Source organism: Tenrec ecaudatus, chromosome 2 (assembly GCF_050624435.1).
Source record: "Tenrec ecaudatus isolate mTenEca1 chromosome 2, mTenEca1.hap1, whole genome shotgun sequence".
Lineage (NCBI taxonomy): Eukaryota > Metazoa > Chordata > Mammalia > Afrosoricida > Tenrecidae > Tenrec > Tenrec ecaudatus.
Window position 1 is genome coordinate 185,664,913 of NC_134531.1, and position 261,101 is coordinate 185,926,013.

General features: G+C 44.3%; 1 protein-coding gene, 1 non-coding gene and 4 pseudogenes across 7 annotated transcripts; 5 read left to right on the forward strand and 1 right to left on the reverse strand.

Annotated features, from left to right (window-relative positions):
- Window positions 1-36,685: 36,685 nt before the first annotated feature.
- Window positions 36,686-37,510, forward strand: LOC142440216 (RNA-binding protein Raly pseudogene; annotated as a pseudogene).
- Window positions 37,511-42,727: 5,217 nt separating this feature from the next.
- Window positions 42,728-43,089, forward strand: LOC142441127 (protein S100-A6 pseudogene; annotated as a pseudogene).
- Window positions 43,090-79,474: 36,385 nt separating this feature from the next.
- Window positions 79,475-214,987, reverse strand: FBXW11 (F-box and WD repeat domain containing 11). 6 transcript variants are annotated; one of them, XM_075541944.1, is made up of 14 exons: window positions 214,622-214,984; window positions 204,017-204,191; window positions 131,531-131,593; window positions 126,771-126,996; window positions 113,275-113,461; window positions 112,324-112,414; window positions 102,613-102,750; window positions 100,558-100,676; window positions 98,412-98,661; window positions 93,428-93,546; window positions 90,593-90,703; window positions 89,639-89,717; window positions 88,627-88,814; window positions 79,475-82,084 (listed from the first exon to the last, which is right to left on the reverse strand). In XM_075541944.1, exons 3-13 carry the CDS (start codon window positions 131,579-131,581, stop codon window positions 88,653-88,655), a joined length of 1,533 nt encoding a protein of 510 aa, XP_075398059.1. In that variant the 5' UTR covers window positions 131,582-131,593; window positions 204,017-204,191; window positions 214,622-214,984; the 3' UTR covers window positions 79,475-82,084; window positions 88,627-88,652. The 6 variants fall into 6 exon arrangements, with proteins under 6 accessions (XP_075398059.1, XP_075398056.1, XP_075398057.1 ...); XM_075541941.1 differs by lacking the exons at window positions 131,531-131,593; window positions 204,017-204,191 and adding an exon at window positions 173,274-173,375 and having other exon boundaries at window positions 214,622-214,987; XM_075541942.1 differs by lacking the exon at window positions 204,017-204,191.
- Window positions 150,565-156,451, forward strand: LOC142438917 (charged multivesicular body protein 4a-like; annotated as a pseudogene).
- On the forward strand, window positions 159,289-159,395 carry LOC142441939 (U6 spliceosomal RNA). The gene has a single exon (XR_012783216.1). It is a non-coding gene; the product is annotated as a U6 spliceosomal RNA (small nuclear RNA).
- On the forward strand, window positions 176,663-177,843 carry LOC142441128 (keratin, type I cytoskeletal 19 pseudogene; annotated as a pseudogene).
- Window positions 214,988-261,101: the final 46,114 nt, after the last annotated feature.

Sequence of the window (261,101 nt, forward strand, 5' to 3'; positions counted from 1 at the left end):
TTTCTTTACCCACCAACCCATGGCGGGTATTTGTTAAAATGGTTGTGGATCCTTCCAGAAAGCTAAGCCACTGCCAGCTGAACCAACAAACATCCCTGGGCTTGTACACAGTGAGGGAGAAACGAGCCAACTACTTCCAAAATGGCAAGTTCAGGTTCTTTTGGGGTTCAGCGGGGCAGCGGCTGAAAGCTGGCCTCTCCCAGCACCCTGCGCTACAGCAAGTTCATGGAAAAGCAACAGCCCAGTTGTGTTGGGCTCCAGTTGGGTCCCTCAATCTGACCTTTTCCAAAGAGGCGGAATCCTCTCAGTGGTTCTCAACCTGTGGGTCGCGACCCCTTTGGGGGTCAAACAACCTTTTCACAGGGGTCTCCTAGGATCATCGGAAAACACATATTTCCGATGGTCTTAGGAACCGAGACCCCGCTCCTCTATCGTCCCCAGGTGGGTCTGCCCACATGCAGATACGCCCACATACGAGTACCCGAGTGAAGACTGTTCCCCATGCTACATCACGCTTCAAGACAAAAGTTCATTTATTTGTCATTAAAAATAAATATTTCACAATATATCATTACATACTGGTTTTGTGATGAATCACGATGCTTTAATGATGTTCCATTTGTAACAAGGAAAATACAACCTGCACATCAGATATTTACATTATGATTCATAACAGTAGCAACATGACAGTGATGAAGTAGCAACGAAAACCATGTTATGGTTGGGAGTACCCCCCACATGAGGCACTGTTTGAAGGGTGGCGGGTGAGGAAGGTGGAGAACCCGCGGACTCAAAGGCCATAGAGAGAGGGCCTGGAGCAGCGGGCGGAAAGGGCAGAGGCTTGGGCAGCAGACGGAGCCATCTGCAAACCCTCACTCTGGTGGCGGTGCCAATTGAATCCTCAGAGGCCCGAGGCAGAACAAATAGTGAACAGGCTTGATTACTTACCAAAAGGTTGGAGGTTCGAGTCTAACCAGCAGCATCCCGGAATAAAGACCAGACGATCCACTTCTGATGAACCCACCTTTCAAACCCCTGTGGAGCACAGGTCTGCTCGGACGCTGGTGGGGTGGCCCTGAGTCCTTCGTCCGAGGGAGGGCCAGGCCCACAGGGGCAGGGCGGGAGGGGCCGGCCTAGCTCAGAGCCTCTGGACCCTCCTTCCTGGAACCGCAGCAGCTTTCCAGAACACAGCGTCAGAGCCGGGAAGGCCGTAGAGAGCATCTTGTCCCGGTTCCAGTTGAATCGTCCCTGCTTGCAGCCCCTGGGGTTCCTGTCTTATGCCTGACCTCATCCAACATGGGTAGAGAGGGGTCTGAAAAAAAGAAAAAGAGGAAATCAAGACTGCATTTTGTTAAAAAGGCTAGTATCGGGAGGGGTAGTCCCTGTCCCTTCCAGGATCACTGTGCTGGTCTGACATCAGACTCACGGTAGAGCGGAGGGACGGAGAGGCTGGTCCTTCGCAGCCACACGGGGACTCATGACCTTCCCACATGTTGTCCAGGGCAGGACAGGACTCCGAGACTGCATCTGCAAGACAGACGTGCTTCCAGAAGGGAAGGAGGAACATGGTGCAGACGCTCTTCCTCTGAATCACCGTTGCAGCCTGGTCCCAGAACTCAAAGATCACTTCACCTCCCCAGCCTCCATTCTATGCTCAACGACACCCACAAAAACGCTGGCTATATGGGCATTGCGTAGACTCGGGTACAAGGGAAAAGAAGGGGGGAAATGAACCCCATATGAGAGGGAGGGAGGGTGACTGGGACACCGTCACTGATTTGATTGGATGAGATGGGCGGTGTCCCTGCATAGACTAGGTTTTTTATTGTAAGCATTATATTCCAAAAAGTGCAAGAGATGTAGATACAGATATAAGGAGTTTTTTTAAAAGAGAGAAGGGTCCCAGCTTTAAAACCCCTCCAGACTCCGGAAAGTAAGCTGAAGCGGGCTTAGATTCTTTTGTGACATACAAGTAGGTGTAAAAGAAAGAGAGATACGAAATAATAATAACAATATATAATTGATCAAGGAGTCACAAAGGTGGGAGGGGGAGAGAGAGAGGAGCTTAAACCAAGGGCTCAAGTAGAAAATGTTTTGGAAATGATGGTGGCAACATATGTACAAATATGTTTGATACAATCGATGTATGGAATGTTATGAGCTGTAAGAGCCCCCGATAAAAATGGTTTTAAATAAATAAGTAAAAGGAGCAGGAGGAGGAGAAAATCATGGCTGAGGGGTGGGGGGAAGCCATGAACTTTCCTGCACCCCCATCCCATGAACTTTCTGAAGCTCCCTCATCGGCAGTCTCCCTTTCCATCATCCCTATTGGCTGCAACTACTTAACCTGTAGCAATGCTAACGCTACCAGGGTGCGGCTCCGTCGGAAAGGAAAGGACAGAACAAATCTATGTTCTTTGTAAAAGGAATTGGAGGCCCCCAAAGACAACACTTGTACTAAGCAGGTTGCGAGGGGCCTCGGGCTGATTCCCCAGAGCTCCGTAATTTTCTAGAGCCTCTGCAAACAGAATGTTTAAAGCTGAGGTTTCCACCCCAAAGCTGGCTCCACTTACAATACTGCCTTGCCTGCCCCTGCGAACTGCTCTCTGCTGCTGCTGGTGAAAGTGACTTTACATCAGACTGAGAGGTGCGGGGCTTCCCATTGCTGCTCCGTCCTTCCTGCCTTTGGAAGTCCAGCGGCTCAGCTCGTCCCGGGCCCGGCAGTGTGCAGAAAGCTGTATCAAGGAAAGGCATCCTTCTCATTCATTCCTCCATTCCTCAACAACTTGCTGACATCTGATCCCTTCAACCTGAGGTTGCAGTGAGGTCGGTTAGAAATGGTTTAAAGATGCTACCAACATGCTTTGGTAACATATTGAAATAGTCTCTTTCACCATGCCACAGGGAACCCCATGAGCAAGGGCAGAACCAGAAGAGCCATTTTATGCAAAATGGCATCCCAAATAATCCTCATAGGAAATACAAACCCCTATTTCAGAAAAGGGTCTCCAAGTCTTTCTTCTGAGGCACAGCAGTGATTACGATTTTGTGTCAACTGATATCTGGATGACAGCTAGAAGTCCAATCTATCAATCGGCTACAATGTCTGAGGATGCCTCTTTGGGGGGGGCGGGCGCGGTGACAGCTTCACCTCCCACTGGGCAAACTTGAGTCTCCTCCCTCTAGGTTAGCAGCCAAGCACGGTAACCATTTGCACCACCCAGGGGCTCGCCAGGACACGTAGACCACGCCTACTAACCCCACGGCCCATGAGCTGATAAAACAATGCACCTGTACTCGGTCCTGGGAAAGCTCTCTCTGCCCCAGCCATCCCAGATCCACTTCTCTCCATCAAGCCCTCCCTTCAAACCTTCTCAGTACCTTCCCCGGGCTGGGCTAAAAGATCCCGCAGACATCACGCTGTCGCCTGGGCTTCTCTTCTGAAAGCTAGGACAAGATCTCTTTCTGCTTGGCTCCCGAGTCTAGCACAGAGCCTGGCAGACAGTACGTGCCTGTTCACTTTGTGTGGAATGGATGAACCAATGAGCGACTCTCCTGGCTCCTCACACAAAGCAGGGCGAGGGACGCTCACGCCTTGAAGGCTTGGTTGCCTGGCTGCCAATTTTGTCCTAATTAACCCCCTCACTTGTTATTTCTTTCTTCTCCCCTTTGGAATCATAACCCCTCATTTGTTATTCGGCCTCTGTGACGATATGGCGCTCTGGTGGTGTAGTGGTTCCATGGTGGGCTGTGATCCACATGGTTGGCAGTTTAAACCCACCAGCAGCTCCGAAGGAGAAAGTCTGGGCTTTCTACTCCTGTAAACAGTTACAGCATTGGAAACCCACAGCATTGGGGTTCTCTATGACTCACCATTGACTCGATGGCAGGGGTTTCTCTGCTACACTAAGCTCTTTATTCCACTTTACTAATGCCTACACTATGGGCGGAGTGACATAAAGGAAACCCGTGAGTCAAAACATCGAGGGGAGGAAAATACAGGTGACCTATAAAGTCTTCCACCAAGTTTCCCAAAGACTTCATCTTTGGACCTTATAAATCACGGGCGGCCGTCCCGCACAGGCCGCGCCAGTGGTTCCACGGCACGCTGCCCATCTTTAAGAGGTCCGGTGGCACAATGGCTTGTTGATGCAGGGTGTTTATGCAGAATTTCCCACATCAATCTTGGTGTAAAACGGGAGGTGATGTCATGAAGCGGTGAAACAGCTGTCATCTGTAGAAGTCTCGGCAGCCTTGGGGCGGCCAACTTGTTTACTTACCCAAAGGTGGGTGAGTTCTAAGGGGAACGCCCAAGCTGTGCGCCCAGGACCGGGAGCGTCAAGGATGTTCATGCCCTCTGACCTGGGTCTCATCCCCTTCGAGGAATCTGTCTTACTAAAACCACCAGGGGGTGCACAGGGGGGTGTCTTGAGGCTGATGTGCACCACTGGGTTCCTGGAATAGTATTTGGAAAAGGGAAGAAATACAAACAACGTCTCTCTAACACAGCTGGAGGTGGTTAAGCAAACTGCTGCTGCTTTTGTTGTTGTTGTTGTTGTTAGGTGCCATCACGCTGGCTCTCCCACACAGCAACCCTGTGCGCAACCCAACAAAACACTGCCCAGTCCCGTACCATCCACACAATCGTTGTTATGTTTGTGCCATTGCTGCAGCCAGTGTGTCGAACCATCTCGTTGAGTAGGGGACCCATGCAGTGAGGCAGCGCTGGTGGTAGCCTGGCCCAGCACATGGTTGTTGGAGCCTGATGAGGGTGAGGAGGACATCTCAATGGGAGAAGAAAGTGCATCCCAGCCCATCAGATGGAAACCCCAGAGGGGTCAGGGAACGGGTAGCAATGTAGTGGCGAAAGCTACATCCTGACAGGAGAACTAAGCAAGTCAGTCAATACATTTTGAGTTTCTCATTGTTAGAGAAGGGTGCTCTAGATACAGAAAGTCAGAAAACTAAAATGAATCTATGGTATTCGTGTGAACTCGTGGTTTTAAATGGGTAAGATGTAGATGAGAGATGTGCACACAGAATTGTGTGTGTTGTGTGTTATGTGTACAGTGTGTGTGCATAAATTCCCTACCTCGGTCCACTGGTATCAATAGCAATGAGCACACCTAGCCAGTCAATTTTGGTTTCAAAATATCATTCTCCACTTGGGGAAAAGACTGTTGGAAAAGACAGTTTGCTCTGGGACTGATCGTCCCTGTGCGCTCTTGCTTGGAGCCTCAAGAATACAAAGCTCAGCCCACTCCCTCTTGGGGTTGTGCTTGCAGAGACTCACATTGCAGATTGGGTAATGTCTCCCTCCAGGATTTAGTTTACTGCTTGCTATAAAAGTGGTGGATTTCCCCATCTAGAGGACAAAAGTGCAATGGAAATCAAAAGACACATGGAAACAATTAGTTCAGTGAACTAATGGACCACATAAACATCCATCTGCACAATCCAGAGGCCTGAAAAATTAGATGATGCCCGGCCACTGCTATTCGCTGCTTTGAAACGAATCACACTCCAAGGTTCGGGATAGAGTGGGAGGAAAATGTAGAACAGAATTCAAAATCACAGAGGAGACCAGGCTTATTAGTCAAATAGACTGGTGGAACACCCCTCCCACCCCACCCCAAGACAAGACTGTGGCCCTTAGTTCCTCTTCAGGTCTGGAACTGAGCTCACCTCTGTGTCAAAGTAACCAACCACATAAGTTCAAAAGGGCAACATATCCCAAACACAGAGGGTTAGGAAAGTAGGTGAAGTAGAAACAGGGAACACTGGGGGGATGTAGAATCCATAATGTTTCTTTGAGGAGATGGCAATAGATGTGTTGAAACAAAAGGTGTATAAATTGTTGAACGTGAAGCTGATAACCTACTCTGTACAGTTTCATCTAAATCACAATAAAAGGCTTTTTTTTTTTTTTTTTTAAGATCCCTAGGTTCCCCGAGTGGAGTTCGCCAGGTGCAGTGCAAAACCACAACATGCAAAACACTTCTCTGGGACGTATCGTGGTGTCCCCTTTGGGCCTGCTGCTGCAATTCCACTGGTGCTCCCATTACTTTCTGTGTCATGAGTAATGTAGTCCTTTTTCTCTGGCTCGGGAGTCTCTTGTCTTCTGCCAGCCTCCATGAAATAGTAACTGACTCTTAGTGGCTTGAAAGTAAAGGAAAATCAAATCTCAGACCTGGTGATGGCTGCTTCCGGGGGGAGGGCAGAGAAAGTATTAAACAAGTAGGGGTCTCGCCTGCCATAAGCCAAGGAAGGGTCACTAAAAGATGGAGAGACAGCAAAAGGACGCCACTTGAAGGAGCCCTCAGGAGCCAAATCGTGGTCAAATCCACTCGCAAAGAAACTATAGTAACAGATGACCGCATGGAATAAAATAGGAAGCCAGGAATTCTACCAATATAAATCAATTAATTGGTTGAAATAACTGATCTTTTTTTTTTAATTCGGATAGAAGAAAATATTCAGCTGGGAAACAAGTGTTGGTGACGATGTGGAGAAATAAGAACACTCACTCATGATTGATGGAAATGTAAAATAGAACAGGCACTGTGGGAAATAAACGAGCAGTCCCCAAACAGTGAAACATGGAAGCACCAGGTGACCCAATGACTTCATTCCCAGATATAAACTCAAAGACCTTGAACGAGGAGCACAGACACTCACACACCAATGCTCATTGCGGCCTCGCTCATCACAGTCAAGAGATGGAGAGTTGGAACCCACCCAATCCTTAATCGACATATGAATGGACAAGCGAAATGTGTCGTACACAGACAAGGGAATATTACACAGTTACAAAAATAAAGTTATTATACATGCTCTGACAGACGTGAACCTTGAAAATATTCGGAATAAAGTCCAACACAAAAGGACAAATACTGTATCATCTCTGTGATGCGAAGTACCTAGAATAAGCAAGTGCATAGCGATCAAAGGGGCAAGTAGGAGAGGGAAATTGATAGGCGTTGCTTGAGCCCCCACTCGTCTGTCAGTTTGTCCTACTGTGCTGGCTTCCATGTTGCTCTAACGCTAGAAGCAAGGTTGTGTCATGTGCGTATCTCAGGCAGTTAACAAGCCTTCCTCCAATCCTGACGCCCCATTCTTCGTTACAGAGTCTAGTTCTCTGACAACTTGCTCAGCACACAGACTGAACAGACATGGTGGGAGGATACAACCCTGATGCACACCTTTCCGGATTGTAAACCATTCAGCATCCCCTCGCTCTGTTTGCACAGCTGCATGTTACACATGAGCACAGTGAAGGGCTCTGGAATTCCCATTCTTCTCAAGGCTGTCCTTCGTTTGTTATGGTCCACACAGTTGAACGCTTTTGCATAGTAAATGAAACACAAATAAACATCTTTCTGGTGTTCTCTGCTTGCAGCCAAGATCCATTTTATATCAGCAAGTACAGCCAGAAGATTCCTTAGAAGCAAGAATGGCAAAACTTTGTCTCACATACTTTGGACACATTATCAAGAGAGATCAGTCCCTGGAGAAGGACATTATGCTTGGTAAAGTGGAAGGGCACCCCAAAAAAGTTAGGTCCTCAATGAGAAGGATTGACACAATGGCTGCAACGCGGGTCTCAACCATCAGAATGACTGTGCGTGTGGTGCAGGCGGTGGTTAGGTCTGTTGTGAATGGGGTCGCTATGTGTAGGAATTGACAGCACCTAACAGCAAAAGCATACTGCCGGGAGCCATGTGTCGGTATTTCAAGTGCCAGCAGAGTCACCCATGGTGAACAGGCTTCCATCCTGCTTACAGACTAGGAAGAAGAAAGAGGAGGTCTCCTTCTGAGAAATTAGCCACTGAAAACATTATGAATAGCAGTGGAGTATTGTCAGATATAGTACCAAAAGATGAGCCCCTCAGGTCGAAGGCAATCAATATATGACTGAGCGAGAGCTGCCTCCTCAAAGTGATGGTTCTGAGGTGCTGTCGATTGAGTTCCAGTTCATGGGGCCCCTGTGTACAACACAGAGCAAAGCACTGGTTGGCCTTGTGCCATCTCCTCGTTGTTTGTAGATGGGAGCGCATTGTTGCAGTCACTGCGTCAATCTATCTCTTTGAGAGCCTTCCTCCTTTTCATAGGGCCCCTTCTTTACCAAGTGTGACGCTCTTCTCCAAGACTGGTCTTCCTGGTGGCGTGTCCAACGTTCACTAGACAAAGTGTAGCCATCCTCCTTTCTAAGTAACATTTTGGCTGTACTTCTTCCAAGAGAGGATTTGTTTGTTCTTCTGGCAGACCAGGGCACTCTCAATATTCTTCACTAGCACCAAAATGCCAATGTATCCATTCTTCTTCAGTCTTCCTTATTCGGTGTTCAACTTTCATATGCATATGAAAAATAGCATGGCTTGGGTCAGGCGCACCTTGATCCTGAAAGTGACATCCTTGCTCTTCAACACTTTAAACGGGTCCTCAAACTAGAGTGGACTTCGATGACACAGAAGGAGCAAAACATTTGGAACCTTCATCTGCTGATGGAGCATGACTCAACGTGAGAAAGAACAGCTATAAATGCCTGTTAAAAATCAGAACATGAATGGTACAATGTATAAATCTGGGAAAATTTCAAGTCCTCGAAAATTAACTGGAATGTGTAGTTACCCTAGGCATTTGTGAGCTGAAATGGACTGCTATTGGCCATTTTTAATGTGACAGTCATATGATGGATTTCATTAACAAAATGTGAATGATGCAGGAGGTATCAGAAGAGGGAAGGTAAACACAATCACTGTACCGAAGGGAACCAGTTGACATTCAGCCCTTTCAAGACATAACATATGATTCAGAATTGAAGACATTGAAGGAAAAAGTTGACACTGCACTGAAGGCATTAATGCAAAAATAAGACTCCCGTAACTCACTGAAGACCAGTTGAAATGTCCCAAAACTCCGATGCAATGACGCTGAGAAATTTGGAAGACAGATATCTGACCAATCAAGTAAAAGAGGTACATATCTGTGCCCATTCCAAAGAGAAGTGCCCCAACAGAATGGAGAACCTATCAAGCAATATCGCATGAAACTAACATTTTGCTGAAGATCATGTCAAAACAATTGCAGCAGTATATTGACAGAGACCTACTAGAAATTCGAGCTCCACTCAAAAGAGCATGTGGAATAAGAAATATGATTGCTGATGTCTGATGGATCTTGGCTGAAAGTAGAGAATTTCAGAAAGATGTTTAGATGTGTTTTATCAACTATGCAAAAGCATTTGACTGTGTTGAACCATAACAAATTATGGCTAACATTGAGAAGGGTGGGAAGTCTAGAACACTTCATTGTGCTCAGGCAGAATCTACACAGGGTCCAAGGGGAAGTTGTTCAAACAGAACAAAGGAATCCTTTATGGCTAAAAACCAGAGACATGATGGTGGGACGAGAGGAAAGTAAAAGGAAATAGAGGAAAGAGCTAGAAGGCAAAGGGTATATAGAGAAGGCTAAATACAGGCATGCACATAGGTAAATCTATTTATATGTGATGATGGGGAAATAGATCTATGCACATATATTTATAGGTTTAGTATTAAGGTAGCAGATGGACATTGGGCCTCTACTCAAGTACTCCTTCAAGAACATTTTGTTCTATTAAACTGGCATCCCATGATGCTCATCTTTCTGACACAATCACTGAAGACAAAGCAGGTGAATAAGCAAATGCGGTGAAGCTGATGGTGCCCAGCTATCAAGATATAGCATCTGGGGTCTAAAGGCTTGAAGTTAAACAAGCGACCATCTAGCTCCGAAGCAACAAAGCCCACATGAAGAAGCACACCAGCCTGTGTGATCATGAGGTGTCGATGGGATCAGGCATCAAAAAATCCTATCATTGTGAATGAGGGGGCTTGTGGAGTGGGGACCCAAAGCCCATCTGTAGGCAAGTGGACATCCCCTTACAGAAAGGTCACAGGGAGGAAACGAGCCAGTCAGGGTGCAGTGTAGCACTGATGAAGCATACAACTTTCCTCTTGTTCTTTAATGTTCCCCCACCCACCTGCCACTATCATGATCCCAATTCTACCTTACAAATCCTGCTAGATCAGAGGATGTACACTGGTACAGATAAGAGCTGGAATCACAGGGAATCCAGGACAGATAAACCCCTGGGTTAGTTAGTTTATTGTGCCAACCTGACTGATAAACACATGTGGGGTTAATTAAAGGGCGGAGAGATAAATAGTTCGGTGAGCCTCACCTTTCTAGTTCTTGGGTCTCTTGCTTTGGGATGGTCAGGCCAGGGTGTAGCTGCCTTAGCCAGTTCCCTGCTCCAGCTGGCAAGGCTCACTTCCTAGAAGACATCCTGGAGGAGAAGCCACATGGACTTACCCCGATGCAGCCCTGGGTGCTAGAGCAGCCGTATGGAGACCTCCGCCAGCGCTGAGTTGCTTACACACTCACTGATTTGGCTTTCCTCCTGCAGTCAGCATCATAGTGTTTTGTGAGATGGAGGAGAACTTTGTGGATTGGTGTCGGATAATGGGTTAATGTTAGACTTGTGGGTTTGGGCAACACTGGGTTGGGATGTTTTCTTGATGCACACTTATCCTTTATATAAAACTGTCTCTTATACATGGATTTCTGTGGATTTGTTTCTCTAAAGTACCCAGACTAATATAACCCCTCAGGACCAATAATGAGAGTAGCGATACCAGGAGGGGAAGGGGAAGAGGGGGGAACCGATCACAATGATCTACATATAACCCCCTCCCTCAGGGACGGACAACAGAAAAGTAGGTGAAGAGAGACATTGATCAGTGTAAGACATGAAAAAATAATAATCATTTATAAATTATCAAGGGTCCGTGAGAGCGAGAGGGTGGGGAAGGGAGGGGGAAAATGAAGAACTGATACCAAGGGCTCAAGTAGAAAGAAAATGTTTTGAAAATGATGATGGCAACAAATGTACAAATATGTTTGACACAATAGATGGATGGATGGATTGTGATAAGAGTTGTACCAGCCCCCAATAAAATGAATTTTTTTCATCAGAGAAGGTGTGTACCAGGGTTATAGCTTTTCACCATGAATATTCCATCTACCTGGTGAGCAAATGATTCCAGAAGCTGGACAATGAGAAGAACTCAGCATCAGGATTCAAGAAAGGTGCACTGACAACCCGTGATATGAAGCTAACACCACCTGGCTTGACGAAACCAAGAGGACTTGAAGAACTCACTGACGGAGATCCAAGACTAGCCTCTGGTACGGATCACAAGTCAACATACAGAAAACCAAAATTCTCACAATGAGACCTCAGAACTGGCATTGTCAAGGATTTTGTTTTAGTTAGATGCATCATCAATGCTCGTGGAAGCAGCAGCCAAGAGGCAAACAACATAGCAGTCCATCGGGCACACTGTTGGCATGCTATCAGGAGAAACTAGTCCCAGCAAATGGACATTCCGTATGGCAGAGGGTCAGTGCAAAAGAGGAAGACTGATGGAGCTGGATTAGCACAGTGGCTGCAGGAGCGGGCTCAGTCAAACACGGTGGCAGCTGTGAAGATGGTGCAGGCTCCCGCAGGGTTTGGTTCCGTTGCGTATAGAGGTGATATGAATTAGAGGCAACTCAGAGGTACCTAGGAACAACAACAACATTGCTTCAGTGGCATCGGGTTTCGGTTAAGTGTGAAGAAAACATTTGGAGATGGATATAGGAGTTACGGTTGTACAACATGGTGAATATAGCAAATGTCATTGCTTTGTACACATAAAAAGATTGAAATTGCATATGTTTATTGTAATTTGTTTCCTTTTAATCGTGGATTTATTTAGTCATTTGCCTCTGGCTGGACATTTTTCTATTGTGTTAAATATATAAGTAATAAAGCTTTTGCAGTTCAACCTTCTTTACGTGCACAATTCAGTGACACTAATTGTGTTCATCCTGTTGTGCAACCATAAGCATGACCCACTTCCATATTTTCCATCACCCCAAGCAGCGTCTCCTAAGCCCTTTCTCCATGCCAGCTTCCCCACCGCCTGCTCCTGGTAACTTCCAATAAACTTAGATCTCTCCATTCTTGTTTATTCTAGACGACAGCCAGGTCTGTGGTCAGAATGACCAGCTCCCTATTACATTTTTAGAGGATGTATGTTTCCAAACCAACTTGAACCTGGCTTTCAATAGCTATTGCCATTGGCATTTCAAATACCAGCAGAGCTTCCAGACTAAGAGTAGACTTTAAACCCCTAAGTAAAATCCGAAGGGGGCCCACCTGGATTTAAGAGAAATGACTGTCAGTGCTGTACAGCCCACGGAAGAGGCCCCCACACCAAGGTCTGCCCCCCATGGAGCTGAGGCATCCTCCCCACCTGAATCTGGTGGCCTGCACACATGTCACTCAGAGGTGCTGACTTCCAGGCAGATGTAGTCATTGAGTGTGGGCATGTCATCTGGTAAAGGATTAAACACAGTCCATGAACAGAAGGAAAGGCACATCTAGATGCTGGGCACATCTTAACAACAAGCCACCCACGGCCTCCTTCACCCTTGTTTTCCTCTACTAACCAGATGTGCCGGAGTCAGCTGTCCAGCCCCTGGCCTCCCACGGGTGTCAGAGCAGAAGTGCGCTGCACATGGTTTTCGCTGCTTTTCCAGAATTGCTCTCAAGAGTGTCTCTAAGTGCCTACAGGAGGTGTGCGTCACGCCGGGTAGCGCCGTCAGAGGGCTCGCACCCATGTGTTGTGTGCAATGCTTCAGGCAATTTTTTTAACAAAAATATTCCTCTGGTTAGTTCTAACAACAAAAACATTTTGTAAGCCTAGCAAACATATAGCAATCTACCTAAAATGCTTTCTACTCCTGGAAAGAGTTGTGGTCTCAGAAACCTAGGAGTAGAAAGCCACCTATTTCTCCTGGGACCGGCGGGTGGTTTTGAACTACTGACCTGTGCTTGCCAACCGAATGCGTACCTACTATGCCAGCAGGGCTCTTTCCATGCATTAGCATGCAGGGGAGGCGGGGGTAAGGGATAGATACAGGCATATCTCAGAGATAGTGTGAGTTCAGTTCTAGGCTACCAGAAGACTATCCCAATAAAGAAAGGCACACACGTTTTTTGACTTCCCAGTGTATGTAAAAGTTATGTTTACATCACATTGCAGTCTATGAAGGGTGCATCAGCCTTATGAAAAGTTTGAAATATTGGAGAATGATCAAAATGTGATATCGAGATATAAAGGGAGAACATGCAGTGAGAAACTGTGCCGTGGAGAATTGCCACAAACCTTCAACTTGTAGAAATATGACGTATCCGTGGCACGCACGAGAGCAAGGCGCAATGAAACAAGGTCTGCCTGTAATACTGCTGGGATTATATAAAGGTGTCATCTTAAGGTCACCAGCCTACAAATGCTTTTTCCTTCGACAGTATCTTTTGGAAATATTTTTACATCGTACTTGACTCCGTGGTCGAGTTGTCTTTCATGAGAGAGCCCGCAAGCACAACCACCCTGTCTGTTAGTGGAGGCTTACGTGCTGCTATGACGTTAAACAGGTGTCAGTGGAACGTCCAGACTGAGACAGACTATGAAGAAAGCCCTGGCCATCTGTTTCTGAAGGGTCAGGCAGCACCGCATCCTGTGGTGCACTGGATCGCCAAGAGTTGGTGGACAACCCAACAGCAGCTCAGAACAACCACTTACAGATCCCCCCCATTCCCTTACCTGCTGCAGAGAACATGGATGGTCCACACCTGGCTGAGCTACTGCTTTTATGGATGGGTATTTGGACTGTTTCCTGTTTTACTCGTAACCCTTAGACACGCTACAGGGGGAGTTCTCGCTCATGGCTCTTCATGCACATGTGCAAGTATTTCCCTAGGGTAGATATTCCAACGTGGAATTGCTGGGTCATAGGCTATGCACATTTTTTATTTTTATGTCCTTTTAAATTTTTAATAGATCCTGCCAAATTTCCCTCCAAAGTGGCAGTACAAATTTATAGCCTCTCCACAGTGCCTGAGAATTCCTCACCCCCTCACCAACTTTCTTTCTTCTTCTTTTTTTTCCCCAATGTGATGGGCAAAGAATGGCTCCTGATCATGTTCATTTGCAATTTTCTGATGCAGAATGAGTTGGGTTTCATTTTTCTGACGCCTGCGTTGCGGGTCTGCTTCTTGTAGAGGGAGGGTGTCTGGAGTAGAGCCCTCACGTCCTTGCTGCAGAGTCTCAGGGAAGCTTAGAAACCTGCTGCTTCCAAGAGCCAGGTGGAAATTAAATGAACTAACACCTGTGAGAGAGTTAGCTCCCATGCCTGACACACTGAAAGCATCAGCATGTGCTGGCTATTGTCACCAGCCTTGTTGTTGTTGTGAACCCACAATCTCTACTTTTATGTGTGATCAGCAACTTCTAAGGAAAAAAAAACAACCTGGTGCTCCCAGCCTCCAGATGTAAACCAGCTGCCATTGAGTTGCCTCTGGCCCACGGTGACCCCTGAGTCAAAACAGAGCTGTGCTCCATGGAGTGTTCAATGGCTGTTTTGTTTAAGTGGCTGTCAGACCTTCCAGAGGCATCTCTAAGTGGACTCAAAACTACAATCACTTAGTAAGCAGCCAAGCTTGTTAACCATTAACTCTACCAAGGGACTCACTCCTGCGCCCTCCTGTAAGGTTTCCTCCTCTGGAGAGTGTGCTTAACCTATGCTTAGCTCATCATTCACCCTCAAGGAGGCTAGGGGTTTGAACTTTGAGATTAACAGTCCAAAACCTAATGCACAGCTCCACCAGAGCTCCCATTGTGAAGTACTGCCAAGCGGGTGCCAACTCATCAGCACCCGATGTGCAACAGAATGACCCTGCGCCATCCTCACAAGCGCTGTTAGGTTGGAGCCCATTTATAGAGCCGCTGTGTCAGTCCGTTTTACCAAAGGTCTTCCATCTTCTTCACCAGCCCTCTATTCTCCAAGCATGACCTCCTTCTTTGGGGTATATGAAATGAAGTCTATCCATCTTGGCATCTAAGAAGCAGTCTGACTGTACCTCTTCCAAGACAGATGGCTTTGTTCTGCTGGCAGTCTGTGGTACGTTCCATTTTCTTCTCCAGCACCGTCATTCCAATGCATCCTTCTTCATTGCCCAGATTTCACACATAGTTAAGGTGAGGGACAATAGCATGGCTTGAGTCAGGCATAGTCCTCAAAGTGACAGCTTTGCTCTTGAACTCTTTGACATGGCTCTTGTGCTGCAGATTTGCCCAAGGCAACATGCCTGTGTTTCCATGGCCATTGTTTGTGAATCCAAATAAAGTGAAATCTTTGACAGCTTTCATCTTTTCCCCATTTCTCATGGTGTTGTCTATTGGTCCAGTTGTGAAGATTTTCGTTTTCTTTACATTTATAATCCATGCTGAAGGCTGCGGTTTTGTGACTGGGATATGGTAAAAGTGAGGGAATACCATTTCTAATAGTAGGTTTAAAATATCGTGGTTTCCTTCTTCCTATTACCTCCTTGCATTAGGAATCCAGGAGCCATGTTGGAGAGGCCTACACAGTAAGGGACTGAGGGCAACCTCCAGCCATCAGCCAATGATGAACTGAGGTCTTTAGCCCAACAATCCCCCAGGAGCTGACTCTTGTCAACAAGTATATGGATGAGTTTGGAAACAAATCTTTCCTCAGTTGAGCCTTGAGACGACTGTAGGCCTGGATGATACCTGACTACAGCCTGTGAGAGAACCTTAGCAGTAGACTCAACTTGGATTCTTCTTGATGTTTCAAACCACTGTGAGCCAATTGAGGTAATCACATAATTTCATGTCAACTTGAAGATATGTAAAAATGTAGGGGTGGTATTCAACCTGACAATCAGGTGACAACCTGATGGTGCCTCCTTGTGGGTGTGGCCTTCTCATAAGGAGGGCCCTGGGAACCTCCCCTTCTCTCTCTCTCTCTGCCTTCACCTTCCTGCTGGCTGACCCTGATTGATACCCGAGCCAATGCCATTAGATCCACAAGACTTTGTACCCTCCAGTCTGTGATCTTCCTGAATTCTACATCTTTGCATGTGACTGTGTGAGTCTGAAGAGGGTCTTACGGACTAGTATTAGACTTATGGACTTGAGTTGGACTGGGCTGGGATGTTTTCTTGATAAATGATTACTTCTTGATATAAATTTCTTTCTTATATATCTATGAGTGTCTCTGGATTTGTTTCTCTAATCAACCCAGCCTGACGCACTATAGTACCTTGGGAATGGGGTACTAGAGAAACGAATCGTGAAGATGGAGATTGGAGGCTTGTTTGAGCTCTGTCTTATGTCTTCTTTGGCTAGCTGGAGGTCAGATGTGGCTGTGCAGTTTACTGGGTTGTTTTCTGAAAAGGACATGGGATGTGAAGGTTTTGATTTCTAGAAGTTGTCTTTGGCTATTCTTAACTGAATTGGCTAAAATGAATGTGATGAATTTCTAGAACTTCTCTGAGGCCATGCTGCTTAGTCAAAATGGCTTATGGGATGACTGGCCCTGGCTTGTTTCAGCCAGAGACCTAAAGCCATATTGCATATGACTGGGATAAGAAAGGATTGAATTTGACTGTTTTTAAAAATTGTGTTTGTGATATGGCTGTACTAGTATCATACTGATGTTTTCTAACTATTGTTATTGATATTAGACGTATGAACAGTGTTTATAAGCCCACTGCCTGAATGGATCTTTTAAATGGGTTCGTAGGAAATGCCTGCAAAGAATGCTTAGAAAAGGTGAGCCCCACCCCAGCACTTTGAGTGCTCTGGAAATTTGCATTTGAAGACTTACCTAGATTGCTCTTGGCAGACTGAAGGGCAAAAAAGGAGCCATTCGGCCTTTTTTGAGTTTTGAACTGAAGGTATGTTCTTGAAACTGGAAAAATCTGGAGCCATGAAGGAATTCTCTCTAGGACTGAACGTTAAAGGGAGACTGCAGGCAGACTGAAATGCTCACTAGGTGACCACCTGGATCCACTTGTTGAGTGTACCTGGAAGAAACACAGCAATAGAGCCAGGTTGAGTCTGGCCACTGACACCCATGGACCTGGTTCATAGGGACAAGAGAATAGAGATAAGACGGGGTTGGCTGGTCTGAAGTTTAAAGCATTGTTTGGAACCTAAGTCTATGACATGACCTAGCCATAGCCTAGGAGTTAGGGTTGTTGAGAATTTGTGAAGGGGACCATGGTCGAAAGGCGAGGTGGCCAATGAGCACCCTGGTGAGGCTGAGAGGTAGCACACATTGAGTTGACCAGAACCTGACCAGATGAAGATAAGATTTTTGAACCTGTGAATTGGTACATATTGCTGCTAACTTTAGGGATGGCCTCTCCTGATTTGACTTTGCTTATGAAAGCAGACTCACAAGATTCTGACTGGAATGAAGATTCTTCACATCAAAGAACATGCTTGCCTCCTCAGAGCACTAGGTTGATATAAATGAGCAGTACAGAAACTGGATACCCAAAACTGGGGTGTGAGGGCAGGGGAGTAAAAGCATGAAGTGTCTGCCTTACAAGCTTTCATGGGTGGGAGAATATGCTACTAGCATTACAGGATTACAGTGTAGGTGTTCACATAACTGTAATTGTTAGGTGTAGAATATTTAGTTTTGTTCACTTATAGAATATTATGTTTAAATTAGATGGGCACATTTGAGTTGTATATGTTTTAGTTTTACCTTGTTAAACACAAATATGATTTTACTATTGTCTTTGTTTTCAGCCTGACAATCAGGTCACAGCCTGATGGTGCCTCCTTGTGGGCCAGGCATTCTCAAAAGTTGGATCCTCAGCACTTCCTCCCTTCTCTCTGCCTTCACCTTCCTGCTGGCGAGCCACTATAAGACCTGCAAGAACCCTGGAAACACATCGACCACCACTGGATCCACAAGACTTTGCGCCCACCAACCTGTGAACTTCCTTCATTCTGCATCATTGCATGTGACTGAGTGAGTGAGTCTGAAAAGGACTTGTGGGCTCGTATCTGCCTTATGGACTCGAGTTGGATGGGGCTGGGATGTTTTCTCAATAAACAATTACTTATTGATCTAAACCTCTTTCATATATATATATCACTGGATTTGTTTCCCTAGTCAACCTGACCTAACACACATATTTTGTTGTGTCAAGAAACTAAACATTACCGGGAGGGTGGAGGGAAGGTGAGGGAGAAAGGGGGAACAGATTACAAGGATCCACATATAACCTCCTCCCTGGGGGACAGATAGCGGAAAAGTGGGTGAAGGGAGATGTCGGATGGTATAAGATATGACAAAATAATAATGATTAATAAATTATCAAGGGTGCATGAGGGAGGGGGGAAACACAGAGGGAGGGGGGAAACACAGAGGGAGGGGGGGAAATGAGGAGCTGATACCAAGAGCTCAAGTAGAAAGCAAATGTTTTGAGAATGATGATGTACGAATGTGCTTGACACAATGGATGGATGGATGGGTTGTGATAAGAGTTTTATGAGCCCCCAGTAATATGATTTTTTAATAAAAAGTAAAGAAAGGAAAAAAAACTAATCATTTGGCTCATTTGTTACGCAACAGTAGATAACTAATACATGATGTAAGTCTGTGGTGCAAATAAGCATAATTGCTCACGGTCTTTTCGATGACCTCATATGCATGTGAAAGCAGGACAATGGAAAAGGAAGATGGATGACGAGTTGATGCATTTGAATTATGGTGTTAGCAAGAAAAAATGAGCAAGTCTTAGAAGAAGTACAATCAGATACTTCTTAGAAATGAGGACGGTGTTATCGAACAAGGAGCAGATCTATGGAAAACTTCAGTACTTCAACTACAACAACTAAAAGATGAACAACCCATTTTTTTAATGGGCACAGAACACGAATAGCGAGGTTACCAATGCAGGCATTCAGGTGACCGATGAGCATATGAAGAAATGCTCCCAATCACAAGCCAACTGAGAGATGCACATCAAACAATGATGAGATACCACCTCAGCCAAGCTCACAAAAGCAGAAAATAGCAAATGCCAGGGAGAGCATGGAGACATTGGAATGCCCATACACTGCGGATGGAACTGTAAATCAGGGAAACTACTGGAGAGTGGGAGGGCACTCTCTCCATGGGGACTAGAAATACAATATGACCCAGCAGTCGTACCACGCAGTATGTCCCTGAACATATGCTAGAAATAAGGAGCGTAGCATATGCAGATGCATGCACACCCATGTTCAGCACAGCCCTGTGCACACAGCAAGGAGGTGGAGAAAACCAAAAAAGGTTGTCAGTGGAAGAAAGGATAAATAAATATTCTACATACACGCAATGGAACATTGTGATGTTACACTGTAAAACATCCCATGACGTGGACAGATTTGGAAGGATATTGTGCTGAGTGAAGTTAATCAAGCAAGAAAAGAAAAATAATATGAGACCACTTTTTAAAAAAAAAAAGTCAAGAAAGGGTTTTCATACGAAAAGAAACAGACTTTGATGATTACCGGGGGTGAGGGTAGGGGTAGGGAGGAGAGCGAAGCAATAGGCTAGAGGATAGACAGGTGTTAACTTGGGTGAAGGGAAAGATGATCTAGTACAAGAGGGGAAAGGGTCAGAAAAAGGGGGGTGGGTGAGACAGGGCAAGCCATTGATAGGTTTTATAAGTTGTTGAATGCAAACACAATGATCCAATATGCAAACTCAGGCCTGATTCACAATAAAATGTTGGTGGAAAAATAAGAAAGAGGATGGTGAGACTTCAGGTCACTTTGGACCTGAAAGACTACTCTCTGGAAAAGGACAGAATGCTTGGTCAGGAGGTCAAGTGCGTGAACACAAAGGCTGCTCTCCAGGACACGGACGGGCATCACAGCTGCAGCAGTGAGCTCAGACACATCGAAGACTAGGAAGAAGGTGCCTGACTGGGCGACGTGTATGTTGTTCTACAAATGGTTGCCATGCACCAGAACAGACTCGACTACAACCCACAGTAAATGTGAGATTCAGAATCTCTCTCGTGAAAACACAGCAATAATGTGCCTCTTCCTAGAAGTCCCTTAAAACTTAATGGGAAAGTGTTGTGAGTTTGTTTGTTTGTTTGTTTGTTTGTTTGTTTTTATAGAAAGGAGCATTGTGCCTTCTGGGCATTTTCATGGCTCGTAGTTTGATTTGCCCCTGGAGGCAAGGATTTGAAGGTCAGATGAACAGGTTCACATTCAGCTCTGCTGCTTCCTAACGATGCAATCTTGTGCAAGCCACTTCTTTCTGAGCCCCCATTTCCTCAACCACAAAGCCCAAACCAGTACCATGGCATCAACTCTGACTCATGGGGGTTCTATCAGACAGAAACATAAGGAGGCAAGAGAATCACTGCTCCTTTGGGTTTCTGAGACTAAAACTTTACAGGAGACCGCCTCTTCTTTCTCCCAAGAAGCAGCGGGTGGGTTTGAATGACCAGCCTTGCTGTTAGCCATTCAGAGCTAACCCCGCAGTGTCCCTAGCGCTCCTCAACCACTGAAGGAAATGTAAAGGAAGGAAACAACCTCTCTACTCGACATACTTCTCCTGCGGGAATTCAGAGATCGATGACAGAGTGTATGTGTTAGGATATGCGACTTAGAGCTACAACCTAACACACGGAAGAAGAGTCTCTGGGTGGCCAAGCGGTGAATCCACTCTGCTACTGGTGGTTCCAGGGCACCTAGAGGCACATCAGAGGAAAGTCCTGGTGATCTAATTCCAAAGGCTCTTTATAGCCACACACACATTTTAGACGAGAGAGAGAGAGAGAGAGAGAGAGAGAGAGAGAGAGAGAGAGAGAGAGAGAGAGAGAAATAAAGCCACTGAAATGTTAATGAGGGGAAATGCCCGTTATGTTGGCTTTGATGAACAGAGGAGGCCGGCCCAGGGTGGTCTCCACAGGACTGAAAACTGAACCAGACACCCTCATGAGAGGTTACTGAACATATGGATGCTGCAGCAAACTGCAGTGAAGACAGCAGATGGTGCCTGGCTATCAAAAAGAATAGCATTTGAGGTCTTAAAGGCTTGTTTTCAAACAAGCAGCCATTTAAATGAGGTGTCAAACAAGTCCACAGAGAAGAAGCCCACCAACCTATGTGATCCAAGGATTATAAATAATAAAATCCAAATCTGAAGGAGGGAGTGGTATTAAAGTTTAAATTGTAAACGGCTGGTTTGCAGAAGGTTATGGATGACACTGGTCACCCAAAATCCATTCGCAGGGTCTCGCCATAGATTAAGGCTCCAGTGAATGCCCTCTGGCCATAGTGGAGGGGTGTGAATAACGTTCCTACCAGACAGAGAGCTTTGTGGACGCCCTTTGGCAGACACGGTTAGCTACAATATCCTTATCATGCGATCTCCCTTGTGACCCATTTTACAGTCATCTCATACTTTGAAAAGAAGTGTGGGACACACGCACGCACGTGGGTTGAGCCTCCAGTGCACCCCCTGTGGTCATGGACCAGGGATGTGGATCGCCTCGCTATGGTGCCGGAGGCGATGAGGCTAAAATCGAACACTTCACCCTTGGATCTCCCTTCTGACTCATTTTAAATTTGTTCTGGCTTTTGATATTTCCTGTTTTAGGGTTTGGTTTACTTGGGGTTTTTCGGTTGAGCTTTGTTTTGTTTTGTTTGCATGTTTTCCTGGATGTGAAATCCAGGATGGGGGGGAATCTATAGAGATAGTAACTGAATTGATGCCTTATTGGAAGTCTGCGGGAAGGGTTAAATGGGAATGGGAAGCTGGTAGCAGTGGGCGCAGGAAGGAAGAAAATGCTCTGGAACTGATTGTGGTGATGGTTGGGCAAATCTTTATGATCTGGCCTATTATAGTATATGGAATGTGAATGACATGTAAATAAAACTATTATAAAACGTAATTAATTAATAAGAAATTTTTAGAAAACAAACAAAGAGACCAGGTATGTGAACCCATTCAGGGACAGATAGCCGAACAGGCCTCTAAGAGAACACTTGAAATTGAAGTGTGCATCGGCTTTCGGCAGCCTGAAAGAGGGAGGCAGAGTCTACCGTGTTCGCTGAAAGGATGTGGATTGGTTTTTACCAGTTAATCTTTCCAAGCACCATCTAAGTAATTAAAGGCTAAAAAACAAAAGTCTGCTGGCTTTGGAGGGGCCTTTTCCTTTTCTCCAAAAGAAATATTCTCTTGAAACCACAAGCCTGCACCTGCTTCCCTTGATTTAAAGGGCCCCCCAAAATGATGTTTTCAATTAATAGATGGCTCTCTTTCTAAAAAAAATAATAATTCAGACCAAAGATTTATAGCTAAAATAGTAATTCTTTTTTGCTCCTCCCACCCATTAAAAAAAACTACCAGCATAAGAGAGTGAAGCATCTCCCGAACCATGTATTTCACTCACTCTTTCAATACAAGCTCTTGCTTCGCTGAAAGCACACACCATTTGAAACCAGAAGGAGAAACAGCCCCAGGTCAGTTTGGCCATGGTCCCAACAACCAAGCCTGGTCTGAGGCTGCCTCGGGAGGACGGGTGTCGAGGGCTTGAGTTTCAGCCTTGGCCAAAGCTGGCTGTGCGCTCTCCTCCCCATCCAGGGACCCGAGTCCTGTCTAGACAGCTAGCCCCATGGACTAGCTCCAACTGAGCTCAGCTCTCCCTTCAGCCCATCACCAGTGGCAAGGACTCCTTGGCAGGCCTTTTCCAAGAATAGCCTGAACTTCTTTGCCTTCAAGATGACCTAAGGGGTAAGGCAAGGAGGGGGGGAGAAGAAGCGCCCATCATGTGAATGAAATTTAGCACAGAGAAGCAGGGCCTATAGGGGCTCTTCCCGCGGCCCAGGTCCTCCCCGGGTGGAGGGCAGCTCTGAAAACAAACCCTGCAGGTGGCTTAAAGAAAAAGAGGGGCACCCTTTTATAAGAAACACCTGAAGCAGTCAGATACATAGAGACCAAGGCCTATCCATGGAGGCCAGGGGCGGGGGGCGGGGTGGGGGAGGTGAGAAGGGCAACCATTGTTTAGGAAGCACTGAGTATCTGCTTCTAGTGATGGGCAGTTTGGCGGCACAGGATCAATGTAATCAGTGCCGTCACAGAATTAATTATACATGTGAAAAATGCTGAAAAGGTGAGTGTTGTGTTGTGTGCATTGCTACCACAATGAGAGAACCAAAAAAAGGCGCTATGGATTTAATTATGTCTCTCAAAAAATATATATGTGCATTAAACCAAAAACATTATACCTGATAGGGCTACAGTTAAGAGCTCAGTTGCTAACCAAAATGTGTCCTTGCTGGCATTGTTAAGTGCCACTGAGTTAGTTCAGACCTATAGTGATCCCGTGCACAACAGGATGAAACAATGCCCGGGTCTGTACCATCCAGTTGTTCCTGTGTTTTAGCCCATTGTTGCAGCCACTGCGTCAGTCCATCTCTCCCAGGGCCCTCCTCTTTTCCTCCGCCCCTCTACTTTACCAAGCATGATGTCCTTCTCCAGGGGCTCACTCTCATGACAACATGTCAAAAACACATGAGACAAAGTCTCTCCTTCTAAAGAGCGCTCTGGCCATACTTCTTCCAAGACAGGCTTGTTTGTCCTTGGGTATTCTCAATATTCTTCTCCAGCTCGACAATTCCATGCCCAGCCTTCACATGTGTAGTAGGCCATTGAAGACACCATGGCTTGGGTCAGGTGCGCCTTAGTCTTCAAAGTAACATCCTCACATGGCAACACTCTGAAGGGGGCTTGTGCCGCAGATTTGCCCAATGCAGTGCAACTTTTGATTTCCTGACTGCTGCTTCCATGAGCATTGATTGTGGATCCAAGCAAGAGGTAATTCTTGACAACTTCAATCTTTTCTCCACTTGTCATGATGTACCATTTGGTGCAATTGTGAGGATTTTGATCTTCCTTTTTGGGTTATAATCCATACTGAAATCCTTGATCTTCATCAGCAAATGTTTTGAGACTTTCTCACTTCCAGCATGCAAATTTGTGTCATCTGCATATCACAGGTTGTTCATAAGCTTTCCTCCAGTCCTGATGCTACAGTCTTCTTCATATAATCTAGCTTCTCTAATGATTTCCTCAACATATGGATTGAATAAATATGGAGGGAAGATACAACCCTGAAGCACACCTTTCCTGATTTTAAACCATGCATTGTGCCCTTGTGTTTGCACATCTGCCTCTTGGTCCATGTAGAGATTTTGCATGAGCACAAGGAACTGTTCTGGAATTCACATTCTTCTCAGGGATATTCATAGATTGTTATGGCCCACACCAAGTCGAATAACTTGGATAGTCAATAAAACACAAGTAAACACCTTTCTAATGTTCTCTACTTTCAGCCAAGATCCATCTGGCATCAGCAATGATATCTCTTGTTCCACATCCTCTTCTGAATCTTCCCTAAACCTCTGGCAGCTCCCTGTCAAGGTACTGCTACCACTCTTGTTGAATGATCTTCAGCAAAATTTTACTTGTATGTGATGTCAATGATATTATTCTAGAATTTGAGCATTCTGTTGGGTCATCTTTTTTGGAATGGGTGCAAATATGGATCTCTTCCAGTCAGGTGGCCAAGTAGTCATCTTCCAAATGCCCTGGCATACATTAGTGAGTGCTTCCAGCGCTTCATCAGCTTAGTGAAACATTTCAGTTGGTATTCCATCAAGCCCTGGAGCTTTGTTTTTGGGTAATGCTTTCAGTGCAGCTTGAACTTTTTCCTGCAGCACTCTTGGTTCTTGCTTACATGCTAGCTCCTGCAACAAGAGGTAGCATTTCAGGAGGTAGCATATGACTACTGAAAAGTAGGTAATTCAAACCCACGCATGGACTCTGCAGGAAAAGGCCTGTCCATCTGCTGCCATAAAGATTATAGCCAACTTGAAGGTAAACAAGCGGCCATCTGGCTCAGAAGCAACAAACAACAAAGCCCAGATGGAAGAAGCACACTAGCCTGTATGATCACGAGATGCCAAAGGGATCAGTTATCAGGCATCAAAGAGGAAAAAATCACATCACTGCGTGCTCACCTCCCTGATACAATCACTGAAGATAAATGGGTGCATAAGCATAAGTGGTGAAGAAAGCTGATGGTGCCCGGCTATCAAAAGATATAGCATCTGGGGTCTTAAAGGCTGGAAGGTAAACAAGTGGCCATCTAGCTCAGAAGCAACAAAGCCCACATGGAGGAAGCACACCAGACTGTGCGATCACGAGGTACTGAAGGCATCAGGTATCAAGCATCAAAGAACAAAAAAATCATATCATTGTGAATAAGGGGGAGTGCAGAGTGGAGACCCAAAGTCCATCTTACAGAAGGATCACGGGGGACGAGATGAGCCAGTCAGCGTGCAGTGTAGCAACGATGAAACATACAACTTTCCTATAGTTCCTAAATGCTTCCTCCCCACCCACTATCATGATCCCAATTCTACCTTGCAAATCTGGCTAGACAAGAGGATGTACACTGGTACAGATAGGAAACACAGGGAATCCAAGACAGATGTTCCCTTCAGGACTAGTGGTGAGAGTGGCAATACAGGGAGGGTGGATGGAGGGTGGGGTAGAAAAGGGGAACCAATTACAGAGATCTACATATAACCTCTTCCCTGGGGGATGGACAACAGAAAAGTGGGTGAAGGGAGATGTCGGACAGTGAAAGATATGACAAAATAATAATTTATAAATTATCAAAGGTTCATAAGGGAGGGGGAACCAGGGAGGAAGGGGGGAAATGAAGAGCTGATGTCAGGGGCTTAAGTGGAGTGCAAATGTTTTGAGAATGATGAGGGCAATAAATGTACAAGTGTGCTTTACACAATTAATGTATGTATGGATTGTGATAAAAGTTGTATGAGCCCCTAATTAAATGATTTACAAAAAAAGATTATAGCCAAAAAAACCTATGGGGTAGTTTTACTCTGTGACATGGGGCCACTTTAAGTTGGAATCTATAGGATGGCACGCAACAAAAACCAATGCATTTGTGAATATAATCCCTATTGGGAATAGGGTTTTCCTTCTTATGTTAATGAGGCCATGAGAATGTAGCGGGGAGAAAGATGAGGCTTGCTACTCCTGTACAGATTTATAGTCTCCAAAACCCAGGGGAGTCCCAAAGTTTCGCTATGGATGGGAATCAACCCCACGGCTGCAGGTATTACTACAGGGTGTGTTTTAGCCACCCACTTTTGAGATATGAAAAGAGTAGATTAGGGACATAAGCAAGGAAGCATGGTGGAGAAGACAGATGCCCTCCACATGAAAATCACCAAGGAGTCCAAGCAGAAGAGTTGAGACAAGATATCCTGCCGCCTGCCTCAGAGTGGACAGAGAGACTGTCCTAAACTCTGAGGAAAGGACCCTTCATGGCACCTTTAAGGACATTAACCTGCTATGAGTTTGTTTTGTAGTGGGTTACTCCTTTGACTGCTGACCACGATGTCATCAGTTCAAAACTACCAGACATTCTGCTGGAGTAAGATGAGGCTTACTACTACTGTGAAGAGCAGGGGTCCTCAGACTACAGCCTGCAGGCCACATGTGGCCCACCAAGGACAGTTACCCAGCCCGCCAGGTGTTTTTGCCCCATTTGTTTTTTTTTACTTCAAAGTAAGATATGTGCAGTGTGCATATGTGAATTTGTTCATAGTATTTTTTTAAACTATAATCCAGCCCTCCAATGGGTCTGAGGGACAGTGAACTGGGCCCTGTTTTTAAAGTTTGAGGACCCCTGGTGAAGAGTTATAGTCTCAGAAGCCCACAGGGGCAACTCTACCCTGTCCTATAGGGTCACTATGAGTCGGAATCGATTTGATGGCACTGAGGGGAGATGGCCATAAGTAAACAGGGAGAAAATAAGTTTCTGTTCCTTAGGAGCACCCACGTGTGACATCTCCGTTACAATGGCAGGAGGAAACAAAAAAACAGGAGGTTTTAAGGGATGTTAGTTAACATTTTGTTTCTGGACTGTCATTCATCCAAAGATTGGCATTCTCACCGCAGACTCGGGGAGGTCAAGAGCATGGGCTTCGACCAGATTTAACAAATAAAATGCTGGACACCAGATAAATTTGAATCTCAGATGTGTTAGGCTGGGTTGACTAGAGAAACAAATCCAGAGACACTTAGATCTGTATAAGAGAGCTTCATATCAAGAAGTAGCTATATATCAGAAAAACATCCCAGCCAAGCCTGATCCTGTGCGAGCACTTCCACACCCTTCCCAAAACATCCACGACCATCAACAGAAACTCCATGTCCCCGAAGGAAAACCTCCCTGCTTCCCTCTCCCTCCTGGTAACCACTCACCATCTTTGGCTTCTATATGTTCGGAAATGGCACATAAGAGAGGTCCTGCAGCGTTCCTCTGGGGTGCTGAGCTTGTGTCCTGGGCCCCTCCGCCTGTGACATCAAGACTTCGTGCTCTTTGTGGCTGAGTGGCATTCCATTACGTGAATGTACCAGTTTTGCCTATCGAGCCCTCTCTTGACAGGTGTGTGGCTCGTTTCCATATTGGGGCTCTCGGGATGATGATCATGCATGTTTAATGGTAGTTTCCAAAAGTGTTTCCTCGCTCACTTGCAGAGAAGAAAAACAGAAACAAAGAGGAAGTAGGAGAATGACTGCCCTCGTCTCTCCGGCCTCACCTGCCTCCCTGGCAGTGCCACAACTCTTGCCCCGCATGGGACAGAAGCCAGAACCCCTACCCCCACCTGACCTTGAGCAGGCTGCCCTTGTGCATCTGGGCCACGCCCCATAGTGGGCACGAGGCTCCTCCCCTTGCCCTTGGCCTGGGGAACTCGCTTTGCTGCAGCAGTACTTCCGGTTGGCCTCCCTCTCCTCCTTGCTGTTCGTGAGTTCACAGGCAGAGAGGTCGTTCGTTTATTAGGTGGGTTTGAAGGGTTTTATCCGCCTCGGAAGGCCGGTGCTGGCAGCGGCAGGGCGGCGGCTGCGCTCCCTCCCCGACCAGTGGAAAGTAAAGGGTCCCCCGGGCCTCTCTCACGGGCTGGGCTAAGAAGGGGTCCCATGGAGCCACTTGCTAAAGAATTTGGCCCCGAAGGAGCAGCCAGGCGCGTAGCAGACCTCGGTGAGGGGGTCCCCTACCTCTGTGGTCGCTCCGCGTGGCCATCCATTGTGGGCATAGGACCTGCTGCCACCCGGGGTCTGTCCTCCATCGCTCCTTGGGCCCCTTGCACTACACAGCGCCCTGTTCACCAGCAAGGGGCTGGAGCAGTACTGACCCGCTGTGGCACCAGGAGCCCAATCGCTGCTCCCCTCTGAGCTTCCACATTCTTTGTAGTCAAATGGGGGTAATCTGACTCCAGCCCAGTGGTTCTGCACCTTCCTCACCCTGCTACCCTTTCCTACAGTGCCTCATGTGGTGGGGACCCCCAACCATAACATGATTTTCGTTGCTACTTCATAACTGTCATTTTGCCACTATTATGAATCGTCATGTAAATTTCTGATATGCAGGAAGTATTTTCATTGAGACAAATTGAATATAATCAAACATAATGAAAGCTTAGTGATTAATCACAAAAACAATGTGTAATTATATATTGTGAAGTATGTTTGTGTTTTCCGATGGTCTTAGGCTACCCCTGTAAAAGGGTCGTCCAACCCCCAAAACGGGTCAAGACACCTAGGTTGAAAACCGCTGCTCTCACCCGTGAGGTGTGGGTGAGGATGGGGTAAAATGACGGAAGGCCATTCCCTTGCCTTCTCTAGGCACACTCCCTTTCAGAATCGAACCTCATCCCGGAAGCAGAGCTGGCTAGGACTGGCAGCCATTGGGCTCTTGTCTTCTGCACCTGGACCACAGTCCACAGGCAGTTCCTGAAGGATGCTGTCCAGAACCACCAAACTCGCGCCATCGAGTCAACCCCCGTGAGGTTTCTGAGACTAAAACTGTTATGAGAGTGGAAAGCCCCGTTGCTTTCTCCAGCTGCTGATGGTTTTGAACTGCCGGCCATGTAGGTCCCAGCCCAACACGTAACCACTACCCCACCAGGGCTCACATGCAGAACCACCAGTTGACCATAAATCCTGACAGCGATAATCATCCATGCCCTTATTTATTCAGTGCCTGTATGTCCCAAGCTCTGCAGTGGGAATGAAAAGAAATTAAAAGGCGAGACCTTCTGCCCTCGTGAGGCAATGCATAGCTTTCTCTCAGCCCAACCTACACTGACCGCGAGGGTGAATGCTATTTCTGCGTGTTGTACAGATCAGGAACCGGAAGCTCAAAGACAGGCTGTTAGTAAATAAACTGGTATCAAAACCCATTCTTGAGCGCTTGTTGATACTTCATTTCATCAAGCTTTCTGAGGTTGAGATGATTGAATTTTGTCAATGGTTCGGTTGCAGAGAGCCCTGGGACCCAGTGGTTAAGGGCCTGGCTGCTAACCCACCAGCCGTTCCATGGGAGAAAGGTGTAGTCGTCTGCTTCTATGAAAGTTACAGCTTGGAACCTGGAGGAGGCAGTTAAGTCCCTTGCCCCCAACCACGAGGTTGCTGTGGGCATAGTGCCGAGGGAATGCAGGGGCACGCGATTCCACAAGGAAAGAGTGTCCTCATCTGACCATCCACAGGGCCACCACTGAGCATCCCTGGACGTCCCCAACGGAGGATAAAGACCCGAGACCAGTACCAAAGAGATGCTTAGCTTGACTGTCCTCCAGTGAGACTAGAAAGCTGCCCCCCTTCAACCAGCTTCTCCCTTAGACATGACCCAATGAGGGGGAGGCACGGTCCGGGCATCTGCCCACAGACCAGAGGAATAGTTTACGATCCCACCGCTATGAAATAATCTGGCAAAGCAAATGCACAGAGACCAAAGTGTTCACTGGACGCAGGCGGGAGAGGGAGCATAGGGACCTAGTGCTCACAGGGAACGATGGATCCCAGAAAATGAAGAGACAGGTGGTGGTGAGGGTTGTACAGGGTGATCACTGTCACTGGCTTGGATAGGTGAAACTGGGTGAAATGGAAATGTTTTGTGATATCTATTTCACCACAATAAAAACTAAAGGAGACAAATCCAGGCCAAAAGGAAGGAGATACTGAAATCCTTCCTCCTCCTTTCTAATTCTTTCTGTTTGGGGAGGCCTGATAGAGACCACCTTAGCTGGGAGCCATCCTTGATCGTCACCCCTACGGGTTGCAGAGAGCCTGTTTTACTCGGCTGCTGCTGCTGCTGTGCTCCTCCTGCAGTCATCCCTCCTCATCACCTGTCTGTGCTAGTCTGGGTACATTAGAGAAACATCCACAGAAACCCATATGTAGAAGAGAGAGTTTTACATAAAGGGTAAGTGCACATCAAGAAAACATCCCGACCCAGTGCTGCCCAAGCCCATCAGTTCAACATTAGCCCATATGTCCGATACCAATCCATGAAGTCCTCCTCCATCTCACAAAACACACACAATGATGCCGACTGCAGGATGAAAGCCAAGTCAGTGAATGTGTAAGCATCTCAGCACCGACAAGGGTCTCCACACGGCTGCTCCAGCAACAAGGGCTGCACTGGGGTAGGTCCATGTGGCTTCTCCTTAGGGATGTCTTGCAGGAAGCGAGCCTTGCCAGCTGAAGCAGGGAACTGGCTAAGGCAGCTGCACCCTGGTCCAACCATCAGAAAGCAAGAGACCTGAGAACTCGAAAAACAAGGTTCACCAAGCCATTTATCCTTCCGCCCTTCAATTAACCACACATGTGTTTATCGGCCAGGTTGGCACAATAAGCTAACAACCTCACCTATCCACCCGTGAGGTGACAGCCTTAGCTCATTATTCACAGCTTATTAACAAACTGTAATGAGCAGAAGATACCACGTGGCTTGTTGAAACTGAGGATAAATTGAAGCACTTGCTGAAGATCAAGGATCCAGCCTTCGATCTGAATGACAACTCACTATAAAGACTGGACCAATAGATAACATGATAACAAGTGGAGGAAAGATTGAAGTTGTCAAGAAGTGCGTGTTGTTTGGATCCCAAAGTCAGTTCTCAGAGAAACAGCAGCCAAGAGATCAAGCAAGAGAATCAAGGTCCAATGTGGCCATATAATCGCAGCCACTCTTCATCCCTCTCCCAAGAAACACTTTGGAAGTGGCCGAAATTTTTCAGCAGCCTGAGTTCGAGGCCTCCCCTGAGAAATGCAAACCCCTACTAACTGCATGGCAGCTCCTCAGAGGGAAGAATCGACACAAATAATTTTTAAAAGAAAACACGGTGAAGTCTATACAGCCCTACAGGATGCCTGGAGTTCTGTTTCCTCTGCCCTGCTCTTTCTGGACCTTAGTAGTGAGCTGATAGGCCCCTGACTCTCTCCAAACAGTAATTAGAACTACTCCCCCAATATAACTAGGGAGAAGTTGAATCAGAAGTTGGCCAGGAGGATTCACAGGCTTCCAAACTTTGGGACTAAGAGTTTCCAGACCCATTCATTGCACGCCAGCCAGATAGAGGAGATGTAGGTCTACAAGGATGGACTCCAGCATCTGGCTGGAATTCTTGGGGACTGTACTGTGTCAAAACTTCTCTAGAACACTGGGAGGGAAGACCAACCATAGGAGGGTGTGGAATTGGAAGGGCATGGATCAGCGGGAGGCAGTCATCTCCACAGTGAGTGAGTGAGTGAGTGAGTGAGTGAGTGAGTGAGTGAGTGAGTGAGTGAGTGTTTCTCTGCAGGCCCAGGATTCAAAGTGCTAATGTGGGCCCTCCTGCATGCTGGCACCCAAATAATAATAGGCCCAACACTGACAACAGGGCCCAAGAGAATAACTGCAGTTAGTGCATTTGTAAATAGTCGCTTTTGTCCCCCAACGTGCTGAACTGGTTGCTCATTGCCTGGCACTCCGTGGTGACTTAGGAGCCAGCCTCAAAACCAGGTCTTTGACAGAGGCAATATTTAATTGTTTTCTACCTTTGGCTCTGGCTGGGGGTAGGCTGGTGCTGAAATGCCTGGCCAGCCTTGAATATCCAGATTACACAAGAGGTGTGTGCAGATTGCTCTGTACTCAAAGACAACTATAAAGACAAACAAATAATAAGGCTATCACTTGGAAACTGGAGTTACATAATCTCTGCACACTTTCAGAAAGAGGGGCAGACAGCCCAGTCACTCCAGTACATACAAACCTGGGCCCCTGGGGGAGGAAAAGACTGGATCCTCCCATGAGGGAGATTCCTGTGATGACCTTCTGTTTCTTTAAACGACTGGAGGAAAAATTCAATAGGAATAGAGAAAAAAACAGAAGCAACTGTGCAGGAACTCAAGAATACTTTAAAAGAACATTCTGACAAAATGGATGAAAGTCTAGAAATAATAATTCAACCGCTCCAAATACAAAAGTCAAACACCAAACATTATAACAGGGTACATTTGAAAGCACAAAACAGAAGGATTGAAGCAATGGAAACAACAACCAGTGGTCTCAAAGATAAATCTCTCGAAACCAACATAAAAACAAATCAAGCTATAAGAATGACCAATACCTGGCTATCAATAGATATAGCATCTGGGGTCTTAAAGACCTGAAGATAAATAAACGGCCATCTAGCTGAGAAGCAACAAAGCCCATCACGAACTGTCAAAGGGATCAGGAATCAGGTATCAAAGAACAAAAACTCATATCATTGTGAATGAGGGGGAGTGCAGAGTGGAGACCCAAAACCCATCTGTAGGTAATGGGACATCCCCTTACAGAAGGGTCTCAAGGAGGAGACGAGCCAGTCAGTGTGCAGTATAGCAACAATGAAAAATACAACTTTCCTTTAATTCTTAACTGCTTCCTCCCCCCACTATCATGATCCCAATTCTACCTTACAAATCCGGCTGGACCAGAGCATGTACACTGGTACAGATAGGAATTGGAAACACTGGTAATCCAGGGCCAATGACTCCTTCAGAAACAGTGGTGAGAGTGGTGATACCAGAGGATGGAAAGAAGGTGGGGTAGAAAGGGGAACCGATAACAAGGATCTACATATGACCTCCATTCTGGGGGACGGACACCAGAAAATTAGGTGAAGGGAGACATTGGGCAGTGTAAGACATGACAAAATAATAATAATTTGTAAATTATCAAGGGTTCAGAAGGGAGGGGGTAGTGGGGAGGGAGAGGGACAAAAATGAGGTGCTGATACCAAGAATTTAAGTGGAGAGCAAATATTTTGAGAATGATGAGGGTAACAAATGTAAAAATGTGCTTGACACAATTGCTGTATGTATGAATTGTGATAAGAGTTGTATGAGCCCCAATAAAATGATTTTTTTTTAATAAGAAAGTTCGGTTTCAATTCAAAGAACCTATGCTGAAGAAATATATAATAAACATGGGGAAAAAAGAATGATCAAGAATGTTGAATAAAATCTAAGAATTTTATGAAACACTATCAAAAGAAACCACATACACTTGATAAATTATCCCACAACAGAATGAAATATTAACGACAGAGAAAATAGTTGATGAAATATCTAGGGAGAATATTAATATTCTCTAATATTATGACAGAACATAAAATAACTACTCAGGAAGCCCAGAGAAGTAATCAAATTTTCTAATATTAAATAAAAGGAAACCGTTCTGAGAGCAGCATAGCAAAAAAGAACAATCACATATAAAGGTTAATTAATTATGATAAGTTCAGATTTTTCTAACAAGACCATACAGTCAAGAAAGCAATGGATTGATAGATTCAAAATTCTGAAAGAAAAAACTGTTAACCAAGATTTCTGTAGTCAGCAAAATTATCCCTCAAATATGAGGGAGAAATAAAATTATTTTCAGATAAGGCAAACCTAATGGAAATTTTCAAAGCAAAACAAACTTTACAAAAAATATATTAAGAGAAATTCTTTGGATGGAGAATCCATAAAAAGAGGCAGCTACCTAAAAGTATCAGAAAATAAATTACTTTGGAGAACACATACCATTTATGTAATCCTCAGAATAAAATGGAACTAAGTGAATCAAAACAAGGATCCAAAGACAACATCCTGCAATAAAGATTTTAAAAAGAAGAAGAAAAAAAGAACAGAGGACAAATAAGTAATCAAAGGGAGAAGATATCAGCCTCTTCACAAGAGAGAAGAAACTGTTTTGAATTTGGAAAGAAAATCATACACACAAACAATCCTCAAAGAACAAGTTAAAACCTCGACAAAATTAAAAAGCAGAAAATAATATAAGCAACTTAAGCAATAAGATAAAAAAGCAGAGTATCAACAAGATAGTCTATAGACAAAAGGGATATAACGCAAATAATTATAAAAATTGAAACCGATATCACCATAAAAATGATAACAAAATGACATGAACATACTTATCAATAACAGCAGTGAAGGAAAATGGATTGAGTTCACCAAGTATGAGACAAGTACTAGAATGGATAAGAAAACATGAAACTTTAATGTTGTGCTCACAAGAAATGCACTTCGATAAGCAGATTAAACAGATTAAAAATCAAAGAATATGAAAATATATATCAAGCGAATGGTAGTCAAGTAGGAGTAGCAATATTAATCTCTGATGAAATAGACATCAAAATAAAAGACATACTGAGAAACAAAGCAGGTCACTATAAAATCATGAAAGCTTTAACTGAACAAGAAACCATATCATAGTTAATATACATGCACTAAATGAAAAACCTTCAAAATACATTAATCAAATTCTTGCAGAAATGAGACGAGGTAGAAATGGGGAGCTGATCTCAGAGGCTCAGGTGGGAAAAGAATGCTTTGAAAATGATGATGGCGGCATATGTGCAAATGTGCTTAACACACCGGAGGAATGTATGGATTGTGATAAGAGATGTAAGAGCCCCCAATAAAAGTTTTAAAAATAATAAGAATAAAGAATTTTTTAAATGTTTAAAGAAAGAAAGAAATGAGAGACAAAGAGACCATAATATGATAATGCTAGGAGATTTCAATACATCACTTTTGACCAAAGATCAAAGAAATTTAATGACTCAGAAGAATTAACGCGATCAATTTGATCTCTTAGCCATATATAGAACACTTCATCCAACAAAAACATTCCATATTTTTCTAGTGCTTGTGGCATCTACTCCAGAATAGATCATATTTAAGTCCATATTTTAGCAAGCATCAATAAATTCAAACACTTTGAGATACTATAAGCCATTTTTCAGATCATAATGCCATAAATTTAAAAATCAATCATAGGCTGATCAACTCAAAAATCAAATACATGGAAATTTAACAACACTTTACCTAAAAACCACAGAGTAATTGAAGAAACTAAGACCAAAATTAAAAGGTTCCTTGAAACAAATGACAACAAAAATACAACATATCAAAATCCTTGGTGCACATCGAAAGCAGGATTCAGGGGCAGTTTACAGCCATCACTGCACCCATCAAAAAGGCAGGAACACCTTAGCACATCAACTCAGCAACTGGGAAAAGACCTGAAAAACAAACCCTCAGAGACTAAAAGAAAAGAATTAATAAACTTTAGAGCGGAAATAAATTAATCAGAAAATTTTAAAACTATAGAAAACACCAACAAGACAAGATCTTTGAAAAGACTAACAAAAGTGTTAAACCTAACAAAGAAAAAGAAAATTCTATGAATAAAAAAGATAAATTAGTGACATTACAACAGAGCCAAAAGAGATTTTTCAAAAATCACATAGAATGATGAAAAATTACATTTCAATCAATTTTTTTTTAACAATTTATTGGGGCTGATACAATTCTTTTCACAGTTCATACATATACATACATCAATTGTATAAAGCACATCTGTACAGTCTTTGCCCTAATCATTTTTTTTTCTCTTTTCTTCTTTTACATTTTATTAGGGACTCAAACAAGTCTTACCACAATCCATACATATACATACATCAATTGTATAAAGCACATCCATACATTCCCTGTCCCAATCATTCTCAAGGCATTTGCTCTCCACTTAAGCCCAATCAATTTTTAAAATCTAGAAGAAACGGGCAAATTTCTAGAACGGCATGACTTACCTAAATGAGCACTGCCGCGGAAGCCCTCAACAAGCCTATCCCACGGAAAGAAACAGAGCTCGTCACTAAAAGCTCCCGCAGTGGCAAAACGTCCAGGCCCAGTTGGTTTCCCTGGGGAGTCTCCCCAACATTTAGAGACGGGTTAATATCAATTCTACATGAACAATTTCATGATATTCAAATGAATAATATACTCCCAAACTCATTTTTCAAAGCAACTATAACTCTAACACCTAAACAAAGCAAAACGATCACCAAAACCCAACAACCCTGCATTTGAGTCTGTGCTGACTCATCGTGCCCCTAGAGGACAGGCTAGACCGGAACTCTTCACAGGAATAGAAAGCCTCGTCTTTCTCCTGAGGCGTAGCTAGTAGTTTCAAACTACTGACCTTGCAGGTAGCAGCCCCGTGCATAGCCACTATGCTACCAGTATTGAAAATTATAGACAGATATCTCTGATGACTACAGACATCAAGATTTTCAATAAAATTCCAGTCCACAGAATTCAACAATGCATTAAAAAATACATCAAAAATCATGTGGGATTCACACCAAATATGCAAGAAAGGTTTACTAATTGAAAATCAGAGAGTTCTTGATGTGGGTGAGTGCTGTTCTTGGAGGCAGCCAGTGCTAGCCCTGTGACCCAAGGGAGGAATTAGCAGCTGACCTCAGCTGTGGTACTGGTGGCCGCCATGTCCCTAAAGATTCAAACGAGCAATGCAACATACAAGAATGATCCCAAGTCCACCCATCGCTGGTCTTCATTGAAAAACTCCCCACAGCTGTGGTAAAGAAGTCTAACGTGGAGATTGTCTTCTCCACATACAGCCATGTGGCCAGCTTCCTCATGCACAAGGCCCCTGCCTTTGTCCATTATGCTCACGAGCACCATGCCCATGCAGCTGTGCTGGGAGAGAACGGGCAAGTGCTGGCCAGGCAGACCCTGGACATTAACATGGCTGGAAAGCTCCACAGACCCATGGGGCTCAAGAGACTATCAGAGCCATCTGTCACCTGTGCCAGTGCCCAGGGCAGTCCCCAGGAAGCAACCCTGGGTCACAGTCTCTTTGGTCCAATGACTCAAAACCCCCATACCCATCAGGCTCTTTGCCCACTCCATAGCCATTAGCAGCAGCTCAGCCAAGATAAGTTAAAGAGCAGTGTGCTGCATACCATCAAGACAGAGCTGACGCAGATCAAGGCCAACGTAGATGCCCTGCGGGGCCACTTGGGGCAGATCACTGAGGAGCAAAAGGCCAACCTAGATAGCAAGAAGAAGGGTGACAGCAGCAGTGGCAGGGGCACCTGCGGTGGTGGCGACAGCAGTGGCAGTAATAGTTGGCCACCGCCCTCCCCGCCCGCCCAGCTCCCAAGAGGACATAGTTTCAGAAGCAGGCATGCCCAGGGAGAAGCATGAGCTCGAGATGATGGCTTTGAGGAGGGGCTGCTAACTGGAGCACAGCCAGGACACAGATGGGGAGGACGGGGTAAGCAGTAAGCAGGCTGACAGGAGCTAAGGCCACCGGCAGAAAGACATGCACCCCTGGGTGCTTCCCCCCAGTGGGTACCCCGTGCCTGACACACACCCCTCATCTGTACTGCCCAGGAGCACAGTGGTCTCTATGCCCCCTCCCTCCCCTCCTCAGGACATGCCCAGGTGTGGGATTTTTCTATAAGTTTGAAGGAGGGAGCCCTAACAATAAATAGATTAGGCCCCCCAAAAATCAATGTAATTTACTATATAAGCAAAATAAAGGTGAAAACCCATATGATTATATCAATCAAGGCAGAAAGGCATTAAATAAAATTCAACAGTTATTCCTAATAAAATAGGAACAGAAGGAAATTCTTCAACATAATAAAGGTTATATAGAGTTTGTGGCTCTGTGGTAATTACATAATTTCATAAATAAGTATAGGGTTTATCTCAGAGGTGTTATGTCATTGGGGGTTACCCTCTTGAAGTTGTGTTATATGTTCTTCTGTTTTTCGGTATATGAAACCCAGGATTAATGAGCCTAAAGGGACAGCAAGTAGAATAAGGAGGTGTGTTAGAGTGGTGGGGAAAGGGGGCAAAGGGAGCTGAGGTCAACGAGTCCAGGAAGGAAAATATTTGCAAACTTATTGTGGTAGCAACTGTACAATACTGCTTGATGGGATTGAACTATGCAATAATATAATACATGTATTAATCCCAAAATAATAATATCTTTAAATCAGTCCTAAAAAATAATAAAGTTCATATATGCAACATGTCCTTAATGAGGAGAAATTGAATATATTCCTTCATCGAGCAGAAAACAGATCGGGTTGTCCTTTATCACCACTTTTATTTAATATAGTCCTGGAAGTCTTAGCTAAAGCTATACGACAGCAAAAAAATATTAAAGGCATCCATTTAGTCACAGAAGAACCAAAACTCGCTTTATTGACAGATTATATAATCCTATATACAGAAAACCCCAAAGATTCAATTAAAAAATTGCTGGAACTAACGAAAAATTTGGCCGTGTAGCAGGCTATCATATCAACATACAGAAATCAGTTGGATTCTTGTATATTAAAGAAGATGACACAATTTACAGGAGCTACACAAAAGATAAATATTTAAGGATATATCTTATCAGAGAAACCAAAACTTACACAAGAAAAACTACAAAACATTCCTACAAGAAACCAAAAGAAACGTACACAAATGGAACAAGCTACCATGCTCCTGCATAGGTAGACAAAACAGTGAAAATGTCAATATTACCCAAATAAGAGAAAACTTTACAAACTTAACACAATTCTGACCCAAATCCCACCACAATTCTTCAAAGAAATAGAAAAACTAATAACCAACCTTTTATGGGAAGGAAAGAAACCTAGGATAAATAAAACATTATTAAAAAATAAAAACAAATTAGAAGGCCTTTCACTCCCAGACTTTAAAATCTACTAAACAGTAGGCAGAGCAGCAAGGTACTGGTACAAAAATAGATATGAAGACCAATGGATTAAAACTGAGAACTCAAAATTAAATCAAATGCCTTCAGATACCTAATTTTTGATAAAGGACTAAAACACATTAAGTGGGGAAGAGATAACCTTTTCAATAAATGGTGCTGGAAAAACTGAAAAAGAATGAGGCAGGACCCCTGCCTCATACCACGTACAAAAACGAATTCAAGATGGATCAAACTATAAACCCTAGAACCATAAAGACCATCAGCCAAAAAATAGGGAGAAACTTAACAGTCCTAATGCAAGGCCTAGCACACTCAGACATAATAAAAAATATTCCCACTTTACAGAGGTCAAAATAAAGAACTGGGACTACCTTATCGATGCACATCGAAAACTCCCATGAAAAGAGTTCAAATAGAGCCCCCAGTTTGGGAAAACTGTTTAGTACTGATGCATCGGATGAAGGGCTAATTTCCAAAATCTAGAAGGAATTAGAGCACCGTAACAAGAGAAATACAAATGACCCAAACAAAAGATGGGCCAAAGACATGAACAGACAGTTTATCAAAAATGGCATCCAGGCGGTCAATAATCATATGAAGAAAATATTCAAGTTCCTTAGCAATAAAAGATATGCAAATCAAAATAAGATACTACCTCACACCAATTCGTTTAGCAAAAATTTTAAATCATTATAAATGCTAGAGAGGATGTGAGAGAGTGAAATGCTCACACATTGCCTGTGGAACTGTAAAACCGCGACGGAAATCACTATGGTGCTTCCTTCAACAAAGGCAAATACAACTACCTTAGGATCCTTCAATTCCTCTACTAGGTATACACACTAAAGAAAATTTAAAAATATAACACAAACAGACTTAGGCCCACCTATGTCTATTGCAGCGAGTTTCATAATAGCAAGAAAAGCAAAAAAATTCAAACAAACAAAAGCTCTGATTATAAAGAACAGGAAAATCACACACTGATAGATCCATACAATGGAATGTTATGCATCGATTGAAAACAACGAGGACTCTCTTAAACACCACAAGACAAGAACAAAGCTAGAGGACAGTGTGCTCAGCAGAATTAGTCAATCTTATAAAGATAAATACTGAATGGCACCGTTATTATAAGGAAAAACAAAGAAGAAATGATTTCACACCAAAATATAAGACTGAAAAATACAAAGAGGCCAGAGACTGGAGTGGGGGCAAGTAACGGGAGAGATAGAAAAGTACCGAGGGAAGGAGGGTCAGAAAGAAGAAAAAGAGAACCATATTTATGGGGTTTAACAGGATATTGTTATTATTATTGATTTCATTTGTTGAAATTGGCTGGAGTTTTATATGTAGTTTTTTAAAAGCTATATAAACAAATAAATGAGAAGGAAGGCTCACAGCCTTAACCACCACCACCCAGATCCCTTACCCCTCCTCTGAGGGACTAAAAATGGGGGAAAGTTAAGCTGCAGCAGACTGGGGTCTGTGGTGGCATACAGGTTCATCTCAAACATATAAACGAGAGAGAGCTCCAAGACGAATTGCATGTGGTAAACCTACCACACAAGCCCTCTGTGTCAAGTGCTGAAAAGCAAGGGTGCCCCTTGACTATTTCCAATCACCCCATATGCATGCAAAAGTTAAGCTTTGAATAAACGGACTGCACACGAATGGATGCATTTGAATTACAGTGCTGGCAAAGAATGTTGAAAGTACCACGGACTGCCAAGGAACAAACAACACGCCTTGGAACAAGTACAGCCAGAATGCTCCTTAGAGAGAAGGCTGGTGAGACCTAGTCTCGTGTCCTTTGGACATGTTGCCAGGAGACAGCAGTCCCTGGAGAAGGACATCATGCTTGGTCAAGTACAGGAGCAGTGGCAAAGAGGATGGCCTTCCTCAAAATGGACGGGCACCGTGGCTGCGTCGCAGGCGAAGCATAAGGCCAGCTGTGAGGACGTCGCAGGACAAGGCAGTGCTGTGTTCTGGTGAGCAACCTAGGAGGCCGACCCCACAGAAGACAGCGAGCAACAGCATGGGCCAGAGTCTACTTCTCCACTCGTGGGGAGTGGATGAGTGCGAGTAGTCTACTGTGAATCTGTTCGTGCGGTGGATCTTATTTCTCGAGGATATGCCAAGCAGGGGATGACTGGATCGTACGGTATCCTATTCCCAACTGCCTGAGGATGTGCCACACTACTTTTCCCAGCGGTTGCACCATTTCATAATCCCTCCGGCAAATGTGGCGAAGAAAGCTGATGGTGCCCGGCTATCGAAAGAGCGTGAGCATTCCAGTCTCTTTGCACTGCTGCTAACATTTTGAGGTTTCCTGGTTTTGTTTTTCGGTTTGTTTGTTTCATAACAGCTATTAATACTAGGAGGAGCCCTGCTGGCCTAGTAAGGAAGAGGCTGGAGCCACCTCGGCACCTGCCACCTCTAGATGTTGGAGCAGGACAGCCCTGGGTACAAATCATCTCTAGCCTTACAAGTGGAAGTTTCATTAAGGGTGTTATTGTTAGTTAAGGAGCCTTGGTGGCATCACGGTTAAGCTTGGGGCCGGGATCTGCATAGCCAGCAGCTCGGAGGGACAAAGACTGAGCTTTCTACTCCTGGAGACCAGCTGCTGTCTCAGAAACCCACAGGGGGATCTCTATGAGTCAGCATCAACTTGATGACAGTGACAGCGTATTGTTAGTTACTCTCATGTCACTTAGTCCTGTGTATGCTCCAGTGTGTTCTGGGAGACTGCCATCCTAGGGGAAGTCCCTCGGGTACTTTATTGGACAACATTCTGCCATTCTGCCACTTGTCTGTTAGCTTGTTCCACTGTGGCGGCTTGTGTGCTTCTGTGATGCTGGCAGCTCTGTCACTGGCATTTCAAGTGCCAACAGGGCCACCCACAGTGAACAGGTTTCAGTGGAACTTCCGGACGGAGAGCAGGCAATGAGGAGGGACTCAGCTGCCCACTTCAGAGGAAGAAGCTGATGGAAACCTGATGCATGACTTAGAAGCGTTTTCAAATACTGAAAGCCTAAACAAAGGAAGCAGCCCATTATGGAAGATACTGCTGGCAGACAGGCCCCTCAGGTCCAAGGGCACTTGAAATGTGACTGAAGAGATGATTTCTCGGAGGGGAGTCGACCGTGGTGACGTGAGTCGGTAAAGCCGGTGGGAGTGGAGCCTTTGGGATCTTCATTTGCTAATGAGGCACCACCCAAGGTCAAGAGAAAGAGCTTCAGAAATCCCCTAATGATTGGAACCTGAAATGGGCGAAGTATGAATTTAGGAAAACTGGAAGTGGCCAAAAAATGAAATGGAACAAATGACGATCGATATCCTAGGACTTAGTGAGCCAAAATGGACTGGAATTGGCCATTTTGAATCAGAAATTCATATGATTTTCTAAGCCAGGATTACCACAATCAAAAGTAATGACGTGGCATTCATTATCAGAAAGGATCTTGTGAAATCCATCATGAAGTACAATCTGTGATCGGATTATATCTATCTTCTTCAAGGAAATCCAATCACTACAACCATTATTCAATTTTAAGCACCAACCACAAAAGCTAGTGATGAAGAATTCTACCAACTTTAGGTGGAAATTGATCAAGCATGCAATCAAAATGCATTGATAGTTATTGGTGATTGGAATGCAAAAGTTGGAAACAAAGAGGAAGGAAAAGTAGTTGGAAATGGGAACTTGATAGAAATTAAGCTGGACGCACCCCTTCACCGCTCCTTTCTCACTTCGCAGCGACCGTGAGCTCCAAGACCTTTGCTATGGTGTGCCCTCTGGACCAGGCTATCAGCCTCCTGGTGGTCATCTTCCACAAGTACTCTGGCAGAGAGGGAGACAAGAGCACCTTAAGCAAGAAGGAGCTGATCCCGAAGGAGCTGACCATCGGCGCGAAGCTGCAGGACGCAGAGATTGCCAAGCTGATGAACGACCTGGACCAGAACAAGGACCAGGAGGTGAACTTCCAGGAATACATCACCTTCCTGGGGCCTTGGCGATGATCTATAATGAGGCCCTCACGGGCTGCTAATCAACCCTGTTAGGGGCCCCCACTGAGTCCAATCCAGTGATGGGGAGTTGTACAATAAATATATATCTTTTGGGGGGTCGAATCTAAAAAAAGAAATGAAGCTGGAGGTCGCATGATAGAATTTTGCAAAACCAACAACTTGTTCATAGCAAAAATCTTTTTAAATAACACAAAATACACATGGAATACACAGAAGTCAAATTGACTACATCTGTGGGCAGGTAGGATGGAGAAGCTCAATATCAGCAGCTAAAACCAGACAGGGGCCAACTGTGGAACAGACTATAAACTGCTCATATGCAAGTTCAGGTTGAAGCTGAAGAAATTAAAAGAAGTCCACAAGAGTCAAAATATGACCTCGAGTCCATCCCAGCTGAACTTCAAGAACAGATTGCACTGGACATCAATGATAGAAGACAGGATGAACTAGGGAAGAACATCAAGAACAGCATTCACGAAGAAAACACAAGGTCATTAACAAGACAGGGAAGGAAGAAAGCATCAAAGTGCATGTCAAAAGAGACTGAGCCGGCTCTTAATCGTAGAGTAGCCAGAGAAAAGAAAAGAAATAATGAAATCAAAGAGATGAACAGAACATTTCAACGGGCAGCTTAACAAGACAAAGCCAAATATTATAATGAAATATACCAAAACATAGAAGTAGAAAACCAAAAGGGAAGGACACACTCAGAATATCTGAAACTGAAAGAACTCAAGAAAAAAAAATTAAGCCTCGAGTTACAATCTTGAAAGGTTCCATGGGCCAATTACTGAATGGTGCAGGATGCTTCCAAAGAAGACGGGAAGAGTACCCAGAGTCACGATGCCAAAAAGACCTAGTCAACATTCTACCGTTTCAGGAGACAGCATGTGAGCAAGAACCAACGGCGCTGAAGAAAAAGTCAAATTGCATTGAATGTATTAGCCAAAACAAGGCTCCAGGGATTGTTGAAGTGTTTCAACAGCTGAGGAAGCACTGGAAGTAGTTCCTCGTCTCTGCCAGGAAATTTAGAAGACAGCTCCTTGACCAACTGACTAGAAGAGATCCATATTTGTGCTCATTGCAAAGAAAGGTGATCCAACAGAATACTCAAACTATAGAATAATGTAATTGGCATTGCACACAAGTAAAAAATCATCCAACAACGGTTGCACCAGTACACTGACAGGGAGCTGCCAGAAGTTCAGGCTGGATTCAGAAGAGAACATGGAACAAGGGGTATCACTACTGATATCACATGGATCGTGGCTCAAAGTAGAGAACATAAGAAAAATGTTTACTTGTGTTTCACTGTGCAAAAGCATTTGACTGTGGGGATGTGTATTAGTCTGGGTACTTTAGAGAAAAAAAAAACCCAGAAACTCATGAATAAGAGAAAGTTTTATATAAAGGTTAAGTGAACATCAAGAAAACATCCCAACCCAGTGCTGCCCAAGCCCACAAGTCTGACATTAACCCATATGTCCGACAGCAATCCACAAAGTCCTCCCCCATCTCACAAAACAGATGCAATGATTCCGGTTGCAGAAGGAAAGCCGAGTAGTGAAAATGTAAGCATCTCAGCACAGGCAGGGGTCTCCACACGGCTGCTCCAGCACCCAGGGCTGCATCGGGGCAGGTCCATGTGGCTTCTCCTCAGGAACGTCCTGTAGGAAGTGAGCCCGCCTGCTAAAGCAGGGAACCGGCCAAGGCAGCTTCACCCTGGCCCGACCACCAGAAAGCAGGAGACCCTAGAACTCTAAAGGCGAGGCTCACTGAGTCATTTATCCCTCTGCCCTTCAATTAATCCCACGTGTGTTTATCGGCCAGGTTGGCGCAATAAACTAACTACCTCAGGATAATAATAAACTGTGTATAACCTTGAGAAAAATGGGAACTCCAGAACACTTCATGGTGCTCATTTAGAACTTCCACATGCATCAGGGGGCAGTTGTGGGAACAGAACAAGGGCATGCTGCGTGGTGTAAAACCAGGAAAGGTGTGCATCGGGGTTGTAGGCTCTCTCCACACTTGTTCAATCTACATGCTGAGTAAATCAGCAGGGAAGCTGGAGTATATGAAGAAGAACATGGCATCAGGATTGGAGGTGGCTTACAACCTGTGGTGTGCAGGTGATACAGCCTGCTGAAAGTAAGGAGGACTTGAAGCCCTTGCTGATGAAGATCAAGGACTGTAGCCTTCAGTCTGGATGACAACTCAATGTAAGGAAGACCCAAATCTTCTCTGCGGAACCAATAGGTATCATCATGACAGATGGAGTAAAGGTTGACGTTGTGGAGGCTTTTGGCTTACTTGTATCTACAGTCAATGCTCATGGAAGCAGCATTCAAGAGATCAAAAGACATCTTGCATTAGGTAAACCTGCTACACATGGCCTCTTTACAGTATTGAAGAGCAAAGATGTTTCTCTGAGGACTGAGGTGCACCTGACTCAGGTCATAGTAGTCTCCATTGCATCACATGCATGTGGAAGTTGGACGTTGAAAAGGAAGGCCGTAGAAGAACGGATGCACTTGAACTGTGGTCCTGGAGAAGAACACTGAAAGTACCAAGGAATGCTCAAAGGACAAGCCGATCGTATTGATGAAGTAAAGCCAGAGAGCATCCAGGTCGAGGCAAGGATGGCAAAACTTCATATTATATACTTTGGACATACTGTCAGGAGAGACCAGTCCCTAAAGACAGACAGCGTGTTTGGTAAAGTGGAGGGGAGGCGAAGAGAGGAAAACCTTCAAAAAAGACGGTGACACAGTGGCTGAGTCAATGGGCTCAGGCCGAAAACAATTGTGAGGCCGGCACAGGACCGGCCGTGTGGTCGGAGCAGACCCAATGACACCTAATAACAATAACATTCTGCTCGGATCCACAGGGGTCTCATTGCTTAATTTTTCAAAGTGGATCAGCAGGCTTCTTTCTACGCCTAGTCTTTCTGAGTCTGAGTGCGCTGCCGAAACCTGTCCACCACAATGACCCTGCCAGGATTTGAAATACCAGTGGCAGAGCTTCCAGCATCTGGCCACGTGCCAGCACTGTAGCACAACAAGCCGACAGAGGTGCTGGTTAATGAGAGAGAGTTGTTGTTGTTGTTTACTATCAAGTCAATTCGGCCACCTCCCAACCCTACATGACAGAGCTGACCAGTGCCATGGGGGGTCTTCCCAGCCTGTGGTAGTTACACAAGATTGCCAATAACAGACCACTACCTCGGCACCCACGCAGCCGCTAGGGGGATTTGAACCACCAACTTTTAGTTAGCAGCTGAGATTTTAACCGTTGTACCATCAGGACTCCTTAAATTAAGGGTGCTGGGCTTCTTGGCAAATGGCCAGCTCGCTCAACAACTGGGGCCTTGTGTTGCTGTTTCCACCTGGAAAGGCCCCTGCTCCCTCCTGGGGACCCAGATTAAGCACGACTCTCTGTGAGCCTTCCCCTTGAGGACACTGCGTTCCCAAACCTGAGCCGATGGCACGGTGGTGAGAAGCGGGCCAGATCACCTGGGTCCAAATCGAACTCTGCCGCTTGCTTGCTCTGTGACCTTGGGTGAGTGACTTAGTAATCTGTGTCTCCTTTTCTCCGTGTCTAAAAATAAAGGCGGAAAAGGAACCCCTGTGGCTGTTGAGTCCACTGTGATGCACAGTGTCAGCACCGAGCTGGGCAGAGCAGAGGGTCTGCAATCGCTGGGAGGTTTTTTTGCAAGTAGATTACCAGACCTTTCTTCTGAAGCTCCTCTGGATGGACTCAAACTTTCAGTGAGCAGCTGACAGCACTACCCATTTGCACCACCTCCAGGCTTCTCTCAGGACCTCTCAGCAACTCCAATTGGTGAGAGAAACGAGCTGGAACCCCCCTGCTGTCATTGCACTGATCCTGACTCAGAGTGAGTATCTATATAGCTGTGATAGGGAGATCGATTGTGCCCACCTGGCCAATAAGAACATGTGGGATTAATAAGGTCACAGTTTGATTGGAGGACAAGGAGATAAATAGCTTGCCTCTCTCTCCCTTACTCTCTGGTGATTGGCCACTGTGTGGCTGCTTTAGCTAGTCCTCTGCCTCAATTTATGAGCTATACTACCTGTAGGACACCCAACCCATGGATCATGTCACTAGAGACCTGCTTCACCACGCTGCTGGTGTATACATCGATTGAGCTTTGGACTGTGGGATCCTGTCATCAACTCACTATTTCACGGAAGTGAGTTGAACAGAGCCCTCTGTACAGCTGTGTGGACTAATTAGCTGTTCTATTCCTTCATGCTGTGTGTGTGTGTGTGTGTGTGTGTGTGTGCGCGTGTGTGTGTGTGTGTGTGGATAGTCATAAGTGCCCTGGTTTTATTTCTCTAGGAAACCTTGCCTAACACAATAGTTAAGGGAGTTATGGGAGCAGGCAGCTTCACACTTCTCCCCAAGAGTGGCTGGGGGATTTCACCCAACAGCACCACATAGTAAATACCCAGTGTCAGCTATGGTTCCCTCGTGTCATCTGGACACATGACAGGGCTGGATCCCCCTCTGAAGGAGAGAATGCCGTCTCATCATTGGCTCTCCAGGGCTAAGTTCACCAAACACCCAACCTGAGCTGCCTCAGTGGAAGCTGACTCATGTCAACCCACATGTTACAGAGCAAGACTGAGCTCCAGAGGGTTTACCTGACTGAGTTCTTGACAGACGCAGCTCACCAGGATTTTCTTCTGGGTGCTGCCGGGTAGGTTCACATTTGGCAAAAACTACCAACCTTTACGTTAGCAGCCGAGCTCCAACTGTCTGACGAGTTCAGCCGTCTGTGTGGCATCGTGCTCTGTATCCTTAGATAGGGGCCTTGAAGACGGCTGCACGTTCATGAAGTAGGAATGAGCGAAGGAATGAATGAGGGTGGGAACAGGTGAATGAGCGCATCAGAATAGTCTTGGACAACGGATGGAGCAATATCCTCTCCACCCGCATTAACCTCCAATTGTCCTTGAAACCTTTGCCCTCCCTGAGCCAACCCCACCCTTGTCTCCTCCAAGCCATTTATTTCCACCTCCCTCCTCCCCGCAACCTCGTGAAGCTGAAGTTCAAGTGCAAACCACCAGGAAAACCCCAAGAATGTTCATGGGGTAAACCACCCGATTACTAATCAGGCCCGTCCCACCCCCACCGTGAACCAAGACTTTCCCTGTGCAAAGCCAGCACACCGCCTCCCCTCCCCAGAGCGAGGGCGATTCAGCCCAGGAAGGGAGTGTCCCCTGAGCAGCCCAGACAGAAGTGGGAAGTGGAAAAGCACGGTGGATTCGGTGACTCAGTGGCCATTAAGACCTCCCAAATGATTGGTGTCAGCCTAGACGGAACCCACGCCACGACAGTCTCATGTCCGCCACCATCAGTTGATCAGTTAATACCTGAGTGTCTGGCAGGTGCGTTTGCCAAGCCCCTAAACTTCTCCCAGATTTGCCCCCTACCTGGGACTGGGCCTTGAGGGGCCCCAAGGGGCCCCCCAGGAGGAAGCCGAGCGGTGCTGCTGAAACCCCAGAGCTCTGCCCCCCACCCCGCCCTTGGGCGGCACGCTTGGCTCTCCGTTCTGGCAGCGAAGGCAGAAAGAGAAACAGTAGTCGGGCTGCATACTTTTCATTTTCCGACAACAGAAAGCATGTTCAACCCTGGGCCGAGACAACATTTATCCTGGAACTCTGCTCCAGAAGGAATGTACCAGGGCTCCCCGTGGACCCAGAGGACCCTCCGTGACAGCGTGGGTGATGCCTGCAGGGCAGCATGCTTGTCCCGGAGTTGGTCCGTTCACCGTGGGACAAACACCGGCTTTGCCCACAAGCAGTGCCGGAACCAGGCCCACCAAGGATCAGGACACAGTGCCCGGTTCCCTCCTTCTCCTCCCTGGGTGTGAGGGTCCCCACGTCTCATTCCCCTACACTCACCCTCCCTCCATAGCAACCGCAATAACAGGGTTACTCGCACCCCTGCTGCTGGTGTCAAAACCAAACCCAGGCCCACTGAATTGATTCTGACTCATAGTGACCCGTACAGGGTTTGGGAAGCTGTAAATCTGCATAGGAGCAGACAGCTTCATCTGTCTCCTGAGGAGGAAGCTTTGGGCCTCTGGCCTTGGAGGTGGCAGCCAACGCCCAGCCTCGGTGACATCCGGGTTCTTTGTTGTTGTAGTTGTTTCTAGGTTGTGTCAAGGTGCTTTTAATTCACAAGGACCCCAGGAACCCTATGTACCACAGAACAAAACATCGCCCGGTCCTGTGCCCTCCTCACGATTGCTGTCCTCTGAAAACCCGTTGTTACAGCCACTGTGTCAGCACATCTCCTCGAGAGTCTTCCTCTTCTGTGCCCCTTCTGCCTTGCCAAGCATGACGCCCTTTTTCAAGGACTGGTCTCTCCTGATAACATGTCCAAAGAAATGAAGCCAAGTCTCACCACCCTCGGTTCTAAGGAGCATTCCGGCTGTACCTCCTTTGTACCGATGTGCTAGTTCTCCTGGCAGTCCATGGCACCTTCGATGTTCCTCACCAGCGCCATAATCCAAAGCAAGCAGCTTTGTCCTCTCTCTTCTATATTCATTGTCCAATTTTCACACGCATGGGAGGCCAAACACCGTGGCGTGGGTCAGACGCACCCTACGTCTCAAAGTAACAATCCTGCTCTTCAACACTTTAAAGAGGTCTTGTGCAGCAGGCCTGCCCATACAGTATTTGATTTCTTTTTTTGTTGTTTGTATGTTGATTTTTTAATCATTTTATTAGGGGCTCATACAACTCTTATCACAATCCATACATACATCAATTTTGTAAAGCACATCTGTACATACATTGCCCTCATCATTCTCAAAACATTTGCTCTCCACCTAAGCCCCTGGCATCAGCTCCTCATTTTCCCCTCCCTCCCTGCTCCCCGCTCCCTCATGAACCCTTGATAATTTATAAATTATTATTCTGTCATATCTTGCCCTGTCCGACGTCTCCCTTCACCCACTTTTCTGTTGTCTGACCCCAGGGAGGACGTCACATGTAGATCCTTGTAATCGGTTCCCCCTTTCCAAACCACCCTCCTTCTGCCCTCCCAGTATTGCCACTCACACCACTGGTCCCGAAGGGATCATCCACCCTGGGTTCCCTGCATTTTCCAGTTCTTATCTGTACCAGTGTACATCCTCTGGTCCAGCCAGATTTGTAAGGTAGAATTGGGATCATGATAGTGGGGGAGGAGGAAGCATTTAGAAACTAGTGGAAAGTTGTATGTTTCATTGTTGCTACATCGCACCCTGACTGGCTGGTCTCCTCCCTGAGACCCTTCTGTTAAGAGATGTCCAGTGGCCTTCAAATGGGATTTGGGTCTCCACTCTGCACTCAACCCTCATTCATTATAATAAGATTTTTTTTTCTGACATTATTTGAGATCTTGACTACTGCTTCCATGGGCATTGATTATGGATCCAACACAAACTCTTTGATCACTTCAATCTTTTCTCCATTTATCGTGTTACCTGTTGGTCCAGTTGTGAGGATTTGGGCCTTCCTTACATTGAGTTGTCATCCACCCTGAAGGCTATAGTCCTTGATCTTCATGAGCATGTGTTTTAAGTCCTCTTTTATTTCAGTGTGTCACCTGCATATCACAGGTTGTTAACAAGCCTTCCTCCACCTCATACCAGAGTCTTCCTCATATAAGCTTGCTTCTCGGATGGTTTGCTCAGCATACGGACTGAATAAGTATGGTGAGAGGATGCAATCCTGAAGCATACCTTTCCTGATTCTAAACCATGTAGTATTGTGTTAGTCTGGGTAGACTAGAGAAATAAATTCATAAACATGCATATGTGTATAAAAAGTTTTATATACAAGAGCAATTGAATATTGCGAAAACATCCCAGCCCAGTCCAGATCAAGTCCATAAGTCCAGTATTAGCCCATTTGTCCAATACCAATCTATAAATTCCTCTTTAGACTCATGAAATACATGCAATGACACCGAATGCAAGAAGAACACAGGCCAGTGGGTGGAAAGTCTTGTGGATCCAGTGGCAGTGTAAGCATCTCAGTGCTGGCAGGGTCTCCATGTGGCTCCTTCGGCTCCAGGGCTCTGGCGTAGCTCCATGTGTCTTGTCAGCAAGCATGACTCCCGGGGAGTGAGTGAGTGTCCCGCCTCCAGCGAGCTAGTTATCTCCTTAGCACCTCTAAATGAGGTCATCAAGATTCGACCTGATTGACAGGGTAAACTCCACCCCTTCACTCTTAAGTCTCATTGACAACAGATTACGTAACTACCACTGTAGTCAATGCCCAGCCCTGGGGGATGAGTGAATGATCTGAGAAGGCCAGGGCATTCCCACTCCACTCTGTTGGTGAATCCAAAGGACAAAGGTTAGGGTGGCCTCCCTGCACTGCTTCCGGGTGAGACAAGGCTCAAGTAGGGCCCATCCTAGCAAGTCGCCTGGACCTCTTCTTCCGGGCAGCACTTCTCTGTGGGGAGCCCTTGCCCTGCCTGCCACCAGCCCCGTCGCTCATCGTCTGCTCCCACTGCACACAGCTTTTTGACTCATACATTGTTATGGATTGAATTGTGTGTCTCCCCGTCACTGCCCCCAAAAAAGAAAAAAGGTGCTGGAGACCATCTAAGGTGCAACTATGGGTCTCTCCCTATCTGAGGCTACTGTGGTGAAAGATGGGGCTGTCTGTTCCCATCAAGTTTGAGTTGGGGACCCTATGGAGCAGTTCTCCTCTGCGTCCCTGTGGGACGGAATCAACTCAATGGCCGTGAGGTTTCGGGGAGAGGAAAGGGTGGGGGGAAGGGGGGTCCGTTTTAGCCTGTGGTTATAATCCCATTTGGAAATGGAGTCTCTGTCCTGTTTAGTGAGACAGGATTAGTGGAGGCATGTCTTAAATTAACCTCCTTTGAGAAGAAAAGCAAGAGAGGGAGCCGAACGGGAGACGACAGACACCATATCACATGAAGATCACCAAAGGGTCAAGGCAATAAAGACAACATTTTGGCTCCGGAGCCCAAAACGGGAACGCTTCCCCTACCTAGAGCCAGTGCCCTGAATTGAGACCTCCGGAATTTTGAGAAGATCAATCCTTGTGTGTGACACCCACCCCTTGTGGTGCTTCCCTATGCAAGCAGCAGATCACTCAGACAGGCGACTCTCGGCCTGTCAAGCCGGCCCGGGCATCACGCCACCTAAGTCCCAGCACTATGGACAGTCTACGCCGTCCTCGGCCCCCGCCCTCCGCTGCTCCTGCCCCGCCCCCCGGGAACGCTCACACGCCTTCCCTCTGCCATCTCCATGACCTGCGTGGGTGACAATTATCTGGGCTGTGGGTGGTCCCTCACGGGGCCAGGAGTATGTCCTGTTCACTTTGAGCCCCCGGGTGGTGCACAGTTCATGTGCCCAGCTGTTGATGAACTGGGTGGCTGGAGGTTCGTGTCCAGTCAGAGGCATCTCAGGAAAAACGGCTACTGGTCTCCTTCCAAACATGAGCCTCTGAAAGGCCCGTGGAGCGCCGTCCTACTGACACCCCACAGGCTGCCGTGAATCAGTCAGCTCATGGGCACGTGGCACCGGGTGGTGACCCAGCACTGCTGCCCCAAAAATCCCGTGTCAACTGGCCTGGAGCCTTCTGCGAGAACTGGGAGCCTGTTCCCATGTGCAGGGACTGTTTTGCTTTGTTTAATCATTTTATTGGGGCTCATACAGCTCTTATCACAATCCATGCATACATCAATTGTGTAAAGCAGATTTGTGGAGGGACTATTTTGAAAGGCCTCCCTCCTCCCTGCCCCCCCACACACACACACCCCTTAGAGTTTGGAAGAAGGGAGCGTTCACTAAGGTGATAAAATTGTGAGCCTGGGGAGCTCAAATAGAACGTAAAAGTCTAGAAAATCATGATGTCAACATCTGTACAAATATGCTTGATACAACAGATGTATGGGTTGTTATAAGAGCTGTACGAGCCCCCAATAAAATGATCTTTTAAAGAAAATTGTAAGCCTGGGAAAGAGAATGGTGGGCAGAGGCTGTGAGGGGACACTGTGGGTTGAATTGTGTCCCCTCAACATTTACCCTGAAAACCAATGACAGGGCCTTGTTTGGAAGGCCTTCTCAGGTGACACGAGGTCACCTTGGAGTTGAGGGGTACCCCCACCATGTGAGTGGTGTTCTTTAAAAGAAGAGACAGGAACTGTGAGGTGCTGCGGCTGTAAGCCAAGGAAACTGTTGGGGGGGGGGGGTCCAGAGACAAGAATGGGTCTTCCCCTAGAGCAGGGGCCAGCAAGCTTTTGAGATGGAAGAACCAGTCTGATACTTCACAACAATTTAAAAATTATTCAAGAGACATAAACATATCATTGCTATGATCTGACGAATATCCTTTAAAATGTGGCACTTTGACTTCAGAGCCACGTGTATGCACCAAAAGAGCCGCCTATGGCCCACAGCCCTCAAGCCTTCAGAGAGAGCACGGCCCTGCCCCCTAGACGACCAGCCTCCAAAAGGGGAGCAAAGAGTGTCTGTTCTCAGATACAGCATCTGGGGTCTAAAGACAAACCAGCGGCCATCTAGCTGAGAAGCAACAAAGCCCACATGGAAGAAGCTCACCAGCCTGTGTGAGCATGAGGTGCCAATGGGATCAGGTATCAGGCATCAAAGACCCAGAACAAAAAATCCTATCATTGTGAATGAGGGGGAATGTGGAGCAGAGATCCAAAGCCCATCTGTAGACAATTGGACATCCCCTTACAGAAGAGTCACAAAGAAGAAATGAAGCAGACAAGGTGCAGTATAGCACCGATGAAACATACAACTTTCCTCTAGTTCTTTAATGCTCCTCCCCCCATTATCATGACCCCAATTCTACCTTACAAACATGGCTAGACTAGAGGATGTACATGGGTACAGATAAGAGCTGGAAACACAGGGAATCCAGGACAGAAAATCCCTCGGGACCAATATTGAGAGTAGCTATACCAAGAGGGGAAGGAGAAGGGTGGGGGAGAAAAGGGGAACCAATCACAATGATCTATCTATAACCCCCTCCCAGGGGGATGGACAACAGAAAAGTGGGTGAAGGAAGACATCGGTTAGTATAAGAAATGAAAAAAAATAATTTATAGGTTATCAAGGGTTCATGGAGGAGGGAGGGCAAGAGAGGGCAGGGGGGGAGGAGAAATTCACTTCAAGGGCTCAAGTAGAAAGAAAATGTTTTGAAAATGATTTGGCAACATATGTACAAATGTGCTTGAGGCAATGGATGGATGGATGGATGGATGGATGGATGGATGGATGGATGGATGGATGGATGGATGGATGGATGGATTGTGGTAAGGGCTGTATGAGCCCCCAGTAAAATTTTTTTTTTTAAAAAAAAAGAATGTCTGTTCCCATAAGCCCCCAGAGCATGGCAGCAGCGCTAGGTAATCAAGGCAGGAGAGGCTTCAGGGTGAAGGAGAGCCACGGTGACTTCCCACCCTATAGCACCCTATAGCACCCTATAGCAACAAGAGAAGGCTTTGCCTCTTGTCGGCCAGACACGCAGGGTCGGGGGAGCTGCCCTCTGGTTATCCTAGGCTGCTCTCTTGTCCAGGACCGGGGAATCCAATTGTGGTGGAGGTCCAGCCTGCTTTGGGTAGAGGAATAATGACATCCAGTGGACATCCGTGTCGTCCCCAGGCTCAGTCAAGCTCCACCACTAGGAGAGGGAGCAGTGATGCAGCCCTGGAGAGTGGGGGTCAAATCCTGACTTTGCCCCTTACTGTGCGAGCTGAAGGAGTGGGGGGGGGGGGAGGGGGGAGGGGGTCGTGGGGCACACATGGGACAGCTAACCACAAGCTAAACCGTGGGAAAGCACCTGCCGCCCCCCAGGAAAAAGATGAGGCTTTCTACTCCTAGAAAGATCCACAGTCTTGGAAAGCCACAGAGGTCATCCTACTCTGGCCCCCAGGGTCACTGTGAGTCCGAACGCGCTCGGTGGCAGTGATTTTGGGCTTTCCCTTTCCCCTCCCTGTTGGATGCAGCCACCCTGAAAGCATCGTAGTAAGCTGTTCAGGGGACCCGGGTCTTTCCTACCCGCACAGCTCAGGTGTCTTACCTGGAGTGGGTTGGGCGCAATGTGTCAAAGTAGAAAGAGCAGCCACTTGGACCCAAAGAGACCTGTTAGAAAGCCCAGTGGCCTGAAGCGCAGAGCCATCCTCTTGAGTACTGAGCGCTGCAAACCAAGGGCACAGCCGTTTCCAACCCGGAGGATTACCACCAGCGATCAAGGTCACAGTGTAACAGGACAGGCACTCCCTATCCACCAAGGCCAGGCAAGAGAGAGGGAGATAATTACCCTCCCCATCCCCCACCCCACCCCACCATCCCGTGCTCCCACTTCCTGAGAACTGTATTGAATTGTAAATCCAAATCAGCAGGGTGGCATCTCCAAGCTGAGTGGAGATGGCCAGCGCCTGACTAGATGAATCTGTCTGTCAGAGGCCATGGGCACTCCCATCAGGAGGGCCGGCCTGTGTTCTAGAAACAGTGTGGCCATGTTGCAGCCTGCCTACGATTTAGGCACAATGTCTGGTCACGGCAGGTTCTCACCAGAGACAGCCTGCCTTTCTAGTTCCTTTGTTCTCTGAAGACTTACCTCCAGGTTATGGAAAGCCCCACCCTTCCAAGACCCTCACACAGGCATAGGAGGCCACTGGAAAGACCACGGCTCGGGTCAGCAGCACCTTATTCCTCAAAGCAACTCGGTTGCTTTTCAACACATTGAAGAGGTCTTGTGCAGTAGATTCGCCCAATGCTCTTTATACCACTGAGAAGATAGTAGGCTTAGGATCCCCCTACACTGACCTCACCTGACTGATTGGCTGATCACATTCCATAAGTTGCACCTTGCATTATGGGCGGCAACTGCGTTACACTGCATGGCGTTGCACCGACAGACGTACCCACAGCCACATTCTCACTGACCCTGTAAGACATGGTACAGATGCTGCATAGGGTCTCTGCGGCTGTCAACATTTACAAGCTCAGACAGCCTCATCGTTCTCCTATAGAGTGGATTCAGTGGGTTCAAACCATGGACCTCATGGGTATCAGCCCAATGCTTAATCCACTATACCACAGGGCCCCTCTCCCCAGGCATAAACATACTCACTGCCATCACGGAGCGTCTGGCTCGCAGCCACCCTACGAAACAAAGTAGAACTGCCCCTGTGGGCTTCGAAGACTAATCTTTACAGGAGCAGAAAGCTTCATTTTTCTCTCCTGAGAACCAGCTGGTGGTTTCAAACTAGTGACTTGGTGGTTTGCAGCCTTTCTGGTGCAGTGTGTGTGTGTGTGTGTGTGTGTGTGTGTGTGTGTGTGTGTGTGTGATATTTCTCTTTTCCCTCCATCTCTAATTGGTTTGTGGCCTCTAACAAGTGAGCCCACCTTACTAAGCCTCAGTGTTTTCTTCCACCAAAATAGGAGAAACAGGGCCATGCCGTTCCAAATGCAAACATGCTTGGAGCTGTAGCTTTCCCCCCAAGCCCTGTGCCGTCCCGCACAGTGCGCACCTGGGGTGTGCCCGCGCCAGCCCCACAGCCTGGCTTCCCGCCACCAGCCGGAGTAGTCCGAACGTCTCCCGTGGCTCCCTGCAACAGGCCAGCACATCTGACGGAGGATGCCACGGCGCTGGGGCACTGCCAGCAAAGAGTTTAAGCAAACAGCGCTGGGCAGGAATCAAAGGCTCGGCAGTCCAGTCGGAAAGGGTTGGGGCTCCAGCTTCATGCTCCTGCGGGTGATGGCTCTCTTGAGGAGGATTAGAGAGAAAGTGACAGGGCACTGGGGGGGGGGGGGCAAGAAAACATGGTCGTGCACCCAAAGCAAACACTGCCAAGACAAGAGAGTGGCCCCAGGCGGGCGGCTGATCAACCCCAGAGGGGGTGAGGGTCAGAAAGAGGGAAACCGGAGAGGAAGATGAACCTTCTACTCCCGCAGAGAATGACAGTCTCACAGGGACCGTGCTACCCTGTCCTCTAGGGTCGCTGTGAGTTGACATCGACTCGATGGCGGTGGGTTTGGTTTCTGTTTTGGTCCAACTCCTCTAGTATCCAAGTCAGACTTCACCCACGGGACCCCTTTTCTGCTGAATTTGTGGAACGAGACTACGAGTCACACCCAAAGCCTTGTGGCCCAGGCTGGGAGAAGCCCCTGAAAGGCAGGAAGGGCAGCCAGTGCCCCGGAGGCCAGGCGGACATGGAGAAGACCACGAGGGCAGCAAGGAGTGGTGGGGATTGCCGTGGCCACTGGGAGCGTGCTGGCAGCTCCCGGCGCTTTCTGCCACTCCACATCGCCCCCCGCCCCTCTCTCTTTTTCCCAAAAGAAGCAGGAAATCGTGGGTTTTGTTTTTTAATGTGCAGGGTCCCAATTTTTAAACATTGGCAACTAACCCAGATGTTTTTGAAATACTGTGTGGGCCAAACAAAATATATCTGTAAGCCAGATGAGACTCACAGTCCACCGGTTTGAAATTTGTACGGTTCTGTGTCTTGTTTAAGGTGATGGGGGCAGCCTGGATTCAAATCCCACCCAGCTCCCCCGTCTGCTGGCCGGATGACCCTGGGCAGGTCCCATGGCCCCTCTCCATGTCCACAGCTTTGTCTGTTCCACCAGGGGAGTAGTAGCATGGACATCTATGACCCTGAGAAAATGCAATGCGGTTATGTCACAGGCATCCGTCCCCTGGCACCGTGCCCAGCACATGGTAAATGCTGTAGAAATGTTAGCTAGGATTATTAATGTACACCTCCTGGGCCCCCAGGGGGTGGAAAAAAGAACAGCCGAGTGGGCAAGGGAGAGACCAAGAAACCCAACCAATAAGGAGAAACAGGCCGAGCCTGAAAATGCCAGTCAAGCGGTCCCGGCCTGGCCGTGTCAGAGATCTCCTCCACAGGGTTATGCCAAGGATTATTGCCAGGATGACAGGGGGCGTCTTGGACACCTGAAGAGTGGATCCCCACAAGCCCTGGCCCGCCTTCCACAGTGCCACCGAAGAGACCTGGGCTCTGTTTTGTTTGTTCCAGAAAACTAAGTGGTTCAGCAGAACGCCCTGCCGGGGAGCAAGTGCAGCCCCAGGTTCTGAGACCGCTCACCCATCTGTAAAAGGGGAAGCTGGTAGACTGCTGTCTCTCAGCTTAGGAGCGATGTAACTGGTATGACGGTTGCTATGAGTGGGGCCATCATGCCCAAAATGGCACGGATGGAGGAAAACCTCCCGAAGTGGAGCCTTTCGAACACGTTATCAGGAGAGACCAGGCCCTGTAGAAGGACCTCGTGCTTGGTAATGTAGACGGGTGGCAAAAGAGAAGACCCTTAACAAGATAGAATGACCCAGTGGCTGTAACAATGGGCTCAAACATCAGAGCGATTGAGAGGACAGTGCAGGACCAGCGGTGTTTCATTCTGTTGTGCATCGGTGCACTAGGAGTAGGGAGGGACCAAGTAGACTAAGAGCAGCAATATCAGAGAGGCCACCGCAATGCTTGCCTGGCCAGCATCCACTGACCTATTTTCTTCTTGGAAGCATTCTTCCTCCCCATTCCCTGCTGATTGGCTCAGTGGTTATTGCCACCACTCCAGGCTCCAGGGACAGGTTTGGAAATCAGACCTAGCTTCTGAGAATGCCAGAGTCTCCGGGGCCAATGGGAATCAGGTTGAAGACTTTAGTGAAGAAAGACAAGCTCTCCTCCCAGCAGGCCTGTGGTAGCAAGGAAGGGACCAGCGCTGTGGACAGCCATCTCAGCGACATGTGAGAAGAGGTTGGCTGGGGACAGAGCCAATATTGGGGACGCTAGAGCAAAAATTTGGGACAGCCTTTGATTCTCAATAAAATTGGTTAAGCACCTGGATCCAACCGTGCCTGAAGCTAACAAAGTGCAGGACATTATTTTTTAAGATTCCACCCCCCTCCCCCACCCCACCCAGCCCACCCACCCCCTTTTTTTAGGTTATTTTGGATTGGGTTTTGTGTTATTCAGAATCGAGATACTGGACACTTAAGAAACTACCCAAAAAGAAGAGTTTAGTTTGCTGGCAGTTTAGGGAAGCACTCTGGCCATACTGTGAGCATGAGAGCTCTAGCCCCCCCTTTGAGCGAATGGTAATATACTCTAATGGTCTTCCCTTAGCCAAGTGTCTATTAAAGCAGTGGCTCTTGTCCTGGAGTGGCTCTGCCCTTCAAAGAACAGGTTCAGAGACATTAGTGCCTGCCACAACTAGGGGGCTACTATATCTGGTACACAGAGGCCGGGAGGAGGGTGCTAAACATCCTACAATGCACAGGACAAAATTCAAAAAACAAACTGCCATCGAACCAAGTCTCACTCATGGCAACCTTATCAGGCAGAGGACAAGACCCCTGTGAGTTTCCAAGACTGTAAGTCTTTACGGAAACAGAGAGCCTCATCTTTTTCCCAAGGAGGTGCCGGTGGTTTTGAACTGCTGACCAACTCATGACCACTATGCCACCAGGGCAGCCCCGCCCCCTCCCCCTGCAATAAAGAATGGTCCCACTCACTAAGGCAGTGGGCTGAAATGGAGGAATCCCTGATTTTAAAAATTACTGAAGGAAAGGAGAAATAATATATCATTGGCCAGGTTACTCCCATCAGCCCCTACCTGAGTAACCATAGATTCCTTAGAGATGTAGCATATTCTATAATACTTAAAGACACAAACAAAACTTCTTTGCAGAAGTTAAAGAATGTTGTGAACTCCTTTTTCCAACCACAAAGCAGTGAGTACACAGGTGAGCTCACCAGATGGGAACATAGGAATCAAATTGACTGCATCCGTGGGATGCAGCGATGACGAAGAAGCTCAGTATCAGCAGCCAAGCAAGGCCAGGGGACGACAGTGGAACAGACCATGAATACTCACATGGCACTTTAGGTTGAAACTGAAAATTCCATGAAAGCAAAAATACAACCTTGAGCATACACCACTTCATTTAAAGACTGTCTCATGAAGAAGTTTGATGCCTTGAACATTAATGACCAAGGTTGAGATGAATTGTGAAGTAACATAACGAGTATCATAAACGAAGAAAGCAAAAGTCCATTTTCAGAGAAAATACAAAAAGATTGAAATGAATGTCAGGAGGTCAAACCCTAGAACTGCCTCTTCATAGTAGAGGAGCTTAAGCAAATGTTAGGACTGAGGATGCCAATGAGCAGAACAGAAAATTTCAAAGGGCAGCTCGAGAAGAGAAAGTAAAGCTTTACAGTGGAATGTACAAAGACCTGGAGGTAGAAAGCCACAAGTGAAGAACATTCAACATATCGCAAGCTGAATAGAACTGAATAACAAATTCAGTTCTCAAGTTGCAATGCTGAAGGATGCCAGGGGGACAATGTTGAGCAATGCAGGATGCATCAAAAGACGATGGAAAGAATATAAGAGTCACTGTACCCAAAAGGCTTGGTTGACGTTAAACCATTGCAAGAAGTAGCATATGAGCGAGAACCAATGGGATTGAAGGAATAAGTCCTTCAATCCAATGGGATTGAAGGAATAAGCTTCACTGAAGGCATTAACAAAAAGCAAACCAAGACTAAACCTATTGCTGCCAAATTAATTCCAGCTCATAACAACCCTGTAGGACAGAGGAGAACTGCTTCCTAGGATTTCCGCGGCTTTAACTCTTTAGGAGCCCAGACAGCCTCATCTTTCTCCCACAGAATGGCTGGTGGATTCAAACTGTTGACCGTGGTTAACAGCCCAGCTTGTGAAGTTGCTATGTCTCGAGGGCTCCTAGCTAAAAGCAAGGCTCCAGGGTGGACCACTGAATGAAACGTTTCAGCCAACTGATGAGATGCTTCAATCACTCACTAGTATATGCTGAGAAATTTGGGAGGAAGTTACCAGGCCAATCGATTGGAAGAGACCGATATTTGTGCCTTTCCAAAGACAGATGAGCCAACAGAGAACAGAAGTTGTCGAGCAATATCACTAAAATCACCTGCAAGAAAAACTTTTCTAAAAATAATTTTTAAATGGTTGCAGCAGTACATTGACAGGGAGCTGCCAGAAGTTCAAGTTGGATTCAGAAGAGGCGATGGAACCAGGGATGCCATTGCAGATGGATCTTGGGTCAAAGCAGGGGAGACCAGAAAGATGTTGATTTGTGTTTCATTGGCTATGCAAAGGCATTCCGTGTGGATTCTGTTTTTAAAACTACAAATGACGATGTGAAGAATGGAACCCCAGAACACTTCCTGGTGTTCACTGGGAGCCTGACTAAATGGCATAACAAGGGGATAGTGTGTAGTTTAAAATCGGGAAAGGTGCGTATCAGGATTGTATCTTTTCACCATACTGATTGAATTTGTATGCTGAGGAAGCAATTCAGGAAGCTAGACGATATAAAGAAGAATATGACATCCTCATTTCTTGAGATATTTAGCTGACATAGCCTTGATTCCTGAAAGTCACGAGGACTGGATGCACTTGCTGATGAAGATCAAAGACTACAGCCTTTTGTATGGATTACAACTCAATGTCAAGAAAGCCAAAATCCTCACAACTGGACCAATAGACAGCATCATAATGAACAGAGAAAAGATGGAGGTTGTCGATTATTTAATTTTACTTACATCCACAATCATTGCTCCTGGAATCGGCATTTAAGAGATGAAGTGATGTGTTGCACTGGCTGAATCCGCCGCACGAAGCCTCATTAAAGTGTGGAAGAACAGTGATGTCACTTTGAGGACTAAGGTGCGCCGGGCCAGACCAGGGTATTGTCCACCGCCATCTATGCACATGAAGGTTGGATGTTGGAGAAGGATAACCAACCTATACACGAGTCTTTGAATTATGGTGCTGGCAAAGAATATAGAAAGTACTAGGACTGCCAGGAAAACAACCAAATCTGTACAAAAGTAAGACACTCAGAGCGCTCTTTAGAAGTGAAGATGGTAGGCTTTGTCTCGTGTACTTTGGACACGTTTTCAGGAGAGATGAGTCCCTGGAGAAGGACATCATGATCGGTACAATCAAGGGTCCAGGCAAAAGAAGAAGAGTCTCAAGGAGATGGACTGACCCAGTGGCTGCACCCATGGGCGCAAACCTAACAACTGTGAGAGGGCTAAGGGCCAGGCCGCGTTGCATCCTGCTGCCAGTGCTGTGAGTGGCGGCTGAGCCAACAACAACCCCCAAACCAACCAAACTCACCGCCATCAAGACACTGCCGACCACTGCACCCTTCAGGACAGGGCAGAACTGCCCCTGTGGGTTTCTGGGACTGTAACTCTTTAGGAGTGGCTGGTGGTTGGGCCCGCGGATCACAGCCCGACATGGAAACACTCTGCCACCAGCGATCCCTGAACAACAACAGAGAAAAGGAGAGATGTTAATGAGGTGGGAAAAAAATAGCCCAGAGAAACTGAGTGATGGGAAAATAGATCAAGGCCCTTTGTCGACAGAACTCCTAAACCGCTCAGCCTTGCTTACCTCGTTTTATTTGCTCGTTCCTCCATTTTTACAGCTATTTCAGAAAGTTACCTCAAGCGCTGATCAAGTGTAGAGCATTGTGCTAAATGTTTAGAATGAAGACAGACACCAGTAAAGGCAGTAGGGATAGGTGTAAGAACCCACTGCGGACCAATGAGACGACTCTAGAAAGGGTCTTCCTGGAATGGCTCCATGCCTTGCCGGGAGCCATGAAGTATGCAAATGCTTGCCTCCTGAGTCTCAAAAGCCCAATGAATCCCAGGCGCATGGCACGGTCAGGCATCAGTTATGGTGACCTTATCAAAAGCTTATCTAAGGGATGGGAGAGGGACACAGCCCTCCGAGCAGGGTTTGTGCACCAAACATACGCGTGGTGGTGCCAGCTCTGTCAGGTGAGAAACGGCCTCCCCCAAGGCCACCGAGGAGGAAAATGGCATTAGGCTGTGAGGAACAAGTTCCTGAGGGACACAGTAGCTACGCCAGGTCAGCAGCTCAAAGATGCCGAGCATGTTCGTCCTCATTGGGGTTTAACTCTAGGGCTGTGTACTTCTCACGGCAATATTTTACTTTGTCCTCTCAAGCCACCCTTTGAAATTTTCTGTGTGGCTCCGACTTCATTTTTCCTTCTTCTTTTTTCTTAGCTACTCTACGGTGAAGAGCAAGCTTCACAGTCTCTTCTGGCGTCCACTTTGATCTTGTATTTCTCTCCTGTCTTCCCCCACCCCCACCCCTCTTTGGTAACTGGTATTTTATCAGTACAGCGAAAGCAACAACTTGTACATAATTCTTTTGTTGCTGTTGTTCGGGGTCACACACACTTTCTGATGGTTGGGGGACGGAGAGGATGAGAGGGCAGGAAGTTTGTCCACTCTGCTACCATGGGCTGAGCATGTCCTCACCATCTCCAACTAGGCATTACATCTTTATCACGTTAGCTAGGTAATGGGGTAGGGTGGGGGAACAGCACAACTGCAGGTCGTAATTCAAGGTCTTACAAGATAATGTACACTTCTTGTTAATTGGGCTGGCAGAGTTTAGAGACATCTTAGAAGAATCAAGGTCTTACTTGAAGAGCCAGAGAGGGAAGGGGCAGTGGGGCGGGAGGGTGTCCTAACTCAGCGCTGTCTTCCCAAAATCATCAGACTCTTTCTCTCCTGTCTTTTTAATGACCTTCTGCTGTCTTCATGCATGATGGTCTTGATGCCCGCTGACAGCACATCGGGTCTTCTGCCATCTGTTCAATGCAGGAAATCTATTCTTGAGATGGAATACACTTAAGGTCATACTTTGGCTCTTGTGGACAATTTTTAATTTTCTTCAGCTTCAACCTGAACTTACATATGAGAAATATAGGGTCTGCTCCACAGCCAGCTCCTGGCCTTGTTTTATCTACTGATACTGAGTTTCATCATCTCTTCCTACAGATGTAGTCAATTTGATTTCTGTGTATTCCATCTGGAAGAGTTTGATACTGTGTTGTTGAAGAAGGTATTTGCTATGAACAAATCATTGGTCTTGCAAAAGTCTACCATACAATCTCCATCCTCGCTCACCAAAACCAAACTTTCCAATTGCTGTCCCTTCTTCTTTGTTTCCAACTTTGGTATGCCAATCGCCAATAGTTATCAATACATCTTGATTGCCTATGTGATCAATTTCAGATGGAAGACACTCATAAAATTCTTCAATTTCTTTCATGATTGCAGAATATATTGGAATAATAGTCTTATTGATTGGATTTCCTTTAAGGTGGATAGATGAAATCCTGCTACAGACAGCATTATATTTCATGTTTGATCTTAAAACATCTTTTTAATGATGAATGCAATACCATGCCTCTTGGTTGTGTCATTCCCAGCATAGTAAACGATGATTTTTAAAATTCAAAAATAGTTAATAATGGTCCATTTCAGCTCACTAATGCCTAGACTATCGATCTTTATGCATTCCATTTCACTTTTTATTACTTCCAATTTTCCTAGATTCACACTTCATACAATCCAAGTTCTGGCTATTAGTAGATTTTCGTAGCTGTTTCTTCTCATTTGGAGTGTGTCCATCATCAAGTGAAGGCCCTGAAGGCTCTACGTCCATGAACTTTACTCTTACGAGTTTTGCTCCTTTCAAGTCAAGATGGTGAACTCCACTCTGCGAAGGCAGCTCTTCCTCAGTCACACCTTGAGTGCCTTCTGATCTGAGGGGCTCATCTTCTGGCACTGTCTCTGACAATGTTTGCACACAATGCACTCGATTTCAATAGCTAATTCCTCAAGTGGACAGCTGATTCCTTCTTCATAGTATGCCCTTAGTTTAAAAGCTTTGATGAAACTTGTTCACTCTGGGTGACCCTGCTGGTATTTGAATTACCAGTGACATAGCTTCCAGCATCACAGCAACACACAAGCACCACAGTTTGACAAACTGACAGATAGTGGTAGAGGGGCGGGAGAAGAGAGGAGCTCTCGCTGAAAGGGCACTAAGCTTCAAATTATGGAGATGAAATTTTTTGGAAACAGTGAGCATAGTTGAAAAAAAAAATGAATTAATTTTACCACAATACTTTCTTTTAAAATATTTAAGCGCTTGACACATGGCAGGTATTTGGTTATGGGAAATTAACACTGAGAGAAATATGATGAGGTCTATTCCCTAACTTATAACAGAGGGAATCTGGAAAACTGGAATTCCATGGTAGGAAAGTCTCAACTTTGGTAAGTTAGAGGTAAAGTCTAAGTACATTATCCTGCTTTAAATATCATTCCCACAGATACTCCCCTTAACAGCTATGCTGCCTTAAAGTGAGCACATGGTTGATTATATATCCCTATAGACATCCTTTTCTCTCTTCTCACCATGTCACCCAGCCCCCCTCACACCTTCCCCCAATGCAGGTATTAGGTTTCCTCCCTTATGAGCTCAGGAACCTTAATGTAGATACCACCCACCTTGTAACTACTGAATATGCATGTCTTAAGGCTACCTATAAATATCCCAAGATAGTAAAGGTTCTCTCTCACTTCTCCCAGTTCCATGTGGTCCATCAAGAGAAGCTAACATGAGCATGCTACCATAAAATGTCTGGCTCCTTTCTTTTACTCTCTCTTCTATCTTATCCTCTATGACATTACTATCATCTTTACATATTGTCGCCATGCATTTGCGCCTTCTGGACCTTTGGTTGTTGGAAGCTGGTTTCCTCTGACATTTGGTGACTGAGAAAAACAATGAAATTATGTTGACCAAGAGGGGGAAAGACAGACCTTTTTGCTCCCGTAAAAGAGGTGCCGTCTTAGAACCTCACTGGGCAGTCCAACAGGGTCTCTATGAGTCAGCACTGACCACTGGCACTGCGGAGCCGCGCCAAAAAGGACCCTGCTCCCCTGTCTGCACTCGGCTCCACAGCCACCTGGGGCAGGGAGGCAAGAGCGACAGGAGAACCATCTCTCTCTCACACACACACACACACACACACACACACACACACACACACACACACACATTGCACTTCTCTGACTTTAGAACCCAAAAGGAACCCTCGCCATGCCACAGTGAAAGGGAACAGTCAGCGGTCGGAATCCGCCTCTCCCCGTGGGAGACAGATGTGGCCATCAGCTTCAGTAAACAAGACCGCCGTGGAAGCCGTGGGCAATTCTACTGTGTTGTAGGGCCTCAGTGGTCAGCGTCTACTCATGGCATCGTGACTAGGGTCTACATGTTTGTGTGGGCAAAGATCATGGTCCCAAGGCATGACAGTCAGAGGCACCCGGGGAGACACCGCTTCCCAGGGAGTCATGCATGTCATCAAACAAGTCCCAGAGTCAAATTCTACTGCAGTCACCAAGCCCCTGCCTCTTGCTATACACTGCTCTGAGCACCTTCATATATATATATATATATATATATATATAGCCATATTTGTCCTCTCGAAAGCCCACAAGCCTCTGAACACCTATTCAAGACAGAGAATCAGGCCTCACATTAGGCCAGAATGGAGGGAACCATGGAGACTTGCAGAGTACAAGTTAGAACCTACCAGTCCATCCCCCCTTTCCACACTCACTTCCTGGTCCTCTTTGCAGGTAGTTTTAAAAGCAAAACCAGGTCAGTGACCCAGGGTCTGTGTTTCAACTTTTCTCTCTTTTTGCTTGCTCAGCTTGGGGGTTTTCAAATTCTAAATGGGTAGAAGAATGACCTTGTGGGGTCAAAGAGCCCCCACCTTGTGGATGACACTGGATCCCTCTTGGAAGGGTTTGGCAGTCCTTCACGATACAACTTCTCACCTGGAAAGCTCACTCTCGAATCCAAGGGCCACCAAAGGGAGGATCCTGGCAGTCCTGGAAGTCCTGAGCTCATCCGGTCAGTGCATGCTTATTTAAGTATCTGTGGTTAAAAAAAAAAAAAAGTATCTGTGGTCAGGGCTGGAGACCCAGGGCTGGACAAGGCTGAGGTCCAGGTGTGAAGGAAACACAAGTCCTCCGTGAACCCAGGCTTCAAAGCAGACCTGAGCAGGAGGAAGGACTACAGAGACAGGCACTCTGTCTTCAGTCATTCAACCAGTGAGAGCCAATTTGAGATTTGGTCCCAGGCTCCATTTCCTAGTGCTGCTGAACAAATCACCACAAGGAGGGTGCTTTAAAAATAAAAATTAGAAAACAGCAATGCGTTCTTTCACAGTTCTAGAGGCTAACACTCAGGGTCGCCAAGCCGATTCTGACTCCTGTGCAAATCCGTCCTTGACGCTTCCGCTCCCAGAGGTTGCCAGCAATTCTTGGCATTCCTTGGCTTGTGGAGCATCGGTGAAATCTCCACCCCTATCTTCATATCAGATGCCCTGGTGGTGTGGTGGTTACTCGTTGGGCTGCTATCAGCAGGGTTGGCAGTTTGAGACCACCAGCAGCTCCTTGGGAGAAAGGCTGGGCTTTCTACTCCGTCAGCTGTTAACACTCTTGGACACACCACAGGGGGTCGCTATGAGTCAGCATTGACTCAATGGCAGTGAGTTTGGGTTTGTCTGTTTGGGGTTTTGGTCTTTTGGAGTTTTTTGAGTTTCCATGTGGCCTCCTGACTGTGTGGTCTATCGCCAAGCCTCCTCTGTCTTATTTGGAGACCAGCCATTGGTGTCAGGATCCAGCAAGACATTTTCTTAACTTGGTTACATACACAAAGATCGTTCTCCCAAACAGATCAGACTCACAGGGTTAGGACTTTAACCGATCTTTTGGGTGGACAGAGTTACCTAAGAGACTCCAAACACAAACACAGCAGAGCCTCAGATATGTACATAGATTGCTGGAAGACCAGGGAGAACGTCAGAAAGGTGTCCGGTGGTTCAGGGCTGGTGGAGACACCTCCTGCCAAGCAGGCTGGCGAGAGCATCACATTGGAGCTGGGTGTGAAGAATGTACAAAACCCACTGAGAAAACGGGCCCTGAGCTTCAGGGTGGGGGGACGGAGGACTACACACAGGGCTGGGGAAGGCATGCAGCCGTGGCCTCCCGGTGGGTGGGCAGTCCGGTGCACCAGTATCAGAGCCACACAGTCCTGGGTTCATATCCTTGTTGATCTTCAGGGTCGCTCAAGCAGTTGACCAATCTTGAAAGCCACCTCCTTTCCTATTCCTCGGCACTGTTGCTTATAGCACGTGGGCCTCCGGTAAGTACAATTCCCTGGGCCCTGTGATTGCCACGCCCCCAGAGGACCTGTGATCAGGATGGACAAGGTCCTGGTCCCCTGGGAGGTTGCATGTCTGGCGAGAGAAGTCAGAGCATGCAGAGTGTGTTTATCACATGCCTCCCCAGTACCACGCTGACTGCCCCCGGGGGACACTTGTCTGTCTTATTGCTGGTGTTTCCCCCAGGTCCTCAATAAACATTCTTTGAATCCATTCAAGTGAACAAGGACGTAATAAAGTGATACCTACATAAACAGAGCATAGCAGGCGACAGAGATGAATGTAAAGAAGTGCCAGGTCCACCCCGCTCACGCGCGTCTGAGCAGAACTGTGTTTCACGGGGTTTTCAACAACTGGTTTTCCAGAAGTGGGTCTCCAGGCCTTTCTTTCAAGGTATCTCTGGGTGGATTTGAACCACCAACCTATAAGTTAATAATGGAAGGAGTTAACCAGGAGCTCAAGATAAAGGATAGTTGTTGTTGTTGTTGTTAGGTGCCAGCAACTGTTCTGAGTCCTAGCGACCCAACAGAATGAAACACCACCCAGCCCTGGGCCATCCTCCCACTCCACATCATGTTCCAGCCCATCCTGGCAGCCTCTGTGCCAAGCAGTCGTGCGGAGTGACCTCCTCCTTGTCACTCTCTACCAGGAACTGACCTCAGCTCATGCTCTGTCCTAAGTACTGGAGGCAAAGGCTCCCCATCCGTGCTGCCGAAGGAGCAGTCTGGCGGTGTTTCTTCCTAGACAGCTGTGTGGGTTCGTCTGGCAGTCCATGCCACTTCACCAGCACCGTCCCTCAATGCAGGCACTCGGCCTCCTTCTTCCAGGTCCACCTTTCACATGCAGAGGAGGCGGAGGAAAGTAATAGCGTGGCTCTGGTCAGGTGCACCTTCGTCCTCCAACCTGCATCCTTGCTTTCCAGCACTTGAAAGAGCTCTTGTGCAGCTGATTGACGTGGCGCCAGTGCGCCCTGGGGTCTCTTATGCGCATGGACAAGGATGCAGTGAGCAGAAAACCTTGACAACTTCAGTCTGTCCTCCACTTCTCTGCATGTGACTTACTGGTCCAGTTGTGAGGATTCTTTTTTTTTTTTAACATTTTATTAGGGGCTCATACAACTCTTATCACAATCCACATACATACATACATACATACATATATACATACATACATACATACATCTATTGTATAAAGCACATCCGTACATTCTTTGCCCTAATCACTCTCAAAGCATTTGCTCTCCACTTAAGCCCTCTGCATCAGGTCCTCTTTTTTTCCCCCTCCCTCCCTGCTCCCCCATCCCTCACGAGCCCTTGATAATTCACAGATTGTTATTTTGTCATATCTTGCCCTATCCAGAGTTGTGAGGATTCTTAAAGCACTCTTTACCTTGAGTTGTTCTTAAAGCACTCTTTACCTTGAGTTGTTCTTAAAGCACTCTTTCTTTACCTTGAGTGAGTTGTAATCCACCCTGAATGCCACCACTCATCAGCAAATGCTTTGCGTCCTCTTCGATTTCAGCAAGCAAGGTGGTGTCACCTGCACATCACAGGTTGTGAACAAGCCTCCCTCCAATCCTCGTACCACATTCTTCTCCACATCAGCCAGCTTCTCTGACGACTTGCCCTGCATACACACTGAACCAGTGGTGGGTGGGACTGAAGTAATGGAACAAATGTTTTGCTGCCCAAATAATGGATGTCAATATTAAATATATATATATATATATACACACCAAAAAGTCGGTTATTTCGTAACACAGTGAATGCTTAAAGAAGAACAATAAGAGCACACACAAAACTAGATGATGTCACAAGAAGAAATTTTAGAATATTAAATAATACCTGGCCTAAATAAATAAATAAAACTGCTAAAATGTTTCCGTATTACTTCTTTTTTTAATTTTAAGATCATTTTATTGGGGCTCTTACAGCTCTTATAACATTCCATGCATCGATTGTATGGAGCATATTTGTACATATGTTGCCATCATCATTTTCTAAACATTTACTTTCTATTTGAGCTTTTGGTATCAGCTCCTCTTTTTCCCTCCCACCTTCCACTCCTACCCTCATTAACACTCGATAAATTATAAATTATTATTTTCATTTCTTACACCTACCACTGTCTCCCTTCACCCATGTTTCTGTTGTTCGGTCCCCGGGGTGGGGATGGTGTGCTATGTGTCAATCATTGTGATTGGTTCCCCCTTCCTCCCCTCTGCCCACCTTTCCCCTCCCTCCTGGTATCGCTGCTCCCATGTCTGTTCCTCAGGGGTTTATTTGACCTGGATTCCGTGTGTCGTGAGCTCTTATCTGTACCTGTGCGCATGCTCCGGTGTAGCTAGAACTGAAAGGCAGGACTGGGGTCATGATAGTCGGGGGTGAGGAAGCCTCAAAGAACCAGAGGAATGTTGTGTGCTCCATCAGTGCTATCCTGTGCCCGGGTGACTCATCCCTTGCTTGTGACTCCTCTGTGAGGGATGTCCTATTGTCTAAAGATGGGTTTGGGGTCTCTGCTCGGAGCCCCCATGTTCTCAATCCATATTGCTTCTTGATTGGCATCCTCACTTGCAACATTCTCGCTTTTATCGGAGCATCATCGGCTGTGTGATTGATCCTTACCCCTCTGCTTCACTGCAGGAGGATCCCTTTCCTTTAAGGTTGGACAGTTGGCCCAAAGTCATTGTGCTTGATAGATTAGACATGGGGGCTTCTCTTCCCTGAACATGCTATGTCCATTGTTGAAAAACCCCTTCCTGCTTCTGCGGAACTGACAGCAGTGGTCCTGACAATATTTTTAGCTCTTTGAACACTGTCAGGAATTTCATAATTCTCTCATAACAGCTCACGGGAATGTAAAGCCGGAAGAATGGAGCATGGCACTATCTGGTTGTTTGGCGCTCTTTATCTTTACGTTACACATTTGTTTACTGAAGTAACAAAGACAAGGGAATAAAAATGTAGTATTTAATCAAAAGTATAACAAGTTTTATGAAATGAGTAAGTATTACAAGTCTAGTTCTGTCTAATTTTTTATGCCTATGTTTAGAATGAACATTCCTTTGGGCATTTAGAATACACTGTTGCCCAAACGAGCATTAAAAAGGAAGACATGACGTAAAGTTGTGCACAGCCGCCCACCCTAGAGGGAACCCTGATTAAAAATGCCATGTTAACAACCAGTTCTCTCAACTCCACAAAAAAATTAGGTATCAGTTCTGCAGAACCAGTACGCACTGACTGAATCCTACCACTGGATGAAAGCCTGACACACATCTTTCCCGATTTACAACCAGGCAGCGTGTCCTTGTTCTAGTCACACCACTACATCTTCCTCCATTTACAAGTTCCGCCTGAGCACAATGAAGTGTTCTGGACTTCCCATTCCTCTCAAGGCTACCCGTATTTTGTTCTGATGCACACAGTGGAATGCTTTTACATAGTCTGAGAAATACAAGCAAACGTCTTTCTGGCATTCTCTGCTTTGAGCTAGGATCCATCTGACATCAGCAATGATGTCCTTTGTTCCACATCGTCTTCTGAGTCTCTGGCAGCTCCCTGTCACTGTATTGCTGCAACTGTTGTTGAATAAACTTCAGCAAAAACTTCCTTGTGAAACAGAGGGAAGAACTAGGAGGCAAAAGACATTTGTAGAGGTATAAACAGGCATGTGCATATGTAAATATATGAATATATAACAATAGGGGGATAGGTCTATGTACATATAGTTATAGGTTAAGTAGATAGGTAGCAGACGGACATTGGGCCTCTACTCAAGTCCTCCCTCAATGCAAGAGCAGTTTGTTCTAATAAACTGGCATTCTGTGATTGCTGAAGACAAAATGTGTGCATAAGCTAATGTGGTGAAGAAAGCTGATGTTGCCCAGCTATTAAAAGATACAGTGTCTGGGATCTGAAAGGCTTGAAGTTAAACAAGCGGCCATCTAACAGGGAAGCAACAAAGCCCACATGGAGGAAGCACACCAGCCTGTGTGATCATGAGGTGTCCACGGGATCAGGTATCAGGAATCAAAAGACCCAAAACAAACAACCATTTTGATGGAAATGAGGGGAGTTAGAATGAAGACCCAAAGCCCATCTGTAGACAATTGGACAGCCCCTCACAGAAGGGTCACACGGAGGGACGAGCCAGCCAGGGTGCAGTGTAGCACTGATGGAACACAGTCCTTAATGCTCCTCCTCCCACCGTCATGACCCCGTTCAACCTTACAAACCTGACTAGACCGGAGCTTGTGCACTGGTACTAAGAGCTCTCGACACACGAATCCAGGACAGATGAACCCCTCAGGAACAGTAATGGGAGTAGCAACACCATGAGGGTAGGGGGAAGGTGGAGGGAGAAGGGAGAGAAAGGGGGAACTGGTTGTAATGATTGATATCACCGCCCTTCCCCCAGGAGGACGGACAACAGACATGAGGGTGAAGGGATACAGCCAGCAGATGGTGTAAGACAGGCGTCCTCAAACTACGGCCCACGGGCCACATGCGGCCCGCTGAGGCCATTTATCCAGCCTGCCTGGTGTTTGTGGCCCGTTTCTTAGTTTACTTCAAAATAAGATATGTGCAGTGTGCATAGGAATTTGTTCATAGTTTTTTTAAAACTATAGTCCGGTCCTCCAACGGGTCTGAGGGACAGTGTACTGGCCTCCTGTTTAAAAAGTTTGGAGACCCCTGTAAGATATGAAAATGAAAATAATTTATCAAGGATTTACGGGGATGGCAGGGTGAGGGAGGGAGGGGTAAAAAGAAGAGCTAGTACCAAGGGCTCAAGCAGAAAGAAAATGTTTTGGAAATGATGATGGCAACATATGTACAAATGTGCTTGATACAATTGATATACATATTCTTACAAGAGCTGTAGGAGCCCCCAATAAAATGATTTATTACAATTTTAAAACTGTTTTAAGAACATCCATGCTGTTCTTGCCCAGACAGACTTAGCTACGCATTTGTGGATGTGGTGTCTGGGAGGAGGACACTCATCTAGATTGTCCCATGCTCATCTCTATTTCCACCACCTGTCTGTCTGTTTGTCCCACTGTAGTGGCTTGCCTGTTGCTGCGATGCAGGGAATTACATCACTGGTATTTCAAACACCATCAGGGTCACGCACGGTGCACAAGTTCCACCAGAGTGTCCAGCCTAAGAACAGACTATGGGGAAGGGATTGGCTGCCCACTAAAATCTATGGATAGCGAGGAGATAGACACGAGCCCTGAAAGCCTTGGGAATAACGGCAGAGCCTTGGCAGAGATAGTGCCAGAAGATGAGCCTCCCGTGCGTGCAGAAGACGCGCAAAGGACGCCAGAGGAAGAGCCGCCTTCTCCAAATAGCCAGTCTCACAAGCCTTAACACAACACATAAATCATACAAAGCCTTCAGGGCCTTCCTCTGCTGCTGGGTCACCACTTAAAATGAGAATAAACAGCTGCAAATATTTATTCATAATCACACATTTCAATGTACAAAGTATGAATCTAGAAAAATCGGAAGTGGTCAAGAATGAAACGGACCACATAAAGATGGATATCCTAGCGTTAGTGAGCTGAAAGGGACAGGCGCTGGCCCTATGAATCAGACTACCATGCAGTGGACGAAGCCGGCAATGACAGACTCAAGAGGAACGGTGTCGCATTTATCGTCAACACAGGCATTTCATGGAAGTACCATGCTGTCGTTGCTAGGGAACCCTCGACCCACCTGCGAGGACACCCGGTCAGTACAGCTCTGACTCGAAGTGAGCCTCCAGCCACTGAAGCTATTGGTGAAGACATAGCAACATTTTACCAGCTTCTTCAGCCGAAAATTGGTCAAACATGCAATCAATCAAGCTGCATTGATTAATTATTGGCGATTGGAAATGCAGAGGTTGAAAACAAAGAGGAGGGAACAGAGATTGGAAAGTATGGCCCTGTTGAGAAACGGAGCTCGAGACCCCGTGATAGAATTTTGCAAGGCCAAAGGCCTCTGCCTAGCACAATCCTTTCTTCAGTGACACAAAGAGCCACTGGACACGTGGACTCCTGCGTGTAGAAAACACACATTTCAAATGGACTCGCCTGCGGGAAGAGATGATGGAGCGGCTCCGTCTCAGCCGCTAAGACAAGGCCAGAGGCCCACTGGGAAGAGACCATCGATTGTTCGTGTGCAGATGTCGTCTGAAGCTGAAGGAAATGAAAACAAGTCTGCAAACCAAAACACGACCTTGAGCGTCTCCCAGTGAATTTCAAGACCATCTCAAGAAGAGATCTGATGCACTGCACACTCCTGGCAGAGGACTCGACCGGCGGGGGGGGGGGGGGGGTGACATCAAGAACATGCTGTGTGAGGAAAGCGAAAAGTCATTAAAAAGACAGGAAAGGAAAGACCACAGTGGAGATGAGAAGGGACTGAAGCATGTCCTCGATGGGAGAGTAGCTAAGGCAAATGGAAGAAGAGAAGCAGGGTGGCTGGAGAAGACAAAGTGAAGTGTAATGAAATGGGCCGAGTCCTAGAGTTAGAACACCAAACAGGAAGGAAAGGTTCAGCACATCTTACACTGAAAACCCTCCAGAAAAAATGCAAGTTGCAACATCAAAAGATTCAATGGGCAAAACATTGCACTATGCAGGAAGCATCAAAAGCGGCACAGCAGCCTGTGTGACCACGAGGTGTCAAGGAGAGCAGCTGTCAGGCATCACCGAACCAAAAATCCTTCATTGTGAATGAGCAGGGGAGTGCAGAGTGGGCACCCAAGACCCATCTGTAGGCAACTGGACATCCCCTTACTGAAGGGTTCTGGGGAGGAGATGAGCCAGTCGGTGCAGTGTAGCAATGATGAAACATACAACTTTCCTCTAGTTCTTAAATGCTTCCTCCCCGTACTATCATGATCCCAATTCTACCTTACAAATCTGGCCAGAGCAGAGGAGGTACATGGGACAGATAGGAACTGGAAACACAGGGAATCCAGGGCGGATGATGCCTTCAGGACCAGTGGTGTGAATGGGGATACTGGGAAGGTAGTGGGAGGGTGGATTGGAAAGGGGGAACCGATTACAAGGATCTACATGTGACCTACTCCCTGGGGGACGGACAACAGAAAAGTGGATGGAGACATTGGACAGTGTAAGGTATGACAAAATAATAATAATTTATAAATTATGAAGGGTTCATGAGGGAGAGGGTAATGGGAGGGGAGGGGGGAAATGAGGAGTTGATGATACCAAGGGCTCAGGTAGAAAGTAAACGTTTTGAGAATGATGATGGCAACAAATGTACAAATATGCTTGACACAATGGATGGACGGATGGATTGTGATAAGAATTGTACGAGCCCCCAATAAAATTATTTTTTTTTAAAGAAGATGGAAGGAATACACAGGTACTAGGCCAAAAAGAACTAACCGATAATCATTTCAGGAGGTAGAAGATGATCCAGAACCAATGGTGCTGAAGGAAGAAGTCCAACCTGCATTAAAGGGCTTAACCAGAAACAAGGATGGACGGGACACCGATTGAAGTGCTTCTACACGCTGGGGAGCCCTGGAAGCGCTCACTCGTCTATGCCAGGCGATCCGGAAGACAGCTACTTGGCCACCTGACTGGAAGAGTCACGTTTGTATCCATTCCACAGAAAGGTGACCCAACAGAATGCTCACATTAGAGCCGTGTCATTCATATCACATGCATGGGATGATGGCCTGGCGTGTCCCGAGAAGTGGGCATGTGAGTCGAGACATGAGTGATAGGCTGCATTGGGGCTCTGAGACCCAGGGAACGGCATCAGTCAAGGCCCCAAGGCGCCAACAAAGACTAGAGAGGAGAGCTGAGGTCGCGGTGAGAGGGGAAGCGAGATGGTCCCTGACACGGAGAGGGTGAAAGGGTTCCGATCGCTGCCGAGCTCCTCACGGGGAGCTCCAACTGGATTCTGGAGTCAGAGTCGGCGCAGACAGTGATTTTCCTTTTGATGGCATTGTCCTTTGAACCTGGTTCTCAGCACCCTGAGCAACTAGAGACTGCTCTTTACCTGTGTGGTTGGTGGCCTTCGCAAGAAAAGTCAGTCATGTATGTATGTTACACACACACACACACACACACACCCCACACCACCCCCATCTGGGACAAACTGGTGCTCGATGAACGGAATATGCGCCCGCCTCTGGTTTGGGCTCCCGCGTGCTGGGCTGGGCACCGGGGAGTCTGCAGGCTAGGTTGAGGAAGACGCTGGTCCTAGTCGGTCCCCTGGTGAATACGATACACCTCATCAGGCGATACTTGGGGGTCTTCTTGAAATATGCTCATAGATTCTGATTCAGTATATCGGGAATGCAGATTGTCAGCAGTGGGGTGGGTCAAGGTGGAATGAACCGGTTCGAAGCCCTCCGCCCGGCCTTCTGTTGATGACTGAGTCGCTCCCAATGTACTTTTCAAACATGGCCTGGCTTTTGCCCAGCCTCTGAAAGAGACATGCTTGCGGATGGTTCTGGAAAATATTCCATACGCTAATGGAATGTCACCATCTGCCAAAGAAGGCAGAGCTGTTTGTAGGAGAAACTATTACAGAAATGAGGTATTCACAGAGGGGCACTAAAGAGCCCGGCGTCGCTGCCCTGCCACTGACCCGAGGCGCCTCCAGTTCGCACCGACGAAGACGACGTCGTCGCTCTTCTCCCCGCTCGCCCTCCCTCTCTCTTGTCTTGCCCGCCCCTTCTCCGAGACATGATGACATTTCCTGAAACAGAAACTCGCAGCCCGTTCTGGAAAACGCCTTTTCGCCGTGGGCGGAGCCCCGATGCCCCCTGTCATGGGCTCCCCGCTCCGTCCCAGGCGCAGCCCTGGTGCTCGTGGGCGTTTGCTTCTGCGGCCCAGAGCACGGGTGACAGGCCCTGTGGCAAGTCCTGGGGCACCCAACGGGCCCCGGAAGAGTGTGCGTGTGCGCACACGCGCGGGCATCGCCAGTGTCCATCACCAAAGACGTCGCCCCATCTTCCCACCCACTCCTTAGCAAGCCGCCTCCAGGGGCATCCCCACCGGAAGGCCTCTGCATTTTTCTAAGCTCCGCTTGACTGCCTGCCCCCCACCCCCTCAGCCCCCCCCCCCAGCCCCCTCTGGCTCCATCCGCTCCATCTGGTCTTCCTGCAAAAGTCACCGGGACCACGCCCGCCCAGTGCCCACTTCCCAGCTCCCACAGCACTGTATCGCCCTCTAAAACCGCTGGGCATCGTCTCTTTCTTCGGCTAAAATGTAAGCTTCCTGAAGGCAGGGACTGTGGCTACGGGGGCTTCGAAAAGCTCGAGGGAAAATGGAATGAACCTGGAAGTTTTCCGTGCACTTGCTGCGTTATAGGAATCGGGGTGGGGGGGTAGGGGTTTGGGGTTCTCAGTCGAGCTGGATGCAACCCTTCCGTCTGCCTCCACGTCGACTCCCTGCCAGCCTACAGGGCGGGCAGATCTAACCGCCCTGTGAATTTCTGGAACTTTTGACGGAAACAGAAAGCCGCCTCTCTCACAGGTTTCAAACCGCGAGCCTTTCAGTTCTCGGTCCCACGCATCATAAGCACGCTGGCACCGGCGCCCCTCGCCACACCGCCAGGTGTCCTGTTGCCCACAACCAGGTCCCTCAACACTTCTCAAAGGCGCCCTCTTCTCAGCTCCTCGGTGCTCCTCTGAATTCCAATCCTCGGCACCGCCCTTTCCGTGAGAACATACATGGGAGGCCGGGGCAGGCTTTAGGTTTGTGGGGTAAATGGAATTAAAACCATGGCATTGCCCAGCTTTTTGAAGCTGTCTTATGTGTCATTTTAACACCGTTTAAATGTACAATTGAGTGGCAGTCATCACAGCCGCCACCACCACTGTCAACTTCCAAAACTGCTCCATCGCCCCAGAGAGCAAGTTGACGCCCATCAGGCCCTAAGCCCCCAGTCCTTCCCTGTGGTGAACACCAAGCTGCTGGGTTTGGGAGCAGTTCATTTTAGAGGTTTCATATAAATGGGCCACACGTTGTGTGTCCTTTTGTGTCTGGCCGTGTTTTCAACACCCACCCAGGGTGTGTAGCATGTGCAAAGAGCTCATTTCCCGTGGTGGCGGATTAATCCTGCATGAGATGGACAAAGCGGGCGTGTTTATCCGAAGCTGCTGGATTAGCTGTTCTCCTGGAATAGCTAACCCGGGAGGGCAGCTCGTTGTGCTTTAGCACCGACAGGGGGAGGGCCAAAAATAAAGTCCCTCAGAAGTAAACTCTGCCACTGAGGTGACGGCGACTCCCAGCGACCCTACAGGATGGGGTACACTTCCATCGTCCGTTTCCAGACAGACTGCGGCCTATTTGGCCTTACACAGAAATACTCTGCAGCCAGCGAAGAAGACAGCCCTGCGCTAAATTCTCCCAACGATGAGCTTTGCAAAACGGCGAGGCGTGGTCTGGCAACGTCTAGCACGCCAGGACAGACGAAACCTAAAACTCACTGCCATCAGTCAGACTCAGTGACTCAAAAGGACAGGGTCGGACCAGCTCCTGCTGTTTCCAAGCACAAAGCCCCGCTGCCTCCCACGGAGAGGCCTGTGGCTGCCACTGCTGAGCTTGCAGTTAGGAGCCAAGGTGCAGCCACTGTGGCACTACCGTGCACAGACAAGGGGGCTGCAAAGTATTTGTGGAAAAACCCCATGTTGGTCTCACTTTTTCACAATTTTTTAAAGCCCCTGAATAATCTGTTGAAAGGTGTGCAAAAACTGGTTTAATGATTTGGGGGCTGAAGGTCAAGGGGGAGAATTACTTTTCATTCTTTCTTGTTTTTGTTTTTTTTAACCATGTGTATTATATACTTGAAAATTTATTTAAAGAAAAAAGGGGTGGGTAAACATTATTTGACTGGCTCATAGGAAACATCCAGCTCCTACCCAGAATGTCTTCTCAGGACTATCCGAGCATCAAACTCTGTGCTTTCAGACCCTGCCCAGTGATGTGTGCACTTCGAGTGTGACTTTCACTTCCAAGCATAATGTGAAGAGGCCGCTCCTCTCCACCTGCCACACCCCCAGCATCCTTCATGACAATAGGGTCCAAAGTCATTTCCATTTCCACGCGTCCACCCTCAGGGACATGTGAGGAGCCCCCCGCCCACAGCCTGCCGTGCCCTCGCCCTGTACCAGGTCCTCACAGGTCCGGGGCGCTTTGTCTTCACCTTCCTTTCAGAGGAGACGGTACTTGTTTCATGTTATAGCTTTGAAATCTACACACGTTAATCGTAGGTCACTGAGTTACTGAGAGCACAGAGTTCTTTGCCGTGGCCCCTCCCCACCACCCCCGAAAAATTCCTTAACAATGTCAGAGTATTGCAACACTTTATTAAGAGTATTGGCTTTGAATTAGCAGCTGGAGTAACAATTGCATGAAGCCAGATTAGGTGTACTGCCTAATACTCACACTTGATTTATTGACATTACTTAGCAATTTATTGGACAAAGGTCAAACGTTTTGTTTTTTATTAAGCACATTCCACAGTACAAAGCTGTCGTGAATAATATCTGTACAATTTAACAGTATCAATAGCTGTTCAGACACAAATTTATTTCCAACAGGTAATTGGCAAACATAATTAATTACAAGTTAGAAGTAGACTAGCTGAGAGCTCTGAGACATGACTGCAGCAGTAACTTACAGCTGCTCGAAGCAAAATCAAGCCCGGAGTCTGGTGGGACTTCCTACCGTCACCCCAGCCCGTCGCACTTCCTCGGCCTCAAGTGCCCTGCTCTCATCTAGTGGGCACAGTTCAGAGGCCGTGTGCATATTCCAAGGCCATGACCTCCCAAGGACCAGGAGAGACGTTATGAGACATGCAAAAACAACAGCAGAGAGTCTATCCTTTGCAAAGAATTGCCTCCCCTGCCCCACGCCCTGCCCCGAGCTTTCCTAACCAGTTTGCTATGAAAACTCTTAGGTGAGGAGCAGGGAAAGGGCCACGCACTGCCACACTACCGTCACACTTACAGTGGCCACCTAAGGTCCACGGCGATTTGTTCCTTACACTCTGAGACTTAACCTCTCAAAAACAGAAACCCATCAAGTAGCACATGGGAGGGGGAGATGCATGTGAAAAACGGGGGTTGGGGGGGTCGGGGGCAACTAGGAAGCCACACCATCCCGGTATAAATCATGTTCACACATGTTGATCCCCACACCATTGGCAATGCAAAGGACTGAGCTGAGCCCAGCATGTCCCTTTAGCAGCGCAGGTGTGCTCCCCCAGGGAGAACCCTCATTACCGGGGGGGGGGGGGGGGGGCGCGGGGCGGGGCTTATTGGTCCTTTAAAAATGTTACCGACATTCCTTGATCTTTGGGAATAACAGGGGTAAATCAAAGCCTAGCATTGAATGAGGCAAGAGGAAGGCTGGCTGGACAGCAGGGTCCTCTTCATGCATGGTCAGTGTGGCAGTATCGCTCACACGTTTGGGGCACGGTGTACTCAGGTGCTCAGAGAACCTGCTGGGGCCACAGCTAAATAACCACAAATTCCAGGGGTGGGAGTGGGGGAGGGGGAGGGATTCACAAGCTCGAGGCCTTGGGTCCACTCAGAATAGAATTCTGAGCCAGACTGCCCTCATAAGCCAGGCTCACATACTAGGAGGGAGGCCCTGCTGACCCCCGGGCAAATGCAGTCTGTGGCTCCTGCGGTGGGCCAGGATACAGTGATTCTAGAGCTGGGGACACCCAGTCAACACAAGTTTCCTCTCTGTCCCTCCCTGGGTCACCAACACACAGAGCTGTATTGTTGACAGTGAAACAGATGAATACTACGGGAGATGCCCACTAGCACTCAAGTGTACGTTCAAGGGACCGACCCCACCACCACCCCCAAAACAAAACGAAGTTAAGGTACCTCTCTATTGTTATATACTTCACAACAAATAAAACATTTTAATTTGTGTTAAACTTTAGAAATTACATCTTAAAACAAGATTCCCATTTAAAACACATACATACACACGCGCGCACACACACACACACACACACACACACACACACCGTGACAACAAAATAAAAACACCGTGTGAATACTGCAGGAAGGGTTCAAGGGAATCCACATTACCCCTGGGGTCAGCCAGGCCCGCTGTGGCCGAATGTGAATGCCCTCGTCGTCAGTGTCTCAGACACAGGGGCCCTGACTCCAGCGGCCTTGAGGTTCCACCATATGTACATTATTATCTACATGCGGACACGGGGTTTTAAATTAGGAGGCAAGCACACATGTAAAGGTGTTACTCTACCAAATATCAGGAGACAGAACAGAGAACAGTTCAAAGAAAGCTGCTACATTACCTGTGGGGGGTAATATAACGAGGCTTATAGTTCTTTAAATTAAAAGAAACTGGTTCAGAAAGAAAAGTATAATCCAAAAAATATTACTAAAACAATCCAGAAAGATTTTCCCATTGTCCAACATGCTCCTAAGACGAGTGAGAGTTCATACTGTCTTGGATGGTCAGGAAGAGAATGCTGCCGTCTGGAGAGGAAAGCCCTGGGCATCCTGGGTAGGTGTTTGGCACCCAAAATCCCACCGACAACAATGCTGTTCCTCACTATCACACCAAAGTGCAAAGCAGTATAAATTAGAGGCCAAGTCTTCTCTGGATGGTCGATCTTCTTCGGTAAAACAGCCGCTTGTTCCTTTTGTGTGAACGATTTACATTTGAAGCATTAGATTGTGTTTGCTGTTGAGGGGGAATGGGCTTCTGTTTTATTTGAAGTCATGAAGCTAAGGTATCCTTCTCAGAGTAGAGGCCAGCAGTCAGGTGAGAAATGTCGGTACTTGCAAAGTTCGGCTGCTCTGAATCTACCCAGCATCTAGAACCAACTCCAGCTTCATAACTCAGCTGTGAACGAACTCTCTCAGGCATTTGGTAGCCATGTAGCCAGTAGTTCAAGACTAGGAAACCCTGAAAGAAAGAAAAATGAGTATGTGGATGGTTAGACTAGGGTCTACATTCACCACAGATACACACCCTCATCCAAATATCACAGAGAAGAGACAATCCATTTCCACACAGTCAGCATCCAAAATAGAAGTGCAAAGTGTTGTGCATACTATATACAAGGCATTATATTTATTTAAACCTCACCATAACTTTGTGAGGCAGAAACCATATTATACCCACTTCACAATTTGAGAACTGGGGTTCAGAAAGGACATAGGCTTAGTTCAAAATGCCAACCAGGAAGTAGCACAGAGGCAATTCACAGAGCGATCTGACTTAATGGCCCATCATCTTCCAGCGCCATGGCTAAGAAACGCACACATGACAAAAGATGCTCATTAGTCAGCTGTATGTTGATTATCTTCTCCAGTGAGCCTTCCAGGAGCTGTTTGATGCCCACCCAAGAGCCCTCATCAACCATAACAATCAAGATTTATATTTAAAAGAACCATACCGTGCAGGAAAGATCACGGAATATTCCATATTTTTTAACTATGGCCTTGAGTAAAAGACACACTTAAATCACTTCTTCTGCTGTCATCCATGTATGTAAATATGTACACAAATACATGCACACACCTCCAACAGCAGCCATCAAGCTCTGTGTCACTACTGTGTGTGACGCAGGTTGACCTTTCTGCTCTAAATTTCACTCACGTTGTGTCCAAATCCAAATCGCCAATGAGTAACGACCTCTTTTCAAACACTGTACTACGTCATTGGTTTACAAGATCTAAAAACAGCTCTAGGTTTGTTTGTTTTTCAAAGGTTTTTACAACTTTTTCCTCAAAAAAAAAAAAAATCTCTTTAAGAAACCTTTTCCTAAAGGATTGTCAATTTCTAAGATGTCCAGTAATTCTAGCACGAAGTCTCTTCAGTGAACTTGAAACAGAGTGCATTTCACTCGCCACTGCCTTTCCACTAAGGACATTCAATAGGCTGACAAGTACCCAGAGATTAGAAGCGGGCACTCAAACCTGCTCCCCTGGAGGGGACAGGAGCCAATGCCTCCAGCTTTAAACCAAAGACCTTCTGGTCAGTTCTTGACAGTTCTAAAATTAATAAAGGCTGGACAAAAAATTATTCTAGAAGAATGAGCTTGGCAAGATTTTTGATAAAAGCAAAAAGTAGGGGGTGGGTGGGACGGGGACATTAGTAATAACAAGTGGGAATGATCATTTAAATGATTACTCTCAATGACAATTATTGTAGCAGTTTCATAATGAAGAAAGAGGAGGGGACTTTAAAATCAACATACACATTTATAAGCTATCATTTTAAAAAGGTAAACACAAAAGATTGAACAGTGGTGAACCATGAATGAATTTTCTTTTGTCTGATACATCTTTTCAACTGCTGAATGTACTCAATGATGCTATATTGTCTCAAGAAAAATAAGGAATTCTGAGCAAGCGTGTGTGCACGTACACACACACACCCCACCCCACCAGGACTGATTGTCATTAGGCGTCATCAAATTGGTTCCGATTCACAACAACCCTGCCCACAACAGAACAAAAGCCTGCCCAGCCCCGTGCCACCCTCACCACTGCTGCTATGCTTGAGGCTAGTGTGGTGCCATTTGGCCACACCATCCATTAACCATCTTCCCCTTGTGTTTTTTTGTTTGTTTGTTTTTGCTGACTCTGTCTTAAAAGTCAGTGACTTAAAAGACAAAGGCTTGGCAAACAAATCTATTGGCATAGTTCCTGATATTTGGGGTGAAAATTTTACAAGGTTAAATTAACACTAGGGTTGTTTGTCTTACGTAAACATCTTATATCACATGGTAATAATTTTTCGCATTATAATAAAAGTATTTGGAAAGGAGCAGTAAAATCTATCAACTTGATCGCCAAGTTTGTCAAAAGCAATTCATTTTGCAAAGAGAAACCACTTGTGCTGGGATACAGGGAGCCACCACCTTGACAAGCTGGAAGATTCTCTCGGTTGATTACAATCCTGTGTCATCACAAGGCGATGGCTGGAAGGGACAGGCCCCGGAGGTGTTTCCACCAGAGCAGCCAGAGGGGGCGGCACCGGTGGTCTGTGGGAGCTCTTGCAACTCAAGGGCTCTTGTGTCAGTGTCAGGTCACTTTGCCCAGTTTATGAAAGTTTCCTGTGTCCTACTCTTGATCTACTCAATATGCCAGGGGAAAGAAGTGCTCCCCGTATCTGAGCTGTTGTTGTGTGGCCTCTCGAAACCAAGTGCTGAGACACACAGGTCTATCAAACATCCCAAAGAGGTGCACGCACCAGCTATCCACCCAAGTCTACCCCTCAGCTGTACTGGTCCGTCTCCTGGGGTCTGAGCGTCTGCTACGTGGCAAACACAGCACGAAGGAAGCGCAGCTAACACAAGTTAGAGAAACAGATTAAGGCATTTTCAGAGCTTCCAGTAAGGTGGGGGGGAGAATGGAGTAAATTTCACCAGAGATGCATGAGACACTAAAAACGGTGAAACACCATTCCTAAGATGGAAATTCTCTTTATGGAGCTTGACAATCTAATTCAAAAAAGAATACAAAAAATCTGAAGGTCTCAGCACAGTCAACGCCATTTGTAGTAAGAAGGAAAAAGTCGGGTGGTCTTTATATTTTCAATACTTAATATAAAACTAAAATAAGACAACGTGGTTGGTATTAGATTGGTGAAGGACAACCAGAGAACACGAAAGAGAATCCAGAAATAGGTCTACATGCAATGGTCACTTATTGTACGTACTCGAGTATCAGCCGAGGCACCGGATTACCACAAAAACCGCATTACAGTGTGCTGGCAAAGCTCGGCTTATACATGAGTAGACATGATATAGTTCTGCAAAGGTGCTAAAGCAATTCTCAACAGGAAGAGTCTTGCGAACGCATAGTGCTAGAAACGAGAATATTGACCCCTAATTACACACCAGATACAAAAACTAACTCTAATCAGATCAAAGACCTAAATGTAAAAACCCAAACGAAATCACAACTCAAACTACAGTGGTCCAAACATGGTGGTCAATAGCCAACGTGTGCTCATCTAAACTTAAGTATAAACAAATTAAAATTGGATGCAATTAAAAATTCAGTTCTCCGGTTACATGAATCATGATTCAAGCATTCAGCAGTCGCAGACGGCTAGTGACTAGACTGTGTCATTGTAGAAAATGCAAACTAGCATTGTGCTAGGAAGCAGTCAGTGGTGGCCAAGGTGGGGCTAGGGACAAGCTAACAAGGTACACAAAGACACTTCTGAGAGTGGCACATATGTTCTAGCGCGACTGTACGGAGGTTTCAGGGATGTGTATATTTGTAAAAGTTCGTCACGCAGCATTTTAAATACGAAAGGCTTCATTGTAGACAAAAATTCCTTTATCTACGGCCAGAGTGCCCCTTAAGAAGCAAGGCTGGCAAGACGTTGTCTTCTGTACCCTGGATGTTGCCAGGGAGAGCAGTCCCTGGAGAAAGGCCTCGTGTTGGGTGAAGCAGAGGGCAGGAAGAGAGGAAGGCTGGGCACTGTGGCTACAACCATGGGCTCAAGCACAGAAACAACTGTGACTAAGTGGGGTTTGCTCGGCAGGGCAGACGGCCCTTACGGGTCAGAATCGACTCGAAGACACCTAACAACAGCATTCCAGAAACTCTTGAAGCTCACTCGAAGAAACAACCTGCTTTTCAAAATCATAGTTCAATAAACTTGACCTAAAGAAACAAAATAACAAAAAAAACCAGGAGGGCCCTGATTGGTGCTCAGCTGGCAGGCAAGCGGTGGGCAGTTTGAACTCCCCCAGTGGCACAGCAGGAGAAAAGACCTGTGGATCTGCTTCTGCAGAGACTGCAGTCCAGGAAGCCCTGTGGGGCACCTGCTCGCTGTGACACGCGACTCACCTGAACTTGAATCAACTTGACAGCACACACTACAAGGGGGTCTGGTCTACCTTAACAGGGCAGACAAGCAAAGGTAGGTCTAGGTCAGTGTAGGGGCGGGCTTGTTGAGTTTTTTTTCTATCTGTTTTATGAAGGTAACTAAACGAATACACCAGTCTCACAAATATTTAATGACTATGGGACAAATTCTTTCACGGGGCCCTAGAAAAGGGGCACAACTCTATCATGTTGGCCCCTGGGGAGCATCTGCACGATAAACATCAATGTGTGCTCAGAACACACTAGAGATTAGACTAGACTAGATACTGGGTTACAGGAAAAAAGGGAGCTCCTACGATTTGTGAAAGAGACACATAAGCAAAAAATGTCACAACCAAATAACCAGATGACCAAGTAACAGTGGAAGGCAGGGTGAGTGGGAATACCAAGAGTGCACGCAAGGGGGGTGTGCGTTACTACTATGCGGTCAGGGAAGCCAGCTGAATTCCATTTAGTTGGAGACAGGATTTTTGGAAGGGAATAATGGGAGACCAGGATGGGGTGGGAGGGAGAAAGAGGAAAGATAAAAACATGTTGAACCTCTGGCTGGCCAAACTCCTTCACTAGGCTCGATCCTGAAGACAGCAGGGAGGCATGAGCAGAAGCAGGGCCGAGCCAGGGTTAAGACTGCCCTCACTAGTAGACAGAAGGAGGCTGGGCTGGAGGGCTATGGAAACCAGCCTTCCTTCCCTGCATCTTCCTTGAACGGTTCCTAGAAACACTAGCTTCATGAGACACTGGCTTCCGCCTCTATGATTAATCATCCTGACATGGCTTTTCCAACTGACCTAGGAGCTATCCAGAGAGGAAATACCAAGGGAGATAGATGGCTCCCATCACAAGGCACTTGAGATCTGGAACAGCAAGACAATCGTGGTTTATGGGCCACCTCAGCTCACCTCCCAGCCAAGGCAGACATCATGGTACTCATCCCACATCCCTTCTGAAGGCGGCGCTGCGGCTAGCCACTCCTGACCCAGCAGACTCCGCAGCAGAAAGACAGGCATTTGTCACTTGTGATGCAGCCCCATGGCTTCTCAGGAATAAACAGAGTGGCAAGACTAGAGGCTCGCATATGTTTTCTTACAGGACATTAGAGTAAATATCTGAGATGCTGTGGGCCAGATGGTCTCTGTCACAAACACTCCACTCTGCTACTGAAGCACCAAGAGCCAGGGACGATGTGTACAGGAATGACTGCGGCTGTCTTCCAAAACTACTTTCTTCATGAGCAGTCTAATTTGAATTTCATATCATTTTTTTAAATGTGTCATAAAATACTATTGCTCATTTAACTTTTCTTCCCAAACATTCTGAAATGTAAAATCCGTTCTTAGTATACAGGCAGCTTATTTTAATAAAAAGTGTGTGTGGGGAGGTGGGAGTGGGGGGCGCCAGACACTGGGCCAATACGCTCCAGGAGCTGGATAATCCAACTCTGGGTAAGACAAACTTCCCGAAGGACAATCCCTGATTGAACGTTACAATCCTGAAAAGCAGAGTCTATGGAAAGGTGGCGACTTGACACTCGAGGTAATCAGTGGTTCCCAAGCTTGACATTAAATCAAATCACCACCATTCTGTAGATGGGTTTTTTAATACTCTTCACAAATGAGCAGAAAAGACTTTAAGGATAAAAAACCATTACGAATCAAGCAATTTAAAAAAAATAGATAGGAGCTTTACTAATCACAATGTCTTCTGGTGCAAATGCGGATAAGATTCACTGGCCCCATACAAAATTCCCCAGGGTTCAGAACCACTGCTCTAAACGCACACGGTCATCAGCTTCCGAGGACACAGCAAGTGTGCTTGCATGCTCCGGGGCAGATCCCTTGGTCGTCAGCACAGACCTACCTCGGCGGTTGTGGCGGCTCTAAGCTGCCTGCAGGCAGAGGAAAGGCTGCTGCTTCTCAGGGTACCTGCTGCGGCTCATGGACGAAGAAGGGGTTTGGTGCCCCCTCAACAAATACTTCAATTTAGCAGAAGGACAATAAAAACTTATCAGAAGGTAAGTACTTCTGATTTATCTCCTGGGAAACAGTGACAGTGTTTGGGGCGGGGTGAAATTTTAGTGCTTACTTGGTGGTGATTTTCTTTTTGTAAATTAAAGATTGAATGGAAATGAAAATTAAAATTCCTTTACCTGTGAACAGAATTCTGGGAACTTTTTGTTGTTAAACTGATATGCCCTGGAAAGTCATTTACGAAAATATCGTTTTTTAAGTAACAGAATTCCCATAGGTTTTCCACGTGAAATCCCACAATATGCAGGATTCCAACAGAGCCCCCTCTTGATGACTATAGAGATCTTTGCGTCCCGGGGTGGTGCAACGGTTACTGCTGACTGAAAGCGGGGCAGTTCCTGTCCACGCAGAGACACGGCAACACAAGTCACTGGAGGGAGGCCTGCCGGAGCCTGGTTCTAATCGCACCTGTGTGTGTCCAGAATTTATACTACAACTCAGAGAAAGTCGACCCATTTAATACATACCATCACCTTGTGTCACATCACCCAGAAACCCAAACCACAAAACTGCCCCCCAAAGAAATAAGAATGCAATCAGCAAAACTGAACAGGCAGGATGCACTCACCTGAAATGGGTACAAAGTGCAGACTGTTATCTGGAGATGTAAGTGTATGTTCTGGAGGGAGAACGGGTTTCATTCTGGGCACTGGGAGGCACATTTAAGAAATCCCAAATCAAAATAGTGTCGTCATGAGAGCTGCTGATGATTTGAAATTCATCAAATTGTAGCCGAAATACACGTCCAGAATGTTCCTATGAAATTTAACAGTTTAATGAGTAAAACGGGAACCACAGCATCCTCCTCCTCTCTCCACAAGGGATCTCACATCGGCTTCTGGACCCATGTCCAGAACTCAGGGAGCTCTGTCCTCTACTCCCGACACAGCCACCCTTTCCCTTCCGGATCTTTTCTGTTACTGAGGTTGGGATCCTAGATCCTGGCCCCTCGGTATGTGAAAGAAGAAGCGATGTGATCATCTCTGAGCAGTCTTACAAAGGTAAGCAATAATACTGAATACCCACTCTTGACACAGTGTGAGAACCAGACTGTTCTCAAAACATGATCAAAGATCTCGGAAGCTAGAGCCAACATCAAACTCAATGATAAAACAACAGAACAGGCCCATTATGACACCTAAGACATACAACAGCATCAACCAGACTATCAGAAATGAGTTTAGTAAAACTGCTGAAACAAAATAAATACATAATGTATCCCGAATGTGTTAAACAAGAATACATATTGGGAAAAATATCCTACTAATGCAGAATGTGTAAAAGTGCAACGCAACCACAGAGATCCCTATTATTAGCACACCTCCCGGCTCCACCCAAAGGAGGCCGGTGGACTTAGGAAGAGCCCTGTCAATCTACAATGAGAGCGCCTGCTTCCATGCTTTAAATGACAGGCCCACTCCTTAGTAACTGTCAAATAGTCTGAGCTTAGTGAAACAAAATTAACAGAACCATGAAGCTCTCTGCAGACATGCTGTGAGATATTCAGACTTTCCCGGGTTCTACCCAGGTGGATACGCCCCCCCCCCGCCCCCCAATGCCCATGTCAACATATCACATACCACCAACGTGCGCAAACACAAGGTGCTCGCGGGGGCTCGAGGGTCAAGAGCAGCTTGCAAGTCCCAAACTTTAATTTTCCTAGAAAGGGAAAAAGATGGCCGTGAGTAGAAAAATTAAAGTGGTACATCCATTTACACAGTCTGTTATAAACACTACAGCTTTCACCCACACCACCGCCAATGAAAAGAGCCCTCGCGGGGGAACGTGCTTATGTTTTCACAAATCATCTGCCCCAGGCACACTGGATTGAGGAGCGGGAGGGGGAGGGGGGAGCACCTGCACATTCTCCGAATGGCTGAAATTTTGAAGAAATGTTATTTTAAGGGAGACAAGAAAACAACTTCGGGTTATCTGACTTCCAATTCCTGACGTGATAATGTATGTCACCAAATTCATTAATCAGGGGGCTCTCGGGGGCTGAGGAGGTGCTGCTGACAGAGGCGAGGGCTCTGTGTGAAATTCCAAGGATACCTTTGTCCCAAGGACGCAAATGCTGGAAGTTACTAGCAGGCCTATAAACAGATCACCGAGACCATTTGTGAGATGTACATCGGTCATCTTGAAAGGTTTATGGGTGCCGTTCGCTCAGTCACGAGGTCGTGAGGCTTCCTGAGATGATTGGTTCAATTTAGCAAAAGGGGGCAAGAAACATATTTCACCATTTAACTCACACACAATACACCCAAGCCTGGTTTAATTTAGAGCTAAGGCAAAGTTCACTGCACATGCTAAACTACTCCCTGAACTTACGGTTACAATGTCCAAATGAGCCGAAGCGGAAGAGGCACAGAGCGGCTTTCAGGCCTGGCTGTCCGTGCTCACCCAACCCTGGGCCTAGTGATACCTGCCATCCACCCTTTCTGCAGAAAGGGCCTCGCACAGCACCTCACCATCCAGCACGCCTTTCCTCCTGATACAGTCATAGCAACACATCGGAAAGGTGGAAAACATACCCATCATAGGCCCCACTGACAATCCTCTTGTTATCAAACCGGATGCAACGGACCAGTTCTTCGTGTCCCTCTAGGACTCTGAGACAGGCACCGCATTCAATGTCCCACAGCCTTGAAGGGAAACCAGTGCTCTGTGAAACATGGCTCGCACCCGCATCACAGCTTTGCGCATGCCCCACACGGAAGCTTCGCTAACCTAGACCACCACATTTTGTCACACTCCCGTAGTCACAGCTGTATACACGCATCTCTAGAACCCGGGTTTTAAAGCACTACTTTGTAAGTCTTACTCTGCATTTTATTTTGCTTTATACAGTTTGAAACTTCATGAAATCATGTGCCTGTATCATTCCTTAAATCAGATCAACAACAACAAAAACTTTGATTACAGTTCATTCCTAAAGCGTTCCCTTGCTAACTGGCTCCTGGGTGATGCAGGCGGTCTGCACTCCAAGAACCCCTAAAAGGCTGGTGTTCAAACCCATACAATGGCACATGAAGGAAGGCCTGGAGTTCTGCTTCTATAAAGATCGCAGTAAAAAAAAACTCTTAGGGAGAACTTGGACTCTGTAACATATGGGGGTCACCATGACTTGGAATCGACATGACAGCGACAGTTTTGGTTTGCTCTTTATGCCTGAGTAGCTGTATGCAGCTCAATGGTCTTGGAATGACTTCCCTGGGGGTGGAGAGGGGAGGCACGCAGATAGTGAAGGAGAAAGAGCACGTGAGTATGTAGGGTGGGACGGGGAGCTCGTCCATCCAGGGGGCAGCATCCACCCCTGGCACTTCTCGCCTTGAGTTTGAGGTTGGCTGCGATTGGAACTAGAGGACCATCTCCTTAGTTGATGGTGGGTTGTCCAGTCGATAGGATCAGAGTGGGAGACTCGTATTAAGTAGATGCAATGTCAGAGAAATACAATCCTAATGGCTAAGTCCAGCAAAGGATTTGCAGAGCAATTTGAGTAACAATTGGAGACTTCCCCTTCTGTTGTTTTCTCTACATGTTTTTCCTTCTATTGTTTTTCTACATGATTTTCAAAAGTAAATCATAGCAACTACCACATACAAAGCCAAGTTGGCAAACTCACTCTCTTCTGACCTCATGGTGGCCTCTCCACCGGTAGCTCCAATCATATATCCAGGGAGCATTAACCATAGTTAATACTCAGCAAACCTAATCCATGTTAAGAGATACTCATTTTGCCAATCTACTGTGAGCAGACCCATTCAGCGCTGCCAATATGGTCCCACAGTGGTTCCCATCTGTAGCTGGGACAGTAAAACTCATTATTAATTCTTGTGAATTCAGATTCCAACAAGGAAGTGAAAGGCTTCAGTCAAACCTCAAAGCCTGATGGATACAACAAAACAATTCAAAGTTCAAGCTGACTTGTATGGTATCTTAAAACCGAAAGTGGTAAAAATTATTAGCAGTCAGAGTCAGCTTTCTTTCTTTTGCTATACGCTCTTTTCTCACTTATAAAACAAAAACTTCCTCCCCCACTATCATGACTTCAGTCCTACCTTACAAGTCTGGCTAGACCAGAGGATGGACACTGGTACAGATGGGAACTGGAAACACAGGGAATCCAGGGCAGATAAACCCTTCTGGACGAATAATGAGAGTAGCGATAATAGGAGAGTAAGGGAAAGGTGGGGAAGAAAGGGGGAACTGATCACAATGATCTACATATAACCTCCTCCCTGGGGGACGAACAACAGAAAAGTGGGTGAAGGGCCACATCAGACAGTGTAAGGCATGAAAAAAAAATTTTTTTTTTTTTACAAATTATCAAGTGTGAGGGAGGGAGGGGGAAAAATGAGGAGCTGATACCAAGAGCTCAAGTAGAAAGCAAATGTTTTGAGAATGATGAGGGCAACAAATGTACAAATGTGCTTGACACAATGGATGGATTGTGATAAGAGTTGTACCAGCCCCCAATAAAATGATTTATGAAAAAAATTTTAAATAAAACTTTAAACTACCCTCTTTTGTGCGTACAGTAAGCTACTTGGTTATGAGTCCCAAAGTTAGTTATTTGTGTTAAGATGTCAATCATGTGTTGCAAAAGAAAACTGACTTTGAATGACTGAAAAGGTAACTCAGGGAAATTCTTAATATGAAATACAATGTTTAAGGATGACCACAATTATTAGAAAGTAAGGAAATTGAAGCAAAGGAAGAAAAACAAGAGGTAAAACAAATGACGAAACAAGAGAAGCTGATTTCATGACGCAGTTTTGGGAGAGAGACATAAAGCGCCTGCCCTGGGTTTGGGACTCGGGGTTGGAGGCTCAGCGGGGGCAGGGTGGCTCGCAGCCTGCAAGAGTCAGCCGGCTGGAGCGTCTCACTGTGTGCTGAGGTGGTGCTCAGTGATCCTGCATGGAGTGGAGGTTTAAAAGCTTACATACCGGGGAAGCTTGGAACACTCGGGTGTACAGTTCTGCAATAGTATTGCAGCCAAATAGATTACTTAGAGTTACCTACAGTTTTCTGAAGGCGCCCTGCCCTGGTAGCATAGGCGGCGAGACACTGAACTGCCAACCACAAGGCCAGCGATTTGAACCCACCGTTCTATGGAAGAAAGATGAGGCTGTCCACTTGTGTCACAATTTAAAGTCTTAGAAACTGACAGCGGTCGTTCTATCCTGCCCTACAGTCACCATGAGTCAGAACCACCTCGGTGGTAATGGGTTTGTTTTTTTGGTTTCTCTTGTTGTTGAAAGTTTTCTTTCTGAAATATCCCATTTATTCTGAGTCTTTAGCGCATTAGGAAAAGGGTGACAACACCGGGACAATGAAAACCTGCCCGGGAAGTCAGTGCTACTCACCTAATGGTGTTATCCGAGGACCCGCTAACGACCAGCCGATCCCTGTACTGCAGGCAGGCAATGCCTCGCTTGTGCCCATTCAGAGTCCGGACAAACTCACAGGTGCTCGTGCTCCAGACCTGTACAGAGGGTTAGCAATGTTTTTAAGAGTGAGTAGTCATGCCATCGCACACCTTTAAACCAAAGAGTCAGAGCTTCTGAAAATGACCCAAAGCGTCGCTTCTGGAAAACAAGGGAAAATCAGAAAGTACTGCTGCCGGGGGGCCACGTCTCAGTGGATGCCTGCAGGTAAGTCTCAAAGAAAGAAAAACACACTCTTGGTGCCTTGGGAAAAGGGACTTTTGAGATCAAGGCTGACAACAAATTTGTAACACAACTCAAGTGGAAATCTTTCCAAATCATTGATGCTTGCAACAAGCTAATAGGAGAGCTGCCCGAATAAAACAGCAGTTTCGAGATGGATCAAATATGCTAAGAAGGAGCTGGAAGACCTTAAAGCTGAGCCATTAGAGCCTGGGCTCCCAAAGTCTGCTTGGACTGCCGGTCCCCCCTTCCCACCCCTCTGCAATGCAAAACTTGTGTGCTACAGCCCATAATCTAGGATATAACATAGCTATCTGCTTGGAGGGCACCTCAGATCACCCAGCAGGGAGAAGTATCACCCATTTGGGGAGACAATCCAACAGAGGGAAGATCCACCTTGGGAACGGAGACACTGGCTGATGTCCAGAAGGGGTGAGGGTTGTAGGACAGCTAGTGAAGTTAGGAGCTCACATGGTTCATTATTTTTTATTCTGAGCAAACATCTTAGCCTCAAAACTTTGGCTTTCAGGTTAACGAGTGCCAAGAGCATTGCACAAAGATCAGCTAGCTCAACGGGATCATCCTGTCATCAGTCTTTTAAACAAGACTGAACTTAATAAAGACAATTGAATGGAATGAACCCTAACCAGGACGAGTCTTGAATTTATCAATACAATCCAGCAAGAAAAATCTGTTCCAACCCACGGCTTCCCAGGGTCTGTGTGGGGCCGGTTCAATTCCAGGCAGAGAGGCTTCCCCGAAGGTAAGGATGGCTGTTTGGGGTCTCCAAAGGGGCCATCTTAGGAGACTAGTTCACAGGACACTCTCAGGGTGATTTTTAAGGGCTTACTGGGAGGAAGTTTTAAGAAAATGGAAGGCTATGTTGGTTTGACAAGGGCCAGAAAGTTGTGCCACGGCATTTTTTCCAACAAGTCATTCTTCAAAGGTAGCATGGCTATCCCATGAGTTTCCTAGGGAAACCCCGCCCCATGCACCTTGTGCTTTGATCTTGCCCCTTTCAAATTTTCCTCTGTCCCCAGAACCTAAATAACATCGAAAAGGAACCTGATCGGAGCCTGTCATCAAGGGTGCAAAGCTGCCATTTTGACATAGCATAAACTGAGGAGCTGGGAATTCTTCAGACAAGATTTAGAGATGGAAACCAGGCCTTCACACATGGGTACTCCTAGTAACAACACATACAATTAGTAAGGGGTAAAAGTGTTAAAATGTTACAGACCTAGACAGAGGATATGTCAAGAAACACGAGCACCACGTGTTACTATTTCGTTTTAAAAAGGCTTTCTATTGTTTTGTAGCAGTTCTTTTATGTCCCTTCTGACTCAAGGCTGGAAGCTGGAGGAGGAGATTGGACAGCAGAAAACTGTCTTGGCTCCTGAGCGATAATAAAACCAGATTAAAAGAGAGAGGGAAACTGTCAAGCCTCCAAACCTTGAGCTCTTCAAAAGAGATCAGGTCACCCCCTGGATGGTTTAGCCATTCACTTGCTTAGAGGGCAGAGTTGGGGCCAATGCTCTATTCTTATGCCAGGAGGCATGTCAAAACCAATGGAGCTGATGGGGAAAGCTTCATCTTTCCGGCCAGTGCGGCTTCTTCCACCGCGCCGCTTGGTCTGACGCATCACTGCTGCACACTGTGTAAGTGGAACGAGTCAGCTCTTTTTGTGAATCACCTGCAAGACTTCAATGTTCACAGATGTACTTAATCTATTACACACTAAAGAAAGAAAACAAAACTGGCTGCCATCGAACCGTGACCCTACACGACAGGAGAGAACTGCCCTAGTGGGTTTCCATGACTACGCAACTCTTCATGGGTGCAGAAAACTTTCTCCTGCAGAGCAGCTGGGGGCTTTGAACTGCTTACCTTGTTGTTAGCAGCCCAATGTGTTATCACTACACCATGAGGGCTTCACAAACTGTGGAGGTCATATAATCTGGTGTCAGTTTAGGACTTGAGAGGATTAAGAGTTAAGGGGTGGAGTCTGGTCTGTCAATCGGTATATAGCCAGCGAGTCCTCTTGTCTGGGCATGGCCGTTTCCTGAGAGTTCTGGCAACTCCAGTATTTCCTCCTTGGAGGCAGGAGACACTTTTCTCTCTGCTCACTCCCTGGGAAACTGTCCCGCAAGACACAGGGCGCTATGCCCTGGGAGCTGGAGAAGCCACATGGACCTGCCCCGGTGCAACCAGACCCTTGAAGCTGGAGAAGCCACGTGGAGACCCCTGCCAGTGCTGAGATGCTTTCAACTCCACTGGATCCGCAAGACTTCCCACCCACTGGCCTGTGATCCTCCTGCATTCGGGAGCATTGCATGTATTTCATGAGTCTGAAGAGGGCTTTATAGATTGGTATTGGAAATATGGGCTAATATTGGATTTAAGGACTTAATCTGGACTGGGCTGGGGCATTTTCTTAATATTCAATTGCGCTTGTATATAAACCTTTTTCTTATACACATAGGAGTGTCTAAAAATTTGTTTCTCTAGTATACCCAGATGAATACGCAAGCCAAATAACAAAGACTTCCCTGCATTATTTTACTTACTGCATTTGCAACTCTGTTGGCATGAATGCCGGAGCAGCAATAAGCTCACATGCAAAAGGACACTGGGGGTGGAGAACCTAACTCAAATGGATCAAAGACCTAAATGGAAAGGCTAATACTGAAAATCTTAGACGAAAGCACAGCAGGGTAAACCTTTGTGACCTTGAATTAGGCAACAGTGTCTGAAAGAGGAAACTAAAGGTAGAGTTAAAATTGTTTTTGCATGAAAGGGCACCCGACAGCACGACAGCACGAGAAAGTGAAACTGCTACTCACAGAGTGGGAGAAAACAGTTTCAAATCATATTCTCTGACAGGGAACTTGTATCCAGAATACAGAAAAAACTTTTGTAAGTGACCAATTTTTAAAAAGGGCAAAGGACTAAGACATTTCTCCACAGATGATATGCAAATGATGAATAAGCCAAAAAGGCAGAAAACATGTACTGGTGAGGATATGCAAAACGGAATGTCCATACAGTGCTGGTGGCAGGAGAAAATGGTGCCGCCACTTTGGAAAACAGTTTGGCAATTCCCCAAAATGTGAAACACAAAGTTACCATATGCCCCAGGAATTTCACTCCCAGATATACACGGGAACGTCACAAGGTGTATGGGAAAATTCTATGATCCTCTAATTCTATTTGTCCAGGAACTTTCTAGAGTTCCTTTCTAGAAAGTTCTACGTACTTTCCAGAGTACCCTGATATCTATAAAACTATGTAACGTGTATGCTAAAAGAAAAACTTGTACTAAAACGTCCATAACAGCATCATTCATAATAGCCAGGGAGAACCCACCCAAATATCTATAAGCTACCGAATGAATAAATAGAATAGTCTTCAGTCAGGAAAGGAAATGAAGTATTAATACCTGGATGAACCTTGAAAATATTAGTCCGAGTTTTAATTTTTTAAAAAGGCCAGCCACAAAGGGTCACGTATCGTATCATTCCATTTTATACGAAGTGTCCAGAATGGGCAATCTGAGACAGAACATAGCTCAGCGGCTACAGGACTCGGGGAAGGCTGTTAATGAGTATCGTAGGGACTGCTATGGGGACAATTTCCCCTGTTGGTGTTGTTGGAGCAGGGAGGCCCTGGTAGCAAAGTGGGTTAAGCGTTGGGCTGCTAACCAAACACAGCTGCTCGAGAGGAGAGGAGTGCAGATTCACAGCCTCAGTTCCCGTCTGCCCTGGAAAGCTCCTCTAAGTAGGATTTCCTCCATGGCAGTGGGGCGTATTTGTGCGGTTGTTGTCTGATAAGCGTGCATAGTGCTGGTTGTTTGGTTTTGGGGCGAGGGGAAGATAAAAACGTCCTGGAATATTAAGAATGGTTATACAACCTTGTAAATATATTCAATGCCACTGATGTGCACAATGTGAAAGGGTGAATTTTATGGTGTGTGAATTACATTATCAATAATGGTGTCATAAAAATACAAGAAAGCTAAAACTTAAAAGGTTAACATGACTATTAGAGTTAGAATTGTATCTACTAGGTCCTGTGAATCACCCTGTGGGTGAGAGGTGAGACTTTCTGCCCCCATAAAAAGTTACAGCCTCAGAAACCCTGTAGAGGATCGCCCGAATCAGAAGTGACTCAGCAGCAGAGGGTTTGATTGTGTTTGGATATCTTAGACTGCACACGCTCATAACAACATTGAAGTTGTAGAAGATAGGACAATGCCGTGTTCCTCATACCTCCGACAGCGAGCCTCGGACAGGTGGCACGGCAAGCTCTAAACTGAGGCTCATTCAGTGGATGCATTCTATCTCAGCCCTGCCACTAACTAGCCGGGTAATCTTTGGCATTGTCCTTCACCTCTCCAGCCCTATCTGTAATAGCAGGCAATACCTACCCCAGAAGCACGCTGCGAGGGTTCAGTGATACGACAATGTAACAGGCATGATGCAAGCTCAATATGTCAGTTCTCTTGAGGTATTGAGGTCATGGGACAAGCCCAGGCCCCTTTCCCCTTTGTGAGTACCAGAGCATGAGGAAAGCGACGGCCCCAAGCATCACCGACACAAACAGGTGACTAAAAATCTGCCAGCAGATTTAAACAGGTGTAAACCATAGGATTTGAGCAAGGTATGGCAGCAGACTAACTTACTTTTATGGTCCTGTCACCGGAGGCAGACACAATGTATTTATCATCAAAGTCTACAACGTTGACAGCAGCACGGTGGCCAACCAGGACGCGGCGTAAAGTGATGTCAGTGGCAGACGCCATGTCCCACACGGCGATGGAGCGGTCCTTGGAGCAGGTCACCATGAGTCCGTTGCTGAATCGCAAGTGCAGGACAGCCTCATTGTGGTGGATCAGCGTGTTCAGAACTTCACCCGTGTTCACGTCCCAAACCCTAGATGAAGACAGATGACTATGATGCTCCATTGTTCGGATGGCCATGAACTGAGCACAGCATCGGAGTGCTGGGCCCGTTCTAATAGGAGGCCAGGTGGTATGAACACTGTGTTTGGGAACTGGGACCTGAAGCTCACTGCATGTGCAGCAGGAACCCCCGGTAACCTGTTGTTGTTTTAAGAAACGTGAATTCTAGCTCCGCCAAGGGGAACATTTACTTGACAGGCCTTCCGGGCGCTTCGTCTGCAGGCCTGTGCTGATGGTGAAAGATGATTCAAGTCAGTGGCCAGCGCAATGGGTCTGAGATGCCGGGAAGAAGGTGTAAAGGCTGGAGAACTAAGGCCACTCCAAGTTTAAGGTTTTTTCCTACTTTTGACAGACCTCTGAGCCTACTCTTCATCCACCGCCAAGTGGAGGCTGTAAGTCGCGATGGCTCAACAACCCCCAGACCCCCTATTTACCCAGCTCTTTCTGTGCAAAGCCAGCCCCTCCCAATGACAATGGCTTTGCCTGCAGACAAGGTTCTGAGAGGCAGCCTTCACATCACAGCTTTAGGGCCCCCGTTTCCACCAGAGCTGGCGAGACTGACACCTGACCTCGGGCAGAAATGCTGGGAGCACTGGGTCAGCAAAAGGACAGTAGGCATGCCGAGATGGGGGTTAGCAGGAGTCACCGGGAGGGGAAGGAACCGGAAATGAGAACTAACACAGGAAGGTGTGAAAGGAGGAGCATGTGAGAGCCCACGGGCAGGATGGCTGACTACTCCAACCTCTGAAGTGCTCCTGAAACACTTTTCGTTATCTGACTGCACCCAGAGAGGCCTCGGCTCACCCATACTTTTCAGGTCTTCCCCCAAGTTACCAGCAGGACAACTGACCTGTCACTGATGCCCTCCAGGCCCTGACACTCAACACCACACCCAACCTCAAAGGTCCCACTGTGGGAAACGGTCCTGTCACCCATGGTTTAAGAGTAAACTGCAATACTAATCCTTTCCTCTCTCAGCTCCCTCAGACAACGGAGCCTAGTAGAAGCTTCATCACTCTGCCCTGGGGTGGCAACTGACAAGCACTGAGTCTGTCTTATGGCAACAGCAACACGATCTGAAGACAGCCTTCAACTACATAAACTCGAGACTCAAAGCTAATTACTGCATTTGACTCTGCGCGGTTATTTCACCTCTCTAGTCTTCATTTCCTAATACATCTATTTAAAAGGGGAGAGAATATCGACCTATTCTGAAAGGTGGTTGTGAGAATTCAACGTACAGCACCCTGCACACTAGCTGGTTTTACTTCCCTTGCCTGCCTCAAAAGGAGCGGCCAACGTCTGCTTCGGATGCGTCCAGGTTTCTACCCGCCACTGTGCCAGAGCCTCTGCCGTTCCTCCTCTCTGCTCTGGACCACACGCTCTTGGGAGAAAAAGCCAGCCTGTTACCAGGCACTGTGATCTTACAGGAGAGCACAGGGCCCACCTTCTAAAGTACGCCAATGGGAAAGTTATTGTTGTTAGTTGCTATCAAATCTTTCCAACTCTTCACGAAGAGCAGAGCTGCTCCGTAGGGTGTTTTTTTTTAAGCTGTGAACTTTCAGAAGCGGGTCACCTAAGCCTATTTTCTAAGGTACAACTTGGAGGGTTCGAACTGCCGACCTTGAGGTTATTTAGTCCACTTTAACCGTTTGTGCTACCCATAGACTCCCACAATGAGGATAGGGCCCACTTAGCCCAAACTAACCCCCCTTCCCTGCTTACTTTGATAAAGCACATCTACATCAAGTCATTCTGACAGCATATAAAAACATACGCAAAGTGTGTGCGCACAAATCCCAGAAAGAGGGTGTGAGGCTTGGGATCCTCATGCCCGGCAGACAAGCGCAGATCACTGAGGCCTCACCTGACTGTGGAGTCTGAAGAGCCCGTTACAATCACACGTTCATCATACTGGAGACAGAGGACAGAACCTGTGTGTCCCGTTAATACTTTCAAACATTCCAGGCTGGTTTTATCCCAAATCTGTTGAGACAAGGTTAGAACAGACAGTGATCCAGTACACCACATTTTGATAAACGTTACTGCGTGGCCTTGTTGTCTGCATAAAGACCTCCTTCTTGGTTACAATGAGGAACTGCTGAGTAACTGCCGGAAAAGACTTGCAAATGCATTTGCTTGGTCCTTGTCATTGCACTCCTGACAGTTATCAGCAACTTTAGAAGGGTTTTGCTTGTTCAACCAAGGTGTGTGAAAAGCTGGCTTACCGTCTTGAAAACATCTGTGTCAAGAGACTGTAAAAATTCCTATCCCTTAATCTATGTTTGTTTACGCAAAAAGAAAACTGTAATGCTCAACATTACAGAAAAATTCCAAAGTAAGCTGTGAAAATTTTTTAGTGAGAAAGTATAATCCCTCTAGTAGCGTTAAACTTAAATAAATAGGTTAAATTACAATAACCTACATAGTGACATCAATGCTATTTATTTTTTAAAGAGGAAAAACTGAACCTGAGTTATTCTGAAAGTGACTAGTGACCAGGACTGGTGTAGAGTCAAGTACAAAATCTTTCCAATCATTAAACTAGGTCATCTCTCTAAAGCACATTTCTGCTCTATTGTCCCATGGCTTATAAGTTAAAAGTACATGTGAAGTCAGTTTTATGTCCCCTAAGCCTACTTTGAACACAGCAATGCCTCTTAGAAGCACACCCAGTTCAAGTGGAGTGCAAGCCCAAGGCCAGCTACGCTGTGATAAGTTCCTTGGAAATCATTCCTATCTACACCTAAAATTAACTAATTAACACATCAGTCTTTAGTCCAGTGTATGAGGGGGACTTCAAATTCCATTATCTTTTCATTCATAGTTTCCATGAACTTTCTGAAGTTCCCTCATACTTGTGCCCATCGGGATGGGGCTATCAATAAGCAGGACATAAAAATAAAATTCTGTAGTCAAGGAAGTTTGGGAAGTTGGGAAATACTTGGCTGTGTCCACTGCAGCCCCCTCAGTGGTTTTGTTTTTCCTCCTTTATTTCCCTCTCAGTGTTTTATACACTACCGAAGGAGCCTTGGCACCACACTGGGTTACTTGTCACCCTTGCTAACTTCAAGGTCAACAGTTCAAACCCACCAGGTGTTCTCTGGGACAAAGATGAAGTTTTTTACTCCTGTAAAGATTTACAGCCTCAGAGATCCTAAAAAGTAATTTTACTCTGTTCTAGCAGGTCAATGGCCTTGTCAGTTCAGAGTGTGAATTAGCATGCAGTGCTTTCTAAACGTCTTTAAAGAAAACTATTCTTTGCCTAAAATGTCTACCATAATCCTGGAGCTTCACACCTGCAGAATACCTCCTCGGTCACCAAAAGGAGGGACATTTTTAAAGTGGACATTAACCCACACACACCCCAAAAATTATTTTAGTTACCCAATGTTTTCTTAAATATGAGAAAATAAACCACAATGTAAAACAAAACCAATCAGCTCAGTTACCTAAAAGATGATTTTAACATGGGCAAATAATTTGGTTTCTAAGCCAGTGAAAAGTGAGTAAAAACAATATAGATTGTTCTATCACTCTTTTGTGTTAGCACCAGAGTCCTTCCTTCTCAGAAACCATAAAAGGCAATGACTTTTGATTTACAGGCAAGCAAACAACACTTTCATCAGCTGGCAACGGAATCAAGAGCCCTGAGATACCAGGATATTTTCAATTTGCACCTAACTACAGGGTACAGAATGCGAATGTGCTCCAAGCAGGCTAAGGCGTGAGATAATCCAGGGGTCTTGTGGTAGCTACAGGGAACGCTCTGGCTCGGGTTCCTTAGAAGCCACCGAGTGCTGCCAGGACTGAGTGCAACAGATAAGAACCAATCTGGGGTAAATGGAGAGATTGTCACATCTGGTGCCTAACACATAACTATGACTTCTAAAAACAGGGCATACGAAATGCAGTCACTCACCTTAATAGAATTATCTCGCAGGCCACTGATAATTTTTTCATCATCATACTGTAAGCAGTAGACCCCTTTACTATTTTCAGAGCGGCACTGGATCCTCTGCAAGTTGTGCCGGCCACACCGCCAGTTAGATTCTATGGTCTACGGGGGAAAGAGGCAACAGAGGCGGTTTTGTGAATCCACTATTCTCTTAGGCTTCAGACTTTGGTCTTGCTTCCAGAAACAGCATGCCACTGATACCCCAATCTTGGTTTGCATAACTGTCTGTGACTAGGAAACATGCTCTTTTCCAATGTTTTCTCCTCAGACTTTCCCGGAGTATCTGGCAACTCTGATAGGCTTTCCAATGGGGTTTGCTTTGAGTTTGAGAGAAATGGCCCAGACAGGATTCAATACATTTGAAGAATGCTATTTGTACCCAAAGCATGCAAATAAATAATGACTCATAGGGTAACTCCCCAATGCCGATTCGACTAGCTGACAAATGGCCACCATCACCATGGAAAGTCTACACTGACCGTACACACTCACTGACCGTACACACTCACTGAGAGCACTGCCGTGAGAGTCAAAACAAGACTGAGCAATCCTTACATGCCGGCAACTGCTGAATGGGGATCTGCTACCACGCTTCATCTCCCACTGGGCTGCCAGTCCGTTTACAGTAAGAATGACATTCAGCCCTGGTCTCGGTCTCTCTCTCCCTCCTCCCCCCACCCCTCCATACATTTACATGCAACATTTACTGAGATGCTCACTGGAATCAGGTACTGTGCAAGGCCCAGGTCCTAGAAAGATCCTAGATCAACAAGCAGCTCAACAGTTTCAAATGAAGCATCACTATTACCCGGACACACCACATCTGAGACCAAACACCTGTTAAGTCTAAGTTTATTTAGTAAATAATATACACAATACCCTGGGGAGGCATTCCTAATATTCCCCTTGACAAGTAAAGAAACAGTTTCCTTTGACTGAGGCCACAGCAGTAGGAAATGGATGAACCAAAAATCAAGCCCGTTCTTTTGGACCCTGAGCCCAAGTAACATCTAAAACAGTGGTTCTCAACCTGTGGATGGCGACCCCTTTGGGGGTTGAACGACCCTTTCACAGGGGTCACCTAAGACCACCAGAGAACATAAATACTTCACAAAGTATAATTACATATTGTTTTGTGATTGATCACTACACTTTAATTATGTTCAATTTGTAACAATGAAAAGACATCTTGCATATCAGATAAGTACATGACGATTCATAACAGTAGCAAAATTACAGTTATGAAGTAGGAACGACAATAATGTTATGGTTGGGGGGTCACCACAACATGAGGAGCTGCCTGAAAGGGCTGCGGCCTGAGGAAGGTGGAGAACCCTGCTCTAAAACATGCAGAGGCTGCTCACCCGAGATCTCACGTTCTCGAGCTCACTCGCTGCTCTTTAAGAAAAATGAGGCTTTCTACTCCCATAGGGATTTATAGCCTCAGACACCCAAAGGGGCATCTCTGCTCTATCCTGCAAGGTCAAGATGAGTCGGAATCAACTCAAAGGCAGTGACTGAGAGAAATAAAGAAGTACAGGTATTTGACACCTAGCTATTGAGGCAATGAATATGAAATATATAAAAATCAGTAATAATTCCGGATAAAGCATGTATCACAAATGGGTAATAAAAAAATTGAGTGCTGCAGGCCTCCGGGGAGGCACTGAGCACTGTGGGCTGGGACTGGTGAGCAGAGTTTGAGAAAGGGGATCCAGAGCGCAGGAAGACTGACCTTCTGGTGACAGAGATGTGTTTACAGGATGAAAAGATAAGTGTTTCTACCAAGAACAGCCAACCAAAAATTCTATATTTTTGAAATGAGAGGACAATAAGGATCTATAACTGGTGACATTCAACACAGGAGATCTTTTGAAAGATCATCTCGGAGCAATTCTTAGTTTAATCACTTGCTTTGTTAAAGAAGGAAGATAAGCTCATCCATCTTTATTCACAGTAAGCACTCAATGACTGGCTCTGCTGACACCCACCAGCATTTCCTCTCATTCTGAAGGCACTATGATGCCGCAGCTCTGAAATGTTAAAATCTAGCCAACACTGTGCACCGGGTAGTACACGATTGCAACACTTGCTTACATGTTTTATATACGGTATGTATAGACAGATACCGAGACACACACACACACGGACTGCACCTGACGGCAAGGGTGAGTACAGATAGCTACGTGTGAATACATGTGCATATAAATGTATATGTACATATGGTACTTATATGTGGCATACATTTTTGTTTCTGCCTTTACAGGGGAAAAGGATGTCGGGGCATGCGTGCATGAATGCGCACACACAAGACAAGAAGGTAAGTGAAAAACAGTATTGCTGCTAGGGTTTCAGCTCATACATGTACGGGCAGGAGGGCGAACCCCAAACCCCACCCCCAGCTATGCATGGGATTTTTTTTTTCTACAAAACCTATCACCTTCAAAGTACTCTCCATTATACTTAAGACATTTGTCAACTCTCTGATTCCATTCTTGGAAACTTTTTCAAACTCGTTTGTCCGGATGGCTGACAGCACCTCCCTAGTTTTCTTCTTCACCATCAAATCACTGTCTTTTCATGTCCCTCTTCATTCTCGGAAACAAAAATAAGTTGTGCAGAGCAAGGTCAGGTGAGTCTGGTGCATGGGCCAAGAGAGGCATGCTGGTTTTTGCCCAAAATAGGCGCACTGAGATGTCTGTGTGAGCAGATGCAGTGTTGTGGTGGCAAAATCAGTCCCCAGTAACGGTGTTAGGCAATCTTCTCAGAACCTCTAACTAGAAAGCTTGATTAACAGTCACACCTGGTGGACCGAACCCCAAATGCACTACGAGTAACACTTTGGTCCACTCGAGAAGTTGACAGTTGTTCAGAATGAAGTTTGCCCATAAATCAACATTTCACCTTTTTTTGAAACAAGAAAATCACTCATACACTTGAGTTTTTTCCCATAGCACTGCCACGCAAGCTGTGTTCAACAGCACAACAATTTCTGCGGCATTTTTCCCCAGCAGGAAACAAAATTTCACAACTGCACACTGTTCTCTTAAATTGACCATTACAAAAAAACAAGGTTTAAGCAAAACTGCTTTTATGAAAAAATTCACTGTGACCAGAGAGTACCTTCCCAGGCAACATCAATGGGTGCACTAACTCAGAGTGAGCTGCTCAATATTCACCTAGTGGGAAAAATGCCACTAATTCTGGACATACTCTACCCCCCTCCCCCAAAAAAAGGGTGCTTAAAACATGTCTCTGTGCTCAGTGGGTGGCTGCTGACAAATTCGCTCAGGAATACACTTGTCTGAGACTCTTTAGTGTGCCTTCTCTCCGAAAGTGCAATCAAACCAATGGCTTCCAAAAGAATGGGCCAGGGCAGTTCAAGCCAATGCGGAGAAGTCAGCTCAGAAGGTTATGGTTACTGTTTTAAGGAATTCAAACAGGGTCATCTTTATGATCTTAAAGGTCACAGAAAAATCCCAGAGGCTTATTAAGAAGTTTTAAGAAAATGGAAAGTGGCATCAGGAAAAAAGCCTAAAGATATTGTGTTGGGGCATTCACACACACACATACAACAATGTACCTGCTCATTCTTCAAGGGTAGCAAAATTTTGGTGGAAAATTTTACCCCATTCATGCTACAGCCTGGGCATTGCCCCTTCAAACTTTTGTTTCGCTGCCCAAACTCAACAATTAAAAGGGACAAAACTTTAGTCCCTCAAGGATACCCAAACTGCTGTCGTGACATGGTGTAAATCAAAGAGCACAGAATTCTTCAGGGAAAGGTTAAGGAGATGTAGACACTGCCTTCAGGATGTATAGACCAAGAGGTGGGAGATTTGCTCAAAAACAGTAGCTTCACACTTTTGATGTTTTTTGCTTAATAAAGATTTCTACAATTTTTATAGTGATACTTTTTGGACTTATCCTTACACTTTCAAGGATATTGTTCCGTTCCTTAGTAGCTCCCTTGGTTGCCCCCACTTGGCAATACAAGTCCTTGGAAAGACCCCTTCTGCCCTCAAGGAGCTTCCACACACAGCCATGAGGGACAGGCTAGGATATTTCTTGCACCCACGGGCACAGGCAGGTGGCACCTTGAGGCTAAGATCAAGAACAGGTTTCTCTGTCCATCTGCTACCACGATGGGGAGTCCCTGTCAAAGTCATTGCCTCCGGGGAGTTCAGGAAATGTCAAGTCATATAAAACCAAGAAAAATGTATCTGCTGCGTGTCTATCCCTATTCCAGCAGACAAAAGGTTTGGTGACATATGAAATTTAAAAGGGCTCCATGCTTGAGATAATTTACTGCCACCTCGTCATACGAAACACTCCAGGAAAATGCTGCCGTGGACAGCCTTGTGGTGGTGACCATTATCATTACCGACCAAGTATACTCTGTGGCGGCTCACAGCCCTGCTGCAGCATTCATGACTCTATGATCCCAGGGGCTTATCGAATGAATCTGCAACCAGCCCGATGATCTATCTCATGACAGATATATTTTTACATTATAGAACCTACTCCAATGCTTCAGCATAAACAGCGCTGTGTGTTTCGATGAGTGAAAAGGGCACACTGCCTCCGATCGCACAGGACTTTGCACCCGCACCGGCAGAGACGGTACTTACTCTTCTGAAAGGAGTGGAAAGAAGGTTATCAAAAAGAATTTCCCGTGTGCTATCAATTCCACTGTAAGGCATCTGTAAAATGTGACTACAAGCTCCGACGATAGCGCCGGCACCTCAAGCTCTGGAGCCAAGAGCACAAGAGAAGAGGGTGCTGGCTAATGCCTGGTGACTGGTGCTTGAGACCATGAAAGGTGGAGGCATGCCTTCCGTCCCCAGGAGTTCACCTCACGAGAGGACAGGACCTCTCCAAAGAGCCCTGCTCAGCATGGGACTACCAGCCCCTTCCAAGTCGGATGGAGGGCAGCAGAAGGAGGCTTAGCTTGTCAATGATTAGAGAAATCTTAATTTGTTTAAAACACATTTCTGAATTAAAAAAACAACAACAACAGTCTACCAAATTATTCCTGAACTTCCAAATTTTTGGAAGTCCCACTAAGAGCAGTTTTAAAACAGGTTAATTTCTGGGAACCCAGGGCCAGTGCAGCTTGTTTTAAAGGTCAGAGAAGCAACACTGAACCCGATGAGGGGGTGAATCCTTTTGCTGCCCACCGACCCAGAATGACCCTGAGACTACCCTCCTTCTGTCACAGCCCCACCCCCACCCCACCAGAAAGCATCAGTCCCACTGATGCAGCCTGCCCGAGAGACTGCCTCAGTGACTGGCAGCCTCAACGTTGACTGGAGCGTGCTTAGAAGCCAGGGCTTGTGTAGAAACGTTTAACACTGGAGAGCAGCCCACTGCAGTGGCAAGTACGTACAGTGGTCAAATCGCAGCTGAGTGTCAGTTTGCTCCTCCACAGAAAGGGGTAGTGTCCACCCCGCAAACTGCACAGGGTTAAAACCCAGAGGCGGTCACAAGTGTGGGCATCGACAAGCAGGAGCGATCATGCCGCTCCTTGTGTGCGGAGAACACAGACCAAACACAATGGCTGTCCGCCCCAAAACAAAATAGTGGAGTCTGTTTCAGCTCACAGTCGAGTCCACAGCCAATGTCCCCGGGCTAGGGGTTCGGCCTTCAACTCTTCTCTCAACTTCAGCAACCGGAATTCAGGTCGTCGCACACAGGTGCACCTCTGCAATTGCGTGGACACCTGCCGTTTCACCTCGACGTCCTGCGGCGTGGCTACTGTAGAGTATTTCATGTTTTGCAGAACTCGTAAAATCCCCTTACCCTGTACAAATTTTCAAAATCCTGGGAAAGTCGCCATGATACACAGAGTATACAGCGGCATTTAAATTGGCAATAGAGTGAAAACAGATGTCTGACTATAGAGGAATAACATTATTTTTAGAAGCCTAAACAAAACTGGGTGGGTGGGCAAGTTTCAGCATTTTCTGGTCAGGACAATGTTAATATCAAGTTTGCAAACCACAAAAAAAAAAGCTCCCCACTTTCCTTAGATACTGTGTGGTGCATTAAAAGGTGTGACGCAGCACCCCATCATTTTACCAGAGGTCTGCTCTACGGAGAGGGCTTCCAAGCTTCCCTACACGCAGTGAACCAAAAAGAAGGGAAAGCCGACGGGTGAGAAGCAACTCACTACAACTGGGAAGTGGAGAGAGAACAAGTTCCATGGACTGCGGGGTGCGGGTGGGTCAGATCAGCTCCACTAACTCCTTTCTGGGGAGGGGCACCTGAGGACAGAACAGAGTGAAAAGCACATGGACTTCGGAGCACAGCCCTTAGCTTCAAGGACGCGAGGGGCCAATCAAATGATGGAGCTAAGCACCTAACAGTAAGCCCACCGTTCACACTAACAGTAGCTAAGAAACAAGACACAGCTCAGAACACAGCTGCTTCTTCAGGGAATCTGCTTCAAAGTTTCCAGAAACTCCTCCTCATTTCGAAGGCTATGCAAACCCTATCTCTAGGTGTGGCAAGGAAACTGTAAGAGACGTTAGCAGAACGTTAACAATTCTCCTTTACTGCCCCCAGCTTCCCTCACTACCTACGTCATAGCAGTTAAGCCTTTTTCCCTTTTAAATTCTGGTGAGCTGACGTACAAGGGCAAGCTCCAAGACGGGCACTGCCTTTCTGTTTGTTGCTCACCGCGGGGACGACGGAGCTAGCGCATGAGCCAGAGCTGTCAAGGAAGAGCAGGAGGAAAGAAAGGAAAAGGTGCTGGCCACTGGCAATCGTGCAAAGCATAACGGGAAAAAGAGAGACAGACACAGTCACATGCTCTGCAGCTGGCGATGGGGACACAAGCACCCTCTTGCCATTCCCACTGTAAGTTATCTTTTGGCATCATCTTCAACGCCCTTTAATGCGCCGCCTGCCCTGTAACTAGACTGAAACAAAGCCAGCAAACCTTGTGCTAACTCGCGCACTCTTTGAATAGTCAGGAACAATGAGTACTCACATAATCAGAAAAAGATGGGGAGACCACCTTGAGATGTCTCAAGCCATATTCACAATCCCTTCTGCTTCACTTCTCAACTTTCCACAATGAATATGACAAGCAGAGAGTTAGTTAGTTAAAAGCCCATCTTTAACCCCAATCTATGTGGAATCAACTTTACAATCATACTTGAGAGATCAGATGGAGTCTATGGGTGATGAGTCTGTTAGTGAGAGAGGGTGCAAGTGGGTGGGCAGTCATTGTAGTACATCGGACATGTACAGACTATATTTTACTATGTATGCTCTCAACAAAATTAGAAAAATCTTTCCTTTTCAAAAAAAAAATCCTCTGTCGTCTTCTGTATGGTATGGCAAGTTCCAAACATTTTTCTTACTTTAAATTTCCCCATATTAGACAGAAATAATAATGCGTACCTTGTTATATGAATTAAACGCAATAATCTATGTAAATCACCCAACCTAGTTTCTGATACTTCAGAGTTCAAGAGGGTACTGTAACTGTGATATTGTGCTTCCGAGGACTCCGTACCGCCCTATGAGTCGGCGCCAAGGCCACAGTCCCTGGAGGGTTTTTTAAATCTACAAATCACTGAATGACCACTCTATCAGCATATCTACCTTGCATGGAGTAAAACATACTCCCCAGACAGAGGTAAGGAACGAACTCTGCTACTTTGAAGAGGTCTACTTTGCAAAACTCTACTAAGTGTGTGTGTGTGTGTGTGTGTGTGTGTGTGTGTGTGTGTGTGTGGCGGGGGTGGGGATCATAGCCGCTGTTCCTCCCTGCCATGTGGAGATGGCACATCAGGTCACCTTTCTGAGCTGTAGTTTAAATGTGGATCTCACCTATCTTTCAGGACTTGTCCAGAGTGGTCAGTGAGAAACTGCATTAGAAAGAGTTTCAACAAAGTTTCTGGCAAAAATAACTTCTGTATTTGGTAAATTCTTTCTATTATTATTACTATTAATGAACACGCCAAAGTATAAGCATCATCTCTTACATTAAGAGCTCTGGAGGAGACTCTGTGGCCGGGCCATCCAGCCAGTGGCTGTCTCAAAGCCACACCTTAAGTAGCCTGGGCAGACCACCGTGATATAGAGATTCTGTGTCAAAGTGGGTCCCACCCCACCCCCAAGAGTGGTCTTCTCTGACACCTGCTAATGTTAACACATAACTACTAACCTTAAAACGCTTAAAACTTTTCTCACATCAAACTAACTTTAAAACGTATTTCAGCCTGAGTGGTGACCAGGGTATGGTGGATGGTGTCACATGCTGCCATGAAATAGAATACCAAGTTTCTATTTTCTATTATAATAGTACAGTCATGAGAATTAAACAATCTATGTCACTACCCATCTTCAACCCAACCAAGGTCTTGCAGTTTGCTTCTCACAGGCAAAGACTTGTTAATATGACTCCAGGAAGGAGTTGGGAGGGAAAACAGAGTAACATTGTGTCTAAGATCTGTGCATGAGCAATGCATCAATATACACAAATCTGAGTACGATACAGCCCACAGCACTGTCCTCTGAAGTGCAGGCGCACGACACCCCAATGTAAGGATACAGTTAGCATGGCGACTCAGCTCCTGAGCTGCAGGACAAGTCACCCTAAGGCTTTGAACTGTTGGCGAATCAATTTGTTCCCAAACTTCATCACTTGTCTGGCAGACGTTTTTAATTATTTACCCCTCCCCTAAGAGCTTACTATATAGTTCATTTTACAGAGCAGAGTACTCAAGACAAGGGTTTACGCTGTAAATAATGGTACTCCAGTCACATTCAGATTTACTGTTAATGGAATGATTTCATTAGTGCACATCTGCCTTTTAAAAAAAGGAACAAGAAAAATTCCCAAGGAGCACATGCTTCTCCATTAATGGATCTTGGCACAATAACTTTTAGGTCTATCACCTGGGGGAGAAGATTACTTCACATTTGGGAGAACGAGTGTAACTTTATGAGTGAGACAGCATTACCTAACTACGGTGAAACTTCTACGCCAACGAGGAAATAGTGAAGTAACCAAAACCTGCCAAGAACACATGTGAGTTCATGAGAAATGCCTGTGCATGTCTTTCCTGGTTCAAGGAAGGAGGCTAAATAATAAAACTAAACTAATTAGAACACATGAACAGTATCAAACATTTCCAATGTTTCTCATCAAGTTTACAGAGATTTACTGGTCTGGTGAAGTTACATTCAAATGCCAATAGTCCAGGAACATAATAATTGGCTCTATAAGCCCCACTAACTATTGCTCGGATCATAAGAGTCATTTGTATAAAACAAAACTATGAATAACTTACAGAAAAGCCAAAGCTGAGACTGTGTTAGCTCTCTAGAGATGGCTCAAAAATCTCAAACCCCGCTCTCACCCAGTACACTGAGCCTTGGATTTTGAAAACTTTATCAAATTAAGACAAAGAGTTTTTTTGGGATTATCTGGCAGCCTCACAGACACACATTATTTTTTAAAAGGGAGTCTTGTTTTTGACCAAAAGGCAACATTCATGCTCAGGAACAGCTGCCGATTCTACATTCACTGTGTACTAAAAGCTCGAATATATATAAAACCTTCATGATTTTAGAACAAAAAAGGAACATTCTAAGGCAACATAAAAAAATGAGAACAAGACACAAAGAGCCCATAAAACAGATAACTGGTAAAGTTACCTCTATATCCTGGATAATCTTTGGGTACAGTGACCTATAAAATGAATTGGGAGGGCCATCTGTGGGTCTGTTTTTAAACAGGTACTGATCCCTGGCAAATAAAAACAAACAGATGTTACAATTTTGCACATAAATGGATGTGTTTTATTCAAGCATGATGCTTACAAAGATATTCTGTCCTGTCTTTGGACTTGCACTGTACTTGAACAGCAAAAGCAGGATTTCTGACAAGGAAATTTACGTGTTCGAGGCAAATATGCTTCAGTTCAGATCCATTACTGTGGTTCTGAGTATATCTGTAAGACAAGTCATCTAGCTGTTCCTTCTACAGAGGTAAATCAAAAGCCATACTTACACAGTGCTGTATGCCTGTGTGAAACCATCTCAGAGCCCCACTAGAATAGAGAGCACTGCGCCAGCGCTCACTCACGCCACCACTAGAAGCCATGGCAGCAGCTCTCTGCTTCTCTGTGCTAACTGGACAAGGCCAGTGCCGTGCCTGGAAAATGCACTGCTTTGTGGAATCGCTTCAAAATGAAGACTTTTTCCTCTAAAAACTGCACTGCCTGTCATGCCCCCACATCCTCAGGCAGAAGCAATAATAAAAGTGAAATGGCATTATTTGACTTTATCATATTTCCTTGTCTAATCTATTATATTTATGAAAAATGTGATGGGAAAAGCATAATAGATGCATAGCTTTGAAATATCAAATCACCCATTCAAGCTGTAACGCTTGTAACAGTTAATACATGTAAATACATGTGAAAGAAAAAGAAGGAGATGTTGACATTTTAACCCCCCAGCCCTTCAAACTCCTGATCACGTGTCCTTCTACCCTAGTTTAAAAGGCGCTGACACATTTCACAAATATGAGTTTTTTGGGGGTAATCAATCTTATCCTACGTCAAAGAATTTTCTTTCAAGGGAACAAGCAACTCAAGTACTCACCACCCTCTTCTTTCCGAAAGCCCCTTCCACAGAGGGTCCGTGCGCACCATTCGCTCGATCAGCTTCTTCCAAAGCATTCCTTCCGAGATCACTCGCTGCCACTCTTTACACACCAGCTCTGCTGCACACAGAGACCTGGCATCCAGGTAGGAAAGAATGTTTTCTGCTATGTGATCTAAGCCTTGCTCTAAAAAAATAGAAAAAGCAATGAAGGCACGGGAAGGGTAGCTGGAAATACAGCACACATACATCCATCATGTCAAGCACATTTGTACATTTGCTGCCATCATCATTCTCAAAACATTTTCTTTCTACTTGAGCCCTTGGTATCAGCTCCCCATTTTTCCCTCCTCCTCCACCCTTCCTTCCTCCCTCCCTCAAAACCCTTGATAATTTATAAATTATCATTACTTTCTCGTGTCTTACACGGTTAATGTCTCCCTTCATTCGGTTCCTTTTTTTCTTGGGAGGGGGTTGTTAACAAAACAATGGATGGAAACTATTTTCTGTGTGTAAAAGCTGATGCTGAGTATGTTCTACATTTGTCAGGTACTGTGACAAGAAGACTTGTTCGATGCATAGAGGAGTGACAAATTTTACAGATAAGGTCCAAAGAGCTAAAGTACTCAGGGTTCCACAACCAGTGAGTGAGTGGTAAAGTCAACCCTGGAGCCAGATCTCTCACTTCAGAGATTGGGTTCTTTCTCTCCTCGCTCCCATTCACTGGCTCTTGGAATAAAGCATAGCCCATTAATCACAGAGACAGCTTTAAAAGCTCATGACATCTTTCAAAGTTAGGAGGCAGCACAAGTATTTTATCAATCCCTCTTCTTATCTATGTTACTCTTGAATGGGTGGTCAAAGTCCTCCTAAAGCAAGAACCACATGTGAAAAAGTTTACAGCCATAGAAGTCACTGGGCTCAAACACTCATGTAATGCAAGGGCCAGCTCAAAGATAACCAACCACTTGAGATGCAACCTCTGCCTGGCATTCACACTGGCACAAGATCAGCAGGGTCAGCACGGCTGTCCCTGGAAGTGCCTGTCTTGGGGTACAGGCATATCTCTAAAGCTATAAGAAAAGGTTCACCCCAAGATTTCTTCTGTTTGTGAAGAAAACACTATGTCATCCAAAAATTCCAATTTCACCACTCCTAGTTCTGTGACATAAAGCAAATACTGAAGCATTCCTGCATCTCAATATTTAAAATAGTCATCATGAGTTAACAATTGTTTTTCTCAATCTGTATCTTTAAGAATCAAATCAAACAATTTAATGAAAACATTTTAAAGACAGTCAAGCACTATGCAAAGGTTAGTATTTATTTTCTTTTTCAAGTAGCTGCAGTACTGTAGCAGTAAGCATTGGTGCTAAAACATCAGGTGTAAATCATTAAACCTTCAGAGCCTCAGTTTCCCCATCTGATAATGCTCTCTGCTCTGGTTTGAAAACATTAAAATTGGATGATGCATTTACAAACTGCTTTAACTTCTAGTGAATTCCTTCTGACCTCTGACTAAAGAATGTGAACAGACTTGCTATCCGAAGGAGTACATTGGAAAACGAATTAATGCAGATGTAATTAAGTTACAATTTAACACCTTATTATTTGTTTTCCTTTTTTACGCATTTCAAATGTGGTCTAGTTTTCACTGCTTTCCTGTTGATGGAGGTTTATCTGTTTTATTTTATTTTTGTTGTTGGGGGGGGGGGGAGAAGTGGAGTCCTTAAATGAAACCAGGATAGTTACATCTATAGAGACCGTAACTGGATTAATAGTGTCTTGGGATTGTGGCGAGGGGAGTAGGGGAAATGAAGAGCAAATAATAGTATAAGAATGATGAAATTTTTCTAAAACTGATTGTGGTGGTGACTGCACAACTCTTTTTAACCTGTTTAAACCACCAAACCATATGATACGTGAATTACATGTCAATAAAACTGTCTTTTTTTTAAAAAAACAACTTTAATACAGCTCAAAATTTTTAAAAAGGGACCAGGTTTACTAGGACAGAAATTGGTGATCCTTAGTGATAGTCTCCAAGACTGGCCCTAATAATCCTTCAGGTGTGTAACTAAATTCACCACTGGACAGTAATCAACCATTTAGGATCAAAAAGGCAGTACTGACCAAGGAGAGAGTTCAAAGGGCTTGGAAGGGGCGTGGGGAAGAAGTAGGACACGTGATAGTACATAGGAGTTGAACCAAACGTAGACGAATTGTTAAATGTAAAACTCATGCCCTGCTCTATAACGTCTGTCTACTTCACAATTTTTGTTTTTTTTCCTTACTTCTCTACATCTGAGGTTTTATTACTTCTAAGAATGGAACTTGCTACACTGTCTGTTGCCTACAGTTTCCCAGTCTAGCATATACGAGACTCCGACTGCTGATGGATACCCAAGCTGGAGTCTGCAAGTTAAGGCTGCACCTCTCATGACTTCACAGCTGCTGTCGTCCCTGCAGCCCTGGTGGCAGAGTAGTTTAGCCCGCAGTTTGAACCCACCAGCAGCTCGGAGGAGGGTGAGGTTGTTCCCCTAAGATTGACAGGCTCAAAATCCCACAGGCGCAGCTCTATTCCATCTTACGGGTCACTATGAGTAGCAATCAACTCAATAGCAGTTGAGTTTTTGTGAGATTACAATCTACCTTCATCTAATAGTCTTATCACAGTCAACTCATAAGGTGCCAGCAACTTAAAATAAAATCGTAGTCCTTTCCCCCTAAGAATATCTATTTAAAACAGCCCTTGCCCCATCCCACTGTGTATTTAAAAGCTACTTCTGTGAGGCGACGGCAGCTCTGTGTAGTTTGGCTCTCTCTGTATGAGAATTCACTTCCAAGGTTTTCTCATCCATCTGTGTCAGCCTCTAGAATCCAGATTCAGTCATCTGCAAGAGTGGATGCTCCACTTCAGATCTGCACAACAGGCAATGTGGAAGTCTTTATCTGGAGTTGTTGACAAGTAGGTTAAATGGGTCAGAACAAAGGACAGCACCCTTGAGTCTAGCTATTTCCCTCGGGATTATCTCTGACCCATTCATTAAGACCCACAGGGTACCAACACTAAGCCACAAGCTTGGTAACCACGGGTGAACAACAACCCAGCCTACCATTCACATGGCCCAGCCTGGACCTCTCTGTTCAGTCCTCAGGCTACCTAGAGACTCTGTGCCAGTGGCAACAGTGCAGGCTTCTTAGGGTCTTTTTCTCTCCTGGTAGCCTTGGTGGTGTCCTGGTTACATGCTGGCCAGCAGTTTGAAACCACCAGTCACTCGGAGGGAGAAAGATGGGTTTTTGCTCCTGAGAAGTTATACTTTTAGAAAGTCACTGGGGCAGTTCTGTCTAGTCTGTCCTATGGGGTTGCTATGAGCCAGAAGTGACTAGATGGCACTGAGTTTGGTTTGTTTCGTTTTTCCCTCCACTACTAGTCTGGTAACATGCTACAAAAAGACAAGTGGGTGAAACGGCTATCACTGGGTTCATTCCCTTGCTGGGGCTAACCATGTAAAGCTGGCACTGCAGTTCTCTGCTCACAAGTTGCACGAGCTGCTCTGTATCCCCTTTTTAATGTAGGAGGCTACATCAAAAGACAAAGTTACAGAATCAGAGAAATCTTTTTCAATAAAAATATCAAAATACGAAGCTATGGTTTTTCTATGGATCCTCCATCCAGTTCTACATACTTCTGACGGTCATGTTTCTTTTCCTTCTTTTTTGTAAAGTGCCTGCTCTCTATCTTTTACCTTTCACCAAAGGCTCTGAGCTTTTCCATGTACACCACCCTCAAGACAGAGTTTGGACATCTTTGAGGCACACTTACTGTGTTCTCCTCCAATGTCCTTTGTGTTTCAGGAACAAAAAGGAGTGTGAAGGCGGGGTAGTTAGATGACAACGTCAACGTAAAGATGAATGAAAGAGCTCTGTGATTCTCACCACAGTTTTAAAACATTTTCATCATTCCTGTCCTAATTGTTAGCTCCCTCTGTGCCCTCACATCCTCCGCCATAACCCCAAGAACTATTAACCCAGTGACTGTCTCTATAGACTTACCTATCTTGGATTTCATTTGAAGAAAAATGTCAATGCCGATCCTTGAAGACATATGAAAGATGTATGGTATGAGGGAAAGCCAGCCTGGGAATCTGGTCAGAGCCTGATGGTGCTTCCTTGGGGCATGGCCTTCTTCTCAGCAAGACCCTGGGGAACTCCTGTCTCTCGGCCTTCACCTTCCTGCCTGCCGGGACTGGGTCACTGACCCAGAGAACTGCTGGGACCCTGCCATGTTTCCCAGACCTGGGATCCAACTACCTCTGTCCCCACGGGACTGTCATCTGCCTGCACTTCGTGTCACTGCATGTGGCTGTGTGAGTCTGAAGAGGGACTTTTATAGACTAGTACTGAACTTGTAGACTTGAGTTGGACTAGTCTGGCATGCTTTCTTGATGTAAAGTTATTTCTTACACACATATAAACACAACTGGATTGGTTTCTCTAAGTCAACCTGGCTTTACACAGAAGGGGAACAAGATCAGGCCTAAAGGACAGATGGTTTAAGACTTCCCAATGAAAGTCTCAGAGGGCCATCATTGCTACCCTCCAAGAACGAGCAAGGACATTGTTGTGATGGGGAAAATGTCTTGTTGAAACTTCCTTGGCTTTTTTCTTACTGGTGTGATTTTTAATTTTCTTAAAAACTTCTTCCAAATCAACCTCCATGACCATCCTGTGTCCTCTGAGAAAATTTCAAGAGAACCCCTTTGGGATCCCTAAAAGCAGCTGACATAACCTCCTGAGCTGACTTCTCAGGACTTTTTTCCCTCTCTCTCTTATGGCACGCTACAGAGGTGAAGACAAGTGTATTCCTAGAGAACTTCTCTGCAGACTTCCCCTGACCACACAGACATGTCTGACACATTTTGTCTGGAATCGACTCATGCATTTATCAACTGGAATCCTACTTACAATACTACATTGACTTGCCCTTGTATATCGTCTGTTTACATGGAGTGCTTACAGACATCTGAATGCCTGCTCATGGACATTAGCAGTTACCCAGAAACGCCTTGGAAGGCAGGCCTGGAGAGCTGCTTCGGGAAGGCCAAGCCTAGCAAACCCTGTGGGCGCAAGGTGCGACAACTGGCTCAGGGGCAACCAGCAAATGTACTTTTACTGTAGAAAAGTGGTAAGATGCATCAAAGCAAACTGCTTCTCTCCTTAAGCCCATCTCCCAGCGATAACCACGTCTAACATTCTATTACATACCCTTCTAAGTTTCTACGAGTCTATATAATCTTTTAGATACCTATTAATTTTTGCCAAACCTTTTAAGAATTCTGCTGAACAATGGTGACCCAATGAGGGAATTTTGCCCGGTTTGTCAACCTTCCCACACCGGGGTGAAACGAAGGGAACCAAAAGAGCAGCAAGGGGAGCAAAGCAAAGAAGTTCCTGAGACATCCCAAAAATAGACTTCTCACTCGGGGGCAGAGATTGGCATCTCATCAGACCTCCTAGGCAAATATCCGTGAGGGTCAGCAGACAGGCCTGGAACTATTTATAGGGTTTTTCTTCTCTCTTTATTCCTATGTCCATCTATATAATATAGGCAGGATAAACAATCCCCAGGAGAAAACGGACTGATGGTTCTGGGGAGACAAGGGGGGATAGGGGTGGGAAGACAACAAACTCAGGGACAAGGGAACAAGAGATCTTAAAATTGATGGCAAGGTGCAATATAGCACCAATGAATCACACACCACTTTTCTAGTTCCTGAATGCTTCCTCCCTGGCCCCCTTCCCACGACCATTTTTAAGTTCTACCTTACAAATCTGGCTAGAACGGAGAAGACACCTTGGTACATATAAGAGCTCTTGACATAAGGAATTCAAGACAGATAACCCCATCAGGAACATCAGTGGGGGTAGCGATATCATGGGGGGAATCTATAGAGGAGGATGGGGCAGAAAGGAAAAACCCATCACTAAGTTGGATATATAGCCATCGTGCCCCTGCCACCCTCCCCCCCAAGGGGACAAATAACAGAAACGTAGGTGAAGGGAGACAACGGACAGTGTAAGATAATAGTAATAACAATATACAACCGGTCAAGGGTTCACGAGGATGGGAGGGTGGAAGGGAGGGAGGAAAAGAAGAGCTTATACCAAGGACTCAAGTAGAAAATGTCTTGGAAATGACGATGACAACATAGGTACAAGTGTGCTTGATACAGTTGATAAACAGAATGTTAAAAGAGCTGTGAGAGTAGCTTGGTGGGGTCTGATCAAGAGGAAGTATGGAGAACCAGATGGAAGTTGAGCATGAGAGAGGGACAGGATGAAAGTACAAGGAAACAGAAGAAAAAATTGGTAGACAAAAGACACTTCTATGGCTGTCAAAAGAGAGAGCGTCTGGGGTCTTAAAGGCTTGAAGGTAAACAAGCGGCCATCTAGCTCAGAAGCAACAAAGCCTACATGGAAGAAGCACACCAGCCTGTGCGATCACGAGGTGTCGAAGGGATCAGCTGTCAGGCATCATCAGAACAAAAATCCTATCATTGTGAATGAGGGGGAAGTGCAGAGTGGAGACCCAAAGCCCGTTTGTAGGCCACTGGACATCCCCTTACAGAAGGGTCTCAGGGAGGAGACTAGCCAGTCAGGGTGCGATGTAGCAATGATGAAACACACAACTTTCTTCTAGTTCTTTAATGCTTCCTCCCCCACCAGTATCACGATCCCAATTCTACCCTTACATCTCTGGCTAGACCAGAAGATGTACACTGGTGCAGATAGGAACTGGAAGCACAGGGAATCCAGGGCGGATGATCCCTTCAGGACCAGTGGTGTGAGTGGTGATACTGGGAGGGTGGAGGGAGGGTGGGATGGAAAGGGGGAACCGATTACAAGGATCTACATATAATCTCCTCCCTGAGGGACGGACAACAGAAAAAGTGGGTGAAGGGAGACGTCGGACAGTGTAAGACATGCCAAAACAATAATTTATAAATTATCAAGGGTTCATGAAGGCGAGGGGAGCTGCGAGGGAGGGGAAATAATGAGGAGCCAGGGGCCTAAGTGGAGAGCAAATGTTTTGAGAATGATGAGGGCAATGAATGTACAAATGTGCTTTACACAACTGATGTATGTATGGATTGTGATAAGAGTTGTATGAGCCCTACTAAAATGATTTTTTTAAAGAGGGACCAGTCCCTAGAAAAGGGCATCATGAGCTGCCGGGTGAAAGGTCAGTATGAGAGAGCGAAATGAAGGGCTGGCACAGGACAGGGCAGTGTCTCGCTATGCTGTACAGAAGGTAACTATGCGTCTAAACTGACGGGGCGGCAACTAACAAGGCTAAGGATATTTTTTTTAAGGCAATAATAACAAAAACAGGTTTCTGGAACTTTCCTGACCTATAGAATATGCAATTCTTATAAGAATTCTGACTGCTAGGAACCACTGGCTTCTAACAGTGATTTTCCTTCTGAACCCCAGGGCCCTTGGGTCAGTTCCACCTCACAGTGACTGCAGGACAGGGCAGCAGTGCTCCACAATGTTTCGGGACTAACTTTTACAAAAGCAGGCTGCCACACCTGTGTCCTGGGGAACCTGGGCTGGTGCGTTCCGAGCCGCAGATCTTTCTGTTAGCAGTGGTACTGCACCATCAGACTCCTTGATAGCCCTTCTCTGTTTCTCCCTTCAAATACTCTCATGGTACACTGCATGTCTGCATAAGTACACTCCTTACTAACACATATTTCCACAACATATACGCCACCAGTTTGTATCCATGAGATTATACTATTTCCTTGTGGTTAATACTTTCACTCACTTTACCCGTCACAGTTGACTTACAGTTTCAGTCAATTACTGGTGTGTGAGTTTACCTGTGTGGAACTCTGCAAAATAAAAACCTGTAAAATAAGGATGTAATCAAGTGCTTAGAGTGAGCTACGTGGTTTTTCTGCCATACTGGAGCCCGTGGTGGCCTGCTGGGAACAGGACTTCCAAACAGCAAGTGTCGGGAAGCTGTGGTCCGAGGCCATTTTTGCTTCGGGGGCACGCACGGCTCTCCTTAAAACGGAAGTTGTTCTCACCCAAGACGAAACGGAATTCTCTTTAGGCAAGAGAGATGCTCAAAGGACACCAGAGTGACTCCTGGTGGCAAATCTACCCAAACCAGAGACATTTGGGGAAAGGTACTTTGTGGCCCTGAAAACAGCAGCATGGTTCTAGCAAAATTCAGGAGCAATTTGCCTGCTTGAGCCGCTGGACACAGAGTCTGTGTGATGCTGCTCCCCTCAAGGATTCAAACTCGCTGAAAATAAATACAAGTCTTCCGTTGTTAAAACCATAAACTAAAGTTAATTGCGTGCTGAGTTGCTAACTGAAAGGTCAGCAATTCAAATCCACAACCTGCCCTACAGAAGGAAACTGAAACTTCCCGATCTCCTTCAATATCTACAACCTTGGGAACCCACAAAAGACAACTCTACTCTGTCCTACAAGGTCACTCACTACACGCCAACTCCGTGGCAGTGAGTTTTTTTGGGCACCAATGCACTTTGATATCAAACCCCACTGTTTGAAATGAACCATCTCACATAATCTGCATAGTTATTCTTTGAAATAGCTAGGTATTCCCAATACGCTCATTTTACGAAGAAGGTACTCACTGGCTGGCTGGGAGTAGTAAAACAATGAAGGACATAATCAGTACCCCGTAAATCCCTGTCTGTGCTCTTCTCCTCTCCCTCTCCCAACCCCCTTAGCGGCACTGATGATCCAGGAAGGTGGGCAATATTCCTCTTTTTTGTTCTCTTGCTACAGAGCTTACTATACATCTCCCGCAGCAAAGAGATTCACCGTTTCTAGTGTCTTGGCTTAAGTTCTATACTGCCTGAAATGTTTTCACAAGAACTGGAATCACGTGGCTCTAGAACTGGGCACCTGAGAGCAGCTGCCTCAGGGACCCAGGAAGACCCACTAACTTTCTGGCTTGAGGGCTATTCGAGACAAAGAGATTACTGAGTAAGGTGGTCCATTTGCTGAGGCTAAAAAGTGCTTTGAGGTGGTTTTTATTTTTTTTTAAAGGTAACCATTTTTCTTAAGTACCAATGCCTGGCTCTCATTACTCTATCATGGGAGGATCCCCGCCCCCAATCTCTCACCACCGCCGCCCCCTCCCCAAGGCAACAAGAGCACAGCACTAAGGCCTCAAACAAACACTGAGGCCAGGACACTGCACACACTGCTGAAGAAATGTTGCTGTTGCTAATTATAGGCACCAGATGAAGGTCTGGAAAAATTTCAATAATAAATTAAAACAATTAAAAGGCACAAATTTCAAAGCTCAATATGTAAATAACACTGTATCAAAATGAAACTCAAATGTGTAATGGCAGTTCAATGCCCTTAACTACAGCCAGTTTTAACACAGCTGCTTAGATCATACAATTACAGAAACTTTTATTATTTTAGAAACGCATTTCAAAGAGCAGCTGCAAAGAAACTTCCTTCCCCACCCACACCAGCCGCCCGTTCCCCTTCCCCCTTCCCAGTCACAGCTCTAGTTGTAAAACGGAAAGTTAGAGACCTTTTCAAAGAAAAACACTTAAACCGCTGACAGAACAGTCTGCTGCTGCTGGGTGCCTTTAACCTAGAATACACTGACCAAGGATTCAGGCAGAACCCCAATAAAGCGATGGCGGCCCGGGGTCACAAAGTTGAACATCTCTTCCCAAAAATATCCAAGAACCAACCCAACAAAGTGGCACACACCTACATGATGTCAGAATGAATCAGTTCGGAAATGAGTGAGAGAATAATTAAAACTACCCGGCACTGATCTTATTACCTCTGGAGAAGCAGGTGCTTCCTGCTTCTCTGGGGTTCTTCCTTCTTTTTTATAGCTGCCATCCTCCGAGTACCCACTAGATCCACCAGATGCCAGGCATACTAAAACACTGTGTTTAATCCTCCCAATATCGGGGGGTGGGGGGGAACGAACCAAACCAAACCTGTTGCCCTCAAGTTCATTATGATTCATACCAACCTGTCGAACAGAGCACAACTGCCCCACAGGGTTTCCAAGGTTGTAGCCTTGATAGGAGCGGCTGGCAGGGTCAAATCATGAGCACTAAACCGGCTCTCCAGGAAGTCGCAGCATTATTCCCACAAAGATGACAACACTGCGTCAAACACTGAGTCACTCATCAGTGCAAGGACTGGATCCAAACCTGGGAGCTGCTGAGCCTGGAGACCAGGCTGGGTCTCTGACCTACAGTCCAGCCGAAGCCCAAGATCTACTAAGTCTATCACATTCACAGTCAGCAGAGATTCACCCGTCTTCCTTGGAGATAAGACCAGTGAGCAGGCCGTGGTCAGAAGGGTGTTTCAAACCTCTTAATTGCTTAGCCACCTCAAAGCTGACCATTAAAGTGCATGGTCCTTTGGGAAGTACAAGCTGCCTGTGCTGTAAGTGGTATGCATACGTCCTCTAACAACGACCCTTACAAACCACAAACTCATCCTGCAGAAACTGACATTGCAGACTAAACAGTTACCGTGATTTTTAGAAAAGCAGATCATAATTATCACTTTTTCCACTAAACCAAAAGGAGCCAGAGACCACAAAACATTTTCCATTTTCCCTATTCTGACAGGTACAATGTTCACTGCAAGCATCAAAAAGCCAAAACTATAGGCAATTTTAGAATTAATGGCTTTTGCAATCAAAAGATAACGGGTTGACTCTTCATTTTAAGAGACTAAAAACTCAAGCTCAAGCTCATCTAAAGTAAAACTCAGCACGCGCACGCGGGCCTGTGCGTCCCTAGTGCTCCTCGAGCAAGGTCTGTGTGAAGGAACTATGGCCAGGTGTAACCCGACTCGCCTCGACACCAGCTCACACAGCCCACTTGGTCAGCTTCTCCCAGCTAGTCGATTCCTACGTACGATACATACCGACAGCTGTATATATGTTCACAGCAAATCCTGTTAAAACAAATACCATTTTAACAAAAATATTTCCACGTCCCAGCCAGTGGTCCATTCATTTCATGTAAGATTCAATACCACAAAACTCCTCTTTAACAGATACGGACAATGCCTTAAAATCCACTGTAACGAAACGGAATTGTGTGCAATTACACCAACCATGCTTATATACGTAACACATGCTCATGTGTTCCCTCTCTACTCCAAGACTGCACGCTACTTGCCCCCCACCCGCGCCCCCCCCCTAGAAAGGGCTGCCTCTGCGCTAAGCCCTGCAAACCAAGAACACTTCAACAGTGCCACCTTGTGGCTACTCTATAAAGTGAGGTTTCCGCAACTAAAATGTGTGAGAAACAAATGGGGGGGGGGGGGAGGCAAACAATAAACCATCATTTGCTTGAGAAAGAAAGTTAAAAGCACTTATGAGGAACGAGTGTAATTGCCAGCTTTCAAACAAAACGAACCTCTTTTCTTGGCATGAAATGCTGACTGGCTCAATAGAAATGATTGTGGAATGGGGGGTTCTGGATCCAGGTCACACAATGTACACAGGAGATGTATTACCAGTACACTCATCTTACTTTAATTTGTTAAAGTGCTCCCTCTCGTATAATTAAAGCATTTCTGTCCATCTGTCTGTTCACTTTCTTACAACTAAAAGTAAGTGTTACTGAATTGGGGTGTAAACGGCCAACGTCGAGAACTTTCTAGACAAACCCCATTCGTGATCTGAAACTGTTGCCCTGGCTGCTGACCCAGCCTCAGCACCGTCACAAGGACCCACAGGTAGGAGGCCAGTCTCTTCATCCGCCTCTCCTAGTGAACCTGCCTCGCCTATACAGCAAGGACCTGGACGGCGTGATGGCGAAAACCCCTGCTTCTCCACTCCCACGGTAGAGATTAACTTACAAATTTTGGAAGTGGACTGAAATCAGAGGTTGGTCTGTCAGATTTTAGTCCTAAGCTACAGTCTGAGAGCTGAGCCCAAGTCCTATGGGCTGTGGTTAGCACTTAGGACAGCGTCCTGCCACACCACACACCTCAGACAAGTTAAAGGAGAGATATTCTTTGAAGAGGCACCTGGTACCCAGTAGCTCTGACGCGGAGGACGACGGGTGACAATGGCCCTGACTCATTCCTGGCAATTTCCAGGACTGGCTTAGTATGGCAACTGTAAGCTCCTAAGGAAACCGATTCGATACGAGGCAAACATCCTGGAGAGCAGCGCTCTTTCCAGGGGTGAAAGCTCCCTTGTCTAACCAAGAGCCACAGAGTGGACAGCAACACCACGCACGGCATACGGTGAAGAGCTATGCTCACAACAGTTCTCAAAAGCTGCTTTTGGAAGAAATACATGGGGGCTTCAAAAAGTTTTGTGGGAAAATTCCATTATCTTGTCATTCCATTTTTTCCACAAAATGTTTAAGCCCTCTTGTAGACCGCCAGACTTCTTAGGCACCTCTAGGTTAACTTGAACTTTCAACATGCTATTCAGTTCAGACCTGAGAGTGTGTTTGCCAATTGCACCACCCAGGGGACTCCCCATGCAACTTAGCCAATTTATATTTTCAAAGAAGGTGGCGTGAGGGAGCCTGGTAGTGTAGTGGTTATGTGTTAGCATGATAACCTCAAGAAGGGTGGGGGATGGGGCATGGACCAAGAGACAGAGGGAGAAGGGCATCAACGAGCGAGTAATCAAAACTCAAAGTACCCTTACACATAGCAGGAGGCCTGTATTTTAAAATTGATATCTAAAGACAAAGGATCATACATAGCCTACCAGAATCAATGGCATCCAAGTGATCAACACTATTAATCCTAGGAATTACCTACAGTTCCTAGGTATATACTGAATGATTAATTCCACCTCGATTGGCATTAAAGGGACTTCAAAAAGTTTGTGTGGGGGGGAGGGGAATCCATTGTCTTTAAATTCTTTTTCCCCACAAAATGTTTGAAACCCCCTTATACATTAAAACATTGGAAATGCAAAGAGACCAGTCTGACTCTCCAAACAAGAGACCAGGGTCCTTAGAAATCCTGAACTCACCCTCATGGCTCAATTTTCAGCCAAACAATAGACAAGCTTATAATGGAAACAATATCACTAGTGAGGTATGCACCCCTGAGAATCATCAACCAGTTAAGAACAAATGGGCAGAAAGAACCCTAACACAATGTCCAGAGGCTTCAGAGGAGGCACTAAAGCAGGAATCATGGAATAAATGATGATACATTGAGATGAATTTCAATGAGTTGAAACAAAATGCTTACGAGTTAACTAAACCTGAAAAAAGGATGATGTGCTCTGTAAGCCTTCGCCAATTCACAAATAAAGTGTTATTTTTTTAAAATAAAATACTTTGTATACACAAAAGAGATACTGTGTCACATAGTTCTCAGCCATTCACGTCACAGAATCCACTCAGCTCTGCCGAGGCTTTCAGGCTGGCCTTTCTTCTACCACTCAGCTTTTAAAAGACACATGCGGTTACCTGGTAAAGCGGTAATAAAATCCCGCTGCAACATGGGCTTCAGATACGAGTTAATATGTCCATGCTGATAATGACACATTCGTGAAATAAGATGTTCCACAAATTCTACTTGATCTGATTCAGACCACTGGTCAAAATACTTAATACACAAGTCTTTTTCTTTTTGATAGTTTCCTTCGGATGGCCTCTTTCTGGAGACGATCACAGATGATGTTCCATTACTTATCTATTTAAGGAAAAAGAGAAGAAAAAAATAATTAGTTTGGCGAGGAAAATAAACCTAATTAACAGTTCATTAAAAACATTTTTCACCCTGTGTATTTAATCTTAAAATAGCAATCTCACCCTATAGTCAAATTCGTCCCTTTATTAATTCACTCAGAAGTAATTAAAAATAAATTCAGGGCTCATGTCCTCAAGTTAGTCACAAAAGTCAATGCTGATCCTAAACGGTCTGTCTTAAATGATCATTCTTAAGCTTATTTCAAAACCAAGCTGTTGTTAGATAGCAAATGCTGGAGAGGATCGTCACTCAAGTGACGACCAACTGTTAACAGTTGTTTTTGTTTCCTTAAAGTTCAAGGCTAATGTCATGCACAGTCCAAGTCGATGGTTCTCACCCATGCACACACATCAGAATCACACAGAGGCTTTGTTAACACAGAGAGACTGCTAGGTCCCACGCCAGGGATTCTGAGGCGGGTCTAGGTACGCACACGTAACAAGTTCTCGGATGGCGCCGGTGCTGCTGGGGCAGGGGCCACATCTTGAGAATCACTGATCCATCTAATGGAAAAGTTTATAAGCCTGTGTGCTGAAACTTGAAGGCAATTCAATATAAAAGTTTCATTTTACCTAACAGTTTCAAGCTCCTCCATATAGTTTCTCAGCCAAACCATTTAGACTTTCTCAGAAAGTGACCCAAGGTAGATTCTGACTGCTTGAAAAATTCCTCTCTTGTGCACCTGACTTGTGGATAACCCGCAGATTTCTATACTAACAACCCATTCCTCATCAAATCTACCAACATAGCCTTGCATAAAATTTAGTATACTGCCCTCTACGGGTACACCTCAGGCACTGCAACCAAGCAATTATCACAAGCAAGGGGATCGTTCATTGGAGGCTAGGCGTTTTCAGTGTGTGTGAGTTATGCTTAGAGTATACTGTATTGTATTAAGTGTGCAACATCATTATGAAAAAAAGATGAGAATTACCAAAATGTGACAGAAACATGAAGTGAGCGCATGCTGTTGGGAAAAGTAATGGCCATACATTTGTTCAACAGAGGGCTGCTTCCATTGCATTAAAAGTGGGGAGTGGAGCAGAGACTCCGAAACCCAACCTTTCAAGGCTTGAAGGTGAGAGGCCTATATAACCCTAGTGTCTCTCTCCTCAGCCTTGTCAAACTTTGTCTCCACCAAGTTGAGTCCAGGATGGAGGGGTGGTGGAGAGTAAGGACTCGGGAAAACCTAAACACTAGAAACGGCCATTAGTGGGTTAGCCATGTCTTGAAGAACTCAGAACCCAGACATCGCCTGTGAAAGCAACCTCCCACCAATCATGCCAAGGACACCACTTTTTTGAACATGGGACACATGGCCGCTGTTTGTACAACCTGATTTACTGCAAACATATACACACATGCAATGTTCAAAACTCCCTCATGAATATGTTGCTTCTCTCTTAGCTAACGCAGCTATTCAGGGGGTCATATCGGAAGAAGCATCCGGGGATGAGGGTAGTGGGGGTGGGGGTTAAAATAAAGCAGTGGCAAGAAAACAAAATGTAGGTGTGCCTGTGTACATTGGTTTTTCAATTTTTTTGAAACTCTATATACACTACATCAGCATGACAGCACCCCCCCGCCCGAAAATCACACCACAGCTACTAATGTGATGATACTCAGCAACATTCTTGATCAGAAACAAGCAGCCTCAGCGCCTCCGTCCATCCCTCCTCTTATACTGCTCAGAGGAACACCGAGGAGGCAGTGTAAATTTCTACTCATTCCATAGGAGCCAAATCACAGAAGTCTTCCACAGAAAGAGCCTCGAGCTTTTGCTATCAGGATGTCCTCTGCACTCATCTCAGAAAGAAGACAGCCTTTATCAACTTCCAAACACACCTACAATTTCCTTGATAAAAATCTCGTAACTCTTTTGTGTGTGACGCAAGTTTTTTCTGTCCACGTTTACAGGTACAAAGCAGGAAGGCATTATTCCATCATCCTATTCATCTTCCCACAACAGTATCTAGCTCTGTTTTCCCCCTTGTATGTTGGAGGAGAGAAGTTGTGGTGGCAGCGAGGTTAAGCATTTGGCTGCTACCCAAAGGTTGGTGTGTGGAGCCCCACACCAGTCACTGGGAGGATGAATTAGTCTGTATCCATAGAGATTTACCGCCTCCGACGCTCTACAGGGTGGTTTTGCACTGTCCTAAGGAGCCCTGGTGGTGTAGGAGGTTACCCACTGGGCTGCTATGGCAAGGTGTGCAGTTCTGAAACAGCCACTCCGAGGAAGAAAGAAGATGCTTCCACTAGATGATGCCCTACAGTCTTGGAAACCTAGAGGGGCAGTTCTGTCTTGTCCTATACAGTCACTATGAGTTGGAATAGAGACAGTGGTAGCAAGTCTTGGTTTTTTTTTCTATAGAGTTGCTATGCGTGGGCAAAGATTTGGATTTGAGTCAGAGCACTCCCTGGCACCATACACCACTAGGGGGCAGCATTGAACAGAAATCGGAATTTGGTGCAGCCCCTTGAAGCTAGACACCAAAAGACAGTGCCACACAGCGCGGAAATGAACATTTTTGTCGCAGTAAACACTGGCAAGTATAAAGTACATCTCTTCTGCTTATGCGTAAGGATTTCATCCAGCTATGAGTGAGAGAAATTAGAAATAAGATTAATGACCCAATTGTAGGACTAACTAGAGAAAATTACAGGCACACCTTGCGTGTTATTGCACTACGCTTTATGGAACTGCAGATATCACGAATTTTACCAATTGAAGGTTTGTTGCAACTCTGCATCAAGCAACTCTACCGATACTATTTGTCATGCCTCTGCGCCACATTTTAGCAATTCTTGCATTATTTCAAACTTTTCCATAATGCTGTGTTGTACACTTAACAAACTACATTGTAGCTCACTATGACTTTTACATGAGCTGGGAAGCTCTGTGTGATTCCTTTTACTGTGCAGATCTGCTTTGTTAAGGTGAGCTGGAAGCAAGCTGAGGTATGTCTGTATATGATCACATGTGCACACTGCTATTATGTCGCCATTAAACTCAGGTTTAAAAAGTAAGGCTGTCTTTACAGGCGCACACACTCATGAACTAATAGTAAGGGTCCAGAAACTGACATTGTCTCGTGATCATTAGGATTTGTGGGAAGGTGGGCAACCAACATAGGATAAGAAATATATATATATATATATATATCAAAAATGCTTTGAATACATAATCTTGAGAAAGAACATTACACATGCCTTTTTTCCCCCCTTTCTAGACAACTTGCCAAACTAATTGCTTTCACAACAGGTCAAAAATATTCTTTTTTTTAAAAAGCCAGTAAGAATTACCAGAGAGTAACAGCTTGCATTTGTGTGCTGTTCTATCATTTACAGCCACTACCTCATTTGTAATAATATTTCATTTATAGAAGGGTTTCTAATCATCTAGTCTCCCTGGAGCCTTTATAAACCAATAATGAGTTGACAGAAGGCAGACAAAAGGAAAGCCAAAAGCTCCAGTGTTAAGCCTCTATTTGAATGGGAAAATCCAGAGTAAATGTAGAAAATCAGATTTATATATACCATATATACTCGAGTATAAGCCAACCCAGTATCAGCCCAGGCACCTAATTTTACCACAAAAACTGCATTAAAAATGTGCTGGGAAACCTGGCTTATACACAAGTGTGTGTGTGTGTGTGTGTGTGTGTGTGTGTGTGTGTACACGTATTTTTTAATAAAGGAACAAATTCAGACTAAACAAAATGTGTTTGTTTGTATACTGGGGTGTGCACTTTTCAATGTTTTATTTCCAACCCCTACTGGGTCCAGTAAGAACTTCCTGGCATTGTTTTGCTTTTTGTCATTTTATCTTAAATTTATTGGAGGTATTTTATTCATGCTAAGTAATCTGCCTCTGTGCTTTCAAATCAAACCAGCCAAGTTATTTTTCTTTCTTAAAACCTTATTTCATTTAGATGCCAATCGTTCTGCCTGTAATCATACCTTTAGGAAGAAGGGAAACACCTATGTACCACAGTAGTTGGCAAAACCTCAAAGCATGAACATTCATATACCCACTCCTCACAAACATACCATCAGGGAGGGAGGAGGGAAGAGACTGGAGCCAGAAAAGAAGGAGGCTGAGGTTTATGGGGGCGGGGGAGCACAATCCGAAGGAGGAAAGTGAAAGTCGATGTAAATGCACTGTTGTGTGGCATGATGCCATTCTGGCGACAAAGGGCACCACCACTGTCCACCTCCGGCTTGATCACAGCCACGAACATTTTAGGCCACATCCACTTTAGAACTGTCATGAAAACACCAAAATGTTTCATTCTGCACTATTTAGAACAACATTTCCCTAAGGAGAAGCAGATCATTGAGACTGGGTTCCCAAACTTGCAAAACCACACAAAACTAAACAAAACGCTTGGCTCTTGCTTTCCTTGTGCAACCAGCTACGGGAGCATCTTATCTACATTAACTCAATTGCTATCTTATCTTACGCAGTCATTCCTACCTGCCAAAGAGTATTTTTCTTGGGGGACTCATCTTCATTTTGATCCTCCATAACTGAAGTGTTCTAAGGGGGGAAAAACAGGTTATTTGAATTATGCCAAGTTTTGTAAATCCTAAATAACTACACCAAGATAGCATTTTGAAAACCCAAGCTAGTCTAACAACACGAACCCAAGAATGAAGTTGGCTTATGGATAATAATACATGCCATTTTGAGCCAAGAGGCTGTATTCATTTCTCATAAATCAATATGGGCAATGGGTAGACAAGAATCAAGCATAAAACCCTTGTTTATGAAGCTTCCGCATAAACTGTGAGAAAAGAGGCTACACTGTGGGAGTGAGGCTGGAGCTATAACTCAGTCATCATGGTTCTTCTGTACCGTGGCCAGAAGCCCCAGAGACCCCCTTAAGTTCCTGATGATTGTACAAACTGTTTACTTGAGTGTCTCCTATTCAGTAATCCAGCCCACCCGCCAGCAATTAGAACTGACAAAGCCCCCCTGCTTCCTCTGTACTCCCTGGATGGCTGTTTGTCTGCAGTGGCTTTGCAATCCCCTCCAGCAGGCATGGTGGGTGCCCAACCGTGTCCCTGAAGAGGATGCTGTTAGCCAGCAACAGTCTGACCTGCCCTGGAAATACAGTAGCTGGTGAGTTTTGTTTACTGCACAAAGAGGCACTGTAATAACTATTCTTTCTGGTGACCCAGTTGCTCAATCGATGCCCAGTAACTAGAGGTGATACATGATTGGATTTTCCCAGTTGAGGCTCCTCCAGAGTTGACTCTGGCTCAGCGAGCCTAAGTAAAAAGCATGACTGCCCTGTACCGTTTCCAACGCTGTAAGTAGTGTTCACTCCCTACTTTGAAGATGCTACTTTCCCTTCCCCGATGCTTCTCTTCTCCCGCTTCTCTAAACTGAGACTCTGACAGAACGGCTCCAGATGGCTGACTACAAAAAGACCAACTGGCTTCCTCCGTAAAACCACAGAATCCCATGCTCCAGTGCCTGCACTGGGGAGGAAATGGGCCTCTCGATGCAAACGGCAGCCACCAGCTCATGGAAGGCAGCATGTCTACAGAAAATAAACAGCACTTTATAAGCCAGATTACCTAAATTCACATTGCCCAATACTCATTTCCCTTTGCTATTTTCAGGTTCTTTCCCGTTCTTCAACATTTCTGACTGGAACTTTGCTCAGCTGACGAGAAATCTTGACAGAGGACGGTGGAAGTAGGGTCCACAGCAAGGTTGGAGAAGTGGCAGTAAGTGACCCAGAACGGGTAGACAGGGTGAGGAGAGGGGAGCAAAGGGACTACTTCTGATGGGCCTCTCGATGCAATTTTACTGTGACCTTGAGGGACCTGGCGATGAATAGATGTGGCAGTGCTCCTTTAGGGAAGGAACAAAGTGACCCTCAGGACACCTTCTCCTGGGTTTGACCAGTACAGTTACAGTGTTACGCTTACAATGTCACAATGTCTTGGATTCTAAGGAGGAGAGAGAATGACTGCCAAGAAGAAAGGGGAACCGGGAAAAGAATGGGGAACTGGGTGAAGAAAGGGAAGAATAGAGAGGGGTATGTGTGTTCTGAACTAGAAACTTCTGGAGGGAAGTGCAGCCTAGATCCTCCAGAGCAATCCTTAACAACGTTTTCCTCACTCAGAAAAGCAGCCAAGTAGACTACACAAGAAGTAACTGTCTTTAGCGTGAGGAAGCCGACTCTTCCTTTGACTCTCCTCGAAAGGGAGAGATGGCCTGGACTTACATGGTCCCAAAGGACCTAACCCTTCTGCTACAAACAGCTATTCACCTCGTAAGGACTGGTGAGAGTGGATGAAGATAGGCAATTTAATACAACTGTGCGCAATGAGGCCCTGTGGAGGCTGGAACCACCACCCCATGACACATATTTTTCAGTTTCTCTGATAAAACCTCAGAAGATGCCAAAGGCAAAATTCTGTGATTAAACTATGAGATCATTGATGAAGTGTATTCCAGATATTAATCCCAAAGGTTAATTAAATTTGAGAGCAGTTTCACTCTCATTCTCTCACTCCCCCCACCCTCCCAAAATGGCATTACGATACTAAAGGATCTCTAATGTCCTGCAATTTTTCAAAATGAGACTGGTTTAGTTTAACCCAACCTTTCCAAGCTGCTGGACTTCGATGGCCCACCCCCCTTCTATAAGGAAACCTATCCATCTGTGTAGAACGCTGCTGCTATTTGCCATGGAGGCAGCTGGATTCATGGGGAGCCCCCGTGCAGCATGGTCCTGAACCTACTTCACAATCATCGGTACACTTGAGCTCCCTGTGACCACTGTGGTCTGGAAGTGCCTTCCGAGGCGGCGGCTCAGCTTCCGGTTCTACAGCAGAGACAGGCAATAGTCTGTTGTGAAGGTACTCGCTGGCTCATTGTGGGAACTGGATCACCAGGCCTTTCATTCTATCTGTCAGAGTCTGGAAGGTACTGAAAGCTACCCACCATGGGCACGTGAACTTGCTGGTATCTGAAATACAAGTGGCACAACTACCAGAATCAGAACAACATGAAAAACACTTGTGTGACTAACAGATGGTGGTGGCCACACACCGGCAATTATTACAATCAGGCAATGCTGCCACTGAGTCATTTACTACTCATAGGGACCTTCTATACACCAAATAACACCCCGTCCATTCCTGCACCCGACTCAATCATTGCGATGTTTGAGCTCTTTGCTTTAGGGTCTGCGTCAGTCAAGCCATCTCCTGTGAGTCTTCTTTTTCACTGACCCTCTACCAAGCTTGATCTCCTTCCTTCTCCAGACTGATCCTTTCTGATAACAGATCCAAAGTACACGAGACAAAAATCTCACCAGCCTCACACCTAAGCAGCATTCTGGCTAAAAATTTTCAAAATCGATTTGGTCATTCTTTTGGCAATCCATGGTACATTGAATAGTCTTTGTCAGTGCCCAAATTCAGAGGCATCAAGATACTCGTTGTCTAGCTTTCACATTAGGCGCCCCAGTGGCACAGTGATGATGTGTAGAGCTGCTAACCACTATGTCAGCAGTTCGAAACCACCAGCTGCTCTGCAGGAGAAAGACATGGCATTCTGCTCTCCTCAAGTTACAATCTCTTGTGTTGAAATCGTTACAACATACAAATGAAAACATCTGTGATATAGGGTTATCATGCTTCTTTATTAATATGTTAAGATATAGATGATTCTTATACATACATATACATATATAGTAGTGATGAATGTAAACAACAAAGGTATTTGCTACCCACACACAAAAAGCGCTCCACGGACTTGTTAAAAAAGGAGTTATGGTCTCAGAAACCTACAAAGGCAGTTCTTACTCAGTGGCATTGAGCTTGAGTTTTTAAGTTTGAGCTTTCCCAAAGCGACATATTGCTTCTGGAACTCTTTAAAGAGGTCTATGACGGCAGATTTGCTCAATGCGGTGTGTCTTCTGATTTCCTGATTGCTATTTCCAGGCTCATTGATTGTGGATTCTAAGTAAAACAAATTGTTTACAGCATCAACATTAAGAAGAGGCCAGTAACACAGTAATTATTCCCTTGCGCCTCTCACTTCACCAAATGAATACTTCCGGGAGACAGGAAGTGCCGCACATTCTTCCCCACTCCTGCGGCCCTTTCCCAGCCTGCTCCATGGGGCAGATAGATGAGTGGGGGTCAAAAGAGAAAATTCTCATAGGAGCCACAAAACTTTTTTAAAAATACCTATTTTGGCTTTTAATCCTTAAAGACAAATAGACAAAAGGTCCCAGGTGAAGTACAGAGGGAGAGGACAGGGTGATGAGTCTCCCAAGGGAGACGGAAGGTGGTTTCCTACATGGGAACTTTCAGGTGAAACCATGAGGTAAGCCAATTAGAGGGTGAGCCTCCAACACTTTTGGGAAAGGGAAGTTCTTTGAAATACCAAAGTGGCTTATTCACGTCTTGTCATCATCTCTTTCCTCCTTAACCTACTGAGAAACATCACACTTACAAAGAGGCTTCAAAGGGTTCCTAACCACCGCTCTCTTTTAAGTCCATTTTCCATTAAATTTGGAAGGTCCCTTCTAGGTAATAGATAAATATGCAGGCTCTCCCCCTGTGATACTGCCACCGATGAAAAACACACTCTGAGTAAGGGCTGAGCGCTAGTGCAAGTCAACCTTGGTCCTACTGACATTTGAGGCTGCCATGGGCCATCATATACCCTAGGGGATCTAGTAGTACTTGCCCACCACACCACACCCCAACGTCTCAATGTGACAAACAAAACTCTCTCCAGATGGACAGATGTCCCGATGGAGGAGAAGCTAAAACTGTCCCCCACCCCCCTTGAAGAGCCATTGCTCTAAGAAGATGTACTCCTAACTGACCCTTTTTTAAGGACACATCAATCAGGCCCATCTCAGGCCTGGATTTTCTTTCTCCTGGGGCCTCTTTTCCCTAGTATCCATGACAGCATCTGATCATCTTCACATACAGTCTGAGCTCACCCTGGACAAGTACCGTATATACTAGTGTATAAGCCAACCCCAATAGCAGCCGAAGCACTTAATTTTACCAGAAAAACTGCATTACAAATGTGCTGAAACACTCAGCTTATACATGAGTATATACGGTAAGTGATGGATATGCCTCAGATAGCTAATTCTGGGGTAAACCCTATATGCTGTTAAGCTCATGTTTGGGAAACTCTTATTCCAGGGATTGTTGATTAGAGATCCATGGGCTTGGGACAAGAGCTATAAATACCATGAAACTATACATAAAAGGTAATGTATATGCAAGTCCCCAGAAAGACTTTCAGTTTTCATTGGATTCTTAGTAGTACACCTAAAGACAACAAAATAGCAACATACCGCATATCCTCATGTATAAGCTGAGTTTTTTTGTTTTTAAAATCATTTTACAACTTGTACAACTCTTAACACAATCCATGCATACATCCATTGTGTCAAGCACATCTGTACATTTGTTGCCGTCATCATTCTCAAAACATTTGCTTTCTACTTGAGTCCTTGGTATCAGCTCCTCATCCCCGCCCCTCCCTCACAAGCCCTTCATAATTTATAAATTATTATTTTGTCATGTCTTATACTGTCCGACGTCTCCCTTCACCCACTTTTCTGATGTCAGTCCCCCAGGGAGGTGCTTATATGTAGATTCTTGTGCTCGATTCTCTCTTTCTGCCCCATCTTCTTCCCTCCACCCTACTGCTAATCGCCACTCTCACCACTTGTCCTACGGGGTTTATCTGTCCTGGATTCCCTGTGTTTCCAGTTCCTATCTGTACCAGTGTCCATCCTCTGGTCTAGCTGGATTTGTAAGGCAGAATTGGGATCATGACAGTTGGGGGGAGGAAGCATTAAAGTACTGGAGGAAGATTGTATGCTTCATCGCTGCTATACTGCACCCGGTGAGACAAGTTTTTCAGCACATCTTAATGCAGTTTCTGTGGTAAAATTAGGTGGCTCAGCTGTTATTCGGGTCAGCTTATACTCAAGTATATACAGTATGTCTTTGACCAAATATCTGAGCGTGGTGGAGTGGATGATGCCTTAGGTATAATGTGCTGGTTTTGTTTTTATATTTTCCCAGATAAAACTTTCTCTCCTAATTTATTTACTTGTTTTCATTTTTAAGAGAGCGGCTATGAAGAAACTATGTAGTCAATGGAATAGGACTACATATACTGCCTCCCTACATGGCATGGTATAAATATCACTACTTTCAGCTGATTGATGACGACTCATCCTAGTCTTGTTTTAAGGACATTTTCCAACTATCAGAAATGAGGGCGCAGGTGTACAGGCAGTGACTTTGTCCTCATAAATAGCATTCTGAGCATAACTGATAATACAATTCTCCAAACTAAGGACAATTACAGTCAGAAGATCCCCGCCACCCTCAAAGTCGGCCTTGGAAATGTCGTGCCACTGATTACAAACGTGTCGAACCAAAGAGGGCAAGAAAAATAATGAAATCCAACACTACTGTCAGAAGCATAACATATATATGTTGGGTCATCTGTGAGTATAATAAACTGCTGAAGTATTTGAGCTTTTTAAATAACACTGCTACCCCTGTCATTGTTGCTAGGTGCCAGTTGAAACACACAGGAATCCTATGCACAACATAACAAAACACTGCAACATCCTCACAAGCGCTCTCATGTCTGAGTCCAACCCTAGGCTAGCAATGGCAACACTTCCTCATCTTCATGAGCAAATGCATCCTAGGTAGCCCCGGTATACATTCTGTAAAACAAAACATGACCTAGAAAGTTTACCCTACTACTGCACTATCTTTCTAAAAAGAAGAAGAAAATATCACAATATGAGTTGAAAACGGGTCAGCAGAGAGAGAGAAACTAGTATTCTGATCAATGGTAGAACCTATGTTGGCATTGAGCTGACTCCAACTCCTGGTAACCCCAGAGGACAATGCTGCGCATTTCCAAGACACTAACTCTTCATGAGAGTAGAAAGCTACATCTTTCTCCCATGGAGGGGCTGGTGGTTTCCAACCGCTGACCTTGGGGCTAACAGGCAATGCATGACCACTATGCCACCAGCGCTCCTTCTAGCTACCACCTTGAGTTTCTTTCCCCCTCTCCCAGCATTTCACTAATCCTGGAGTCTCTTTTTCACATTCCACCTTCTCACTGCCATGGCAATCACTGGAAGGGAGACATACGTTGGGTCCAATGACCTCGGCCATTCTTGATTCTGCCTTTTAATGTACAAAGTAGAGGGGCACAGCAGGTGTGGGCAGTGATACAGTCCTGCCAGGAGGTACCATCCAACACAGAATATATTTCATTTGGAAAACCTTCTACCTTAAAGAGTTATATAAGAGGAATCACTTCCCTGCTTTTAAAATGCTGCCAAGTCTACGTTTTCAGTTTTGTGATTAAAAATACTTACACAATAGAAGATCTTAATACAACAAAAATCTCTGTTCCTAAAAAGAACCTAGAAGAGATCTAGGAAACAGGCATTCTGCAGTCTGCTTTAATATTTTTACATATTTGTTTACCATAGGAAGGATGGCATAAATAATACAAAGTACTACTAGCAAACTTAACTATGTAAGCAAGTAAGTTTCATATACTGCCTTTTCATTGAGACAAAAATATCAAGTAGATACTCAAATACTACAGAAAAAAATCTGACCTCAGAGAAATTAAGTCACTGGTTAAATGTCACATGGTAATGCAGGAAAATGCATCTTGGGTGCTTGGGTGTTTTCCAACTGCTAGTTGTGACTCATGAAATCAATCTAATGGGTTGGACTGCAACCAGCATTTTTAAAATAAATTGAGTTTGGGCATTCCCCTGCCCATAGGGGTAATATTCATATGTGTTCTCTCTCTCTCTCTCTCTCTCTCTCTCTCTCTCTCACACACACACACACACCACACCACAAAAATGAGAAAACATAAATAAAAAGTAAGGCTTATTATTGCAGAGATCAATATTCAAGTCAAACAAAATAATAATAACAGTTGGGCTTCCCCCCTAAAAAGTAAATTTCATAAAGAAGATATGTAATTTCAAGTACTAAATAAAATACACCATGCAAAAGAGAAATATATTTTTAACCACTCTCTACCTTTGGTAAATCCAATTAGATAAAAATTAAACTTTATTTATTGAATACATATCAAGTACCTACCCCTGTAATAGAAGACTATTTACAAGTTTCCAAAGAACATTTTTTAAATGTATAGCATCTTAAGTCACAAAAGAAATTTCAAACATGGTAAGAAACAAGTATTAAGAAAAATGAACATGAGGTGGATGTCATTCTTTGCTTCATCAACTTTTATATTTTTTTTAATATTTGATATTAAGGTTTACTTTTTAAAGCTATAATACTTAAAGTACAAAAAAATAATAAAACCGAATGAGAGCACCAGAAACAGATTCACTTATATTTATGAATTTGGGTATAAAGTAAGAACTTCAAACTAGTAACAAAGGTATAAATCAGTAAGTGGTATTAAAAATAAAAGTTAAATGCTACCTCATACCACACACTATGGATATAAACAATCAAGAATGAAAAAAATCATAAACCTAAAGAAGATTCCAGGGTGGAACCCTAAGGGCATGCAGCAGAGCAGCAAGGGGAGCAAAGCAATGAAATCTCCAGGGAATAGCAAAAATACACTTTGGGGCCAGAGAGTGGCACCCCATCCAACTGGACTGGACAACACTCCTAAATAGTTCAACAAACAAACCTTGAACTATTTACTGGTCTTTCTTTCTTTCTTTCGGGGGTTGTCGCTTTTGTTGTTTTCTTTTCTTTTCTTGTTTTGATGCTTATTATTGTCTCTGCACGTCTATCTAGGTAAGATAGGGGGATAAACAATTGAAGGAGAAAACAGGACCAATGGTTCGAGAGGGACATGGGAGAGGGGAGGCGAGGGAAAGGAAGTGGGTATTAACAACACCAGGGATAATGGAACAAGTGATCCAAAATCGATGGTGAGGAGGGCATAAGATGCCTGGTAGGGCTTTATCAAGGGTATTGTAACTGACAGGAAATTACTGAAACCTGAATGAAGGCTAAAAACATGATATTGGGACAAGAGGAGAGTAAACGGAAATAGAGAAAAGAACTAGGAGGCAAAGGGCATTTACAGAGATCTACATACAGGTATGGAATATGTAAACATATTTATATATAACAATAGGGAAATAGACCTATGTACATCTGCTTATAGGTTTAGTATTAAGGTAGCAGGTGGACATTGGCCTCTGTTCAAGTACTCCCTCAACTCAAGAACACTTTGTTCTAATAACACAGCATTCCATAATGCTCACCTTCACGACACGATCGCTGAAGACAAAATGGGTAAAATGGGTACATAGCAAATGTGGCAAAGAAAGCTGATGGTGCCCAGCTATCAAAAAGATATAGCATCTGGGGTCTTAAAGGCTTGAAGATAAACAAGCGGCCATCTAGCTGAGAAGCAACAAAGCCCACATGGAAGAAGCACACCAGTCTGTGTGATCATGAGATGTCGATGGGATCAGGTATCAGGAATCAAAGACCCAGAGCAAAAAATTCTTATCATTGTGAATGATGGGGGTGTCCAGAGTAGAGACCCAAGGACCATTTGTAGACAATTGGACATCCCCTTACAGGGGGGTCACAAGGAGGAGACCAGCCAGTTCGGGTACAGTATAGCAACATTGAAACATACAACTTTCCTCTAGTTCTTTAATGCTTCCTCCTCCCTACTATCATGACCCCAGTTCTACCTTACAAATCTGGCTGGACCAGAGCACATACATGGGTACAGATTAAAGCTGGAAACACAGGGAATCCAGGACAGATAAACCCCTCAGGACCAATAATGAGAATAGCAATACCAGGAGGGGAAGGGGAAGGTGGGCAAGAAAGGGGAAACCGATCACAATGATCTATATATAACACCACCACCACCCAAGGGGGGACAGACAACAGAAAAGTGGGTGAAGGGAGATGTCAGACAGCGTAAGACATGGCAAAATAATAACAATTTATAAATTATCAAGGGTGAGCAAGGAAGGGTGGGGGAGAGGGGGTGAAAATGAGTAGCTGATCCCAAGGCCTCAAGTAGAAAGAAACTGTTTTGGGAATGATGGCAAGAAATGTACAAATGTGCTTGACACAATGGAAGGATGGATTGTGATAAGAGTTGTACGAGCCCCCAATAAAATGATTTTACACAAGAAAAAAATTGCCTGTGACCTCATAGAAAATTTAGAGAGAGAGAGAGAGCGCGCGCTGGAAACACAGGGAATACATGACAGATAAACCACTCAGGACTGATATTGAAAGTAGCCATACCAGGAGAGTAGGTGGAAGGTGGGGGCAAAAAGTGGAAACTGATCAAAATGATCTATATATAACCCACTTCCAGGGGGACAGACAACAGAAAAGTAGGTGAAGGGAAACATGGGTCAGTGTAAGACATGAAAAAACACCATATATACTCGAGTATAAGCTGACCTGGTTGAGGCACCTAATTTTACTATAAAAACTGCATTTAAAATGTGCTTGAAAACTCAGCTTTTACTCAAGTATATATGGTAATAATAATTTATAAATTATCAAGGGTTCGGAAGGGAGGGAGAGGGAGGGAAGGAGGAAGGGAAAAAATGATGAGTGGATACCAAGGGCTCAAGTAGAAAGAAAATGTTTTGAGAATGATGATGGCAGCAAATGTACAAATGTGTTTGACACAATGGATGTGTGTATGGATTGTGATAAGAGTTGCACGAGCCCCCAATAAAATGATAGATTTTTTTAAAACTATAGAAGAATTGATGCATTTGAATTATGGTGTTGATGGATAATATTGAAAGTACCATGGACTGCCAAAAGAACAAATCTGTCTTGGAAGAAGCACAGCCAGAATATGCTCCTTAGAAACAATGATGTTGAGACTTTATCTCACATACTTTGGCCAGGGTCTCTCGTGATCCATGCTTCTGGAAAAGTGCATCCACCATGCTTGGTAGGGTCAGTGACCAAGAGGAAGGCCCTCCAGAACCTGGACCGTACCTGCAACAGTGAACTCAAACACAGCAGTGTTTGTTGTACAAAGGGTCACTCCAGCTTACCAACTGTTTTCCTTTATCACTTGTGCTTTCTGCTTTATGTCTTTCTCCGAAGTCATAAACACATTCTCCCATCTAGTATCCTGCAACTTTCACTTTACTGTAATCTACTTACATCTGTAATTCATCTATCCTGAGTTTGAGGTAAAGAATCAAGAGCCGTGGCTTCTTTTTGTAGTTTAGTTTAGTCCACGTTATTCAAACGGCAGTTTCTAATCCATTACGATAATATCACTACAGTAGCTAATGAGTTCTTCTTTAAAAACCAGAAAATCAGAAAGAACACATAACATATGCCTTATTCCATCAATTTCCAAGAGGTATTGTTTCCCGATATTTTAACATCTATCATTAGGAATGTTTCTTAGAACATCTTACCATTAAAATTAGTAGCAATTTTTCTGATAGCTTCATAAAATAATGGTACATTTTACAAGCAAGACCATCTTACATTTAAGATAGAGAATGAAACAGAGTTCTTTGAGGGAAAGAAGTATGTGAGAGTTTATGCATGTGATGTGTATACAGATAAATGCGTATGACCTGCACACAATATACACTGAACTACGTGTGTCTACAGAAGCCCTGGCGACGCTGTCAGGTGAGTAAGTGCTGGCCGCAAAGCCACCCACCAAGCGCCCCCCACGGGAGGCAGTGAGGAGTGCCTCCTCCTGTAAACTACAGGTCAGTCGGAGTCAGTCAGGCCAGGATGGCAGTGGTTACGTGTGTGCAGGTAGCTATCAATTACACACACAGATACACACATGTGCTGTGTGTACTAGGTCTAGACTACCTTACTGAAAACAATTAGAAAAATATTTAGAAGCTTCTGTTTAAAGTGTTAAGAGTATAATGAATCCCACATTGCAAAAGTTACTACTTTGTCAGTTCTCTTTATTTTCATAAATCTAATACTCACAGTTGTCTGTTTTTAACACATAGACATTTTTAAAAATACTGGCCTCCTGTTCAGTATTCTGTAAAAACAGAACACCAAACAGGCCAGAATTTCATCTGGGTTTTATTTTTATAGTATTTATTTTCACAATCGCCTATCTTAGCAAGTGTCATTAATATTCCAATTATGATATTAAAAAGGAGATTTTGAAATACAAGGAGTATTCAAAGTTCTAGGAAATATTCCATTATCTTTTAATTCCATTTTTCCCACAAGCTTTTTGGAGCCCCACGGACATGGTAAAAATTTTGAAGATTGTACTCTACTGTCTAACACTAAGGAAATACTGTTTTACAATTATGACATGGGAAAATTTCCAACTTATTTTTCAGTTGGGGGGTAGTGGTATGATCAATCCCATTTTCCCCCCAAAAAGCTCACTATTAGCTACCAAAAAAAGAAAGAAAAAGCATGTTAAAATGCTAGCCAATAAATATCCTCTAGAATATTTATTATGTTCTTTTGATTCACATAAACAGGGAAACCTGGGATGGCTGGAATTCAATGGGCTCCCTTGTTTCTTCCGCATTTGCGAGGTTTTCACCTTTGCCAGGGGGCAGATCCTACTACTTTTCTATGGTTCTCTCCAGAGTGAGAGAGGTATGTGTGTTTCCCTTCTGGCTAGTTTCTACCTAACACAAGGTCCAGATGCGATAGTTCATTGTGCTCAGGGTCTGCTGTACTATCTGTTCTTCATTGCGTGACTGAGAGGAAAGCAGGGTCACATGGGGGTCACCTTCACACAGGGAAGAAGAACATTAAATTGAACTATGCCTGCACTGAACAAGGACAGAGGTGCCTGGCTCTTTTGTTCATTCTGCATCCTTACCTCAGATCATTTCCTGATACACTTCACCAAAACCAAACTGCTGCTGTGTAGTCGATCCCAAACCCCTACATAGGGTAGGGTTTCAAGACTAAATGCTTATGAGAGCAGACAGTCTCGTCTTTCTCACACAGAGTGGCTGGTGGGCTCGAATCGCTGACCTTGCATTACCCACTCATCAAGGGGAATCAATCTAGCAGTGCAAGCCTTCCCTGAGAGCACCATCAAGGCTCCTTTGGCACATTCAACTTGGGACACTCACTGCCATTGAATCTATTCCAATCCACAGTGAGCCTACACAGCCGAAGAGAACTGCCCCTGCTTTTGAGTCTGTTATCGAGACTATAGAGCTTTACAGGAGTAGAAAGCCTCATCTTGCTCTCTTGGAGGGGCTGGTGGTTTCGAACTGCTGGCTTTGCAGTTAGCAGACCAGTGCATAACCCATTACACCATCAGGGCTCCTATGTTACACTACAGAAGTAAACGGAGTATAATAAATATGTTAGTAAAGTAATCTACCTGTAAATTGCCATGACAAAAATAGTAATTATTTCTGTTACTTTTCTCCCCTGTTTTCCAAATTATCTACAATGAGCAAGAATTCAAAATGTGTGAGAAAACACCTATTCAACAGCCTGTCTCTCTAGTCCACCCAAAAAGTGGTAAGAAACAAGGTCTATGTTCAGAAAGTAGTCATCCTTATCAATGTCAAGGTACTCCATTACCTAGCAAGGTATTCCATTACCTCATTAATTATTTGAATGTGTAATAAGTTCCAAAAGAAGAGTAGACACGGGTCCACTAGATTCTGACAACACAGAAGAACGGGGTCAAAATGCTTAAATGCTTCCTAGTGATTACGATTTCAAAGATGGCCTTCAAAGTAAAACTTGTAATACTTTTAAAGGCACTTAAGGACACTAGAAAAGAAGGGGCACTACCCTCTCCTATTACTGGGTCGGTATGTGAGTCAACATTGGCTCAAAGGCAGTGAGTCTGAGAAGAAATAGGAAAAACACCCAAGGAACACATTAAGAATGGCACCGCAGAGAAAAATCCGTCAACTGGAGTATCAAGAATAGGCCTTTGAAGTCAGCCATGCCCAGTCCAAGTGTGGACTCTCTGGCTCACAAGTCACTATGTGACTCTGGGGACATCACTTGACCATGCACTTGCTCACGTTCCATTTCCTCTTTCATGAAAAAGCCTAATGCTGTTTACGCTGTAATAGAAATCATACGAAGCATAACACTGCTCAGAGAGGGAAAATTAATACAAATGGACAACCATTTCTACTCTTGCTTCCAATACACATAATTTTAAAAGAAACAAAAAAATCTGTATCAAGATGCCTGCCAAAGCTAGAGAATACCACATTCCAATCAGTTCTTGTGTCACTCTGCTCAAACTTGGAGACCTATCCAAGATGCCATAGTGAACTTGGCCAAGATAATATAAAGTCATGAACTATATTTATGTAATAGTAGTCACCACTAATTGAGCATCTGCTAATGATTATGTCATTTAATGAAACTGGGGAAAGAAACTAAATGAACCAAAACTTATCAAAATATAAGAGAAAGTAAATTCAATACCATCCCAATCAAAATTCCAGCAACGACCACCCCTATTTTTTTAAAGAACATTTTTTTAATTCATGGAAATATATGGAAATTCATGGAAATATACAGAACCAATAAAAACTTAAAAGTCTGGGATGCTCAAAGAAGCAGTCATCTAAGTGAGGTGTCAACTAAGACGCACACCAGCCTGTGTGGCCCAAGGACTATAAAAGATATCATTCAAATCCAAAGGAGGCAATGGTATCAGCGCTTACTTTGTAAACAGGTGGGTTTGCAGAAGACTATAGATGACAGCAGAAGCCCAAAATCCATTTGCAGGATCTACACATAGATTAAGCCTCCAGGGAATCCACTCGGACCACAGAGCAGTGAGGTGAACAGCATGCTTTCAAGCAGAGTGCACTGGAAAGAGGAACTGCCCATGATGCAGTTAGGTTAAAATGTAACACCTTTTTCGTTGAGCTCCCTATAGAGTCATTTTTAATTGGTTAGTTTTCAATATTTTTCTTTCCTCCCTTTCAATTGAGGATTTTCTGTGTTACTTTGTTATTGCTGTTAATGTTTTCTGCTGTTGTTGGTTTTGTTTTACTCTTTTGGTATATGTTTTTCTGTATATTAAATCCAAGAGAGGTAAATCAATAGAGACAGTAATTGGATTAATGATTTCTTAGGAGCTTGGCAGGGGAGAGGGAAGCGAAATGGGGGGTTAACAACAATGAGTACAAAAAGAGAAAATGTTCTAAAATTGATTATGGTAATGATTGTACAACTTTCTTGATAATGAATAAACTATTGAATTGTATCATATGAGAATTATATCCCAATAAAACTGTTTAAAAAAGAAAAAAGTAGACTCTGGAGGAATACAGGTAGAGAATTTAATACATAAGACAGCAATCATTTATTATAGAGCTATAGTGACTTAAGACTATAGCAACTAAACCAATTCTTATTGGAAAAAAACAAATGTTTATTTTGAGTGTTAGCCTCTCATAAACACACAAATCTAACAGATTGCAGGCCTAAACGTAAAGCCCTTAGAGGAAGTGACAGAACGATGTGTAAAGTTTTTAGAAGAAATGACAGAACATCTTCATGGCTTTAGAATAAGCAAAGCCTTACGCTGGGCATGCTAACCATGAAGACAAATTTAATAAATCAGACTATATGAAAATAAACTTCTTCATTAAGAAACTAAAATCACAACCCATATTGTATCACTGAACAATATACTTGAAATAAATGGATTTATGAAGTGTGATGTGAAGAGGGTTCAAAAAGTTAATGAAAAAATTCCATTATTTTAAAATTGTTCATCAACTTTTTGAAGCCCCCTAATATACCTGAATGCCAGTCTACAATATAAGAGAAGGATGGAAAGCGGGGTGGGTGGGCACTTTAAATTAATAAGGAAAACACACATATAACACAACAAAAGGCCAAAGATTTGTACAGGTACTTCACAAAATGCCAAAATGACGATGAAGGGGGGAGATGGGGACACCAAAATACCTCTACCCAAAGTATTCTGGTCCACAGACTGAATGAAGTTGTGTTTGTGTATATGTATACACAGCACACACACTCTAGACACACAAAGATGCAAGCTATTTCAAACCTGCCCTTCAGTAGTTGTTTTTTCCATGTGTCATGGATTATCATGTCATGTCACTGAGGATCTCTATCTTCATTTACAAGAGCTACAGTTCACATCGTACTGTAGTTTACTTATGCAAAAGAAGCAGTAATTGATAGCAAAATGTTTACTATTACACAGAACACTGCAATTACCCTTCTTCATGTCTACTTTACAATGACCTCCTTTGGTCAAATTCCTACACTTGATGGATCCAATAGAAAGTGGGTTTAAATGGCTCAAGTAGAAGGAAAATGCTTTGGAAATAATGATGGCAACATATGTACAAATGTGCTTGATACAATTGATACACGGTTGCTTCAAGAGATTTAAGAGCCCACAATTTTTAAAAAGATGAGTTTAATAAATGGATGACTGAACTGAATTTCATTTCCCTGTATCATTTCATCAGAACTGTCCTCATATGAACAGTTACTAAACCAACAGTAAATCTCAGACTTCTTATTACTCGACCTATCAACCAACACTCATTTGGCTGCCAGTACTGTGCACTCACCTAGTTCTCTCTCCTCCTACCTCACAGGTCACCCATGAGAGCTACCACGACAGGCTTAATCACCACTGCTTTCACAACCTTTTCTTCAACACAGCAGCCACTGCGATTCTTTCCAGGTAAGTCAAGCAAGTCACTTCACAGATCAAAATCCTCTCGTGGCTTTCTATCCAAGAAAACTCGTATACCGACAAAATCCTACAGCAGTGCTTCTCAACCTTCCTAATGCCTTGACCCTTTCATACAGTTCCTTATGTTATGGTGACCCCCCCCCCAACCATAAAACTATGTTCGTTTCTACTTCATAACTGTCATTTTGCTACTGCTATAAATTGGGGGTCAAACGACCCACAGGTTGAGAGCCACTGTCCTACAGGATCTGCCCACCCACCCTCATCTTGCAGAACTTTCCCTTTCACCCACTCTGCTCTACGCTATAGCCATCCCTGACCTTCTTACTGTCCCTAAAACAGTCCAGGTATGCTCCCCTCTCAAGGCCTCTACATTTGCTGTGCCTTCCAACTAGACTGTTGTCCACCCAGATATGCTCAAGGCTCATTCCCTCCCTTCCTTCAGGTCTTGCATCAATAACACACTATACTGAGGTTTTTTTTACCTAACCATTCCATATAAAACAAAAACCTCAAGCTGGCAATCTTTACCTCCTGTCTCTGCTTTATTTTTCTCTGTAACATCCATCCCAGTCACCTGCCATGTTTACTAGTATCTGTCCTCCCTGATATTCCAGGTCCATGAAGACATCCATGTTAATGTTTTGTGTACTATGCCCTCAACATATACAATGGTGGCAACACAAGGCAGACATTTAATATTGGTTGAAAGTATTCATCAAACATTGCCTCTACATAATAATAGATCTGGGACACCACCCCCCAAAAAAAGGGGAGTAGGGGTGGGGGCTGTGAGACAGTGAGACAAATGCCCCAGGCAACTCGTTCTGGAAATGGCAGAGCCAGGACTCAAACATCTATTTTCCATTCTGTGGTTTTCTCCAAGGGCAACTTATAAGTCACCATTCGCATGAATATAAGACACCTAGAAACACTTTTAAATTAAAAAGGGAAACATTTTAGCAAATAATAAAAGGTCTAAGCTGTTTGCCTAGTACATGCCAGGCATTAAAAACAGGTCCAACGTGGAGCAGAACTCAAAATAATAAAAGAGACCAGGCTTACTGGTAAACCCCTGCTCGTGCTGTACCTCCTAACACTGTTGCTATACTGTAGTCCACTATGCCGCCACTGTGCCAATCCACCTCCTCCGGGACCTTCCTCGCTTTCACTGACTTTCCACCAAACATGATGTCCTTTACCAGAGACTAGCCGCTCCTCGTAACATAGCCAAAGGATGCGAGCAAACTCTCGCCATCCTCTCGTCTAAGAAACATTCTGGTCACAGTGTTTTCAAGACAGATTTGTTCGGTCTTTGTCAGTTAAGATTAAAAGTGCAGGAATAGACAGGTCAAGCACTCACTAATCAAAGGAAACAGAATGGCTATGTTAATATCAAACAAGTCCATTTTAAAACCAAAAACATCACCGGGGATAAAGTGAGACACTTTGCAATGATAAAGGAGTCAATCCATCCAAAGGGCATAATAATCCTAAACATACATATCCCTACTAAGAGAGCTCTCAAATACAGAAGGGGAAAGGGCAAGACAAATAGAAAAAAAATCCATCCAACTTAGTCTACTTGATACTTACCCAACAGCGAGTGAAATAGTCACCAAAATAAATGCTCCATTTATTTGGAACATAAAACAAGTTCCAATGAATTTTAAAAGGCTGAAACTACATAAACTATGTTCTGTGGAATACCTGAAGTTATAATAGGAAAATATCTGAAATCTGCCAAATGTTTGAAAGCTTAACTATGTATTACTATACACCTAAGTCAAAAAATAAATCTCCCCCAAATTAGAAAATTTTAACTGAATGAAGATGAAAGTACATGAGAAATGTTGTGGGGTATTACTACTCAAAAACCAAACTCGCCGTCATCCATCAATTCTGACTCACAGTGACCCTATGGGACAAAGCAGAACTGCCCCTGTGGGTCTCCAAGACTGCAACTCTGCCCGGGCGTGAACAGCCGCGCCTTTCTCTCTAGGGGGCTGGCACGTTAAACTGCTGCCCTAGGGGTATAATTTTAAGATGCAGGTCTTCAAATCAATTATCTAATTTTCCTTCCACTTTAAATTATGAGAAAAATAACAATTTAAGCCTAAAATAAGCAGAAAGAAGGAAATAGTTAAAATGAGATACAAAACTAATAAGACAGAAAAACCAATGAAATCAAAAGCTGTGTCTTTGAAACATTCCATGAAATTTATAAGCCTCTAAGCAGGCTGAGCAGACACAAATTACTAATAAAAGAATGCGAAGATCACCAATATAGGTATAAAAAGGGGAACACCCTACAGATACTAAAGGAAAATATATGTATATCACAATATTACACTAACAAATTACATAACTCATATAAACAAATTATTTGAAAAATACAAGATTTCCACATAAGAAATTAATAACTTCATCTCTATACCTATTAAAGCAGTTTTCTTCCCTGGTGAATTTCATTTAGTGTTTAAGAAAGAAATCGCACCAATCCTATACAATCTCTTCTACAAAATCCCCAGCTCACAGTTCGAGGACCCCATTCTCCTAATACCAAAATCTATGAAGGGTATTACAAAAAAAAGTCACAGCCCAGTATATGAGTCCTGTGGAGATTACATCATTTGACAAACACAAGGAATTGTAAGCTTACAACTGGTGAATTTTATTGTATATTAATTACACTTCAATAAAGTTAGTGTTTGGGAAGTGTGGATGATGCCGTTGGGTGGAGGCAGGCGGGCGAGATGAGAGGCACGGTGAGTGGTCTCGGCAGACTCTTCGGGAGAGGAAGAAAGAGAAGGGGCCAAGCCCCGAAGAGACAATACAGAAACTGAAGGAGAGGGGAAAAATACTGATCGAGAAACATGAGTTTTGGGAGAAGATTCAACAGGAGCTACAGACCGCCAAGCAGCATGGAACCAAGAATAAGAAAGCTGCCCTACAGGCTTTGCAGAGGAAAAAAAAGATTGGAACAGCAGCTGGCACAAACCGATGGGACATTATCTATCCACCTTGGAGTTCTGCATGCAGCCATGGAGAATGCCACCACCAACACGGAAGTGCTTCGGTCCATGGAGCTTGCTGCCCAGGGCATGAAGAAGGCCTACCAGGACATGGACATTGACAAAGTGGAGGGACTGATGGCTGACATCACAGAACAGCGGGAGTTGGCCCGGCAATCTCAGGTGCCATATCACGGCCCGTGGGATTTGGAGATGATGTGGAGTGTAGCAAAGATGAAACATACAACTTTCCTCTACTTCTTAAATGCTTCCTCCCCCCGCCACACACACTATCACGATCCCAATTCTACCTTACAAATCTGGCCAGACCAGAGGATGTACACTGGTACAGATAGGAACTGGAAACACAGGGAATCCAGGATAGATGATCCCTTCAGGACCAGTACTAAGAGTGGTGATACCGGGAGGGTGGAGGGAGGGTGGGGTGGAAAGGGGGAACCGATTACAAGGATCTACATATAACCTCCTCCCTGGGGGACGGACAACAAAAAAGTGGGTGAAGGGAAATAATAATTTATAAGTTATCAAGGGTTCACGAGGGAGAGGGCAGAAGGGAGTGAGAGGTAAAAATGAGCTGATACCAAGGGCTCAAGTAGAAAACAAATGTTTTGAGAATGATGATGGCAATGAATGTACAGGTGTGCTTGACACAATGAATGTACGTATGGATTGTGATAAGAGTTGTATGAGCCCCCAATAAAATTATTTTTTTTAAACAGTCAAACCAAAAGTCCAACTTGAAAAATTTGTAAGGGTTAGGCAAATGCCTCAGACACAAAGGAGTCTTCTAAGCGCCACTCTCAATCAGACAACATATATTGCGTGTGTTAGTGCATTACAACATTCGTCATTGCTGTGTTTTTGTTTTGGTGAGGGGGGGTGCAATATTTGCATTCAAAGGGGCTCTGGTAGCTTAGGACTTACACCTTGGGCTGCGAGGTCCCCATTCAGAACTATCAGCTACTAGCTTTCTTAGACAGTTACAGGCTCCCAAACTCACAGGGTCGTTCCACTCCATCCTACAGAGTTGCTAAGAGTCAACCATCATCTCGATGGCATTGATTTTTGTTTATAAGCATAAAATACCATGGCTCCAAGCAGTTAGTGATACCAGGAGGAAAACTGTGAGAACCACGATACAGTTAAAGAAACCTGAATCAGGTTGCCACTTGTTTGATTTGGCAGCTGAATACAACATAACTAAATCAACATTATCAACATTTGGGGGAGGGGGGAGAGTGATAAAAGCCGGGTAATTAGTGTAAGGTGTGAAATTATTAGCCATGAAACCAAGAACCCAGGCCATCAAAGAGGTTGAAGTTACTGTTAATTTGGATCAATCAGAAACAAATGGATGACAGTAGCGTCTCTGAGACAATGATATATGAGAACGCTAAAAGCCTAAAGTGTGATTTCATAGAGAAGGTTACGGGGGCCAGTGCTAAACAGTGCTTAAGTGGTCAAAGGCGGCCATGAGTGGTTGGAAAAATTCAAAAAGAGAACAGACATACACGGTGGAGATAGTGAGGCGTGGGGAAGAGCAAGTACAAGTAAAGACAAAGCTGATAAATTCGCAGCTGAATTTGCTGGCTACTGCAGAGGCTGAGGATTTCATTCCCCAGAGAAGGGTTCAGCTGCGACAAAACTAGACTTGGGGGAAAGAAATGCCCAATGGAACTGTCATTACTAAAGAGGAAAAGGCATTGGCAGGCCACAGCCTATGAAAAATAGGCTCAGTCTGTTGCTGTGTGGAAATGCTGGTGGGGATTTTAATGTCAAGTCCATGTTAGTGCACCATTCCAAAAATCCATGGGCTTTTAAACAATCCACAATGAAAAACGGGTTAATTTGCTGTGTTGTTTTTCTATTTAATGTGCTACACTTGTTATGTTTAGATGTTTTGGAGGGTATTTCCACAACCTAGGGTTGTTTGTGTTAAAGTCCTGGAAAGAATGAATTTGTAAGTGTAATTTTAGAGCCTTACAACCAGGTATTTGGTTTTCTACTGTTTCTTATGGGAAAATATGTTCAGTTTTCCAACTTTTCAGTGCTTTGAGCACAAATTTGGAAAGACTTGAGTTTGACAGCCAAGGTATCAGGACACTGATTTACATGATGCCCCTCCCTAGTGCTTCTGCCACAGCCTTCAAGGACAAGGACAAGCCAGGGGCCATGTCTTCAGAAGGCTCCTCTAGGGGCAAAGGAAGGGGAAGGCATGCTATGAAAGCCACAGCATTAAGGAAAACAGAAAGACCAGGGAAGGCCCTTCAGGATTCTAGAAGACAATATGTATTTAATTCAAAGAACATAAAGGTCTTCTGCTTCTTCCTCTCCTGTCCAAAAAAATGTCATCCAGTAAAGAATACTTTGCTACACTGACAAAGGATGCTCTTGAACTAGAAACCTTGTAGCTTTAAACAACATCAAGTCACTGGTGCTGTCCCGAAGTGTATAGTTCAGTACCACAAGTGATTCACAGACAAAGAAATCAGGCAGTAGACAGCTCAGCTAACTAAATCCCCAACAAAAAGGGGGTAGCAGGGAAAGGGCAGGGGTAGGGAATAGGGGGGTGTTAGAAGGATATAAAACTAAAACTCAGCTACGGTTATCTTACTCAGAAGAGGTCCTGCAAGGTAATCATGCCATAACAAAAGTTATTTGAGTTTTTATTTTCTTAAGGATAGTTCATAGAGAGCACCATTCTAGTTATGTCTGAGAGAAGGTAATGAATTATTGAAAACTATGCATGCATTAGGACTTAATTACTCTTATGAAACTCAGAAGAGTTAGTCCAAATTGAACTAAAGTCTCTAACAAGCATGTTTTTAACTCCCTGAAACAGAAATTCAAAAATTATAACCAGAAATGCACTAAAATCTGAAACAAATGAATTAACTGAATTCAGAGGAATAAATAAGAGAAAAAGATGCATTACAAAAATGAGAAGTAAATTACAATGGTCAAAAAAATTCTAATTAAAAATATAACAGACATTGAAGAAAAGCAAGAGAATAAAAATTAGGTAAAATAGCAAAAGAAAACAAGAAAAAGTAGCTGAATGGAAAATCCAACCCCACAAAATTGGCGTTTTTATAGAAAAACCATAATGTACCAGACATAATACTAAACTACTTCCCATGGATGCCTGGTATTGGGTGGTTGAAAGGAAAGGACCAATAACAGCAGCTGGAGAATATAGGTCTTCCTCGCAGTGACAGAGTCAAACTGCTGTGTCACTGGGAAAGCTGATGTCATCGGTGCAAACTCCTTATACCCCAGGGGGAGGGCTGACAATGCTGTACTTTCTTATTTATATAGGCTTTTGTTCTCCTGCCTTTAGCTTGTTTCTGTTTGTTTCTTGGTAAAGTTGGTCTTTGGTGATTTGATTTTGTCATAAGATGACTGCCAAAGTAAACCTGTCATGCCTATTACATGAACAAGCACATGGATCCTAGGCTGTTTGGCTCTGGCCCAATCCCAAGGACAGTTAGTTCTGATAACATGGCCTTGCTCAACAATCGCTTCAGGAAATGATCACTAAAGTAAGGGTGCTACAGCAAAGTGTGGTGAAGAGAGCAGGTGGTACCCGGCTATCAATCCACATAGTGGCTGGGGTGTCAAAGGCTTGTATTCCAACAAGCAACCATCTGAGGAAGCAGTTAACTAAGTCCACGTGGAAGAAGCACATCAGCCTCTGTGACCCAAAGATGACACTAACACGGTGCAAATATGACACAGGGAAAAGTATCTGAGCTAACATTGTGAACACCTAATTTGTGGAAGGCTGTGGAGGACAGTGGGAGCCCAAACTCATCTGCAGAGTGTCTGATCAAATTAAGCTGCTGGATGATCCTCTCTAGCCACAGGCAACGGTCTGAACAGGCTTACTTTCAAACAAAGATCATTGTAATCCTGATTAGGCTGCACCAAGCTTGATGCTGGGTCAACTGACATCTCTCTAGACCAGCAGTTCTCAACCGGTGGGTCTCAACTCCTTTGGGGGTCAAACGACCCTTTCACAGAGGTCACCCAATTCACAACAGTAGCAAAATGATAGTTATGAAGCAGCAATGAACATAATCTTATAGTTGCGGAGGTCAACACAGCATGAGCAACTGTATGAAAGGGTCGCGGCGTGAGGAAGATTGAGGACCACTGCTCTAGACCCAACCTTCCGGGCTTTTTAAATCTCGAGAGGGTCTTTTCAACTCATTGTTTGCATTTTTATCTTGATATTTACCCAGACCAGGTTATTTTGTTTGTGTTCTTTACTGTTTCTGTTGGGTTTGCCAGTTTGTGAAGGGCAGGAGTGGATGCGCAGAGATAACTGACACAAAGGTTTATATGGGGTGGGGGTGATTTGGGAAGTAAACCATGAATGTGGGAGGGAGAGGGAGCACTAGAACTGAGTGTGATTACACAAATCATTTTAAAGGTGATTGAATCATGGAGAGAAAAAAAGAAAATGTTCTGAATTTGATTGTAGTACTGATTGTACAATTGTATAATTCTTGATATGACTGAAAGACTGAATTATATATGTGGATTATGTGCCAACTACTCTGTTTAAAAAAGAATATGGAGCTTCTTTCAGGGGTGATGAAAATAATATGTTCTAAGTATATTATGGTGATAATTACACAACTCTGTAAATATATGATAAATTAATGCATTCTCCACACTTTAAATGAGTGAGTTAAACTGTACTGAAATTGTATCTCAGTAAAGCAGTCCTTCCTTTTTAGGTGTAGTCAACTAGAATCTTAACATCCTCAGAGTAGCTCAAAGAAGGAGGCAGAATAATTTCCATTTTACAGGTGAGCAAACTAAAGGCTTAAAGTCGTTAGGGACTCAAGGTCACACATCTATTAAGGAGCAAGTCTATGTTAAGAACCAGGCAATCTGGTTGCCGAATGTGCTTCTAATCTCGGGGCTATATACAGAAGGAATGCAGAAGCCCTGGAGGCACAGTGGTTACAAGTTGGGCTTCGATCTGCCAGATCAGCAGTTCGAAACCACCAGCTGCTGCTACTCAGGAGATTGATAGGCTTTCTATTACAGTCTCAAAAACCCACCGGGGCTGCTGTACCCATCCTCTAGGATCACTGTGAGTCAGCACGGACTTGATGACAGAGGGAGAAACGAGGAGGCTTTCTACTCAGCCAAGAATTGGCCCCAGGAGGGCAAAGGGAAGGTGGGAGAGATGGGGAACCCATCACAATCATCTACATATAACCCCAGACAACAGAAAAGTGGGTGAAGGGAGACATCAGTCAGCGTAAGACAAGAGAAAACAAAAATAATTTATAAATTATCAAGGGTTTGTGAGGGAGGAAGGGGTGGGATGAGGAGCTGATACCAAGGGCTCAAGTACAAAGAAAATATTTTGAAGATGATGATGGCAACAAATGTACTACTGTGCTTAACACGATGGACGGATGGATGGATGGATGGATGGATGGATGGATGGATGGATGGATGGATGGACATAAGAGTTATACGAGTCCCCATTAAAATGATTTTTTAAATGAAGCCATCTTACATATGTATTTTTGTGGATTAATTCTTTGTGATGTGTCTCTATTTTTCTCCAGAATTTTTTAGCTAAAAGAACTCAACATTATAAAGATGATGGTTTTCCCAAAATTCATATAAAAACACAATTCCAATAAAAACACAAAAAGCTTCTTTATAGAGCTAACAAGTGGATACCAAGTTCTCATACTTACTCCCCCCACATAAAAAAACAGGTATTAAAAAAAAAGCTTCAAGGAGGAACTAGTGTTACCAGACACTGTGACATACTATGTTTCTTGAATAAAAATAGTGAGGTACTGGAACTTAAGATTTTTCTGTAAAATGAAACACAGTAAATATTTTAAGTTTTGCGGACCTCATAATCACTGTCACAACTACTCAACACAAAAGCAACCACTTGCAATAAGGAAATGAATGTGGAGCTGTGCTACAATAAAACCTTAATTTAAAAAGAGTTGAGATTCACTCCCCCCCCTAAAAAATTGCCTCAGCCCTATAAATTCTGCAGCTTACCTACTGAATTTACACTTATAAGATGCATTGCTATAAGATGTTAAAAATGTACACCTCATTTATAATCCATAATTAACTTGTTTTTCTGCTCTTTCCCTTCTGATAACCTGTTTCTTTCCTCCCAGAAAAGTACCCCACCACAGTCAGCCAGAGTGTCAGCTAGAATCAATCAGGTCTGCCCTAATGAGAATGTGCAGAAAAGAGGGGCAACCTAGCTAACCTTGGGACAAAAGAATCTTGGTCAAGAAACCAGAAGTCACCAGAGAAACAGAATCAGACCAAACTGGGCAACATTTAGAAGCAAGACGCACAACAGTCACTTAATGGGAAGAACTGTGATACCACCTGAATGCATATTCCTTGGACATCTATTACATATTCATGATCCTCTCAATTTACTTTCTGGTCTATATGTATAAAACGGCAAATCCCCTTTTATCAGGGACTTGCCTTGGTGACTCTAATCCTGACTTACTCCTTCATTCATCAACCAAAGCAAAGGTTTCCCCTTTGAGTACACATCTGCCTTTGTTTCTTTCCTGTGCCAAGCTAGACCGGGGCTGGGAATGGGCCTGTAGCTGCATTTTATAAAGTTTATTTTATCTTCTAAAAAAACAAAAAACGCTTTATTGTGAATTAGCTAAAGGTTTGCAAATCTGATCATAAGTTTTACACGTAACACTTCATAAATACTTAGTTTCAATTCATCCATTGCCATCCCCCTCAATATACATCAATTATTTGTCCCTTTTCCTCCCTAAGCTTGTTTCTATTTCCCCTTCTTTTCTAACCCTCTATACTTTGTCCTTGGAGCCCTGGTGGTACAGTGGTTAGGAGTTAGACGATAACCACAACGTTAGCAGTCAAAGCCACCAGCCATTCCTCGAAAGAAAGTCTTCCTCCTCCCATAGAGTTACAGTCTCAGACACTCACAGAGGTAATTCTGCTCTGTCCTACAGAGTCGCTATGAGTCACAACTGACTTGACAGCAATGAGTTTGGGAAGATTTAGAAAATCTATTAACAATTTAAAATACAAATATTTATCTCTATGAAAACAGGATTTTCTTTAAGAAGCTGCAAGGGATATTGGAACTGGAAAGATGAGGTTAAAATTCTGGCTCTACCACTTAGTAGTGACCTTCAGCAAAATCACAAACAAGTGCACATGCTCTATTTCTCCCTGCTTGTCTGTCTCAATTTCTTTGTGTACAGAACAGACATAAGACCGCCTAATTGTTAACGTAAGAAATAGACTGTACAGAAAAGCTCTAATTCATATGTCCAGCATATAAGTTTACAATAACTGTGAGTTCCAACAATACTTATGCTTCTTCCACAAAATGAGTGTCAGACACTGTATCAAATAGGCATCCATCATTAGACACTTACCTTTCATCTTCTGCTATGAGTCAGAATCTACTCAATGCAGTGAGTTTCTTGGAAGTTCCCTGAGGCTCTAAAGTCCAAATAATCTCAGGATTCATTCCTTGTTAAACTTTGGTAATATGAAAGATAATGCTGACTTGATACCATTTTTACTAGTGTCACTCGCCACCTTTTCTCTCCACATTTTGTCATGAACTAGATCTATTTCCATATTGAATCTTTAACTCCGAAGTTCAGCCTCCACCCCGTCACCGACCAGTCAATCTTAAAAATTATACAGTATTGAAACTATTCTTAAAGTAAATAAGACCCCCCCCCAAGGAAATTATTTGTGGAGAAATAAAAATAAAAGCAGGGCCCCTTCCCTGCCCATCAAACTAAATAAATAAGGCCAATTTCAGTTTTTTCCTAAGAAAAAATGGCTGGAAACAAGGAAGCAGGGTGGAATCCAGTGTAGCTCAATGAGCATGCCATACAACTAGATTTGAAACCTTTTTAAGAAATGGAAATGTTAACAAGTAGAAAAAAAGGCAGCTAAGTTATTACTGAGATTTGTTATAAATGGGAAAAAAATGAATCTATCAAAATAATAACGCTAACTCTTCACAGCTATCTTAAAATACACCCAGAATCATTTCTACCTCTTCATTCTGTCAACTACACAACAGGGTGGTTCTAGTAACACATTAATCGGACAAACAACTCCTCTAATCAAAATCCTCCAATGCCTTCTCTATCATCCAAAATAAAAATCAAAACCCAGTAAGACCTACAGCCCTGCACAAGCCCCACAGTTCCAATGTCTGATTTCACCCACTGTGACTTGCTCCTTCATTCCACATTCCAGGCCCATACTCGCCCTTCCTCTCACTAGTCTCAGGAGCCCCAGAGGCACTGTCCAGTAAGTGCCCAGTAAGACTGCTGACCGAAGGATGCCAGTCAAACCTACCAGCCACTCCACAGGACAAAGACAAGGCTGCCTGCGCCTATGAAAATTTGCAGCCTTGTGCTCACTTCGGCAGCACATATACTAAAATTGGAACGATACAGAGAAGATTCGCATGGCCCTTGCGCAAAGATGACACGCAAATTCGTGAAGCATTCCATATTTTTCAGAAAGAAGGTACATCCTGCGGTGGTGTACGACAACGCAAGCCCTATCGGGGGAAAGATGGTGTGTTTGTTTCTTTTGGAGATCATGCGGGGTCACAGTAAACAATGAAGGCGAGATGAAAGGTTCTGCTATCACAGGACTCCTTGCAAAGGAGTGTGCACTTATGGCCCCGGACTGCATCCAATGTCAGCAGCATGGCGTGATTTTTCCCTGTGTTTGAAAAACCACCAACCACCCTATTAAAACTTATTCACACCAAAAAAAAATTGCAACCTCAGAAACCTTAAGTGGAATCAAATCCGTATAAGTCAGAATTCATTTGATGGGAGTGGGTTTGGTTTGGTTTCCTTGGTGTTTTGATATGTCGGGAACATTCCTACTGCTGGATCGTGACATGTGCTGTTCCATCTGGAAAGTCCTTCCCCCAGCTACCTCGACAGCTCGTTTCCTCTGCTATCTTCTCAGGGAGGCCTTCCCTGATGGTCAGTGTCAAAACGGAAGTCTTGCTCCAAACCTTAGTGTGCTTTCTCCTTTATCTCCAAATAGCACTCATCATTGACATGTGTTTTCCTTATTCCTTCTTCTACTAAAATGTAGGTTCCAAGCACGAGAGCTTTTTGTCTCTCACACCCCTGCATTCATTCCCAACTCTTATAATGATGCTTGTCACATAGTAAGAACATAATAACTATTAAAGACAAAAAGAAGGTGAACATAGGGTAATTTTTTATTCATTCTTGATGTTTCCTAACAGGTAAAATTTTATTGAAGATAGTTCAAAAGAACAGTTGTAACAGTACAACAACAGAATTGCCAGAATGTCCAGCTGAATTCAGAAAAGGTTGTGGAATAAGAGATTATCATTGCAGATGAATCTGAGCTGAAAGCAGAGAATAAAAGAAAGATGTCTGGTGGATTTTTTAATTGACTGACCAAAGGCATTTGACTCTGTGGGTCATAAGAAATTATGGATAAGACTTTGAACAATAACAATTCCACAACACTTAATTGTGTTCATACAGAACCTGCACACTGACCACGGAGCAATCACTGCAACAGAACGTGTTTAAAACCAGGAGAGGTGCGCACCGAGCTGTATCCTTTCACCATACTTATTCCATGTGAGTGCTGGGCAAAGGATTCAAGAAGCTAACGGTTATATAAAAAGCATGTCATCAGGATTAGCAAACAACTCGATAACAACCTGCAACATGTAGATAACACAAGTGCTCGCTGAAAGTGAGGAAGACTTGAAGCATTTCTTGATGAGTATCAAAGACTGCAACCTTCAGATTACACCTCAACATAAAGAGGACAAACATCTTCACAACCGCGCCAGCAAACAATATCATAATTAGAGGAGAAACGACTGACAGTCAAGGATCTCACTTTACTTGGCTGCACAATCAACTCCCTCCAAAGTGGCACACTGCACAGAGCAGTCTGGTACAAAAGACCCCTTCAAGAGTTAGAGGGCAAAGATGTCACTTGGAGAACTAAGATGTAACTAAGGAAGGCCAGAGAATAACTGATATATCTGAATTATTGTGCTGGCAAAGAACATTTAATGTGCAGTGGACTGCCAAAAGAACAAACAGATCTGTCTTGGAAGAATGACAGCCAAAAAGTTCCTTGAAGGTGAGGATTGCAAGACTTGACTTCACATACTTTGGACATGTTAGAAGGAGACACCAGTCTCTGGAGAGTAACATCATGCTTAGTCAAGTGCAGGGTCAGTGAGAAAGATAGAGATGCTCAGTGCAATGGGTTACTACAGTAACCACCACAATGGGCTCCAACACAACTGTGAGGGAGGCACAGGAGCAGGCAGTGTTTTGTTCTGTTATACAAAGGGTGGCCATGAATTGGAACCAACTTAACAGCTCCCTCACTCTCACCACCGTGGCATCAATGCAGACAAACATGGACCACACGGGACACAGTAGAACTAGCCCTGGGGGTTATGATATCGTAAGCCTGATGGGAGTAGAAAGCCTCACCTTTCTCCTTCGGTGGTTTCAACCTTCGGCTATGCGGTTAGCAGTCCAAATTGTAACTCACTAAGCCAACGGGGCTCTGGAACTCAGTGAACTCAACAGCAGCAGCAACCTATTTGCCTATTTTTTACACTGTCCATTATATTTCCATTATAGTCATACAATGCTGATGAAATTGTAAATTCTAATAAGCCTTCGGGAAGATAATTTGGTAGATGTTAAAAAGTTTTAGGAGAGTTCACATCCTTGATTCAGAATTTTTCTATTGAATAATATAACCTAGTACATACTAAAATGTTATTACTCCTATGTATACCATTAAGTATAATTAAATTATTGTAAACCCATACAATGAAACTCTGCAGTTATTAAAAATTTAAGCCTGGGTTTAGTAATATGAATCAGAATAGTCATACATTTTTCCATTTTAAAAATTGATTTATAATCCCATTTATGGTGAATCTTCCAAAATGTTGTGGGGGAAAGGATTTAAAAAAATAGAATTTTCCCATGAACTTGTTGAAATCCCAAGCCCATATAGAATTTAGACTGTCATGGGGAAAAAAAGAACAGATAACAAAATGAAGTGAAATAATGACTGGTGGGCTAATTTTATTCTCTATACTTCTCCATTGTCTAAAATGTTTACAATAAATATTATAACTCTGATAATGAGCCCTGATTATACAGTGGTTATGCACTGGGCTAAAATCTGCATGGTCGGCAGTTAGAAACCACCATCAGCTCTGCTGGAGAAAGTCTAGGCCAGGGGTCCTCAAACTTTTTAAAGAAGGGGGCAGTTCACTGTCCCTCAGTCCCGTTGGAGGGCCGGACTACAGTTTTAAAAAATATTATGAATTCCTATGCATACTGCATATATCTTATTTTGAAGTAAAAAAACAAATGGGACTAAAACACCTGGCGGGCCAGATAAATGTCCTCGGAGGACCACATGTGGCCCACGGGCCATCGTTTGAGGATGCCTTTCTACTGCGATAAAGCTAGTCTCGGAAACCCACAGGGGTCATTATAAGACAGCACTGAGTCAACGGCAGTGAGAATAGAGGTTGACTATAGAAAGGCTTTCTACTCTCAGAAAGATGACCAACCGTGGCTATCACAAAGGGCGCCAGCATGGCAACCGCTGTGGGAAAGGCTCAGGCCCCAGTAGTGTGAGGGTCTTTTGTACACTTGGTGTGCTAAGGTCCTGTGAATCAGAACATACTCCCTGGCACCTACCACAGTAACATGCCTCCATGAAAGCAAGCTGGTCATGCCTATCCAAACAGCATTGAACAAAATGGACAGGATGGCTCGGCTTTTCTATATGTATACTATACTCCCCACCCCACCCAAATAAGATACAAGTATTATTGGTGAAAGTGTTAGACCTTTATGTATTGACCTGGAGAGATAACTGTAATGGGATATTAAATAAAGCAAGCAAAAGCAGCTACAATATGATTTTTCTAAGATGAGCCTATTTTTTCTATTTAAAACAATAGGAAAAGCCTCACAATGGTATATGACTATATATGATGGAGCCCTGGTGGTATAGTGGGTTATGCACTGGGCTGCAAACTGCAAGGTCAGCAGTTCAAAACTCCACAGGAGAAAAATGAGACTTTCTATTCCTGTAAAAATGTAGTCTTGTAAACTCCCTGGGGCAGTTCTACTCTGTCCTATAGGGTGGTTATGAGCCGGAAGCCGGAACCAACTCAGAGGCAGTACATACACTTGTCAGAACAGAGAAAACAGAGGTGTATGGATAGACAACAAATATTAAGATTTTTTTTTCTTCTAGGAATTGAGGCTGAAAGAGAAGAGTAGTTTTAAACAAATCTATATATCATTAATGTAATAAACAGTAAAACAGTAAGAGTAGAAATCTGTGGAGTCATTCTATTCTGCCATATAGGGTTGCTATGAGTTGAAATATGTATGCTGGCATACAACAACACAGACATCTGTACAACAAAATTACAGAATTGTTTCTGACACTCCCAAAAGAAAGGGGGAGCCCACAGTTCCAGCAATCGAGAACTGGCTATCTTTTCTTAATGCTAAAGATACGTGATGGAATACTACTATAGCTGTGAAAAGAGTAGATTCTTCTATATTGATATGAAAAGATGATTCATGGATGTTATTCATTGAAAAATAAAGATACAGCAGGTTTGGGGTTTTATATTTATCTTAATTTATTAATAATCGGGAGTTAATACATATATATCCTATCATTCCAGAGTTCAATCACACCAAGCAGTATTGTACAATTGCTACCACAATCCATTTCCAAGCATTCTTTTTCTTCCTGGACTCCTGGACATCGTCTCCCTTTTACCCTCCCCACCACTACCACTGTAATTCCCTTTTTAAAATTTTTAAAAATTTTTTTAATTGGGGGCTCTTACAGCTCTTATCACAATCCATACATATATCCATTTTGTCAAGCATACCTTTACATATGTTGTCATCATCTTTTTCAAAACATTTTCTTTCTACTTGAACCCTTGGCATTAGCTCCTCATTTTTCTCCCTCCCTCCCCCTTTTTTATATGTTTTAAATTTTTATATTTTAAATTTTATTCTAAAGGCTGATAAGTAACAACACTCTTGGTGTGGCCTATAGTCAAAGGAAACCTTACAACTCCATTTATACTCTTCAATTATCCTTAATTTTTTTAATGAGAACATAAAAAAATGACTTGTCAATATTTTTTGACAAAAAGTTTATTAATCTGCCTTACATTTTAAAGGACACAAGCTTTTAAAAGTAAGTTGAAAGAAGGGGAAAGTTGAACTAATACAGTACTCTTTTGAAAACTGTTGAAGTATTAATTAGATGATTCTCTAAACTTTTGTATATATTTGGAAATTCCCACAGTAGAAAGTTATTTAACTTACAGGGTACTCCAAGCTATTCTGGGTGAAGGGAGAGGGAGGGGAAGGTGCCAGACCCTCCTTTACCCTCCAGTGACACCACAGCAAACTTGGGAGATTCCGGGGAACATTTAAAATACTCACTCATTGCCTATCTTGCAGTGACTTGATTTTTTGTGCATATTATTATCTCTACAGATCTATCTAGATACGATAGACTGGATGAATAGTCTGGAGGAGAAAACAACGGGACCAATGGTTCCGGGGGGACACGGGAGACGGAGAGGAGGGGGCAAGGAGGTGGTGTTGACCAACCCAGGCACAGGGGAGCAAATAAGTGATCCAAAATCAGTAGCAAGGAGGGTGTGAGTGGTCTGGTAGATATTCAGCAAGGGCAAGGTAACCGAGAGAAATTATTGAAACCCAAATGAAGGCTAAGCATGATCATGGGACAAGAGGAAAGTAAAAGGAAATAGAGGAGAAAGAACTAGGTGACAAAGGGTATTCATAGAGGTCCAAAGACTGGAATGTACATATGTAAATATATTTATATGAGTGTGGGGAAACAGATCTATGTGCATATAGTTATAGGTTTAGTATTAAGGCAGCAGATGGTCACTGGACCTCCACTCAAGCACTTACTCAATGAAGAACACTTTGTTCTATTAAACTGGCATTCCAGGATGCACACCATCCTGACGCGATTCCTGAAGAAAAATGTGTGCATAAGCAAATGTGGTGAAGAAAGCTGACGGTGCCCGGCTATCAAAAGATACAGCGTCTGGGGTCTTAAAGGCTTGAAGATAAATAAGAGGCCATCTAACTGAGAAGCATCAAAGCCGACATGGAAAGAAGCACACCAGGTTGGCTGACCACGAGGTGTAGAAGGGACCAGTTATCAGACATCAAAGAGCTAAAAACCGTATCAGTGGGTGCCCACCTTCCTTACACAACCACTGAAGACAAACGTGCATAAGCAAATGTAGTGAAAAGTTAATGGTGCCCAACTATCAAAAGACATAACGTCTGGGGTCTTAAAGGCTTGAAGATAAACAAGTGGCCATCTAGCTGAGAACCATCAAAGCCCACATGGAAGAAGCAAACGAGCCTGTCTGACCACAAGGTGCAGAAGGGACCAGTTATCATCGAAGAGCTAAAAACCATATCAGTGGGTGCCCACCTCCCTGATACGATCAATGAAGCCAAACGTGTGCACAAGCAAATGTGAAGAAAGCTGATGGTGCCCAGCTATCAAAAGATATAGCGTCTGGGGTCTTAAAGGCTCAAAGATAAACAAGTGGTCATTTAGCTCAGAAGCAACAAAGCCCACATAGAAGAAACACACCAATCTGTGTGACCATGAGCTGTTGAAGAGATCAGGTATCAAGCATCAAGGAACAAAAAATCATATCATTGAAAATCTGAGTGAGTGCAGAGTGGAGACTCAAAGTCCAATGGTAGTCAACCGGACACCTCTTACTGAAGGGTTGTGGGGAGGACATGAACCAGGCAGGGTGCAGGGTAGCAACGATGAAACATATAACTTTCCTCTAGTTCTTAAATACTTCCTCCCCTCCACTTTCATGATCTCAATTCTACCTTACAAATCTGGCTAGACCAGAGGATGTACACTGGTACAGATAGCAACTGGAAACACAAGGAATCCAGGACAGATAACTCCTTCAGGACCAGTGGTGAGAGTGGCGATGCCTGGAGGGTGGAGAGAATGTGGGGTAAAAAGGGGGAACCGATTACAAGAATCTACGTATAGCCTCCTCCCTGGGGGAGGAACAGCAGAGAAGAAGGCAGGGGGAGACATCAGACAGTGTAATATATGACAAAATAATAATAATTTATGAATGATGAAGGGTTCATGAAGTGGGGGGAGTAGGGAGGGAGGGGGAAAATGAGCAGCAGATATTAAGGGCTCAAGTAGAAGGCAAATGTTTTGAGAATGATGATGGCAACAAATATACATATGTCCTTGACACAATGGATGTGTATATGAATTGTGATGAGAAGTGTATGAACCCCCAATAAAATGATTTTAAAAATACCACTGCTGTTGTCAGCATAACCACAATCACAAAGAGACTTGAAAAGTGTGTGGGATTCATCCCTGTCAAAAATCAGACCCTAAAATGGCAACAAATGCTCTCTCTGGATTGTGAGGTTACTGGTTATTTTTTAAAATAACAATATAACTGTTCTTATAAAGAGGAAGGAAATGTTTTGTTTTGTTTTTAAATGTACATAAAACATTGTGCAGTCTACCAGTGAGCAGCTCGGGGTGCAACAGGAAAATAAGCAAAAATGACAAATCCCCACTGCTTATTAGAAAGGCCACAAAGGCAGTGAATTGGAACAAGCAAGTCTGACCTGAGAAGACAGGCCCCTGAACAAAAAGAGAAGAAAGACAAAGTTGAAGAAGCCAGTTCTTCCATCCTATCTTTCCTCAGGCCAATCTGAAACCTGGAATCTAGGCCGTGCAACCCAAATCCTCTCTTCTTGAACAGGGAACCAAGAAGTCCAGGGGCAAATGGCAGTTTATGCTCCCAAGAGAAGGCAAGCACTAAGTTAACCTACCTTCCTCTACTTTACACAACACTGTAAGGCAAACACCACTATCTCCTATTTGAGGTTGGTTTGTTGTTTTTTAAGATGATGAAATGCAGTTCCAGAAAATAAAGAAACCTGCTTAGTATCAGAGCTATAAATAGAAGAGGGCTGTAATTGAAGTTCATCTATTTTAAAGTCAAGGTTCTTTCTACCAAGCTTTTCTAGAAAATACCTTTTATGTTGTTAAATACAAAAGTCTCCAACCACTGTGGTCTCTTGTACCCCAGTGAGTGCTGAACAAAGGAAAGCAGCAGCAAAAAGAGCTGTGAAGGGAAACCAGCTTTCTCGCCCAGCCTATGCCCACTGGGTTGCTGTGCGTCAGAAGAGACTTGACGGCATTGCGTGACTTGCGTGACGTATGGTCCTCCCTCCTCCCCCTCCCCTCATCATTCCAAGTACCCTCAGCACTAACACTTGCCCAGTTTGGAACCTTGATGGCGTCGTGTGTTAGGAGTCTGGGAGCTAGCAATAAAGTCAGCAGTTGAAAACCACCACACTGCTCTGTGGGAGAAAGCTGAGGTTTCTACTCCCGTCGAGTTGGAAACCCACAGGGCAGTTCTACCCTATTCCTATAGGGTCATGAGTCAAAATCAACTCGATGGAGTGAAAACAGCGGCCCCTGCTAACGGGTGCAGAGGCATTCATGTCAGGCTACTGCAAGCTGGAGTCCTGACCTGTGACATTCTGGATGCAGTAGTTTTTAAGTGTTCTTATTAAAAATAAAGGAAGAAGCTTGTTAAAGCCCTTAAAGTAGGCACTGTCAAGTTAAGTGTCACTACAATATGAGAGTTGGAGCAAGGGCTTTGGGATTACCCAATCTCCATTTAGAACCCAGTGTTGCACTTAAATACAAAGGGGCTTCAAAAGCATGGGTGAACATTTTTCATTATCTTTTCACTCGATTTGTCCAAGAACTTTTTTGGAAGTTTCCTCGTATGTGACCTAAAGCAAGTCATTCAATTTTCTGATATCATATGCAAAAATGGCACAAGAAACGACTCTGCTCGGTACTCACCCTCAGGGAGGGCCCCAGAAGATACGGGTGCTAGAGCAAAATGTGGGGACAGAATTTAGATGGTGCCCAGCTATCAGATAAAATCGTGTCTGGGGTCTTAAAGGTTTGTCTCAAAACAAGCAGCCATCTAAAAGAGACGTCAACTAAGGCCACATGAAAGAAGCACACTATCATCAGTCACCAAAGGAATGGAATCTATATAACTGGAAGTCGAAGGAGGGACCCGTATCAGAGCCTGAAGTGTGAGAATCCGGGGTGCAGAAGGAAGGTATGGATGACAGTGGGAGACGAGATTCATAGGTGGAACATAGGAAATAAGCCTCCAGAGAACTCCCCCTAGCTAACATTCATGGATGGGAGGAAAGTGGTCAAGCACCACATAGAGTGCTTGGGGGAGAGGGACTATGAGTGTGGTAGATTAAAGGCATAAATCTACCTGAACAGTTAAACTCTGTCAGAAGATACCCCTATAATGCAGGCTGGACCTGATCTGGGTTTCAAAATTTTTCATTTGTATTGTTTTCTGTGGTTTTTGTTCATTCATAGTAGGGTGTATCTCTGAGGTGTTATGTCGATGAAGGTCACCCTCTTGAAGCTGTGTTATATGCTTTGTTTTTCAATATATGAAACCCAGGATTGATGAACCTATAGGGACAGCAAGTGGAATAAGGAGGGAGGGGCTACGGGGGGAAGGGGTGTAAAGGGGAGAAATGTCAAGTGTCAAGGAGTCCATGTAGAAAAAGAATGGTTGGAAATTGACTGTGGTAGCAATTGTACAATTCTACTTGACATGATTGAATTATGGAGTATGTTATATGTTTAAATCCCAGCTAATAAAAAAGACCAAAAAGAAAGAACTTCTACATTTGTATGAGTCCCTTAAAAAAATAAATAAATAAAACAGGCAGAAAGGGGGGGGGGACTTCTACATGAAGGGTTGAATAGGATAATCTAGTGCCTAAAGCCTAACACAAAAAAGGTGGAAAGCAAGTTATATATATAGTAAAGCCTGAAAAAGTCAGAAACTAAACAAAGCAGAAACCTGTCAGAGAATGGTAAAAAAGGTGGCCAGACTACACCCTGTAGAAGGCCTAAAATGTTCATAACTGAGAAAATAAATACCTGTTTCACTACACTGCTATTAACACTAGAATTCCTTTTGTACCAGTGAAGTTTGATCAAACTGATACTCTACTTGCTCCGATAGAACCAATCAATTAATTGAATATGGGTAGCAAAACCAAATTAATTTACTCAGTGCAGCTTGTTCAGAGAGCCAGATATCCCAGTTTAAGTGTTCTTTAAAAAACATAGAGCTTTTCTCCCCCAACTATCATGATCCGAATTCTACCTTGCAAGTCTGGATAGAGCAGAGGATGTACACTGGTGCAGATAGGAGCTGGAGGCACAGGGAATCCAGGGCGGATGATACCTTCAGGACCAGGTGTGAGAGGGGCAATACTGGGAGGGTAGAGGGTAAGTGGGTTGGAAAGAGGGAATCGATTACAAGGATCCACATGTGACCTCCTCCCTGGGGGACAGACAACAGAAAAGGGGGTGAAGGGAGACGTCGGACAGTGCAAGATATGACAAAATAATAACTTATAAATTATCAAGGGCTCATGAGGGCGGAGGGAGAGGGGAGGGAGGAGGGAAAAAAGAGGACCTGATGCAAAGGGCTTAAGTGGAGAGCAAATGCTTTGAAAATTATGAGGGCAAAGAATGTACAGATGTGCTTTACACAATTGATGTATGTATGGATTATGATAAGAGTTGTATGAGTCCCTAATAAAATTTTTTTAAGTTCAAAAATAAAGAAAATGTTTTGAAATTGATGGTGGTAGCAATTGTAAAATTATGCTTGATCTAACTGAATTATGGATTGATATGATTCATTTAAAAAGTGTTAAAGAGCAAAATAATTTTAAAAATTTTTTAAAAGACTCACTAGACAACTAATTTTGGCAAAACCTTGGATTTTCCCATAGCCTACCCAAACTACCTCTCCGCATTGCTGGGAACAAATGAGAATAAAGCTTTAAGAAACTGAAAAAATATATAGAGAGCGAAAGCTTTGATGCTATTTTAAAGTGATCACATTTTTTTAAGAAGCACATATGGATTTGGCTAATTCACACACACATACATACTTGTGGCTCGGTTTGGATTTGGGGTCACAGGGCACTTCCATTAGAATCGCCAAGTCTTCCACAGTACCATGAGCTCCTTCAGAAGAAGGAAGTCTGGGTTACCCCCAGCATCAGCTGTAGCCCTGGCACACCCTAACTGCTCAGCAAACACTCATGGATTAAATTTGCACAAAGACCATTCAGCAGGACTTGTTTTGACAAAGGGATTTCCTTTTTTTGTTTGTTTGGGGTTTTGTTGTTGTTGCTATTGTTGAGCTTTCTTTTTTCCATTAACTATTTTTCTATAGATAATTGGCAGGTCTTATGACTGGTTGGTTGGTTGGTTTTCAAGTTATTTATGATAAACAAATCACACTCCAAATAGCAATGGTCCAAGTTTCCACAAACAAAAATAAGGTGAAAAAATCTAGAAATGGTGGCATTCCTTTGCAAAAGAAAGAAAATGAGTTGCAAAACGTGGCCGACTCTTGGGTTCAAATACTAGCTTCCCCACTTTTTAAAAATGTTGCCATCAATTACAACTCATAGCAATCCTGGGGGTGTCGGGATAGAATTCTATTCCAAAGGGTTTTCAACAGCCTTTTTTTTTTTTAGAAGTAGCTCATCAACCTGTTCTTCCAAAGTGACTCTGGGTAGATTCAAAGCATCAACTTTGGGTAAGCAGCCATCCAGCCCCTAACTGTGCACCCCGCAGGGCCTCCACCACCAACTCCTTATGTAAATGTGACCGTGGGTCAAACCACACACATCCCCTATAAAACTCAGTGTCCACATCTAAACCACGCAGATCACACCTTCCTCAGGGTTGTCACAACGCTAATGTACACTGAGCACCTATACAGTTGGTAGTGAGAGCTTTATAAGTCTCGGGGATTCCGCTCACTGATGACAGACTCGAGTGCCCATCCTGCTCTTCTCCACAACCACTCACGGCTGTGGGAGTGATTCCCACACAGCTACTGACAGAACTGAGAACTGTTCCCGAGCATTTCCAAGGCTGACCAGCATTCTGGAAGCGGATTGCCCATCTTTCTCCACAGGACAGGCTAATGGGGTCAAACCATCAACCTTCCAAAACTTGGTAACAGATGTGCAAGGTCAAGAAAGAATGATCTCTGTGATACAACAAAGAGGTGGCATATAAGAAAAGAGGTACTCTTTTGAAAAGTCCAAGTCCAAATTAAGTCACTTAATTTAATGCTGCTTCTAGACTGGAGACGGAAAGGAAGAATGCTGGCAGCGAAGCAATACATAAAACCAATGGGCAGAGAAGAAGGCGATCTTTCCAGCTTCATGCTGCATCATTACTTTCCATTGGCACGTGGAACAAAACCAATAATGATTTGCCAATTCCAATCGACTGAGTACATATTTTATCCTGCTGTATACCCTTCATTATACACATGGGAAAATAAAAACCTAAATAAACAAAATTGTCAACACTCCTTTAAAGACAATCCTGCTTCCATTCACTGAAATAAATTCCAATCAAGGTAAAGCTCCAATTTTCTCTCTTAAATGACTTTCACTGAGAAAAAAGAGTCTAAGAAAATTTAACATATCTGGATTTCCATTTTTGACATGGCAGGAACCAATATTTTCTCATCCTCCCAAAATTCACAATACTCAGTTACTAAAATAAATTGAAAAATATTTTCCGCTGGTCAATCACTTTTAACAGAAAGTTAGTACAAAGAATCTGCACTCCCAACCTCACTAAGAACTACAATACTTCCTCAACTTCAATTTCCAGTATTCTAGGAGAGAAAGCAAAATGAGAAGGCCCACGAAGCTTAGCATCAATAACATACAAATAAGCATTTTCAGGAATAGAGACAGATACACAATTACTATAATGCAAACGTGCACTATAGAACAATAAGGGGAACGCATGTAATCATGTCTGCCACTTGAAGAACAGCTTGTTAAAGTGACATGGCATTCAAGGAAGTCGTTTGTCCAGACTCCATAGACAGTCATAATTCTGAGCCTCACTGACAGACCCATTACTGGCCCTAAGAGTTATAAACTTCACTTTTTATATAGACTCCATGACACCTTGGCCTTACATAAAATTTGCTCTACAGGAATTTATGTTGAGGCTCCAGTACAGTTTTCTAAATAAAGCAAGTTGAATCATTAACCAGTGGTGCTCAGAATGTTTGCCAATAAATAAGAAAATAAGCAAATGCCCGACCATCCCCAAATGAAGGAACTTTTCCTCCTTCCTGGCTTCCTAGTTCCACTTAGAGATTGTCAACCTGAATAGAAAGATAATCCTGGAAACCATAAAGTCACCCTTCTAACCATTCCCAAATTATACGCCATTTTCCTGAAGCAAGGTGGTCTCAACAGGATGCCAGAAATTTAGTATTACTTTTAGAAGATAAATCAAACTGTCTGAAATATGCAGTGATGAAAAAAATGAAAAATTAACTGTTGAGACCATACTTAAACACATGCTTTTTCTCTAAACGAAGCATCCCAAATAAAGTCACACTGTGTCCTCCCTTAGCTCTCGTGGAGCCCACCCGACAAGTGAGGTGTGCGCTGTTGCACTCCTATGAACAGTTTTTCCGGTGCAACCCTGGTGTCCAGCCCCCCGCCCCGGTGCCCCCCAAAGTTTTACTTTTATCTGTGAAATTCTCTGCCGGCCTCGGCCTGGAAAAGTGGGAGAACCTGAGGGTAAGTGTCCGATTTGGCCTCAGGAGTGACTCAAACTGACTGCTATTGGCAGCATGAAGCTGTGGTCTTTATCGACTTCAATTTGAGGCTTTTACCAGTAGTGATTCCCTCCTCCCTTTTTTGGAGGAGAGAAAACAATCCAAAAAGATGTTTCAAAATAGAAAAACCATCACTTCAATTAGCAAACCCTCCCAACTCAACAAAGAACTGTTAAAGGTAGTCAAATGGAAAATGTCATATTTGGGGGTATACATGCACAACTACCGAACATGAGAATCGCAACTTCGGGGGGTGGGAGTATTAAAAAAAAAAAAGAAGGGGGAGGGAGAATAGGGCCCAGCCAAAGATCCATTTTGCTCAGAAAGATCCCTCTGGGTACTAACCCCTCCATGTGGGACACCCAGGCTAGAGGAAAGCAGAGGGTTACACAGAACATTTAGCAGACTTAACATTGGATTAAACGCAAGTTTCAACAAATGTTCATGGCATACGTAAAAACACATTTACAACAAGAAAGAAGAGAGGCACCTGGAGACATCTGACACTGGGCATGCTCTGCAGGCAACTCAGTGCGCACATGCTCTCTACCAGGTTGGCGCAGCCTAGCCACAAAGACCTTGGCACAGAACACTGCAGGATGACAAAAAGGAAGGAAGAGAAGAGGCAGTTAGAGGGCGCAACAAATCAGTCCTTCACACAGGCAGCTTGAAGGTTAGTCGGGGCAGGGGTGCACTCCTGGAAGTCTGGGCATGAGGGACAGTCCCAGATAACAGCATATGGAGACCTCTGGAAAGGGGGCCCCATTCTGTCTGGAAAGTTAGTTTCTGGTGCCAAACAGTGATTTCTCAGGATACAGTGGACAGAGTCAAGAGAGTGAGAGAGCGTGCTTAAATGAAACACCATTTAAAAGGATTGCGAGAGTTTGAGTGCAAAACAAGATTAGCAGTGAGATTGTGATTAAAGCTTCATAAAAGTAATGGCTTCTGGTCTATTGCATAGTCACAATTGCCAGTATCAGTTAACAACCTACGATGTGCCGGGTCCTTGACGTGCGCTGTCCACAGTGTGAGGAAACTGAGTGCAGAGGGGGCAGGTGATTTCCATACAATGACATACAGCAAATGAGGGCAGTCTGAATTCTAGCCCCGATTTGCCCCACACTGTTTCCACAAGACTATGATGCCCTGTTGCAAAAACTGCTTACCCGACTTTGTGAGTACAGCTGGGTACAATCACAGGGGACCTAGAAACACGCAGCAAACTGAAACAAGGAAGATGAGCGGTAAGACTGATGGACACAGGCAAATAAAAGCTGATTGCAAACCCTTCTATTGTCAGTGTTGTACACACCTCTGCCTTCCTAAGAAAACACACTTTACAAGGCATGATTTGCATTTTGGATCCTGTTGCAGGTGGCATGACTATAAAACGCTTATTTCATTTATCCTTCCCCATCCTCTGAAAAATGTTCTGGCTTTAAGGGAAGTAAGAAATAAGTAAAATCTCAAAATGAATGTGTGCATTATAGCTAGTACTTAATGACCATTAGACTATTTATGTTATGGTATTCAAAAATTATTTTTTCAGATCTAAGATCAATTAACTTACTATAGTAAGGACTATAATCTTGAAAGGGAAAAAAATAAAACTGGAAGTAGGTGTTTGGATTCGACAAAAATAATCCAGGACTCTATGAAAATGTCACAATTGTGCAATGTGTGTCTGTACTCGAAAGTGTATCGTGTCTAATAGAGAAGTGCATCATCAATACCTTAGGAATGCACGTTTCAGAGCCCCAACATTTACACAGAGGGCTAAACATAAATGTGAAGTAAGTGTATAATGTAATAGAAGTAGCTGCTATTATCAAGGAACAAAAAATCATACCATTGTAAATGTGGGTGAGTGCAGAGTGGAGACTCAAAGCCAACTGGACACCCTCTTAATGAAGAGTTGTGGGGAGGAGATAAACCAGTCAGGGTGCAGGGTAGCAACGATGAAATATATCTTTCCTCTAGTTCTTAAATATTTCCTCCCCTCCACTATCATGATCCCAATTCTACCTCACAAATCCCGCTAGACCAGAGGATGTACATTGGTACAGATAGCAACTGGAAAACACAGGGAATCCAGGACAGATGACTCCTCCAGGACCAGTGGTGAGAGTGGCAATGCCTAGAGGATGGACGGAATGTGGGGTAGCAAGGGGGAACTGATTACAAGAATCTACGTATAGCGTCCTCCCTGGGGTATGGACAGCAGAGAAGGGGGTTGGGGGGAGATGTCGGACTATTAACATATGACAAAATAATAATTTATGAATTACGAAGGGTTCATGAGGTGGGGGGAGTGGGGAGGGAGGGGAAAAGGAGCAGTCAATATTAAGGGCTCAAGTAGAAGGCAAATGTTATGAGAATGATGATGGCAACAAATGTACAAATGCGCTTGACACAATGGATGTATGTATGGATAGTGATAAGAATTGTACGAGGCTAGGGCGGTCTGGTCATCTCCGTGGGAGGGGGAGAGATCCTTGCATGTCTCAGAGCAGTCTCTGCCAGGCCGCATGGTCAAAGGAATCCTATGGGTGCCGCGTAAAACCTGATGCTTCTTTGAACTTTCATTAAATTCACTTGGATCACGAAAAAAAAAAATTGTACGAGTCCCCAATAAAATGATTTTTTAAAAAAGAAGTAGCTGCTATTAATAGACCACTGACCTAATAAATCCTCACAATGGCACTTAACAACTGGTTGCCATCAAGTCGATTCTAACTCATGCAACCCCGTTTGTCAGAATAGAACTGCACTCTGGGTGTTCCATGGTTGCAGTCTTTAGGCGCTGTGGGTGATGTAGTGGGTTGCAAATGGGGTTGCTAACTACAAGGTCAGCAGTGTGAAACCACTTAGTCACTCCAAGGTCAAAGGACGAGCCTTTCTACTCCCGTAAAGAGTTAGTCTTGGAAACCCACGGGGACAGTTCTACCCTGTCCTAGAGGATTGCCACGTGTCAGAGAGACTCAATGAAATGAGTTTGGTTTGGATTTTGAATCTTTCAAAAGAAGATGATTAGGCCTTTCTCCCAGGGAGTCATATTCCAACCACCCCAGTTTTCAGTTAGCAGACAAGAACTTAGCTACTTGAACCACCTCAGAAACTCCTAATGAACACCTGAAGACAGAGTTTATTCCTGCTTTACAGGTAAGGAACTTAAGGCATGAGGAAAGAAAAGTTTGAGTTATTAAAATCGTAACTTATCCAAAGTGTACGGAAAGCAAGGACACGAAGGTACTCTTGTCTAACGCTGAATAAACTTACTTTCCCTCCACTACAACAAATTCTATCCAAAGAAATACTCTAGTATCTGCTTCTTAAAAGAATACATCTATCAGCATGTATCAGGAGAGAAGAGGCAGGGAAAGTTTCTGACACGTCACATATTTTACTATAAAAATTATTTAACATAAAGTTGAGATACCCTCAAGGTTTAATGGAATGCTTACTTTTTTCATCTTTGTAGTCATCCAGATCACAGAATCGTTCAGACGCAATGGTAGAGTCAGGGTTATATTTGCATTCAGCAACTAATACCAAATTAATACCAAGTTCACTTGCAAATATATTTTCATGTATTCAGCTAAACATATCTGCAAGGTCTAATATTTCTTTGTCTCAAAGGGTAAAAGCCATATAAGCATCAGTAAATTCAGCTATTAACTTGGGATCTAAAACAAATTAAAAAAGGAATTTCATATTTTAAAAAAATCAAAGAATCTGTGTGAAGACTGACATAACCTTACAGACCGTTTAGTCCAACCTCTCTTCACCACTGATTTTATAAGAAACTGAAGGCAGACTCCTCTTGCAGCCGCAACTCCGAAGGCTAGCGTCTCCTGCCTTCTCGGGCTCAATCTCGCCATGGCTTCCTACAACTATCGCCTCGTCCTTCGGGGGCATGGGCGGCGGCTCCATGCTCTTTGGAGTTGGCGGCTCCTTCCGCGCACCCAGTATCCATGGGGGCTCTGGTGGCCGCGGCGTGTCCGCGTCATCGGCTTGCTTCGTGTCCTCGTCTTCCTCCGAGGGCTACGGCGGTGGCTATGAGGGCGTCCTGCCCACGTCCGAAGGCCTCCTCTCCGGGAACGAAAAGATCACCATGCAGAACGTCAACGACCGCCTGGCCTCCACCCTGGACAAGGTGAGTACCCTGGAGACGGTCAACAGCAAGCTGGAGGTGAAGATCCCCGACTGGTACCAGAAGCAGGGCCCGGGCCCTGCCCGCGACCACAGCCACAACTACAAGGCCACCGAGGTGCTGCGGGGCCAGATTCTCGGTGCCACCATCCAGAACTCCAAGGTCGTGCTGCAGATTGACAACGCCCGCCAGGCGGCGGAAGACTTCCGCACCAAGTTCAAGATGGAGCAGGCCCTGCGCGTGAGCGTGGAGGCGGACATCAGCGGGCTGCGCCGGGTGCTGGACGAGCTGATGCTGGCCCGCGTCGACCTGGAGATGCAGATGGAAGGGCTGGAAGAGGGGCTGGCCTTCCTGAGGAGCCACCACGAGGAGGAAACCAGCGTCCTGAAGGCCCAGGTGGGGGCCAAGTCAGCACGGAGGTGGATTCTGCACCGGGCATCATCTGGCCAAGATCCTGAACGACATGAAGAGCCAGTACGAGATCATGGGAGAGAAGAACCGGAAGGATGCGGAAGCGTGGTTCATCAGCCGGACTGAGGAGCTGAAACTGGAGGTGGCTGGCCACATAGAGTAGCTCCAGGTCAGCAAGACGGAGGTAAGGGACCTGCAGCAGACGCTCCAGAGCCTGGAGAACAGGCTGCAGTCACAGCGGAGCATGAAAGCCGCCCTGGAAGGCACCCTGGCGGAGACGGCGGCGCGCTTCGGAGCCCATCTGGCGCAGATCCAGGTGATGGTCAGTAGCATGGAGGCCCAGCTGAGCGACGTGCGCTCCGACATGGAGCGGCAGAACCAGGAGTACCAGCTGCTCTAGGGCATCAAGTCGTGGTTGGAGCAGAGATCGCCACTATCACTGCTCGAGGGTCAGGATGCTCACTACAAGGACCTGGCCACTACCAGGGCCCTCTGAGTCCTGGGCTTCCTGCCCTCCTACAGAGGCCCTGGTACCAAGGGGTGGGACCCTTAACTCTGTCTCTTTCCCCAGAACTCCAATAAAACTTTATAGCAAAGAAAAAAGAAACTGATGAACGAGAAAAAATAATCATTTTCCAATTTCCCTACCTCTCTAATGATATGATTTATATAAAATATGTAAAACAAATAAAATTTTCAAAGTAGTCATTTCAAAATACTAATCATTTTACATGTGATTTTTTTCTTTTTTTAAATTAATAAATCTTTTTATTGGGGCTCATACAACTCTTATCACAATCCATACATACATTAGTTGAGCAAAGCACCCTTATACATCGTTGCACTCGTCATTCTCAAAATTCGCCTTCTACTTGGGTTCCTGGAATCAGCTCGGTTTCCTTTTTTTTTTTTCCCTTCCCCTCCCCTCCCTCCTCACTCCCCCATTCCCCCTGTTCCCTTAATAGTTTAAAATTTTATCTTATCTTACACTGCCCGGCGTCTCCCCTCACCCACCTCCCCACTGCCCATCTCCCAAAGAGGAGGTTACACATAGATCTCCAAGATCGGTTCTCCCTTTCTACACCCCCTTCCCTCCTGGTGTCGCCACTCCCACCGCTGGTGTTGAGGGGTTCGTCCATCCTAGATTCCCTGTGTTTCCAGATCCCTACCGCACCGCTGTACATCCTCTGGTATAACCAGGTCCGCAAGGTAGAATTGGGGTCATGATAATTGGGAGGGAAGGAAGCATTCAGGGAGGAAGGTTTTGAGTTTCATTGTTGTTACACTGCACCCTGAGTGACTCATCTCCTCCCCATTATCCCTCTGCAAGGGATGTCCAGCTGTCTACAGATGGGCATTGGGTCCCCATCACGCATTACCCCTCATTCACGGTGATGTGATTCCCTCCACCACCACCACCCCGCCTTTGTTGTTTGAGATCTGGTCTCCTCTGCCCTTCATGATCACCCATGTTGGTGTGCTGCTTCCGTGTGGGCTTTGTTGCTTCTGGGCTAGATGGCCGCCTGTTTGCTTTCAAGCCTTTAAGTCCCCAGATGCTATATCTCTCAGTAGCCGGGCACCATCAGCCTTCTTCACCACACTTGCTTATGCACATCTTCAGCATTTATGTGAGGAAGGTGATCACCCAATGATTGTTTATGCTCCTTGGTGTCTGCTAGATGGTCCATTCAACACCTTGTATTCGCTTAGGCCGTGTGCTTCTTCTCTGTGGGCTTTGTTGCTTCTGAGCTAGATGGCCGCTTGTTTGCCTTCAAGCCTTTAAGACCCAAGATGCTATATCTTTTTGATAGCCGGGCACCATCAGCTTTCTTCACCACGTTTGCTTACACACACGTCTGTCTTCAGTGATCATGTCAGGTAGGTGGGTATCATGCAATGACCGTTTAGCAGGGCGAGGTGCTATTATATTGGGGGAGTATGCGTGAGGAGGCCCAATGTGCTTTTTAAAGCTAGCTGTTGAACTTATAAAGTTGAAAACAAATCCACTGACATCTACTCAATTCTGACTTCTAACAACCCTAATAAATGATTTTCTAGGCTGTGAGCAGCTAGTGTGTTGGTACCATTGGCTTTGCAGTTACCAAGCAGTCCAGCACTCACCCAACACAGCCATTAGGGCTCCTGCAATAAAGAAACCATATTTAAAATTATAGTTTGATGGTCTGATTTCTAAGATTTTTATCTTTATATTCTATGGAAGATACACTGAGTATGGAGACTAATACCAGAGTTTATTAAAGATCTAACTACTTTTAAATATCTCATTAGAATAATCCTACACAATAGGTATTGAATACTTTCCCCATTATTTGAGATGAGAAATGCAAGCTGAACTATATGAAGTAATTTACTATCCACAGTCACAGCATGACGGCGTACTGGGCTGGAGCTGGGATTTAAAGCTAGGGCCGAGACCAGTCACTCTTCACCAAAATAGAAAATAGGAAGAGCCTGATCCTGAATATTCAAGCTAGTACATGCCTGGCACAACTGTCACATTTTAGTAAACAGAAGTCTCAGCTATCAAGGTCATCCTAGGACTAGGACCCTTCAATATCCAGACTAATGTTATCTATTTGGTAAGACTAAAAACCAAACCAAACCAAAAGCACTGCCGTCAAGTCAGTTCTGACTCAAAAGGATTAGAACTGTCCTACTTTTGTATTCAATTATTTTGGAGCTAAGTGATAGCCACGGCGCTGGAAAATAGAAGATGTCTCTCTAGGAAATAAAACCATCTTTTAATGAAGAAGTCTGTCCCTGCTGGTCTAAGCAAGGTTTTTCTGAAACCCTGAAAAACTCTCTATTTAATTGATTCTGACTCAGAGACCCGAAAGGCCCAAGAAATGATTAGACACGAATCCAATTAGAAGATAATGGATTAAAAATTAAAATTCCATATGCATCAACCCCAAAACATGAAAACGCAGCTAGGACCACAGCAATAATTGATTCTTGAAGTTTCCCCATTTTAAATATAGAGACCTATTTGGAACTCCATCTTGACCATTCTAAAATTACTATCATCTGTCCTTCTTTAATTGAATAATATGATTCCTTCAGATTAACTATAAAGACAATGAAGACTATTCTCTTTTTAAAACTAACAGTGTTCTATCATTATACTTTGGGACCACAAACTGTTAAAATATGTCTGAATAACTTAATCTGAACCTATGGCTTGAAAAAAAAAGTCAATTTTAACAAATACTTATCAACCTACTTATTAAAACTAAAAGCAATACAGCCCAACACTGTTTCTGACACACTACATATTTTATTATGAGGCTTCGTCTCGGAATCAAGAGAAACCGAGGAGGATCACAATGGAGACACTGAAGAGAAACTTCCTTGGTAGGTCCCCTCATAGAGACCCTATAGGACAGCGTATAACTGCCCTGCCCCAGGAGTCTCCGAGACTGTAACTGGTTACAGGAGTAGAAAGCCCCATCTTTCTCCCTCGGGGGCTTCAAAATGCCAACCTTACATGTGGCCACATTATCCCCATCAGGGCACTCCCTATGAGTCAGTATTGACTCAATGACAGTGAATTTGGGTTCTTTTTGCAAGTGCCAGGGCCAATGAGTGGTTAACTGCAAGGTCAGCAGTTTGAAACTCAGAGGTTTTCTACTCTTGAAAAGATGAAGTCTCGGAAACTTACAGGCGCAGTTCTAGCCTATGCTATAGGGTCACTATGAATCAGAATCAAGTCAATGACAGTGAGTTTGGTTTTGGTGTGATCAAGGAAAATGAGCGTGACACAATGGGTTAGGCATTGGTATAATAAGCAAAAGGTCAATAGTTCAAATCTAGCTGTTCCACGGGAGGAAGATAAAGCTTCCTGTTTCCAGACAATCTCTGGAACTCTATACAGGGTCGTTATGAGTTAGAACTGACTTGATGGTACTGGTTTGGTTTGCTTTGGTTTGGTTGGAAGGGGGGTTGTGGCCAAGGAAAATCATATTAGCCAAGAAAAGTTCATTGAATTTATAAATTTTGTCATAGGTATTATGCAATTGGGAAAAAAATATTAGGCCAATGAATTGAGGGAAATTAAATCAGTAAAGTCAAGATGAATAGCGGAGTTTGGCATTTCTTAATGTAGGAACTTTCAAATCACAAGCGAAACGTTATAGACATCTTGACTCCTGACCGTCTGGCTTAAAGGAGACTCCATAAAAGGTTAACTTCCTTCTCTGAGATTGTTTTGAACTTCCTACCCTGATTCTTCTCAAAGTATTAGTGGTGTGGCAGTTACATAACCTCCTGTCAACTTGTGAAGGGGTGGAGTATAGCCTGTTAATCAGGTCGCAGCTTGATGATCTCATTTGGAAGGCACAAATGGGGTTAAATAGATCACTGGAAGGCAGATATAGGCTCACCCCCCTGTGAGATATCCATGCTGACAAAACACATGCAAATATGCTAGTGCCCTGGAGCTGGAGGAGCCATGTGGAGACCCCTGGCAGCAATGAGATGCTTCCGCTTTCACTGGATCCAAAAGATTTTTCTACCCACTGACCTGTGATCTTCCTGCATTTGGTGTCATTGCATGGCTGCATAAGTCTAAAGTGGAATTTACAGACTACTATCAACATATGGAGTAATATCAGACTTACAGACTTGATCTGGACTGGGCTGGGTGTTTTCTTAATGTACAATTGCTCTTTGATAGAAAGTTCTCTCGTACACACGAGTGTTTCTAAATTTGTTTCTTTAGTCAACCCAGACTAACACAGGGGTTTTTGTTTGTTTGTTTGTTTGTTTGTTTGTTTGTTTGTTTGAATCTACCCAAAAGATTCTACCTCTTAGTTGCATGGTGCCTAGGGTCTTAAACACTTGCAAGTGGTCAATAAGGAATAGGAGGAGAATTTGGAATGTGTGGCTAATTGCCTCCATGAACAACTGCCTCCTCTGCCATGAGACAGAACTGGCTAGTGCCCACATTTTGATCAAAGAGTCCATAGAAGAAACCTGATCCAAAGGGATAGGTAGATGCAAAACAGAATTTCAAATTCTCATGGATGCTACACTTTCTAGAGAAAATGAGGACAATAAGCCCTAAAACTGTTGCCCTGAGATAGTCTTCAAACCCTAAATCAAATATATACCTGAAGTAGTCATCAACCTATAGTTCAGCTCTACTAGTTAAAAAAAATCTGCCTTGAGCATTACGCTATTTTGAGCACCATGTGCACGTACACAACCTGACAATAACTCTACAGATGAGACAGGAACTTTGGGTGACAGTGTTTGACATTAATGAGGAATGACTCAGACAAGGAGGCCGAGAATGGCTGCACAACTTGAAGAAGTCTTCGCTGTCACTACACTGTCCATGTTGAAACTACGGAATTAGCCTATGTTGTTTGAAAAAGCAAAAACAATGAAAGATTCTTAGCAAGAATTTGGGGGAGATACTATTCAAAAGTTAGTTTTTGTTAATCATCTCTCTAATGTCACACTGATTTAGAATCTGTCTTAACACATAGCCTTCAACGTATTGTTGGGTTTGCTTTTCGTTTCCTTTAAAGCAGCTCCCATAAAATTATTAGCAGACTCTTCTAAGTCCTTTCAGGAGTTGCTCTGGTGGCATAGTGGTTACATGTTGGGTTGCTAACTGCCAGGTCAGCAATTCAAAAACTACCAGCCACCCTGAAGGAGACAGGGCTTTCTGTTCCCATAAAGAGCTATAGTCTCGAAAACTCACAGGGGCAGTTCTACCCTGTCCCATAGGGTCACTGTGAGTCTGAAACAATTCAATGGCAGTGAGTTTGGTTTGGAGGTTTTCTAACTCCCATCATATCAAGCAAGCACTGAAATAACCAAGTTTACTGGTTCAAATAGTTCCATACAACAACAAAAATGTATAGTGTCTTTTATCTACATTAGAAAAGCAATTAAGCCTTAGTCTCTCCTCCAAGAAGAAATCTTGAGACTGTGCAATCAAAGAGCAGACACGTGCACACACATTGACTTGACTCACTCAGAGCAGGAGGCAGACATAAACCAGCAAGGATGAGCAGGAGGCAGTCAGAGGAAAACAAGAAAATGACATTCCCAGCAGAACACATAACATAAGCAAAGCCAAAGAGCTATAAAATGTCCCATCCTATGTAAGAATCGGCAATTAATTCAACATTAGTAAAGTCTTATCTGTGAGACAAGGAAAACGTAGAGAGAGGGGGGCCCAGAGATTTCTCCTACACTGTCCTATGGCACTTGGGACTTCATCTGTTAGGACAGCAACTCTTAAACTGTGTGTTCTAGACTACCTATAGGTAGTTAATCCTCCCAGGTATGCCATTCTATTTTTTAACATCCATAAGATTTGTTTCTGCAACTCAGTATATGTACAATTTCAACATTACTTGTCAGGGAAACGAAAGCGTCAGGGCATGCAGTGCACAAGACAGAGGTGGGGCCAGTTCTCAGACTGAGAGGTAAGGAGTAAATGAAAGCCAAGTCAATTCAAGTCCGTATCAGAGGAAGATCCCAGAATATGTGGTAAGTCACTGCCACAACCAGGGACGAGAGTGATAAATAATCCAATTATAAGGATGGAAGTTAATATTACACAAACCATGAATGTTTTCATAAATACTGTAAAATTATTCTTAATAACTCAGAAGGTTTTAAATCTTTAAATTCCTTCAAGTAAGAGATCAAGTACTTTAATGTATATTCCAGCCACTACTGGGTGCAGTGATAAGCTGCTAGTAGGCTGTTTTCAGCAGAGAAGAACCTTTGAGAGCTGGAGTGAAGCATGATTTGATAAGAAGTGAGAAGGTTACATATCTTGGGACCTTACAAGACTTTCTCCATACTTGTTCGACGACCAACGGATATTTCTTTCAGTTTTGATATAAAGCTTACAAGGGCCTGTGCTTAACCTTCAGAAGTACATGTCTAAAACCAATTCACTTTCGTAATCCATTTAGCTCCTTATTTTCACCCATCTAACTTCCACCATGTCCTACCGATAGCAAAGAAAACAAAGAGCTTCATAATGAAAGGGGGTTAGGTAGACTAAAAGGTCTATTCTATAATAATTAAGGAACCCTAGTAGTACAGTCAGGTAAGCATAGGGCTACTACTAACTGCAAAGTCAGCGGTTCAAATCCACCAGCCGCACCACAGGAAGAAGATGAGGGAGGCTGCTCCCACAAGGCTCAGTCTTGGAAACCCTATGCAGGGGCCAGATGAGTTCAAATCAACTGAACAGCAGTGAAGTTCTATGGTAACCAGTGGCAACACTACTCCACATGGGCCTTGTAGCTAGAGTGAGGTTTCAGTCCTGAGGAGTCACATAGCACAGTGGTTCTCAACCTTTCTGATGCCGCCGCAACCCTTTTGTACAGTTCCTCATGTGATGGAGACCCCCAACCATAACATTATTTCCGTTGATACTTCATAAACTGTAATGTTGCTACTGTTGTGAATCATCATGTAAATATCTGATATGCAGGATTTATTTTCATTGTTACAAATTGAACATACAACAGTGATTAATCACAAAAACAATATGTAATTATATATTGTGAAATAATTCCAACTACAAATAAATTTTGTCTTGAAGCACAGTATAGCATCGGTGACAGTCTTCACACCAGGTACTCGTATGTGGGTGACCCGCCTGGAGATGGCTAGAGGAGCGGTGTCTCAGTTCTTACATATGTTTTCTTAAGCGACCCCTTTAAAAGGGTCATTCGACACCCAGGTTGAGAACCGTGTTTGTAGCAGTAGGCTCAGTAGAGTACATAACCCTGGCTATCTACATGAACGTGGGCTTGAGAGCTCTAGTCTCTGAATGGAGCATATGAACTCACCTCCAGCAGCATTTAAAATGTCAGGCCAAATTATAAACTGTCCGATTCTACCTGATTTCTCAGACTGTTGGTTTTCAAGAAGCAGTAGTATTTGTAATGAAAAGCAGGGCCACAAAGCCTTAGAAGAGGCTCCTAAGATTTAAAAGTAGGATTCTAGGTTTGAAGGGAGCCTATAAAGAGAGTGTGCACTCTCACAGCACCACTGCTTTAAACTAAGAATCATTGTAATGCAGGAGTCAAGTTGTAGAATAAAAGTTAATCCACAATTTAAAGGCATTTTCCAAGGCCTTTTCAACAGTGGAATATTGGTCCTCTGCCTTAATATGTAAGAACATGACCTTTTCCATATCGTGGAGTTTTATTATAATAGAATGACAGCAAATATGTGACACGGGAGGTACTTCAAAGCATTACAAAAGAATTTCAGTATCTTTCGATTCCATTTTCCAACAAACTTTTTGAAGCCCTTTGTAAAACCTAGAAAGCTGACACTTTAATTCCTAGCAACAGTATTTTAAGAACAGATATTTAATGGACAGAGAAAACACACCGCAGGATATTTTTCGGGCCGGATTATATTTTAAGGAGAAAAATGGGCAGTGAGAAGGGGAGAGAAAAAAGGGATGAAAAGAGTGAAGACAACTGAATTTTATTATCTGTCAGCTTTTAAAGATTTAAACACAATGAAACAGTAGTGGAAAAGTCAGAGCCCAAAACTCCCATAGACCCTCTTACATTTGTCCCCTTAATGTTTAGACAATTATCACACCTTAAATGACAATCCACGAGAACCAAAGTCTAACTAAATTAAAATGGACCTTCATGGTCCTTCTCTGGAAAGAGGATAAAAGCTAATTTTTCTTTCTAAAATTTTATTCATCCATATTCTCTGATTTTTCTTTCCCCTCAGTAGAGACCTGCTTAGTGCCACTGAGTAGCTTCCCACCAGGAGTGGCCCTGTCTACATGTCGCAGAATCCCACACTGGCTGCTTCTGCACCATCCTCACCCCCCCCCCTTCCTGTGCTGCTGCCGTTACAGCTATGTGTCAATCCGTCCCCTCAAGGGCCTTCCTTTTTCACTGACTCTGCATTGAACACCAAGAGGAAACAATTGTGTAATATTTTAAAGCTGCCTTGTGTAATTCTCAATGAGACTTATCTTGCCTACTTATCTACAGTATCTTAACTACTTAGAGCAATTAGAAACAAATTATTTCCCCCAGATTAATGTTGAGTCCATCTTAATGATCTCTAGCATTAAAATGTATTTTAAAATACTAACCACTAGAAAGAGGTATTACCCCGTGACCCTCAGAAACATCAGTGAATATCAAAATGTTAACACTTATTCCTGAGGGAATCCTTAATCCAGTTCACCACTACAATTTAGAATTTTAAAATGTCACCAGTTTTGTGGTTTTTGTGTTTCAGAGTGTGATGAATTAGACATATTGGGGGGGGGGGTTGTAGAACCTATTCTAAGCAGCATCATAAAGAACAGGAAGTAACAAAAGAATCTATTTCCAGCACAGCGACATGGGTACGCAGTCTGCCAGGACCACTTGGAGATTCAGTTGCCTTTCTCCAAGAGAAACAGATTCCTGTAGCAAGTTCCAGGTGAGAGCAGACTGAGCCCACCCCTAATGGATTCTTATCCACAACCCCAAAACACCTCTGAAATTAGTTCCATCTGGCCTTTTTTCAACTAGCTTATGAGTCCAGTTAGAAATATTCCTCAGAACTGAGGAAGGCCACTATGAATTTAATATCATTTCATTAAAAATGATAAGTGGTATCTAAGTTTACCACCACCACCTCCCCACCCAAAAAAGGAAAAACCAGGAGGACAGTTTCTTGAGGGCCTCTGTGTATGGGCTTTAGCTATTGTACTCTTTGGCCTCCTTCCACAGAGGCATCCTCCTAACTGTACAGAGATGCAAACAGGATCAGAGGCCTTGAGTAACTTGCCAGATGTCAAAAATGGCAAAACTGCAATTCCATCTTGTTTCAAAATCCCCACTTTCTTCCCTAAACTACACTGCCTGTTACTTCCTTTGCCTGACATTAAACTCCTGAAGGAGTAAGTTCCTGTACTTTATTTTCAAATATTATCTACTTGCCCTTCATCTACATTACTGACTGGAGCATAATCGGGTGCAAATTTACAACAGAGAGTCTGAAGCCTTGAGAACCGTGCACAGGCCTTGACTCGGCAGTTCCACTTGTAGGAACTTACACTGCAGTAAAACAAAGATACGCCCAGAAAATACAGCCAGAGATGTTCTTCATAGCATTGCTCAGACAAGCAAAGGAAAACTATGCTCAACACTAGGGAATGGTTAAACACGTTACAGATCGCTCTTAAGACAGAATGCTACGTGAACAGAAAACCCTGTGGTAGGAGGGTACTTAAAGAAGTTTACAATATACAAAGTGTGCAACAAGAAGCATTAAGTAAATGAAAACACAAATCAAGACTATATTATGATCCCATTCTTATTTAACCACTTTAAATCTATATACATATATAGTACCTACAACTAAATACAAGAGAGCTTTTAAAAATCTTCATCTTGTTGACTGCCATCTTTTTTCAAATACAATATTCAAGCTTCTCGATCCTAAAATCAAAACCAACACCTCAAAGCTGTTAACTCCAACTCGCAGCGACCCTGTAGGGCAGAGTACAATTGCCCTGCAAGGGTTTCTGAAGTTGTAAATGTTCATGGAAGCAGAATGTCATCATTTCATCCCACAGAGCACATGGTATGTTCAAACAACCAGCTTTTTAGTTGGCACTCAAGCACTTCAGCCACTGCGTCACCAGAGCACCTTTCTAATCTTAATTAGTTGTTCCACAGTGGCATTTTTCCGTTACCTGTGGACCGGGTCACCTTGTCCCTCAATTCTAGGGCACCCTCCCCCCCTTCAATAAAGCTGAAAGAAGAAGCTGGGTCAAGGACACTAGCCCAATCTCACTCCAATGCTTGTAACATCTAGACAGCTTAACTGAGGGTACCCAGGCAAAAAGCTCTTAAGAAATGGTGCTCTGTCTAAGAAATAGTAAGTTATCGATCCCTTACTGAAGGACTAAGTTGCTCACTCACTGCCATCCAGTCAATACTGACTCATAGCGACCCTATAGGACAGGGCAGACAGGGCAGAACTAACTGCCCTGTGAGTTTCCGAGGTTGAAACTGTTTACAGGACAGAAAGGCCCATCTCCCTTCCAAGGAGCAGCTGACAATTTCACACGGTCAATCTTACGGATCACAGCCCCAACGGTAACCACTACACCGCCTCTCAATGTTTGACAAGCCAGTCCCAAGATGCATGACGCCTGAGAGGACTTCCAGAAGACAGAACGAAAAACCCACATGCTTTTATAGACGTCGCCCTCACACCCACCAAGGCCCCTGTCACAATCCTCAGTCCTTTCTGGGTCCTTCTACCTCCCCTCACACGTTCAAAAACTCGCACTAGAAAAAGGTGTCTGCACAAGATTTGATTGCCCTACTATGTTCTACAAGCCAAAATCCTTAACCCTACTTTCACAGAAGGCATCGGTTCTCAACCTGTGGGTCTCGACCCCTTGGGAGGCGGTTGAACGACCCTTTCACAGGGGTTGCCCGATTCATAACAGTAGCAAAGTGACAGTTATGAAGTAGCAATGAAAATTTTTATGGTTGGGGGGTCACCACAACATAAGCAACTGTATTAAAGGGTCGCAGCATTACGAAGGTTGAGAACCACTGATAAAAAGGATAGCAAAGTTTACTGTATTCATGAGAGGAAGAACGCACAAAAAAAACAAAAACTTCTTTTCCTTGGAAATTATATCACTTTCAAGAACATGTCTTGAAGAGTAGTATATTTTAACTCAATTAGACCATATCATAATGCTAACTTTTTCATTTTAAACTGTACATTCATTCAGTTTACTGAAAATGATCCTAAATTCTTCAAAATTCCTCAATAAATACAAGAATTCTCAAAACCCAAATATTCTGATATCAAAATTTTTGTCTACAAATTAAGCTATACTATTTAATGATTCGCGGAAGGGAAAAGAGGTGGCTAAATTCCTGACGACCTAAAAATATTTTTAATGCAGTTTCACTGTTTCAAGAGTATTACTACTTAAAGAGAACTAACAGTACTTAGAAAAATCCACTCTAGACTTACTACTTCCCAAAACTCCCAAAGCTTCAGCCATCGAGCATGCTCTGCCCCGTCTTATAATGCACTCTGAAGAATACCTTTCTAGGAAAGCTAGTCCTTGCTTCTTCTTAACGGTTTGAATTTAAACTGAATTTTAAACAAACCTTGTGGTATTTTCTAAACTGTGCATCTCTTGAACATATACGTTTCAGAGGCGCCTGTCCCAAATAAACATATTCCAAGTTGGTAGAGTCTCAGCTTTAAATTTTTATACACAAACACAGAGATTTTTAAAACTGCGGCCATCAAAATGTTCTCCCTCACTTAGGAGCTAGCATTAAAAAGTGTGTCAAAACTTCTAGAGCAGCGGCTCTCCACCCTCCTCCTGCCGCAGCCCTTTCCTACAGTGCCTCATGTGGCGGGGACCCCCAGCCATAACATGATTTTCGTTGCTACTTCACCACTGTCACTTTGTTCCTGTGATGAATCGGGCGACCCCTGTGAAAGGGTCGTTCCACCCCCACAGGTTGAGAAGCGCTGCTCTAGCTAGTCACAGTTCACCATCCGTCAATTAGATGAACGGTGAAACTCATGCTGACTTGTCTTTCTCATGGGGTCCATTGTTTCATCCCCGAAACTGACCGGGGTCTCAAATGAAAAGGTGCTGTGTGTTTGACAGGTCGTTGTGCCTACGAACATGGGTCTGTCCTTCGGTCAGGGATCAGGGTCTCCTTACTAAGGGATTCCTACTGTTTGTGCACAGTAAAGGTGCCTTTGATGTTCTTGATAGTTACTGTATCCTCAAGGCACTGACTGGGTACCAGGAGGTACACCACTTGATGCCTGAGGTCAGTGAATTCTGGGGCAGTGTCTATGGTTTTAAAGTATTATTCTCTATCTCAGCTCCTCTAAATCTCCAGTGTGGTACTTTTGGTACACGCTTCCTTGAAACCACCTGGACTCAACAGTAGATCATTACTGCTGAATACATGTAAAAGAGTCAACAATCTATGTTTACAAACGTTTTTTGTATTTGTACATGCAAAATACGGAGAGAATACACTATTCAAGAATTTCTGACACAAAGGGTGGAGAAATCATGATGTAAAAGGCCTCGTATAAATTTAAGAGATAGGGGACTGCTCATCAACTTCTTTATCAAAACTTCTGTTCAACGTCACTGTTTTAAGCTTCATGAATGAGCAGCATATATGCAATTAGCCAAGATGTTCCACAAAGCACAGAAAATAGATGTCAACATCCTAATAAATATCTCATTAGCTCTGGGAGAATACAAAATTCAAAGGACAACAAGGAGGCCAATTTCCTGGGGACATTCCTGCTGCCTCTGAGAAGGGAAGAGAACCAATCAAGGCTCTAACATAACAGAAATAAAGTTATCAGGGTTGAGAGGGATGTCGGCAGGGTGGTATTACTTTTACTTTGAAAACAGTCTAATTCAATAACCAAAATCTAGTCCATAAACCTCAAAGTGCATTGTAAAATTGTACTTACTGGGTTTAACTGGGTGTTTTATTTCCTAAATAATTTATAAGAACTAAGCAATTGGTCAAGCAATTTACCAATTTACAATGATATGTTTTCTGGTCCTGACAGTGCCTCCATACAACTAACCAAGCAAGCCAAGCCCACTGGACTAACTGGAAGCTAACTACCGCATCTTTCTGCTGCTGAGCTGGTAGTGGGTTTGAACCATCAGCCTTTCAGTAACAGCTGACACCATGACCACTGCCTCATCATCAGGGTTCTTCCCTCTACCCAGGAGCTTAATCTTGAATAAGTGACGTTCACAAAAGTCAGCATGTCGAAAAAATGTTTGATTATGAGACTATAGAAGGCTATAATGTTATAGTTTTAAGGAGTTTATGGTGGACATTTGTCTTGGGTCACATCTCCCAATCACAGTAATTGATTCATCAAAGTTGAATCCCACAAACAATGAAACCCTCCCCGCTGAACTCGAATAATAAAAAGGCGCAACGCTGAGCCTCCTTCTGCCACCATGCTCTCACAGGGAGAGCATGGAGCTACCTACCTGTGGGTTCTTCAAAGTATAAATTCTCTTTTCTCAGCTCACTTGAGATTCCTGCCACTTTGAACTGGGAAAATCTAACAAATCTTACCTACAGGAGCACTTTGAAAAGTTTGTGGAAAAATGGAATTAAAGGATAGTGAAACGTTTTCACAAATGTGTCAAAGCCCCTCATATTCATATAAATTAGGTTAAATTCAATAATAGTGCCCAGCATTCCTGAGGTCATATCAAACAGCATTACGTGCTTGAAGCATTCTTACCTTTCTATTTACTTTCTTACGAAGTCATTTCATTCTACTGCTAAATAAAAATGCTCAAAGTTGAATAAGCTAAAAATATCTCACCCATGCTTTTAAAAAAAGAGAAAAAAACTACAAGGATAAACTAATCAAAACTCTAAAGAGAATGGCAGAAGGCAGAATAGAATTTCAAAAAAACTAGAGTCCTGATTTTCCAAAGGGTTCTGAAACCCAGTATTAATAAACCTGATCCATATGTTTAAAGGTGCACTATTGCAACTAAGCAATGAGACTATCGAGTAAACATGAAATAAGTAATCATATAGTATAGGAAGGAATACATTCATCACCTAAGATTACAGCACCCCTTCAAGCACAGCCTAAACTTACTCTATATATTTTGTATATAGTTTACTCCTGATTGCGTTTTATTTTCCTAGAGTAATTTACCTTCATCTCATTATCCCTTCCCTTCATCTTATTATTCCACTAATTTTATTCATAACTTTCCATGTAAGGTGTGCGCTGGTAGCGTAGTGCTTTACAAAATGAGTTGCGAACCATACTCAGCAGTTCAAGCCTATCAGTGACTCCAGGGGAGAAAGATGAGGCTTTCTACTCTCATAAAGATTTACAGCCTCAAAAACCTAGAGGCAGTTCTCTGCCCAACTGGGTCGCAACAAGTCGGAATCGATGCGATGGCAGTGGGCTTGGGTTTTGGGTATCTTACATTTTATGTGCAACTGTCGTCGCTCTTTTTTCTTTTTCTTTTTAAAAGTAAAGTAAGGTTTAAAGTGAGGACACCATCCTTGGTAAAGTGGAGGGAAAGCAAAAAGGAGGAAGGCCCTCAGGAGATGGAATGACTCCGTGGCTGCCAAAAAGGCTCAGGCACACGAACACTTCTATGGATGGCAAAGGACTGAGCACTGTTTTGCACTGTTTCAGTCTGTTGTGCACAGTGTCACTATGCGTTGGAAGTGATTCAATGGCACCTAACAACAACAAATTTTAAATATATACAACAATAGTGAACGTGATTATCATATCTCTGGACTGAGAAAAACAAAAGAGGGGTAGGGGCGGAGACAAACAGGAAACAGTTGGTGGAAAAAAACTACAGACTTAAGATATTAAATACAAATATAACCCCCTTGTGAATCTCAACCTAATCCACAAAAGGTAAAAACAAAACTACAGACCTAATATTCTAATAATGATTGTCAGGTTCATAAAACATGTCATTGGCAAAAATGACAAACACATATGGGCATTCCTGCAGCCAAGCTAGCTATAAATAAATAGTACAATTCTGAACTCAAAAAATCCACAAGAACTAGAAGTACTCTATTTCTTCAGAGATCCCTTACTTGGAAAGGATGGCAACTACAACACAGGAAAGTACAATGGAACAGGAGAACATATGCTTATTTTTACATTGTTTTTCTTTTCAATACAGGCAGAAACACATTCAAGCAGAAACCAACAAATGTCTACATTCATTACTAGTTAACAAGAAACCCAAAGGCAAATCAAATATAGTAACACTTTGGTTGTGGAATAGCTCCAAGCTCAAACTTTCCACTATTCAAACAGCGATGTCAAGAAAAATCTGCTCATCTAAGACCCAGAACAAAACCATACCCAAGGTAAATTGGGGGGTTGTGGGGGACACGCATGGGGTGGAGACCCAATGCCCATCTGTAGACAATTGGACAGCCCCTCACAGAGGGGTCGCAGGGAAGAGATGAGCCAGTCAGGGTGCAGTATAGCACCGATGAAACACACAACTTTCCTCTAGTACTTTGGTGCTTCCTTCCCCCCACTATCATGACCTCAATTCTACCTTAAAAATCGGATTAGACAACAGCATGCACACTGCTACAGATAAGAGGGAATCCAGGATAGATAAACCCCTCAGGGCCAACAATGAGAGTAGAGATCCCAGGAGAATTAGAGGAGGGTGGGGGAAGAAAGGGGGATTCGATCACAAGGATCAATCTAGAACACCCCCCAGGGGGATGAATAATGGAAAAGTGGGTGAGGGGCGAGGGAGGACAATTAAGATATGGAAAAAATAATTATAACTTATCAAGGGTTCCTTAGGGAGGGTGGGCGGGAGAGGGAGGGAAGGAGAAGAAATGGGTAGCTGCTATCAGGGGCTCAAGTGAGAAGAGAATGCTTTGAAAATGATGGCGGCATATGTGCAAATGTGCTTGACACACTAGATAAATGTAATGGATTGTGATAAGAGATGTTGAACCCCCAATAAAAATATTTTTTAAAAGACAGAAAAATCTGCTCAAGTGTTCATAACTTTGCTCGATAGTAAACCAAAAATTAAACTTGGAAAGACCTACACAAACCAAATACAAGTGACACTCTCACTCAGACATTTGGTGCTTGTGTTAGTGCATTAAAACATTCCTCACTGTGCTTTATTTGCTTAAATTACCATAACCATGGCTCCAAAGAAAGTCAGCAATATCAGCAGGAGAAAACTGAAAATTATGACAGAGTTAAAGAAAGAAATCACTGCACAATTTGAATCAGATGGCCGCTTGTCTGATTTGGCAGCTGAATAAAGCATGGCCAAATAGACATTATCAACATTAAAAAAAATGTGATTAAAGCAACTAATGTAGCAAAAGGTGTGGAAATGTTAACCACCTAAAAAAGAACTATGTAAAAGGTTGAAAAGCTACTATTAATCCTGACAACATGATGGCAGTGAATCACTGAAAAATAGCTAACACAGCAAATCTGTGGTTTCTTTCAGTTTTTAGAGTATATACAGTCTTCTGATACAAGAGTGTAATGCCCATCTCTTCTCCCAAATGTATTCCTTCACTCAACTCAGCAAACTTAAGAGGAGATGGAGACCACATTCTAGCTAAGGAGCTCACAGTCTAGTGACAAAAACAACACTTTTATCAATTACAATTATGTTCGCAACTGTAAGGAAAACAACTAGATATTCTAAGAGTATAGCAGGAAACCTATCTGGTGGGGCAGTGAGGGGACCCGGCCATATCCCTGAGGAAGTGATGCTGGGATTCGGCTAAAAGAGAAGCAGAGGTCAAGTGGGTAAGAACAGAGTGAGAGGTAAAGCCTCTTTGATAACAAAGATAACTTGATAGTAACTGATAACACTTGTTAAGACCCTAAGGCAGGACCAGTTTTGTGGAATGAATTGTGTTGTAGCCTCTAAAATGCATCAATCTGCCTGAGACAAGATTCTCGGTCCTTTGGAAGCTATGCAATGATATAATCATCTCCCATGATTCGGTCTGATGTGATCCACAATCAGTTGTAAAGAGATTAGGATGGGATGCAGCACCTTTCTCAAGTCACATCCCCGGTGGGGTAATAAGAAAGATGTGGCCTACATCATGGGGTGTGGCCTATATCATCTCTTCTCTTACAAGAGTTAATTAAGAGAGAGAGCGCGAGAGAAGCTAGTAGAAAGAGTAAGCCAACAACAAAAGAGTACCATCAAGAAAGAAAAGCAAGGAACAGCTCACTTCCTTTTGACCTGAGATTCTTGCCCTGAGAACCTCCTAGACTCAAGGAAAGATTGATGCCAAACCACATGAAGATCTCCCAGAAGTTTAAAAAGACATGGACCTTTCCTCCATAGCTGACAGATACAGTCATCTGAAACATCTGAGTAAAGAGAAGGCAATGCCCAGCCACAGCCAATTGCGCACTCTCTCACCCTGGTTATTTCGTTCTCCCACCACACCCCATGCTGAGTGTACCCAGTTGTAGAATCACAAAGTAGAACTACCACCAATCTATACATTTCCCTGTCTTCACAAATGAAATACAAATAATTACAAACAAAAGATGTTCACTAGCACTTAAATACATTAGGGGTTGGTTTGTTTCCATTGTTTATAACCCTAAAATGGAGAACATAGAACTTTCCTACGGGGACTCCAACCTACCATATGATAGTCATATAAACAAAAACAAAGAGGGGGTAAAACCCTTGACTACATAAACCACAAGCTCTTTAAAATGGACTCACCACCCCTATGCCAACCATTCCAGCTCTTAGAATTTACTCCCAAGATAATACGCAAGGATGGGCTAAAGACTAAGCTTTAAGAATGAACAATTTAGCTTTGTTCATCATTGCTATCAGTTAAAAAACAAATCCCTAATAAACCAACCAACCAGCTGTACATTTACACAATGGTCCTAATTTGTAAACAAATATTCAAACCCACTGCTACTGCACAGATTCCAGTTCATGGCAGTCCTTATAAGGCAGAGGAAAACTGCTCCATAGGGTTTCCAAGACTATAAATACTTATAGGGGGCAGATAACCTCATCTTTCTCCCATATGGCAACTCAAACACTCACTGTCATCTATTGAGACTCAGAGTGACCCTGTAGGACAGGGTAGAACTGTCCCTTTTGAGTCCCTGAGAGTGTTAACTCTTCACAGAAGTAGAAAGCCTCATCTTTCTCCCATGAGACACTGACAGTTTCGAGCTGCTGACTCTGCAGTTACCAGCCCAACCCATAATCCATTTTGTTGCCAGGGCTCCTGCACTTGAAAAGCTCCATAATTCAAAGGAAATGGATTCAAAGGAGTCATGATACAAACATCCCCTTTGTGTACAACGTTCAGAAATAAAGCTAACTCTTAAACAGTGCCAACAATGCATGAAACTATCTACCGTCTTCCAAAAGTGAGCAACAGATACAAAAACTGGTTAGCTTCCAGGGTCCATGTTTGAATGCAAAGCTTGTCAGCAGCAGACCTCTGTCTGAGAAGACCGTGGCTTACTTTCATATGAACACACACACACACACTCAACATCTCCCAGTATCATTCATCCCTACATTTAAACTGTCTCATTCCTCCTCGACATACCATCTGTCACTACCTGCCATTTCGTCTCTGGAATATTCCAACAGTCTCCCTTCTCCAATGTCTCCTGCTTTAAAGCATCCTCCCATCTGACTGGCAGGCACAGATCTTGCTCAAACACTCTCATAAACCCCTCCCCTTTCAAAGCTTCCTACCACCTTCACCCTCCTCCAACCCCTGCAAGGATCATAAGCACAAAAGCTTATAGGGCCTTCTAGAGAAAGTGAAGACAGTCTATTCTTCCTCTTTCCATTCCTCCTCCTTTCTTAAGAACTTTGTCCTTAGATAGAGGCTGCCCTTTTGGTCTCACATTGCTCATCACTCTAAGGAGTGCCCACCTCACTAGTGTTGCTCTTCCTCTTACAGACCAGTCAACTGTTGGGCTGAAAACTGGGAAACTGGGATTGAGTTCTGTTCCAGACCCAAGGACACAGTGATGAAGGGCAGTCTCAGGGGCCACCCATCTCTCTGCGACCCGGTACTACTGTGTCTTTTATGACGCTGAGTTTTGTTTCACGTTTCTCTCTAAACAGGACTCTCTAATGCAAACCCTTTCAGAGTAGCAAATGCAACTCTCTTAGTTTCTAAAGATTATTCTCCACTAAAAGGAACCCGAGCTACTTGGAGAACTAGCTGGCTCCTGAATTGCAGACTAGTACAAGGACATCCTGTGCTAAAAAAGCAAAGAATCATGCAAACACTCATGGAAGCATTGACACTGAAAGGCATTTGACAAGATCCAACACCCATTCCTGATAAAAGCACTCAACAAAAAAGGAACAGAAAGGAAATTTCTCAGCACATTAAAGGTCATAAATAAAAAACACAGGCAACATCTTACGCAATGAGGAAAAACTCCACTAAGAAGTCAAGACCAGAAATAAGGAAGAAAAAAGAAAATTAAAAGAGACTACGGAGATAACCAAATATAAAGAGTGTACTTTGTTTGGATCCTGGTTTGTTTATTGTAATTTACTAAAGGAGGGCTATAAAAGATATTTTTAGACAACGGGAAATTTAAATTAATATTTGATATCGTATTACAGAACTAATTTAATTTTCTGAGCTGTGAAAGCAACATGCTTACATGGCTTTATGTAAAAATGCATGTGACTACATGTATGTAGTTATATACATATGTATGGTTGGTTTGCATTATGTGATTTTTATATACATGTGTGTTTGTGTGATCTTAAAAATTTGTGGAAATATTCCATAATCTTTTAATTTCATTTTTTTCCGTAACCATGTTGAAGCCCCTTGTGTATGCACGTACAAACACACACATATGGGAAGAAGGACGGCCCTTATTTAGGATACATGTTGAAATACTTAGGGATGAAGTATCATGCTATTTGCAACTCACTTTCAAATTATTTAACAACAACGAAAGAGGAAACATATAATGGGGGACTGAAGAGGGGGCAAGAAAGGATCAGCTAAGGCAAAATGCTAGTCACTGATTAACGCTAGGTGGAGGGTAGACACAGACATTTGATGTACTACGGGGTTTGTTTCCTACTTTGTATACATAAAATCTTTTATGTTAAAAAAATAGGGAAAAAAGAACAACATAACCATCCGCTTAAAATTCAGACCACAACATATATCCCACATATTCAAGTATAAGCTGGCCCAATTATCAGCCAACGCACTGAATTTTACCACAAAAACTGCATTAAAAGAATGCTGGAAAACTTGACTTATACACGAGTATATACGGTACTAACATGAGTGAAGACATGAATGACTGAAGCACAAAGGTCTGCCTCATAGCATTACATTGAATAGCAAAGACTGGAAATAACATTTCTGCTTTTGGTCAGGTCTAGTTACAGAAACTATGGCACACTTGTACACTAAATCTGCTTAATTATCTACCTAAAACGCATGAGCCCTCTTTGGGAACTGATATGCAAGATCAGCAAATTAGAGTTTATATTTTAAGTGCAGAACTTTGTGTATCGTACGCACACATGCACCCACAAGAAAGGCTATAGGCTAGAGCTACAGGGAATGGAAGGTTTCCTTTTTTAACTGCATACTCCTTTGTACCTAGGAATTCTGTAACAGATGTGTGTAACTACTTGAAAATGTATTTTGCTAAGTAAGTACTGATTGTTGCTATTTAATTAACTGTTCATGTTACAGTGAAGTTGCTGCTTATCTGGGGAGGCCAAGTCTAAAGTTAGTGTATACAAGGTAAAAATGTGTCTTTAAAAGCCTCTAAGGAGGGACGGAGGGTGGGAGAGCGGGGAAATAAGCTAATACCACTGGCTCAAGTAGAAAGAAAATGTTTTTAAAATGATGGTGGCACCATCTGAACAAATATGCTTGACACCATAAATGGATGTATGGATTGTGATAAGAGCTATAAGAGCCTCCAATAAAGTGATTAAAAAGAAAGAAGACTCCTCTAAGACTACGGCCCTGTAGAGACCAGCTTACTCCATCTCAATCATTCCGACACTGCTCATTTTTACTGCAGCACAGTTGCATCAGTTGATAACTAGATCAAATAGTTGGCTTGTGTTCAGGCTTAATGTCCCAACATTTAAAATGTGCATGTTTAAAATAACTATAACTGCACTCATCACAGCTAGAAGAGAAGCATTCAGGAACTGAGACAAGTTGAGAGGAAAGCAGATTGCCACTTTCCATCTCACACTAACTCCCTGTTCCTGTCCGTGTTCCAGAACCTCCACTGTTAGGTTATTTTTCTCTTTTTTGTTGTTGTCAGATATATAGAGCAGAATTTGTGTAAATGTACCTAAGATGTGAAATGAAACAGTGAGTTTTAAAAACACATTTCAAAACCTGTGCCTTTGTTAATTAGCCAGCAAACCATTAGAGGAGAAAAAAACCATACCTCAAATAGAATGTGCTGATTAAATGAGATTAAGAATTACACGGCTGTAACAAAACTCCCAAGTCACAAGAAAAAGGAAAGTGGTAATAACCCCTATCGATCATTATTCCAAAATCTCAGGTTCTGACCTCAGGTATAACCCATAGCTACCTGTTGGTATTCCCATATACCAATGTACTCAAAACAAACAAACTCACTGCCATCAAGTTGATTCCAGCTCACAATGTGCCCCTACAGGACAGGGTGGAACTGCCTCCGTGGGTTCCCACAACTTAATCTTGTCGGGACTAAAAAGCGTTGTCTTTTTCCTGCAGAGTAGTGGGTGGTTTCCCACGACTAACTTCATGGCCAGTGGCCCAATGCATAGCCCACAACGCCTATACCAACATATATATTCTTTAAATCTATACTCTGGGTAATCTAGTAATACTACTAAAGTCAGTTGTTACCCCTGAAGCTAAATACCCCGGAATCTTTCTTAAGGGCTTGAAGGCAAACAAGCGACCACCTAGCTTAGAAGCAACAAAGACCACAGAGAAGAAGTGTACACAAGCCTGTGTGAGCACGAGGTGTTGAAGGGACACCAAAGGGCAAAAAACAGCATTGTGTGATCACCTTCCCCATATAAACGCTGAAGACAAATGTGTGCATAAGTAAGTGTGGTGAAGAAGGCTGATGGTGCCCGGCTATCGAGAGATATAGCATGTAGGGTCTTAAAAGCTTGAAAGTAAACAAGCAGCCATCTAGCCCAGAAGCAACAAAGCCCACATGGAAGTAGCACACCAACATGTGTGATCATGAAGGGCCAAGGGGACCAGGTTTCAAGCACCAAAGGCGGGGGGGAGGGGGGGAATCATATCATGAATGAGGGGAGCATGTGATGGAGACCCAATGCCCATCTGTAGACAACTGGACATCCCTTGAAGAGGGGTAGTGGGGAGATGAGTCACTCTGGGTTCAGTGTAGCAATAAGGAAACTACAGCCTTCCTTTAGTTCTTAAACGCTTCCTCCCCCCAACTATCTGGTCCCAATTCCACCTTGCAAACCTGGCTAGACCACAGGATGCACAGCGGTACAGATGGGAACTGGAAACACTGGGAATCCAGGGCAGATGAACCCCTCAGGATCAACAGTGAGAGTGGCGCTACTGGGAGGGAAGGGGGGTTAGAAAGGGGAACCGATCACAAGAATCTACATATAACCTCCTCTCTGAGGGATGGGCAACAGAAAAGTGGGTGAAGGGAGACGCCGGACAGTGTAAGTTAATAATTTATAAATTATTAAGGATTCTGGAGGGGGGAGTGGTAGGCAGGGGGAGGGGGAAAAGGAAAATGAGGAGCTGATTCCAGGAACCCAATCAGAAAGCAAATTTTGAGAACGATGAGGGCAACGAATGTGTAAGTATGTTTTACACTAGCCTCATTTCCTCTAATTAAAAAGTTTAACAAAATGAAAAAAGTGTGCTTTACACAATTGATGTATATATGGACTATGATAAGAGTTGTATGAGCCCCAATAAAGTGATTTAAAAAAAATATCAATAAACACAAGCTTATTATAAAAAATGCACCATACAAGAGTGAAGCCATTAACTACATGTGGCTATGTAAATTTAAATTAAGTAAAATTAAAAATTCATTTCTTTAATCAGAGAAGCCACATTTCAAAAGAACCACCTACGGCTAGCAGCCACCATACTGAAGAGCACTGCCCGTGTACATCTCCATCACTACAAGAAGTTCTGTGGGACAGAGCTGCTCTGGAGGCTTGCCTTAGCACTGTGAGGCCTATTGGGAAACAGTCTGATAGATAAGCCCTCTGGCAAATACAAAACTTGAGACTAGACCAGGGGTTGGTAAACTGCAGCTTGCAAGTCATATGGCTCTGAAGTAAAATTGAAAAACGTTAAAAATATATCAGAGACAATGGTGGTTTCATTTGTTTGTAAAAATATATTTATGGTTCTCAAATAATTTTAAAATTATTTGACAAGACTCTCCCTTCTCAAAAGGTTGCCAACCCCTGGGCTAAACTATTTGTTTTCTGAAGTAGGTAAGACACAACACTTATTAACTGTTTTCATTTTCTTTACAATAATTCCTTGAAATAAAAATATGGTTTTAGTCTTTAGAATTTCTGCCCTCCTATTAGATGGTGCAAATATTTAACTAAATCATTTAGTTGCTAACCTAAAGCCTGGCAGTTCAAACCTACCCAGAGGCATGTTGGGGCATAGGTCTGTTGACTTATTTGCACAAAAGTCATCATTCAAAACCCTACAAAGCACAGTTCTACGGACAGAATCACCATCAGTCAAGATCAAGATCAACCAGACAGCAACTGATTTATTACAAGATGAGGCACTACACCAGTGACACCATGGTTGGGGGTTGAGGGGGGGGACGCTCAGACTATTCACTGGGGACAAAAAGCAGATACCTTTATCTTGATTTGTGGGCTATAATACAAAAGTTCTTCATTGCAGGGGTAAACTGAGTGATTCTTTTTCTGAAAGGGGGGCAGAAACCAAAGGCAGTTAGCACACAGATTAGAAGCCTGTTTTCTGCAGTCAGAACTGCCTGGGTTCGTAACACCTTAATCCAGGACAAACCCAGTATCTTTGTCCCATAGTAGATATGTGACCTAGTCTACGTCTTCAGTGTGCTCAGCTAGGAAGTGGAAATAATTCTACCAGTCTCACTGGGTCACTGTGGGGATGAATGCATATATAAAGTACCTAGAATAAAGTTAGCCGTTACTACCATCAGCCTTTACTGCTGCTGCCTCTGCCATCGCCACCACCCAGACTAGCCTTCAGATGACAGGTGTGAAAAATGCTCACCCAGGATATTTCCAAATGGAAAGGTACTAAGCTAACTCAAGGGTCAAAAATCAGAGTAGTAAAGTCTGGTTTGTTTGTTTTAATTAAGCTTAAAGGAAGTGAATAATCTGAATAACTAAAGAAAGTCCTGTTTTCAAAAGGAGTTGATTGAGTCTTACAGATAGGGATGATAATTTTTTTTAATTTAAGTCTACAGTATGAGCTACTGAGTTATACATATAACCAATATAAACTAAGGAGGAACTGAGAAGATACAGGTTTGAGTTCACTAGGCCAAACAATACTTCTCTATAGTAGAATGTACATTTTAACATTTCAATGCAATGCCTCTTCTTTTTTTTTTTTGCATTGCCTCTTCTATAATTAAATTACCTTTACGTTCACTTGATAATCTGACTAAAGATCTTATGTTTCAAGTAGGCAGAGTACCTGACCTGATTAACATACCATGCCAAACATTAGCCCAGTATGTGTTCTTTGAGCAGAAACGCTATTCGTTAGCTGCATCTCATTCTTCAGATAGGCACGCAAGCTTCAGCACACTTAAAACATGGAAAGCGCCATAACTTTGGGAACACCCAGACCCAAGCTTGCGGCGGTCTCTGTCACTTACTAACTGTATGACCCTGCCTACTTGCACGACCGTAAATGCTTCTGAGCTTCATTTGACTTATGTGTAAAAGTGCAGGTAAAGCATTGGGCCAGCTAAATAATATAAGTGCCGACCACCAAACAAAGCCAGTGTCATCAAGGAGATTCCACGCTAACAGCCCTACGTGACTGAGTAGAACCAATGCCCCTGGGGTTTCCGAGGCTGTAACCCATTATAGAAACAGGCTGCCCATCTTTCTCCACCTCTAGAGCTGGTTGGTGAAAGCAGCCAACCTTCTGGTTGGCAGCCGAGCACTTTAATCACTGTGCCAGGAAATTAGCAGATGCTTAATAAACAGGTATTACATTTAGGAATCCTTCCTGAGAAGCCTCGTGTCCTAAGAATTAAAGACTACTACTTACAAGATACCCTACTGTACTGCCATCAAGTTTGATTCTGATTCACACTGACCCTATGTAGCAGGGGTCCTCCAACCGCAGCCCGCCGAGGCTATCAATCCAGGCCACCGGGTGTTTTTGCCATTTTGTTTTTTACTTCAAAATAAGAGATGCGCAGTGTGCATAGGAATTTGTTCATAGTTTTTTTTAAACTATAGTCCGGCCCTCCAACGGGTCTGAGGGACAGTGAACTGGCCCCCTGTTTAAAAAGTTTGAGGACCCCTGCTATATAGGGTTTCCAAGGTGGTAAGTCTTTATCATAGTAGACAGTCTCATCTTTCTCCCATGGAGTGGCTAGTGGGTTTGAACTGCCAGCCTTGTAGTTAGCAGTCCAACACTTACTCACAGCACTAGGGTTCTACATGATAGCTACAAAATATATTTTGACCAAATAAGAATAATTTTTGTAATGATATTTCAAAAATTACCATTTGCTTTCCAAACTCTTTAAGGTATTCCACAAACAAAATAATCCTTGTCTACTGCATTCCCACTTAGCTATGATTATAAACCATTTGAAGCTTCAATAAAAATAACTGCACTTCTTATAGGAAACGAAGTTTTTATTAGCAATTCTGTCATGTACACCTTCACAGTCAAACTAGGCACAACTATCTAACATTTCTTTTTTTCCCTATGAATGGAAAAAGAAGTAACGAATTTGTTTAAGTTGCTTTTGGTTAGCTGAAAGCAAAACAATACAGGGCAATTGCTTACCTGGAAAATATTTTGTACTTCAGATCCACCAATCCAGAATGCATGGGGGGAGGGGAGGAATTCCCCTTCAGACTAGTCTGAGAATAGACAGCAAGCAGTCAAGCATCTTCCAAGATTCTTTCCGTTTACTGTATCCAATTTTCTTCCACAAAATCCCAAACATGCACTTCGGCAACTGTTGAAAGACAGAAAGCAATCCATACACCCACCATGGCACCAGCGGCAAAGGACAGCCACCAAGTTCTGGAAGGGCTGATGGAGTGGTGGATCTGAGGCACCGAAAGTTACAACCCAAGTCAGCTATTTGGCCTACAAGATCTGTGACAACATTCCTTACCAGTGTGTTGACAGAAGGTACAAGAAAAACCACATGGCAAAGAATGAAGCATCACTAATCCTAGTTACTCATTTATGACGAACAACCTGAGAGCCACTATAAACAAACACTCTACTATGCATGTAAGCTGTCCCAGATCATTCAGTTCCATATCCATTAAACCACAATAAACTTCCCTATCCAATTTCTATGACAGCTCCGCCACCACAAAAGCAGCTTGTCAGCAAAAATTAATGATATGCAAACACCTAACTCATCACTACAGAGTCAATCCCAACTCATAGCAACCCTATAAAGCAGAGTGGAAATGTCTCACAGGGTTGTCTATCTTTACAAAAGCAGTCTGCCATGTGCATCTCTCCTTGGGAGTGGCTGGTGGGTTCTGATCACTGACCTTTCATTCAGCAGCCAAGCCCTTTAGCCACTATGACACCAGGACTCCTCAATTAATAGTATGGGAGGGCTCAAGTACTTCCCAATAAAGCCATTTATAAAAGCACTTAAGAAATCTTTTGGTTTGTTACATCTCCCCCATTCAGATTCATCATGATCCTGGATGAGGGTTCTGAGATTTGCACATCTTCCTGCGAGCAGACAGTCTCATCTTTCTCCCCCAGAGCAGCTGGTAAGCTTTAATTGCTGACCTTAGGGTTAGCAGTTTAACACTTATCCCACCCAGCCACCAAAATTGCGGACTAATATAAGATGGTGAACATACATTGTCCAAATTCTCTACACTGAATATAACATTTATAATACATGACATAATTTAAGTGTAAGCTTCTGATTCAGTAAACAACCTCCTACAATGGTCAGTCATTTCCCAATAAGAAAGAACACTAATCAACAATTTACTAAGCGGGGCCTTTAAATCCCTAAGCCTAGTCTAGATATCAGTGTTCTTTTTTTACCATAATAATTTTTCTTCATTAAACTGCAAAGTCTAAGCAAACTATAAAGGCAAGTGCAAGAGACATTAAGCAGGATGACACAAAAACTTAAACATCAAGACCGTGAACTTACTTGAATATTAATTTCCTACTTCCGTAACTGCCACATCACTGCCAAAATACCTATGCAGTAATTATACTAATAACCACCCTTTAGGAAAGGGCTACTAATGAGCCAGGCCCTTTACACTCATTATCTCTAATTCTCAGAAAAGAGGAGCAGAAAGAAATAAGTGCTCAAGGACCCACATCTACTTTACAGTGGGGCCCATGGCCTTTTTCTCAAACCCTCAAGTCCAAGGGTTAGATAAGGCATGATTCCAGGAACAGAAGAAACCAAGCTTCATTCTCAAAAGTCCCAAGTTAATCAACATGAAAATGAGAACTACAAAAATATGCCGTTGTTGTGGTTGTTGTTAGATGCTGCTGAGGCGCTGCAACTCTTTTTTTTTAATAAATCATTTTATTGGGGCTCATACAACTCTTATCACAATCCACACATACATCAATCGAGTAAAGCACCCTTATACATTCGTTGCCCTCATCATTCTCAAAATTGCAACTCTTAGCTCCCATACTAGGTATTAAGAAATGCTGTCCAATCCTGGACTGCTGTTTGGAACCATTGCTGCAAGCACGCCAGCCTGTCTTAACTAAAAGCACAGCCAACCAGGTGAGCCATCCTGAAAAAGCTCATTCCCTAGATGGTGCACCGCCTCATAAATGCCTTTTGTTCACAAAGAGTCAAGCAATTTGAAGGCCCACAATATTATGTCAAAACAAAATGCACTGTGATACTGCCCAAAGAGTCTTTGGATTTAACAGCAAAGATTATGGCTATGAGAAATAATCATAATTTTAACTGAAAGCCATCAAGTCACTTTGTAATTCCAATATTTGTTAATAATTCATATTCAATGACTTAAAATGCTGACTTTTCACACTGTCTATGAATAACCTTAGACAATAAAAATATTTTAATATCCTAAACTTAAAAAGAGATCACATAAATGAATGTCAAGCAAATAAAGAGCACTCACATTTTTACCCTCAACTGATATTACTATGGAGCCTAAGACTAAACTGGGAATCCAATTTTAATCAGAGTACCTAGTGCACAATAAGGAGCCCTGGTGGCACAGTTCGCTGAGTGTTGAGCTGCTAATGACAGGGTCACTGGTTTAACCCCATGAGAAAAAGATGAGGCTGCCTGCTACCCCACAGATTTCACTTCAGAAGCTCTAATAGAGCAGTTACATTCCGTTCTATAGGGTATGGCTTATTGCGGTTATTGTGAGCTATGACTGATACAGTGCTTTCCAAACTGGAGTTTACTCTGAAAACCAAAAATGCACAGCAGCTTCTAGCAAAGCACAGCTACTTGATTACAAACTCATCTCGGGACCTCCTGAATCCTCAGGGTAGTGTTAGTAGCTGCTGGCAAGTCAGCCACAACCAAACAAAATGCTCGTCTGTGCTGTGTATCATCCCCATGAGTGGGGTAGATCAGGCTATTGTGAGCAATAGGATTTTTATTAATTTTGGGAAGGAGATCACCAGGCCTTTCTTCCTAGTCCATCTTTATTCCAAAAGCTCTGATTATGCCTGCTCTACATGACAGCAACTGCAAGCCTACGCTGACAGACAGACAGCTGGTGGCTGCATAAGAGGTGCACTGGCTGTGAATCGAACCCATCTTCTTCATGGAAGTATCCACACACAAAAACACCCGCTGCCACTGAATCCATTCTGGCTCTTGGCGACCCTTAATAGGGTTTCCGAGGCTCTCAATCTTTATGGAAGCACCCAACCTCATATTCTCGCTCAGAGCAGCAGGATCTGAGAGTACCAGCACTGACCAGTGAATGCTAGCAGGTTTCATTTTCCCCTATCTTTTCAAACACATACAAGGGTGGTTAGAGATACAAAAGTAATAGATGCCAGACTAGTGTCAGGACTGAGTTCTTCCTCTTTGCCCCTTATTCTATGTCTCTCAAATATTCATTTCCCAGAACCAATATGTATTTTATTATGAGTTTTGAAAACTAATTAAATGTACTTAATTTAACTCTTCTTTGAATTTAATAATTATCCAAGTTCCTTTTTATCAAGAGTAGAACATTCACTTGATTTTTCTTTTCCTTCTGTGGATCAAAGGCTCCTATTAGAGAAAGGCTTCATTCATTACACTTTATATATGCACATCTCTCTAATGACAGAACATTATTCTACCACACCCCCTCCTCCTCTTCATGTTAATGTCCCACTATGTCTAGTTCACAGCTTTCCACTCTGTGAAGGTTTTCATTACTGACTAGCCCTGAGCGGGAATTTCCTTAAAAGGCTTCCTGCTGACATCACAGAACTCAGCCATCTTTTGAATTGTTCAAACAGTAATAAGATCCAGGCTAGAGACATAGTGGATTGGCAGGTCTTCCTGGTCTGTCACATTTGTCTACAAAGATGAACTTCCTGTTAAGCAATAACGATCAGCAGAAACTTAACATGCTTGACCAACAGGTTTTTCCCCTTTTGTCAACTAATTCAAAGAAAACAATATAATCAGAAGGAAATCTGATATTGACACTCACTGATTATACTGGCAAAACTCAAAACCATCAGCTTTGCTACAAGAACTCCAAAATCATGATTTCCCAGATTAAACATAACCTACCAAACATAGATCACAATGCTTAATAATGTCAATTTAGAGTCCGGTGGTTCTCAGCTGTGGGTCGCCAGATTCATAACAGTAGCAAAATGACAGTTTTTGAAGTAACAACAAACATAATTTTTTGGTTGGGGGAGATCACCACAACATGAGGAACTGTTACAGGGTCACAGCATTAGGAAGGTTGAGAACCACTGATTTAGACTCATTATTCGTCTTTTTCTACCAGGATTCTGTACTTCAAACAGAGCTGAAGTCTAACTATGCCATATGGGTCCAATGTTTTTATTTCTTCCAAATTCATTGCCATCCAGTTGATTCTAACTCATAGCTACCCTACAATACCCGAACATCTTCCTAGGCTGTGAATACTTAACAGAAGCATAAAGCCGCACCTTTCTCCCGCATAACAGCTGGTGGGTTCCAAATGCTCAGCAGCAGCCAGCTCATACCCCACCATGGCATACTGGTAATTCTAGCTGGACTTCCCAGATTTTCCGCTACAGGACTGATTAGATAAGATTTCACCATTTCTCCCAAAGGTGGCTCATTAGATACATGGTTAAAAGCAGTTGAATTTGAGGTGTCCATACGCTACATAAAGAGCCCTGATGGCATAGTGGTTTCGTGAGGGGTGCTTAACCACAAGGTTGGCAGTTTAAAAACGCCAGAGAGCTCTACCCTGTCCTATAGGGTCTTACAGGGATCGACTCTACAGCGTTTAGTTCGTCTGATTTGAGATTTGTAAAGCTACATAAATAAAGACATCCAACAATTCAAGGGGAGACTCAAAACTTTTTCCACACCATCTGTCTTAATGCCCTGGTCCTTATACTTGGCCAAGTTCATGGGGCAAACGTGCTGGGAGACAAGTCTCTGCAAGGTCCTTTCCCACAGCTCTCAAACCATCAGTCAACCACCTGGGGAAATACCTGCATTTCTTTATTTTTACAGATAATGAAACTCTACCTCAAAGGGGCTAGCTTCCTTAAGGTCCATAGCTAGCTCCCTTCAGATGACAGAGCTCCGACAGTAACTGATTCTCAAGTCCAGGCCCTTTCTAATAAATCAGGTTTTTCTAAAGTCATAGAACCCTCAGAGCCTGCTTGCAAATTCACACCAAGAACTATAAAAATAATTTCGTTTCCCAAATCCTCAGCTACCAACCGGTCTCTAGGATGTAGGTAAATTAATCTGTAAGTATGTAAACAAAACCAAACTCACTGCCATAGAAGTCAATGCTGCCTCATAGTGACCCCCTGTGGGCTTCCAAGACTGTTTATGACAGTAGAAAGCCCAGTCTTTCTCTAGAGAAAGTAATTTTGAACTGCCAACCAAGCAGATCACAGCCCAACTTGCAACCACTACACCACCAGGGAAAAAAAGTCTGTAGATAATGATCAAATGCCTACAGGCGTCCTGTGTGCCATGCCATCCGTCCTGTGTGCCATGCCATCCGCCATTTCTCCCTTCTCTTCCCCTTATCAGTCTTCCTCCTCTACTCATCTCCACCATTGTTTTCAAGCCTCCATGTAAGGTCTGAAAAGGGTCACAGTTGGGTTTTTTTAACTACCAGTGATTTAATCAATAAACATCTCTTGAATACCCATGTACAAGGCACTGTAAACAATCCAAGGACCATCAGATACGGCCCCTGGAAGGCAAGCTTAGACATAAGCTTTTATAATACACGTGTCCAAGAAGGTCTGGCATGAACCTTAGGCTTGGGATGCTGTGAGAGGTAAGAGTGAGAAGTTCCCGAAAAGATGACTAAGATACAGGTAGAAAGCAACAATGTGGGCAAACAATCAAGTGGAACTATCACCCCACCATTTAAATGGTACTGTGTGTGTAAAGAGGGTGTGAGTCACAGAATGAGGAATTGGCCCAATCCCTTCCCTCAATGAGTTCACCATTTCCTAGGAAGAAAAACAGGTAACTCTAACACAAATACTTTGTTAAGTGCCAAAGTGAAATATAGTTATTAAACAACGATTATCATGTAGAGGTACTACATTGACCCAAAACAAGATAAAATCTGCCACCACCATATAATAAGTCATTAAAAGAGGTTGCATCTGAATGGTTTTGAGGTTAGATAGGACTCTACCAAGCAGAGTGAAAGAGATGCATGAGGCGCTATGGCCTAAGTCAAATGAGCCAAAGAATCAATGATTAGATCCCTTTGATCAGCATCCCTTCAGTAAAAAGGTTGAACCAACTCCTATCAGTGGTGGCAAAGGAAATGGCTGTACGAATGTGAAGAACCTGGTCCACCGTGCTTTGGTTGGAATACTGAGTAAGTGAAGACGGGAAGGAGAGGGTGACTGAAATTAGAATGACCAGGACTGGAAATAGGTTTTGTTCACCTTCAAATGGCAATATCACAAGGCGGAACGTAGGCTCCCAAGGACCTCACAGGTGCAGGCACCCTCATGGTGCGTATCTGTGCTGCTCTGTGAAGCTATGCAACAGGCTGGTGATTCTTGGTTTTCAGAATATAAACTAGAGCAACAGTCAGGCGCCAAGAGTACAAGCACACATCTATCCTTGTCCACCTGAAAGGACATCCAACCTACTCCAAAATCAGTGGGCAGCAAAGTGATTCTGCCGCATGGCGGCCCCTCGTGTTCCAGAGGAGAACTGTGCCCCACAGTGTTTTCAAGGCTGTCCCTTTCACTAGCACATCACCAACCTTTCTCCTGGGCAGGTTCAGGCTGCCAACCTTGCGAAGCAGCCAAGCACTGTTTACACGACCCAAGGATTTCTATTCCAAAATCAAAAATAAAGAGAGGCAGGTCAATGAGGTCTGTCAACATGTAGGTAGGTTATTACATTTGGACCCTGTTGAATGTATACTGGGTGAGCTTACTGGGAGTCCTTGTGGCACAGCAGTATGAAGTTGGGCTGTGACCTGAAAGGTGAGCAGTTCAAAATCACCTCCCATTAACAGTGACAGTCTCAGGAACTCCCAGGTGGCAGTCCTACCCTGTCCTATTGGGTCATCATGAGTTAGCATCAACTTAATGGCAGTGAGCTAACACTATTAGAGGAAGACAAGGTCAAGTACAGATGGCAAAGACCCAGTTCTTTGAGAAGTCACCAAATGATTCCATTTATCTGCTTAGAAAGTCAATAATTGGGGATGGACACAGGGAGAGAGAAAAATGTCCAATAACGTCAATTGTTAGTTTCTCTTACCTCATTGGACTTCTGTCTTCCCTGTGTTTCAACAGCTCTAAAAATAGCATTTGTACCATACCTTCTTAATAAGGTACCACGTATTTCCTATTCATTCAGTATGGCCACTTAGAGATAAGACAGGAAGGGAAGTGCCTAATGCAAGGCTACTTAGTAAAAAAGAGAATCATTCATCAATTCACAATAGAGTATAAAGTGCACACTGTGGACTGAAGAGAAAAGTAGCACACTCGGAGAGGGGCAGGGGGCCTGCAGCTGCCGTTTCGGAAATGCACACGGGCAGTTGTAGCCTGTCCTACAGGGTCACTGTGAGTCAGCATCAAGTCCATGACAGTAATTTTGAGGTTTTTGTTTTGAAGCTTTTAATGTTAATTTCTGTTCTCTTCTACCGGGAGGCACTAACCATCTTTCTCTTCCAATTAGCTGCTCTGGGAGTGATTCCTAGTGGTGAGTGCCTGAGCATCAACCTCAAATTTCTACCTCAAAAAGTAATCATGATCAAGAATATGTAATGTAGTACAGTTTTCATTCTTTCTAGTCAACTTCACCACACTACACCAGGCCTGGTGAACTTTGTATATTTTCAAAATGGATTACTACTTTCTTATCTCCATACGAAAGCTCATTCATCAGTCAGACAAAAGCCAGGCCCACACACAAGTACAATACCGAGCCAAGTCAAGTCCCCGAATGTCATCTGGAAGTTCCATCCTTCACCGGCAGCAAGTGTAAGCCAGTTGTCTTAATAAGTTGTCGTCTTTAGTAAAGGCGGTAGGTCGGTTGGAGAAGCACACTCTGCGTGCCTCACACAAGAGCAGGAGTCACAACAGGGGTCATATTCGGAATAACTTATTCTATCACTGGCTTTCTTTGTTAGTCGATTTACCAAAAGTGCAAGGAAAACAGAAGAAAAAAAATCAAAGAAACTAGAGGGATGAAGACTAAGAAATGGAAAGCACAAAAAGTCTATTTCCTCCTTTTAGTAAAAGCATTCTGGGACATCACTTGGAAGTTACCTTGTCAGCCATTATGTACTGAGCCTGTATAGACAGCAGAATCACAAATATTTGAGTACTGAAGCTGACTCATAATATCTAAAAATGCCGGTATTTCATGCTTATACTTTAAAACTGCCAATAGTTTAACTCTTTCCCCTCCTTCAATAATGTAATTTTGAAACCAATGTAAAAATGTTTACCCTAGTTCTGGTAACATATTAGAATTCAGTGACTACAGGAGGTCACATGCAATTAAGATTTTAAGGCATTTCATGCCTACATTTGATCACAGGTATACTAACTCAGCAGTTAAACAATTTGAGTCACCTAATATATTAAAATAACACATACATGTTTATGTGCAGGGTTGTTTAAGCCTTAACTGATAACCCTTTTAGGAAAAATCAAAATTGATCATAACTACGAACCGCGGTTAAACGTTCTACTAAGAATTCCAGTTTATAGTGTCCTTGAAAGGCTAAAATGTCTTTTAAGATCAGAGACACATACTGTCATACAATATCAAAACTTTTCTTATCAGCATAAAAAAGCAACATAGAACAAGAATTTTAATTTATATTTTAATCATGCACTCACAGACAACGAATTGGGTTTCACTATTTTTCTGTTCATTCCTTTGAATATACAGGCACTGTGGTTATTTTTAAGTGAGTTAAAATGGCAAGAACTCAGGATAACTAGTTTTGTATGAGTACATCCTGAGGAATTAGTATTATACAAGTAGTTTCAAATAAGGTAGTTTTACCAAAATAATACACCTTCAGAGTTATGGAACATCAAAGTCTTGACTACAATAGATTTGATATAAAATATGCTGTAAAATTATTCAGTGAAAATTAAAATCCACAATTACAGTATCCCTTTGAAAACACACACACACATACACACACACACACACACACGACACTACCAGAGTTGTGTTTCTCTAGTTTTCAAGAATTCTGGGGAAGCCCAGTTCTGTGAATTATGCAAAGACAGCAAATCTTAAGCTGCTGTATTTCTGCTACTGTACTTCCATTTTTAAAACATGCAGCTCAACTCCCCAGATACATCCACAGAAACCATGCGCCTATCCAGCCGACTTTCAGTGTCACCATTTATTATTTATAGCATTAAATGGGGGAAGTGGCTCTGATGTCACCGACCCTACCCAGTGGAATCACTGACTCAATACACATTTCCACGCTGGAGAAAATCTGGCTAGGAAAACATTTTGCTGTTTTCGATTCTTTCACCTTCCCCCTTCCCCCCCCCCCCAAACCTCGACCCTGGGGTAGCAGTTGTTGCGGTGTTCCGAGAGATACAAAGAAACTGTCAAGGTTTCCACAGGAAGAAACACTGGGCTTGTCTGTCTTCTAAAGCACATACTTTCTCCCCCAACTCTCCAGAACCCGGTTTGATTTTTCCTAAGGCTCGAATTGGTAGGTTATACCTGCCATGTTTTATTTCTTCCACCAAGTCCTCTACCGATTAGCATATTCCTCACTTCTACTTTCTCCTATTCCCGTTTCTAAAAGCCCCTTCGGGGCTTCAGATCCTAAGGCGGAAGGGGGATGGGGGTATCCACGAGTCTCACAGTCTGGCCTGGCTGACCAAGGCTTCCAATACAAGAGTGGTCACTTCCCCAGGGCCAAGGATTCTCTCTTCTCCCCCCCCCCTTTTTTTTTTTCAAAGAAGAAAGAACTGGCGACCGTGATAAGGGTGCCCCTCCTCCCATTTCACAAAGCAGCCCTGGAAAACGTGAAGTTACGGTCTCCCTTTGCTGGGGGATGGAATCCAGAGTACCTGGGGCCTGGCTATGCAAACATCCCTCTCCGCCGGGAAGGAAACCCTTTGTCCGAGAAGCCGGACACCGCAGGGGCCCGGGAAAGGAGCCGCCGGCCGATCCGTCGCAGCCTCACCCCCAGAGCTCCTCACCCCCCAACCCCGCGAGGCCTATCCGCGCACCTACACAGCCCGGTGTCGGGCAGCGGGTGCGAAGCCCCCTTCTGGGGTGCAAGGCCACGGCGGTCCCGGCCGTCTCCCCCGGACCCCTCCCGCTACCGCCTCCCTCGGCCGGAGCGGGGCTTGAAGCGCGGTGCGGGCCCGGGCCAAACACACTGAGGTGGGAATGGGCTTCCAAGAGGAGAAAGCGATGCTCGAGCAAGGGGGGGCGCTCAGGCTGGAGCCTAAACGAGCGAGGGTCGTCGCCGCGCTGGGCCCGGAGTCGGGATGGGGCGGGCGAGGGGAGCGCTGCGGGGAACCGAGTGGGCCGGGCCAGCGGCGGCCTTCGATCTCCAAGGATCCCGAGGAACCGCGCCCGGCCCGAGGCCAGAGAGGGCGGGAGGCCCAGGTCCCGGCCGAGGCGGTGGGGACGGGCGGGGGACGGCCTCGCGCCCGACGGGAAGGAGGGCAGGCCGAACGGACGGTCCAACGGGCCGCACTCACCATGAGCTCGATGGTCTTGTCCTCAATTACCGAGTCGGGCTCCATGGCGGCCCCGGCGGCCCCGCCTCGCTCTCCCCGCGCAGCAGCGATCGGCCCCGGCGGAGGAGGCGACGGCGGCGGCGGCGGCTATCGCACCCACTCTCGCTGCCAGCCCGCCCGGGCCGCCGGCAGCTCCGCCCTCCCCCTCGGCGAACGCAGGACGCCGAGCAAGGACTATAACTCCCAGCAGGCGCTGCGGCCCCGCAGAGCGTTGTGGGAACCGGTCGCCGACGCCAAATGAATCTCTCCAGCGAGCTTGACGCTTAACTCGGGGCCGAAAGCAGCACTGGACTGCGAAGGTGGAAAGTACAGACCTGACTATTAACGGTGTCGCTCAGGGGAGGGCCTCGGGAGCGCCACCACTACATGTCCCAGAAGTCCCTGCGCAAGGGCTCCTCTTCCGGTTAGTTGTTCCCGACTTCCTGACAGCCCTAGGCAGTCCGGACCTGGACGGAAACTCCGAGGCAACTCCTCACTTGTCAGAGATTTGTATGCGGCCTGTTTCCGCACATGCGCAATCAATGGCTGCTGTGCAGCGGGTCCATGCATTGCTTGGTGGTGGAAGCAGATGTTGGTTCTAGGATGCGTTAGGAAGACATGGTCGTGAGACTTGGGTATGGGAAGGGACCAGTTTGCAAGAGAAGCTCGGGCAAGGAAGGAGGCTGTGAGAGGGTAGGCAGCCAGGAGCAAGGGATTTGTTGATTTAGTTGGAGTAGAAGAAATTGATGGGATGTGCTGTGGTTCTGTGGATATGCAGGTTGAACTGGGAAGAGCTGAGAGATGAAAGGGAACCTGGGCTTATGGAGCCCCTCTTAATCATTCATCGTCCCCGAAATATTTGTTAAGCATCCAGCCTCTGCCCGGCACTGGGAATGCATGCACTCTGAAGATGACAGGCAACATCGAAACGAGTGATAAGTACTAAACACACTCACACAACTGGAAATCTAGTGAAGTTGATCAAGCGCGTCAGTGCCCTCTAAACGCAGACCATCAGGAGCACACTCTTGAGTTGATCAGGTTGTGTTTACTACTCCTGGCAGGAAGAAAGAGTCTGAATCAAACCAGTGGGTTGGGTTTGTCAGCAAGAGACTGCACACTGTAAGAAACCATGTATTTCAGTAAGAATTTGGCTAGCTGATTGGTTAACTAGCTGATTTGGAACCTAGACTGGTTGCTGTAAGGAACCGAGGGCAATTCAATAATTAACGCACAGCAAGTCGATCCCAACTCATAGTCACCCCACATAGAGTTTCTGAGACTGTAGGTCTACAGAAACTGCCTGTCTCATCTTCCTCCTTCAGAAATGCTGCTTTGTTTGAACTGCTGACCTTCGTTTAGCAGCCCAGCGCTCACCTGACAGCACCACCAGGCATCCAATTCTATGATTAGGCATCCCAGTAAAACTTATCTGGAAGGAGGGAAGGCTAAAGCTATAATTGGTCATTTCCTTTCCCCAGCATTAGTCATTTTTGTGGTTTAAAAAATGTTTGTCTTTTATCTATCTTCACATATGACTGTAGAGTTACCTTATTTTTTTGTCTTGATTTACCAGGGTCACAGAATGACTTTGTCTAAAGTTTGTTGTGTGAAATTGTTTGTGTTCAACAGGAGAACACAAGGCCTAGCGGAGGGTCTCAGAATGTAATGCCTGGCTGATTGCACCAGACCAGTGTCCATATACCAGAGACTTTTCCCTTAAGTGCATTTGCATTTTATGCATCTGTAAAGTGAAGGAATTGCATGACCTAGGAATCTTTCCAAGGATCAACTTATTAACATGTATGCATGTATATGCAAATCAAACACAGGGTAGGTCCCTGTAGGCAGGTTTTGACGTTTCGTAGTCCTTATTTGGTGTTCTCCACCAAGAGAATTGAAAAACCATCAATAGGAAGAAAGATCACAGAGTTAGAAAGTTATTGCCGCCAACTTGCTGTATGAACATCACCTGGGCCCTTTGCCAGGACGTTTGTTAGTAAACCAAAGGAATTCGAATACATGACCTCTTTCAATTACCTGTTGTGTCTTGAAATAAAAACTAGTTGCCACGGAGTTTGACTCATAGTGATCCCACTAATGTCAGAATAAAACTGCTCCATAGGGTATTCAATGGCTGATTTTCGGCAAAGTAGAACCCCAGGGCATTCTACTGCTGTGTGAATCTGAATTGCCAATCTTTCTGTTAGCAATAGAGCACATTACCATTGCACTACCCAAGAATGATTACTGGTTTTTTTTAAAAATCAAACAAACTAATCAGTGCCATCAAGTTGATCTACAACTCATAGTGACCCTATAGGGCAGAGTGAGAAGTTACCCTGTGGGGTTCTGAGATTATAAATTCTTACCTAAGTAAGAAACCTCATCTTTCATCTCACAGAGCAGCTGGTGATTTCAAACTGCTGACTTTGTGCTCATAACCCAACATGCAACTCCCTATACTATCTGGGCCCTTACGGTTTAAACTAAGGATGGTCTATTAAATCTTACACTTGTGTATGTTGACTAAGCAGTGCTTCTACACCACAAGGTGTAAGCTGAGGTTACTCATGTAATCATTACAATCAGCTAGAAGCTGACTTCATGTCCTCAACAGCCTCTCTTCTCCACACACCATAGTCCCTTTACATTTGTGATCTAGCTCAGGGTTCTTTATTGGATGGTTACTAGCTTCCAAGAGGAAGCAAGCCCCAATGAGTAAAGGTTTATCAAACTTGTTTGCACCAGACTTGCTAATATCTCAGTAACCAAACAAGTTCCCTTGCCCAAATCCAGCAACAAACAGCTAACACCTCCCAAGGTCACAGCGCCTGTCGATGGTATCAAAGGAAGAAGCTGAAGGCATTAGGGAAAAAACAAGTATCTAGGAACTAACGGGGTACCAACTGAGATCTTTCAACCAACGGATGCAATGCTGGAAGCACTCGCTGGTTTATGCCAAGAAATTCGGACGACAACCACTGTGAGAGTTAAGGTTGTATGCCAACGTGACTGAACCAGTTTCTCAGTAATTTGGCAAGACATATTACCGCCGACTTGTTTGTCAGTTTGCTATACTGTCCTACTATGGTGGCTTGTATGTTGGAAGCTATGTCACTGGTATCCCAAACACCAGCAGGGTCACTCACTGCGAACTAGTTTCAGCAGAGCTTATAGAGTAATAACAGACGACAAAGAAGGAACAGGCTGTCTACTTCAGAGGAATTATCCCTGAAAATCGTATGGACAGCATGGAAACATTATCATAGTCTGACGATGAAGATGAGCACCTCAGGTCAGAGGCACTTAAAACATAATTGAGGAAGCTGTATGAACCCCCAATAAAATGATTGTTGAAAATATAAGTGAGGGAAAACTACCTTCTCACAGGAGAGTGGCCCATACTGCCACAGATGTAGTAAAGCCTACAGGACCTTCATTTGTTGATGTGACACAACTCAAAATGAGAAGAAACAACTGTAAATGTCTAATGATAATTATAATATGAAACATATATACTATGAATCTAGGAAAATTGGAAGTTGTCAAGATGAAATGGAATTCATAACGATCCACATTGTAGGCATCAGTAATTTGAAATGGACTGGTGTTGACCATATTAAATAAGGCAGTCATATGATATACTATGCCAGAAATAAGAGATTCAAGAGGATAGTGTTGTATTCACCATCCAAAAGAACTTCTAAAGACCTATCTTGAAGTTTAAGGTAGTCCTGTGATAGGATCATATCTATCTGCATGCAAGGAAATCCAGCAATATAGCTATTATTCAAATTTATGCACCAACCACAAATGCTAGTGATGAATAAATTGAAGAATTCTACCAGCATTTTTAGTACGGAATTGATAAAGCTTACAGTCAAGAAGTATTGATAGGGGAGGAGACAAACCAGTCAGGGTGCAGTGTAGCAATGATGAAACATACAACTTTCCTCTAGTTCTTAAAAGCTTCCTTCCCCCACTATCATGATTCCAATTCTACCTTACAAATCCGGCTAGACCAGAAGATGTACACTGGAACAGATAGGAACTGAAAACACAGGGACTCTAGGACAGATGAACCCTTCAGGACCAGTGGTTATAGTAGCAATACCAAGATGGTTGGAGGGAAGGTGGGGTAGAAAGGAGGAACTGATGACAAGGATCTACAGATAACCCCCTCCCTGGGGTGGACAATAGACAAGTGGATGAAGGGAAACGTTGTGTAGTGTAAAACATGACAAAATAATAATTTATAAATGATCAAGGGTTCATGAGGGGGGTAGGGGGATGGAGGGAAAAAATGAGCTGATACAAGAGCTCAAGTAGAAAGCAAATGTGTTGAGAATGATTTATGGCAACAAATGTACAAATGTGCTTGACACAATGAGTGGGATGTATGGATTGTGATAAGTTGTACGAGCCCCCAATAAAATGATTTTTTAAAAATAAAAAGCATTGATAATTACTGGTGATTAGAATGCAAATGCTGGAAACAAAATTGAACAGACAGTAGTTGGAAAATATAACTTTGGTGATAAAAAAAAGAAGCTGGGTATATCATTGATAGGATTTTGGGAAACCATGACTTCTGCATCACAAACAACTTTTCAATAACATAAAAGGCAATTATACACATGGACTTCTCCAGAAGAAATCAAATTGACTACATCCGTAGGAAGAGACAATAGAGAAGCTCAATATCATCAACTACAACCAGGCCAGAGGCTGACTGTGAAACAGACCATCAATTGCTCATAAGTAAGTTCAAGTTGAAACTGAAGAAAATTAGAACAAGTCCACAGGAGCCAAAAACATCTTTGAGTATATCCCGCCTGGATTTAGAGATCATCTCAAGAACAGAGTTGATCCTTTGGACACTAATGATGGAAGACTTGACCAGCTGTGGGAGGACATCATAAATATCAGACATGAAGAAAACAAAATTAAGAATAAAGGAAGGAAAAGATGAAAATGGATGTCAAAAGAGACTCTGAAACTTGCTTTTGATTGTAGAATAGCTTTTTAAAAATGGAAGATGATGAAATAAATGTTGAGGAGAAAATTTCAAAAGGCAGCTCGAGAAACATAAAATATTATCATGAAATGTGTATAGCCTTAGAATATAAAAATCAAAAAGGAAGAGACACTCAGCATATCTTAAACTGAAAGAAGTCAAGAAAAAAATTCTACCTTGAGTTGTAGTTTTTGAAAGATTCTATGGGCAAAATATTGAATGATGCAAGAAGCATCCAAAGATGGAGAAAGATCTTTGAAGTGGCAGAGGCCCCCTAGACCAGATGCATCAGACTCGGAAGAGCAGCACCAAAACCATGTGGCACCTCCTCCTGCACTGGCCTGACACAAGAGAACAGTAAAAGATAGTGATAGGTGGGCTGTCACCCTACCCATGGAGGCAAAGCCCATAGGCTCACATGGCTGAGAAGCAGAGAACCAACAGGAGAGATGTGGCTGCTGGTTGAGGAGACCAATGATTGTAATCTTAGTATTTGTTAATCCTAACGTCTGGTAACCTATTGACTTCCCTAATAAACACCCTAATGGTTTCTGGGGAGCTGGTGTCTCTGGCGCATGCTCTTTCTCTTCCTGCCGAATCGGATAGCAAGGATCCTAATCTCAAGATGACTTGGGCACTGAGATTGAGACAGCATACTGAAGTCTTCTACAAGCTGATTTCATCATCTGACCACAGTTCCTGAAACTCACTAAACAGGGTGACAAAATCTACACTGAGTTCGGACACTTTGGTGTGTATTTTTTAGAACATTTTCTTCTCCATTATGCTCATTTTTATTCGTGTAATTTTTTTTCAATTGTGGCAAAAATGTAAAGGACAAATCATTGTCCAATTCAACCACCTCTACATGTATCATTTAATACAATTAATTATACTCTTCATATTGTACAACCATTATTGATATCTCTCTCCAAACTATCCTACCACCATTAAAATCAACTCTATGCCCCTAAGCAAAAAACTCTTCTTCCTTCACCCACAGTAACCACAGGTCAAATTTGTTTATTAGTTTTCTTGATATAATATTCACATATACACTTCTATAGTTAAGTCACTTTAAAAAGTGTTGTATATACGTTATCACAGTTGGTTCTAATGCTCCTTCTCCCTCCTTCATTCATTGACTGTCCCTCAATTCCCCTCACCCACACCCACCCCCAGTTACCAATAAGCCATTGCATCAGTTATTGTCTCTAGTCCGGAAACATTTTCAGAAACTCCGAATGGCTGTATTAGACCAGCAGTTTTCAATCTGTGGGTCATGACCCCTTTGAGAGTAGAACGACCCTTTCACGGGGGTCACCTAAGATGATCGGAAACCACATATTTCCGATGGTCTTAGGAAATGAGACCCTTTTCCTCTAACCATCTCCAGGCAATCCGCCTACATGCAGATACACCCACATGTGAGTACCTGACATGAAGGACTGTTACCCATGCTACACCATGCTTCAAGAAAAATTTATTTATTTGTAGTTAGAAATAAATATTTCACAATATATAATTACATATTGCTTTGTGACTAATCACTATGCTTTAATTATGTTCAATGTGTAACAAGGATGTTGTCTGGATGGCTGATAGCACCTCCTTCATTTTTTTCTTCACCTCTACTATGTCATCAACTCTCTGTCCATCCATGTCCCTCTTCATTCTCAGAAATAAAAGAAAGTCACACGGAGCAAGGTCAGGTGAGTAAGGGGAAAGAGGGGCATGCTGTTTCTTGCCAAAAACTGTCACACTAAGATGGCTGTGTGCACAGGTGCATTGTTCTGAGTGCAAAACCAATCCCACTAATCAGGTCTTTTTGTTACACACTGTTATGCTATCTTTTCAGAACCTCTAAATAGAAAGCTTGATTAACAGTCCGATCTGGTGGAACAAACTCCAAATGCATTATCCCCCTCACATCAAAAACAAACAAACAAATGAGCAACTTCTTGATATTTGATTTCACTCAAAGAGCTTGTTTTGAGTTTGTTTTTTGGGAGGGCGAGATGATGATGGTGTCTTCCAATGGCTTGATTGATGTTTGCTTTCAGGTTCATAAGAATAGCACCATGTCTCCTTCCTAGTAATGATCTTGGGGGGGTGGAAATCTGGGCCACTTTGGAGCTGTTCTTTCAAAGCATAGCATGTTTCCACTCAACACTTTTTCCTGGACAGTCAGAACCTGAGGCACAAATTTCTCAGTGACCCTTCTCATTTCCCAAATCTTCTATTACAATAGTCCAGATCACTTCCCCATCTCCATCTCTTCAATGGTCCATCATTGGTCTTCAAGCACGAGTGCTCAGAATTTGTCAACGTTTTCCTCCATTCAGGAAGTTGACGGACATCCAGAATGAGGTCTGTCATCAATCGACATTTCACCTTTTGGGAAACAAGAAAATCACTCATACACTTGAGTTTTTCCCATAGTGCTGTCCTTGTAAGCTGTGTTCAAAACTGTTTCTGCCGCATTTTCCCCAGCAGAAACTGGGGAAATTTCACAGCTGCACACTGTTCACTTAAATCAACCATTCCAAAAACAAGGTTCAAGGAAAACTACTTTTACGAAAAAACTCACTGTGACCAGAGAAAACCTTCCCAGGGGAAGCCACTCAGTGCAGAGCTAGGTCCATGCTCACCTAGGGGAAAATGGGTGCTACAAAAGCACCACCAGTGGAGGTTCTTCCGTGTTTTTTTTTTTGGGGGGGGGGACCTGCTTATATATCCATTTGTGGTATGTGCTTTATTTCTGTAGGGTATATACCAAGTAGCACAACTGGTGGGTCAGATGGTATTTTTATTCGCAATTATTCCAGGGAGTGCCATACCACTTTCCACAGTGGTTGCACTGTTTTTACAGTCTTATCAGCAGTTCCCATCAGAGTTCCAATCTCTTCACATGCTCTCAAGCAGGCGTCCTCAAACTACGGCCCACGGGCCACATGCAGCCCACAGAGAACATTTATCCAGCCTGCTGGGTGTTTTTGCCCCGTTGCTTTTTTTTACTTCAAAATGAGAGATATGTGCAGTGTGCATAGGAATTTGTTCATAGTTGGTTGTTTGTTTTTTTAACTATAGTCCGGCCCTCCAACGGGTCTGAGGGACAGTGAACTGGCCCCCTGTTAAAAAAAAGTTTGAGGACCCCTGCAGTCTACAACATTGGTTATTTTCTGTTTGTTTTTATCTTCACTATCTCTGCTGGGGTGAGGTGATTTCTTATCGTTGCTTTGACTTGCATCTCTCCGAAGGCTCGTGATTGTGCACATTTCTTCATATGTTTGTTGGCCCTTGAATGTCTCAGTCTGCCCCTTTCCTCTGCCCATTTTTAAAACATTTTATTATGGGCTCATACAACTCTTATCACAATCCATACATATACATACATCAATTGTATAAAGCACATCCATACATTCTTTGCCCTAATCATTTTCAAAGCATTTGCTCTCCACTTAAGCCCTTTGCATCAGGTCCTCTTTTTTTTCCTCCTCCCTCCCCGCTCCCCCCTCCCTCATGAGCCCTTGATAATTTATAGATTATCATTTTGTCATATCTTGCCCTGTCTGACGTCTCCCTTCACCCCCTTTTCTGTTGTCCGACCCCCAGCGAGGAGGTCACATATAGATCCTTGTAATCGGTTCCCCCTTTCCAACCCACTCACCCTCTACTCTCCCAGTATCGCCCCTCACACCCCTGGTCCTGAAGGTATCATCCACCCTGGATTCCCTGTGCCTCCAGCTCCCATATGCACCAGTATACAACCTCTGCTCTATCCAGACTTGCAAGGTAGAATTTGGATCATGGTAGTTGGCGGGGAGGAAGCATTTAGGATCTGGGGGAAAGCTGTATTCTTCATCGGTGCTACATCGCACCCTGACTGACTCATCTCCTACCCTAGACCCTTCTGTGAGGGGATCTCCAGTGGCCCACAAATGGGCTTTGGGTCTCCACTCTGCACTTCCCCCTTCATTCACTATGTTAAGATTTTTTTTTTTTATGATGATGACTTATACCTGATCCCTTTGGCACCTTGTGATCACACAGGTTGGTGTGCTTCTTCCATGAGGGCTTTGTTGCTTCTGAGCTAGATGGCCACTTGTTCACCTTCAAGCCTTTAAGACCCCAGACACTATCTCTTTTGATAGCCGCCTCTGCCCATTTTTAATTGGATTGTCTTTCTTTTTCTTGTCGAGGTTTTCTGTAGTATTTAGAAATTATTTCCTTGTCATTGCCAAAGATTTTTCCCTAGCTTGTGAGTTCTCTTTTACTCCTTTGGTGAAGTCTTTTGATGTACATAGTGTCTTATTAATATTTGTTTTATTAAAAGATCATTTTCTTGGGGGCTCTTAAAGCTATTAAAACAATCTATACATTAATGATATCAAGCATATTTGTACATATGTTGACATTATTTCTTAAACATTTACTTTCTATTTTACCCTTGGTATCAGCTCCTCTTTTTTCCCTCTCTCCCCTGCTCCCACTGTCATGATGCCTTCATAAATTATAAATTATTATTATTTTCATGGTTTCTGTTGTTCATCCTCCTAGTGGGGGGGGTTATGTGTCAATCATTGCAACTAGTTCCCCCTTCCTTCCCTCATCTCCTCACTTTCCCCCTGCCCTCCTGATATCATTACTCCCATTCTTATACCTGGATTCCATGCATCCTGGGTTCTTAGCTATTATCTGTACCTGTGTACATACTCTAGTCTAAATCACAGTGAAAGGCAGGACTGAGCTCATGATAGTGGGGAGTGAGGAAGTCTCAAGGAATAGAGGAATGTTGTGTCTTTCATCAGTACTATACTGCTCCCTGGTTGACTCATCCCTTCCTTTAGACCCTTCTGTGAGGGAATGCCCATTGTCTGCAGATGGGTTTGGGGCCTCTGCTTCTGACGATCTCATTCTCAACAATATGGTTTTGTTTGTTTGCTTGCTTTGGGTCTTCTGATGCCCGTTACCAGATCCCATTGACACCTCATGATTGCACAGACAGGATGGTGTGCTTCTTCCATGTGGACTTGTTGTTTCTCTACTAGATGGTCGCTTATTTAACTTCAAGACTTTAAGACCCCAAACACTATATCTTTTGGTAGCCGGGCACCATCCACTGTCTTCACCACATTTGCTTATGCACCCATTTTGTCTTCAGAGATTGTTCTGGGAGGGTGAGCAAAAGAGTTTTGAAACTGATTGTGGTAGCAATTGTACAATACTGCTTGATGTGACTGAACTATGAAGCATTATGATGTCTGTAAGAGCTCCCAATAAAATGATTTTAAAAACAATAAGCTGAAGAAACAAGTAAATAAATAGCATTTTGTTGGATTCTATTGGCGAGGATTTTGTTAAGGATTTTTGCATGCATGATTCCTAAGAGATAGTAGTTTATAATTCTCTACTCTGGAAACATCTTGGCCTGGCTTGGGAGGAAGGTTATAGTCACGTCATAAAATGAGCTCAGCTCTTTGTTGTCCTTTCGTCCTTTTTACTATTTTGGCATAGTTTTAGTCAAATTGATGTCAACGCTTCTCTGGCTGTTAGAATTTCCCAGAAAGCCTGCCTGGTCCCAGGCTTTTTTTTGGAGGGAGGGGGCTGTTTAATGGCATGATCAATTTTCAAATTTACTGGAGAACAGTCCTTCGTAGCGTTGTCTTACGATCAACGGTTGGTTCTGGTGCATTTAATCCATTCACATTCAGTGTTTTGTTTTGTCCACATTCAGTGTTGTTATTGATAGATATGAGTTTACTGCTGTCATTTCGCTGGGTGTTTTTTGTGCTTATGTTCACTTCTTTGTTCTTCATAATTTTCTGTGTTGAGTTCCGTGTGTGTGTGAGCTTTTTTGTCATTTTTTTCTTTGCTCACATTTTGCTGTTTACTAGATCTTTGTGATTTTCCTCTTGATGCAGTTTTTCCAATTTCTTTGAAGTTACCATGATATTTATTATTTTCCTCCCAAGTTTAAAACATTCAGCTCTCTCTGAAATCTACTTGGCTCCCTCTCCAGTCAAATGTTTCGTACCTTTACTGTTCTCTCTATTTACTTTGTAATTGTCTTTATTTTGGAATGGTATCTTTGGCTCTCTACTTTCAGTCTTGTTAGTTTGTTTTACTCTTCAGTGTTTCTTTACATGGGTTAACTTCTGAGTGGTGGTGCTTTGAAAGTTAATCTCATGTTGATGTCTGCTATTGCTGATTCTCTGTCAAAGAACTCAGATTAATATTTTTTGTAAGCTTGCTATTTTATTTTATTTACAAATCATTTTAATTTACCCTTACCTGGAAATGCTCTTATTTCTCTTTCATAGTTGAGGGATAATTTTGCTGGGTATAATATTCTTGATTGGCAGGGTTTTTTTTTCTTTCTTTCTTTCAGAATTTTGTGTATGTCATTACACTGCCTTCTTGCCTGCATGATTTATGTTGAAAAATTCAAGCTTAGCTCCCTTTTCTTGGTATTTTTTCTTCCCCCAGTTTCTCTCAGGATTCTTTCCTTCTCTTTGATATTGGAAAGTTTAATTAGGATATGTTGTGGTGATATTCCTTTAAAATCTATCTGATTGGGGGTTCTTTTTGTTTTAAACAATTTTATTGATACATAATTCACATATTATACATTCTAGTAGTTCAATCATATCAAGAAGCATTGTATAATCATCACCACAGTCAATTTTAGAACATTTTCTTCTTTCTTGTACTCACTGTTATCAGCTCTCCATTTTCTCCAAATCTCCCCTGCAATATCCCCAAGAAATCAATAATTCAATAACACTTCTATAAATTTACCCATCTTAGATTTTATATGCCCAAAACAAACATACAAAAATAAAAAACAGCACAGTTAACAACAAAAACAAAATAAATAGAGAAAATCTTCATTGAAAAGGAAGAAAATATTAAAAAACCAGAACTGCTTTTAAGTGGGTCAAAAGGGAGATCAAATAATGAGGTGTTAAATTTTAACCTAGCTACATCTGCCATCATCCGCTTTCCAATGCACTCAGCATGATAGAAGCCTATTCACATCCGGTTTATTTTCATAGGATTTTCAGTGGAGGCTCAATCCACATCATTTTCCCTTCTTCTTCTTCTTCTTCTTCTTCTTCTTCTTCTTCTTCTTCTTCTTCTTCTTCTCCTCCTCCTCCTCCTCCTCCTCCTCCTCCTCCTCCTCCTCCTCCTCCTCCTTCCTTCCTTCCTCCTCCTCCACCTTCCCCTCTTCCTCTTCCTCCTCCTCCTCCTCCTCTTTCTTTTCTTTTTAAACTGATACAACATTTAAATGGGTCAAAAGATGTTATAATTTAACCTAACTATATCTACTGTTATCCCCTCTGCCTGATAACAAGGCTATTTACATTCCTCAACTATGATTAGAGGAGTTATCTAGAGGCTTAATCTATGTGTGAACCCTTCATGTGGCTTTTGGGTTTCCATTTTCACCCATAGCCTTCTGTAAACTGAGTGTTCACAATTTAAGTTCTGATAGCAATCCCTTCTTCAGATTTAGAATCTATTATTTACAGGCTGGTGTGCTTCCTCTATGTGGACTTAGTTGATGCCTCACTTAGATAGCTGCTGGTTTGAAGATAAGCATTTCAGACTCCAGTCTCTATTCTTTCTGATAGCTGGGCACCATCTAATTTCTTCACCACACTTTACTGTAGCACCCATATGTTCAGTGAGCATTTCAGGAGGGTAAATATTAAGAAGGGCCATGTCATAAGAACCAATTGTTCTTAGATTGGGACTAAAATTAAGTGCAAGGTATTTGGGGTTCTTTTGGCTTCTTGGGTGGCTATTTTTTCCTATTTCATGATGTTATAGAAGTCTTCTATATTGTACTATTTTCTCTGTGGTTTTGTTTGTTTCTTCTTATCATTGAATTCCTTTCAGGCATGTTATACTTCTGATGGGGTCCCATGTACTTCTTAGGCTTTCTTCAGATTCTTTTTCTTTTATTTATTTCTTTTTCACAGTTTTATTGGCACATAATCCACATATCATTCAACTCAATAGTTCAATTATATTGAGGTAATTAGTTTATTGTGCCAACCTGGCCGATAAACACATTTGGGGTTAATTGAATGGCAGAGGGCTAAATGGCTCAGTAAGTCTCACCTTTCTAGTTCTCAAGTATCTTGCTTTCTGATGGTTGGACCAGGGTGCAGCTGCCTTAGCCAGTTCCCTGCTCATTTCCTGCAAGACATCCCCACGGAGAAGCTGCATGGACCTACCCTGATGCAGCCCTGGGTGCTGGAGCACCCATGTGGAGCCCCATGCCATCGCTGAGATGCTTACACACTCACTGATTTGGCTTTCCTCCTGCAGTCGGCATCATAGTGTGTGTTTTGTGATATGGAGGAAGACTTTGTGGATTGGTGTAGGACATATGGGTTAAGGGGTTAATGTTGGACTTGTGGGCTTGGACAGCACTGGTTTGGGATGTTTTCTTGATGAGCACTTACCCTTTATATAAAACTCTCTTATACATGAGTTTCTGTGGATTTGTTTCTCTAAAGTACCCAGACTAGCACAGAAGAGTTGTACCATTGTCAGAGGGAATCAGCCTCTAACAACTAGTCCATAGGTGCAATTGTACTGCAATAATATATAAAGGTTATAGTAAGGGTAGGAGAGATAGGAGAGAGAATAAAATAAAGGACATATTTCATGGTAGCATGCTAACCTCAGCCCCTCTTGGTGGTCCACATGAGGTGGGAGAAGAGCGAGGAAAGCGAGAGTGATTAGTAGTTACAGACATCTCCAGGTAGGTGGTAACTACAGTAAGGTCCCTGAGCTCACAGGTGAGGAATTCTAATACCTGCATTGGGGGAAGGTATGAGGAGGGCTAGATGCTGAGGTGGGAGGAGATAACAAAAGAATGTTTGCTTCTATAGGGAGATAAAATCAACCATGTGCTCACTTTAAGGCAGCATAGCTATTGGGGGAGAATCTGAAGGAATGATATTTAAAGCAGGATAATGTACTTGGATTGTAGCTCTAGTTTACCTGTGTTATAAGTAAGAGAATATGGTCCTAGTCATATTTCCTTCAGTGTTAGTTTCCCACGCACCATCATTACTCCAATCATTTTTGTGGGTTTTCTTTTCCAATCAATTTTTTAACTTTTTTTCATGGCTAAATTGCTTTTAAAATTAGTTGTGTAATCACCATCAATTCTTCACCATCACCCCTCCCACATATTTTATTTGCTCCCCCAACCCCCTCACCCTCCTATCTCTCACCTCCCACCTCCAACCCCTACCTTCCCTATAAACCTTTTCATTCCTTATCATCTCTGTGTGTCTACTGCTGTGCTGCACACACTGGAGAACACCCCCCCCCAAAAAAAAGAAAATAAATTAAGTGGTAAGGGTAAAATATTAATAAATGATAATAATAATACAAAGTTAAAATACAAATACAATGTGTAAAAAAGAAAAGATCACCATCAGTATTTAAAAAGTCAGGGAAGAAATTTTTGTCAGGGTACAAGCAAGAAATATTTGCACTTAGAACAATTTCAGGTTGGGTCAAGAGGGAGGTCAACTGACTACGTATCAAGTTCAATCCAGTATAATCACAGTTACAATGATCTCTATCTGAGAATAATGCTTTTTTTAATGGATTATTCTTCTCATAGATATAGTATTGAGAGATTTGTCTTGAAGCTCACTAATTTGGCCTTCCATTGCTTCGTTTCTATTGCTTTCCTCCTTCAAAGTGTTAATTCTAATATCTTAATATTAATCTTCTGGATTTTTATTTTCTGATTTTGTATGATGTGTTAGTCTGGGCAGACTAGAGAAACAAATCCGTGGAACACATATGTGTATAAGAAACAGATTTATATACACAAGAGGAATTGAACATTGAGAAAGCATCCCAACCCGGTCCAGTCTAAGTCCATAAGTCCGATACTAGCCCATATGTCCGATACCAATCTATAAAGTCCTCTTCAGACTCACAAAACACAACCAATGACGCCGAATGTAGATGATTAAGGCCAATGGGTAGAATGTCTTTGGATCCAGTGTCATTGAAAACATCACAGTGCTGGCAGGGGTCTCTGTATTAGGGTGGGTCCATGTGTCTTGTCAGCTGCTCTGTCTCCCAGGGTGTGAACAGAGTGTCTCCTGCCTCCAAGGAGGAAAATACCAGATTCCCAGAATTCTCAGGAGAAGGCCATGCCCACACAGACGTCTCATTGGCTATGATCCGATTGACAGACTAGACTCCACCCCTTCACTCATAATCCTCTCAAATTGACAATTATATTACTACCACATATGGTTTCTAATTTTTTCATTTATTTTGTCATATATTTACTTTGCAGTGGTTTCTTGACTTCTAATTTTTTCCACAGTAGTTCATAACATTTTTTTCCATCTATTGAAAATATCTAAGAAACATTCTTCTGAATTCCTCTTCTAATAGCTCCAATGCCATTTTTTCTTCCGGAAAGTATTTTGACCTTGTCTATTGGTCACTTGTTTGCATCATTCTTTTTTTTAAATCATTTTACTGGGGGTTGTATAGCTCTTATCACTATCCATACATCCATCCGTTGTGTCAAGCACATTTGTACATATGTTGCTATCGTCATTTTCAAAACATTTTCTTTCTGCTTGAGCCCTTGGTATCAGCTCATTTCCCCCTCCCCCATCCTCCCTTTCTCATGAACCCTTGATAATTGATCACTGTCTTTTCTTGTTTGTATCATTCTCTTATTTTGTCATGTGAACCAAGATTGTTGTTTCTGAGAGAATCTTTTTTTTTTCTATTTCTTGATCAGTTGGTACTAGTTGTAGCTGTTGAAGGTGCAAGGGTAGGTGGACTATGTAGGGAGAGTTGATTCTATCAGATGGAGAGAAAGGAATAATAAAAATTTACCAACAGACATACAAAATAACCCAGCAACCAGAAACCACACGCGCGCGCACACACAAACTGGAATGAGCCACTGGCCACTGCTTTCTCTGTCTCACTCATGGGCACATGTTTACCAAGGCCCCCCCTCACCCCCACCAGGGGCACACCAAAGGAGCAAAAGAAGAGGAAGAACAAGCAAACAAGCAAACGCCAAACCAGCACTGATTGCTATGTGTGGTAGTCCCCAGGAGGTATGGGTATTAGGGATGAATGCTTCCACTACACTGGCTGTGCTGGCAGTCCGTCCAAACCAAACAGAGAAAACCCCATGCAGGCCTCCAGCTGTGAACTTGCTTTTATTTCTAGGACACTCCAGGAGGTCCGCCTGTCGGCTGCAGCCATGTGCCGGAACTGGATATGTGGGGCAGCATCCACTCCAAGCACCAAGGAGCTATGGAGAACCCAGAATGTTTGGGTCTCTTCCACATTAACTTCTGTGCTACACTGCGGTTCTGTCTGCTCAGCCTCTCTTGCAGACTGCATCTGTAGCCCTCGGGAGGTTGAAGGAGAGGGTGGATGTGGGGAGCAAGGGGGACCCCACCTTTGTCATTGTCAAATGCCAGAGTTTCCCATGCTGTGGGAAGAGCCACTTGCCTCATGGCTGGCCAGTGGAGATTTGCTGCCCTTTGGGATCTTTCTGTGTGGATTCCACCTTGCCAGTTTCTCTGTCAATTCTTGGCTCACTCATCTTTCTTTGCTTAGAGATTCAGGCCTCCAGGTCTTCCTCTGTATGGTTTCCTTTGTCTTTCCCACATCTTTGTTTCAGAAGGTCGGTGCAGCATGTCTGTCTAGGCTGCCATTTTTCAGGAAGTCAGATGCTTAGGCATTCTTATTGCTTCGGGCTTGAAACCAACTGGTGTTCACATTTGATGATAGACAAAGGCAGAGGACTTTGAGATCTGTTTTTGTTTGTTTGAGGTACACTTGCAGTGGGGTTTGTAAGACAAGGTAACAACAAAGTAGTATTGGCTCATCTTCCCTATCAGAAACTTTGCAGGCTGAGATGTTTCCAAATTCAAGATTCTTTTAAACTTTAAGAAGACAACATGGTGTATACGCCATACCTATAACACTCCCAGTAGAAGGTCTAGAAGAGCATTGCATAGTGAAATATATTATTTTATTGTCACAAACTGTATTTATGATATATATATGTGTGTGTGTTATCAGTTCTAGCCTCTCAACTCCATAGCTATACTTTGGCGTGTTTTGTGATAACAAACTGTGCCCAGTAAGCATTGCTCTCTGCAATCTGACACAGTGTTAAATTTTGTCAGTAGGGCGCACTAGAGGAACATGGCGGAATAAAGGGGTTTCTCTCCCCTGTTCCAGAACGTTCTTTTTCTTCTTGCCTCTGTGTCACACAGCTGCTAATGGCTTATGAGACAATCTCCCAACACACAGACACGCACACAGACACACAACTGGGACATCTACAGAGTGTTTCTCAGGCACCTAAGCAAGCGGTTTCCTGCTTCCCAGGCTGACCTAGGGCATCTCTGCAAACTTCACACCAGTGGACTATGAGCACTCTCTCCAGCGGGGTCTGACTCTCAACGTTGAGGTCGGGGCTAGCCAGAGGTTTTTTTCAGGTTGCTCCTTGGCTGGGCAATTTGCCTCATTCCCCCAAGGTAGTATTTTCTAGAACAGTTTTTATTATATTTTTTACAGGTGTCGACACCCTCTAATTCTTAATCCCTTCTTACTAACTAATAATTCTTTTGTTAAATTGCCCCTATTAAAATTACGCTTGTGTCTTTCTGTTTCCTGACTGGACCTTGATTGATACAATATGAATATTTATACTAACTAGGATAAATAATATAATTAGCCTCCTGATGGGTCAGATTTTAACTACCAAATGAATTTAGTACCAGGCGTAACCAAAAATCACACACACATCAGTTTTCAAAGCATTTTGGATTTGGACGTGTGGGTAAGGAATTGGGAAAGTGAAATTTCTTTCCCTTCATTATCGTTGTTCTTCATTGATGTACTAGACTAGAGCTTAAGGCTATCATTTTAGGAGGAGTCTTAACCATTTTTCAGTCTCACCATAAATTCAACCCCATCTGAATTCTTTCTGACCATTAACCAGCAATATAAAAGGCTTCAAAAAGTAGATTAAAGAACCTCTAGCCAAGAGATGAGTCACTCAGGGTCAGTGTAGCAACAATGAAACTCAAAACCTTCCTCTAGTTCTTGAATGTTTCCTCCCCTCCCAATTATCATGACCTCAATTCTACCTTGCGGACCTGATTATACCAGAGGATGTACAGCGGTGTGGTATGGATCTGGAAACACAGGGAATCTAGGATGGATGAACCCCTCATGACCAGCGGTGGGAGTGGCAACACCAGGAGGGAAGGGGGTGTAGAAATGGAGAACCAATCTTGGGGATCTATGTGTAACCTCCTCTCTGGGAGATGGGCAATGGGGAGGTGGGTGAGGGGAGATGCCGGGCAGTGTAAGATAAGATACAATAATTATTTATAAACTATTAAGGGAACAGGGGGAAGGGGGGAGCGGGGAAGGAAGTGGAGGGGAAAAAAAAGGAAACCGAGCTGATTCCAGGAACCCAAGTGGAAGGTGAATTTTGAGAATGACGAGTGCAACGAATGTATAAGGGTGCTTTGCTCAATTGATGCATGTATGGATTGTGATAAGAGTTGTATGAGTCCCAATAAAAGATTTATTAATAAAAAAATTTTTTTTAATAAAAACCTCCTCTAGCCAAAAGGTGTTGCTGGGCCTGAGGGATCAGGAGCACAGTCAGAGGACATCAAGCTCCACCGGTAGAATGGTGTTCTCAAAGACAATGTCCGACACCCTACTGTGGTCGGTAGTGACTAGATTCGTAGATTCTTGGATTCCGTGATAGGCTCATACCAATGGTTTCCCTCAACCGGATGACTCATCTTCGTCTTGGTTAGGACATAATAAATGTATCTATGAGTTACATTCAAATTTGGGGTCTCTTTTCTCTATCACAACAGTAGTCAGGAAATGACTCATGTAGACCCTGGTTCATAATTCAGTTCTGTCGAGCGTGCCCAAACAAATCCCCAAGGCAGCGGTTCTCAATCTGGGGGTCACAACCCCTTTGGGGGGGGGGTCAAACGACCTTTTCATAGGAGTCACCTAAGATCATATTTCCGATGGTCTTAGGAACCAAGACACAGCTCCTCTGTCCGTCTCCAGGCAGGTCCACTCACATGCAGATACGCCCACATACGGGGTCACCAAACATGAGGAACTGTATGAAAGGGTCGAGGCATCAGGAAGGTTGAGAACCACTGCCCTAAGGGATGGGCAGCTCCTCTCCGGGCTGCCTAGGGAAGTGATAACATCAGCTTTCCAACATACTGGGCCTGAGGAAAAGGCTGTTCACCTTGTGCTCATTAATAGACTGAAAGAACTCAGTGGAGGCGAATCTCTTGTCATTCACTGCTGTTGAGTCCATTCTGCCTTATGGTGGCCCTCTACCTCAAAACAGATTCAAGACTTTCCCTGTAAACCTAAGCTGTTGTTGCTAAGACCGTGTGCACAACACAATGAGACCCTGCACAGTCAGAAAGGGAGGTGAGGAAGGGTGGAGTGGGCGGGGAACAAACCCCGGGACAAGAGAACAACAAGTGAACTAAAATCAGTGGAGAGAAAGGTGTAGGATGCTTAGTGGGGCTTAATCAAGGGCAATGTAGCAACAAGAAATTACTAAACCTAAATGAAGGCTGAATGTGATGATGGGACAAGAGGAAAGTAAAAGGAAATAGAGGAAAGAACCAGGAGGCAAAGGACATTTACAAAGGCCTAAATACAGGCATGTACATATGTAAACATATTTATATATAATAAGAGGGAAATAGATCTCTGTACTTATATCTATATATTAAGAATTAAGGTAGCAGATGGACATTGGGCCTCAACTCAAGTACTCCCTCAACACAAGAACACTTTGTTCTAATAATCTGGGATTCTGTGATGCTCACCTTTCAAACACAATCACTGAAGACAACATGGTGCATAAGCAAATGTGGTGAAGAAAGCTGATGGTGCCCAGCTATCAAAAGATATATTGCCTGGGGTCTTAAAGGCTTGAAGATAAACTAGCGGCCATCTAGCTGAGAAGCCACAAAGCCCAGGTAAAAGAAGCACACCAGACTGTGTGATCATGAGATATCAATGGGACCAGGTATCAGGCATCTAAGATCCAGAACAAAATCATACCCAATGTGAATGGGGGCAGGGGGGAACATGGAGTGGAGACCCAAAGCCCATCTGTAGACAACTGGACATCCCCTCACAGAAGGGTCACAAGGAAGAGATGAGCCAGTAAGGGTGCAGTATAGCACCAATGAAACACAACTTTCCTCTAGTTCTTTAAAGCTTCCTTCCCCCCACTATCATGACCTCAAATTCTACCTTACAAATAGGATTAAACCAGAACATGTACACTTCTTACAGATAAGAGCCAGAAACACAGGAAATTCAGGATAGATAAAACCCTCAGGGCCAACAATGAGAACAGAGATACCAGGATGATAAGGGGAAGATGGGAGAAAAAGGGGGGAACCAATCACAAGGATCAACATATAAGGCCCTCCTAGGGGGATGAACAATAGAAAAGTGGGTGAAGGGCGAAAGAGGATGATATAAGATATGAAAATAATAATCTATAACTTATCAAGGGTTCATGAGGGAGGGCATGTGGGGGAAAGAGGGATGAAAATGAGGAGCTGGTATCAAGGGCTCAAGTAGAAAAAAAAATGCTGACACTGGATGAATGTGTGGATTGTGATAAGAGATGTAAGAGCCTCCAATAAAAGTATTTAATTAAAAAAACTTTCGCACAGTCCTCTCCTGAGAACATGTCCAAAAAGCTCGCGCTCAGAATAGAGCATCTAACGCTGTACTTGTAAAGGGAGGACAGAGTAAGAGCCCAGGAGAAGTGGTCAGTGCAGCGTCCATCCGCTGTCATGCGCTCATTCTAGCCAGAGGCTGGCCCGGCCCTTTCTGGAGGCCCTGAGTCACTCGGAAGGTTCCTAGCACTGAGAAATGTCTCTTACTCTGTGGAATGCCAAAGATGAAAGTGTACGGACAATGGCCCAACCTAAATCAAACTCACTGCACACTCATAGGGGCCCTTCAGGACAGAATAGAACTGCCTCTGTGGGTTTCCCAGACGGTAACTATTTATGGGAGTAGAAAGCTCCATCTTTCTCCGCAGGAGTTCCTGGTGGTTCAAACCACGGCCCTTGCGGGTGACAGCCCAATGTGTAACTACTATCATGGTACCCCATGACAAAGAAGATACTTTGAGAAAGAATCATTGTAAGGGAGGAGAAAGGGATAAGGCTGGGAAGGGAGGAGCACTGCCGTGCAGGAAGGGGTGTCCCAGGTCTGTGTCTGAACCGCATGAAGATGGAGGAGGACAAGGAGCTTTACCAGACAAAATTAAGGTGGAAGCCTGGCGGGTGCTGTACTGAGGTTGCCAGGAATCTCAGTGTGTTCGGAATGTTTCTTTCTTTTTTTTAATTTAATTTTTTTATACAAACTCTTGTGTAGGAATGTTTCTTTTTTTGATAAGACCACTTGGTTCCCGGGAGACAGAGGGGAAGGCAAGGGAGATAAGGAAGGGGAAACTGAAGTTATTCCAACAGTAAATCACTAAATTTGGTTCCTTTGTTGTAGTGAGCAAGGCTGTTTTTCAGAACATGAAAGGGTGGGAGGGATTCCCTAACAAAGGCCTTGAGAACAATTGGCTTCATCCGGAAACAAGCCATCAGAGAATTGGCAAAGCGGGATGGAGTTATATAGAGATACCCTGAGGAGCTCCATGCGGGCTGCCGGAAGCGAGATTTAACCCGAGGGTGCTTCAAAGAGTTTGTGAAAAAATGGAATGAAAAAAAAAAGGAATTTCCTCACCAACTCTCTGGAGCTGCGGTTACCAAGACCAATGAGTTTTGTGTCTGTATTCAGGCCCTGTCGCCTGCTGATGGCCTTATTGTGCTCCCTGCCTCCTGAAGAGAAGGGCTGAAGGGACACTGGGGACAACAATGGGCTCAAAGTAACATCTGTGAGGATGGCCCAGGACTGGGCTGGGGCTGAGACTGATCAAACATAGAGCAAAGCACATGCACAATGAACCCATGTAATAGGATGTTAAGATGCGACATCTCTGTCGAGCTGAGAGGACGAGGTGTCGTTCCACTGAGATCAAGCTTCAAAGAGTTGCAATGGTGGCCAAACAAACCCAACCCCAATTCTACGCGCCAATCCTTGTTCTGCAGGTGGAAAGAGGAGGCTTGGAAACTCATCCGCAGAGATGGAGAATGAGGATTTAGACTCTAAACTTCAGAGGTTCCTTTCAATAGGTCAGTCTGATCTATATCGGAATAAACAAGGCCGGAGGGCTCCTTAGAAGAGGCAAGGATGGCAAGACTTCGGCTTGCATACTTTGGACATATTGTCAGGAGAGATCAGTCCCTGGAGGAGGACACCATGTTTGGTAAAGTAGAGGGGCAGTGAAAACGAGGAAGGGCCCTGATGAGATGGATGGACACAGTGGCTGCATCCATGGGCTCGGGCACAGGAACAATTGTGAGGAGGGCACAGGACCGTGCAGTGTTTTGTTCTGTTGTGCACGGGGTCTTGATGGGTCGGAGCTGACTCAATGGCATCTAACAGCGATATCCTAATAGGTCCCTGGGTGAAACAATTCATTTACACTTGTCTATTACTAAAAAACAAAAAAATCATGGGCTTCAATTTATTTAGCAGAGCCACTAAAGAAAGGCCTGGTTATCTGGCCTGTCAGGAATGCAGCCAAAGAAAACCTTACAGAGCCCCATTATACTCTGTGGCACATGGGTGGCTACGAGCCAGAATTGATTCCTTGACAATAGGTTTGGGCTGTTGTTTGTTTGTGTTTCTTCCCTGGGTGGCACAGCTAAATGCTTGATTACTAACTGAAAGGTTAGCAATTCCAACATGTTGCAGCGCAGTGGAAGAAAGGCCTGGCAATCTACTTCACAAAGGTCACCGCCTTGAAACCCTGTGGAGTGCAGTTCTACTCTGCAACACATGGGCTACGTGAGTCCGAACCGACTCCACAGGGACTGGTTATCCCTTCTAAGAAAGGCCACGTGGACCTAAAGAGAGCTTTAGGAAACCCACACATTAATGGGTGTCCCAGGAGTTTGGGGTACATTGAGGACAGCTCTTTACTTTGTCTGAAAAAGTTCAATACTCTTGGTACAGCTGCCTTCTGTTTCTTCGCATACTGTGTATTCTGTCCTTACATCTTCAGGCCACAGGTATGTTTGAAGTAGAGACCCGTTCCTCAACTGAGGATTTCACATCACCCCCCTCTGGTATGGCCTTTGGAGGCGGTTGTGCAGGGTTCAATGCCCCAGTATTCCATGGCACATGACCTGGGCCCCGAGGGGCTGTGCAGAGACTTGGACCAATGTGCCCCGTGAGGAGCATAGTACCAGGCATACTCGGTCCCCTTGAGGTCCGTATAAGTATTGTTAGTCATTTCCCCCCCGGTCTTGGGAGGTGACTCCTCGCCCTTTTTCTACTAAGAGAAATGCATTTGTCTTCCTGGAGACATGAATGCTCCACTTCCCACCTTTGACTTGATTTTCCCATCAGTATCACTTGTTACTCTGCCAGGAATGCCTGCTGGCTTGGGGGGACCTCACCACAGTTTTGCATGGGAGCTACTACATGGTCATCGTCCTTTTCTCCAATCTTGAAAATTGGATCCAGTTGAACTGAGGGGTATTAGGCAGGGTTATCTAGAGAAGTAAAACCAGGCCACGTATGAATATATATACACACACCAAGAGTCTCTGGATAAGTTTTCTAGCAAAAAGAAATATAACAACAAATTAGTCAACGCCGCAGTCCAACTCACTTTATTGGGTCAATTCATATACTGTTGGTCCTTCAAGCTCACGTGGCCACCAGCCCAAGGCCGAGGAAGCAGACAGACAGACGAGGTGGCCACGTGTAGCAGAGGCCAGTAGCACAGCCTGACGAAGCAGGTCAGCGTGGCCGTACATCCTGCACAGTGTAGCGACGCGAGGGGGCTGGCTGGAGGTGCGGCGTCTAGAGTGGCGGCAAGACGATCAGAGTCAGTCCATAGGCAGCAGACAGCAAGGTGGGGTGGTGCCGTGGGGTGGAACAGCATGGTACAGTGACATGGTCCACCATGATCCAGCACTGCACAGCCCACCGATAACACAGCACACATGAGGAGGCAGGGCAGTTAGATCAGGCAGCGTGCTGATCCAACCACCAAGGAAAGAGGGTGTGTGTGGGGTGGGGTGGGGGACCTGGAGGCAGGGCAAAGCCTCCAGAGAGCCATTTATCTCAGTGACCTGATTGACAGGCTAAACTCCACCCATATCTTCTTACCAGTGCCATGTTGGCACAAAAAACCTAATTATCACATGAGGTTTCCTCTGTCAAAGTAGTTTTCAAGATGAAGGATGGTGTGTGGTTCCTGCACTAGGCAGACTCTCTTGTGAGTTGCTTGGCAGACCTGGTTTGCGATTGCAAGGCCCGAAGGCACCAGTCTGCCTTCACCTTCATGTTACCCTCACAGCAGGGGACTCCTGCAAGAGCAGTCCTTTTGTGACTGGCTTCACTCAGTATAATGATGTCTAGATCCCTCAAGGTCATGAGGCGGTTCACGGTCTCATTATTGTTTTAGGGATCCACGGGCAGCATTCCGTTGAGTGTACGTGTATGTACCAAAGCTTTTTAAAAACCCATTCTTCTACTGATGGGAATCTGGGCTGTGTCCAACTTCTTACTATTGTAAACTGTATTTCATGAACATGGGAAAGCATACATCTGTTTCTGTTTCTTATTTATTTGGGGTAGATGCCCAACCATGGTACTGCTAGGTCGTATGGTATTTCCATTGCCCGTTGCTTTAGGAATCGCGTACCGCTTTCCACAGTGGCTGTGCAATTGGACAAGCTCACCAGCAGTTTATAACAGTTCCAATCTCTCCACACCCTCTCCAGAACTGGTTATTCTGGTTTTTCAATATTGCTTTGGTTGTGCGTGTCAGGCATCTCATGGTTATTTTGATTTGCATTTCCCAGAAGGCCAGTGAACAAGAGCCATTCCTCATGCTTTTTAGCCATTTGGGAGATGTCCGTTGTGAATTGTCTATTAAGGTCTTGTGGTAGTTACATAATTTCATGTCAACTTGATAAATAGAGTGAAGGCATGGAGTATAGCTTAGCAATCAGGTCAAAGCCTGATCATGCCTCCTTGGAGTGTGGCCTTCTCATGAGGATTCTGGGAGCTTCCTTTCTTTCTCCTGGGAGGCGGGACACACTCTTTCTCTGCTTCACCTTTCTGTTGACAAGCCATAAGGAGTCACCCTCAGAGAGCTGGAGAGGCATCACGCCAGCGTGGAGATGCTTCCACTGCCACTGGATCCACAAGACTTTCTTCTGACTGGCCTGTGTGATCTTCCTGCATTTGGCATCATTGCATGTGCTGCATGAGTTTAAAGAGGAATTTATAGACTAGTATCGGACATATGGGTTAATATCAGACTTATGGATTCGATTTGGACTGGACTGGGTTGTTTTCTTAACGTACAATTACTCTTTGATATAAAGCTCTTTTCTATACATATCTGAGTGTCTCTGGATTTGTTTCTCTAGTCAACCCAGACCAACACAGGTCTTTTGCCCACCTTTTAAGAAGGTTGTTATTTTTTTATTGTGGTGTAGAATTCTGTAGATTTTAGTAATTAGTCCTTTGTCCATTGTTATTGCTAAATATCTTTCCCCAATCCATGGGCTCTCATTTTACTCTTTTTTTTTTTACATTTTATTAGGGGCTCATACAACTCTTATCACAATCCATACATATACATACATCAATTGTATAAAGCACATCCGTACATTCTTTGCCCTAATCATTTTCTTTTTTTTTTTTTACATTTTATTAGGGGTTCATACAACTCTTATCACAATCCATATATATATATACATCAATTGTATAAAGCATATCTGTACATTCTTTGCCCTAATCACTCTCAAAGCTCTCATTTTACTCTTGATGAAGTATTTTGACGCACACAAGTGTTTGAAAAGGTCCCAGTCATCTAGTTTATTTCCTATTGTGTGGCCTCCATTGTTATCTGTGGTAGTCTATGTGGGCCCTGTGCTAGGGCCCCTAGTTTTGTCTCAATGTTCTCGTTGATGACCCTGATAGCTTTGGGTTTTACATTCAGGTCTCTGATCCACCTTGGGTTCGTTTTTGTGTATGTGATGAGGTATGGGTCCGGTTTCATTCCTCTGCACGTGGATACCCAGTTTCTCCAGTAGCATGTGTTGAAGAGGGCATCCCCTTCACGTTAAATGTTTCTTGGTCCTTTGTTGCAAATAATTTAGGGAGGATGCTTTTATTTATGGATTTTCCATACTGTTCCATTGGTCTGTGTATCTCTCCTTATACAGGCTGTTTTGACAACCATGGCTGTGTAGTAGGTTTTGAGGTCAGGTAGTGCAAGACCACCTGCTTTGTTTTTCTTTTTGAGAAGTTCTTTGCTTATCCTGGGCCTCTTCTCTCTCCATATGAAGCTGGTAATTAGTTTTTCATTTCTTTAAAAAATGATGTTGGGATTTGGATCAGAACTGAGTTTACATTTATAAATTGCTTTAGATAGTATGTTAGGCAGGGTTCTCTAGAGAAACAAAACCAGGATATATGGATAGGTTTATACAGCATGAAGGAATATAACAGCTAATTAGTCCACACAGCAGTAGAGGGTTCAGTTCAACTCACTTCTGTGGAATAGTTGATATACTAGAAGTCCTTCAACTCACATTGGCTTCCAGGCCCAACATCAAGGAAGCAAACATAGACTCCTTCCTCAGGCAAGATGAGCATAGTCTGGACATAGGCAGCAAACAGCAGGTGGGTCACCAACAGTCAATAGATTGGGAGCTTAGCAAAGCAGGCCTAGATGGGATATCAAACGCAAGCAATGTAAGGTGACAGGGTTCACAAGCTTCAAGTTCAAGCCACACACACACCAGCAGTGTGGCAAAGCATGGCTTGAAGGAGTCTCAAACTCTAGCAACAGGATCCATGGGTTGGCTTGGCCCACAGGTAGTATAGCACACAGGTTGAGGCAGGGAACTAGCTAAAGCAGCAGCACTCTCTGACATGCTCCCATCATCAGAGAGCAAGAGAGTGGGGAGGGCCTTGCCGAGCCATTTATCTCTTTGCTCTCCAAATCAAACTGTGACCTGATTAATCCCACATGTTTCTATTGGCCACATCGGGACAATAAACCTATCACAGACAGTATTGACATTTTCACAATATTAAGTCTTCCTATGCATGAATACAGGATAGTCTTCCGTTTGTGTAGATCTCTTTTGATTTCCTGTATTAATGTTCTATAGTTTTCTTTGTATGATTCTTTTGTTTCTTTGGTTAGGTTTATTCCTAAACATTTAAACTTTTGTGTGGCTATTATAACTGATAATGTTTCTTGATGTATTTTTCAGATATCCCTTCACTGGTATATAGGAGTCTGGGTATTTTAGAGAAACAAATCCACAGAAACTCATATGTATAAGAGGGAGTTTTATATAAAGGGTAAGTGCACATCAAGAAAACATCCCAACCCAGTGCTGCCCAAGCCCACAAGTCCAACATTAACCCATATGTCTGACACCAATCCACAAAGTCCTCCTCCATCATACAAAACACACACTATCACACTGACTGCAGGAGGAAAGTCGAATTAGTGAACGTGTAAGCATCTCAGCGCTGGCAGGGGTCTCCACACGGCTGCTCCAGCACCCAGGGCTGCATCAGGGTAGGTCCATGTGTCTTCTCCTTGGGGATGTCTTGCAGGAAGTGAGCCTTGCCAGCTGAAACAGGGAACTTGCTAAGGCAGCTGCACCCTGGTCTGACCAAAAGAAAGCAAGAGTCCTGAGAACTCTAAAGGCGAGGCTCACCAAGCCATTTAGCCCTCCACCCTTCAATTAACCCCACATGTGTTTATCGGCCAGGTTGGCACAATAAACTAACTACCTCATAGTCCTATAAATTTCTGCTCGTTAATTGTGTACCTTGCTACTTTACTAAATTCCTCAATTATTTCCAACAATGAAACAAAGTTTTATTCTGCATATCAGTCTCACCCTGACTGCCTTGGTGGGCGACTTCAGACCAATCTTGTGAGCCTATCTATCTAGCACAATGTGTCCCAATAATGGTCCTCTTCCTGCTTCTGCAGTCCCACCTCTAACTGATGTATTGATCCACTGCCAATCGTGAATTTGTTCCTTTATTCCATGGCTGCTTAACTAGTGTCCTGATTAGGAATCCTTAGATGCTATTTTGATCTTGTGCTAATGGCATCCTTCATCTGGATGATGTATCTTAGTCTTTGTGTTGTCTTTTTGTCTCTTTTAAGACTTAATAAATGTTCTCATTAAATTATATTTGAGATTGAGGTCTATTTTGTACACTAAAACAACATTTTTCAGGTCAGGTATTTACTATTAATTTGTGATCTTGGGTAAGATAAATCTCTTGAAATCAAAGAGATGCCTATTTTACATTTAACCTCACAGCCTTAAGAAGCCAGGGAGAAGGTCAGAGAAGCCATACACAGGGATCTGGCTGGAGCAGTAACGGACTTTGCACTGCTCAGATCACCCCATTCCATCACAGTTCTTCAAGACTGAGATTGGTTACAATTTCTAGGGGGAAACCTGGAAAAGTAATGGTAGAGGGGCACAGAGACACACACCTGCTCTTATGGTTGATCTCAAGCTGTAAAAAATATTCATCATCTTCTCCCATGTCCTAGATTCCTCAAAACCTTGACCAACACTTCTGCTGGTCTAGGTGGCTTGCCTTGGAAAGCTTAAACATCTGAAGCCCTGGAGCTGGATTTGCTGTAATTGGTCATTCACCATTCCAAGCTGGCCAGGGAGTACAATGATTGGCCCATGGAGGCTAATATCGCCTAAGCACTTCCTAACCTCACTCGGAGGAATTATGCAAAGTCCTACTCTCGCTCTTCTTTGTAATGACTTAGTCCCATATCCACCTGGTCTCCTCTATTGGAACGGTCTGTTTCCATTTCTGTTTTAAATGATTCTGCAGTCTCAGTGGGGCTAATGGTTTGCACTGTGTTGCTAATAGAAAGGTTGGTGCTTTGACCCAACCAAGTAATGCCATGGAAGAAAGACCTGGCTATCGACTTCCATAAAGATTACAGACAAGAAAATTTTTACATTCTGAAACTCAGTGTCACCAGGTTTCTGTTTCTCAAAGCAAAGCCACCAAGTTTCCCTGGAGTGGTTTGCTACCACAACAGAGGGACACACACACACACACACAATATAAAGAGGAGACAGAATGACAAGACAATAAATGGAGCAAAGATTTCATAATAAAGTACACTTCAATCATGAAGTGGGTTGCCTCACAATTTGAGGACGCCAAAGACTTCTAGGGGTATGAAATTGGAATTTATAGGGGCTGGGTAACAGGACCCATTGGCTCACCTCATTCCATATCCTGCTTTCCCATTGGCCCTTATTCTTGGATCCTGGTTGGCCCTTTATCCAGCATAATGGTTAGTCTTGTAATCCATGGCTTGTGCATCCTATTACCATGTAGGGCGGTGTTAGTTGATAGGTTATCTGAACATGACCATCGGACTGGATCATGTGAGGCAATTTAGATGAGCTATCCAGACCTCCAGCTGACCCTGACATGAATAGTGGAATGGGTCAGATAAGGTGGTGTTGGGATGAGTCATCTGCATATGACCAGTGGATAGTCACTGGAGGCAATTTGGGGGAGGTCATTCAGACCTCCCAGGCCAGCCAGGCCTCTAGCTGACCCTGACAAAACCCTGTGGAATAGTTCTACCCTATAACGCATGGGGTTGCCATAAGTCAGGCTCAACTCCACGGCCATAGATTTTTTGTTCTTAGCCGCCTTGGTGTCTGTCTACGTTTCCTGGGATTGCTGCAACAAATCACTGCTGATTTTGATCCTGCAAATACTATAACTGTATTTTCGTACTGTTCTGGAGGGGAGTTGTATGAAGTAAAGGCGTCAGTCGCCTTGCTTCTTCCAAAGGCACTAGAGGAGAATCCTTCCTGGCTTCTTCCTGCCATTCCTCGGCTTGTGACAGCAGAACTACATGTCTGTCTTTATCTTGACATGAGCTTCTTCCTGGGTCTCTGATTTTCCTCTGTATCTGTCTTATGAGGACACACATGATTGAATTTAGGGCTCATTCTGGCCAGGATGAGCTCATCTTGAGGGCCTTATTAATTCCATCTGCAAACCCTTTACGCCATCCAAATAAGATCCCACTTGGAGATTCTGTCGATACGTTTTGGAAGGCCACGATTTAGTCCTGTTAAAATGGTTGAACACTGACTCGTTCTTTTCAGTCCAGTGACTCTGCGTCGGTCAATATTTTGTCTATGAAATCCTTCAATATTACAAAGTTGAGACCTGTATTTTTTTTTTCCTGTCAGTTCTTTCTACTTAAGCTCTGAGGTAGAACCAATGATACCGAAGGACGAAGTCCAAGCTGAACGGAAGGCGTTAGTGAAAACCAAGGCTCCAGGAACTGATGGAATAGCCATGGAAGTGTTTCAAGTAGCTGATGAAGCCCTGGAAGCACTCACCTCTCTATGCCAAAAAGTTCAGAAGACAGCAGCTAGCTCACTGCAATGTAGTAAGTGATGTACCACGACTCTTTCAGCCCTACTCTGTAACTCCTGCCTAAGAACCTTACACTGACGCGTTTGGTAAGAAGATGGGGGAGATGCTGATTATGTAACTCAGCTACAAGTGGTTGCCATCCTGGCAGGCATAAAGTGAGCCACCTGAGAAGCACTGTGGGTAGGGGATATCAGTACCAGCCTGAACCAGTCCTCTGGACCTTGAGATCCCTGTGCAGCGCACCTCCTGGAATCCAGAAGACAGTATACCATCAAAGAGGCAACCAGGAGCCAGCGCCTAAGAAAGAGTGGTAGACTTGCCCGCCCACAGAGAAAGTAAAGCTGAAGGCTTTGGGACAGGAGACTAACTTGGGGAATGGAGCACTTAATTCAAGAGCACTTAGTTCAGCGAGCCCAGTTCAGGGAGCTGGGCTCGCTGACCCACAGAGCTGGAAGTCAGTTTGAGGCTTACCGCAGAGGGACATAGCCTATGGCTATTAATTCGTAGCCTATGGCTATTAATTTGTAGCCCTCAAAGAACTTGGTTACATGTCCCGACTGAGCATTTCTCACTTGAATTGCAACCTACCTTCCCTATTGTACCTCTGTGAGCTGTGTGTGGCCACTGCAATAAATTCTCGAACGCAGTAGCTGGAAAGTAGAGTGTGCTGAAAGGCAGGCCTTCGCTGACACGCAGCGTGCTCTGAGACAGAACGCAGGCCAGCTCACAGGAAGAGATCCCTATTTGCACTCATTCCGAGGGAAGGTGACTTAAGATGACGTGGGAACCTTTTTTTTTTTTTTTTAAGAAGATGTGGAAATGAGAGAGCAATATCATTAATGTCGCATACAAGTGACGTTCTGCTGATGATAACGGAAGCAATGTTGGTCGCAGCATAGTGACAGCCAGCTGTCAGAAGTTCGAACTAGATTCCGAAGGCGATCTGGGATAAGGGGTATCTTTGCTGACATCACATGGTTCCTGGCTAAAAGGAAACACCAGAAAGAGGCTTGCTGGTGTTTTACTGACGAATGCAAAGGCACTTGATTGTGCGCATTAGAACCAACTATGGATCCCACTGAGAATAGGAATTCTGGAACACTTCATTGTGCTCTTGTGGAACCTGTACATAGGCCAAGAGGCAGTTGTCTGAGCAGAACAAGGGACTAAAGTTTTAAAAGGTGTGCATTAGGGTTGTATCCTTTCACCATATTTACTTAATCTGTATACTAAAAATTTATTTTATTTTCACCATATGTATTTATTTAATCTGTATACTGAGAAGCCAGACGATAGGAAGAAGAAGAACACAGCATCATGATTTGAGGAAGATTTATTAACAACCAGCGATATGCAGATGACACAATTACAGTTGCTGAAAGCGAGGAGGACTCGGGGCACTTACTCATGAAGATCAAGGACTACAGCCTTCAGTCTAGGTTTCAATTCAATGTAAAGAAAATAAAAATCCTCCCAACAGCAGCATCCTGATCAACAGAGAAAAGAGCGACGCTGTCGAGGCCCTCCCCCAGCCTGGATCCACGCTTCATGCTCACGGAGGCCGCAGTCAAGAGATCCAATGACTTATTGCATCATCGGACAAATCTGCTGCACAAGACCACTTCGAAATGTTAAAAAGCCAAGGATGTGGGACGTCACCTTGAAGACTAAGATGCACCGGATTCAATCCAGCCTCCTCATAGGCATGTTCAAGGTGGACAATGACTATGGAAGACCAACCAAGAACGATGCGTTGGAAAGTACGGTGGCCTGCCAGAAGAACGAACCAACCTGTCCTTGAAGAAGTACAGCCAGCATGCTCCTCAGAAGTGAGGGTGGTGGCAGTTGGCTGCATATATAGTGGACATCCTGCTAGGTAAAGCAGACGGTCACTGAAAAGGAGGACGACCCTCAAGGAGCTGGACTGATGCCGTGACTTCCCAGTGGGCTCCTACGTGACCTCGCGAGGACGCGCAAGACCAGGCAGGGGTTTGTTGTAGAGTTGATGTCACTGTGGGTTGGTGGTTTCAAATCGGGGACCTTGCAGATTGCAACCCAAGGCTTAACCACCGCGCCTTCAGGGCTCCTGGTGTTGTTATTCTTCACCTAAAATGTAGACAACGTCTAAGTCTGTGTGTCCACGCATCCCCGCCCTTCGTTTATGGCATAGATTTCATGTGCACTGCATCTAGCTATGCTGTAAACTTCATAAAGCAAAGATACGTTTGCTATTGTGTAGTTCTTTTAAAAGTCAGAGGGGGAAAACACTCTTAGATTTCCCGAATTATTCCGTATTTGCAATGCTTTTTATTCCTTCTTGAATATCCTATTTTCCATCTGGTAACCATTTTCTTTCAGCCTGAAGGACTTCCGTTAGCATTTCTGGCAGTGCGTATCTGAGGGTAGTGAATTATCTTTACCTTCTTTGGTCTGGAAAAAAAATCCACCAGTCTGGGAAATTTTCTCCTCTATTCTGGAAGAATATTTTAGTAACTAGATTTAGAATTGGCCTGAGAACTTTTTCTTTCAACACTTCCAAGGTAGTGCATGCTTCTGATGGCAAGACTTTGTCCTACCTACATTGGACTTGTTGTCAGGAGAGACCAGTCCCTGGAGAAGGACATCATGATTGGTCAAGTGAAAGGACAGGGAAAAATAACTGGAAGGCTCTCAGTGAGATGAATTGACTGTGGCCGAAACAACGGGTTCGAGCACAGAAATCACCAAGGGCATCGAGCAGGCCCGGGCAGGGCTTCCTTCTGTGCAGAGGGTCGCTGAGGTCAGAGCTCACTCAAAGACAACAATAGCACATGCTTCTGATGTGCTCTTTTCTTGGGACCGTGGTAACAAATTAACACAAACTTGGCGCCTTAAACCATCGATATTTATTTTCTCATTGTTCCTGCAGGCAGAAATCGAAAATAAAGGTGTTGGCAGGGCTACATTCCCTCTCATTTTGCCTTGTCTAGCTTCTGGAGACTCCACTTAGATCTTGGCTTGTAGCCACACAACTGCAGTCTCTGCCTCCATTTTTCTAAAGTCATTTTCTTGGGGGCTCGTACAACTCTTATCACAATCCATACATCCATCCATTGTGTCAAGCACATTTGTACATTTGTTGCCATCATCATTCTCAAAACATTTGCTTTCTACTTGAGCCCTTGTTATCAGCGCCTCATTTCCCCCTCCCTCATGAACCCTTGGTAATTTATAAGTGATTATTATTTTGTCATGTCTTACACTGTCCGACATCTCCCTTCACCCACTTTTCTGGTGTCCGTCCCCCATGGAGGAGGTTATATGTAGATCCTTGTAATCGGTTCCACCTTTCTACCCCACCCTCCTGGTATCACCACTCACACCACTGGTCCTGAAGGGATCATTTGCCCTGGATTCCCTGTGATTCCAGTTCCTGTCTGTACCAGTGTACAACCTCTGGTCTAGCAAGATTTGTAAGGTAGAATTGGGATCATGATAGTGGGGAATGGGGTGTGGGGGGGAGGAAGCATTAAAGAACTAGAGGAAAGTTGTATGTTTCATTGTTGCTATACTGCACTGTGACTGGCTCCTCTCCTCCCTGCGACCCTTCTGTAAGGGGATGTCCAGTTGCCTACAGATGAGCTTTGGGTCCCCAATCTCCTCTCCCCCTCATTCAAAATGATATAATTTTTGTTCTTTGATGCCTGATACCTGATCCCTTCGACACCTCATGATCGCACAGGCTGGTGTGCTTCTTCCATGTGGGCTTTGTTGCTTCTGAGCTAGATGGCTCCTCGTTTACCTTCAAGCCTTTAAGACCCCAGACACTATCTCTTGTGGCTGATGCTGCCCGGCTATCTGCTTCCATTTTTACATAGCCTTCTTTGCTCTGTGTCTTTGAGTCTTTACTTTGCATCCCCGGTGTTTTTCTTTTCTTCTTCTAAATCCTCTTGTCGGTGGACTTAAAACCCATCCAGTTGATGTAAGATGAGCTCACGTTGACATCCTCAACTTAATGACGTCAGAAAAGATGTCTTTTCCTAATAAATTTCTGTTCACAGGTACCAGGAGCTAGAACTTGAAACTAAAGATGTTTAGAGGCCACAATTCAACCCACTGCGTCTAGTTTCTGATCCCTAAGCTTTCTAGTGAGAAGGCTGCAGTCCTTTGTCTTGCTGCTCACCTGTATGTGGCTTGTCAGTCTTCCTTGGCTGCTTCCAAGATTTTTTCTTCATGTTTGGTTTCAACAGTTTGACTATGATGTGCTTAGGCCCGTGTGCCTTCATTATTTCTCCTGTTAAAGATTTGCCAACCTGGAACCTATAAATTTGTGTCTTCCACCAAATTTGGAGTAAGGGTAATCATTTCTTCAAAATATTTTTGACCTTTCTTCTCCTTTTATTTATTTTAAATTTTTACATTTTATTAGGGGCTCATACAACCCTTATCACAATCCATACATATACATACATCAATTGTATAAAGCACATCTGTACATTGTTTGCCCTAATCAATTTCAAAGCATTTGCTCTCCACTTAAGCCCTTTGCATCAGGTCCTCTTTTTTTCCCCCTCCCTCCCTGCTCTCCCCTCCCTCATGACCCCTTGATAATTTATAGATTGTTATTTTGTCATATCTTGCCTTATCCGGACTCTCCCTCCCCACCCTTCTCTGCCGTCCGTCTCCCAGGGAGGAGGTTACATGTGGATCCTTGTAATGGGTTCCCCCTTTCCAACCCACTCACCCTTTACTCTCCCAGTATCGCCCCTCACACCCCTGGTCCTGAAGGTATCATCCACCCTGGATTCCCTGTGCCTCCAGCTCCCATATGCACCAGTGTACAACCTCTGCCCTATCCAGTCCTGCAAGGTAGAATTCGGATCATGGTAGTTGGGGGGAGGAAGCATCCAGGATCTGGGGGAAAGCTGTGTTCTTCATCGGTACTACATCGCACCCTGACTGACCCATCTCCTCTCCTAAACCCCTCTGGGAGGGGATCTCCAGTGGCCGACAAATGGGCTTTGGGTCTCCACTCTGCACTTCCCCCTTCATTCACTATGGTATATATAATTTGCATGATGTCTTATACCTGGTCCCTTTAGTACCTCGTGATCGCACAGGCTGGTATGCTTCCTCCATGTGGGCTTTGTTGCTTCTGAGCTAGATGGCCACTTGTTCACCTTCAAGACTTTAAGACCCCAGACACTATCTCTTTTGATAGCCGGGCACCATCAGCTTTCTTCACCACATTTGCTTATGCACCCGTTTGTCTTTAGCGTATCATGGAGGTGTGCAGCCAATGATAAGATTTTTGTTCTTTGATGCCTGATAACTGATCCCTTCGGGACCACCCGATCACACAGGCTGGTGTGTTCTTCCATGTGGGCTTTGTTGCTTCTGAGCTAGATGGCCGCTTATTTACCTTCAAGCCTTTAAGACCCCAGACACTATCTCTTTTGATAGCCGGGCACCATCAGCTTTTTCACCACATTTACTTGTTCACCCGCTTTGGCTTCAGCAGTTGTGTCGGGAGGGTGAGCATAATAGAGTGCCAATTTAATAAAAGAAGGTATTCATGCATTGAGGGAGTGTTTGAGTAGAGGCCCAAGGTCCTTCTGCCACCTTAATACTTGACCTATAAATATAGACACATAGATCTATTTCCCCATCCTCATATATATGTTTGCATGTACATGTCTTTGTCTAGACCTCTATAAATGCCCTTTGACTCCTAGTTCTTTCCTCCATCTCCCTTGACCTTCCTCCTGCCCCACTACCATGCTCCGTCCCCACCTGGGTTACAGCTATACCTCTTCTCTACGCAACCTTACCCTTGATCATTCCCCACCAGGCCTGCCACTCCCCCCTCTCTACCATTTTGGGTCCCATGTTGTTCCCTTGTCCCTGTGCTTGTTAACATCCCTTCCTTACCTCCCCACCTCCCTCTATCCCAAGTCGCCCTGGAACTGTCGGTCCCGTTGTTTTTCCTCCAGATAGTTCATCCAGCCTGTCCTATTCAGACAGACCTGTGGAGACACTAACATGCACGAAAACAAGACAGAGGAAAACAAAGCAACAGTATACAACCAGACAACAAAACAACAACAACAACAAACCACTGACAAAGAACAAAACAAACACATCAAGAAAGAAGAGTTTGTAGTTAGTTCAAGGATCGTTTGTTGGCCCTTAGGAGTTTTTCCAGTCCAGTCTGTTGGGGCACCACGCCCTGGCCCCAAAGTCCGCTTTCAGCATTCCCTGGGGACCTTGACACTCCATTCCCTTGCTGTTCCGCTGCACTCTACCACACTTTGCCTCGGTGTGGTGGGATCAGGTCAGGTGCAATTCGCACACTGTGTCTCCGGTGCTGTCCCCTGTATCACCATTGGTAACTTAGGGGCATCATGTCTCATAGTGGGGCCAGCCATGTTGTTCTCTCTGTGGACTGGCTTCTCTACTCAGGAACATCATCCTCACGGCCTGGTGGGCCAGGCTGTGCTCCACTCCCTCCTCCTCCCCCTTCCTCTGCTCCCGTGTGCTCTGATCAGATATGTCCATCTCCCGGAACCGCAGAATCAATGTCGTCCTTTGAAACAAATTCTTCTCGGGGGAGGGGCTTTCTTCTCCTTTTAAATATTACCCCACAGGTCTTTGAGATGCTTTCCATGTTTCTCCCCATATATTTTTCTTTCTGAAGATTGGATAATATTGGGGGAAAAACTTTTCTCTATGTTGCTTCCATTTTACCAGGGAATTAAAAATTTTTTTCCTTCTTTTGCCTCAGAAAGTGACATTTATTCAAAGAGAAAAAAATGACAAGATGTCCATCCCTTGTCTCCCTTTCCCTCCCCCTGGAATTTTAAGTTTTAAGGTATTTTTTTTTCAGTCTTAGAACTTCTAAATGAGTCTGTTCGTATCTTAATTGAGTCTCTTCTTATCTACTGCTGTTCCGAGAGCTGCTTCTTACCCATTACAAACATATTTTCATTGCTATATTCAATGTGGGAGCCCTGGTGACATAGTGATTATGTGTTGAGCTGCTAACTGCAAGTCAGTTCAAAACCAACAGCTGCTCTCAAGGGAGAAAGATGAGATTTCTACTCCTGTAAAGAGTTACAACCCCAGAAACCTAGAGGGGCAGTTCTGTCCTGTCCTCTAGGGTCCCTGTGAGTCCACATCAACTCAGTGGCTGTGAGTGAGCGCGTTTGGATACAGTTCGAATAACCTCTTACAAATCCTTGTCTACAAATTCCAGCTTCTGCGTTTTCTCAGAAATGGTCACCAGGAACTGCCTTTTCTCTGACGAATGAGGTTTATTTTCTTGCTTCTTTGTATGTTAAGTAATTTTGGAAAATCTCCTGAGTAATTCTGGATGTCATGTTGTTGTATTTCTTCGAAGATAGTAGGTTTTGTATCGCTTTTTTTAAAAATCAGGAATTGGTTGAGTGGCAGTGGGAAATGTCCTGGCGGCGTGGGGGGGGGGGGCAGGAGAGCTAAGCCCTTGGCTGCTGATGGACAGAGCAGTGGCTCCAGCACCCCGACACCCCGACACCTCGGGGAGGCCACAGTCCGCGTCTGTGAAGAGTTTCAGCCTAGCGATTGCACAGTGCTGTGATAGGACTGAACTACTGAATGGTATGAGGCAACAATTTGACGACATAGAAGAGGTGAAGAAAAGAATGAGGGAGATGCTGTCAGCCATCCAAATAGATGAATCTGAAAAATGTTTCCAAGAATGGAATGGCTGATTTGACAGATGTATTAAGTATAATGGAGAATACTTTGAAGGTGATCCCTTCAGGACCAGTGGTGTGAGTGGCGAGACTGGGAGGGTGGAGGGAGGGTGGGTTGGAAAGGGGGAACCGATTATAGGGATCTACATATGACCTCCTCCCTGGGGGATGGACGACAGTAAAGTGGGTGAAAGGAGACATCGGACAGTGTAAGACATGACAAAATAATAATTTATAAATTATCAAGGGTTCACGGGAGAGAATGGGGAGGGAGGGGGAAAATGAGAAGCTGATGCCAGGGGCTTGGGTGGAGAGCAAATGTTTTGAGAATGATGAGGGCAACAAATGTACCGATGTGCTTAACACAATGGATGTATGTGTGGATTGTGATAAGAGTTGTGTGAGCCCTCTAATAAAATGATTTTTTTAAAAGATACATACTAATAAAAAGTTAAAGCCAGGAAAAAAAATAAATACATAGCTTTGAAAAATATCAAAATAAAAGAGAATGGTTTGATACCTCGATTAATGCCTAATAAAATGTTTGTTTGTTTTTTAAAAGAAGAAACGAGTTGCCGCCTTGGAAACCCACAGCAGCCATTCTGCCCTGTCCTTTGGGTTGCTGTGAGTCAGAAACAACTCAATGGCAGTCAGGTGTTTGGGGGGTGTGTGTGAGTGTGTGTGTGTGTGGTGTGGTGTGGTGTTGTGTTTAGTGGCCTAATCGGGAATGACCTTGAATAAGGCAAATACTAGTTTGCAGGGTGTCTGCCTCCACTGAGGCCTTGGCATACCTTTAGGCTAGGAGGGTCCCAGCGCTGCCTGCGTGCAGTGAGGAGCGATTCACACCTGGATGCTCAAGGGGCTCCAGGGGCTCAGGTTCTGGAGTGAGTCTTCCCAGCGATCCCCCTCCACGTCTCAGGGACTCGACTTTGTGTCAGAGACCTGTGGAGACTGGCAGCGAACACCTGGGGAATTTAATCCCCCCCAGTCTTCCGTCTGGCTTCAGCATAGGTTGCTCCCAGCTGGGCGGGATGACAGTCTTTGACAAAGCTGTTAAAGGGCTTTCTGACGTTCACACCTTTCTTTCCACTGTTAACTGCCTGACGTGAACCTGTCATTTTCGCTTTCCCCTGCCTCCATGGCATCCAGGAACCACAGACCAAGTCCACAGGCCTTCGAATGAGGAGTTCCTCTACACTGCACGAGCCACTGCCACCTTTGCCCAGTGGATCCACTTCCCCTACCGCAGAGGAGCCTTTCAGGACGTGCAGTTCGACAGCATGCCAGGTGCCATCCGCACTTCACTTAGCGCCAGTGACGGGTGCTGTTGGCTGCTCGTGAGGCAGGACCCACTACATGGAGACCCCACAGTTTACAGAGAGGTTTCTCACCTTGTAATCTAGGCTGGAGCTTGGGGAGCTGCTGGGTAGGCTCCGGCCACCAATTGTTGGGTTAGCAGCTGCTAACTGCCTGGACCCCCAGGTTCCCCCGGCAGTGACTCCCGTGTTCTGCTGGGCCAGCTCCAATTCGTACAGACACTACCGGACAGAACCCCCCAGAGGGTCCCCAAGTCTGTGATCCCGAAGGAAGCCGACTGCCTCATCTTCCTGCTGCAGAGCACCTGGTGCATTCTGAGCGCGGAGCTTTCTGTTAGTGTCAAATGCTTAACAGCTGCACCACTAGAGCTCCAAACCAAACTGAACAACAAGGACAAACCACAGCCCTTGAGCCAGTCCCAACTTGGCGTGATTCTGTCTAAGGTTTCTGAGGCTGTGAATCTTCGCGGTAGCAGACAGCCTCATCTTTCTCCCCAAGCATGGTTGGTCAGTTTGAAGCTCCGACCTTGGGGTTAGAAGGTCAGTACTTGCAAACAATGCTTCCAGGGCTCCTTTCCATGAGTACTGATAAAAACCCATAGCTAGCAAGTCAACCCTGGCCCCCAGTGACCTTCTCCAGTGCTTCGGAGGTTTGAGCAGCTGATGGGAGAAGACAGCCTCATCTTTCTCCTGATGAGCAGCTGGTGGCTTCAAACCATGTTGTGATTGACGGCCCAGTGCATACCTGACAGGGCCCCCCTGAGGTTGAGTAATAACCTCCGAGTGAATGCCAGCTCAGAGTGGTCCTCTAGAACAGGGTAAACCCGCCTTCGGGAGTCGCTGAGGCTGTAACTCTTTGAGAATGGAAAGCCCTGTCTTTTTCTCTAGGACAGGACGGTGATTTTGAACTCCTGCCCCAAAGTCCTCAGCCTGACTTACTCTGTGGGCTGGGAAGTCTATTACTCTGTCTCATGCTGCTGATCCTCTCGCTCCCCTCTGGGGTCAAAGCTGTCTCCTGAATCAGCAAGTTTCACTGCAGAGGGACCTCGGGGTCCAGGAGACATGCTCTACTATTGGCTCTTGCTGGAAGTGAAACCCTCCCTCCAGTTTCTGAGATGAATATTTTATGCCGAGTAGGATGGCAATCACAGAGAATTCTAATAAAACACCAGCAATCACAGCTGAATCCTATCAGTAGCTTCCTGAACCCTCCCTTACCCAGATCCATCAGGAGATGGTTGTTTGGTGGAAGCTACAGAGAGTATGGCAGGAGGAGTCCCATCACATAATTCACCGTACTGTATTTGGACTGAACAGCAACTAAACCCACCACCATTAGGTTGATTTCACCTGTGGCGACCCTATAAGACAGAGCAAAACTATTCCCTAGGGCTTCCGATAAGAGCAGACTGCTGCTCTTTCTCTCATGAAGTGTCTGGTGGATTCAAACTGCTGGCTTTGTGGTTCGCAGCTCAAGCAAGAGCCCATTGCACCACCAAGCCTCATGCTTGCTGAGCTGTTCTGTCGTGGTAGTTGCTCCAGGCTTGGGTCAGCTCTGACCTGTGGCCATCTGATGTACGAAAGCATGACGTGTTGTCCAGCCCGGCACCATCTGCACTCTTTTGGATATGCTTGAGGCCAGTGTTGTGGCTACGGCAGTGGTTCTCAACCTGTGGGTCGTGACCCCTTTGAGGGTTGAAGGACCCTTTCACAGGGGTCGTCTGATTCATAACAGTAGTAAAATCATCGTGATGAAGTAGCAACAAAAATGATTTTGGGGGGGGGGGGTCACCACCACATGAGGAACTGTATGAAAGGGTCGCGGCTTCAGGAAGGTTGAGAACCGCTGGGCTGTGGTAAGACCTCCCAACCAAGGTGCTCTCTTGCTATCTGTGAAGGGTTGGGCCCAGGACACTCATCCAAAGGTGCTCCCGTCCCTTCCCTAAAATAGCGTGGTCTTTGCATATAACCTACGCACACAGCACCCCTTCTTGCAGTCTCTAAATCGCCTCTAGATAGCTCACGGTACAGAACACAGTGTGATGTCATGTAAACAGCACTTCCCACTTCCTCTCAGCCTTGGAGGGATTGCTCTGACCACTTGATGACTTTCTTTCCCTCTTTAACTATTTTCCATCTGAGGCTGATTGAACCCAGGGGTGCGGACTCCTTGGCTGTGGAGAATGTCAATTGCGTCCTTTATGATATGATCCATAATGCTTCCATTGGCCAATTTTCAGAATTAATTCACCAGGCCTCTCTTCCTAGTCTGTTTGATGAAACTTTGCTGAGAATTGTTCATCACTAGCGATCCTGCTAGTATCTGAAATACCAGTGGCAAAGCAGCTTCTAGTACTGTAGCAACATGCAAGCCACCAACAACACGATGAACAGACAGCGGGGTGGTGGATACTAAAATCTCAGTGCCTTATCACAAAAAGTTTATGCCTCGTGGCCTGTGTGGATTAGCAGGGGCTCTGCATGGTTCCCAGGGACTACTGTTAGAGGACCCCCATCTTGCAGACACGGGCACCCCAGCTACTTCAGTGAGAGAGAATGGAAATTTGGGCTTTTCACTGTACTCCAATTCAGACGAGACAAGCGCATGCCACTGGGCAGGGCTCATCAAAGTGCCCTCCCGACCTTCAAGGGGACAGAAATGACATGGATCGAGTGGTACCTGTGGCGAGTACTCCCTTCTCCCCTTCAAACGATCGCATTGTGATCCTGGCACAAGTTCCTCAGGGGCTCAGAGAAGGGTTCTGGAATTCCCATTCTTCTCAAGGCTGTACACAGTTTGTTATGAGCCGAAAGGTCAAAAGCCTTTGCATAATCAATAAGATGCAACTAAACATCTTTCTCCCGTTAGTTTGTCGTATTGTATTGGCTTGTGTGGTGCTGAATTCAGAAGACGACATGGACCAAGGGAGATCACTGCCAATGTCAAATGACCGAAAAGCAGAAAATACCAGACAGATGTTCGCTTGTGCTTTATATTTAACTGTGCAAAGGCATTGGACTGCATGAATCATAAAAACTGTGGGTAGCTTTGAGAAGAATGAGAATTCCATAACGCGTCATTGTGCTCGTGATGAACTTGTGCATGGACCATCAAGAGGCAGTTGTGGGAACAAAACAAGGGAAAACTTCCTGGTTTCATATCAGAAAAGGTATGCACCAGGGCTGTATCCTCTCAGCATACACATTCCATCTGTATGCTGAGCGAATCATCAGAGAAGTTGGATTACATGAAGAAGAGTGAGGCATCAGGATTGGAGGAAGGTTTATTAACAAGCTTAGTTATGCAGATGGCACACCTTGCTTGCTGAAGGTCAGGAGGACTTGAAGTACTTGCTGGTGAGGATCAAGTATTGCAGCCTTCAGTGTGGATGACAACTTAATGTAAGGAAAGCCAACATCCCCACAACTGGACCAATCAGCAACGTCATGATAAATGGAGAAAAGGCTGAAGTTGTCACGGATTTTGGCTTGCTTGGACCCCCAATCAATGCTCATGGAAGCAGCAGTCAAGAGATTAAATGATGCATTGCATTGGGTAAATCTGCTGCACAAGACCTCTTTAAAGTGTTGAAAAGCAAGGATGTTCCTTTGAGGACTAAGGTGTGCTTGACCCAAGTCATGGTATTTTCCATTACGTCACACGCATGGGAAAGTTGGACACTGAATAAAGACAAAGAAGAACCGACGCATTTGCATTGTGGGGCCGAGGGCTGAAGGGAACATTGAAAGCGCCATGGACTGCTGAAAGGACCGGCCCACCTGTCTCGGAAGAAGAACGGCCAGAATGATCCTTGGAGGCCAGGCTCATGAGACTTCATCTCCTGCACTTTGGACATAGTGTCAGGAGAGACTGATCCCTGGAGACGCACATCATGCTTGAGAAAGCGGAGCGGAAGCGGCCCTGGAAAAGAAGGTGGCGCTGGAGGAGATGATCCACACCACGGCTGCAACAATGGGCTTACCCAGGAACAGTCGCCAGGCTGGCGCAGGGTCAGGCAGTGTTCCCTTCCGCTGTGCACAGGGTCACCATGGGTCGCCAGAACCCACTTGATGGCGCCTAACAGTAACCAACATCTTTATTTACTTTAAACCCTACAGTAATCAGTTTTCCTTCTCCATATTAGCTCCCCCATTAGGTGCCTGGAGGCAAGCCCACTTCACAAGCAAACCTTAGGCCCAAAGGCTTTACTCAGTCCTTGGTCTGGGAGACCGCTCCCCTGTCTTGTGCTCTGGCTCTTGATTCTGCCGCTGCCGCTCCTCTTGCGCTCCTCTGGTGTTACAGCTCTCTGCCCCCTGGTTGGAAGAGCTTCAGCACGTGGGCATCTCAGGCTCCAAAGGATGTGCTCCACTCCTGGGTCTTCTTCCTTGATGCTAGTGAGAGAGAGATGCTCCGTCCCTGCCTCCGGGATGGCTCATTGTAGACCTAATAGGATGGCAAACTCACCACCCTCATTTGACCTCTATATGTCGTACGTGCTTGGCTCCACCTAGTCACTGGGCGTTGCAAAGAAGATGGTTACAACAACCACGTCAGGCAGTTCACGGCACCGCAATCAGGAGGCCGGGAAATGGGTTTGGGGAACTGAGACAGTAACAGAGACATGTTCTCTAGCTTGTGATTTTGGCTAAGATTGGTCCTGCCCTCTCCGTACTACAAACAATGGAGGAAATGGCATGTACCTTTGGAAAATGAGTCCCCAAGGGGAAGAGATTGACATCGCTCCTCTTCATGCTGCTTGAAGCCCCTATAGGGTAAGACTAAGAGGAGTCAGGCGAGGTTTTAACCAGAACCTTGACTGTGGACCTGCTAGGCCATCTGGCTGCTGGTGAGCAGCCACCTGGGATTGGGGATTTGCGTGTCCCTGACGCCTTCAGTTGTAGAGAGGACTCTGCTTTGCTCTCTCAGAAACCAAACTCACTGCCACTGCTCCTGGGCGGGTCTCTGTTTTCTTTATTTGAGATGAACTTGTTGGTCATTAGAGACTCCAAGGCTAAGTCCATTTCAGATTTATGGTTCCTTTCAATCTTTTTTCCCTTTAGCCTCTCAGACCACTATTTAGGTTTCGGTTGGAGGGATAAGGAATCTGGAGGGCTTTTAGTTTAGCTTTGTTCTTGAAGAAACACAAGTGAACATCTTCCTGATGTCCCCTACTCTCGGCCAAGAGCCAGCTGACTTCAGCAGTGACACTCCCACCCCACGGCTTCTTCTGAATTTGCCTTGAGTTTCTGACCGTTCCCTGAGATGTGCTGCTGCAGCCAGTTTAACATTGTCTTCAGAAATATCCTACTTGTTGCTGATTGTGATGACATTGTTCAATGATTTCCACATTCTGTATGGAATGGGCACAAATATGGATCTCTTTGGATTGGTTAGCCAGGTAGCTGAATTCCAATTGACTTCTTCCTTCCATTTAATTGTTTTTTGAAGCTATGTAAAGAATGTTTTCCTTTGTATGTGCTATATTCCATAAGTAACGATGAAAACATCCTCCTTGGTACTTGGTCAGACGTTAGCTCTTGAAATGTTTGTACTTTGGGGAATTTTTGGTAAATGACTGTTGACTATTTATGTCGGTGAAGAGAAAAAGGTATTTGTGACAAAGAAGTCACCGGTCTTACAAAATTCTATTATGGGATCTCCAGCTTCGTTCTATCTCCCAGGCCGCACTTCCCAACACCGATCCTTCCTCGTAGTCTGCAGCGGTTGTCCAGTTCCCAGTCAGTATCAGGCATCTTGTTTGATCGCAGATAAAACGGAAGCGATTGGTAGAATTCTTCCATCTCTCCATCATTGGCTTTAGTGGTTGGTGCATTCCTTAGGACAAAAGTGGCAGTAACTGTTCTTTCTGGAAGGCACAGAGGTCTTATTCTATCACACAGAGCACAGCAGGTCAAGACAGATCTTCACAAGGTATTTTTGATGATGAATGAGATGCCGCCCCTCTTGAATTCATCTTTCCCAGCATTTGATGATCTACGGAAGATGGCCAATACCAGCCCGTTCCGCGCATGGAGGCCTAGGATACGGATGTGTATGCGGCCCATTTCATGTTTGATGACACCCTGTCTTGTGGATCCAGACTTCCGGCATTCCACATTCTGGTGCTTACAGCGGTTTCATCTCATGGGTGTTCTGTCCCATCAGCAAAGCCGAACACTTTGCCCCATTCACGCCATCACGCTGCTTTGAGGAGGCAGCTGATCTGGATTTCTTCCCTCCAAGGGGCTCATCTGCTGAAGCATGTCAGGTCCTGCTCCTCTTGGCGCACAGCGTCTGCGGGCCCCTTTCCTAGAGTCAGACCACTGCTTCCTTCTTCCTCAGCCGTGTTTCGCCTGGAGTCGCCTCGGCCAGCTGTTGACCCAGGGGCACTGGAAATAGCACTGGGACTGAAAATAGAGGTGGCAGAGCTCCCAGGAGCACAGTGACGCACGCCACCAGAGTTTGACAAATTGACAGGTGAGTCTGGTTGTGTGTCTAGTTAGCTGTGTACTAGGCATTTCACGTATACATTGTTTGCAGGAAGATGCTGGTGTTCTCCTCCAGAGAGGACTTTACCTTGGCCTTGCCAGGTGCCTGTGAGCACTAGCCCTCTTGGGCCATGCCAGTCTGACTTTGTTGTTGTTAGATGCCATCAAGTCAGTCCCGACCCCCGTGACCCTAGCAGAACAGACCGAAACACTGCCAGTCCTGCGCC

Coding starts and splice junctions, on each gene's coding strand:
- FBXW11 (XM_075541941.1), bottom strand. CDS start 214,666: ATGGAGCCCGACTCGGTAATTGAGGACAAGACCATCGAGCTCATG. Junction 102,751..112,323: donor AGATTATCCAGGATATAGAG/GTAACTTTACCA, acceptor TTTCCCCCGTAG/ACCATAGAATCTAACTGGCG. Junction 90,704..93,427: donor TCCTCGGATAACACCATTAG/GTGAGTAGCACT, acceptor TTTCCCTTCAAG/GCTGTGGGACATTGAATGCG.